Source organism: Arachis hypogaea, chromosome 16 (assembly GCF_003086295.3).
Source record: "Arachis hypogaea cultivar Tifrunner chromosome 16, arahy.Tifrunner.gnm2.J5K5, whole genome shotgun sequence".
NCBI lineage: Eukaryota > Viridiplantae > Streptophyta > Magnoliopsida > Fabales > Fabaceae > Arachis > Arachis hypogaea.
The window spans coordinates 10,915,355-11,166,093 of record NC_092051.1 but is presented as its reverse complement, the minus strand read 5'-3'; the positions used below and the strand labels follow the sequence as shown (position 1 = coordinate 11,166,093).

At 35.6% G+C, this 250,739-nt stretch overlaps 15 protein-coding genes, 2 long non-coding RNA genes and 3 other non-coding genes across 54 annotated transcripts; 8 read left to right on the top strand and 12 right to left on the bottom strand.

Annotated features, from left to right (window-relative positions):
* The first annotated feature begins 1,557 nt into the window (after positions 1-1,557).
* LOC112762045 (small nucleolar RNA R41) lies at positions 1,558-1,654 on the top strand. The gene has a single exon (XR_003182405.1). It is a non-coding gene; the product is annotated as a small nucleolar RNA R41 (small nucleolar RNA).
* A 111-nt stretch (positions 1,655-1,765) lies between these two features.
* LOC112762051 (small nucleolar RNA Z155) lies at positions 1,766-1,843 on the top strand. The gene has a single exon (XR_003182410.1). It is a non-coding gene; the product is annotated as a small nucleolar RNA Z155 (small nucleolar RNA).
* Positions 1,844-2,991: 1,148 nt separating this feature from the next.
* LOC112756374 (homeobox protein LUMINIDEPENDENS) lies at positions 2,992-11,557 on the bottom strand. Of its 2 annotated transcripts, XM_025804952.3 has the most exons (13): positions 11,160-11,557; positions 10,851-10,878; positions 10,532-10,662; positions 10,059-10,402; positions 9,866-9,959; positions 9,684-9,777; positions 9,012-9,141; positions 8,880-8,931; positions 8,759-8,802; positions 8,513-8,601; positions 7,547-7,987; positions 4,826-5,376; positions 2,992-4,284 (listed from the first exon to the last, which is right to left on the bottom strand). In XM_025804952.3, the coding sequence occupies exons 1-13, from the start codon at positions 11,331-11,333 to the stop codon at positions 3,340-3,342; spliced, it is 3,117 nt and encodes a 1,038-aa protein (XP_025660737.1). In that variant the 5' UTR covers positions 11,334-11,557; the 3' UTR covers positions 2,992-3,339. The 2 variants fall into 2 exon arrangements, with proteins under 2 accessions (XP_025660737.1, XP_025660738.1); XM_025804953.3 differs by lacking the exon at positions 10,532-10,662.
* Positions 11,558-13,260: 1,703 nt separating this feature from the next.
* LOC112756373 (cysteine-tryptophan domain-containing zinc finger protein 3) lies at positions 13,261-23,585 on the bottom strand. Of its 2 annotated transcripts, XM_025804950.3 has the most exons (14): positions 22,771-23,585; positions 21,907-21,979; positions 21,679-21,809; positions 21,124-21,525; positions 19,686-21,016; positions 18,946-19,349; positions 16,985-18,828; positions 16,742-16,902; positions 16,420-16,580; positions 15,850-16,010; positions 14,916-15,685; positions 14,718-14,831; positions 14,274-14,328; positions 13,261-13,723 (listed from the first exon to the last, which is right to left on the bottom strand). In XM_025804950.3, the coding sequence occupies exons 1-11, from the start codon at positions 22,948-22,950 to the stop codon at positions 15,491-15,493; spliced, it is 5,043 nt and encodes a 1,680-aa protein (XP_025660735.1). In that variant the 5' UTR covers positions 22,951-23,585; the 3' UTR covers positions 13,261-13,723; positions 14,274-14,328; positions 14,718-14,831; positions 14,916-15,490. The 2 variants fall into 2 exon arrangements, with proteins under 2 accessions (XP_025660735.1, XP_025660734.1); XM_025804949.3 differs by having other exon boundaries at positions 14,274-14,831.
* Positions 23,586-31,986: 8,401 nt separating this feature from the next.
* Positions 31,987-35,846, bottom strand: LOC140179979 (uncharacterized). Its single transcript, XM_072220354.1, has 5 exons — positions 35,507-35,846; positions 34,762-35,459; positions 34,501-34,714; positions 32,966-34,182; positions 31,987-32,904 (listed from the first exon to the last, which is right to left on the bottom strand). The coding sequence occupies exons 1-5, from the start codon at positions 35,844-35,846 to the stop codon at positions 31,987-31,989; spliced, it is 3,387 nt and encodes a 1,128-aa protein (XP_072076455.1).
* Positions 35,847-53,518: 17,672 nt separating this feature from the next.
* On the bottom strand, positions 53,519-59,525 carry LOC112756372 (peroxisomal ATPase PEX6). The gene is made up of 16 exons (XM_025804948.3): positions 59,059-59,525; positions 58,269-58,922; positions 57,946-58,189; positions 57,643-57,778; positions 57,320-57,500; positions 56,821-57,012; positions 56,121-56,399; positions 55,930-56,001; positions 55,306-55,392; positions 55,071-55,193; positions 54,871-54,981; positions 54,745-54,783; positions 54,531-54,652; positions 54,285-54,429; positions 54,123-54,203; positions 53,519-54,017 (listed from the first exon to the last, which is right to left on the bottom strand). Exons 1-16 carry the CDS (start codon positions 59,317-59,319, stop codon positions 53,928-53,930), a joined length of 2,817 nt encoding a protein of 938 aa, XP_025660733.1. The 5' UTR covers positions 59,320-59,525; the 3' UTR covers positions 53,519-53,927.
* A 1,067-nt stretch (positions 59,526-60,592) lies between these two features.
* On the bottom strand, positions 60,593-62,218 carry LOC112756371 (transcription termination factor MTERF15, mitochondrial). The gene has a single exon (XM_025804947.2). It carries the CDS (start codon positions 61,857-61,859, stop codon positions 60,696-60,698), a length of 1,164 nt encoding a protein of 387 aa, XP_025660732.1. The 5' UTR covers positions 61,860-62,218; the 3' UTR covers positions 60,593-60,695.
* A 29-nt stretch (positions 62,219-62,247) lies between these two features.
* On the bottom strand, positions 62,248-67,843 carry LOC112756370 (uncharacterized). Of its 2 annotated transcripts, XM_025804945.3 has the most exons (15): positions 67,401-67,843; positions 67,225-67,297; positions 67,090-67,111; positions 66,909-66,987; positions 66,766-66,798; positions 66,319-66,467; positions 66,004-66,160; positions 65,612-65,852; positions 65,160-65,401; positions 64,152-64,424; positions 63,941-64,051; positions 63,367-63,591; positions 63,080-63,283; positions 62,780-62,956; positions 62,248-62,691 (listed from the first exon to the last, which is right to left on the bottom strand). In XM_025804945.3, exons 1-15 carry the CDS (start codon positions 67,752-67,754, stop codon positions 62,485-62,487), a joined length of 2,547 nt encoding a protein of 848 aa, XP_025660730.1. In that variant the 5' UTR covers positions 67,755-67,843; the 3' UTR covers positions 62,248-62,484. The 2 variants fall into 2 exon arrangements, with proteins under 2 accessions (XP_025660730.1, XP_025660731.1); XM_025804946.3 differs by lacking the exon at positions 67,401-67,843 and having other exon boundaries at positions 67,090-67,101; positions 67,225-67,281.
* A 10,251-nt stretch (positions 67,844-78,094) lies between these two features.
* Positions 78,095-82,945, bottom strand: LOC112758274 (peptide chain release factor APG3, chloroplastic). The gene is made up of 15 exons (XM_025806895.3): positions 82,678-82,945; positions 82,494-82,550; positions 82,309-82,389; positions 82,156-82,213; positions 81,932-82,035; positions 81,471-81,522; positions 81,133-81,182; positions 80,726-80,791; positions 80,480-80,644; positions 80,003-80,075; positions 79,785-79,917; positions 79,511-79,568; positions 79,330-79,377; positions 78,838-78,921; positions 78,095-78,420 (listed from the first exon to the last, which is right to left on the bottom strand). Exons 1-15 carry the CDS (start codon positions 82,831-82,833, stop codon positions 78,349-78,351), a joined length of 1,257 nt encoding a protein of 418 aa, XP_025662680.1. The 5' UTR covers positions 82,834-82,945; the 3' UTR covers positions 78,095-78,348.
* Positions 82,946-87,416: 4,471 nt separating this feature from the next.
* LOC112756367 (zinc finger CCCH domain-containing protein 32) lies at positions 87,417-92,699 on the top strand. 3 transcript variants are annotated; one of them, XM_025804935.3, is made up of 7 exons: positions 87,417-88,154; positions 88,286-88,428; positions 88,895-88,957; positions 89,123-89,242; positions 89,336-89,623; positions 89,713-90,024; positions 91,779-92,699. In XM_025804935.3, exons 1-7 carry the CDS (start codon positions 88,061-88,063, stop codon positions 92,154-92,156), a joined length of 1,398 nt encoding a protein of 465 aa, XP_025660720.1. In that variant the 5' UTR covers positions 87,417-88,060; the 3' UTR covers positions 92,157-92,699. The 3 variants fall into 3 exon arrangements, with proteins under 3 accessions (XP_025660720.1, XP_025660721.1, XP_025660725.1); XM_025804936.3 differs by having other exon boundaries at positions 87,565-88,154; positions 91,772-92,699; XM_025804940.3 differs by having other exon boundaries at positions 87,593-88,154; positions 90,221-92,403.
* A 3,754-nt stretch (positions 92,700-96,453) lies between these two features.
* Positions 96,454-100,399, top strand: LOC112757978 (BTB/POZ domain-containing protein At1g03010). 4 transcript variants are annotated; one of them, XM_025806523.3, is made up of 4 exons: positions 96,454-96,826; positions 97,963-98,029; positions 98,236-99,447; positions 99,664-100,399. In XM_025806523.3, exons 1-4 carry the CDS (start codon positions 96,606-96,608, stop codon positions 100,243-100,245), a joined length of 2,082 nt encoding a protein of 693 aa, XP_025662308.2. In that variant the 5' UTR covers positions 96,454-96,605; the 3' UTR covers positions 100,246-100,399. The 4 variants fall into 4 exon arrangements, with proteins under 4 accessions (XP_025662308.2, XP_025662309.1, XP_025662311.1 ...); XM_025806524.3 differs by lacking the exon at positions 96,454-96,826 and adding an exon at positions 96,838-97,871; XM_025806526.3 differs by lacking the exon at positions 96,454-96,826 and adding an exon at positions 97,556-97,878.
* Positions 100,400-101,062: 663 nt separating this feature from the next.
* Positions 101,063-105,109, top strand: LOC112756378 (uncharacterized). Its single transcript, XM_072220353.1, has 4 exons — positions 101,063-101,081; positions 101,612-101,974; positions 104,009-104,115; positions 104,716-105,109. Exons 1-4 carry the CDS (start codon positions 101,063-101,065, stop codon positions 104,722-104,724), a joined length of 498 nt encoding a protein of 165 aa, XP_072076454.1. The 3' UTR covers positions 104,725-105,109.
* Positions 105,110-107,083: 1,974 nt separating this feature from the next.
* LOC112756377 (monothiol glutaredoxin-S1) lies at positions 107,084-107,401 on the bottom strand. The gene has a single exon (XM_072220352.1). The coding sequence runs from the start codon at positions 107,399-107,401 to the stop codon at positions 107,084-107,086; it is 318 nt and encodes a 105-aa protein (XP_072076453.1).
* Positions 107,402-111,207: 3,806 nt separating this feature from the next.
* LOC112759122 (monothiol glutaredoxin-S6-like) lies at positions 111,208-112,434 on the bottom strand. Its single transcript, XM_025807945.3, has one exon. The coding sequence runs from the start codon at positions 111,789-111,791 to the stop codon at positions 111,483-111,485; it is 309 nt and encodes a 102-aa protein (XP_025663730.1). The 5' UTR covers positions 111,792-112,434; the 3' UTR covers positions 111,208-111,482.
* A 2,257-nt stretch (positions 112,435-114,691) lies between these two features.
* LOC112756366 (OVARIAN TUMOR DOMAIN-containing deubiquitinating enzyme 5) lies at positions 114,692-118,341 on the bottom strand. Of its 2 annotated transcripts, none has more exons than XM_025804934.3 (3): positions 118,013-118,341; positions 116,571-116,687; positions 114,692-115,870 (listed from the first exon to the last, which is right to left on the bottom strand). In XM_025804934.3, exons 2-3 carry the CDS (start codon positions 116,675-116,677, stop codon positions 115,000-115,002), a joined length of 978 nt encoding a protein of 325 aa, XP_025660719.1. In that variant the 5' UTR covers positions 116,678-116,687; positions 118,013-118,341; the 3' UTR covers positions 114,692-114,999. The 2 variants fall into 2 exon arrangements, with proteins under 2 accessions (XP_025660719.1, XP_025660718.1); XM_025804933.3 differs by lacking the exon at positions 118,013-118,341 and adding an exon at positions 116,987-117,232.
* Positions 118,342-119,599: 1,258 nt separating this feature from the next.
* On the top strand, positions 119,600-121,804 carry LOC140179902 (uncharacterized). Its single transcript, XR_011873875.1, has 2 exons — positions 119,600-119,836; positions 121,213-121,804. It is a non-coding gene; the product is annotated as an uncharacterized lncRNA (long non-coding RNA).
* Positions 121,805-121,913: 109 nt separating this feature from the next.
* Positions 121,914-150,024, bottom strand: LOC112756364 (uncharacterized). 26 transcript variants are annotated; one of them, XR_011873864.1, is made up of 16 exons: positions 149,728-149,940; positions 149,359-149,577; positions 149,196-149,274; positions 149,061-149,115; positions 147,967-148,077; positions 146,948-147,250; positions 146,765-146,812; positions 145,460-145,567; positions 144,329-144,475; positions 142,247-142,363; positions 141,015-141,089; positions 140,610-140,646; positions 140,423-140,499; positions 139,125-139,193; positions 123,033-123,483; positions 121,914-122,574 (listed from the first exon to the last, which is right to left on the bottom strand). XR_011873864.1 is itself a non-coding variant. In XM_072219830.1 (14 exons), exons 8-13 carry the CDS (start codon positions 144,340-144,342, stop codon positions 139,133-139,135), a joined length of 381 nt encoding a protein of 126 aa, XP_072075931.1. In that variant the 5' UTR covers positions 144,343-144,475; positions 145,460-145,567; positions 146,948-147,250; positions 147,967-148,077; positions 149,061-149,115; positions 149,196-149,274; positions 149,359-149,577; positions 149,728-149,942; the 3' UTR covers positions 122,339-122,574; positions 139,125-139,132. The 26 variants fall into 22 exon arrangements, 14 of the variants coding, with proteins under 14 accessions (XP_072075931.1, XP_072075928.1, XP_072075923.1 ...); XR_011873870.1 differs by lacking the exon at positions 146,765-146,812 and having other exon boundaries at positions 149,728-149,942; XR_011873873.1 differs by lacking the exon at positions 146,765-146,812 and having other exon boundaries at positions 149,071-149,115; positions 149,359-149,574; positions 149,728-150,024.
* Positions 150,025-160,596: 10,572 nt separating this feature from the next.
* LOC112756631 (uncharacterized) lies at positions 160,597-162,270 on the top strand. The gene is made up of 6 exons (XM_025805253.1): positions 160,597-160,602; positions 161,296-161,382; positions 161,479-161,529; positions 161,816-161,909; positions 161,989-162,073; positions 162,186-162,270. The coding sequence occupies exons 1-6, from the start codon at positions 160,597-160,599 to the stop codon at positions 162,268-162,270; spliced, it is 408 nt and encodes a 135-aa protein (XP_025661038.1).
* Positions 162,271-187,288: 25,018 nt separating this feature from the next.
* On the top strand, positions 187,289-189,645 carry LOC112758040 (uncharacterized). The gene is made up of 3 exons (XR_011873502.1): positions 187,289-187,370; positions 187,451-187,596; positions 189,577-189,645. It is a non-coding gene; the product is annotated as an uncharacterized lncRNA (long non-coding RNA).
* Positions 189,646-246,334: 56,689 nt separating this feature from the next.
* On the bottom strand, positions 246,335-246,442 carry LOC112760865 (small nucleolar RNA R71). The gene has a single exon (XR_003181283.1). It is a non-coding gene; the product is annotated as a small nucleolar RNA R71 (small nucleolar RNA).
* Between the last annotated feature and the right edge of the window lie 4,297 nt (positions 246,443-250,739).

The window sequence follows — 250,739 nt, the reverse complement described above, 5'->3', positions numbered from 1 at the left end:
AGTAAGTCAAACTTTAATGTATGCTGAGTTTTCAAATCAATTTGTTTATGATAGAGAATAAAAAAAATGCTATTCACGCAAGAGATATTATTCTACCAGGAGGTTAAACTATGTTTCACTGGTTACATGTGATACCTACTGTATGAGAATTTCGTTAACTATTCAAAAATGTTGCACAACATATGAGTCTATTAGGACAGTTAATGGAATTACATATCCTAACTTTCAAGATGCTTTCTATTTTATGGAACTACTATGTGACGATAAAAAATTCGTTGCAGCTATTAACGAGGTATGGTCATCAATTGAAAAAATTGCTTGTGATACTATTGATATCTAATAGTGTTAGCAAATCAAATCGTATTTGGAATGCAACTTTGACATTATTGGCTGACGGAATACTATATATGAAGAGAAAAATAGTAAAAAACTAAGGTATTTTACTATGTGGTAGATCATTATGTAGGACTTTACTTGACAAAATTAGTGTTCATCCATTGACAACTTTACATTACTTTGTCAAGAGTTAAGAGTCGCAATGGCTTAAACGTTCTAATTTTAGATGAAGACAACAATCCAAAGTCATCAACAACAAATATCGTGTTTAAAGAAGTTAATAATATTTAGGTAAGAAAAGTAGTATTTTCATTTAATAACATGTTATGATTTACACTTTTGTACAAATATTTGTCATAGATATAGCTAATCTATTAACTATAATTTCAGACTTGAAATAAAATATGTAATATAAAGTACAACATCATATGCCAATTGCTTTTCTAACGAGGTTAATAAAATACTAGGTTGTCGACAAATTTTCATTAGTCTTATGATATAAAGTTTAATATAAAATTGATATGCTACTATTACAGTTATATATGTTCTTATTTTTTCAGATCTCTTTTCTTATAATTTAAGAATATTATAGACTTCAAACTATTTTATTTGTATTTTATTTTGAATAAAAATAAAATAATATATTCAATACGATTATCTTATAATGACGATCATAATGTTATATTAAATTTAAAAAATTTATAATTATAAAATATTATTTTTAATTTACCATGTCAAAATAAAATGTAAGGCTGTGCATCACAGGAGTTTAACACTATAATATTATAAAATTGAACAACAATAATAGTGAAAATTATAGTTTTTTATACGAACACAAATAAAGATATCAAGTAATTTTTTTCATTTTGTTTATAAAGCATACGAATTGTGAAGTTGCTGAAGCTAGGCCCAAATCATGTTCTGAACTCTGAAAGTAAAGCCCAGATCTGTATCTTAACGGGCCATCTGCACGAGAGCGGAAGGGTAGTTCCGTCTTTATATACAAAACCCTAACCCTAATTAAAATGTTACATGGCTTCTATTTATACGGCAGAATTGAATATCCAATTCTCTTCATTCGACTGTGCTAGCTACTTCTCGCAACTTCCCTCGTGTTCGTCAATGAGTTTGTGTCTTCAAACTTTTAAATGGCTTCTTCTTGTTCAATCAATTTTTCTGTGCCGTTCGTTTTTTTTTTTTTAATATTTTTTTAAAGTTTTCGTGAAGGCGATGATGTTGAAAACTACCTATTTTATGAGGGAATGGAAAATCGTCCCTTGTGATTAGAAATTACCAATGGATCCTTCTGAGCCTTTTTACCACTTCAGATTTATGGTTGTTATGTCTGCTTTTTGTTTCTTGAATTGTTGCAGCAGTTTTTGGTTTTCTTTTCATTTTTAACTTGTTCAGATTTTGAAATTGAGATAGCCATTGATGTGATGATATCTTGTTTCCGAATTTACGAGTGTGGACTATAAACAATCAGACTACAATTATCTGATCAATGGCTATGCCTACTTCAAGAAAACCATTTCTTTTTCTTCAAAATTTCTTGGCTTTTTTTTAATTTTTTACTTTTGTGAAGCATTGACATTGTCATTCATACTGGAAATTGATTTTCTTGCTCTAACTTTTTGTCTTTTTTTTTTTTTAAATTTAAACAAAGTGCGGAATTTAAAAGAATCAATGTTGAGGAGTCAGTCATTCACAGGAATCTATTCTCTCCCATGCTACAGTTTTATAAGAACAAACAATATGGCTTCCAAACATCTGAAGGAAATGATTGGATGAGAATGAAATGTTTAGAATGATACCAAAATCGAATGGTAGGAAGCCATTTGAATTTATCAAAACTAACTTCTGGTGCACAGAGAAAAAAAGAACTATGAATATAAGACGCATACATCACTTGATGTTCAGACAAAAAGATTGTCAAGGTTTATTGGGGGAAACTCATTGGATTATCGGATCCTATTGCTTAAAAAAGTGGGTTAATAAGAAGAAAGGATCTGATTAATATGGCTCAGTTTATATATAAAGGTTTAGTTATCATGGGTTCTTGGGTATATATTAAAATTACCAATCAATTTATTATAAAAAAATTGTGCAAAGCTTGATTCCAATAAAATTGTTGTGCATCTATTAAAACAAAATATTTAAAATTTTTTACTAATAATAATTTTAACTTATTTTCTAAGAACCATGTTAGCTAAACCTTGTATATAAAAACACTTGATTATAGAAAAAACATGAATGGAGAGAAGCCACAAGACTATTACTGAGCTGTTATTGACCATAAAACTAACTCTTCGATCAATGTTAAGTTGTTAACTATTACTTGATAGATGTACTTTGTCTTCAGTGCATCACCTTGCCACGAGTACACAATATTATTGATCTTCTTAAATGAAGCGCTTCGTAATTCGTAGACCAAGGCAGGAGCTCCCAAGAGTGACATCACAATGATTTTTTTTTTCTTTTTAATTTTCTTTTACCCAATCAAGGTTTGAGTAAATGAGTTTTATTACCTTGTTCCGCTCGATATATTTCTCGTACTTCATATTATGTAAAACTAGAAAATTCTTAATGGAATTTTATTTTGACATGTAATCTAAATTCTGAAATGCCCTTAAAAGGCATGGGAGAGGAAGCGAAAAACCAAAAACACAACCATTCTTTCTTTTTTCCTTTTTTCTTTTTTGAAAATTCAGAATTCGGATTGAGATCATTAAAAATTGACATACAAGTAGAAAAAAAAATCTTGACATCCGCGAGTACTTGAAGTCTTGAACATTACGCTTATCCTACACTACATCCACTTCCAACCGAAGCCAGTTTTAGGATTTTAGGGAGCCTCTCTCTCTCTCTCTCTCTCTCTCTCTAAGGAAAATCCTTTTCATCAGGATGACACAATCAAATTCTACTGTACATCGGGAATATTAATGAGTGACGTAAAAAATAGAGTAAAAATCCTTCGAACTATATCATTTGTGAACAGAGTAATCATCGTCTCTCGTCATGCCACTTTCTGTTTCCCTGCCTAGCAGGGTCCCAATGTCCAGAAGAACCACGCTGCCTTGACCAATCAGGCCTATGGTTTCTTCCATGCTGATTCACTCTGGACTCTGGGTAACTCCTACCAGGAACATACCTAGGATTTCTAGTTGGACTATTATCTGGGCTCCATGTTTCATATTGTTCCCTTGTTGCATGATTGTTTCTATCCCAAGAAGGACCAGCCTGCATGGAACCCCCAACATATGCATTGTCATAGTAGTTTTGATTTCTATTGGAATGGTAACTGGATGATGGCACATCTTGCCTAACTCTCCAAGAATCTGAAACTTGACCTGGTTTTTCAATTTGTGGTGGTGGATAGGAATGTACACTGTTGCGGTATGAAGGCTCAGGGAAATGGGCTTGCTGAGAGGCCAAGTGTGCATGTCTTTGTTGTTGTTGTGTGGCTGAAAGTGAAGGGGTTGTTGAGGCCAACCTGAAGGATTGCGGAAATGAATTAGACAAACCGTCTTCAACACTCATATTAGGTACTGGTTTTACATTACTGGTGCCGTTGACCCGCATCGCTAAAGGTGAATGTGCGCCGGGTAAGTTAACTGAAGACGGATTTGTACTTGTTTTGTTCTTCATGGTTAAACCTATATCTGAGAGTGGTGTTTGTTGTACATGCAGAGAGGAAAGAGAGAGGGGTGGTTGCATCTCTGTCTCAGGTACAATAGTTGCCTGAGGCAGTGAATATGAAGAAACTACTGTGCTAGTGAAGGGATTTGAAGATGGAAGCGCCATTGTTGGCTGCTGCCTTATTACTGTAGTGCCGATTGCTGGAACCTGAGATATTAAGTTGGTAGTTGCCACTGCAGGATAGCTTCTAGCTGGTGCTAAGCTTTGCCGTGAAAAAGGATTCTTTGGTGGCATTGTGCTCCATCCACTCTGAAAAGTTGTTAAAATTGGAAGCCGTCAGTAATACAGAAAAACCAATTTTCATTTTACTAGACATTTATGACTATATTAATGATTTAACTATTGTTTGCATGTTGAAATTGCAATAAAATAGTGAACGGCCGTTCATGCATTCTTGGTCAGTTAAAGTTTTTTTTTTTTCAGCACCTCCCTATGAACATCACAGCCCGAAGGCCAAAAATATAAGCAGAACTATTCCACGGGAACCCTATCAATACGAAATTCTGAGACTAAACCTATTGGTTATATTTATTATTTGCTAGTATGGCACTTTTTACATTCATCGAAGCACACCGTGGAACATAACAACTTGACCATAACTCCCTCGGGGAAATGGGGAAGAACTAGGAAATAGAAATAACTCAATTAGGAACTTCAATTTGGGCCACGATTGAAAAACCCATTTCGAGCTGGGATGGCTAAGTGGAGTGTGCATGGAACTGCAATGGAAGATATCAAACATGATAACATCTTTGACAAATAGTTGTAGTATGAACTCAAAGTCACGCACCGTTCTTGGATCACTTGAAGGAGTTGGTGAGGGGAGTGAAACTTCCACCATCTCTGTGGGCTTTGCACTAATGCCATTTCCATTATTTGTATCATGTGTACCCAAGTTCATATCACCTCTCTTGATCATGTCAAGTACCTTCACGGTTTCCTCACTTGGGATGCTACCACCTTGTCCCGAAGTTAAGGCAAATACTAAGTCTGGATTTTTAAGTAACACTGCTAGCAGTTCCAAGTCAGGTTGAGCAGTATCAGCTACATTACTGGTTGAAGACGGTGTGGCTACCCCTTGAACAGCATGAGTTGCAACCTCATCAGGGGCAAATGCTAGTTCTGCACCATCAACATCCGGCAGCTGTTCAATGGGAATTTCCAGTGTCAAAGTGTCATCATAGTCCATCTCGAGGTCCCATGGCTCTTTGGGATTAGATGGTATCTCTTGGACAGTCTGATAAATAGTTTCCTTCTCCCTGCGGTTTCTGTTTTTCTGGACATCAACCTCTTTGCTATTTTCACCAGCACCAACACTCCATGTATCTCTGAGTTTCACTTCTGCAAAAAGGGAAACGGACCAAAAAAAGAGGAAAGATTTGAAAACCAAGGAAAATGTGACTGAATAGTTGAAGAAAGCAATTGGTTAAATGAGTTAAACAAGTTAAACATGAACCACACAACAGGCAGCAAAAACAAAATGATTATGACAATTCCACTTCTCCAGGATTATTTCACAAAATTTAATGGTAGAGTAGATTCTAAAGAAGCATCCAATTAAACTTTTGGGGCTGCAATTGAATGATGAGCACCGCATCTACATACAATAACGAAAAATGAGAGACAGGAAAATTCCAATACCAAAGGCTACATTCTTGTAAAGAAAATGGTGGTAAAGATTCAATTGTCAATAACTGATTTCCATCTTATTTGACGATTACATTCATGAAATGCAAGATTCAGAACTTTCACAATTAACTTAGTAGTAGAAACTCAAATGAAACCACCGCACTCCTTCATGTGTTATCCAGAATTGGATATTAGGTTATAAATACACTACTATTATCTAAGTTGCCATTTCGAAAGGTGTAGCCATACACCAGAGTGCATCATAGACATCATCCGATTGACAAGCAGTTGGTATTTAAATTTTACAGTCCTTAAATATTACAGCCAACAAAAATAAGCTCATATATGCCAATCACGTCTCAAACTACATTAGCACTGCGTTTCATTTAATTATGGCAGGGAATATTTATTTTACAACATACCCAGAGTTCAAAACCTTGCAAAAATATCAGTAACAACTTGCACAATTCATACTCCATAACCTAGGCTGCTCTGTAGAATAATATGTAAAGAAGATGCTATGATTAAAATCACAAACTCCTTGACACCATTGATAAATAACAATGCTCTACCCAAATATGTGATTATGATTACAAATTACAGAATAAAATCGCCACTTCCAAAATGTAAGGTTTTCAAGTGGGACGCAAAATACCACGGGGCCAATTATTTGCTCAAGGATTCTACAACCAATGCTTCAGATTGATTTAACTCATCAATATCAAATCGATAAATAGAATGCATGAGGGCGGATATAATAATAAAATTAACTTTTTAAAGTGGTGTTCTCAAGCATAACTATGGTCTATGGTGAATTTTTTGAGAGGGGGAGGGATGTTGGACAGTTAAAACCGAGTTATATTTTGTGAAATTCAGAATTGTAGAAATCTTTTGTTCGGCTGAGGAACATCCAACTATTTCTGTCACTACTATACAACAGAGATCAGAATCAGGTGAAGCATTCAAGTGAAGCATGGCAATTCCCCATTGATTTTCCCAATACAGCAAAAAAGTTATAATAGCATTAATACTGTATCGCAGTCCAAACCAAATTCATATAAATGTAATTTGATTTCCACGTGGCCATGGCAAAGGTGCAAAGGAATAGAGCACATATAATTCTTATGCATATGATATTCTTTTACTTCAACTTTTGATATTAATGTTATTGCGTTAAGAGTATTGGAAGAATGATCATAAGGCTATTGCAAATTTGTTAAACTGGTCCTTTGTCACTGCGATGGCCTTTTTGGCATTTATAATTTAGTATAACTCTTAATATTCAATTATCAGCAAACGAGAAATCATGCTCAATCTTCGTTACAGATTTAGGACAGTCACCACTTTAGCACAAGTGTGCAGAAGAGGTGTGGTAAAATGTTTAATTTGAACCAGTGGCCGATGTTTGGGCAATCATTAAGGATCCTGAAATCCTCATAAGAATCTGAGTTAGTAATCGAACCTCAAATCCAAGAGACAGATCTGTAAAAGCAATCTTTGTTAATCTCTTGAAAACATAGTAGAATTGTTTGAGTATATACTTTATACAACTGCCCAAAACACCAATATTAGTTACAGAGAATGAGGTTAGACCATAATTCTTGGTGTACTTATATAAGGCTGGAAGCGGAGGAAAAGGGGAAGGTTCAGTAAAGAGTTAGCCTAGAAAAAACATCTGAATCTCCCTCCAAGAACATGAGCTGAGATTCAGCTAAGACAAACCTCTTTTAAACTCAGTATTAGGAAACCCCGAAATGTGGTCTGTTCCCACTGTGTTCCATATTTTCTTTTCCCCCAAGCTGTCCAAGTGTTTAAGCAATTTTTCTATCCAAATATTATAGGCATATAATTGAGGGAACCAATAAAAAAGTTGCAAATGTACCTGCTGGTGTCTTCCATGGGATTTGCACCCGCTTGCACTTCTCCCACACTGGTTCATTTGCATCCATTCTAGGTTTAGAATAAGATGTTTCCAGCCTATTAGTGGCCTTACTAGAGGGAAGCAATGAGGTCCTTTTATCATCTTCAATTCTGGGTGGAACAGGAACTTTAGCAGAGCAAGCTGCAATACTGGCCTGATTCGTCTGATGCTTATGCAAACCATCGATCTTCACATTTTTATTTTCCTTGGAAGACCCATTTTTTGCATACTTACTCTGCATGAATAAAGCACGCATTTTCGCTTTCTGTATATCATCAGCAGACATAGGACGACCTTGATTTATAGGGGCTACTCTTGTCGCCTGTGGGCTTCTGGTCACTGATTTTTGGCCTGGCTGTTCCACCAGTTGCACTTTTCTGCGCTCTCTAGGGCCATTTGATTCTGTTAGGGGTTAAGGATATGAAAAGTGAAGAAGTCTGTATTTTGAATGACCCAACAACAAGCATTACCAACTGGCAGTTTTGTTAAACTTCCATTGGAATACGGAGATTTTAAATCATTAATTTTATCTTTGAAAAGTATGGCAGTTTGTCCTCTAATAATAATGTTATGTCATAAAAAATAGTCAAAAACTTATATTTTGCAAGTTCAAAATGACATTTGATGACCAAAAATTATCATTTGAGGACATAGTTAATGTTACTAATCTTTTAGGGTTACAAATTCATACTCAAGAAAATCAAAAGGCACACACTGAAGGTTTAACCAAATTTAATTTATGAGCCACCCATCATCACTCACGGCATCATTCAAGCCCTCCCCCCCTCATTCTTATATTTCTTGTGTGATCTAAAACACTTGTGGTTATGGATGGAAATCTGTCAGCATTCTGCCCAATCCAAAAGGGAAAAACAGAAGTCACAAGAATAAGTCAACCCAAAAGAAAACATAAAGATCCATGGATACGAGATGAAGATACACCAAGAGCAAGCTTCTTATTAGAATCATCTGAGCTGGATGGCAACAATTTCACAGCTTGGGAAGATTCCAGTTTCCTGAACAAATAGGGAAACAAAGGTGAGTACTAAGTGATGTTAATTAAACAGATATGGCCAAAGAATCATACACTCGACTCAGGATTATTGGCACAAATACTCATGGGAATAAAAATAACTGAATGCAATAAAGCAAGCAGCTACAACCTATACACACCTGAAATTATCTGAATGATCATTAGAGAGAGCAAGAATGTCTTCCTGAAAACAAGAATGAATTATTAAGAAAAAATGAAAAGCCAAAGTCAGACAAAATGCGTCTCTGAGAAAACACTTACATGGACATTCATATTTGAATCCCATGATTCAGAGCCCATAATTTGACCAATACTGCACGGATGAGAATATACAGTTGAGAAAGGAGGTTCAACAAATTCTGCATGGAAAAAGAAAAAAATACGCAATCTTGCCTCTCAGAGAACATTTTATCTTTTTGACCATCATTAGAAAGTTTAAAGCCATTGGGTTTCTTCATTGCTTGGTCCCTTGCTAATAATTTGCTCCACTTCGATAACAAAACCCTTGCCCTGTTTGATATATCTGATCCTCAAATCAGTGAGATTATAATTCACAAACTTTATCAAGTGAATACAACTATTGGCTAAGAAAACAAAAAGCTGCAGTCCTCCAAAATTTATATTTAAAGTTATTTACGGGCACTAAGTGTGAGATCATTTATATTATTAACTTTCATATTAATCAACCTTAAAATGAATTCTGTAGCTCAAATACTAAACCTAACATATCTTATCTCTTAATTAACTGGTTGTCAAGAAAGAGATGGGAGCTACCTTAAGGGAAAAATTAGATTTAATTGTCAACTCATCCCCCGCCTTCAATATCAATAACACCATTAACAACTATATGTACTAGAGCAAAATATTTAGAAGGTCTATAACAAGATATGTAAGGCAGTTATCAGTACCAAATCGTTCTACTACATAATAAGCTATCAAACCACCACATTCAGATGCAATCTACAGATAATATAAGGCCAAACTAAGGCATTCAGAAAGGTGAGAGCATTGAGGGAAAATCATAATGCCGGATGGGCACTCAGACAGGAAGAGCAAAAAGTACACCTGATGTCCTGTAGAACCGCAATCTATTAACACACGGCAATATAGCTGATATGTGTGTAGGAAGGGCTTTGTGTAAAGGCAAATGACAAAGAACCTGAAAACCAGTTAACCAAAGAGTGATATTATTTAGTTATGTGTGAATTGAAACAAAGCAAACACTTAACCGCAGGATCCAAATTTACCTTCAAGATAAGAAGGAGGACACTTGTTTGCTCTTCAACAGCTGCTACACTCAACCAAGTTGCTAAAATCATCACACCTCCTCTGGTCAGAAACCTAAAAGCATACAGCACAGAAAGTCAGACACTATATAAGAAAATGTAAATAATTAAAATCCAACATTACTAAACCATTTTAGAAAAGTTAGTAATGTACCACAACAACACTGAAAAGTTCTGTATTGTCAATATCCACTCCATCAGTTTCTCCTGCCCAGAAAATGACTCCTCCTTCTCCATTAGACTAAAAATATTATCAACAAATTTCTTATCTAAGTCATCTAGGTCAGACAAAGCTGCATCCTGCGTTGAACAAGATGCGCCTTCAGCATTGCTGGGCATGATAGAATTTAAGGGAGCTGGATTTATTGGTCTCATAGGATCAGAGTTTATTAGCTCATCATGAGGTTCTTCACAAGAATTAGATTTTAATGCTTTCTCCCTTGACGACAGAACAAATCTCCTCACTCTAGACCGTTGACCATTGAAAAAGTCACGCACCTAAAACCAAAGTGCAAAAACTTGTAAAAATTAATACACAGCAGGAATGATGGAATATGTAATAAAAAATAAAAATAAATTAGAAAGAAACAAAGAGCAATTATATGAAACAGGAGGTGCTATGAACACCTGTGTTACTGTGACACCAAATAAAGCACTAATCTCTCGAGATTCTTTCTTGCTAATTGCATCCTTAATAGAAAAAACAGATTGCATGTAATTAACGGCCTTCGGATTTAATAAATCCCTTGGTCTTTTACCTGAAAATGGATTTAGCTTGAAACATTAGACATGAAACAAGCAGGCAGGGGAAAGGTTTGAAACAATCACTAAGATTAGCTGAAGGTTAACTCGAATTAACTCAAACATGTATGAGAAAGAAACAATAACCAAGCTACATGGGAAAGATATAACTTAAAATCCAACTATGAGAATGCAAGAAACTTACCGATCTTTATTGAAAGAGCACCAGCTGCCTGCACAAAACACGACGAAGAAAAAAAGGTCAAAATATCATATTAGGAAAGCACAAGATCAAATTTATAGCTGAAGTATATATCTAACTAAAGAGCATTGAATTTCAGAGGCAGAAACATTGAAACACGATCACAATGCACTAAGAGGTTTTAGCTCTTAGCTGATCAACAGCTAATATCATTGCACTGCCATAATTTATCCACAAATAATTACAATAAAATTATTAATGAAAAGCGATAAAGGAACAGATAAATAGTTAACAGAAGCATAGAAAGCACACCATTTCTTGAGAGAGAGGATTGACGCCGGTGAGTTTGCATTGCGTGACGACGATTTCCTGAAACTGATCGATCTGGCTGTGGAAGAGGTCTCTCTGCGAAGCCAAGAACCTCTGCAACGACTCGGCGGAGTTCCCAATCGGCAGCTCAAGGAAATCGTCGTTCGGGAAGTCCATCGTCGAAGATTGAGCTTCCTTCGCCGTGAATGTGTAGCTACACACATTCAACAAGATTGAATCCCAGAGCTTCTCCCCTGTGGTTGCCGCTGGGGAGCCGAAGTTAGGGTTTGGGTTTCAACCGAATCCTAGAGAGAGAAAGTGAGATAGAGGACTGCGTCCGATGAGAGAGAATTAGGCCATGTTCGGATACTGCTGAATTTCATGTAGCTAATTTTGACGTCGATTAATTAAAAGTTAAAACGAATTAATACTCGTATCTGAACTTGCACTCTCCATTTAATTTCAAAAGTTTTAATTATTTCTATTTAATTTTTAAATTTTATAAACATAATAATTTATATTAGTTTTTGGGATTATTTTAAACAGTATTATATATTTAAGTTATTTTTAATTAAATCTAATTAAATTGGTTTAATATAATAAAATTCAGTTATGATTAATATTATTCTAAATTTTATTATTTAATCTGATTGGAGTTAGTTTATAAAAAATCTAAATGTATAACATTATTCTTATCTATAATATTTGTATGTTAAAAATTATCGAATAATACTACATATTTAAATCTTTTTATAAATTAAATTAAATCAAGTTAAATAATAAAATTTAGAATAATATTAGTTATAATTTAATTTTATTATGTTAGTCTAACATACTAAAACCTGTACAATTATGCAATTTTGATTTTAAGAATTAAATAAAGATAATTAAAATTTTTGAGACTAAATTAAGACTTGTATATAAATTTAAGTACTAAATTGAGAATTATCTCCAAACAAACTATACTTTTAAGCCTTTTGTATTACAAAGTTAATTTTATGCCTCTATGTATTAATTGAAAAGTAATCTGAGATTGCATTTTAATTTGGGAATGAATATTGTAATTTTTATTTTAAAAACATCATTTTTGTTTTTTAATTTTATATAGATATATAATGTAAAAATATTATGTGTAAAATGACACTATAAAAAAATAAAAGTAACATTATTATTCTTTTAAGTTTATTGTATAAAATTAAAGATTACTCGTTTATAATAAATTATTAGTAAAGATGAGTTTAATTTTGATGCGGTAAGTTTTACAATCATATTCATTTTTTTATGATCATTTAGACAGTTAATGTGAACAGTAGTTATTTTTGCTCATGTGCCGTTATGTAATTGGATGTACATGTAAAACTACTTTACACTGATAGTGTATCAAAATTAAATTCATAAAATATTAGTAAAGGTATTATAATTTTTTACTTATATATATATGAGTAATTCTAACAAATTAAGATGTCTTTATATACAAGAATAAGAATAGAGTTTTTTTTTTGAATATTTGTAAGTAATTTTAAAATATTCTTCTTATTTAATTCGTATAATTTTATCTTTAATTATTGAAATACACTTTAATTCTATACTTTACATTAGTTCTACCTTTAATTCTATTTTGATGTGTTGTATTAATTCTCTCTTATTAATAATATTAAAATAATTCAATAAGGGATAATATTACAACATAAGGATTAGCTAACAAGTGTCTTTAAAGAGTTGTTTAAGAATATTAATATAATAAGTTTGTTTTGAAAAATTAAACATTTAAAATTTTCAATATATGTGTTGCATATTTAACGGAAAAAAAAAACTTTAAAATTTTTATAGAAATATCCTTTAACAAGGATGTTTGTTAACAAAATCCTAAAACATAATCTAATCATCAAACACAAACACTGACTACATGATTTCGAGTTTAGAACAGCTGAACAAGAAAGATACTCTTATGCAGAGTAAAAACCATGTTTGTGGGGCTCCTCTTTCTTTTTTTTTTTTTTTTTTTTCATTTTAATATATGTTACAATAAGATCTATGTATTCTATGTATGGTATGGATATGTATTGAGTACAGCCCTTAGAACAATTTTAAAGCACATAACGAGTTGAAAGTAAAATTAAACTTTATTTCCAGCATTAAGAATAAACTAAATACAAATTAAGACAATATTTTGTCAGACTATCTGCTCACTAGAATATACAATAATTATGGGGAAGTTGTAGATATCTTATACTCCCCAATATTTGACTCTCTTCTCATTTTGATCAGACAAGGCGAACCAAACGGGCAAAGAATATTATTATAGCTAGCTCTGTACATTAAAAATCAGAGCAGGCAATCTGGTAGTGTCAAAATTCAATATTGAATGCCCAAAAGGCCAAAACTGTCCCAGGCCCTTCCAACAGAGGAGGGAGGGAAGGGAGTGCAAGTGCCCTACACTTGCTAGTTGCTACTATCATTTATTCTGTGTAGATTACAAGGGAGGGAAATTCTGCACTAAGGTAGACAGTTACAGAGTTGGCCAACTAAATTGTAGCTTCATCTGAAGTTTGCATCAGTTGCTTAACCTGCAACCATAGATGTTGCTCTCAAATTACAATACTCACATAACATACTAACATAACCATCCACTAAGACAGGAAAACAAAATAAATAAATGAATAATGAATATAAGTATGGAGAATAAGATGATCCTCAAAGGTAAAACTTGTAGAATTGTTGCAACGGTATAAATCATACCAAAGCATTTTTAAAACAGGTAAGTTAAAACATGCATGGACAGAGACGGCAAACACAAAAAGATGCTAAGGGTTGTATTCCTACTCTTGTTTTCTTACAGGTTAACATTTTATATCTCAAAAAATAAGTAAAGTAACTTGGATAATATTGTTATCCGAATAAATCTAGTAATTAGGATTATAATACACATTGATGATTTCCTATGGTAAAATCCATTTATAATCTTCTATATTGGGCTATAGAAATGACTGAAATTGAACTTTATAATAAAAAAAATAGCATTGCTACCTATATAATAGTTCCCCAAGCACAACACAAATAATAGTGCAAGCTTAACAGTAATATGATGCAATGCCACTGATCAAGATGACAACATACCTGTCACAATCTGCAAAAGGCAGCAACCAGCTTGCACAATGCCTAACTTGATCCTCTAATATTTATTCAAGTGAAGAAAGGAGAGATGAAATGCAATCAAGAGTCAGAGAGCCTTGACATCCACTTACTTACAACAAAATAATTTCACATGATCAGAAGCACTTGTATAAGTTGACAAACTGATGCGAACACAGCCAAAAGAGCCCATGAGAGAACCAGAAACAGGAGGGTCCAGTAACGTGTAGGAGCCCAAGAGAGTAAGGAAGCTGCCAGGGTGGACTCCAGACTACCATATGGGATAAGGTGTGTTGTAGGTGATTGTTATGAGTACATGATGGTAGTCTCGAGTCTACTCTAACAGCTTCCTTACTCTCTTGGGCTCTTGCACATTACTGGACCCTCCTGGTTCTGGTTCTCTCATGGAAACCATTGAGAACACATCACCTGCTGAAAATTCTTGCTGTACATCGCACCTTTTCTATTTTCTGCTTGTTCTATATCAACAAGAAGAGTAAACAATATAGTTCTATGACTAATCCCAAATTTGTACAAGATAACCTGCAAATAAGTTAAAATCTAATCAGAAAAATTATGGTCACATACACGAACATGTTCATGTATTAATAAAAGAGAAGGGCTCACTTTAGTCAGACTCTGTTTGACTTTAATTCCTGTAGAGAGACTGGACAAAGAGGATAAAGTGCAGTTCCCAACAGTAGAAGGATAATCACAGTTAATTGAAGAACCCATAAATCTCTCTCCAGCACTTACAACTTTACATATTTACATATTGAAGAAATAAGAATTCCTCCAGAATGAGAACAGAACAAACGAAGGCAACTAATTTCAAATTGCCACGTCTGCCTATATGTAGCATCATTTGACACATCAAAGCATCTAAAGATCGGCTTTACAGCACCTGACTTCTGAATCCCAAAGCCACCACAGTATCTCAGGGTTTACCAAAGCTTCCATTCTTGAACACGACAAAAAGCAGCTAAATTCCCCTGGCGGTAAATTGACACTTCCCTTTCACTGTGTATGGCAACAGATCTATATACAACACTAGCTTCACGAGTTGGCAGGAATGCTTTGAGATTCAACATAGCCTTTCCCCATCATAATTGGGTTTTAGATGATCTCTGCACAGTGAAGGTTCTAAACATGATCAAGAAACGCAGTTGTCATGGCCCACAATTTCATAATTAACTTGACCCTCAACGATTGTTGGCTTCCACGGCAATCCGTACCAAACGTAGCAAACCCTCCACATCTTGAAAGCTAAAATCAAGAGCCTTCTTAATAGAGCAGATACCTCCTGCTTTCTTGTCCATGCCTGGACTAGAATTAGCAGCTGCAAAAGCATTCCATGATTTCCTAGAGGCTTCCATGGCAAAATTAACATCCTGAGCCTGCAATTGATACATGTCGTTTATTTCAATATCAATCCGGACATATAACCCAACCCAGGGAATAAAAGAAACAACAATGTATGTAAGCGAGCACTGTAGCTGTGCCAATGTATGCTTTCAACAGCTTTCTTTACAAACATTCCTTAGGAATAACATAGACTTACAAAGTTGAGCAGCCGCACAAAATTTGGACGATTTCGTGCAGCAATAACATGGTTCCCAGCAACTTGGGGCGAATTTACACTCTTGGATAAGGCAACCTTATCAGCTGCTGTAGTGTTGTTAACATTGTCAACATCAGAGGCAGATGATGAAGGAGACTCACCTGACAAATGAAACAAAGTTCAAAACAAAGGAGAGACATCAGTCTATCCACATGATCAGCGGGAAAATACGTTTTAGGCTACTTGACATCAAATTAGCCATATACTTTCCGTTATTTTCTCTTTTGGAACTTCCTCAAAATGTCATTTACTTTCCTTCTCTATGCTGATACATTCAATAACACACTACAGGCAAAGACATCTATATTCATGACTATGCCCTATGGAATTCTTCCGACATGGTCTTCTTATATATAGATATATGAAAGGGGGAATATTCAACATATATATGCTGAATCTTAACTTTGTAGAGATGTGATTTGCAGGATGTCAAATAAAATTACAATGGAATGTGACAACTTCAGCATGGAAGCATTATTGCACCTGCAAGTGAGTTGCATAATTCATTACCTAAAGGAACCATTTGTAGAGCTGTCTGGAGCTCATGTCGATCTCTGCTTGCACTACTGTGTGAAGAATATATAACCCTCATGTATGCCACCTCCATGCACTTGTAGGCCAAAGCAGCTGAAGCCATATCTTTTGATTTCTCATATTCATGGGCACAAAACCTATTTAATGCAAAATACATTAGTGACATTTTGAGACATGTTTTCCACCTCAACCAATTTAAGTATAAATAATAAAGAGAATGGTAATACCAGTAATTAAAATAAGAGATAAAATAATCTTCAAAACAAACTAAAGCATGATGATGAAGATATTTTCTTACTCGCATAATTTTGCTGTGCTGCTATATATTTGAAGTGATTGGATTACATCACTGTGTTTAGCATGGTCATTGTTGCCAGATTCTAACAGAGAGGCTCCAAGAAGAAACTTGAGGGCTGCCTGGAAGTAGAGACTAGTGCCCTCCAGTGTGGATCCAGCATTCTGTATGATAAACCCAAAAATTTGAAGATAAGCAGCAAGAAGACCAAAAGAATAAAACCATAGAAGGGAATATATAAAACACCTTAAGACGATCAGCCAAATGCTTAAGATCTTTAGCTTCTTTCAAAGCATTGGTAGCAGCATGAGTATCCCTTCTAATTGGACTAGGGGCATCAAGCTCCTTAGATCTGTGTCCATTAGGTACAGGATTTCTTGAACCAATTTGCTGAGTTCCATTTTGATTATCAGATTTTTTTATTTGCTTTTTCTGCAACTTAGACGCATCATCAACTTTGGAAGGCTCAACTTTCACATCTCCATTTCCTTTAAGGAAACCAACAACTGGTCGTGGGCAATTACTTGATGGATCAACTTGAGCTCCTCCAGAGGGCAACAATGACAAAGACTTCCCTTTTCCAATTACTTCTTTATCTGTTCTTTCTGAAAGAGGCCTCTTTGAAGATGTTTCAGCATGACAGTCTGGCAACTGATTCTGACTTGGAGTATTTAGTGCCTCCTTTTTGTTTACAGCATCTGTACCAACTTCTTGAAAGTCGAGCCCCTTATTGAAATGACTCTCTTTTTTGCTACTCTCACTTTTCCCTGAAAGATCTTTCTTGCCAGCATGTATATTCTCACTTTGATCAGGCTTGAACCCAGACCTCTCTTGCAACTTAACTTTGCCATCATTTTGTTTTGCCTCGGATAAAGGAGACTTGTCTAGTGGCTGAATAGGAGTACTAGTATTCTTGACAGTTTCTGCAGGATTTTCTGACTTACAGCTCTCCTTGTTGCCCTTCACATCTGATTCAGCATTGTTCTTCAGGATTCTAGACACATTAGCACAATATGTATCAGTCCTGTCTTCACATTGATTCTTGATCTGCTCTTTAATAGGATAAGTACCATCTTGAGAAACAGTGCCCACACCACTATTGGTATGATGACCAGTTATTTGAGCTTTAGGTTTAGCAACTGATGTATGATTAACACCCTTATTCTGAAAATCAGACTTATGGACCATTGTGAAAGATTTGTCCTTCCTAGCTGCTCCAGATCGATCACTTCCACCCTCTTCAGCATCTGAGAATCTTCTTGGACTATCCACAACGGCAGTATCATGAGACTCATCTTTTCCCGCAACTTCCCTGGTTGGAAATTTATCTGTATATAAAACTCTCATAGGCGATGAAGAAACTGATTCCACAGGTGAGCCTTTCACTTCCTGCAAGCTGGCTTTGGTTTTATGTGAGCCAGAAACCTTAGAAGAACTGGAAGTGGTGGCTACAGAAGCCTGCACTGATCCCACGTCCCTTTTTAAACTGTCCATTACATCCAAGCTCACATGTGAACTCCCAGGATTTTGCCTGAATTTATGGTTTTTCATATGACCAACTCTTTTGTCAGTTCGAACACTACCTTTACTGCTACTTGATTCTCTTCCTTCAGATTTTGAATTTCTTGTCTTCTTTTCCTTCCTTGAATCACTGAACTCCTGTGCAGAAAATCTGCTCCCCTGAAGGTGGGGATTCCCTGTGCTACATGTTTGAGCATCCTGATACTCCTTCAGTTTCCTCTTTTTAACACTGTCAACAGCATCACAGTTCCCTAAATCCAGAGATGCTTCGTCCAAGAATCCATGTCCCCTATCTTTTGTGTTCTCAGCAGAAATTTGCAGCCTGTCTTTTTCGGATTTGGAGTCCCTCGAAGAAGAGCGGTCTTTCTGTTTAGATCGATCTTTACCAACTGAAGTAGTTGGAAAGCTGCTATTAGAGCCATGGCCCACCTTCCTAGTAGTCCCACTCTGTCCAGCAATCCATTCTTCATCAGTAGAACGTATCTTGTCAGTCTTAACTTTCTTGGTTGGCCTAGAACAATCTTGATCAGGATCCCTCCGGCTTTTCGCTTTCATATTCTTTGTATCACCTGTCAACACATTTTGACAAATGATGATAACGTTCTAGAAATTCAACAGGTCTTTGACCATCAGTATTTATTTTAATACCAAGTTAAAAAGCACAATGACAGAGTGGTTCAAATTACCTCCATCAGAATTGTTCTCCAACTTCTGCTTATTTTTGTGTTTCTCCCCTGGAACATCAGCCTCACTGACAACAGGAGATTTGTGCACTTCATTTAAGCTCCTACTTCTCACTGATGATGGCAAATTTTTCTTTATAGAAGATGACAATTGAGAAAAGCCATCTTTATTTTCATAATTTGATGAATCCTTCACAACTTTTTTCTTTCCCACAGGCATGCCATTAAGATCGTTATTTGGCTGGTGCTGATCAGGATGCTGAACAGTTGCCACAGTACCTCCGACCATAACACTCCCAGAGACATTTTGCAGGTTGCTTTTACCATCAGGAGGAGGCACTTGGTATAATGCAATCACAGCTTTTGTGGTTTCATCCTCAGTAAAACTACAGCGATTCATGTCAGGCCTGCACAATTATGCACATAATTAATTCGAAGTGGAAACATTTATGATTTATGTACTGACTTTAATGTGTTATTCAATGAAATCAATATAAGTAGTTCACATCATGTGTTACCAAGTAAAATAGATATTGTTTTTATGGTCAAATTGGAAGTACAAGCACTTGGATAGGGGAGGAGGATAGGTGGCCTGGTGCAGGAACAACCTTTCAACATCAATCATCACACCCCAATCTTAAAAGAGTGGGGTAAGTTCAAATTGATCTACAAGCTTATTGGCACTAGATATTTCAAGTCTGCACAGATATATTTAAAACAGTTTACCACTCATTAGAACTTACAGCCAATCAAGCATACTACAGAGCCACTTTTCAGGTAGGCTATCAGGATTTGTGCCAACAGGAAGAAGACGCCATTTGTGACACCTGTCACATAGTACCCAATGATCTTCTGTATCAACAGGAGCCATCATGACAGAAACTCCTTTCACATTCTCATTCTCAGCATCAGTACCATGTCCATTTCCGGTGTACCAGATATTTGTGGCAATTTTGGGGTATACTTCAGCTGTTAATGGTTTATCAACTTTCTTATCAGCTGATCTCTCCTTTGCTCCACAATTGATTGTAGACATGCTCCTCTGAGCCACCTCAGAGTCCTTCAGTTTAGCCTCCTTATGGGTTTCCATTGAATCCATTCTGTCCTCTTCTTCCAATTCCCCAAAGAAATCTTTATAAGTATCTCTAGGCTTTAAAAGACCCTTCTGTACTCTGACATCTTCAGTTTCACTTTTTGATGCCGAACTATCTTCAGAACTCTTTTTCATTTTAGTAACCAATGGGGATCCAGTCTTCAAGTTTTCTTTCTCCTTCTCTATAGCCACAGTGCTATTACTTCCCTTTGACTTCTTCTTTCCCACAGGGAATGGATGTTCTTTCACAACAGGTAATGTTATACTGTCTTGTTCACGCAGACTGTTTCTTTGATAAGCCTTCTTAGGAGGTTCTGTAAATTCAGTGCTTGATGCTGTCGTAACTTTGGAGATATTAGATTCAGTTATTCCTGAGTCACAAATTTTATCGCCAAGAGGAATGTCCTTTGGTGCATAAAATGATGAGTTATCCTCAGAAACCTTCCCTCCCACAAATTTTCTCCCTGCACCTCCCTTTGCCCTCTCAGCAAAACCATTCACTCCATCCAATGTTGGCTCCACCCATTCCTTTTCTGCCAGATCCGAAGCGGTTTTCTCCCTCATTATACCTTTTTTGGTTTCGTTCAATGAATTACATGGTCCATCAACATCCTTTACCAAATCATCACGGGATAAAAGTGGTAGCTTCAAGGTTTGTGAAACTAACTCCTCCATGTTCAATGCATTTCTACCTTGTTCCTTTGTTGAAAGAGCTCCAAGATCATTCCGAGTATTCTTCTTATTGCTACCCTTGACTTCCACTGAGAACTCATGACCCTCCAAAGACTTCACCTTTTTCCCACCTGACAATTTTCTGTCACCTTTTGCCATGTAAGACTCATGTAGCAGCATGCCAGAACCTTCTGGTCCATCCATAAGAAAAGTACGACGAATACCATCTCGAGTATGTACTTCATTTTCGGTTAATTCAATGAGATCATTAGGAAGAGGTGACAACAACATAGGGAGAACTGTCATAACCTATTCCAATAGAACATTATAAAGTTGAATTAAATAAACCTTCTAAACCTCATCAAGCCCAATGTAAAGAATACAAGGGAGAATCAAATTGTAAGAAGATAATTCACCTGAAGGATACTTGTAGGAGATTCAAAAGGAGCATCTTGAGGACCACGCGAAATTCCTTCGCTTTCTGAGGGACTGTCATCCAATGACGATGTTGGTGACATATCAAGACCGAGTCCACTGTATATCGCAGCATTTTTACGTGTTGTCAAATTTCCAGGCCCCATTTTTATTCGAACCTTCAGTACCTTCTGGTCTGCTATGCTAGTTGCATTCATGTTTAGGGAGTCACACTTAGAAGTGAGTGCCTCAGCACCAATGATTGATATGCACTTTTCTTGATTGGTTACATCGTCTACAGAGGGTGCCTTAACTGCAGGCACCCTTGAGGAGGTAGCAGAACCTGGCCCAAATCTTGAGGACTGAGCTCCAGTTGAAAATTGTACAGAATCCCCTTGCCCACTCTGTATAGTAAAGTATTAATGTGAAGTAAATCAAGAATGAAAAAATATCAAAACGCAAGCCATAAACCTCGCATATAATCATCGATTTACATACAAAGTTATACTTAAAAAAAAAACGGACATGCTTGTCCCATATTAGTATAATGAATGTACCTCAAGTTGCACAATATTAGGAGATCTGGGTGTATTTTGACTGTGAACTTTTTGTGGAGTCCTTGGATGAGACCAAACTGGTGAACGGTGATGGGTTGGCAAAAATGATCCATAACCACCAAATTTTGCTCCTGGAATGATCGTATGTTACTAAATATTATAAGTGGGAGAAAAACCCTTCATTATGTAGGCCTATACACTATATATATATAACAAGTTAAAACTGACCCAAATTTTCTGCAGACACCCCGCCTTCAAAATCTTTCTGAAAGTGTCCCAGAACATCTTGGATTTTTTCATCCTTATCAAATGAAATCCAAAAGTAAATCATCAAGGAAAATAACAAGAATAGATGATTAAAAATTGAAGAAGGCCTCAAATCATATTAATGAAGTTGAATACATGTAATGTAGGCATGTTAATAATATAGAAACATATGCCAATACATTTGGATGTGTCAGCTAGCCATCTTACAGTCGGCTAGTTTACAAATTAAGGAACAGAATTTCCATCATAAGTTATATCACTTTATGGACCTGATATAATGTATGCATTTCATGCTATCTCATAATTAATAAGCGGACTACACACATAATAACTCCAATATTTATATGTGCACAGTGGAAATTGTATTTAAGTTTATGTAAAGGGAAAGGAAATTCCAAAACTCTGAATTTTAGCATTTTAACTGAAGCAAAAAGCACATCAATAATGGAAAACTTTCTACTTCAGAAAAGGTAAACCATGAAAAACCAGAGAAACAGAGACGGAGGGAAGGAGAGATTGAGAAATCTTTTACACAACCAAGCTAGTTCAAACTGCATTCCCATCAACATCTGATCAAAAGGGTTGACCAGATATTTCTTCAACAATCCAAAACCTTCTTTAACATCCTTAATGTAAAAAACACCAAATCCATTCAACTCACACTAACAAAAACACAATTCAGCACAGCAAATCACAAAAAGTACATAAACCATACCAACCAAATTTCAGGTTTTGGATCTCGCAGGCTAAAACAAGTAAACATCAACAATTCAAAGCTTCCGAATCAGAAAAATAACGAAGTAGAGCAATCTTCATAAGCCTTACAATGTAAGAGAGAGCAACATCGGGATCAACGGTGGCGTCATAATCTTCATGGTTCTGATATGAGCATGCTTCACCTTCTTCAAGCTCAGACTCCACCATCTCTCTCCTCCCAGCTCCTAATCCAAGCTCTAACCCTAAACCTAACCCCTTTCTCGCATCCCTACCTCCAGCAGAAATCATCCAAGTAAACCAAAATACACCAAAATCAAACCCCCAAACTTAAACCTCTGCATTGAGAACCTTCCATTAAAATCCCAACCTTCTCTTCCACCTCAAAAACTTCCACCAAAACAGTCAGCCAGAAGCTGAAGAATGAAAATTCTACACGATCTCGCAAGCTCGCGTAGAAATCACAAGCTCAAAAATAGCTCGGAACGAGAATTAAAGCGACAACCTCCGAGAATTAGAACAGGGAAACACAAAAATGAAAATTAAAAATAATAATAATTAAAAAATAAGTTTTGTGTTTGAATTCTGAGAAACTTTGAATTGAATCTCGTTATTGTGGAGTTGAGATCGATCAACACAGAGTTTGTCCCTCTCTCTCTCTCTCTCTCTCTCTCTCTCACCGTGTCTCTGTTTTTGGTGAATACAGCAGCCGCGTTTTTTTTCTCTCTCTGTCTTAATTTTAATTTTTTATTTATTTACGTGAAATGAATAATCTAGTTAATCAAATGGGATTAGATTTGTATAATTTAAATTAAATACTACGGTAAGAGGTAAGAGAGAGAGAAGAAAACAAGTTGATAAAAGAGAAAGAGAAAGAAAACCATTCTACCCACTTTGGTTAGGTCTTTGTTGGCTCCTCGTTTTATATGTTCCCCATCTCTACCAATACCATATTTACTCACAACCCGCACGCTCTGATAAGGCGCGTCCCTCCGCGTGCTTCCCTGTTTTTTTCAGCTCAATTACACTAACATTGTTAGTTTGTTACAGCAGTGTTAGGATAGAGTCTCTGATACTAGATAAGTACACAGATAGATACAGCTATAAATACACACAAAAAAAACATAAATATAAAGATACATATCATATGTTTATTGATAATATATAAAATACAATACGATACAAATATACAGAGAAATATAAATATAAAGATACATAAACTGCGTTTAGTGATAATATATAAAACATAATGATATAAATTAAATATTAATTTTATTCTCTTTGAAATAATCTATATCTCATTATTACTACCATTATCATTATTATTACCATTACTGTTATTTTTTGCCATCGTTACCATTGATATTTTGATAATCAATCTAAATTATCGCAAGGTGTAACAGATCCTATTTTTAACCAAAACAAATAAGACAAGAAAAAACTGATGATAATAATAATAAAAGTACTTTATTTCATGTTATAAAGTGATCTTAACCACCTAATTGATGTCGAGCACTCCCAAAAAGAACAATTATTCACCACAAAAATAATAAAATGTAGAAATTTAATACCTTTCTTTTTTTGTTATCTCTCGTATCATGATTATCCGTGTCACTTCACTTTTAAGATTATTGAAATCTGATCTCCTTTATGCCTTTTCTTTTTTAAACAAAGGAAAATAATTAAAACAAAAATTGAGAAAGAAAAAAAAAGGTGAGAGGGAAGGATGGAGTTTGAGCCGACGAGTGGAAGGACAAAGTGGAAACAGCGTAGAGTTGGGAACGCGACAACGAAAGTTGATCCAGTTTCGCCATCCTCCTTGTGCTTGGCGACTGAGTTCATAGATCTAGACCACAGTGAAATTAGATCTGGACAACAGTTGAGCAAAACGACCACGCGGAGTAGCAAAGCAAGACGACCTGACGGCGGTAGTGCAGGAGTTGAACAGACTCACCGAAGCAACGACGTTGGCGAAGGAAGAGGGCGAAGGGCGCAGTGCGGTGATAACGCAATGAGTGGGCCGGCTGAAACGGATAGTGGCGAGGCCGCGACGGAGCTGGTCGGAGGTGGTTAGCTGGGACGCTGGGTGCAAAGACGAGGGAGAGAACGCAGAAGGGGTGGGGTTTCGCGAGGAGGGTGAGGGTGAGCTATAGATTCAAAAGCGGTGCTAGTGTGTGGGAAGAGGAGTTAGGGTTTATAGTTTTTCTATATATATATGGGTGGTGAAATGACTAAAAAACCAAATTAAAAGAGGGCGAAGGGCGCAGTGCGGTGATAACGCAGTGAGTGGGCCGGCTGAAACGGATAGTGACGAGGCCGCGACGGAGCTGGTCAGAGGTGGTTGGCTGGGACGCTGGGTGCAAAGACGAGGGAGAGAACACAGAAGGGGTGGGGTTTCACGAGGAGGGTGAGGGTGAGCTACAGATTCGAAAGCGGCGCTAGTGTGTGAGAAGAGGAGTTAGGGTTTCTAGTTTTTCTATATATATATATATATGGGTGGTGAAATGACTAAAAAACCAAATTAAAAAATAAATTATTAAGGGTGTTTAAGTAATTTAATATATTCGGGGATTGTGAAAAATACGGGGACGGAAATCTCCGTTCGGGTCCCGCATCTGCTTCGAGAGAATTTTGTCCCCCCATCTCCGTTCCCGCTGGAAAAATTTTCTGCCATTGGAGCCCCATTCGGGACAGTTCCGGTGAGGATCCCCGCCTCCTAGGGATTTTTGACACCCCTACTTGTATCAATGTCCCGTCTCTATAAACAAATGCAACCATAATTACTACAAGCATGTGAAACCATATTTACTCACAACCCACACGTCTTGTTAAGGCGCGTCCCTCCACGTGCTTTCCTGTTTTTTTTTTTCAACTAAACTACACTAACATTGTTACAACAGCATTTGGATAGAGTCTCTGATACTAGATACATAAACAAAGACACAAGTAGTCAAGTACACACAAAAAAAATAAATATAAAGATACATAAAATATGTTTAGTGATAATATATGAAATACAATACAGATATAAATACACAAAGAAATATAAATATAAAGATACATAAAATGTGTTTAGTGATAATATATAAGATACAATGATATAAATTAGATATTAATTTTACTCTCTTTAAAATAACCTATACCTCATTATTACTATTATTATCGTTACTATTACTACTACTGATACTTTTTGCCATCACTACCATTGATATTTTCATAATCAACCCAAATCATCACAAGGTGTAATAGATCCTATTCTTAACCAAAACAAATAAAACAAGAAAAAATTGGGGATAATAATAATAAAATTACTTCATTTCATGTTATAAAGTGATCTTAACTACCTAATTGATGTCAAACATTCTCAAAAAGAACAATCATTCACTATAAAAATAATAAAATGCAGAAATTTAATATCTTTATTTTTTTTTTTTTGTTATCTCCCATATCATAATTATCCGTGTCACCTCACCTTTAAGATTATCAAAACCTGATCTTTTTTATGCCTTTTTTTTAAACAAAGGAAAACAATTGAAACAGAAATTGAGAAGAAACACATAATAATAAAAAAATATAATCATGAAACCATTAATAAGAATAATGAAAGAAAAACTAAAAAATAAGGTATACTTCTTGTTAGTGTCTTTGTGTCTTTTCTATCAGAATCGACACAAAATACACTAATTTTTCTATCAGAATCGACACAAAATACACTAATTTAATGTCTCTAAACACAATATTTCTATCCATATCTCATTTGTCAAATACGATTTTGTGTTTTTATCTCTGTATCAATGTCCAATCTCTATAAACAAATGCAGCCATAATTACTACAAGCATGTGAAACCATATTTACTCATAACCCACACGCTCTGTTAAGGCGCGTCCTTCCGCATGCTTTTCTATTTTATTTTTTAGCTAAACTACACTAACATTGTTATTATAACAGCATTTGAATAGGGTCTCTGATACTAGATACATAGACAGAGACACAAGTAGTCAAGTACACACAAAAAAAAAATAAATATAAAGATACATAAAATATGTTTAGCGATAATATATGAAATACAATACAGATACAAACGCACAAAGAAATATAAATATAAAGATACATAAAATGTATTTAGCGATAATATATAAGATATAATGATATAAATTAAATATTAATTTTATCCTCTTCAAAATAACATATACTTCAGCACTACTACCACTATTATTATCATTACTTTTTGCCATTACTACCATTGATATTTTCATAATCAATCCAAATTATCGTAAGGTGTAACAGACCCTATTCTTAACCAAAATAAATAAAACAAGAAAAAACTAATGATATTAATAAAAGTATTTCATTTCCTGTTATAAAGTGATCTTAATCATCTAATTGATGTCGAGCACTCTTAAAAGAAACAATCATTCACCACAAAAATAATAAAATAACAAATTTAATACCTTTTTTTTCTTGTTTTCTCCTATATCATAATTATCTGTGTCATCTCACCTTTGAGATCATCGAAATCTAATTTTCTTCATGCCTTTTCTTTTTAAACAAAGGAAAATAATTGAAACAGAAATTGAGAAAGAAAAAAAAAAGGTGAGAGGGAGGGATGGAGTTTGAGCCGACGAGGTGGAAGGGCAAAGGAGAGACAACGCAGAGTTGGAAACGCAACAACAAAGGTCGAGCCAGTCCCGCCATCCTCCTTGTGCTTGACGACTGAGTTCATAGATCTAGACCACGATGAAATCAGATCCAGACAATAGTTGACCAGAACAACAACTCTAGACGAGTGAAACAGGGATGGAGAAGAGAAGAGGAAGCAGTGGCGGCAGTAGAGGAAGCAGAAGAGAAGGTAAAGAGGGAGGGAATAAAGTGATAAAAGTGAAGATAGGGACAAAATAGATAATTTCAAAAATAACTAGAAATACAAAAGTCAAATTTTGTGTCTTAAACTCTCAGTGTCTCAACTTTAAGAAAGGATACTAAAAGTATATATTCTGTGTGTATCTGTATATTAACGTATCTATCAAAATCAATGTTTCAATAAATATATATTATCGTGTTCATATCTAAGTGTTTATGTCTCTTTAATTAAATGTTGCCTTCATTCCCTCTTAAATACTTATAGGCTGCATTTGTTTCTGAAAATAAGATAAGACAAGACACTATGAACAAGATACAAAAGATAGAGACACAAAATTTTATGTTCTTATATTCTACTTGGTGATAAACTAGAACAAATTAAAAAAATCTAATTTATTCTTATTTATTTTTTCATTCAAAAAATTTGAGAATAAACATATAATAATAAAAAATAAAATTATGAAAAATTAATAAGAATAATGAAAGAAAAAATAAGTTATATCTCTTGTTAGTGTCTCTATATCTTTTCTGTCGGGATAGATACAAAATATACTAATTCAATGTCCCAAGATACAACATTTCTATCCATATCTTATCTGTCAAATATGATTTTGTGTTTTTGCATCCCTGTCTTAGTATCCCGTCCAGCCGTCCCTATAAATAAACACAGCCATAATTACTACAAGCATATGAAACCATATTTACTCACAATCCACATGCTCTGTTAAGGCGCGTCCCTCCGCGTGCTTCCCTGCTTTTTTTTTCCAGCTAAACTACACCAACATTGTTACAGCAGCATTTGGATAGGGTCTCTGATACTAGATAAATAGACATAGACATAAGTACACACAAAAAAACATAAATATAAAGATACATAAAATATGTTTAGCGATAATATATAAAATACAATACAAATACAAATACACAAAGAAATATAAATATAAAGATATATAAAATGTGTTTAGTGATAATATATAATATATAATGATATAAATTAAATATTAATTTTATCCTCTTCAAAATAATCTATACTTCATCACTACTACCACTATCATTACCTTACTTTTCGCCATTATTGCCATTGATATTTTCATAATCAATCCAATTCATTGCAAGGGTAACAGACCATATTTTTAACTAGAAGAAATAAAACAAGAAAAAACTGATAATACTAATAAAAGTACTTCATTTTCTGTTATAAAGTGATCTTAACCACCTAATTGATGTCGAGCACTCTCAAAAAGAACAATCATTCACCACCAAAATAATAAAATGCAAAAATTTAATACCTTTCTTTTTTTTGTTATCTCCCATATCATAATTATCTGTGTTACCTCATCTTTGAGATCATTGAAACCTTATCTCTTTCATGCCTTTTTTTGTTTAAACAAAGAAAAACAATTGAAATAGAAATTGAGAAAGAAAAAAAAAACAAAGGTGGGAGGGAGGAATGGAGTTTGAGCCGACGAGGTGGAAGGGTAAAGTGGAGACAGCGTAGAGTTAGGAACGCGACAACGAAGGTCGAGCCAGTCCCACCATCCTCCTTGTGCTTGACGAATGGGTCCATAGATCTAGGCCACAGTGAAATCAGATTTGGACAACAGTTGAGCAGAACGATAGATCTAAACGAGTGAAACAGGATGGAGAAGAGAAGAGGAAGCAGTGCCAGCAGTAGAGGAAGCAGGAGAGAAGATAAAGAGGAAGGGCATAATGGGATAAAAGTGAAGATAAGGACAAAATAGATAATTTAAAAAATAATTAGAAATACAAAAGTCAAATTTTATGTCTTAAACTCTCAGTGTTTCAACTTTAAGAAAGGATACTAAAAGTATATATTTTGTATGTATTTGTATATTACCGTATCTATCAAAATTTGTGTTTCAATAAATATATATTATCGTGTTCATATCTAAGTGTCTATGTCTCTTTAATTAAATGTTGCCTTCATTCCCTCTCAAGTATTTATAAGTTGCATTTGTTTCTAAGAATAAGGTAAGACAAGACACAAAAATAGAGACACAAAATTTTGTGTTCTTCTATTCTATTTTGTGATAAACTAGAACATATTAGAAAAATCTAATTTATTCTTATTTTTTTTCATTCAAAAAATTTGAGAAGAAACATATAATAATAAAAAATAAAATTATGAAAAATTAATAAAAATAATGAAAGAAAAAATAAGTTATATCTCTTATTAATGTCTCTGTGTCATTCCTGTTCGAATGGATACAAAATACATTAATTCAATGTCTCTAGACACAACATTTCTATCCATATCTCATTTGTCAAATACGATTTTGTATTTTTGTATTTCTGTCTCAGTATTTTGTCCCTATAAATAATCGCAACCATAATTACTACAAACATGTAAAACCATATTTACTCACAACCCACATGCTCTATTAAGGCGCATCCCTTCGCATACTTCCCTATTTTTTTTTCAGCTAAATTATACTAACATTGTTACACAGCAGCGTTTGGATAGGGTCTCTGATACTAGATAGATAGACACAGACATAAGTACACACAAAAAACACATAAATATAAAGATACATAAAATATGTTTAGTGATAATATATGAAATACAGTACAAATATAAATACACAAAGAAATATAAATATAAAGATACATAAAATGTGTTTAGTGATAATATATAATATACAATAATATAATTTAAATATTAATTTTATCCTCTTCAAAATAATCTATACTTCATCACTATTATCACTATCATTACCGTTACCTTTTTCCATTACTACCATTGATATTTTCATAATCAATCCAAGTCATCGCAAGGTGTAACAAACCATATTCTTAATCAAAATAAATAAAACAAGAAAAAACTGATGATAATAATAATAAAAGTACTTCATTTCCTGTTATAAAGTGATTTTAACCACCTAATTGATGTCGAGCACTCTGAAAAGAAATAATCATTCACCACAAAAATAATAAAATGCAAAAATTTAATACCTTTCTTTTCTTGTTATCTCCCATATCATAATTATCCGTGTCACGTCACCTTTAAGATCATCGAAATTTGATCTCTTTCGTGTCTTTTCTTTTTTAAACAAAGAAAAACAATTAAAATAGAAATTGAGAAAGAAAAAAAAACAAAGGTGAGAGGGAGGGATGGAGTTTGAGCCGACGAGGTGGAAGAACAAAGTGGAGACAGCGCAGAGTAAGGAACGCGACAATGAAGGTCGAGCCAGTCCCGCCATCCTTCTTGTCCTTGACGACTGAGTCCATAGATCTAGACCACGGTGAAATCAGATTTGGACAACAGTTGAGCAGAACGACAGATTTAGACGAGTGAAACAGGGATGGAGAAGAGAAGAGGAAGCAGTGGCGACAGTAGAGGAAGCAGAAGAGAAGGTAGAGAGGGAGGACATAAAGTGATAAAAGTGAGGATCGGGACAAAATAGATAATTTCAAAAATAATTAGAAATACAAAAGTCAAATTTTATGTCTTAAACTCTCAGTGTCTCAACTTTAAGAAATGATACTAAAAGTATATATTTTGTGTGTATCTATATATTACTGTATCTATCAAAATTTGTGTTTCAATAAATATATATTATCATGTTCATATCTAAGTGTCTATGTCTCTTTAATTAAATGTTGCCTTCATTCCCTCTTAAGTACTTATAGGCTGCATTTATTTCTGAGAATAAAACAAGACAAGACACTGAAAACAAGATACAAAAGATAGAGACACAAAATTTTATGTTCATGTATTTTGTTTGGTAATAAATTAGAACAAATTAGAAAAATATAATTTATTCTTATTTTTTTCATTCAAAAAATTTGAGAAGAAGCATATAATAATAAAAAAATATAATTATGAAATATTAATAAGAATAATGAAAGAAAAAGTAAAAAATAAGTTGTATCTCTTGTTACAGTTTCTATGTCCTTCCTATCAGGATAGACACAGAATACATTAATTTTGTAATTCAATGTCTTTAGTCACAATATTTTGTCCATATCTCATCTATCAAATACGATTTTGTATTTTTGTATCCCTATTTCAATTTTCCATCCTTATAAACAAACGCAGCCATAATTACTACAAGCATGTGAAACCAATTTAAATCTATAATTAAATCTAAAGACTAAAACCAATGCAAATTATCTGCATAAAAAAATTTTATAGTTCAATAGTTGAGAAATTTGCAAAATATATTTACTTCAAAATTATCTTACTATTTGTCTAAACTTTTTTTTCGATAATTCTATCCTCACTAAAGTCCAACAGGAGGTGAGGTTTCTAGGCAAACCACCACACAAGTGGCAGTTCTCAAACAAATCAAATCAAACAAAAGGAACCAAATCAAGAAGAAAAACATGCAGGCAAGCCAAGACAACAATCCCAGACAAACGAAAGCCAAAAAAAAAAAAAAAACACCCACTAGAGGGAACAACACCAAAACAAGGAGATCACCAGGGTGTAGGCAATCAATCCATCAACCAAGAGGTGCCAAAGGAAGAGACCAGTAGTTAACACACACTTCTACTTCATTGATTGCTGACTCCACTGAGAACAACTCCTCGTTAAAAATAATCTTATTTCTAACTTTCCATAAGCTCCATAAGACAGCAAAGAAAAACAGAAGCCACCTCTCTCTATAATTATTAGGGACATTCCTGCCAAACCAAGATTCAAAGCAGTTAAGAGACTTCCCAGGCCATCCCCACATCACATTGAATTCCTTCAATACAAAGGACCAAACCTTCCACGCTTGCTCACAACCAAAGAATAGGTGGTGAACCGACTCAGGTATCTTCCCACAAAGCACACACTCTGGCTGGGGGGCAACGCCACAACTGAAAAGTTTTTCTCTAGTGTTAAGTTTTTCATGCATCACAAACCAACACAGCAGTTTCACACGAGGCAGGGTAGACTCCTTCCAGAGCTTTGAAAAAGAGCTACTACCCACCACTCCAACACCCTGACCTTGATGATTAAGATAAGCCTGCAAGAAGGAGTTCATAGAAAAGGATCCCGAACTATCAAACTGCCAAGCTACCGAATCGTCACCTCCCCTAAAGGCACCCAACTTAGGCAAGGACTTCAGCAGCTCCTGTACCTCCTCCTGCTCCCACGGCCAAAGTTGACACCTCCATTGAAACTGCCACACCCAAGACAACCCATCCCAAATACCACAATCACTAATGTGGCAATCTTTACCAAAAGTAACAGAAAAAGGCTTAGGAAACCTATCCTTAAGGGCTCCACCTTTTATCCACCTACTGTGCCAGAAACTAGTCCTATTCCCATCCCCAACTATCAACTGCAAACCTTCTCTAAACACCCTCAAAATCTTCTTATTTTTTCCACCAATCTGCATAATATCTGTCCACACACCACCACCGCCTCGGCCCTCCATACCAATCAGTAGATTCAAAGTTCAAACTGTTAATTTTATTACAAGAACATATTACTTGTTTCCAAAGAGGACACTCCACTTTTTCAAACCTCCACCACCACTTGAATAAGAGGGCCATGTTCTTCAACACTAGATCGCCAACACCAAGACCACCTTGATTTTTGGGTCTCTGAATGATATCCCACTTTATAACAGGCATACCCCTACTCCCATCTGCCTTTCCCCAAAAGAAACCACATTGCATAGACACAATTTTTTTAGCCACAGTTGTCGGTATCTTGAATATGCTTAGATAGTACATTGGAAGATTATTTAGGACAACTTTAATCAAAACAAGCTTACCTGCCTTAGATAGAAATATTTCTTTCCAACCACTCAGCCTCTCCTCTATTTTATTAATCACAGGCCTCCAAGTCTCCACCCTTTTAGGATTAGCTCTAAGAGGGATGCCCAAGTACTTGATTGCCAGATTTGCTTTAGAGCACCCTAAAACTTCGCAAGCCAAGTCCACCACTTCTTCTTCACAGTTAAGACCAATAATCGCTGACTTTCTAAAGTTTATCTTCATTCCAGACATCATTTCAAAACCTTTTAGCAATCTTCTGTAGCCTCTAATAGTTTCTAACTCACACGGACAAAACAAAATTGTGTCATCCACAAATTGTAAGTGAGACATCTTCACCCTATTCCTACCAACCTCTAACGATTTCAACAAACCTTTCTCCCTTAGGCGGCACATCGTGCTATTAAGAATTTCACCAATCAACACAAATAGAAACGGCAAAATCGGGTCACCTTGCCGAAGACCCCTTTCCAAGTTGAACGGTTTTTTAGGACAGCCATTTACTAGGATATACATGGAGGCCTTTAAGCAAGCTTGAACCCACCCCCTCCAATTTATACCAAACCCCATGTTAAATAAGACTTTCTCCACAAAACTCCATCTTACACGATCGTAGGCTTTCTGGAAATCCAGCTTAACAATCCAAGCCGGCACTCTTTTCTTTCTCACCCAATTCACCACCTCGCACGCTATAAGAGCCCCATCAAAAATCTTCCTACCACCCACAAAAGCTGATTGAACCTCTCCCACAAGCCTTGGCAAAAAAGGACGCATTCTATTCGCCAAAAGCTTCAAGATGACTTTATAAACACAGCCCACCATACTAATAGGCTTATAGTCTTTTAAGTCATTATTCCCTCCTTCGTTATGAGCCAAAGCTACCCAAGTCAAGTTTGCTTGTTTGGGCATTATTCCACTATCAAAAAAACCTAGAACAGTTTCACAAAAATCATTCCCAATTACGTCCCAAAGTCTCTAAATACATTTGAAATTGAATCCATCAGGACCTGCTGCCCTAGAGGGCTCGCACTCCCAAACTACTCCTTTAATCTCTTCAATAGAAGGACTCCTTTTCAACCAGGTAGTCTCCTCCTTCGAGATTTTGTTTACAAGCCCCTAGTCAAACCCAATATCACAAAACTGCTCTTCAGAGTACAGCTGCTTAAAGTACCTTCTTACTTCTCCCATAACCCTTCTTGGACCTCTAAAGATCTTTCCATTAATCCTGATCTCCTCTATCCTCTTACCTCTTCTTCTCGTTTTTGCTAGGGCATGAAAGAATTTTGTGTTTCTATCCATCTTTGAAGCAAAGTTAGATCTAGACAGCTGTTTCCAATGTTTGTCCTTTTGCTCATACCAGGGTTCTGCCAAAACCCTAAGGGCCTTCATTCTAGCCAGTAAGCACTCATCGACTTCACCACTCTCCATCTTCTCATCAATAGTTTTAATTTCGTCTTCAACCTTTTGAATGTTATAGTTAATGTAACGAATCTCTCCTTGTTCCACACTCTAAGAGGCATCCTAATGGCCTTGAACTTCTCTAGAATTTGGCCTCCATCCAACTTTCTCCATTCCTCTCCGACCTTGTTAACAAAGTTTCCATGCAACAACCAAGCATCCATAATCCTAAACGGATTGGGTCCCCAGTTAAGATCCTCAGAGGCTAAGAGCAAAGGACAATGATCTGAGAGAGCCCTATTCAATCCCTTTAAGCATAGGTCTGTAGTCACCTCCCATTGTTTAAACTCAAGACTACTTTGCGATAGAGTTCTATTTCCTTTCCTTTCTTCCTCCATCAAAATCTCGTTAAAATCCCCACCATACATAATTGGAACTCCCATCTTCTTCTTAACCTCCATCAGGCCATCCCAGAAGGCTATCTTTTCATCCCTTTGGTGCGGACTGTATACCACACAAATAGCACAATCAAACCTCAGCTCCTTGATACAACCCTTCACTACAACCCATCTATCACTTCTAAAAATATTCGAACAAACAAGAAAATCTTTACGCCACATCCAAATGATACCTCCTGCTGAAAAAGAAGACTCCACACCAGCCCAATCAATACCGTTATCCCCCCACAAGTTTCTAACCAACCCTCTGTCGAACCCACCTTTCTTTGTTTCAAACAAGCCCACAAAATCCACTCTATTCCTTATACACACCCTTTTGACCATCTGTTCTTTCCCCCTTCCCCCTAAACCTCTAACATTCCAAAATAAGAACTTCATAAATAAATAAATTTAGCACCTGAACGTAGGACTCTGCAGTAATTCCCGTCGTTGGTCAAGCTTCCTTTCTCCCATAGGTTCTTGTTTTCTCTGACATGATGCTTCCCTGCTTTATTTGTGCTCTTCCCCAATCCTTGAAGCTCCTCTAGTATAATCGTTTCCTCATTTTTTGAAAAGATCATGCCACCTTCTTCACAGAAACTCATAGTTCTTCGTGCCTCACACAGCTCCGCCGCATCGTCTTCATCAGCGTCGCCAACAGAAAAGTTATCACTCTCACACTCCAAGTTAGGGCATACCGACTTAAGGCCCTGGATAGGTGCTCGCTCACGTCGCAGACCTTGGTCACCATCTCTCATGAGCAATTTGTGTATATGGTTGCCTTCCTTACAGGGCCCATAGCCAGGTGGGAATGGGCAAGAAGACTGGGAGTCTAAGCCCAAAGAAACCTCAACCTCCTTTAAACTACATTTGTTCCCTGCACTATCCACTTCCAAGGAGAGCTCCGCATCGGCCCCGCAAGGTATATGGGTCAAAACACCCCAAAGGCCCACGCTCATATTGCACTACAGCATTCTCCCTTTCCTGGACTACTCCACCTTTAAGACCCAATAGATTTTGGGCCGCATCTAGTCTCAGCCCAGTGTCTTCACAAATTTTCTCTACCTGATACCCCGTTTCACCCTTTGAACAAAGAGGCCCATTTTCATTAACCACCCCCCTTAATAATGCTTCATCAGGCACGAGTCTGCTGGTTGCACCGCTTTCACCGTACTTACTTGGCATGCTCTAATCACACGTCATCAATTCCTCGAGAATAGGGTCATGTGCATAGAAAAAATCATCACATTATTCAACCAACTTGGACTCTTGGACTAAACTTGAGCTTCGAACCGCCTCTTCCATGGCTACCGAGCTTGCATCCCTACATTTATGCCTATAAACTGGACTGATATTCCTTCTCGATTTGTTTTCTTCACCCACCCTTCTTCAGACTTAGAAGGATGCACTTGGGCACTGTACACCTCTCTACCCACTTTCTTTGCAAAAACTTGAAACTCAAACTCATCCACCTTCAGGGTCAGCCATTCTTGAATAGGTTCCCACAAGTAAGAGTCCACAAGGATCATTGCAGCACTAAAAGAACATGCCCATATGCTCCCAATCTCCAAGAAAGATTCCCGAGACCAAACATGCACTGGAACACCCATTAGTTCCACCCACACTCTCCTAGATAGGCTCCATATATTGCCTCCATGGGGCTTAACCTCGTCAAACAAGGAGAGCAGGACTTCATTTTCCAACACCTTATCCCTGGACTCTACAGATTCTAAGGTCAGAAGGCATTTATAAGGACCTAGATCACGACATTCAATTCTCCCTGGCCCAGACCACTCCTCACGTAGTCTTTCCATAACATCTCCAAACTTAATAGGGTGAAAGCTAGCCGCCACAATGCTACATGCTAGGAGGTCCTTCTATGGTGTAGAGACTTTAACGACCACCGCCCTTCTTTCTCCTTTTTCCTGGGGCACCCTCCTATGAATGGAATACCTACCTGTCTCCTTCAAACCTATCATTCCTTCGGAGTTGTCGCCTTTACTATTCTGGGTCTTCTCTTTCCCAGTCCAAGCCTCCCCTCTTCTCGCTTTCTCCTGTGTTTGAAAAGTTCTACGAGCATATTTTGATTCCGATACCACCAAAATCCTCCCATTAACCCGAATTCCATTAAACCTATCCACTGCCCTGGTGATCCACCCTCTGGAGTCAAAATGCACGAAGGCAAAAGGGCATTTTCCATCCTTCCTTATTTTACGAGAGATGTAAACATCTACAATACCTCCAACTACACCAAACATTTTTAAAATGTCCCTTTTCGAGATGTCATCTAGTAGATTGTCCACAAAAAGGGTGTGGCTTCTTTTATCCTCTCCTGCTACGTAATTATTGCTACTTCGTACCCTCCAAGTCGTACTTCTTCTCTGAACTTGCCACCCCTGCCGCTCCTACCCTCTCCTCATGCTGTATCACTTTTCTGCATATATATATGATACCATATGAATGATGTGGCAACTAAAACTTATTTTACATTAGTAGTATATTAATGCTTACATCATAATAATAAATATAATTTTTATGCATTATCTACAATTAAAAAAAATATTTGAGCCAATACTAGAATAGATAGCATGTAATTAATTTGAATTGGTTGAGTGGTTAATTTATTCTTTCGTACAATTAAGTATTAAAAGTTTAAATTTTGTTTTATACACAACAAATTATTAGTCAACAACAAATCTCTAAATAGATATTTACAACAAATTCTAAATACTTTAGGAAAAAAAAGAATGATGCTACATGTACAAGCATTTTTGTAATCAAGTTTAACTAAGTTAGTGTAAGCCCAGCGAAAAAAACGCATGCATACGTCACTACTCTTCCTTTTCTGTGTTTTTCCTATAGCATACAAATTTTTGAAATATAGTACAATAAATTTTGCACATAACACAAATTTATCGATATAGTATACAATTTTTTTGCATATAGCACACAAATTTTTACTGCGAATGTATTTTCTTTGGTGAGTGAGTATGTAGTCTTCCAAAATTTTTTATGGTGCATATCAAAATTTCTATATTATGCACCAAGATTTTTGTGATGTACACTAAAATGTATGTGTTGTGCGTATTTCATTAATATAATATACAATTTTTTGTATATAGAATACAAATTTTTGCATATAGGACATAAATTTTTGTATATAATGTACAAATTTTTGTGTTATAGTTTTCTGAATATTTTTAAGAAAAGAAGATGAAAACAATGAAGACGATGATGATAATAATAAAAGAGGATAAAGTGAAAAAGAAGAAGAAAAAATTAAATAACAACATCGTCAACATCATTAACAACAACAACAATAAGACAACAGTGACGACAGCGATGATGGCGGACGACAACGACAACAGGAAGTAGTAGAAGTACGTGGTAGCCCTATGATTAGGAGAATTTAGTTAAAAACTTGATTTAATTATAAAATAAAATGCATGCTTGAATTTATAAAATATGAATAGGTGTAGTAATTATTAACTTTGTTAGTTATGCTTTTTTACATTAATATGTACCTAAATTTAATGATGCTGCATTTGGTTTCACTAAACAAATTAAATATGAACGAACACACGAAGGTGAAAGTTTTAGTCATGTTTTCTCTCACAAGGTTATGATTTTTGCTAATTTTTTGAACCGGATAGGTTTGAGAATAAACTGTATTTAGGGCTAACAGAGAAAAAGAATCAAGACATGCGTCAATGCCAACTATAAATATGGTCAGATCAACGAAGAAGAAAGAATCAAATAATATTGAAAAGCATATAGAAATAATAATTAATAATAGAGTGCTCTAATTGCTGAAATTTGTTTATTTGATGTTCAAAGTACAAACCTTGGTAAATTACTTATTACTATAGCTCTCCCTTCATTTCTATTTTTTATTATTTTCTTCTATATACGGTTTCTGTTGGTGACTTGTATATATATAATTATTGGTTAAGGAACCATTGAAAGTTACTTGTGACCAACTCACTTCATTAATGGATTGGAATTTGAAAAAGATATATTGACACATAAGTTTTTATTGGTGGCAAATTAATAAAATCTTTGATGTTGAACATCTAAAATATTTAAGTACCAAATCCCATTTCAGCGCAGAGGAAAGGTGTTTGGAACTTTGGCTAGACATGGCAACAAAGGTCCCGAACCACCTTAAAAATCTGCTTAAATGTTTCGGACTTTTCAAGCATAGCCAAAGATATGTATTTAATTCAATACATTATTGATTACTATAAAAGTAGAAAAAAAAATATTATGTGTAGATAAAAAATTAGCTATTAAATTAACTATTATGTATATTACATATATTTTAACTAATTATATATTTTATATTTCAATGTACATTCTATTTAAGTAGTTGATTTGATGTTTCATCTTTTGTGTAATAGGGTTGAATATAAAGTTTATGGCATCGATCCGACAATTTACTTAATAACAATTTTTTAACAATTGTGCGTGTTGGTAAAAACTCTGCTCAATCCAAAATAATTTTCTAGTTTTATAGTTACATACTGTTTTGGACCTAGCGTATGGATTCTTAACGAGCACAACACAACCGGTCTAAAAATATTCCTACTATCCGAATGACTCGGGATTATCTCTACCTCCTAACCACTTTTCGAATTATAAAAGGTGAAACTCTTTATCTCAAAGATAAGATAACCTATACCATCTATAAAAAGGGAGTCACATCACTCCCCCAAGTATGATCATTCTACCCTAATATTTATTTCCTACCTCTCTAGCTCTCTGACTTGGGTATCAGAGTGCTTTTGTCGGTACCACCCCGACTCTGAGGATTCTGTCTTGCCATCTTGTCAGACCAACAGGTATCCAATCCCTCTTCACCTAAAGAAGCACTCTTTGAACCTTCACATACCGACGTGAACATTGGCGCCATTTGTGGGGACCATAAAAAATTCTGTTAGCATGACAAACGTTCGTGAGGAACAACCCAACCAAAACTCGGAACCTAACCCTCATCGACTGCCTGGTCAACCTCCTTAGAACCACGGCGATCTCCTAGGCTGGCTAGCATGGTCCACAACCACGCGCTGCACAGTCAACTGAGGTAGTAGTCTCGAGAAGAAAATTATCGGTCTAACAGAAGCAGGCCATTCAGCGGCCGAGGAGAAGATATAAACCGCATAATCCATGAGCTTGACCACTGAGTTCAAACTCTGGAAGGTAGGATTGCCACAAACAAACGCTACCAACAAGAGCATATCAGCAAAGCGATCTCTCGAACCGTCTCTATAAGGGAGCACAGAACAAGAATCCCAGATCGATGTCACGAGAGGTATAGGAATTGCAGTCGATCCTGAGATCCAGAACCAGAAGGAGACTTAGAGAAGTTACAAATAGGACAATCCAGAAAGAAAGTCACTTACATAAACAAGAATTGGTAACTTATCTTTTAACATTTTTTCTTTTTGATATTTTGTTTTTCTTTTTCGCTTTTAAAGGGCACTCTTTCCTACCCAAAGCAGCGGAAACTTTTAACGAGGTCCTCACCTTGTAAACATTCTCTATTTAAGTAAAGTTTTCCTTTTTTATGAGTAAATCCAAAACGTTAAACGGAATTCGACAAAACGGCTACTCCGGAGATTGATCACCTCCAAGGCCAACGAAACGGATATCCAAAGTTAATAAAACTAAAATATCAAAACGACCCACTAAAAAACCCAAAACTTTTTAAAATACAAAGTAACGTTTTGCTTTCCCACACAAGATTCACGATCTCCCGATCCATGGAGAGCCGAACTCAATCAACGTGAAGACTAAGCAAGCTTACCCTCACGCTTTTGGGGCAACTGTTCCTAACCTAGCGTTCGGATTCTTAACGAGTCCAAGACAACCAGCCCAAAAATATCTCTGCCATTTTAATGGTCTGAAATCGTCTCTACGTCCTAACCATTTTTCGAATTATAAGAAGTGGGACTTCTTATCTCAAAGATAAGATAGCCTCCACCATCTATAAAAGGGGAGTTCCATCTCTCTCACATGTATGATTATTCTACCCTAATACTTACTCCCTACCTTTCTAGTTCTCTGACATGAGCGTTGGAATACCTTTGCAGGTACCACTCCTGCTTTGAGAATTCTGTCTTATCATCTTGTCGGACCAACGGTTACCCGATCTCTCTTCAGTCTTCACATAAAGAAGCACTCTTTGAACCTTCAGGTACCAACCGGAATACATACAAAAAAAATTAACTAGTGAACTATTTTTTTTTGCTAATACTGATTAATTATAAAAATTATTTTTATCTTAAACTTAAAATATAATAAATGATTAATAATTAATTAATTTAACTAATTAAAAGTTAATTTTTTAAAAGCATTTGAAATGGCTTTTTTTTTTTTTTATCAAAGATAGGAGACTCGAACTCGCAACCTCTTAATTGAGTATGAGGAGATTATGCCATTTGAGTTATAACTCATTGGCAAATGGCTTGGTTCCTTGTTTGTCATTTTTTAAAAAAAATTAACACTTAAAATCGATTAAGTATACTGGGTATCATTGAGAATAGGAATAATATGAGTTTTTTAGGAGGGATGCTAAAATTTTGAACACTACTTATTTGTTACACGTGACTAGTCGTATATCAACAGAAGTTGGACTATCAAAGAGAAAAAAAAAAAAAAATCGGAATAAAGCCATATAGGTGATGGATATTACAACAGAAGTTGGCGTTATTAATGTTTTTGTTTTCTTGTTTTGTTCTAAATTTATGTAATTTTATTTTGTTTCTATCATAATATTTTATGACATATTATTCTTAAGTTTAATTTTGATGTATTGACAGTCGTGTAATTACAATTATTTTTTTGGATAATTATTTACACAATAAATATAGAAAAATGAGTAATTTTTATTAATGTAATGTGATTAGAGCATCAAAATAAAATGATTAATGATTGAAAATGGAAAAGAAGAGAGCTAAGGGTGGTTAAAACTTAAAAGTTAAAAGTTCATGCTACCCACGTTGACCATATGATAAAAAACGACCAAGACAATGAAGGAATATTATTCACATGATGAGTGGGGCAGCCATTGATGCCAATATTGGGAGCCTTTAATTTGAAGTTGAAAGCGATGCGAATTCCATCGATTTTCATTTTGCCACATTTACAAGTGAACCCTATAAACCATTGGTTGGAATATACATCTTATTACTCTTTCGAAGCAAATGGCCAGACAAAAGAATATGCCATCATCCCATTTCCAATTATTCCATCCAACCTACGGATTAAGAAAACTAATAATATTGATATTGGCACAAAAAGATAGAGTAACACCATTAATAATCCAAGACTTAGCTTTATTGTTTGACACGCGTGCATATATTTCACCATTTTTGGGCTAATAAAATTGACTATTAAAATTCTGTACTTTGAAAAGTAATTAATCATGTGGTATTGAATATTGATTAATCAATGTCTTGGAAGTTTTGAAATTAATTCATTTTATTCTCTCTATTTTTTTAATAATAAAAAATATTGATTAGAAGAATAAATCCATTTTTAAAGAGATCGTTTATATTTAAGGAACGAGAAAAATTGAGAACATAATTTAAGGGTATTATTAATTATCTATAATAAAAACTTTGTCCTTATCCTTCAATATTTATTAAATAGATTTTTTTAATAATTTAAATATAAATGATCTTTTTAGTAATTAAGGTCCGTTTGAGAAGTTTCAAAAATAATTTTTTTGAGCTTTTAACTTATGAAAAATAGTAGTATTAATGTTTGGTGCAATTTTCAAAACTAAATTGCAACTTTTTAAAAAACTATTTAAGAATTATAGAGAAGTTAAAAAAAAATGACTTCTCTCATAATACTACTATTTTTTATCACACTTTTATAAAATAATTATTTTTAAAATTAAAAATTTAAATACAAAATAACTTATTTATAAGCTACTTTTAATATAGTCATTTATTGTTTAAGTTATTTTTTTAAAAGTAGCTTAATTTTACCCAAATTAAGCCTAAATCTTGTTAGTGATAGTTATGAGTAATTTTTTCCAAAATAATGATAATAGTTGAAACTCAAAAATCAAAATATAGATGACAATAAAACTAAGAATGGACATATATTTAAAAAAAATAAATTCTTAAATTTTATATAAAATTTATTTATTTATTATATATTATTAAAATTAAGTTTTTTCAATTAATAGCATAGCTGACGTGGTATATTTTTTAATGTGTTTTCTGATAATATTTGATTCATTTAAATACGTTAATTAATTATTTATTTATTTAATTTGATTGAGATAAATATTAAATTATTTAATATTTTATTTGATCACATTAATTATAACTAATTAATTATATTATTTATTTAATTTGACCGAAATAAATAAGTTAATTTTATTTTAATTTTTATTAATTTTTTTATCTTATGTATTTTAATTAATTATTTTTAAAAATATTATAATTAATTATTTATTTGATTTTATTGAGATAAATATCAAATTATTTAATATTTTATTTGATCACAACAATTAATTTAAATATATGTTATTTGATTCAATTTATTATCACATTAATATTTGAGTTGTTGTTAGCAAAAATTTCTCTTTAATTCTTTCCTTGATATTAAATATTTTAATTTTAGATTTCAGATTTTTATTCATTATTTATACTTCTTTTTTCATTTTAATATCAAATCTAATATTTCTATTAATATTTTTTGTAATTTATTATCTAATAGTTATGTGCACACCAATTATATAATTATGAATATTTCTTCAATTTATTAAAAAAAACACAATTTCATTATTTTCTTTTTCATTTTACCTATTTCTGTATTTCATAACTTATTTATTACAAAAAATATATATACTAGAAGAAAATTTTATTTTTTTACCAATTGCTCTTTAATTTGGTAATACTTTTTTTCTTCCTATAATGCATTATTTTTACTCTTTGATTTTTTTATAAACTATAAAATATTATCATTCGTTATTGTACTCTATTTCTTCTATTTCTTCTATTTCTTTTATTTTGCTCCTATTTATTTAAATTTTTATCATTTTTATTATAAATTTTATCATTTTTATCACATACAAGTTAATTTATTATAACTCTTCACATATGAGTTTTCTTAATGTTTAAATTATATTTCTTACTTATTTAATTTCATTTCTAATTTAGAAAATTAAGTGAGGAAATAACATCGATGAAGGCTGATGTATGTCTTTTTTTTTTTGTCTTTTTGGCTTACCTCTTTTTTTGTAGGAATTATGAGTAATTATATATAGAGTAAAGTATCATTTTTGTCCCTAACTTTTGGGGTAAGTCCTATTTGTGTCCCTAACGTTTAAATCGTCCTATTTGTATCCCTAACGTTTATAAAAGTGATTCAATGTTATCCTACTATCAATTATACTAACAAATCAAATTATATTTTTCAATTATTCTCAGTTGGATGTATTCATTCTCAATTAGGTCTTACTTGGATGTGGTCGATTTTAATATTATACCCACTATTTGTGTTTAGATTCAATTATGTCCCTAGAAAAGTGAATTATGTAAATGTTGTAGGAATTAGTTTCAACATTTGATTAGCTATTTTTCGAAGTAGATCATCGATTCTATCTCATACATTTGTATTCTAACTTCAAAAAGAGATTTTTAAAACTCAAACTAAAGCGCTCATGATGTATAGTTGACGGCAAGATAACATTGAATCACTTTTACAAACGTTAGGGATACAAATAGGACGATTTAAACGTTAGGGACACAAATAGAATTTACCCCAAACGTTGGGGACAAAAACGATACTTTACTCTTATATATAATGTTGCTTATGCATAAAGAGTAAGTATAAATTATATCATATTTTCTCTTAGTAAAATTTTTATTATCTATATTGAAATAGGAAAAAACATTATAAATTATTTTGGACCAATAAGTATGTCATCATTGTGACAAGATATTGTGCATTCAATTATATATTCATCTTATCTTTAACAGTTTTGGTAGGTGTTTAAACTAACAAAAAGACATGAAAAAGTTTCTATGTATATATACAGATACTTTAACTCAAGAATAGTCAAAATATGTTTGTAAGTTTCACCAGGTAACAACGTTGGTCATATAACTTTGATTCAATAATGAATATTGTTAGAGTATAATTAGGATCAATTAGAACAATTGGCATCAATTATATTTATTTAGTATATCTGTATATTTATTGATGGTTATTACGCTTTTATTACTTTGTTTCCAGCATCTATATAAACCCTTGTATATTGTATTATTGGAGAATACATTGAATAATAGCCAACACTTTCTTCATATTACTCTCTTGTTTCTGGTATAGTATCAAGACCATAGGTTTTTCTTTTTTCTCCATGGAAATTAGTTTATAGTCCCTTTTGTTTTTCTTCCGACAGTGTTCTTTGCCCTTGTTTTTCGATTATTTTCCGATATTTTGGTTCGTCACCGCCCTTACCAACGTCTTCGTCTCGTCATTACCACTTCAACGAGTCTAGACTTGTCGTCGAAAACCACTAGACACGCCGCCTCAAGGTCGATGTCCACTTCTTTGTTTTTCCTTTCTCCAGACGCTACCAGCACCGTTGGATCTACGACAACGATCAACGGTTCAGATCTCCACATGTGTCAAAGCATCAGCGACTCCCACCGACCTACGTGTCGCCCAGCTCGACCCACTCGTTCGACCCGCATGCTAAGTCATCGCTGACGTGTCTTCTCTCTCCACACAGACGTCGCCATATGTCATTCATCTGCTGATGTGGCAGATAGTGGGCCTATCCTAAGGGTTTTGGTGAGCTCTTTTCAATTTTGCCCTCCGTTTTCTCGACTTTTGTTCTGATCTTGCAGTTTTCTTTCCTCTCTTTCATCTTTGTATCTGCTATTATGGAAAAATCGGATGTTTTTCAACCTATTCCTGTTATCCTTAATGGCTCTAACTATGTTCATTGGGTTGACAGAAAAGGTAAATTTTGTCAAAACTATAACCGTTCTAGACACCTCTTCAAAGACTGTCCTTCTATTAAATGTCAAAAATACAAACAGAAAGGTCACATTGGCTCCAAATGTCCAAAATTGTTCTGCCATTATTGCAAGCTCTTAGGACACTTGATTACTACCTGCCCTACTCACCCACAACATTCATATCAGAACAAGTACCATTCTCATTCCAACTACTCTAAGACGGTGCTTACTTCTACTGTTACTACTGTTGCTAATGAATCCAACAACTATGCTTCTCTCAATCCACCTTCTGTCTTTCCATCCGACATCGAGTCTCTTCTTAAGCAACTTCTCTCCTTTTCTGGTAATACCTCTGCTGCTCTTTCCACTCCTCCAAGTAACTCTAAATGGTATTTTGATTCTGGTTGCTTTAATCACATGTCTCCTTTATGTCATCCTTTTTCGTATTTATCTATCACTACAAATGCACTTTCTGTCAACACTGTTGATGATTCCTCTTGCATGCGACACATAAGGGTTTTATTTCACAGTCAAATCTTCATCTTCTTGATGCTTATTTTATTCCAAAATTAAACTTTAATATCAGTTTTGATGTTAATTTTTCTATTTCTGGTTGTCATATGCAGGATCGGACGGGACAGATAATCATGACTGGATGTAATGTCGGAAGATTGTTTGAACTTGAGAATCTTCATGTTCCTTTTACGTTAAATCTCTATGTTATTTTTTCTCTATCTACCCTTCACTTGTGGCATCACCGTCTTGCCCACAGCTCCTTAGAAAAATTACATCCTCTTGTGTCTAAAGGTATTTTAGGTCAAGTTAATGAGTCTTTTGATTGCATTTATTATCAAATTGTAAAACAACCAGCCTTATCTTTTCATAATAATTCATCTTTTGCTTGCTCTCCTTTTGATCTTTCTACTCTAATGTTTGGGGCCCGCTCCTATCATTTCTACGGGAGGGGTTCGATACTTTATAGTATTTATAGATGATTATTCACGTTTTACTTAGGTTTATTTGATGACTAATTGCCATGAGCTGCCTCAGATTTATATTAACTTTGCCACTATGATTTAAACTCAGTTTTTCTAGGTCATTAAAGTTTTTTGATGCGATAATGCTATGGAATACCATGACTCCAAACTTTTAAATTTTCTTGCTGAATAAGGTACTTATCTAAGTTTTCTTGCCCTAGTACGTCTCAATAAAATGGACGGATTGAACACAAATGCTGTCACATTCTTGACTCTGTTCATGTAATGCTTATTTCTTCTTCGTGTCCTGAGTGTACTTGGGGTAAAATTGTTCTCACTGCTGTCCATATATATTATCAATAGACTTCCTTCTTTTGTTCTTGGTAACATTACTCCTTTTGAGCGTCTTCATCATACTTCTTCATATTACAACTCTTTTCGAGTTTTTGGTTGTGTCTGTTTTTTCTTCTTTAGCCTCATGAACATAATAAACTTGAACCACGTGCTCGCATGTATTGTTTCCTTGGTTATGGCACTAAACACAAAGATAATCGTTGTTGGAATTCTATCTCTCGAGGTATTCGTATATCTCAGAATGTTGTATTGTGGGAGCATCACATGTTCTCTAGTTTCTCCTCATTTGAGTCTATTCCCTCTACTCAGTTACCATTTTTTACTAACCCCAATGTTGATCTTTTTCCTAGTGATGATAATACAGGTTCTGTGTCAAGTCAACCTCTCGAGCCTCTCACTTTTTTGCCATCTCCACCTCCCAATGATTTTAGACCGGACGATGATCTTGCTCCTACTGTTTTACCTCTTCCCTCCACTCATTCTTCTAGAGTAAAAAATCCACATCCTCATCTTCTTAATTATCATGTTTTTCTACTATTCTTCATCACCATGAACTTAAGTCATTCCGAGAAACCTCTACCAATCCAAATTGGCAGCAAGCGATGCAGGAAGAAATCAAAGCACTAGAAAAAGTACACACTTGGGACTTGGTTAATCCTCTTTCTGATCAAGAAATTGTGGATAGTAGATGGGTATAAAAGATAAAGACTCGCTTTGATGGTTCTATTGAACGTCATAAAGCATGATTGGTTGCTCAAGGATGTATGCAAAGTATTGATTATGAAAAAAATTTTGCTCCTGTTGCTCGTCTCACTTCTGATCGTGCTCTCCTTGCCATTGTTGCGGTCAGAAAATGGTCTCTCAGTCAGATGGATATGAAGAATGCATTTTTAATAGGAATTTTAAAAAGAAGGTTTATATAAAACCACCAGCAGGATATCCTTGTTCTTCTAGCAAAGTCTATCTTCTTCGTAAGGCACTTTATGGTCTGAAGCAAGTTCCTCATAAATGGTTTGAAAAGTTTAACACCACTATATATAATTTCGGTTTCACTTGAAACCCTTATGAGAATGCTCTCTTTATTTGTAAAAGTAAATGTGGGGTTATTCTTCTACTTTTGTATGTTGATGACATGCTCATTACTGGAGATGATGTTGATGGTATCATTGATCTTAAAGCATCCTTTCACCACACTTTTGAGATGAAAGATCTTGGTTCTCTCAGTTATTTTCTTGATCTTGAAGTCATATCCTCTGATGACGGTATCTATCTCTCTCAAGCTAAGTATGCTTTTGATCTTCTTGCTCGAGTTGGAATTACAAATAGTCTCACTGAGTCTATTTCTCTTGAGCCTAATGTTCGGTTTACTCCTATGAATGGCACTGTTTTGGATAATCCTACTCTTTATCGATAGTTAGTTGGAGGTCTCGTCTACTTGACTATCACACGACCAGACTTCGCCTATCCTTTTCATGTTCTTAGCCAGTTCTTGTTAGCTCCTCATACTACTCATTATGCGGTAGTTCTTCGCATTCTTCGCTACATCAAAGGCACTTTGTTTCATAGGCTTCATTTTTTTGCTCATTCGTCTTTAACCCTTTAAGCATACTTAGATGCTGATTGGGCTGGCGATCCCACTTATCGTCGTTCTACTACTGGTTATTGTTTGTTTCTTGGAGACTCTCTTATTTCTTGGCAAGCCACGAAGTAAACGTTCGTTGCTCGATCAAGCACCAAAGCTGAATATCGTGCTCTCGCTGATACCATTGCCGAGGTTGTATTGATTCGTTGGCTTCTCGAAGACATGGATGCCACTCAGTCGTTCCCAACTGATGTTTATTGTGACAACCACAGTGCTAATCAGATTGCCCATAATGATGTTTTTCATGAACGTACCAAACACATTGAGATTGATTGTCACTTTGTTCAGCAATGTTTCCTTATAAATGTCGTTCGTCTTGTAGATGTTAGGACTCTGGATCAGACTGCTAATATCTTCACCAAGACTCATCATCCTACTCGTTTTTGGACTTTAGTGTCCAAACTCAAGATGGTATCCTTAGCTCCCACTTGAGTTTGAGGGGGAATGTTACAGTATAATTAGGGTAAATTAGATCAATTAACATCAATTATATTTATTTAGTATATCTGTATATTTATTGTCGGTTATTACGCTTTTATTGCTTTGATTCTTCTAGCATCTATATAAATCCTTGTACATTGTATCAATATTCATTGGAGAATACACTAAATAATAATCAATACTTTCTTTAGATTACTCTCTTATTTCTAACAAATATGATACTAAAATATTAAATAATTCTAGACAAATTTTTATCAAAATTAATTTTTTATAATAATTTTTTTGTTATGATAATAAAGAAAAGGTAATTCAAAGATAAATTTTATCTCATGTTAAATTGTATTTGCTCAAATCGATTTTAACATAAGAGTTAATATTTTAATTTAATCACAAACTATATGTTATTATTAATAAGTAATTGTTATACTTTAAAAAAAATAAAATTATTATTCATTGATTTTAATGTTTTTAATATTAAAAATAGTTAAATTTTAAGTTTAATTAATTTTGTAAATATTTTTATAACAAAAGTCATTTTGCATGTTTTAATTTAAAAAATATATATTTTATATATTTTTATATATCATCTCATACATGACACATATACATATCCTAGTAAGAATATAAAATGTGATATTTCTTTATATTTCTTGACAAAAAATAATTGATAAGAGTGGGGCACGAAACTATGGTTGCAACCGAGAAAAAAAATAGAAAAAGAAAGGAAGGAAAAAGACATCCTCTATGTCCCAAAGAAAATGAAAGTGGAATGCCCCGTTGCCGTGAGTTTCATTATGTGAATCTTATTAAATTTTTTTATATTATATTTTTGCAGAAAAACTGAAATGACCATTTTTCTTATCAATTAATCCCTATATTCAGATCATTTAACCAATCAATCAAGTCTAACTAAATAATTTTAACCTAATTTACTTCCATATATTACTATTTCTAACAAACTTTTGACTTAATGTACGAATATATATAATTGCTTTCTTCATGCGGATTTCATTTTTTTTTTCAAAAATTTTTAGCATTTTCTGCATTTTCTACGTTCTCTTCCTTCTTTGCATTCTCTGCATTCTTTTTCTTTCTGTGTTCTCTTTGTTTTCTACATTCTCTTCGTTCAAGATCGATGCTCTTTTGTCTTATTTGAATATTTGGATCAAATTTTTTAAAATAAGCAGTGAAAGAACAGATATTTCATTTTCGAAGACAATAAATGATTCAAGTTCAGACTGTCAATTGAACCAGAACGAATTAGATTATTGTTTTGAACCGAATTAAGTGGCTGATGTGTGGTTCGAATATAGTTAATGTAGTTCGTTAATAGTTTATGATTCTATAATTGAATAATTTTATTTTTATTAGTGAAAATTGATGTTCATGGTTAATGATTTGAATTTGAATGTAATGTAGGAGTTCTAAATCTGAATTATTATTTTGATGAACCTGTTTCGTTTCCAGTTTTAGTGCATTTGGAAGTATAAATTGGTTTATTTTGGAAATGCTTTCAGTGTATTTTCAATTTCTGTGTGATTTTTTATTTTTAATATAGAAATGAAGTTTACTTTTTATATTTTCTTGTTTTGTTCCACTTTACCATATTACTGTTTGTTTTAAGATTGGTTTTTTCAATTTTTTCAGAGATTTGTTTATTTTAAATATACAGTACACAAACAATTCAATAGTTAAGAAGTGTAGAAATTCAACCTACAAAATTTTTATATCTTCTGATAAAAATTTATAGAAAAAACTGTAAGCATTCTTGGTGTTTATTTGAATAGTTTTTGGTGTATTCGGTGTAGCAATTCGGTGTATTACAGAAATAATTCTTCTTTTTCTGCATTTTTGTGAACCTGGATTCATTCAGATTAACAGGATTTCAATACAGTACAGACAATTTCATAGAAGTTTAATTTTGCAAAGAAATTATATGAAAAGCTTGGATTGAATATTTACAAAGATACAAAGTATGTGTTTGTTTTAACTATACATTGCACAGACAATTCAGTAGACAACTAGTATAGAAATTCTTAATTAAATGAATATGCCAATTCTTTCAGGAGCTTATGTGGCACATTCAAAACTGGGATATGCGTTATAGCAGCAAATCCCAATTCTTCGACAATAGCTTTCTTATCATTGTTCATGTTGTAGAATATATCATAAATAGATCTTGTGGAACATCTCAAATTATGAGTTTTTTGTAAATAAATGAAAATTATGTTACATAATTATATTTATAAAAAAAAAATTGAGTTGTTCTAACATATATATGGTTATATTATATTTTGGTCCTTCCTTTTTTATGGTACTCCTCTCAACAACTTTTTTTATTGTCATTTTTTTATAAGGAATAAAAAATTAGGTTAATAGCTAAAAATACCACCATGTGCACCTTAATTCATATGGAATACACCGAAATACAAACCAAATACACCACTATTATTTCTTGATTGCATCATATAATATCAGTTCAAAAAAATATGTAAATCAATCAAACATGCACAAAATGATACCAGAAGCACTACAACAAAATTTTATGGGCTAATTACAACAAGTCCATGAACAAAATTCCTCAAAAATGGACAAAAACACTTACAAGTTACTCAAACATACAAAAAAAAATATCAGAAATACTACAACAATATTCTGTTGTCTAGTTATAACAAAAAGAGGACAACAACATCAAGTGCACCTCAATTCACATGAAATACGCCGAAAGACAAACCAAATACACCGTTATTATTTCTTGATTACATCACAGAATGTCAGTTCAAAAAAACATGCAACTCAATTAAACATGTACAAAATGACACCAAAAGCGCCACAACAAATTTCTACAAGTTAGTTACAACAAATCCATGAACAAAATCTCTCAAACACATGCAAATCACTCAAACATGCACAAAATAACATCAGAAACACTACAACAATATTTTGTTGTCTAGTTACAACAAAAAGAGGATAACAACACCAACTGCATCTCAATTCAGACAAAATACACCGAATGTTGTTATTGATTACTACATACGAACTCAGTTCAAAACATGCAAATACTCAAACATGTACAAAAAACACATTCAAATTCCTCAAACTCATGCAGATATAGGTTAAACTATATGAGAAATACTACGTAACATTTTTACACCGACCTAACAATGTTATCACCAAATGAAAAGTATAATAAGAACAATAATATGTACTTTAACGTAAGAACACAAAATGAATATACCAAATAAACAGAAATATGACTATTTAGTGTTTCACAATTAAAAATGCAAAAGAAAAAAGTGAAAAACTAGACGATTAGTGGACAGTACCTTCAATAATCTTTCATCTTTTGTTTTTGTATTTTTTGGTGAAGATTTGGAACGTAATTTTGAGATTTCCTTAAGTTTTCGCGAAGATTTTAATAGATTTTTGAGAAATTTTGAACGTCGTTTGAAGTTTGATAGTTTCAGCTTTGATCAAGGGAGAAAAAACATTTTTCATATTAATGTTCGCGCTATTGAACAATTGCGGGAGCACGTGTTTACACGCTATCTAATCTAAAGTTGATTTTTATTGGGTTTGAGCTAACTTAATTAGACTTGGTTGCTAAAAAAAACTTGTATTTATAGCATAACTATTTTCTTATTTAGTAATTAAGAAGACTCTCCATTAAAAGTGAACAAGTGCTATAATCTTAAGTAGATTATATGAAATGATATTAAAAATATAATTTATAATTTGATATATTCTAGTATGAATATGTTACGATGATTATGTAAGTATTGTTAAAATTAAAATTTTATATTTTTTTATATATTTTGATAATACTTTTTTTAAGTAACACTTTTTAGAAAAATATTGTTTAACAATAAAAAAATATTACTTTAATTTTAACAATATTTTTTAAAATATCATAACATCGTAACATAATCGTACTAAAATGAACTTTATAATTTTTATACTCTCATACAAATATTTATAAACTACTTATCTTCAATAAATAAGAATCAACCGTGAGCATGACATATCAATGATATCAAAGCGTCTTCATAATAAAGAAAAGGAATAAAATAATGAAGATAATTCACGGAAACATGTTTACAATGAGTTGTTCATCATCTAAACGTGGCAATGAGCTTATGTAGTTGGTAGCCAAATATAAGACCTATGCCTATCAGGTATGTAATATATAAATTTCTTATAGATATAGTTGCAGTCTAGTCTATTGTGACTAGAGCACTTCTACAACTTTGTCGACTCTTCAAAAATATTATTAAAAATAAAATTATATCTTTTTTATATTTTTACAACACTTTTTACTTTTATTTTTTAAATTAAAGTGTTTTCAAATATTGAAAATTTATTACTTTAATTTAACAACACTTTTCAACTGTTGCCAAAAACAATTTGCATGAAAGAACAAGAACGTAAGAAGAGAAATTATTTTGAGGTGCCCTCAAACTGATCTCTAAGTTTCTCATACTTCTGAAGCTCAGCCATGGAGAGGGAAGGAGACAGCTCTACTAAGACCTAAAATTTTCAGGAAATGGCAGTCACAATATCAGTAGGAAAAATGCTTCAAAGTTTGAACTTTGAACCATGGTTAACCAAATTAGAAGGGGGGATTCTAGATACCTGGACAAAATCACTGTATTCAACAACTACAGAATCTGCTTCACTATCTTGGCTGGAAGACTCCGGATTTGTGCTCGAAACCTAGACAAAAATCACCAAGGATCAGTACAGTCTAAAATCACAGAATCATGGGTGCAGATCCAATGATCTTGGTGTACTAACCTTGCGCTTCGCTGCATGGAACCAGGCGTCTGCACACAATGCATACATGTCAGCTCCGGTGAAGTTCGGCGGACATTTTTTCGCTATAGAGTACAGTGAAACATCTTCATGCAACTTGAACTTTCGAGTTTGTGCTTTCAAGACCCTGGGAAAGTTCGATATTAGAAGTGCATAACAATCTATCACAAAAGATATCAAATAATAGATTCTTCACCAAACAGAGAACCGGAAACGTAGAGTGCTTACCGCTCCCTATAAGACGCATCGGAGTTAACTCCAACATATAGAAGCTTATCGAATCTACCGGGACGTAGAAGTGCCGGATCTATCAAATCCGGTCTATTACTTGCACCAATAATAAACAGATCCTAGTAGGCCACATAGAGAGATACCATTTTTTAGAAGGAAAATAAAATATCACATGAATGCTAAAATAAATTTTCCAGAAAGAGAATAAAACCTGTGTCGAATCACTTAAGCCATCGATCTCGGCTAGCATCTATTAACAAGGGAAACATATTGCATTAGGAAACTCGGGGAAGGTTTTCTACAAACATGGCATTATTTAGAAAAGGTAAATAAATACCTGAGAAACCACCCTGTCCATAACGCCCCCAGAATCTCCAGAAGCACCCCGAGCTGGGGCGAGAGAATCAAGCTCATCGAAGAAGATAACACATGGGCGTGCTGATCTGGCCTGTGAATTACATTGAAAGTTTAAAACATTCAAATATGCTATGAAAACGGTCCATTTCAGATATAAAATTAGCAAAACTAGTGCTATACCTTCTGGAAAATGTCTCTAACATTCTTCTCAGACTCTCCGATGTACATGTTTATCAGTTCAGGACCTTTTACACTAAGAAAATTTAAAGAACATTCAGTAGCAACAGCTTTTGCTAATAATGTCTGAAATGCAATAAAAATAATTGAAAATAGAATGGAGTCAGAAAACTTCAGTAAGGGGAAAAATGTAAAAGGCAGGTTGAATATTGTCATTAACGGGTACCCTGCAACTTACTTTGCCAGTTCCAGGAGGACCGTACAGAAGAACGCCGGATCTCTTGCGTAATCCAGATGCAAAAAGATCTTTATGCAGGAGGGGCAACTAAAAATATGAAATTCAGAACAATTAGATATTCTACATAAACAGTATATCCGAGATTGCTTATTATTTAACAAGATAAATACACCAATATATAAGAAACAAGCCTGAAAATGTTTTGAAACAAAAAAAATTGACTTGAAGCAGAAGCATATTATTTTCCATCAATTAGAAAAAGCTAAGATATGCTAAATAAACTGAGATGATAGATAGCAGAGAAAGTCTCTTCAATATCCATTTTAACAGAATTGCACTTTCATAGCTTCCATGTTTAGGAGGTAGGCTAGACTCTTCAAAAGCTCCTCATTTCTCTCTTTTAACTTTTATTTTTATACATGAATAGAAACTTGAATGGACTTCAACTCAACCAACTTACAAATATGACAACCTAATGATTAATATACAATGTTGAACATTTAAACACAAGTTTCACTGAATGTATGTTCAAGTTGCTTTGTCTCCAACATAAAAGGGTGGAGTTGTGCTTTTATATAAGAAGAAAGATGTAAAATCAATAGTTATGCCACACAAGAAGCTCACCTGAACAGTATCCAGGATTGATTTTTTGACTTCTTCAAGCCCACCGACATCTTCCCATTTCACATTGGGAACCTGCAAATCAGTTCCATGCTTAATATCTCCATGAAGTTAGGAAAAGTTTTCATCTCAAAGACAAATAATGAGCTAATGTGTGCACTCTTCATTGATAAAACAATAGCAGTTTAATTTACTTTTGGAGTGCCCAATGCTGATGCATTTCTTTTCTTTGATCGTTCTAAAGCATTCATCAAATCTTCCTTCCTAGGAATTTGAGGTGAAACTTTCTCCTTCTCCTGTGTCACTTTGGAACTAGAAGAAGCATCTATATCCTCAAACCTATGTTTGTCCACTTCAGTATCGTTCCTGGGAAATAAGTTGGCACCAGCATCAGCAATTAGAGCACACATATCCCTGGGCATAAAACCAGATGTTTGACCAACTATTTCTTTTACAAAACCCTCCAAATCAGGCTGCAAGAAGCAACAATGTGATTGATCAAATTCAGCAGTAATAATCAAAGAAGTCCAATGTGCAATTAAATGCCAGTCCTAATAATTTGAGGGATATTATACATATTTTTTTGGATAAAAATTTCTATACTACCATACAAATGGTGATCCTAAATTTAGTATCCCATTTTTTTCTTTTGCATAAGAGCCCACTATTATATTTTTAATTTTTAACAAAGAAGAGAGGAGAAAGTTTAACAAATTAATCACATGGCCCAACTCTTCTACCCACTCCTTGCTTTCAATATCATTTATTCATAACTTAGTTTTTAAATCAGTTTAATTAAGTTTTGAAATTTAGAGAGAACTGGCATTGGCGATGCCACAAGTAAAAAGAAGCAAAAGAAGGTTTACACAAGATGAAGCTTCATTCCAAACTTACATCAGAGAGGAGTCCAGAAACATTTTGAAGTGAGTGGGATAACATTTCAGTCCTTTGCTCTTCAGTCAAAGGTCCCATACTTATTTCATGGCTAAAGCAGCGTCTGATAGTTGGAGGTAGACCTTCTGAGCTGTCGGCAGCAGCAATCAAGAGGATTTGATGCACGCTTGTTTTCTCAACATTCTTCTCAACCTTCACCAGCATGTTGCAAAAGTAAATATCTTTGTAATCCTATATATTAGAAATACAAAAAAAAAAAAAGAAATGGTAGAGGTTGGCACAACTTAATAGAGTTCCCACAAGCTGTTTCACTTTCATTAGATTCTTTTTCCTGTTATGGAAACTACGAAAACTATGTACTATTTATCTGGCCTGTTGCTTCTTTTGATGTTATCTTGTTTTGCTTCTTTCTCTGATTTGTAATATGATAAAGATTTAAGGTTTACTAAAGGGTAATCATCAAAGAATAACAACAACATTCATATAAGTTAAATCTTACAAATTCACCATTTGATTTTCCCCTGGAGTTGCTATCATGTTCACTAATTGGTTCAGTGAATCTCCTGATAACAGATGCTACTTCAGATGTATTGCCTCTTTGATCATTTAGTGAACCATCGGGAGAAGGTGAATCTCGAAAAACATCAAAATGCCGTAGAAGAAGTATTGCTGGTGAGTATCTGTAACAATCACATCCCAGAAGTGCATAAAAATCAGAAAACATATTCAAAGAAGTAAATTCCTCTTGGCCTGAGACAGGCAATCAGCTTAACATATATACATAGTTAGATACATATATGTACTTGTAGTTTCAAAATATACCTTTGAGCTGTCTTGAAAGCTTGAGCCAAAGCAATAGATTTTCTTTCAGACACCATTAGATCATGACAGTTATATTCCACCACATGCAAGCCCAGTCGACGAGCAACATATCTAACTACAGTTCTCTTCCCACAACCTGCATAATTCTGTTGATCAGAAATACAATATAGGCCATCAATGAATTCAAACAGCACCACATGTGACTTCTCAAACCAGGTATATTTATTTCAAATAAGAAAAATAACTGTGAATACAAATGGTGATTCACATGGAAAGTAGGGTATAAGGCAACGGAGAACACACCTGCCAAGCCATACAATAGAACTGAAATTCTAAACTTCGAAGAAAGGGCCGATGGACAGAAAGTTGGTGTAAGTATTGAACCCAATATCTTTACTGTGTCTCCTTGCAATGGCACAGGTCCTTCTGGTCCAGCAATTAACAAATCTGGAGGAAGGGCGGATGGTGAACTCCCTCCTAGGACCAGAGCAGTTGAGGTTTTATTGACTCGAAGGAACGGTTCATCTGATGGTTCCATAGCAATGACCTGAGGATATAAGTTACACTCTAACAAGAACCTGACATATTTCTTGAGATTTATGGGGAAAAAAATGAACTAAATATACCTTGAAGTAGATAAGGTTACTGTCATTTTTCTTATCTGATTTTTGGTTGCACGGAATGCAAATAGTTGAATTGCATTTCCAGTTTATGTTAATCCCAAAAACATCTCCTCTTGACAAATATCTATCGACTTCGAAGTACTTTTGTAATGCTAAGTCAATCATGTCTTGCCGTTCTTTAGATTCAATAGGTGAAGTTTCTCTGATAGATTCAAGGATGCCACATTCTGGCATCTTCACAAAAGAAACCCTCAAATGTGATGCAAACCTAAGAGCTTGAGCAAAAGGTGCCAACTCAACATTGATAACATAATCCTCATTGCTTTTTGCAGCATCCTCATTACAAAATTGGGGCTTGAAATAAGAAGCTAAAGTGTCCTCTCCATGTTGTAGAATGGATTTTAAGCATGACATGTGCAAATTTAGATTAAATGCTAAAAGTGGAGACAAATAAGCAACTTCATGATCAAACAACAAGGCCCCACTAGCAGGGAAATCACAAGAAGGAAACACAAGCATTACTCTGGCAGGATGAGAAGAAGATGATGATAAATTCAAATCAGAATCAGGCTCAAGTGTAGTAGTAGTTCCTGGAGGATCAAGAGCAATGGCCACAGCAACCCTCTGCACACCCATCTCAGCATTCTTCACCAGAACCTAAAAACAAATAAATGAATAAAAAACACAAAATTTATCCCAAAAAACAATACTTTTAACATCGAAGAGATTTAATTCGATAAAGGGGTATCAGAATTGAAGTTAAAGTTTAGAGGAGCTTGTGAGTGTGGATTACCAGTGAACCAGAAGTGACAGAGAGCCTCTTAAGAAGTAAAGTGGAGAGGCCAACAAGGGCAGAATCGTCAAGAGAAGGTAATTGGGGATGGTGATTCGGGTGGTCGGAGAATCGGAGAATCCCCACAGGTAATTGGAAGAGGGGAGTGGTAGTGGCGGTGGCGGTGGCGGTTGCAGGGTCGTTGCTTGGGGAAGAGCTCAACAAGGAATTGATGAGGTGTTTGGTGGAAGAGAGAACGAGAGGCTTCCTCTGTTCCACCATTTTCTTGATCCTTTTTCAGAGAAAATTCCAAAATTGTTACCAATTTCAGCTTCAGTTGTTTATCTCTAATTCTCTATGCGGATGATGTTAGGAGCACAAAGAACAAGGAGCTTACTCATGCAGTTCTTTTATCAAAAAATTATGCTAGGATAAGAACATTTTAAAGAATTTTTTTTTTTTAATATTGGAGTGGTAGTGGTGTTTTTGTTAAATGTAGATTGTTGGGGTGTTATACTTAAATGTCCGATCGTTTAACTAGAGAAGCAGAAATTGGACACAAATTGGTACACAAATCGTTCCCACGGATTTGTGTTAAAAAAAATTAAAAAATTTTAAGTACAGAAATCGGTGTCAAGAATTTGTGTACTTCCACGGTTTTGAAAAACACAAAAAATTACCATGTTAAAGTATATCACCACTTTTACTTCCATAACAAAAAAATTAGCCCATTTTAAATTACTCATGAAAAAAAGGTTCATTTTATTTAATGAAATATTTTAAAGTTCTATATTATAATGTATTTTTAAAGTTATTTTGTGTTATTTATATTTAGATGACACATAATACTTAACCTAATATATTATTATTTAATTAATAAAAAAATTAATTTGATTTAGATTGTATTTTTTATAGACTAATTGGAGATATCTCATTTTTTAGGAGTAAATTAATTTTCGAGTAATTTTTTCGGAATTATTTTGATTCTTAATTCGGATGTATGTTTCTTAGACTATGTTTAATTTTGATAATAGAATAGAATAAGATATTGAAAACAAAACACAAAAATTAATATTCTTGTATTTTATTAAATAATAAATTAAAATAAATTATGAAAATTTAATTTATTTTTTTATACAAAAAAATTTAAAAAAATATATAATAATAAAAAATAATAATTATAAAAATCTAATAAAATAAAAAATAAAAAATAAAATATATTTTTAATTAGTGTTTTTATCAAAAATAGTATAAAATATATTAATTTAATGTCTATAAACATAATATTTTTTGTTTCATCTATTAAATATGATTTTGTGTTCCTCTGTTAAACAAATGCAGTGTGTACAGAAGAACTAAGGCATTTTATGATCAGGATTCTCAGTGGATGTGCTGTCATTACATTTTTACATCACTAACTACATATGTGATGATTATTGAATTCAGGTATCAAGTTGATAACTGTTATTTCTTCCATTTTTTGAACTCTCTTGACACATGCCATTCAGCATTCACCATTCATATATAGCAAACAAGACATTCAGAGAAACCAGGATGCCAAAAAAAATAGGCAAGGCCACATTATGTAAACTTCTATTAATCATGTAAAAATTTAAGACAAGATTAGAATACGGGCAATAGCTATCTGCAAACTCAAATCAAATCACACTCATAAAATCCAACTTTTTCTGATACACACTCCACAACTGAGGCACCTGCAGCTCATACTTGACCACATACTTCTCCAAGAAACTGTCCTCATCAGGCAACAGCAAAGTGGACAAGCTCAACTTCCTCTTAATCAATCCCTTCATCAACAAAACCTTAGCAACAGAGCACCTAGGTTTAATCCTCTTCTCTAAGCTGAAAAACAACACCACTGGGCACCTAACAATCATCCCTGAAGGCCAACCCATCTTATTCACCAAGTAATCCATTGTCTTCATGATCTTATCCTCTGAAAGTATCATACAATGTGGGTGCTTCTTGAATGCCACAAGGATGTCATCATCTGACCAACCCCACCTCTTATAAACCTCGTAACAGCGGTTATATATGGATTTGTTACCCTCACCTGAGAGCACATGAATGGCCAACACAAAAGTTGTCTTTTTTGGATTAAACCCCATTTCTTTAATCTCCTTAGAAAGCTTTGCAAAGTTCTCCTTTTTCTGCATCAATGCCTCCGGGAAATGAGTCAGCAACAGCGTAACACATGATTCAGGAACATCCATCTCTTTCAGGAGATTGAGGTTTGGTACGAGGTTCTTCTTGTGATCCTCGAGGAAGACCCAAGATGTGCGCTTCAATGAAGCTGCAACCTTTTCATCAGAGATCAACACACTCTTGAGGAAATTGTAAGAGGGTATGATCTGTTTCTCCAAGCTCCGGGTCAAAAGGGTTGGGTCAGCGGTTAGGGTTCTTGCGAGGTTGGTATTGGAAATCCCAATGGAGAGGAAAAATTGAAACTTTGGCAAGAGGATATCTGGGTTTGCTAAGAGGAGCAATGGGCGTTTTCTGATGAGGTTTGAAATCTGGGTATCTGTGAAACCATGCTCCCTGAGAAGGGTGAGAACAGAGTCTGGTCTTTCAGCAGAAGGAAGGTGAAGCTTTTGGGAAGTAAGAGCAGCAGTGTCTGGAGAGAGACCACATGAGTCAATCAGGTATGAGATTGTGAAATTGGGGTGGTGAGATTGGACTATGCTGCAGCGGGAGATCATTGGTTTAGGGAGTGATAATGATGATGATGGTATCTGGAAGTGGATTGTGGGATGAAATGTGTCATAGTACAACCTAGGCGTACGGAATTGGATTGCTTTCATGGTATTCACTACTCACTGGATAAGAGTCTCAGAATGGAAGTGGGAAGTGTGAAGTGATAGCAAATTAGAAGCTAGCAGATAAAGGACCCTTTTTTCCTTTGGAGATAGATTTATGGACTTCTGAATATGACCGGAATCAGCATAATCCATTCGTTTAATATCTTAGGAAATTATGCTCTTCTTTATTTTCAAATTTAATATGCATTGACTACTGAAAAATTATGTGATCTTAGACCAAAAAAAAGTGTGACATCTCATTTATTTGGCAAAATGTGATCTCACATTTTTCAAACATCTAAGATGAATTGGAGACAATTTTTAGTCCCGCCATGGTGACTTTATTCAGTTTATTGTGCTAGTTCACCCAGGAAAATGAAGTACAAACTTATTTAACTAAACCAAACTTAATATATAACTATTTTATTCAACCTTTAACTATAAAAATATACAGAGTTCCATCATTCTGTATCAAATTTGAAAGACAATGCTGGCATAGAGAGTAAAAAGACAAGCGTAATCTCTATATCACTGAAGAAAATAATTTGACACAGAAGTCAGAACCAACAAGTTGGGTATAATATGGCTTCTAAGCTTTAGCTAACATCCACTTGTGAGAACCGATATCTCATGTTGATGAAGAGGACGATTTTTTGGATAGTAAAGCATCAAGTGAGGATTGATCAGTCACAGGCGGGCTACAAGTGAAGTTTTGGCATACAAGAGCTACAACCTTGTTTGCTGCATGGTTATTTTTCGCCATCAGAGCAATGTTGCTGTTATTCTGTTCCCAAAATTCCATCTCTTCTTTGTTGTTGGGGTCTATATGAAGAACCTACAACCAACATCCGCACAGATGTTATTGATGACAACCAAAAATAAATATGCAGTATCAACTCAATAACGGAGTTAATTATACTCACTGTTTTGTTTGGATCATATGATGCGTGTGCTGCTGCAAGCATTCTTTCAAATTCCTCAGAATTCCTTTCTCCGACCACAACCACTTGCTTTCTGGAAGGTACACGCAGCATATCTGCTGCACAACACATGAGGGGCACTGCCATAGGCAAAGCTTTCAATCTTTTCTCAAAAACAGCCTGCACTACCATGTAAAGGGGAATCTTAGACAACTACCAAGTGATAATCACTTTCCACCCTTGGGAACTTGTACAAAGAAGAAAACAAGTTTTCTAGGAGGAAAGAGGTGGCAGTTTACGGACCAGAAGGTGCTCTGCATTTCGCTTATAGTGCTCAGCCTTACTTTCAGCAAGCATGGAAGCCAACCTAATAAGATTTATAGCTGACACCGAGTTCCCAGAGGGTTCTGCCCCATCATGGTCTTCTTTCACACGGAGAAGAACTGATGTATCTTCCCCAGTATTATTGAAATATCCACCTCCATCCCCATCAAGAAACAAAGCATCCTGCAAGTAACACATCTCAGGAGGAACTCGATGTCTGGCAAAGCACTGTGAAATTTCTTTCAGATTCAGAGATCAATCTTTACCTGAGTGCCCTGCAATTCAATTGCCCATTGAAGCCAGTTGATTCCACCACCAAACTCATAGAGATCCAGTAATCCAGAGATCAGAAAAGCATAATCATCCAAGAAACCAGGTGCTTTAGATGGAGAATTTCTGAAACTATGGTTCAGCCTTTGGGTTTCAGCATTGTGAAGTTGCTTCTTAATAAATAATGCTGCTTTTTCCGCAATTTGCATGTATTCCTTTGGCTGGAATTTGCAAAACAAAAAGGAGAAAGTTAAATATATTAGCAATTACTCAAAACTGAAAAAAAGAAGAGGATCTAATTGTCTCCAGGTGTTCCTTTAACAAGCTTCATCCACAATTCCCTTATAACTGCCAATGCCAACTAACTCATCAACTGCCAATTCCCATTTTGATCAACACAACAATATAAAATTTATCCATAACAGGATAATTTACAGACATCCATGATATCAAAGCAGAGTGTCTTCTGTCTTTTTAAATACCAACAGTCATTCAGCAAAAGGGCAAAACTAAAATATCAAAGGCTCTCTAACTACATATATGGACACATCTGTATAAGGGGAAACTTACTTCAGTGCCAACAACAGGAAAGTAGAACTTAGTGCCCTCAGCTTCACCCAGGAGAATCTTGGAGGCCCTGGCTAAAGATGAGATAACCAGTCCATTCCAAGATACAATAACCTAGAAGCATAGGATCTCTTGAGACTCATACATAAAAAGTTGAAACCAGTATCATCATAGAAGATTCTTAATAAATTAATAACCATGTTTAAGGGGATACTTTATCATCCAAATGTGGCCTTGCCCGCCTTGACCTTACTTCGAACAGCTTACGCCTACATTCTCCAAGAATATCTTTATATGTTTCGATTGACATGCTGTACTTTGATGCGATCTCTGAAGGATCTTTTGATTCTTCTCTCTCAATCAGGACATTCTTTCCCTTGAATTCATCATGAGGATCGCTCATGCTAGATAGGTCACAGTTACCAGACTGCTTTATGTAATAGTGCTCAATAAAAATATCAGCATGCTCTCCAAGTATGTCTTCAACCTAAACCGAAAATTAAAATTAACAAAATGGTTGAAACCAAATATTCAAAGGGGAAAAAAAAAGTTGAAAGCCAACTGCAAATATAGCAAACAATAAATCATAAATTACAACACATCTATTACATGTTGAGATGCTGTAGATATAATTACAAAATCACAAAAGGAAAGCAGGACAGAATGCCATGATGCTGAGAGCTAGACATCTTCCGAAAGAATTTACGCAGAACTGTCATATACTCAAGATCAACAACAATATTCTATTTAGATGAACACAAAAGAGGCCTATTTTAACCAAACAAATAAGCAAGTTTATTATCCTAAATCATGCTTGTACAGTAACAAGCCGACCCCACTTAGTGGGACAAGGCTTTGTTGTTGTTGTTGTTGTTGTATGCTTGTGCAGTAACAAACTCTAGAAGGTAGCTTGTCATTTTAGAAAACTATAAGTTAGTAACTAGGAATTGGATAAACAACACGTTGCGCAATAAAAAATATCTTGCCTGAATAAAATAAATAGATTTAATTGATTCCTTGAAAATATTCAATTGACTGACCGCATCTGCAGATTATTGTGCCATTTCAGCAACAGATGATTCAGGAATCCGTTTGATTTAGGTCCCGATAACCAAATCGACTTAATTTTAGGGAGAAGAATGAAAAATTTGTGCATTTTTCAGACCTACAGTTTGTTTATCCTTAATTAAAAGGTTAAGGAAAAACTACGCGCATGAAATACCTCTTTGCGGGACCATATGTAAAATGCTCCCTCCTTTTTTCTTGTAGCTCCTTCAGTCTCTGCACTGTCAGCATCCTCTGCTGAAAAGATTTCACCGTCTGGACCAATCATGTCTCTCCTTAAATAATCAAGAATATCCCGCGCTACACATGAATAGAAGGTATCTTTTGTGATAGAAAAAGCATCTAAATAAACATTAGCAATCTGGCCTTGATCATATAGCATCTTCTCGAAATGTGGAACTGCAAAAATATCACAGCCCAACAATTTAAAATGTCCAGAATATTTCAGAACAAAAGCATTAAATATGCACAGAAGAACATCATAATTAAGGTGGAAAAATCAAAATTGGAATGCATGATGCATCTGTTAAGCCAGAGCAATTGAGAAGTAGAACTACAGCCGTAGACAAACCAGATACATACCAAAGATTCAGTCCAAGATAAACTTACCATGCCAGCACTCATCCACACTATATCTGTGAAAGCCACCTCCAATATGATCATGAATGCCCCCTTTTGCCATAGATTTCAAGGTAAAGAAAACCATTTCCCGATTTGCATTAGCTCCATCTAACTTCCCAGTATCATCCAATTTCTTGGAGTGGTACAACATCAAGTTTGTCTCAACTGGTCTGGGAAATTTAGGTGCAGACCCAAACCCGCCAAACTTGGAATCATAGGTCTCAGAGAGCTATAAAGAAAATAGTAGATTGAATGATACTCAAGAATCAAGGTCATGAATATAAATTAAGGACTTAGTAAAAAAAAAGAAGATCCAGATACATGCAAATGTAAGAAACAGGATTGTGCAACTGCTCTTATCTACTTGGTCAAAGCCATACCTGCTCAGCGCACAGACGTAATGCATCATCTGGAACTCCATCGGACAATTTATCAGAAACTGAACTAGCAGACAATGCCTCAGAAAGCTGTTCAATTGCAGCTGCTCCACTCTTAACTAGCAAATCTTTCTTGCTATCCCAAGCCTCTTTTACTTTTCTGGAGAGTATAGGGAGAATACACATGAATAGGAACTTCCAAGGCCACAATAATTATTTGAATTTTTAAATTATTGACGTTCACTGAAGCCTTAATAAAAAAAATATAGTTTGTCCAAGCACATTGATGACAAAAGCTTCCGGTGGAATAATTCTTACCTCAGAATAGTTTTAAAGCCAGGTCGTCCATACTTATCCTCAGGGGGAAAGTAAGTTCCACCCATTAAAGGTTTTAAGTCAGGCGAAAGAAAAACACTTAGTGGCCAACCTCCTCCACCATACAAAGCCTGCACATATGTCATGTACACCTGATAAAAGAGAAAATCTTTTAGTGCACCTTGTCACCGGTGGAGTGAACACTTTAAGCACCTTGATGATTCAAAGGGAGAGGGAACCACATGCTACCAATGAAACCAAGCAAACCATTTAAGCAAAAAAGGGTGACTTCCAGAGCTCTAGATCCACAAAAATAAAAGGCAATTCTTTTGTTTCCCCCTCCCCCCTTAAAATACTGCACAACTTAGTATATAAGTAACATATTTGCTGATTTTGAAATATATGCAAAAAACGTATCTTTAAATGCACCGTTTGTTTAAATTAAATCACCTTATCAACATCTGGTCGCTCCTCTCGATCCACCTGTGGCATGGATAATTATTAATATGGAATTAAGCAATATTCACATTTGAATGCCAGACCAGAAATAACACATTACCAAAAATAGGAACCAATTTTAGAATTATTATTACCTTAATGCTAACAAAGCCATCGTTCAACAACTTGGCTACTCCTTCATCCTCAAAAGACTCGACTTCCATAACATGACACCTAGCATCAAAACAGTTTAGATTCCAAAAATGTAAATAACATCCATGGAAAGCGCATCAAAGCAGTTACAAGATCAGTTTCTCAGTGATATATAGTACATACCAGTGACAAGTGCTGTAACCAACTTCGAAAGGAATCACCATTAATAGCACAAACAAAAGAGCCAGCAGTTAATTAATTACGCAAAGAAAGAGGGAAGGAAACAAGGAGAAGTTAAAAGAAAAGATAATTGAGTACTTGACAAGAAGATAGGTACATCTCTTCTGCGCGCTTCAGCAAAAGCTTCTTCGCCCCAAGGGTACCAATCAACCTTCAATTGAATAACGAAAGCAATTAAATGAAAAAAAGAAGGAAGAAAGAAGCAAAATTGAATGGAATAGTAGTAAAAGAGAGAAAGTAGATGAGGTAGTTACGGGGTTATGAGCATGTTGGAGAAGATAGGGGCTTTGCTCGGAAGCTAGGCGATTGGAGTGCTTGTGCTGCGAATGCGATAAGGAAGAAGAAGAAGATGCCATTGGGAGTTTGAGAGGGAGAAAGGGTGCTGAAGACGAAGGGTAGTATGGGAATTTGGAAAATTGAGGAGGATAGTGGCGGCGGCGAAGGAGGAAGGAAGAAGGAGGAGGTAAAGAATGTAAGTGTAGAAGCTTGAGCTTGTGGGTGAGTCTAGGGAGCATAGAAGAAAAACGGAGAAGAAGAAACGAAGAAGAAGGAAGAGAGTGAATCGGTTGTGTGAGTAAGAGAGAATGAGTACGTTGGCATGCGTACATCTTCGGAACACTGTACAAACTGCTACATGCTTCTTCCTCCTGTGACAGGTGGCTCCTATTTCCATTTTCCCCGCACAAACGGATAAACAAAATATGGACTCATGGATCATCTTTAATGTTATATATAATGTTCGGTAGGTCGGTTATCGGACGGTTCAGGTCAGGATCAGGGGTGAAGGAAGGGGCTCGTCTGATCACGATCTTCCAGTCCGGGAGCGCGAGGTCCCGATCACTTTGTGTGAGGGGGGTGTCACCTGCAAAGACACTCAGAATACGTGCAGGCGGAGTAAATGTGGCGTAGGGATGTGACGTATCTTGGGGGAAGAGCCAGTCTTCCCCTTATATACATGTCAGTATCGGGCCCCTCTGGAGGGCAGACCCATATTCCCAAGGACGCTGTCCCATAGCTGTGGGAGAGCCATACGGGACGCGTGTCCGGGTCGGTTGAGAGGCGTGTAGTCGGGCCGGGTGGAGCTCGGGTCGGGTTGACCCGCGGGAATCCAGGGCCGTAACAGTGCCCCCGACGCGTCAGTGATGGTCGTGAGGCGATCGGTGGCGCATGGTGTCCTTGTTCGTGTGTTGTCGTCGAGTCGGCTGACTGTGGGAGAGGCGCGTTTCTTGTGCGCGTGTCTCTTGGTCTGCTGAGGCGTTCGTTCGCCGCTTCGTTCTTCGCGCTGAGCATTAAATGCTCATAATGAGTTAAAACCCCATGCGTAAAGACCATTTTGCCCCTATCTCTTTTCGCGCTCCTTATGGTGGTTTTTAAACAGTTTCTTTCTCTTTTCCTCCTACCCTTGCCATTTTCACTTTCCTCTCTCCCTGATATCCAAAATTCCTTGTTCGAGCCCTCTCGTGCCTTCTTTTTTCTCTCAAGTTCCTGCAACCAATTCAGGTAATTTTCGCTTCCTCTTCCCTTGTGTTTATGCTATGTTTTACTGCTGCGTCGTTGTTGTTTGCGATTGTTGCATGCTTGGTTTACTTTAGCCGAATGACCTTCCAGTGGTGGGGTAGACGAATTAAGGGAGGGGTACCATTCCCGGGTAGGTTTTAGGTGATTTGCGTGATAGGCGTAGTTTTTAACTGTTCTTGGCCATGATCTGAGTTTGAAAAGGCGTAGTTTCTGGGTTTCTATGGATTCCCGACCTCATAGTCTAACGGAGTGGTACCCCGATGTAGGTATGCCTCGCATCGTTTCCCGATCTTCTGGATCTGGCGCCGCCTACGACCCGTACGCCTGGGTGACTGACGATATAAGGAGCTCGCCCAACCAAATGGACTTGGAGGAGTTGACCGAGTTCCGACAAGCCGGCTACTTGTGTGGGGGGACTGACAAGGGGGCCAACTACGAGGCCATTGTCCCTGCCCCCCATGAGCGTATTTATGAGCTCAACTTCCACTCTCCTCGTGTCCCCGATTGGATTTGGTTTTACAAGTCCATGTTTACACAAGTTGGCGTTCGGATACCGTTCTCCGACTTTCAAATGGCGCTGTTGAACCGGATATCCGTCCCCCCTTCTCAGCTTCACCCGAACAGTTGGGCCTCGATCCGCTGCTTCAAAATGGTTTGTGAGCACCTGGAGCTGCCGGTGTCGGTGGACGTCTTCCTCTTCTATTTCAACCTTACCAATCCTTCCAAACAGGGGAAAGCGAGGAAAGGGTTTCTCTCTTTCCGTTCCGCCCAGGGTAGGAGAATATTTGGCCTTTTTGAGGACTCCTACCATGGTTTTAAAGATAAGTATTTCAAAGTTCGTCCCGTCAAAGGTCGTCACCCCTTTTGGTTGTCGTTAGAGGGGGAGCGCCTTATCCAGACTTATTGGAGTTTTGGTGCGGGGTCGAATCCTTTCATCAAGGTGACGTACAAGAGGTTGTCGCCTGTAGATAAGCAAATAGCTGACGTACTTTTTGCCATTTTTGAAAAGAACCCCATGAACCCTCATCTTCTTATGGGTGAACGGGAGGCCGCCAGGAGCTATATTCGTGAGTTGTCTTCTTTGTTTGCCTATGTTTCTTTGTTGTTGTTTTTCTTTTCCCGATCTAACGACTAATGCGCCTGTTGTTTGTTGCAGTGGAAATGTCTGCCACCGTTACTGGTCTTGAGAATATGATGAAGACCTTTTTTGAAGCGAGTGACGACGAGAATGCCGAAGAGAAAGATGCCGGTAAGTCGGAGGGTCTTTCAGGGGAGAAGGAGAATCAGGCTGTGCCTTCTCCCCAGGATGCCGACGTGTTGGGGAAACAGGCTGCAGGGGTCCAGGCTTCCCCTACTCGGGAGGAAGGGCCCGCTGAAGGGCACGCGTCTCTCACCCCCCAGCCGGATAGTGACGTGGAGCTCATCCATACTCCCAAGAAGCGAAGGATGTCTTCCAGCCCGGAAGGGGCCCTTACCATAATGGAAAGGAACTTTGATGCTACCAAATTTATTGACTCACAGTTGATACCCAGGACAGAGGAGCATTTTCACGAGACCGAACTGTCCAGGCAGGTGAGGTGGATGTACCACACCTTGCTTCGTGGGGCCGTGATAGCTCGGAAGGCTGAATTCGAGTTATCGGGGATGGAGGCGCTCCGGAGGAAGCTTGAGTCCTCTGTTAAGGCGAACAATGACTTCAAGGCTCAAGTTGAACTCCTCCAGGGTCAGCTGTCCGAGATGGGGGGAAAGCTTAGCGTTGCTGAGGAGAAAGCGTCATTTGTTGCGGAGAGGTTGAAGACGTCCGATGAGACCGTGGCTCGGCTTCTTGAACGTGAGATGACCTTGGAGGGTCAGCTGAATGCCGCTCAGGGTCGGGTTGCCGCCTTGGAGAAAGAGCGGGAGCAGGCCGTCTCGGAGGCGAAAACCGCTAAAGCCGAAGCCGCAGAGCTTAAGAAGAAGCTTAAGGTGACCAAGGAGCAAGGGAAGAACGCCATCTCGATGACCGAAGATGCCCTGAAGGCTCAGCTAAAGATCGCAGCTCCTGATTTCGACACGTCGTCAATTGGCGTTTTCAAGACTATCCAGGACGGAAAGATTGTTGACATGCCGAGGAAGTGAAGTCTTGTAACTTAGGATATTTTGTAATGCATTCGCTGAACAACTTATTGCTCGTTTTTTTTTTTTTTTTACTCTTTATAAGTTATACTTATTCAGTCGTTTGGCCGGGTTGCCGTTTGCTATATTTGTTGTCGTTGTTTCTTTCGGGGGCGGGCTCGCGCCCGTTTTCCCGTTTTATGTTTGTTATGGCTTGGATCGCCGTGGTCGTGTTGTCGTCGTAGTTGGCTTTGGCCATAAGGAAGATGGCCCCCGGGGTGATCAGTCCCGGTCTGCCGTTTTAGGGGGCACTCGTGCGCGGCGCACGTAGGAAAGTAGTGGACAAGTACGAAAATTTTTGACAAGTATGAGTTAGTCGTTAGCTAAACAAATTAATCAATATGGCGAGCATTTGATAAAATAAAAAGACAGATCATCATGCGAACAAGGTGAGTATTTACTATTTGTTTGGGTTCTCAGGTCGGCGAGTCGTCTGGTCATGAGTAGAACCTTCTTAGGCTACCCGTATTCCATGTTCTGGGTATTTCCTTGCCGTCGAGTCTTTCGAGCTTGTAAGCACCTTTGCCGAGTACCTCCCTTACCTTGTAGGGACCTTCCCAATTTACCGCCAGCTTGCCTTCCCCTGGGGTCGGGACGCCGATGTCGTTGCGTCGTAGGACGAGGTCCCTTTCCTCGAAATCTTGTTTGAGGACTTTTGCATTGTAACGCAGGGCTATTCTTTGTTTCAGCGCCGTTTCTGTTAGGTGAGCCATCTCCCTTGTTTCCTCAACCAGGTCCTTTTCGACCGCTTCGCTCATGCCCGCGAGTAGTAGTCGGGGGCTCGGTTCGCCGATTTCGACTAGTATCACCGCATCGACCCCGTATGTTAGGCGAAAGGGAGTTTCCCCCGTAGCGCTTTGCTCGGTTGTCCGGTAAGACCATAGGACGGAGGAGAGTTCGTCAGCCCAGCTTCCTTTCTTATTGTCTAGGCGCTTCTTTAGACCAAGAAGGACGACTTTGTTTGCGGCCTCTACCTGCCCGTTTGTTTGGGGATGTTCTACTGAGGAGAACTTCTGCTTTATCCCTAGGCCAGAGAGGAACTCCATGAACTTCTTGTCCGTGAACTGGGTCCCGTTGTCTGAGATAACGACCTCCGGGATACCGAAACGGGTTATCACCTGCCTCCACATGAACTTCCGACAGTTGGAGGACGATATCGTAGCCAGCGGTTCAGCCTCCACCCATTTGGTGTAGTAGTCAATGGCGACAATGAGGTATTTGACTTGTCCTGGGCCGATCGGGAAAGGCCCCAGGAGGTCGACTCCCCATTGTGCGAAAGGTCGAGTAGTCGTCAGAGAGTTTAGCTCGGAGGCCGGTGCCTTGTGGAAGTTGGCGTTTTGTTGACACTTTATGCATTTTTTGACAAATTCCTTTGAGTCCTTCATCATTGTCGGCCAGTAGTATCCTGCTCGGATGAGCTTCCTTGCTAGGGCTTTGCCCCCGATGTGGTGTCCGCAACACCCCTCATGGACTTCTCTAAGCACGTAGTCCGTCTGGTCGGGGTGCAAACACTTCAATAGGGGCTGGCTGAGTCCCTTTTTGAATAATTGTCCCTGTATGATTGCGTATCTGGCCGCCTCCCTTCTTAAAGCTTTGGCTGCTTTCTCATCTTCAGGCAACTTGCCGAGTTCCAGGAAGTTGGTGATGGGATCCATCCATGAGGGGCTCGACTTCGTCAAGTGGAGGGCGACCGTCGGTTCCTTTACCATGCCTTGGATAAGGGACCGGTTACCCGACCCTGGCTTTGTGCTCGCCAGCTTAGACAGGAGGTCCGCCCGTGTGTTCCTTTCTCTTGGGACGTGTTGGACGATGACCTCCTGGAACTGACTCGTTATTTCTTTAACCTTTTCCAAGTATTTTTGCAGGAGGGGGTCCCGGGCTTGGTAGCTTCCGTTCCCCTGCGAGGTGACAACCTGTGAGTCGCTGCATACTTCGACCTTTGTCGCTCCGACTTCCCGGGCTAGTATCAGTCCGCCCAAGAGAGCTTCATATTCTGCTTGGTTGTTCGACACTGGAAACTCGAACTTAGTCGATTGCTCATAGATGACCCTTGCAGGGATTTCTAAGATGACCCCTGCTCCCCCGGACGTTTGGTTGGAGGCCCCGTCAACGTGGAGCCTCCACCGTGTGCCCGTTTCCTCGGGGGGGTCCCCCGTCACCTCTACCAGAAAGTCTGCCATCGCCTGGGCTTTGATTGCATGTCGGGGTTCATATTGTAGGTCGTATTGGGAGAGCTCGATGGCCCAGGTCATCATCCTACCGGCCAAGTCAGGTTTTTGCAGTACTTGGCGAATCGCCTGATCCGTCCTCACGACTATACGATGGCTCTGGAAGTATTGTCTTAACCTTCGGGAAGAGACTAGGAGCGCCAGCGCCAGTTTTTCCAGCTTGCTGTATTTCAATTCTGGTCCTTGGAGGACCCTGCTCACGAAGTAAACGGGTTGTTGGGTCTTCCCTTCTTCTCTAACGAGCACTGTGGCAAGTGCTTCCTCGGTTACTAATAAGTAGAGGTAGAGCGGTTCTCCGGCCTTGGGTTTTCCGAGAACTGGTGGTGCCGCTAAGATCTGCTTGAAGTGGTTGAATGCCTCTTCGCATGCTGGGGTCCATTCGAACGTCATTCCTTTTTTCATTAGATTGAAGAAAGGCAGGGCTCTTGCTGCTGACGCGCCGAGGAATCGGGATAAAGCCGTTAACCTCCCAGCAAGTCGTTGGACGTCTTTGATACAACCTGGACTCTTCATCTGGAGAACTGCTCGACACTTCTCGGGGTTGGCTTCCACTCCTCTTTGAGTAATCAAGAATCCCAGGAACTTTTCGGCCTCCATGGCAAACGCGCACTTGAGCGGATTAAGCCTCATGCCGTGTTGCCGTAGGGACGAAAAAACGCCATCAAGATTGCTCAGGAGGTCGTCGGGTCGTGTGGTCTTTGCGAGTATGTCATCCACGTAGACTTCTACTGTTTTGCCTATAAGTTCACTGAATATCCTATTCATCAGCCTTTGGTACGTGGCCCCAGCGTTTTTCAAACCAAAAGGCATTACCTTGTAACAATAGATTCCCCCTGGCGTTATGAACTCCGTTTTTTCCTCGTCGGGTGGGTGCATCGGTATCTGATTGTATCCTGAGTAGGCATCCATGAAGCTCAGGTACCGGTACCCCGCCACTGCGTCGACGAGTGCGTCGATGTTAGGTAGGGGATAGCAATCCTTGGGGCACGCCTTGTTGAGGTCAGAATAGTCTACGCACATTCTCCATCTCCCATTGTGCTTCTTAACCAGGACCACGTTCGACAACCAGGTCGAGTAGTCTAGTTCTCGGATGAATCCTGCTTCTAGGAGGCTGGCCGTCTGCCTGGCTACCTCTTCTTCCCTTTCTTGCGACATTTTTCTCCTCCTCTGGGCCACTGGCTTGGTTCCCGCCTTGACGGCCAGATGATGCGATACGAGCTGGGGATCTATCCCGGGAATATCGGCAGGCGTCCAGGCAAAGAGGTCGGCATTAGCCCTGATCATTTCCATCAAAGGCTCCTTCATCTCATGGGGGAGGTTCCTGTTTATGAATGTGAACTTATCGTCCTCCTCACCGACCCTGAACTTTTCCAAGTCTCCTTCTGGCTCTGGTCTAGGTTTGTCGTCTATCCTGGCATCCAGGTCAGCAAGGAAGACCCCAGATGCTTCTTTGGATTTTTTCCTGAGAGAAAGGCTGGCGTGGTCGCAAGCGACTGCCGTTTCCAAGTCGCCTTTGATGGATCCTATAGATCCGTCATCGGTGACGAACTTCATCACCAGCAGCTTTGTGCTAATGGCCGCCCCCAGGTCGTTGATGGTTTTTCTCCCCAGGATGATGTTATAAGCCGTGGAGTCTCGTAATATCACGAAGTCCGCCATGACTGTTCGTCGTTTTTGCCCTTGTCCCACAGAGGTCGGGAGTGAGATGATTCCATCCGGCTTGATGAAGTGGTCCCCCAACCCTACCACACCGTGTTGGTGGGTCGTCAGGTCGGCGTCCCTTAGTCTCAGGGCATCGAAAACGTTTCGAAACATGATGTTCGAGTCTACCCCCGTATTTACCAGGATTCATTTGACGAGGCCCGTTCCGACCCTGGCCGTGATGACCATGGGCGGACTTTCCGGTGCCTCGTCAACCATTGGTCCTCTGGGCCGAAGGAGATGGGTGGGATACCTCGGAAACTTCTAACAGTCGAGGTGGAGACTGCTAGGACTTTGGCGTCTTTTTTCTGTGCTGACTTTGACCTTGGGGCGGTATTCCTGGCCGTTACCACGTTTACCACTGTAAGGCCGTGATCGTCACCCTCTGGTTCCTGCCGTCGCCTTGTCGACCGGGATCTGTCTTCGCTATCGTGGTCCCGGTTGCGTCTCCTTGGTTCCCGGATAAGGTGGGAGAAGTCGGCAAGTTTCCCGTCCCTGATAGCTTGTTCCAGGGCGTCTTTTAGGTCGAAGCAGTCTTGGGTCTTGTGCCCGTAACCCTTGTGGTAGTCGCAGTAGAGGTTCTTGTTTCCTCCCGTCCTGTCCTTCAGAGGTCGGGGCTTTGACAGTATCCCCTTTTCCGCTATCTGTTGGTAAACTTTGGTGATTGGTGCCGTGAGGGGGTATAATTGGTGAACTTCCCAACTCGGGAGAACGGTTTGGGTGTTTTACTCGGACCGCCGTCCCTGGCGTGTTCCTTTGGTCTTTCTCTGCCTTCATAGTGTCGTGCTTGGTTGTAGGCGGGCTGCCGTTTATTGGCAGCCACGACCCGGCTAACCTCTTCGTCATTGATGTACTCTTTGGCCACGCACTGGATCTCTTGCATTGTCCAAACGGGCTTTGTGGTGAGGTGTTTCCTGAAGTCCTCATTCGAGAGCCCGTTCGTCAAGCACAGGCTTGCCACCAAGTCCGTTAGACCGTCAATTTCCAGGCACTCGTCATTAAAACGGTCCAGGTATTTCCTGGTCGGCTCTCCGGGTCTCTGTGTCACCCCTAGCAAATTGATTGGGTGTTTGGCTTTGACAATCCTGGTCGTGAATTGAGCCAAGAAGGCGTGGCTGATGTCGGAGAATTGAGTCACCGAGCCCTGCGGGAGGTTGTTGAACCACCGTATCGCTGGGCCCGCCAAGGTGACCGGGAAGGCGCGACATCTGACCTCGTCTCCCACCCCTTCCAGGTTCATTCTGGCCTCGAAGGCCGTCAAGTGTTCCAGGGGATCTTGTGTTCCATCATACTTCATGTCCGTTGGCTTGTCGAAGTGTTTCGGCAGCCGGACCTCGAGTACGGAACGGTGGAAGGGGGTCGCTCCTATTATCACTGGTCCCCGGGTAGTTCTCCCCGGCTCGTCATTCTCCCGACGGGCGTCCTCGTCGCCTCTGTTCGACGCACGTCGTCTCTCGTGTCGGGCGTAAATGATGGGGTCCCGACTTCTTCTTCTGGCTCGTCCCCGTCCCCCCGTGCTCTCCGACTCATATTGGGGGCTGGGTGAGCGCCTCGAGCGGCTCCTTGAACAGGAGCGGGTGGGGCTCCGCTCCGGGGTGCGTTGGTCGCGTTCTCTTTCGGCTAGCCGGCGTTCTAAGTCTTGCATCCTATGGCGTAACTCTTGCATTATCCTGGCGTGGTTGTCGCCAGTTCCTCCGAAGGGGCGTCTTTCGTGAGTCTGCGTCGTGTCCCTCGGAGGCGACCTCTGCTATTGCCGAGTTTCTGTCGAAACGGCGCCTCCCCCAAGCACGGGAGGCGCGGCCTCGCTGCCGGTCCCGGTCTGGACTAGTACGAAGTCCATGGACGAGATCCCCACAGATGGCGCCAATGTTCGGTAGGTCGGTTACCGGACGGTTCAGGTCAGGATCAGGGGTGAAGGAAGGGGCTCGTCTGATCACGGTCTTCCAGTCCGGGAGCGCGAGGTCCCGAGCACTTTGTGTGAGGGGGGTATCACCTGCAAAGACACTCCGACGCTCTTGTCAGAATACGTGCAGGCGGAGTAAATGTGGCGTAGGGATGTGACGTACCTTGGGGGAAGAGCCAGTCTTCCCCTTATATACATGTCAGTATTGGGCCCCTCTGGAGGGCAGGCTCATATTCCCAAGGACGCTGTCCCATAGCTGTGGGAGAGCCGTACGGGACGCGTGTCCGGGTCGGTTGAGAGGCGTGTAGTCGGGCCGGGTGGAGCTCGGGTCGGGTTGACCCGCGGGAATCCAGGGCCGTAACATATAAAATTTTTAATTTTGTTCATATAATATAAATCAGTTAAAAAGGTACATAAAAAAAAGGGTAAAAAACGTTATTAAACCATGGGAGGAAACTATTTACGCAATTCAGCCAAAATGAATTCTGATACACCATTCCACCAAATATGACTTTTATATAATTCGAATCAATAAAATTCAAATTATATTTACACGTAATTCGAATTGAATCACATCGAATTACTCCCAAGCAATATTCGAACGTAGTTCGAATCAAATTGTATCGAATTTTGCATGCATAGTTCGAGTTATATTAACTCGAATTACTTGGAGCACGTGGCCTAGGGTAGTTCGAATCAAATTGATTTGAATTACTCACATTTCGAATCAAATGGCTAATTACACATTGTACAGTAAGATACTAGAAAAAATACTATATAATATAAAAAATATATACTAAAAGAAGTATAAAATAAGATTATAGTAAATTAACTTTAGTATAAAATTATTAAATATAAATTAATTTTAACTCCTATTAATACATTGAATTAAAAATAACATATAAAAATGTACTTGTATTTATTAAATTTTAATAACATATAAAAATTAATGACTTTTTAAATATTATTTTTATAATAGGAGTACATTTTTATATACTTTAAATACTTTGTATAAAAATGTACTTGTATTTATCATACAAAAATAAAGTGTTGTGCCAAATATAATAACATTATAACATTTTAAATCAATTTTTTTCTAGAATTGTAGATTAAAAGCAGCACATGAAAAAATATTATTGGTATTTTAAAGCTAACTTAATTAAGAAAAATAGAACTGTATTTTTTAGGATTTTATGTACATAATTAGATTAATTTTTTTTAATATTGATCAAAGATGTGTGTTACACTATATTATTTGGTTTCAAGTAAGTTTTACTCTACTATATTTTTTTTTACTTTTCAAAAGACACAAATCTAAAAAATTTTATAAATTAATTTAAAAGAAAATATCATTGACGTTTTATAAAATTTTGTAGATTTGTGTCTTTTGAATTATAAAATTTTATAAAACGTCATTGATAAGTGGTAACTGAACTCAGTTCAATAGCACATACATGATACATTGGCATTGCAGCAAAACTGTTAATTGCATCACTTTACATACATAAAATACCATTCAACTACTTAGCGGAATGTTAAATGTATAAGAAGTGCCCATGTACAGATTTGTAATCAAACCATGCCTCAAACTTGGAACATAATGGGACATTAACGAGAACAAATATGACACTTCTTCCATTTGCGAAATGGATAGTTCAGTAAAAAATTCAAAATTACATGGTGAAATGTGCTTTTACATCAGCCAGCAGGAGCACCTACAGATTCAGCAAGTTCTTCCAAGAGCTCCTTCTGCTCCGTTGTAACACAAGACTGCAAGAAGAAAGATTCTCGATGATGCGGAACCAAGTTTTGATCAAACATTTTCGTTCATTTACTTATACTAAAGGCGTAGTCAGTATATATAGTGCATTCTTCTTCAAGTACAATTGATGCAACTTTTGATCAGTGTCATCTAGTGCGTGCCATTTTGCGGTGGGTTAATTGTGTTTTCTTTCTTTCAAAAGCCCAAGCAGAGTGCAACTCTGCAGGTTTAGGTCCCAGCTTTATGGTATAATGTAGGAAATTAGTTTTCTTTCTTTTCGGTTAATGATAATTTTTCAGTTAGAGAAGCCTAGCCTTTTATCAGCAATCAACACCCAACTATATTCCTTTTGAAATCCTAAGCACACTGGTAAATACACCAAAAGAACAGAGTTCATGGCAGGAGAGGTGTGCTAGATAGCATACCTGAACAGCATCTTCTATGTTACCATTAAGAAAGGAGGTGAGCTCAAAGTTCATCTTCAATCTGTGGTCAGTAACCCTGTTGTCCTAATTAGAAGAAAAACAAAATTAAAGTCATAAACTGCCTGTAAGTACCATCATTTCAACAATACAAAACGAGACACTAAAAGTGTTGCAGCGTTTTTACCTCAAACCATTGTACGATTATTTTGACTTGAACAACATAATTCTAGATCACTTAATCAAGTCCATTTCCCTTGAAGAATTGTTATTATGAGAGATCTTAAAAGATAAATTATAACGCCATATTTCTTCTACTTTTCTTTCTAACTAAACAGCATCAGTTTTTCTCACCTAGCATCTTATAGAGGGAAATTTATAATGCATATAATTTACAGAAACACTTCAAATTTTGGTTGGAGATTGGGGAAAATAAATACATAGAAGTATGAGTGAGTGACAACAGAAAAATATTGAGATTTCTGTATCATGTACCTTGAAATTATATGTCCGAATTTTTTCTGCACGTGCACCTGTACCAACCTGGAGATCGAGATATTACAAAAAAAAAAAAGATTTAATTCAATATCCATTGGCTCTCAGCTCTCCCATATAGCAAGTACACGAAATAAATTATGTCTGAAGCAAATCATGATGGATCAAATGCCAAGAATACCTGTGATTTCCTTTGATTTCGAATTGACTCTTGCTGCTCCCTTACCTTCATCTCGTATCTGTAAAAAGATTGTCGTGCCATTTTGAATGCAAGTTAAAGAGAACACTCAGAAACAACTAATAATGTGCTGCTAGAATTTGGTCAGTTTTGGTTTCACAACATTTTAGTTCCTCATCTACCACTAAACTCAAGAAAGGAATTGAGATATCTCTCTTGCGAAGATTTATGACAGCATGAGAAGAAAAGGTTGACAAGAGACAATTCTAATGCTTACAGTTTTGCACGGAGCAATTGAAAAGCGCGATTCTTGTTCTGAAGTTGAGTCCTTTCTTCAGTACAAAAGATACGGATTCCCGTTGGTTTGTGAAAAAGATCAATGGCTGTTTCAACCTTGTTAACATTCTGGCCTGCATGCAAGAGAAATGATAGAGGGTATGAAACCTCTTGATCCAGGAAATGTAAATATTGATTATTTAAATTAAATTTCTATACCTCCAGCACCCCCAGAACGTGCTGTAGTAAGTTCAATATCTTTTGGGTCGATTACTACTTCAACTTCATCAGCCTAGACAAAGATTTCAGATTTATATATTTAGATTAAAGGAAGGAATATTCTAGTTGGATAAATATTTAGTAGAATACAACCTCCAAGCATTAAATTAAACGAATTTAGAAAAAGACATAGTTTAATAAAGCATCAGCTTTGAACCTAACCTCCACATGGTTAGGCAACAAAAAATTGAGAAAATATTAAAATTGAGAAAATATTAAATCTAGAACTACTTTGAATCCCTATAGGCCTAAGCTAGCTACCTACTTCAATTATTCAGAATATGGACAGGCATACAAAAGCAGTGATATGAAACTAACAACTGTCCAAATGCAAAGACACAAAATAAAGCTTTCAGACCTAGAAGTCAAAGAGTTGTGAATACACTTTTAGCTAAAAGGCTGAAATATGTACTCTACCTCTGGCATGATTGCCACTGTTGCAGTAGAAGTATGTACACGACCCTGTGTCTCTGTTAGAGGAACACGTTGAACTCGATGGACACCAGATTCATATTTTAATTTACTGTAGACACGTTTTCCTTTTATCTCCATCACATAAGTTTTGTACCCTCCTTTCTCTGCCTAAAAAGATGGCAAAATTAACAATTATACAAATAAGAATCAATTAGAAACTAGTTTATGCAGAGTTTTAATGAGGTATACCGGAGAGCTTGAGATAACAGAATACTTCCAAGAATTCAGCTCACTGTATTTTTCATACATCCGAACCTGATTTAACATGAAAACAGCATCAGATTACATTGAATTCAACTTCATAATAACAGTTCATTTAATAAACATTTAAACTAGACCAATCAAAAGGTCAATTACAGAGAAATTAAAGAAATAATTTTTTGTCAAAGTTAAACAATTCAGAAAATGATCCAATAATAGGATTATCTTTGTGTGTATGCGCATCCACGCTCTTTAAGCATGTTTCATCCAATATGACATAATGTCACTTTTAGGATTTCTTTTCGATGTGGGGCATTCGATGTGGGGCATTGATGAAAGGCCTGCCCTATTTTGAGTCCCTGGACTAGAAAGGACAAATAAAAGCATGTACCTACAAGATCACCAGCCCATATTCCAGCCTCATCACCACCAGTACCTGCTCGTACTGCAAAAGTAATGACAATGACAATAATCTTCAGAGTTGAGAATGACAACTAGAAGGAACAGAAAAGAAAGAAGTTGCACAAGCCAAGTGCAATCATTCAATCCACTTACCCGTAGATTACATTGCAATATAAGCTTTATCAAATCATCACAAATATTTAAATTTTAGAAGTCAGTATGCTCTCTAGTCTCTACCAAAGTCTTAGTGATGAAACATTCAACTAAGCCATAAACAAAAATATAAGATCATTTGGCCCTATCTCATATCATAAAGAAAAAGATGGTGTACCTTCAAGCATTATGTTTCTTGCATCAAGAGGATCACTGGGAAGCAATAAAACCTACCATTGTCAAAGATACTAGTAAGTTTCTAAAAACCAGGAGAAATGAGAAAACGGAGGGAAGTACTTTGAAAACCCACAATAACCAACAACATAATAGGCATTCAGGACGAAAAAGAGAAAGAAAGTAATTCCGGGGCATGGTTTTGAAATAAGAGGAATAAAACCTCATGATGGTCAGCGATGATAAAGAGTACATAAAAAATAATTACAATTCCTCCTCACGGTTTTGGAATTTCAGCAGATTGTACATTTTGAATTAGTGAATTTGAAATATTAAAAAGAAGTTAATTTTCCCAACTAGCATATGAATAGACTTCATCATCAATGTTGGACTTTAAAAGATAAGCAATGGCATGACATGACATAAATTGAACTAGCGATACTTGATACAGAGTAAATGAGAAACCTTGAGCTTATCCTCAAGCTCTGCGATTTGCCTTGACAAAGAGTCTATTTCTGAAGATATCATTTCAACCATATCCTCCTCATTTTCATCATCCTTTGCCAAAGCTAACATCCATAACAGATTGAAAAAAAAATAAAAAATAAACCAAAATCAAACACACTTCAATTGTCTAAAAGTCACTAAGAAGGATGAACAAGCACTCAAGCAGTGAAACCTAATCAAACCTTTCGTTTCTTCCAGAGCCTTTTCACACTCTTTAAACCTCCTATACGTGGACACAACCTGCATTGAAATTTAGAAATATTAAAATTACATTTTCACCTTAATACAGTGTCAAGAGAAGTATCAGGTGAAGTGCACATTACAAATGAAAGTACCTCATCAAGCTCTGCCACTGATTGTGCCAATTTTTGGTACTCACTCGGATTAGACACAACGTCAGGGTCAGCAAGCTTAACCTAAAACACCAACCAAACTTTTAATAACAATAATAATAAATCGATTTAGATAACTGGTTGCAACAAAATTTCATAGAAACAAAAAAGAAAAACAAGTTTGATACCGATAATTCTTGCCAGGTCTTCTCAGCAGATTCCAGCTTCGTTATGAGATAAGGTTCCTATAATTCAACGCAAATATATAAAATTACAGAAACACACCATTGGATTGAGCTGAACTAATGCTAAAATTAGATGAAAAATTTATTTAATTAATTAATTAATTAATTAATTAGTGAAGTTACTGACCGCCATGCAGGTGATTCTTAGTGTGTGAGGTCTGAGTGTGGTGGTGTTGGGAAAAAGAGTGAGGCGTCTGTTATGAAGGGGACGACGTCGTATGGGGAAAAGGTGGTTGGTGTAAGCAGAGATGCGAGCTGTGAAGCTCGCCATTAAGCTGCTCATTGCTTAACTGCAAAGCGCGCCAACAAGAGCGGTGGTGTATCGGATAAATGAGAGAGAGAAATGGAGAGAGCTCTGCTGTTTGGATTTTGTGGTAATGCTCACTTTGGTGATTAATGGGCTCAAGTTGGGCTTGCATACACATATATTGGGCCAAATATTCTGTGCCTCTGTGGTTTCGCTCTTTCTTTTTCTTGTTTGGTTTGGATTTTGCTCTTTCTCTCAAGTTGGACTGTTTCGTCGATACCAACTCATTTAGTCCGTTAAAGCATGTTTCGGGAGTCTTGTATTATGCAACAATTTATTGGCTAATAATAAATTTTTAAATTAAATTTAAATTTGTAATAAATTAATTATTGATATGCCAAACTAAAAAGATACAATAAAAAAACATAAAAAAAGTTTTAAAAAGATGAAATAATAGAATTGTTCATGTCTTGGCCTAATATTATAGCACAGGTCTAAGTAAGTTAAAAAGGTTCAATTTAAAGGTTGGCCTTTACTACCTACCCAACCTCTTTAAAGGAGGTCGGATTCGACATAAGCTCCTCCCCAAAGAGGACGGGTTCGATATAAGCTGGCAGATAACGCTTATGCAAATAAGTAACTGCCCCCTAAAATCTCTCATCCACTTATAGAAAATATATATCAACAACCCTAAGATAAAGAGACGGTTATCCACCTTCAGAAGTGGAACTACTCCAACGATGGTTATTGAATCATCACCTATAAATACACTGACACACTCAGGTAAACCTAAATTCCAATACTTTAAACCTGCTTAATTCCTTGCAAACTTTGGACCATCGAAGTTGGCCTCCCCAGCAGTGGAAGAACCAGTCTCCGAGGTCTTCCGCTTCTTCTTTTCAGGCTCGGCGGAGGGCTGAACGGGTGGGGCAGGAGCAGGAGGAGGAAGAGAAGAAGTATTAATAGGGTTTACCAGGATATGGCGAGAGGAGGAGTGCCAGAAGCTCCGACATTCGCAGCATCAGCTTAGGCACGAGCCTTCCTCTTCGCCTCTTGCACCTTTTGATAAGCAGCACTCGATCCACTCTTCACCATTTCTGGAAGGAAGATAAAAAAAATAATTAATCTACAAGCCAGATAAATGCTAGTCTGAAGATACCACAAATGGCGACAAAATAAACCAAAAAAGCTACCTAGCTCGGTATGGACGAAACTCGAAGGACCAATGAGGAATTTCTTAGTATTCAGATTTGGAGCTCTCCCCCATACCTTTCGGAAAAACTCAATAACGGCCTCCTCCACCTCATCCAAGTCATCTAGGCCATATTTATCTACGGGGGAGGCCTCCGACCAGTACAGAAAAAATCGGGGCTCGTTATTCTCATTTAAGAAAAAGGGATGATGGCCCTCTACAGCTTGGACCTTGAAGAAAAAGTTTTTGAAGTCATGAAATGACTCATCAAAGATGGAAAAAATTTTTCGACCTTGAATAGCCCGAAAAGACACCCATTGATGTGTGTCTTGCTTACTAAAAAGTCGAGTAAGGTGGAAGAGATAGAAAAAGATTTTTAAGAAAGTCGGAAAGTCAAGCTCTTGGCTGACAAGTTGGTAGATCCTCATTAAACCCCAAGAATTGGGATGAAGCTGGGTACGGACAACTCGGCGGTGGGATAAAACGTCCATTTCAAAATCAGAAAAGGGAAAGGAACCCCCCAAACGGGTGAAAAGGCAGTCGTACATGAAAAAAAAATGAGAATCAGAATCAGCAACCCTCCCACAGCAAACCCGGTCCTCAGGATCCGAGGCCACTAATTCATACTTGGGCTCGTCAACCTCAAGACTACAAATCCTATGATGGGTACGAAGCTCGGTTATGAAGTTAGTATCCACTAAAGGTTTCTCATTAAGTACAGAATCATCTACCCATCTCAAGAGGGTCTCAGGGATACGAGAAGACATTTTTTCAGCAATAAGGGAGTGTATATAAAATCAATAAAACCTACAAAGAAAAATAAAATCATCAAAAACAGGGCTCCCAAAGACAAGACAGTTTCTTCCGAAAGCAAATAAGAAAAAGAATCACCAGGCGGCAACAGAAACGATTTCTACTGAACATGCAAAAATCCTAAAGTCTCGCATAGCAAATAAAGGAGCGGTAAGGGCATGAAATTTTCCTCAAACACACAAGCGCACCAAGTAGGAATAAAGAAAGAACTACACAAATGACAGAGGAAGATGAAGAAGAACCAACCTTCTTTGTAGGATCAAAAGAGAAGCAGTCACGGCGAAAGAAAACGGCAATGCACCCGCGAACGAAAGGCCAAAGAAAGTTTTTGAGCAAAGAAGTAAGATAGTAGGGAGAAAACTTCAAAGAGGAGATGAAAGGAAACAAAAAAAGAAGAGGAAAAAGTATTTATAACAGACCAGGGGCATAACAGTAAAACGACGCGGTCATTAAAGAAACACGCCGTTACCAATATAACTGCCCCCACGTGTAAATACAGAATCCCAAACAGACACGACGTTTGATTAGACGCAACGGTTGAGGAATTCAAAATCACGTCGGTTTTAAACTAAAATCACGTCGTTTTCCAATTTAAATAAACCCGAGTTTAATCAAATACTTGAATCCAACTCATGACTAAGAGATTGGACTCGAGTAGGGGCACTGTTCATCTCCTGGCCCAATATTATGGCACATGCCCAAGTAAGCTAAAAATGCCCAATCCAAAGGTTGGCCTTTACCACCTATCCGACCTCTTCAAAGGAGGTCGGGTTCGACATAGGCTCCTCCGCAAAGAGGACGGGTTCGACATGAGCTGGCAGATAACGCTTATACAAATAAGTAACTGCCCCCTAAAATCTCTCATCCACTTCTAGAAGAGATATCTCAACAACTCTAAAATAAAGAGACGGTTATCCACCTTCAGAAGTGGAACTACTCCAACGGTGGTTATTGGATCATCACCTATAAATACATTGACACACTCAGATAAACCTAAGTTCCAATACTCTAAACCTGCTTAACTCCTTGCTGACTTAGGCATCGGAGTGTTATTGCAGGTATCACCCCCCATTCCTTCAAACACACAACTCGGACGGTGGCTCCCGAACGCGAATAAGTCGGAGACCACCTTCCTCTAACGTTTGGGCCAATCATTCAAGCCCAATCTACCTATTTTAGGTTACCTACATAACAAAAATGATAAAATAAAAATCACTATTAAATTTATAATTTTTATTATATATAAAATTTTTATTTTAATTTATGAGTGTTTAAACACTTAATTTTTTTTATTTTCTAGTTTCTAACCAGTCAAATACACAAGGTAAATTAATGTGAAAAAATAACTATTTTTCATTAATAAATATAAGAATTACACTTAACAATTTTTATTTCCTCTCCTTACTTGAATGATGAAAAATAACTTTGATGGATTTATTAAGAAATTGGCTTCTTGTAGGGGGGTTGGTGCATGATTATGGAGGTTTGTTTAATGTTTTATGGTAACATGGTCTTTGAATCAAAGGACTTGCTCAATAACATTAGTAGAATTATATGAAATGCTTTTTTGGTCATTATGAATATGTGAATCACTTATTAGTTTTAAAATTATTATAGAGTTGAATCCATGTGTGCTTAAATTGAACTGCCGATATAAAATATCATATTTCCATGAACAATTGAACATTCTTCGCTGGTTTAGTTAGCAGAAGAACTGCATAAGTTGAGAATTTCAGCTGTCATTTGTCAAGTATGTTCTTAGGCGACAAGATTTGGCTTTACACGATTGCAAGGGATATAAGTATATAACAATGTAACTTTCTTTTCTTCCCCTTTTTTGACCTATGGGCTGATAACTAAAATTACAAAACAAGAATAAGAATTGAACGTAGAATTACAATGTATGTTGTAATCTTTTAACAAACTGAAATTTAAAACGGTTGAAACTGAAACCCTATTTGCAAATACTTTTCCTTTTTTTACATATTCAAATTACTTGACACCAGCTGAAGTTACAATTTATGAACTTCTAAAAAAGTTCTTAGCCCATACTGTTTTTTTCTTTGGTAACTTAGCCCATCCAGTCTTAAAGTCTTCACATGATTCACCTAGTCTAAATATTTTTTTTTTAAACAAACGAGCTCAACACAATAAAATAAAGCGATAAGAAGAATTAAACACAAAAAAAAAAATCAAAGTGTTAACCGAAAAAAAAAATCAAAGTAAAATAAATTTTATCTCTAATAATATTATCTCTTATATTACCATCAACAACAAAAAAGATCCACACTACTCCATATTTTATAACTGACTATATGTGAAAATTGTTTTCAACACCTACTTCCTTTTTATGAACTTCTCAAGAAATTCTTAACCCATACCGTTTTATTATAAAGTCTTTATAACCCCATGATTCACCTATCTTATGCTCTAAATATCCATCAAAGTATAATAAGAATCTTCTCCTGTATAAATATAATATAAATTAAAGAAAAAAGGAGAAAATAAAAGGACAGCTCGGAATGAGGTGGTACAATTTAAACGGACCAGCAAAAAGTAGGAGGCTAGGGTAAAGTTGAAATGACAAATTCATCCCCCATTTTCGAACCGAAATATCAAAGCCCACTTTTGTCACAGCTCACCCCACACCAACCAAATCAAAACCCCATTCCGTTGCCATCGCCCATCATTATTACCCCGCAGGGATATTCGCGTCATTTCACCACAGACTAGTAGTGTCGGTTACACCTCCTCAGCCCCTTAAGTTTAAACTAAACTATTCCCCCGAATATTATCATTTTCCAGGTGCGCCATTTGGCGGGTACGCACCCAAAAAAAAAAAAAAAAGAAAAAAGAAAAAAGAAAAAAGAAAAAAAAGGAAAAAATGGAGCTGGAAAAAAGCCTACACCAGACCGTACAGTCCTAGAGAGAGAGAAAGAGAAAGCACACGAAACACACGCTCCGTTACAGTCTTAGAGAGAAACAAAACCCATCTCTGTCCATCTCAGTCTCTCTCTCTTTCTTTTTCGGATTCGCGACGCAAACCCCAGCGGCTAAGAGAGCGGACGTATCCGATCTTCTTCCTTCCCTCTTCCTTCCAGAACATTCTAGAACCCTCCACGATCCCCGTTCTCTGTAAAGCACACAGCAATAACACACGTCCCTATCTCTCTCAGACTCTCACTTGTTACACTCTAAACTTGTACATAAGCTTCTCCCTAAAAAACAAAAAGCAGAAAGAAACAAAACCTGGCTTCCATGGAGCTTTACGGTCGCAACCCGGGGAGGAACGGGTCGAACCCGGGGAATCAGCCCGAATGGCGCTCGCCGGGCCCCGATACTGGCCTCGAAGGTTTTCCCCTTTTCAACTCTTGGTTTCGCTTCGGGTCGAATTTTTACTCCTTTTTGTCGGTTTTGTTAGGGTTTTGTTAATGTGGGAGTTAGGGTTTGGGGGATATGGCTGATTTTGTGGTTTGGATGCAGAATCAATGTGGCAGTTGACTCTGGCTAGCAGCGAATCGTACCCGGAGCGACCCAGTGCTCCGAATTGCGTGTATTACATGCGAACTGGGTACTGCGGATATGGTGCAAGGTGCCGTTACAATCACCCTCGTGACCGTGCTGCGGTAACATCTTCATTGTGAATCTAAATGATGTCTGCATTAGGTTGGATTGAAGTGTCGCACTCCTATCTGCATTAGTTCTGTGGTTCTCCATAGTGCTTTCTTTTTCTTTTTAAGTTATAGCTGAGTTTGGGACTTAGGATTGTGTGCTAAAGGGTTAATGTGCTGTTATTAACTTAACATTGTGATTCTATTTTCTTTTGTGGTAGGTTCCCTTTTTTTTTAATGAACTATTTTTCTCCTTTTTGTAATTTTAAATGTTAGTTGTGATTTTTAGAGTAGGAATGATGTTTGGATTTGGAATTATTCAATGCGGACTGAATGCAGTTCAGGTGGAGCAAATTTGTTTCCTGTTGCATAAGTACCACAAGATCAATCTAGATAACTAATATTTAATTTCGTCTAATCTTAGTAAGAATCATATGGTTGCACAAGTGTATAAATATGTATTAAATCAGTTACTGCTCAGGTTGCTGCGGCTGTAAGAGCAACAGGGGAGTACCCGGAAAGAGCAGGGGAACCTCCATGTCAGGTATATATATTTTTTTTCATTTTACTTGCAATGTGAATCATGAAGACCTGAACTTTCTTGTTTTTACATTTCTGTTGTCCCAGCCTCTGATGGGATCCTTACATTATTATCTTTGTAATAATCATCCGCTTGTTATGTTGATTATGTGTCTCTTCTGGTGAGCAGTATTATCTAAAAACTGGAACATGTAAATTTGGTGCATCCTGTAAATTTCACCATCCAAAACATGGAGGTGGATCTTTGAGCCAAGCACCGCTAAATATTTATGGATACCCATTACGGCCGGTTTGAGTCTTATCCCTTTTCTTTTCTTTCATTTAACTGATAGCAAATTATGCAATGGCTAAACCATACCTGTCACTTTTATTTCCACAATAGGGTGAGAAAGAATGCTCCTATTATTTGAAAACGGGGCAGTGCAAATTTGGTGTGACTTGTAAATTCCATCATCCTGCTGCTGGCACATCATTGCCGGCTTCTGCACCTCAATTTTATCAACAGGTGCAATCTCCTACGGTTCCTCTGCCTGACCAATACGGGGGAGCATCCACAAGCTTGAGAGTGGCTAGGCCTCCTATGTTGGCTGGTTCGTACGTTCAAGGGGCTTATGGTCCTGTACTTCTTTCTCCAGGAGTTGTTCCATTTCCTGGATGGAGTCCTTATTCGGTGAGATAAAAATACTCTGTGTTAGAAAGTTATTTATTTTGACTTTTCTTGAGTAGTTACTTAATGGTGGTGCCATTAAATTGGAGCAGGCACCTGTTAGTCCTGTGTTATCTCCTGGTGCTCAACCTGCTGTTGGGGCTACTTCTCTATATGGAGTGACCCAATTGTCTTCATCAACATCAGCTTTTGCTAGGCCATATACTCCACTGCCCTCTTCTATTGGCCCCTCAGGCAGTGGTCAGAAGGAGGAAGTTTTTCCTGAACGTCCTGGCCAACCTGAATGCCAATACTATCTTAAAACAGGGGACTGTAAATTTGGATCGGCTTGTCGATATGATCATCCACGGGATAGGGGTGTGACACGACCACTCCTCAGCCCCATTGGTCTTCCTCTTCGTCCGGTAAGTACAGTTACTCATTTGATTTGACTATTTTGTTTAATTTATCGCCTCAAATTTGTCCATCTCATGTTATATGGTAATAATGTATTTTCAAGTTATAGCTTATGATGTTCTATTTGTTTTTTTTATTTAAATTTAAAATTAGTTGTTCATATCTTAGCTACCTTTTTTTTTGGCACCTGTGGCAATTTCACAGTTGTAGGCCTCAATGACTTATTTGCTTAATCTACTCTTTTGCCTGGAATGAACTGAAGACTTGGAGCCAAGTGTTTTCTGAGTCATCTGATTAGATATAAATTCTGTAGATCTTGGCTCAATTATATTGCATTAAACATGCGGATTTGTACTTATTGTGGTTCTCTGATGTTTTGCTTCCTTCAACATTTGTTGATTTTTCTTCAGGATATTTCGCGACATAATTGAATCTATGTATTGTACGCTGATCATGAAATTTAAGGGATTTATTTCTTCTCCTTTTTGAACTATAGTTTCCCATATAAGAGGGTGAAACATGCATATGGCTTGGAGAACTTTATGAAGTATTTACTTTTTATTTTTACTTGGGGCATGTATCTTGGCAGTTTGTTTGAGACAAATAAAATACATGCCTGGGGCAAAGCTACATTGACATCTAGTGTCTGTATGCAAAACGCATGACCCCCTATATTTTTAGCTATTCGATAAAGCGAAGATGTTAATTAAAGATGTGTGTTTTCCTTCTCTCGCTATATCAGCTGATATTGTCATGTTAAAAAACCACTTCTCTGATTCTGGACAGCATTGACGTATGCTGAATTCCTGTTTTGACCATTTACTTGTGTCAGACCACAGTTTTTTGTTGTGTTATGCATATCTGCGCAATGAACCCATGTTTGCAAATGACTTTTTGAAACATCTTTATGTACTTGTATGTCGAGCTGATAAATATTCCAACTTAGGCTATGACACCGGGACTTATTGATTATTCTGAGAAGAAACTTATATTAATAGGATTCGGAATAAGAAGTCTCTGAGGGTATCGAGTACCCATGTGTGGCATTTAAGTCATAACCCTGATGTCAGTTGCACAAGGTCAAACTTGATAGTGATAGGAATCAAAAGTAACTGTCATAGTGCTATCAATGATGAATAAAGAAGATGCTATCATTTTTGTAATTCCCTGCTTATATTGGCTTCTCAAGATATCTTTTTAGCTGTAGTATTACTGGTGTTCAGGGATAGGAATCTGATTGAATGAGTTAATATAATTCTGCTATTTTTGGTTTTCTGATAACTATATAGGTAGGTATCATCTTTTGATGTAGGACTTCTTTTTGTTCATTTATTCCTTTGTTTTAATTTTTGATTGTTGACATAAGTGAATCCTTTGTTGATTACTGTATTAGACAGTATTAGTATGACGAGTTCTTTAGAGGACATGCTGTTTTTGCTTCATACTTGTTTCCTTTCTCATTATAACCATAAACCATTCAAATCAATAATACTCTCTCTCTCTCTCTCTCTCAAAAGAAGGTTACTTAATAGTTCTTATTGATACCTCTTAAGTGCATTGGATTTGTTCTCACTTAGGTAGTCTTACATAGTTTGAGATTACTAGTAAAAAGCATATCTAATTCTGCCTGTTCCTTTTAATCCTGTTGCAGATGTTTTAATAATTTGAGTTACTTGTTTCTGCATGATAATGCAGTGCAGCATTATAATTGATGCCCTTTCGTTGGAAGTTTTTCTTAATCAATTCCTTTTCTAGAAAACAGGGGGTTCAACCTTGTGCATTTTATTTGCAAAACGGGCATTGCAAGTTTGGCTCCACATGCAAATTTGACCATCCTTTCGGGCCTGTGAGATATAGTCCATCAACATCTTCCCTGACTGATGCACCAGTAACTCCATACCCCGTTGGGTCTTTGCTGTCTACCCTGGCTCCTTCCTTAACATCCTCAGAGCTTCGGCCTGAATTGATGTCGGGGTCCAAAATGGAATCCTCCTTTTCAACCAGAATGCCTTCTTCTGGAAATAGTCCCACTACCTCTGTCAGTTTAATCTTTTCACAAGGTGGAACTGTCTCACTATCTGATGTGCAACTCTCAACTCAGAGTTCTGCCCCTCTAAGCACTAGCCGAAGCACCAGATAGGAAAACGATGAAATACGTTTAGCAGGCTAATTAATTATACCAATGGAAGAAAAAGGTTTTTCCTCATTAGCATTGAATGTTGTTTCATTAGCCTCTATTGCTTCTGTCTATAGTCTCATTGAATATCTAGTTCAAACTACTCCAAGTTCCTTCCAGTGTTTATAATTCACCAGCGTAGGCCATTCGAATTATGTTCATATATTATCTAATTATAATATTATTATGTGGAATAAGCTTCAATAGAAAACTTGATATGGTGTTTTCTTTAATGGTCTCATGGGATAATGGTTTTGGTATGTGTACATTTTACTGAGGCATTCCAGATACTACCCTACACTGCTGCAAAATGGCGGTTCCAGTTACCTTCCTCGCTCGAGAAGGGAGAGCGACTGTTGCTTTTAGTATTTTTCTGGGAACACAGGGTAACCCTATGGCTATGGGGGCCTTTAAAATTAGTGAAGGGTATTTAATATTTATTCTTAGACCAGTAAATGTGTTGTAATTCTAATTTGTTAATTAATTTGAAGGTGTTGATTTTAGTTCTTTCTCCCTTTTTCCCCTTATGAAATTTTTAAAAATTTATATATATTTAGACTTATGATATCATTATCATATTAATTTAGCTGATAAATATTTAATTATATTGATTTTTCTTTAGTTAATAGATGCTTTTATTAACTATATAAATTAAATATTTTTTGGGTTGGGTTAGTTAGGGTTAAGAGATTGTAATACCCACACAACCCAACCCACTAATTAAATGAATGGGTTGCGTTGGAAAATCTTCAATCCATTCAACTCGGTCCACGGACAACCGTAGTCGAAACTAATATTTTAAAGCGAAATCAATATTTTGTAGCTCATGATTAGATAAAATGACACTTTCTAATTAGATATGTTAATTTTCACTTGTCTTTTAAGTTCCAACGGAATTCCAACCCCCCTCCCTCTTTTTTCTATTAGTAATTAGTTGATTGTTCTTTTAAAAAAGAAGTATACCAATAAATGAGGAATCAAACAGAAAGTACCTGTTGTAAATATTTAATCCTGTCTTACCATTTGACTCTAAATAAAGCTGCTCTTAGTTCATAGATAATAAGTTGAAGATTTACAATGTTACTGTAAAGTTTGTAACATAAATAGGAGTTAGGACCACCTGCCAGGTGTTCATATATATAATCATATTTCTTGGATGGAATGGCAATTGTTGGCTGTAAAGCCTGAAATGTTGATAAATAAATTGGTGACACACTCTAGAGCATAGAGTAAAAAATTTAACTAGCGCAACATAATATGCGACGAATCATTTTTACATACCTAAATTTTTCTTTTCCGCACCAATATTTATGTATTTATCAGGTTTTGACTATTGATGTGATATTCATCTAAATTCTTATTAAACGCTATAACTTAATTGAGTTGGATGTACATAAATATTCAATTTTTACGTGTTCAAATATTAAGAATTCCAAGTCCACAACCATAGAAAATAGAAAGAGTTCAATTAATAAGTTGGTTTTTTCCAATCAATATCAGTTAATTTTTTATCATATATTTTAAATTTTAAATTCTCCAAAAAATAAAAATTATTACAATAAAATTTGATAATATTAACTAATTAAAATCTGATTCTCTATTATTATTCAAATAAAAATATATCTATAGTTTGGTATCAAATTATGATATGATTACCTAAGCGGACTATTCGGCCATTCAACAAAAGAAATTGATGGCCTCATGATGACCACCAGATCGATGCAGTGTGAGACCATGATTCATCTAGCAGTTGTCACATTATTAGTAATTGTGATAGCTACACTATCATGAGTTGTGTCTTTTATTTTAATGCATACTTGTTAGTTGTTACTTGTTTACCTTTTATTTGGCTCAACATGATGTACTAATTGGTTGTCCATTGAGTCATCAGCTCCATTATCATACACTATATATTATTATGCATCAAAGTAATTATTATTATTAGAGAAAATATACCTAAACAATGTAAATGTTAAACAACGTTTAACAACAGTTTAAAAAAGAAAATTTAAATTAATTATTAAAATTAAATTTCCAATTTATTAGAATAACCAACTTTTTAAATTTTAATTATTAGGGTTAGACAACATAACCTCCTCTTAATATACCGTTACATCACATTCTCATTTCATTTCAACCCACTTCCGCTCCTCTACTCACACCGTCGTTCATCCCGGTCCTCCTCCGTCGTTCAGTTCGACACTCCTCCACCTCCACCAGTCAACCGGACGCGCCTCCCCTTCCGACGCTCAGCCCAACGCGCCTCTCACCCACCGCCTATCCACTGTTGCTGCTGTTTTTACGCCACTCTTCGTTCTCCTCCTACGAGGTCAGCAAAGGTTGTACAGTTTTACTCTCTTAATCATTTCTTCTTCTTCGTCCAATCCTTCATCTTCATCGGTTGAAGGAGCAGGAGCAGACCAGCAGTGTTAGTCATTGAGTAGTTTTCTACATCAATGACCACTTGAATTAGTGGTTGCGTGGTTTTCACTTGAATCGCTAGAGAAGAACCTTCATCCTCACTGGTGACCGCCGCTGGTAGTTATTGAACCGTTGAAGGAGCAACAGCAGTGTTAGTCGTTGCATCGTTTTCACCACGGCCTTTCAGTAAAATTATTTCATTGGCCAGTTCAGGATGGTCATTTTAGTAAATATGCAGATGGTTATTTTAATTCTTATGTGAATGGTTATTTGATTGGATTGAGTTTAGTTATATACAATTAAAATATGCTGGATGTTCAATCACAAGGTATGCAGATGATTATTTTTATCCTTAAGCGGATGGTTATTTTTACTAGGGGTGAGCGACACCAGTAACGGTGTATGGCAAGCCAAACAGCGACGATGAGAAGAAGTCCAACGGCACCGTTCGTTTCCGATCTAGAGGAAAGCGACGTCGATGAGGGTTTTGTTGACAAATCAGCGGTGGTGAGTAGGATTTCAATGACGATGATAGAACTAATTGGCAACCAAACAACATGACAAGAGTTAGAAGGAGAAGCTAATGCTTTAATAAATTAAAGTATAATAAATAATTAAAATTTTTAAATTATTAAATAAAATTTTTTTATTAAATAATTTAAATAGAATATATTTTTTTTTAATTTGATTGGGCTAAATTTCCAACCCATTATTTACGTTATTCAAAATTTTCATTATCTACGGAGCCGTATTACATGCTTCGTAGTTGTTTTCCTGAGCATGCTAGTTGATCTTAAAGCTATGTCTTAAAGAATGTGAACATTTTAAATATTGGAATATTTTTGTAAATAAAATTATACACCAAGACTTACGGGTCATCCAATAATAGATAGTATATATATTAATAATTAAAAAAATGCAACATGCATGATGCATAACCTTCGAGTCATTAAATATTGCAAGATGAACAATACTTTTCACAATTGTAATTTATTCATGTATTTAAGTTGGTCTACCTAGTGTAAAGAGCAACTTCAATGGATATTTTTTAGGTATTGACTTTTATAGTAACAAAATTAATTTAAAATTAAAACTTTAGTTGAATAAAATCTTTAAAATAATATTGATATTAATAAAGAGATAATGTATTATTTAAAAAAAAATTAATAAAATACTGTCATTTGTATATTCATTAAATTTATTAAATGAACATTATAATTTTGTTATATAATATTGTTAAATTAAAATGAAATCAAGTATTTTAATGACGAATTTCACATTAAATTTTAAATTAATTTTTATAATATATAGTCCATAAATATTTATATAGTATTATGTGAAATTCAAAATAAAATAAAACTAAAATCGAACATTGGAGATATTCTTAGCTTAGCTTGTGGTTCTCATTATGACTTGTAATAATCCAACTATTATTTAAATCCGAGCTACTTTAGTGAGCTTTACATATATAAATATATGATAATATTATTATTTTTGCTAATCTTTTCATGGTGGGTAGCTTTAGCTAGCCATTATTATTATAACTCTCAAAAGCACTATAATATTCTTGCACATTCTTACGATTCATGTCAAGAAAACGTTTGATAGTATAAAGGTTAAATTACTAGAAATTATATTCGTACCCCACTTTTTAGTTCACTTTAAAAGTATATACTTTCTTTTTCTTTTACTGATATAAAAAACAAATCTTTTGCATTATTATTTTTCCTTTAAATACTAAAACGAAAATGCATACACAAACATATAACATTTTTGTTATTGACAAAGTTGTCACATTCCTAGTCCTTTTTATAGGCTTGCATGGCTTCATGTGATTTTCACTTCATCACTCACCACAACTTTTTATTACAGACAGAGTGAAGTGGTCCTCAACAAAAGAAGAATAATGTAAGAAGAAGCAGACACGTGTTTCTTTTATTTTTCATTCTTCAATTTATTATCTTCTTATGTTACTTTAACTGGCATAGATGTATGGAATTGGATTGTTATAGGGTTATAGCATATAGTCCCATTCACATGCAGAGTGACAATTCCTTAGTAGGGTTGGTGCTGCTGCAGTGTTATTATCAAAATACTCACAAGTCAAATTTGTTGGAGATGGGAGTTGTAACTGTTGGTGAATTGAAGCCTAGTATTTCTCAAGGGAAAAGGACCTTTCGTCCAAGTTCAAGCATAAGACATGCCAATGAATGGTAATAATAATAATAATAATCTTCTCTTTGCTTCTTAATCAAGTTTTAGTTATTTTTTGCATTTAAAGTGTGTGTTTGCAATACTACATGTGTGCATTTATGTACATGAATGAATAATGGAGGGTTCATTAAATTTTCTTGTATGTGCAACCATTTTTCACAGACCTTCTAGTAGTAGTTCTTCAGTTCATTAGATTTGTTCAAAGAACAATACCAGAATTGGTTATAATAGAGGGTGAATTTTGGCAGAATAGTATAAGAGCATAGGTAGTTGGAACCTTAATTTTTGTTTTGCCTTGTCCTGTCTCTTCATGCTTTAATTGTGTTTGTTACTGTTTAGTGCATTCCTTCAATCATTGTACCAAAAATCTCTCATATGACTTGGTCACAATGAATCCAAATCAATGTCAGAAAACAACATGTGAGGCATTATATTGATCCGATTGTAATTGGTCAAGCTCTGATCAGATATTGACCTTGATGTAGTAATTTACCAACATGACAGCGGTTTGGCGCTGCATGTTTTGGTGAATGGTTTCAGATCTTTTCATCATGTTTTGCTTTTGTTGAGGACAATAATTACGTTTGTGCATCAATTATTATTCTTATGTTTTATTATCTTTAGGCCTTAAATGAACGAATTTGATAATAATAATTATAATGATGTGATAATAAGATCTCACCGACTATGTGGTAATAAAAATGAAAATCTTTTGGCTGTATGTGGAAATAGAACAGACAGCCATAGACATCAACTTATTTGACCATACTATAGAATGGCTCAAATGATTTTCCATCTTATCTTTAGGATTCAATGATTTGCATAAATGGGTTCCACGCAATGACACAACCAACCATGCAATATAAATTCAATATTGGAACTTACCTTATCCTCTGCAAAATTTAGCCTTGGGGGCCTATTCTATTCCAAGATTTTGATATTGGAAGATTAGATTGTTTCACTTTTTTCTTATAAGCATTCATTAAATTGCAAAATACAAGCTACACAAGAGGCTCTTTCAAGGTCTATGGTAATTTGGTTTTGGTAATATGTATGCCTCCACTGTTTGCCTTATATTGAAAATTTCCACCCCTATATGATGCAATGATTCAGCTAGATTTGTTGTTTCTTTCAGGCCAATATCTGAAGTCTCTAGTGATCTTACTATTGAAGTAGGAGACTCAAGCTTTCCACTTCACAAGGTATATCCTTATTCTGCCATGCTTATAAATATACATAATTGATCATATATATATCCTTATTCTGCCATTCTGATATGATGAATTTTTAATGGTTTCAAAGTTCTCCCCATGTAAAAAAATGAAAAATAAATCTATTGTTATGGACCTATATATTTAGGTTAATGTTTAAACAATGAACTAAAGTACTTGGCAACAAATTTTTGCAGTTTCCTCTAGTTTCTAGGAGTGGAAGAATCAGAAAACTGCTGCTAGAAGCAAAAGATTCCAAGGTTTCACGCATAAGTCTCCAAAATGTGCCTGGTGGTATAGATGCATTTGAGCTAGCAGCTAAATTCTGCTATGGAATAAATGTTGAATTCACTCTCTCAAACGTTGCCAAGCTACGTTGCATAGCGCATTTTCTAGAAATGACTGAAGAATTTGCTGAGAAGAACTTGGAGACTAGAGCGGAATCATATCTAAAAGAGTCAGTGCTACCAAGCATACAAAACAGCATTAGTGTTCTTCACCATTGTGAGACTCTTCTCCCAATTTCAGAAGACATTAACCTTGTTAGCAGGTTAATCAATTCAGTTGCAAACAATGCATGCAAACAACAACTTACCTCTGGATTGCTAAAACTTGATCATACTTTAAATTCTAAGACAATTTCAAACATGGAACCAGAAACTCCCTCGGATTGGTGGGGGAAATCTTTCAATGTTCTTGGCCTTGATTTTTTCCAGAGAGTAATTTCTGTGTTGAAATCAAAGGGGCTAAAACAAGATATGATCAGTAAGATTTTGATAAACTATGCACATAGTTCACTACAGGGGATTGCTCTTATTAGGGATCCTCAAGTTGTTAAAGGGAGTTTACCTGACTTGGAAGTAAAGAAAAAACAAAGGCTGGTCGTTGAAGCCATAGTTGGATTACTCCCTAATCAATCAAGGAAGAGCCAGGTTCCAATGGCATTCTTATCATTCCTGTTGAAGGCTGCTATCGCGGCTGGGGCCCCAACTTCTTGCAGGTGTGATTTGGAGAGGCGAATCGGCCTACAACTCGACCAGGCAATCCTAGAAGACATACTAATTCCGGCTAACTCGCTTCAGAACACACACAGCACAATATATGACACAGATTCAATCTTGAGGATTTTCTCAGTTTTCCTTAACCTTGATGAGGAGGACGATGATGATGATAATGATGGTGGCTGCTTCAGAGATGAAAGCCAAATGGTGTATGACTTCGACAGCCCCGGATCTCCAAAACAAAGCTCAATCCTCAAGGTATCTAAACTGATGGACAACTATCTTGCTGAAGTAGCATTAGACTCAAACTTGTTACCATCAAAATTCACAGCACTTGCAGAACTACTCCCAGATCATGCACGCATAGTGAGTGATGGACTCTACAGAGCAGTTGATATCTTCCTTAAGGTAAGAGAAGCAGAGAATCCCTTTTCTCCATTACTCTTAATCATTCCGTAGCTTAGTCAAAGATGTCAAATTATCTAACAGTTCTTGATTATCATCTTTACACAAAGAGATATCTTTATATGGTTAATTAACATCTATTGTCCATGGCTCAAACACATGGCGTGCGTGTTAGAAATAAAATCATTCATGTACTAATTAATTAGTCTCTTGTTATAGGTTCATCCAAATATAAAGGATTCAGAGAGGTACCGGTTATGCAAAAGCATAGATTGCCAGAAACTGTCTCAAGAAGCATGCAGCCATGCAGCACAGAACGAGAGGCTGCCGGTGCAAATGGCGGTTCAAGTGCTTTACTTCGAGCAAATGAGACTGCGAAACGCGATGAACGGCGGAGGACACCACCACAGCAACAGCTTCTTGTTCGGCGGCCATTTCCCTCAGCGGACGGGAAGCGGTGCCGGAAGCGGCGCCATTTCGCCGAGGGATAACTACGCGTCGGTTCGACGGGAGAATCGAGAGCTGAAGCTGGAGGTAGCGAGAATGAGGATGAGGCTGACTGATTTGGAGAAAGACCATGTTTCCATGAAACAGGAGCTTGTGAAGTCACAATACCCCGCTAACAAGCTTTTCAAATCTTTCACGAAGAAACTAAGCAAACTCAATTCTCTCTTTCGTTTAAGCACTAGTACTTTTAAGCAATCATCATTTGGTGCCAGTAATAATAATGCCAAAGGTATCGCTCATTCAGAAACTCATCGCTTTCCTTTTCCAAAAAGAAGACGCCACTCAGTTTCATGACTGCAATGTATATAGTATGCATAAATCATCATTTTCTAATTTCTCTCTCTTACTTCGCCTTCATGTTGCTGTTTTTTAGTGATGGGTTTGTTAGTAGTTGTTACAATTCTGAAATACGATTTTAAATATATGGAAGATTGTCTTCTTGAGTTAAGTTTCGTAACAAATGAATATGACTTACAAATCACTTTTGTTAAGAATGAAGGAGCAGAAAAGAAACAAAAAATAAAAAATTATAAAGATCACTCTTCACTTCTCACACATTTATATTATGACAACAACTCCTCACAAATTTATAATATGTAAAGAAAGAGATTATTTTTTATTTTAAATTTTAAACCTTAAATCCTCAATTTTAAATTAAAAAAAAAAAAAAAGTTAAAAAATAATTTTATAATAAAAAATTAATTATATTGATTAATTAAAAATTAGTTTTATATATTTATTTCATAAATTAAATTATTATATATGTAAAAAAGTGTATTTTTTTTAGACAAAGTAAAAAATGTATTTCATCTTGCCTTGCAGACATAATTTTTAGAAGCAAAAAAATAAATAAAGGGAAAAAAATGCATAGAGGAATTAAAGGGGAAAAAAACCCGGTGCCATTGGTAGCCACTTTTTTTTTGTCATTGTGTGGGTCGAATAACCTAGCTCAAACAGAGATACATCTGTAAATATTGGTGAGCAAATTCACTCCTTCAAAATTGAACCAACTCGGTATCATTTGCCACCATCACTATCGCAATGGTTGCTATGATACCCAGCTTTCTGCCTGCTGCATCCTCTTCATCGTAATGTTTGCTTGCAGATGTTGATGGCAACTGGTTTCTCCTGTCTGCCTTTCCATAATATCAGTTCGCATCTTCTTGATCTTTTTTGTTTTTGGTCTGGGCCGAATCTTCTTGACCTTTCTACTTGTAGCCACTTGAAAACTAGTATACGAGTTTGATGGGCCATTCTATTTTGGGCCCAATGGCCATTCCTTTTGGGCCTGAATGAGCCACTGTGATTAACTATGGAGAACACAAACCTAGCTCACTCCGAGACAAAAAAAAAACCCAGCTCACTCCGTCTCTAGAAAGTGGAAAGTAATGTTCTGAAAATCAGACCGAACCTACCGGTCGGACCAGTTTAACTGCGAACCGATAATATTAACGATCCGGTTAAGCATGTAAAATCATAAATTATAAAACCGGTAAAAAAACTGTTGAATCGGACGACAACCGGCCGGTCGGACCGAACCGGAACCCGGCCGGTTTACACAAAAAAGGGGAGCTCATTCGTTTCTTTCTCCCTTTCTCCCTTTCTTTCTTTCAGTCAGAGAAATCACCCAAACCCAACCACAAAACCCTAGCACTGTAAGCCTACACCACCGCCACAAGGAGTGGCATACTGCCGCCGTCCGTCGCACTCAAAGTTCGCCATCCGTCATCTAGCTTCCCTCCTGCTCCAAATCTTCAACCCCTGTTCGCTGTCACCGATCGCGGTTGCTTCCTCGAGCTCGGCGTCCGTCGTCTTTGTCTGCTCAGCCGCGCTTCCGTCGCCGTTTGTTTGCCGTTCACGTTCGCGTCTTCGTTCGCGTTCGCTCGGCGTTCACCGTTCGCGTTCACTCGCTGTTCACCGTTCGAGTTCGCGTTCGTCAGGAAGCCACGTTGCTCTGCTTCAAACTCTGCCACCAACCCGCGCGCTCCACTCAGCCGTCGAACTGCTCTCTTTTGTCCCCGCCGTGAGTTCCCTAAACCCGCCACCAGACAATACACTCACACAACACCAATACTCTTCTTCAAACTCTGCAACTTCTGATTTCTATTACAATAAGTAATTATTTGATTTGGTAGTGGTTTGGATTTTTTCATAGACTAAATTGAAGTTACAATAGTTATGTTCTCTTCTCTATCACATTGAAATTAAGCTTTGAATTCTCTTATTTCGTTTTAATTTTACCGCACTCAACATGTTTGATGAAATGCTTTAACCATATTTCTGGTTGGTTTTATAATTTCTAGCTTTTAGAAACTTAGTAAGTTGATTGCATGTGAAATTAGAATAATTGGATCATAGTAATTAGGAAATTTTAGCTGTACAAATAGCATCTTTGCAGAAAACATGTTAGCATGATGATTCCACTTGCATTAGTGTTCTTCTGGTAAATTTTTTAGCTGTTATTGTGAACTTGTTAATTTGCTAATGGTTCTTGTGTTCTTCTGTTACTTTTATTTTTTTATTTTTTTTGTGATTCTCTGTTCTTGAATTTGTTAAGTTGATTTGCTAAATTGTTGGACTGCTGTTGTTTTAATTTGTCAAATTGTTTGGTTGCTGCGACTTAATTTGTTGGATTTTCTATTTAGGTCTTGTTCTTGTTTATTTGCTAAATTGTTGTTGTGTATTTATTGTTTATTTGCTGGATATTGGTGATCATTGTCTTTGAGATTATTTACTATGCAGGTTTAGTGTCATCACTGTTTTGGAATGTTTTATAATGTACTAATGTTTGTTTCTGTTTTGTAATTGCTGGTTGCAGGTTTAGTGTGATTATTGGTTAATGTTTTGGTTTAGTGTTCTCTCTTTTCCAGATTCCCCTTCACCCTGTATTTCTGCATGTTGCTGAATTGGTAATCAATAAATTTGCCTTTTTGCTGTAACTCGGGACTTTACTAGGATTTGTTAAATTTGTTGCTGTAACTTGCATTTGTTGCTGAATTTGTTGCTTCCCAATCACAGAATCAGAACAGAATGCTCAGTCAGTGTTTGATTGATTGGCTTTGCTCACCGATTGTATTTGCTGATAAATTTTAAATTGATAACTTTTAAATTTTAAATTTGCACTGCCTATGTTACTGATTCACTGTTCTTTCTGTGCTTTTTGTTGTTGTTAATCATTGTGATGAGCTTTGTTAAAATTTGCACTGCCTATATTACTGAGTGTTCTTTCAGTGCTTTTTGTTGTTGTTAATCATTGTGGTGAACTTTGTTAAAATTTGCACTGCCTATGTTACTGATTCATCCCTCTCGTCATTATCATTGGCATGAACTCCGAACCAAATCCCCAACTCTCTGGATAAAATTGTAATGAAAGCTTATTGGGACTTTTTCTTCTACTTTAAGGTATGAATCAGGATGATGAGGCCAAGTTTGTGAATACACAAGTGTCAATGGACTATAATATATATTGAATTTGTGACATTAGAAGGGTGTAATAATAACAATAATGGAGTCATGTTACTTGAATATTGAGGTTTAACATTTAAACTCTCAGCTTCTCAGCCCTGTTTGATTCTTCATCTCAGGCAATTGAATCGAATCAACCAGGCCTTCCTTTTCTTTTTCTTTTAGTTGATTCTTAATTTTTCTAATATATGTAACTTTCTGAATCAAGTGGATCAGATTATGTAGTTTTCTTGATTTGGGATATTTTCGAAGATGCATTAGAAGAGCTATTTTATTATTATGTTTGCTATAATAATATTCACATGTTCTGTATGCTTGTGATTGTTTTGGTGTTTACATTTTCTTTCCAAGTCACTTGCTGTGGTTGTTCTCTGGGTTAAGGCTTTGTATGTGTGTGTGAGAATATGTGATAATGTTGAATGCTGTTGCATCTAATAGGAGTTCTTGGAGTACCCTCATCTTTGGTCCTTTATAATTTATTTATTATTTTATTCTAGAACGGTTTTTCGGTTGAACCATCGGTTGGACCGGTTAGACCAATAAACCAGTAAACCAGTTACTAAAGTGGTTTGATGACCGGTCCGGTTTTCAGAGACGACGACGTATTTCAGCGAAAGATCACCGTTGCGTTCGATTGTTGCAGTGTCAGTGAGGGATCATGGGGTTTCGAAGTTCGCTGCCATTTTCCGGGCTAATAAGGTGAACCTCTTTTTCATCCTAATCACAGTTCGTAGTTGCCCCACCCTCTCAATTATGAAATAAGGGTTATTTTAATGTTTATTATCGATTTGGGAACATTGCCTTTATATTTCATAATTACATTAGCGTTGTTTTTGCAACAAATAAAAATAAAAATTGTTCTGTTTGATTGCGATACTTTGTAATGTAGGAAAACTCCTCCGGTTGAAAAGTTAACAGAATTGGAAATTGATGTTGTTTCGTAGAATTTTAAATGTTTAACTTTAACCATTCATATTTCACAAATTGTGAGATTGTATAGCAATGTAATCCTACTTGACTCTTTTTTATTAAAAAGGTTATTGATTAAATTTTATATTTCAAAATTTTTTTGGGGAAAAAATGCATTTTTTTAGTAGAATATAGAGCTGTTTTGTAATTTGCTAAGGGGAAAAAGAGGATCTTCTATGTTGAATTTGTCCCTAAAGTATAACTGTCTTTTAATGGTATTCTGAACCCACTAACTGATTTAAGGGTGCATATTAGAGGAGCCTGATCTTTTTGGTAAGTGGGGGTAATTTATTATTATTTCTTATGCAGACTTGTTTGAATGTGTTACAGACAGCTTGAACAAGAGATGGAAACTGTGATTAAAGTATTGCAGCCTGGACCCTTGGGAATCATAGAGCATAAGTTTTCTGCTGAGGAGATTCGTAAGGCTAATGATACTGTCTCTAAGGCTGTGGCCAATTGGCGAACCAATGCAAATTTGCATCAGAAAAATCAACTTTTGAAAGACTATATTCAGAAGTGAAACAACTTCAAAGTGCAGGCATATTTTGGCTCTTACATGTGAGGATAGTTTTATTTTAGATCCTCTAAACGTTTTTTGAGTTTTGCAAATTCCTTTCTGTACTTATTTATGATGTTGTATTAAACATGTGAACTTTGGTACACATAGCATTAGTTATTGAATCATGTTGACTATTTCACTATAATGAAGATCTTTAGTGAATGAGGAGTGAGGTTAGTCGTTTTTCTTGTTATTTAAGTTCATCTATTAGTTTATTCATGAAGGTATATGATGTTAAAATTAGGTTGCATTTGCCTTATTTGACTAAAGAATGACAAGGAATAAAGTTCTGCTTAGTCGTTTAGGTAGTGATGGCACCAATGAGAGACGATTTAATACACCACTTAGAGCGCCTAAGAGGCATAACTTTTGCGAAAAAATCTGTTGATGTAGGTAGAAAACCGAAGTAGTTCCATTATTTTGTGTTATGTAGTTTTTATATTGGATTTTCTCTATCCATTGATCAAACATGCATAAAGTTTTGGGTGCCTTTGTGTGCTGAAAGATAAAAGAAAGAAACCATGTTATTTTGAAGGAGTTAGATTGGTCGAGTGATTAGTTTACTCGTATACTTAAACAAATATTGGGGGGTTCGAATCTTACATTGTGTATGCAACAGTCTATTGGCCAGTGGCCAGAGAATGGCATGGGAGATCAAAAATGAAAAAAAGCTAATGAAATAATATTTTTTAAATAAGAAAAGAAAAAAAAAAAACTTTTGAACCCAAAAATTATGGTTTTCTGTAGTTTAATTGTCATGCATTGAATTCTGTAACCTGTTGTCTGCTGAAAGGTAAAGAAAGAAATCATGCTATTTTAATTTGGAGTTAGGTTCATCAAGTGATTAATTTACTTGTCTACTTATATAATAATTCATTGTCATCAACAAATCTTCAATGGAGCTTAATTTAGTGATAGTTAGTCTTTCATCCATCGGATACAAAAAAAATCATAAAAAAAAAAAAAAGCTAATGGAATTATATTTTTTAAACAAAACAAGGAAAGAGAAAGACCTTTTGGACCCAAAAATTAATGTTTTATATAGTTTGTCATGCATTGAATTCTATAACCTGTTGATGAATCTCTTATATTTTCCATTTATGCATGCTTTCAAAATGTTTAATATAGCTTTCTCTTGATAAATCAAGCTAATATAATGCGCAATCTTTTATCATTTGGCTATAGCTATCTTCGATTTCATTAAGAGTATTCTCACAAAAATTTCCCAGGTGAAAATAAACTCATTGTATGAATGAAGGGTGTGTTTCTCTCCAGCATAAGAACATTTAGAGTTTTCTGAAGTTGAATTATTGTTGGCATATACCCTTGGTAAAACAAAAATTGAAAAGGTCTATGGCATATGCGTTTGGGAAACCAATATAAAAACACAAAACCTAGTGCGAGGTCAGTTCTTGGCATCACAGTGGGGACTCAGGATTCCTCAACAAATAAATGCTTCTGCTTCAGAATTTATCTCTATACTTTCTGTTTTTGCCTCTCACTCCCTCTACTTCTCTCTAATTTATCTTAGGATATCCCACCTATAATAAAGTATAGAATATGTCTCTGTGAAATCTATATACATACGAATACAATACTTAATAAGTTTTGGCACCCTGCATAATTAATCTTCTGTGAAATATATACACATAGGAGATTCTTTATTTATCAACTTCAAAACTAAACGTGTCCTAAATAGGATATACTATAATAAATGTGCTATATTATAACTGCTCTGGTGGTACAATATTTTCAATTGAAATCTGTGATTGTCTATACTTGGGGATTGTTATAATGTTATTAGCATATTGTTCATTTTTTCACATTGCAGAGATTGCACACTGAATTTGGACTTAACTCTTCAAAATCAGATTATTACTCTCCAAAAAGGGACTATAACATGATAGAGCCATCTATGACTATGATGATGTAAAAGCTTAACTACTTGCATTATACAAAATTAGTATTAGGATAACAAGATTCAACAAGAGAAGAACACAAGAAGCATTGCTAGAAGAAGGTCTATACTCATCAAGGTTCCCAAGAACAATACTAGAACCTCTTATTTTCTCATGTGAGTTGAAGTGAAAGGGTGGAATTTACTTTGCAGTTGGATAGCTATAGCTATAGCTACAGCTACCTACCCCAGATGAATATAGCTTTAGCCCTTAGTAGCAATTGAGCAAGCTTGTTTTGAACATTGAGACTTATGAGTTCATCAGCACCACCTATGAATTGCTGTCCAATGAACACCGCCGGCACGCCTGGCCGGCTGCCGAGCTGGACCAGTGCTCTCTCTACTTGCTGACCATTTGGCAACTTGTCAAGCTCAATCATTGCAGGGTTTGCACCAAAGCTTTTTATCAGAGCCTTCACTGTGTGGCTCATGCAACAAGTGCTCTTGCTGAAGATCACCACTGGCTTCTCAGCAGTCAACATTGTCAACACATCCATTACTAATAACGCTATAGAGCTTATAATATAATCTGATATATAGTTTGATATAATATTATGAAGTAACTACTAACTAGAGAGAAAGATATGCGATTTATGTGTTTGGGTTTTTGGTTTGGTTTGGTTTAGTATGTGTAACTTTGAGATCAATAGGTGGTCTATTTATACCATCATTGCACTTGGTTTATTCTATTAGATGAGATTGGAAGGTTTCTTTCACTCACATACAGAGAAGAATAAACATCTGGAAAAGAATAAACGTTTTTGGTATATAAATAAAAAGTTCTGTCATCAATGGATTCCCAAATTGCCCTTTCTGATTGCTTGATTTTTAACTCATGTATCCTTTTGTAGAGTGAATGATAAGTGTAACTCATGGTTAGAGACTTAAAGTCAATGTATCCAACCCATGTTCTTGGCTATGTTAGCATAGCACATAGACTCACATTCATGTTGCAATTTTAGCTTAGAATATTTCAAAGAACATTGTGAAAATTATTCCAGGTGTCTACTTAATTATCAATCATCTTAATCTTTCTTTTTTCTTGTGCCTAATCAATTAATCAGTAATATTCAAAGTTTAGCATAATTACATTATGATTTAATTAACTATAGCAGTGTTTTGACATGATAGAAACTAACTATACCTACTGTTGTTTTTGTTGAAGGGGAATCTGATCAAAATGAAGTGAACGGAGTTGAGTTTATCTATTGCCAGCAAGTAGCAACTTTTTCCATGCCTTAACAATATTCCCACAAAGTTCAAGTACCAAATACCCAAAGATAAGTTGAAAGGTGAAGAACTAAAAATAAAAATAAGAAAAGTTTTTATTTTTTATTTTATTTTATTTTTTTTTATGGAAGGGTGGGGGCAGATAATAGATGCTTATATAATAAAGTTATATACAGTGCACAATAATAGCATTTGCCTTTGCCTTTTAATGGTTACCATGGTTGATTGGTCATTCATATCATGAAAATCTAAATATCCTTATATAGGCATGAGGGAACACAAAACTCTATTCATTGGGTAGCCATAGAATTTTGCTTTTTTTTTTTTTTTTTGAAAAATGCTATTTGTACACCAAAATCAGTCACTAAAATTAGCCACCAATATATTTGTGTATAAATATATGTGTGGTTTAATTTATTTTCAATGTGTATTTGTATTTAAACATGTATTTTATAGTGGTGGCTGACTTTAGTAGCTAATTTTGGTGTATACATAGCATAATCTTTTTTTTTTAGTTGCACGTTGAATAGAGAAAGATGCTAGAAAGATGTTGAGTTTTTATGTGCTTTCTTCTTAGAGCATATGGTTTTCATTTAAATATATTAATTATGTAACTTTGCATGGTCTCATGGTGTTTCCAGTTCAATGTATATGATTGTATGGCTAGTATTTTTGGTAAAGCATTTAGGCACTAATTAAAGAGGTTATTATATTCGTATTAATCTAATCAAATACTATTATAGTCAATAGTAAAAAAAGCAGTATTCGGTAGCACGTTACTACTTCTTCATGAATTACTTTTTTATTAAGAAAATTATCTTAAGTTCTTATAACATAGGTTTTAACCTTTTTCTTGAGTAGTTTTTGTTGACGGATGATATGAGAGACTTGTCAAGCCATTTTTTCTCCCTCTAATCAATAGTTGAGTCTAATTAATCAAAACTTTTATTTTACAAGTTATTTTTTTAATGATATATATTTTTTTGACTCGGCAGGATAAAAACTAGTCTATTATGAATTTGAACTTTATTTAAGAATTTATTATTATTCAATAATTATTGTATATATAAATGATTTACGATATTTATTTAAACCGAGCACTCGATTAATCCAAATTATTTATTTTACAAGTTATTCTAAGTAAAGCAAGAATTGAGTTGTCACAAAATCAAATCCACATCCTTATAGAATAATATATAAGCTATTTCTTGTGAGTGCAACTAATGCTTTGGTGAGAATAGCAGTGAACTACGAAATCATGCACACAATGTCTTCAAATGGTGTCATTATTACTTCCACAAAGATGTATGTGAGGGGTAGAGACTAGAGAAGAGAGGGGAGTGATTCCTTTGCACCCATTTTAATTGGTTATTACAGAGAAAAAACAAGATATGTAAATAGTTCAATATCATCCTGATTTAGATTTGGATCCAATAGGGATCTTACTTTTATGCCAGGCATTTTTTCCAATAACAGATAACATTAAAAATGTGCATGTTCATTTTTGTATATATATATATATATACACAGATTATTCGCAATGTTCTAGTAAGAGAATTTTCCACGTGCCATCAGCTTGTAAAAACAACCCTTGGCTCCAAGTTTTCAATTGTGTCAACCAACTTTGTTCCATCAATCTCAATAAACGGCTCAAACATAAATCAAAGGGCCAACTCTTTTGTACGGTTCCTTTGATCTTCACAATGCTTCATTATCTGCTGTCTATGCTGAAAAAGTGCACAACCATCAAATCATGAGATCGATTTATCTTTGTTTTTTTTGTTTTTTTTTTTTAGTTAATTATTAATTAATTAAGTATTGGTGTTTGATACGGAAACGAAAACGATATATGCTTTCACTAATAATCACAAGGAAAAGAATAATTAAGGTAGAAAAATTTGGAATGATAGATAATCACTTCACGCAAACTTATAATTATTAGCATAGTAAAAAAGAAAAAAAGAAAGAATGTGAGAATATATGATTAAGCTTCTCAGTCACATTTTGCCATTGGCTAATTAGTTTCTTCCATTAGTGTGTCAATGTGTCATTACCTGTCATACATACACAAAGTTATGTAAACTTGATGAAATATGTAAACGACACGTATTAGGTTAGGACGAGTTTTCAATTTAAAACTTTCAGTTAAAAATGTGAATGTTAAATATGAATATAAATGTTAAAGAGATATCTTAAAACAAGACTAAGTATGGCCAAGTATATCGAAGTTCGAATTTCATTTTGCTCGTGCAGTAATTTATTGGCTAATAATAAATTATTAAATAAAATTTCGATTTGTGACGAATTAGTCTTTAACTTATACAATAAAAGATATTATGGGCAACCAAAATAAATGTTAAAGGTGCAGCATATTATATATATACAAAACTTTCAATTCCATTTTAAACTTTTAAGTACTTAGAGATTGGCAGAGTCAACAAAATGGTAGTTATAGCGTGAAATATCAGCGAGATGTTTGTATATCAACAAAATTGTATTTTATATATATTAAATCGTGCATAAATTTACATCTCTAAAGTGATTAGTCACATTAATATATTTTTATGTAAGGATAATAATAATTAAAAATTATTAAATAATAATTTAATCAAACATATAAAATATGCGTCTAACATTTTCATATCAACAACATTTAATGTATATTTGTACATTATATCACCTTTAAAATACTATTGCAATTTAAGAAAGCGTTATAGTTTCCGTATGTACGATATATTGTAAAGCTAATAATTAGTTTTAAATTAATGAAGAGTAAAATGATAAATAAATTTTAAAAATTTATATTTCAAATAAATTAATTGTTAAAAAAAATATTAATAAAGTCTTTTAAATGTGGACACACTATTTTTAAATTAGTTCCTATGATTAGAGTATGTAAAAGATTTTAATTTAAACTAACTTGTTTATTTTTATGATTCTAAAAAATTACATTGATAATTTTTTTAAAAAATTAATATATTGAAAATATAAATTTTCAAGAATTTATTTGTAACTTTATTAAATTAAAATTGAAAGAGATGAACATACATAAAGTAAAACAATACATCATGCATAGCAATAACGCGCCAAATTTTCATTATGATGAAATTAAAGTATCCATATATAATATAAGTAGTGCATGGTAACTACTCATAATAAGTGATATTATATATCACACATGCATTCATAGTACTATATATAATATTAATCATATAGCTAATGTTGCTCACTAATTAATTAACTCCATATACATAGCAAGAGTACGTAACATAGAAATACATATGCATATGTAACTATATATCCTTATAGACTATGGTAGTAGTGATTTAATTTTGGTTACGTTCATGATCAAATCCAAATAGCCTTAGCATCTTTGAGCAATGGAACTAACTCATTCCTGACATGGAGGCTCATGATTCTCTTAGAACCACCAATGAATTGTTGGCCTATGAACACAGCTGGCACACTTGGCTGGCACCCCATTCGGATCAACTCATTCTCAATCTGCTCTCCATTTGAGATCTCATCAAGCTCATAAACAGTTGCATTTGCACCAAAGCTTCTTATCAGTGATTTCATGGAGTGACTCAAGCAACACGTGCTCTTGCTGAATATCACCACTGGCTTCTCAGCCACCATGCTCGCCACAACCTCCATCTTCAATGATTATTATTATATGTATGTGTTTATACGAATGATGATGTAAAGTGAGAATTGATGAAGGGTTATTTATAAGGTGGTGTGTGAGGAGTGGGGTTGTTATTGCATTGCCGACCCATGATTGAAAAAAAAATAAAATGATGGAAAATAAAGGGAATAATAAGATAGAAGAGAAGATTTGAAGAGTATTCTCGATAAATAATGTACCTTTTGTACTGCACTTGCATTGCATCAATATCATACATAACAACTTGCCTTATAGCTAGCTGTTAAGATCGATCTAATTCTTCAAAGAATAAGATTCATCAGAAATATGGAGAGCATATCTTTTTTCTTTTTTTCACAAAATGGAAATAAATGCTTGCCTTAGCTTCTATTTTGCGCCACATCTTGTCATCATCGTCATAACAACACAGAAGTATACACTATATATGCTACTATTATTGCTATGTGACTATTTGTGTTATCTCTTCATTTTTGGAGCATCTACTACTAAGGTTGAGAGAAAATAATAAAGAAAGTGGTCCTAAATAAAACACTACTCATGAGCAACTTTATTTATTTTATATATTTTCTTTGTAAGATTCTCACCCCTTCCGATCCGTAGTAGAAAAATTGAAGATATATTTGGTACCATGGTACTCATCCAAGGACAAAATCAAACATACGTAGTCCTACTTATATTAATGGCCGTGCAGGAATGTTTATAGATTATTATAACCAGTAACTATAGTCTATATATATAGCATATGAAAACGTTTTCATGGTTATTATTATATGACTTCCTTGATTGGATTGGGGGGGGGGGGAGAAATATAATAAATTTTTGTGTTAGTAGGTTTCTTTGAAGAGGAAGTATAGGGAGCCAATAGAGTATTTATACAATGTGTATAATGGGGGTATAGGGATGTTCGATTCAGTAGGATATCAGATGTTTATTATCCCTGGTACACGGATGGTTATTCTGGATAATATGGGTGTATTGTGTTTGAGAAATTAGTAGTATTTTATCCTGAATGTTCATTTTTTAACTCATATTGGGCCAAATAAATAGCTCATTGTACACATTGTACAAATACTCTATTGGTTCCCTAGCAGATGTAATACAAATAATTAATGTTTGTAGGTATAATAATGACAAACTGCTAAGGTTGGAGGTTCGAATCTTATTCTGTGCATGTAACAATTTATTGGCTAACAACAAACTTTTAAATGAAACTTCGACACGATTAGTTCTTAATCTGTCAAATTGAAAAATACTATGAGAAACAAAAAAAAAAAAAAAAACAGAAAGCATATTAACTGTTACATAATGCACGGTCCCTTGGTATATTTACAATTTTACATTATCATCTGTTGGATTTTAATTATTAGGGGAGTGTTAAGGAAACAATGAAAATTTTGAACAACATGAACAACCACCAATCAAATGAAAATATACTACATTCTAATTTAATGTTATTAATTAAATTTACTCTTTTAACCCTATTAATTCACATTGTTTACACATTGTTCAAAATCTTATTGGTTACCTATACTTTTCCTAATTATTAATATTAGATCAAGATCAAAGGTAATGAAAAGAAAGGAAATGCATATGGTTATTGAAGAATAAAATGGAGGTCAAGAAATTTCGGGAGTTATATCACTTGAGGAATCGGTTACATAATACATACATTGTGGTCTCCAAGCTCATATATGCGTGAAGATCCTTCGATTTTGCTAGAGAAGTTCTATTTTTTTATTTTTTTACGTATTACTTACTATTTATTTTATTTATTTTTTTGTCAGAGTGAGAGATTAGAGATTTAACATCATAAATGGATAACACTTTTAAGTAACAGAATGTGCTTCAAGAACCCTAACTCTTGTATTACTTACCTCTTGCTATCTTGGTATGTAGATATAGGCTTTTTGTGATTAAGTTGTATTCTATTGTCTTTAGTATTGTCTTAGTGGGATTTCAAGAAATCATGGAGCCTCACGAGTCACGAGGATGCATAGTTATCTCCAAATGTCTCTTCTAGTCTTCTACCTTAGATATTTCCTTAAGCAGTGATCATAAAATATATGAATGGATATATTCTATTTGGTTCATTAAAAAAAAAAGAAAACACTTAAAACTAAAGGGTAAAGGCCTCTATTATGATCTTACCTTGCCTCAACCACGAGTTGAAACTCAGCATTGGTAACAATTCGATAGGGGGAATATATTGTAGAAGTGATTATGAGAGAGACAAATTAAGATAGAAATGGAATAAGAATATATGGTAAAAAATAAAATAAATAAAGTTGTGGCGGAGCGTGACAAAGACACAAGAATAAAAAGAAAACGAGGACGGTTTTCAGCATACAAGATTGTAAATTAAGGAACCTAGACACAGTTTCTCTCGTTGTTCCAAGCTGTTTATGCTTCAACTTTAACCCTTTTATAGATGCAAAGCAAAGTATTCCCTTTGCTGAATGTTCAACAACATAAAATTTGAGCTGCTCAAAATTTGAATTATGTTGATCAAAATCATTTACGTGGATCACAATGGTTCAATGAGCATGTCAATGACACAGGACTAAGCCAGTGGAATCTTTAGGTAAAAGTAAAACCTACTCGTTTACCTTCATTTGGCCACGTGGCAGCAAACTTTAGTTGTTAGATATTTAGATATAACATGGTATAGTTGGGGGTGAATAGAAAAAAATTAATATACCATGTCCAAGTTTACTAGACTAAACCCTTGGCACTTGCATAGCAAATACTAATGGGCATCGAAAAAAGTAAAGGAAAAAAAAAAAAACAAAAGTAAAGATTGCAGTACTTCCCAAAAATTACCTTAATATTAAAGGTGAGAAAAAAAGGAGAAACAAAAATATATAACACCTTAAAGTGTGCATTATAAAAATACAATAAAACTAAAGTGTGCATTATGTTAGAGCAAATCACTCATTCAAGAACTGTTGTAAAAATCTCACCTCATATATGGGTTTAGGTAAACCATTCAAAAGCAGGCAGACGCCATAAGAAAAATTTGATACATAACTATCAAATATAACTTATCCAGAAATCATACAGTAGAGAAATGTACAGTTATAATAACCATTACCAAATAACAACTTCGGTTCCAAGAGATCTTCCATCAAATGTTTGGCTTCTAAGAAAAATGCTACAAGGCAACATCGTCATAAAAATGCTTGTGATATACCCATCAGATCATGCTGGGACCACAGAATTATAATGCTCACCAAGTCCAAAAGCATGCTTGTGGTAGGAAAGCATAATACTTGAACTCAATGAGGCAGTGGCAGCGGCGGATTTATACTCCTTCCCCATCTCCACATCCGGGAAGGAGCCTGAAAATATCATAATATGCTTCTTCAAGCAGTGAGTCAAGGCACCAAGCTCTAACTGTCCTCCCCATAAAGCCGTGGACTCCACCTCTTTACAATAGTTTTCAAATTTCTGAGCAAGTGTTTCATCTGAATCATCTTCGATCAAATTTTCCGAAAGGAAAAACGGCAGGAACTCAGCTGAATTCTTTCTCATATAAGCAGCCGCCATTTCTCGAAGTTCTTGGTATGTATGAGGTGATCTACCGCCAGAGAGGAGGGCCAGCTGATCCTCAACAGCTCTATAGAGGCAGTGCCCATCAGGCTTTATTTCACACACAGTTAAACCGAGAGGCTTCAACTTCTTTTCCAATTTTTCATTTTCAATTGTACGATCACTTATAGTGTCACTCTGCTCTGCTTGGATTCTCTGCTCCCTTTCTGCTTCTTGTTGAGCTCTTCGGTCACGCTTCTGTTGGGCCTTGCTAACCCTTGCACGGTCAGGCTGATTGGCAACAGATACTCCAGCTATGGCCTTTATCAAACTGTCTAAATTTCCCTTTTCATTCCCATTACCACCACTGCTATAGCCTAATTCAGCCAGTTCTTTTGCATGTTTCTCTTTAAGATTAGCAGAAAGTCGAGTAACCTCGTCCTCCACTTGTTTCTTCTTAGCTTTCTGTTCAGCCTTGCTACCTCTAGCTGCTGCCTTTTTCATTTCAATTTCTTTTTTCTGCAGTTGTGATATCTCTTTCCTGAAAGTACATAGTCATCATGGAGAAATGTGTCACGAGACAAGAACAAGAAAAACTAAGAAGTAATAAAACGTATACAATCTAGAGTGAATGAAGTGATATTTTTGTAATTACAATTTAAACAAATAAAAACAACAGACAAACAAGTTTGATATCAGTAATGTGATTCAAATGTTGAAATATCTGAAAATCCATAGGAAGAACCTAATGAAAACTCATGGCCACACCTTTGATATCTTATTCATACGCATATAAAGGAAAAATTAAATATGCCTATATCTATGTTGAACATCTGGATGGTTGTGGGGGAAAGCCGACACATACCAATCACAAGATACATTGATATTACTTCTAATCAATAATTAGGAAGCCCATCTGAAATACATTTGATCAACAGAATGAATACTTTACAAGTGAAGTTTGTATTCCATGATTACTTTCAAGTTCAACATGTTAATCTACTGAAACATTATCCTGGATACTCTTCTTATAGTGTCCCTTATATCATTAACTAGGTTATTGAAGCTACAGTGCTGTCTAAACACCACGAATTCACCATAAACTCTTCTCTCTTGCTTAGCAACAGAAATGAACTACAACAATTTCTACTAAATACGATAGATTCCATGAAAAATAGATCCTACTACATGAACATGCAGAACCAAATAGATTCACTAAAATGACAAGCCTAAAACATCACCTGTGCCGCGAAAGCATCTCATCACGAGTTTCCTGCTTCTTTTCAGTTCCATTATCTGAAATCACTTCTTCCTGCACCTGCTTCTCAATTTCCTGGCTATCCTCCATTGGACCAACTCTAAAACAAATAAATAGATATTAACCAAAAATCACCAAAATTATCTTACAGTTATAAGAAATCATATGCAAACATCAACAAGAAAAGAATCGAAAGCAAACTAAGAATCGAAGTTAGAAAGGAAACAGTGAGGCTATACGCTATGCAACAAATTCTCAAAATTAGACAGTTAAACCTGGATCAACCAATGCCAAATTTTATTGAAAAAAAAAAAAGAGCCACGAAAAAATAAATGGAAGATGCAATGAGTTTAGAAAGCAACAACAGAACAAAGATAAAGGAGAAGGGGAAATTGAAACCACTGCTTGCAGGCACCGATGGGGAGGAAGTAGCCTGCAGCCGCCGCAAAGAGACGAAATTATGGAAGATGCATCAAAGAAAGAACAATGATTTTATTTCAGAAACAACTGAGACAGACAATGAAAAAGTGAAACCCTAGTGTTAGTCGGTGAAACCATAGTTGTAAGAACCGAACCGGTGATCAAACCGATCAGGTTACTGGTTTATTGGTTTATTGGTTCAACCGATAAATTACTGGTTGAACCGGTAAAACCGGTTTCACATAAATAAAAAATATAATAGCAAAGGTATAAAACAAAAGCTATTACAAAATACAAATTCACATCAATTGTTCAATGTTGGGAGCATAACCTATTTCCAACAATTCAATTCAAAGGGTTCCTGTTAAGCAAGACAAAAGCAACTATATATGCATTCACTAAAATCTGTTTTGGACATAAAACCAGTTTTGCCGACATGTTTTCAAGCCTAAATTTGTCGAATGATTTAAATTATGAGAAAGATTGGTACCTAACTAAGACATACAACCATGAGAAATTGATGAATGAATAACAAGCACTTACCTCACAAGTAAAATAGTTGCATTCAACTTGAAAATAAGATCATTCAATTCAACACACATTTAAAAGCAACACCATAGTAGTTCAACAGCAAATAATTCGACAAAAAGACTCAGAGTCACTACACTAAAGTCTAAACAGATGCACAATGGCATAATAGTTCAACAGCACATAATTCAACAAAAATTGCTAGAAAATCCAGCAATCCATCTTCTAAAGCAAACAGGCATAATGGCATAATAAAAAATTAATCAAAAATCCAGCAATCCAGCAATCACTACACTAAACAGATGCACAATAAAAAATTCAACAAATTCAGTAATTTCATAATCAAGAATCAATAAATTCATAATCAAGAATCAACAAATTCAACCAATTATAATTAAACATTTAACAAAAACAGAACATAATAACTACAAAAACAGAGATAATGGCATAATGCGAGGAGACCACCAACGGACCAACCTGTCCGACAGATGAGGCAGTGGACAGAGAGGACGCGACGACGCCGCCGACGGAGCAAGGAGCTGCGATGAAGAAGACGACCTGCGAGGCTGCGAGCCAAAACGCTACGTGTAAGGAGGTCTTCGGAGCCGCACCGTATCTGGAGGGACGAAGACGACGAGACGGCCGGCGGGTTGGAGCCTGGAGGGGTTGCTGGCTTGCTGCCTTGCTGGGGAATGGGTGCCGTTGGGGATTAGGGTTAGGGGGAATGGGTCAATGGGGATGGGGATGTGGTTGGTAGGTTCGAGTGTTTTGTGTGTTTATTATTTTTTTTTTATAAAACCCAAAACGACGTGGCTTTGGCTAAGGGGGGAAAAAAAAGGGAGCTTCGAACCGGATGGGCTATTCAAAACCGCCAGTTCGCCGGTTTTTCACAAAATCGGACGGTTCAACCCGGTTCTATCCAGTTCTGTTTCTAATTCGGTCAGATTATTCAATCGGACCGGCTAAATGACCTATTTACCATTTTTCGGTTGAATCAGTCAGTCCGGTCCGGTTCTTACAACTATGGGTGAAACACGAATATGGTTATCATGGAATACGTTTTATCATAGTTATCAGAATCGAACCGGTAACTGACCCGGTCATATGATTAGGTCACTGGTTCAACTGGTGAGTCACTGATTTATCCGGTTGACCCGGTCATAATTAAATAAAAATATAAAATTATAAAATTAAAATTAAAATTAAAAGTTAAATGCATATTTTTAAAAATATATTAATAATAATTAAATATTAATTCTTAGAAGTCACCAAAAAATATTAATTCTTAGATTTAATTTATACTGCAAAAAAAGATAATAAATTAATCACTAATACAAAATATTTTTTCAATTTAAATGAACAAGAAAAAAAATAAAAGATAACTAAATCAATATCAATATATTAATATATTTATATACTATGTGACAACTTATTTAGTATTCATGTGAATCCATAGTTTAAAAGAATAAAAAAAATAAAAAATCATTCACGTTTTGTTATATATATATTTTTTGTCATCTACATTAAAAAGGAACAAGTTCGGCACAGTGACAAAAGAAGGTTGTGCATTCATGCAGTCCCGTGTTTGAACCCACTTTTAGCATTTTTGGGGTTGTAGTGGAGGCAGCTCCTATGATGGTTCGGCGGGGCGGCCCGTGGCGGGTTTAATGCAATCTGAGACGCGAAGTGATTTGACCATTGTTAATCGGTTTAAATACATGTCCGGTCCAATCTACCAACCAAATCAGTCAGACTATTAGTTTTTCGGTCGAATTGGTCGGTCCGATCCGATTCTAATTATGCGTTTTATAAATTTTATTATAAAATAATTAGATCTAAAATATAATCTATACTAATATACTAATACTAATAAAACTTATAAACACTATATGGAGCTTAAGAAAAAGAATTCACTTAAACACAAAATTTATCATATGTCTCAATTGATGAATACTCAAATTTACATGAGTAAATTAACTACTGTAAATATTAATTATATAAAAAAAATCTACATCTTAACTCTCACCAACCCTAACAAAAAGAAAAAAAAAACTCTCACCAAACACTCAGATTTCCATTACTCTCCCACACCAACTACTAAACTCTCATCTTGGGAGAGATGCAACAAACTCAGATCCAGGCGAGGAACCAGGTGGCGATAGATCTGTTGTAGCAGTCTCCATCGTCGAGTCTCTCCGTTTCGAGGATTGCCGTCTTCGTCTGGCCAGCGTCGCCGACCCGCCATCCTCTTCTTCGAGCTCTGTTGTTTCACAGTCCTCTTTTCCAACCCTTCCCTTCGTGGTACTATTTTTTGCTTCTACATGCTTTGGAATTATTTTGTCTCTGTAAGCTCTGATTATAGTTCTTCGGACAGTGCTAAAATTTGTTCCTTCAAGCAATTATTAATGTATATTTTTTTTGTTTCTTGTTTAATTTAATCTCAGTGTCTATAGAAGTTAACAGGAGAAAATTTGTGCTATTAAATAATAAGTTGATTTAAGTAATAAGTTGAATTAATCTACTACAGAAGTTGTGCTATTAAGTAATAAGTTGATTTAATTCTTACCAACTAGGGATGTCAATGGGGCGAGGCGGGGGCGGGGAATGCCTCCCTGCTCCCGTCCCCGCCCCCAGAATTAATCCCCATCCCCGCCCCGATTCCCGTCATGGGGGATAATTGTCCCCATCCCCATTCTCCGCGTTTCCCATATTCCCCGCGGGGCCCATTCCCCATCCCCTTATATTTAACATTCATATGAAAATTATAAAAAAACAAACTACAAAATACTATTACAAACACACAAACATATCTTATCAAAGATTATAAGTCCAGAAATACAACATAGCAAATTATAATCCATAAAATAAAATCTTAAAATACAACTTCTATTCTAAAAAAAAGCAATAAGATATAGTCTTTAACATCAAGTATTCTTTGATGGTCAGCATACTCAGCAAGAGAAATCATAATTTCTTTAGATACATAGAAGGAGAGAAAATCAAGCAACTATTTTAAAATCAAACCCTAACTATTTCAAAATTATAAACCCTATATGTCTAATTGCTTTAGATACATAAAAGGAGAGAAAATCAAAATTATAAATATAGTGAGTAGAGAAGACTGAATAATAGGATTAGGCTTTTTTTAATTGGTAAAATTACTAAAAAATCCACCTATGTTAGAAATAAAGTAAGGTTATTTAAGAAATTTCAAACATTCGGGGAATTATCGGGGATGGGGCGGGGATCCCCGCTCGGGTCCCCGCGCCTGTCTCGGGGGAATTTTGCTCCCCATCCCCATCCCCACGGAGAAAATTCCCCACCAATGGGGCCCATTCGGGGCGGTCCCTGCGGGGATCCCGCCTCCTGGGGATTTTTGACACCCCTATTACCAACCCACATCATTCATTTGACACCATCACTCTCAATTTTGAGAAAGGCCTGCTGCTCCTTGTTAACATCATCTCCCTCTGTACTGCCACAGTCTCTCTTTATGCTTCTTCTCTCGTTCTTCTGCTGCTACCTCCTCTTCATCTCTGCTCCTCCTCCAGCCTTCCTCCTCTGCTTTGTTCCACCGCCTCCTCTTCTCTCCCGATTTGCTCTAACTCTCTGTCTCTGCAGGTTTTTCTAATCTCAGTTGATGATCTCTTTTAACTTACTTTCCTTTTTCATGCCAGTTTCTTCTATTGATCTTCTCCAATGAGAACAACAATACCACGCTCTCATTCCAGTCTTTAGGCGTATTATCAAGTTCTAAATACTAAAGTTACGTAAGTTTGCTTGGATTTTGCCTCTTGATTAATCAACTCCTTATTAGAAATCTACTTTTCAGTAATTTTTTTTTTTATAAAACCTTGCATTTGAACCTAGAATTGAGTTTTGCTCTTCGGTGAGTCACACACTCTTTAATCTTTGATTGTTACGACAACGTGTGATAGGAGAATTCAGATCTAGAAATGTGCCTTTAAATTTGGTAAGTTTCAACTTCTCTTTTTTTTTTTAAATTTATTTTACAATCAATAATTAGTTTAAATCCTTTGAATTTTAGGCTGTACTATTCAGGAGTGCAATTGGGTTCTCCTCCAGTTAATTTTTATGTGCAGATTGACACTAACAATGATGTTTTCTGTGTTAGCTATACCTTTTTCGGTGGTTGTCCCCAAACAAGAGGTCTCTTATGAATTATTTTAGCGATATTATCTTAAGTTGTAATCAGTTTACTATTATATACACCAAGTTTTATTTGAATAATATGAATTTTTATTTCTATTTTAATTCATTTTTTCTGTTAATTATGTTTTTATATTTTTATGCTCACATGTAATTGTTGTGTATGTAAACTAATTAAATATATTAGGAAGAAAAAAGAAAAAAGTGTGGAGAAAAACTGCTTCCATTCATTATTATTGTATAATATCATTGTACAATTTACAAAATACAATTCAAGGAGGAAGGATAAGACAAGTTAGATATGAAACTACGTAACAACACTAAATACAATCCAAATTGCTGAATACACCTTCCTGCAATTGTACTAAATGAGTAATCACTATAACCTACGGTTGTCATGGAAATTATAGCCAAATAAAAACTATAAAAACACTTATATCCTCTAAAAAATATGCCGTAATTGTTCGGCTACTAATGACTAAGAAGACAATAACAACGGCTGAACAAACTTTCAATTTTTGGACTAACTTATTCTCAACTATCCACCCATTTGGTATGCATGCTGTAAATGTTGTAATGATGCATGGTTCTAACTTTTTAAGAAGGTATTGTATGAAGTTTTGAAGAATATTAGATGCAAAGGGGTAACAAAGGGACGCAAAAATAGTTCCTATTTTAGTCCATGTAGAAGGAGGAGTAATATCCCTATATCCTACTGTAGTTAATGTAACTGAGATAAAATAAAGAACATTTACAAATTTTTTTGTAGACTTAAGGTTAAACTTTCCCTTCAAGTAAATTATAATCACAACTTAAAAAAAAAAAAGACACACTAAAGCTAATATAAAAAATAAAATAGTAGTATATCCCTGAAATTAAATAAAAAATAAATAATTAGTAATTAAATCATAAATTTTTATAATAAATAAATTAAAAACATATAAACAATAACATGTTAAAGAGTTATATCTAAAAAAATGTTTTAATTATATATTTATTAATTTTTATTTTAAATATTTTTTTAATAAAATAATTACAAAATTAGAATTGATTTCTTTAATTATTCTAAATATTTTTTTAATATTCTTTTTTAATTTTGAATAAAGAAATACCATTAAAAAATCTTTTTTTAAATATAAAAAAACTATTTTAATAATTCACATTCAATAAATATTTTTGGATTCTTATTTTTAAGATTTTTAAACAATACATAACCAAACTAATTAACTTAAAATATAAAATAGTAATAATACCGAATAAAAAAGTAAAAAAAATTTCAAAATTATAGCCCAAATTCAATGTATGATAACAGAAAATTCACACACACCTACAGAAAAGGTAGGACAACCGACATAAGATGTTGCCACCATAATGGTGGATTTCCACCATTAGGCTTCCATGTCTGCAGCAGTTTCAGGATCTCTATTACTGGCCGTTAAGAAATGATCGGTGGTGATGAGGGGGTTGAGGGTGCTGGGGTTGGCGGTGTCGGATATCACTGGTAAGAATCGACTACGGACGACGAGGGGGTGAGAGTGCTGGACTAACTGGTGGCGACAAAGGGGATGAGGGTGCTGGGGTTGGCGGTGTTTTGCGATGGTGGTGGTGGGGTGGCAGGGGCGGTGGGGTGGCGGTGATAGGGGTGGACGTGGCTTCGGCGGTGGTAACGACTTTGGCGGCGGTTCTGGCGGCGGCAGTGCTGGCGACGGCGGTGATGGTGAGAGTGGCAGTGGCGGTGGCAGTGGGAATGATTCAGCCTTTTCAACATAGTCATAAGTCTGTACAAAAAATAAAGAAGAAAAAAGGTATTCGATTAACAATTTTAAAGGTCCAATTCTAAAATAAAGTGAAAATCAATTATTGAAGATAGATTATGGGCCTTTTTTTTTTACTTTTTGTTTTTTTTGTTGAATTTAAAAATATTAAGAGACGAGGGTTTATTTCATTATTGGATTTATTATTGTATATATTATTGGTCATTTTTATAAAATTACAATTTGTTCTAAATTTACAAAAAAAAAAAAATATATTTTGATCAAAAGTATAAAATTGTAAATTTTTAAAATATACCCACTACTCCTTTAAAATTATATTTTACATTAAATTTTATAAAAAAAATTTTTGTCGCACAAAAATGATAAAGTTTTGAAATATACCTATTACAAATTATATTTTGTGCCAAATTCCATGAAAATTTCACAAAAAAAAAATTTTCATCAATATAAAATATTATAAATTTAAAAAATATATTAATTATTTTTCTAAAATTATATTTTGTACTAAATAAATTTTTAAAATATTTCCATTATTCTTCTAATAAGATTAAATTTTGTCGTAAAATCTACAAAAAATAATTTCTGTCAAAATAAAATATTATAAATTTTTAAAATATACTTATCACTCTTTTTAAATTATATTTTGCACTATAATCAATACTAAAAATATTTTTTTAATAAAAAGTTATAAATTTCTAAATAATATTAATACTTTTTAAACTTCTAAATTTCTAAAGTTATAACTTACTTTCTCTTAATGAGCCATGAAGAGAAAATAGTGTTGTTGTATAGTATTGTAGGAATCACAATAAAAAAGAAAAAAAATAGTAGGAATTGAATTAAATTGTGTAGTATTGTAAGAATCAAAATGAAGAAGAGAAAAATAAACTATGAGAAACACAATAAAAAATGAAAAGAGGAGAATAATCCTTTCATAAGGTGATTTTGGAATGCATTGAGGAAGAATAAGGTGTGGCTAGTTTGGTGTCCTATTGCTGGAAGTGGTGGATGCATGTTTTAGTAATGGTGATGCACATGATCAGGTGACACTACTAAAATTATAAATAATAACTTTTCATTCATATAATTTTTTGTAAAAGTCATTGTTAAAAAATATTTATACTTTATAATATTTAATTTAGACATTTTATATTTTTAAATAAATTTATGACATATTACAGAATTCAAAAAAAAAAATAAGTGAAATATTTTAGTTGATAAAATCAAAATTATAAATAATCATTATTTTTTATGAAAAAAAAAATAAAAAATATAATAAATTAAATTGAATAATTTTATTTGAGTTGGGAAAGTGAATTATGATAACATAACGTTGTCATGTTTGTAATATTAGGTTTTAATTATTTATAAGTTTAATAATTAATGCTAATGCATAGATAATTTTAAAATATATAATTTTAATTTTTTTAATCATGTCAATTACATAAATTATAATTTCTGTAATGTAAGAAAACATAGATATAACACATATATAATATATGTTGTTCTTTTTTATTAATTTATTAAGACTTAAAAATATTGATTCTAACATAGTTATGAATTAAAGTGACATTATTTAAATTTAAAATTGATATTTCAGTAAAAATTTTTATTTTAACCCATTCAAAAAGTTATGCACAATATGTAATAATTTTAAATTAAACCATTAGGTATAATTTTAAAAGATAAATGATACTACAATTTCTATTTTTGATAATAATATCATTTCATATATAATTTACACTATATATTTGCATGAATTCATAAAAAAAAAAGTGATAATATCAAAATAGAAATGATGATATTTATTCTTTAATTTTAACATATAATCAAATATTTATAAGAAAAAATAAACTATGAGAAACACAATAAAAAATAAAGAAAAGAGAATAGTCATTTTATAAGGTGATTTTGAGATGTATTGAGAAAGAATAAGGTGTAACTGGCTTGGTGTCCTATTGTTGGGATAGTGGTGCATGCATGCTTTGGTAGTAGTGGTGAATCAAGAAATTACCTACACGGTCTTGTCCTTTGAAGGACAATCAAAACTTTTACTTTTTGTTTTTTTGCAAGCTATATGTCCTAGAGTAATTATTTGAGCCATATTAAATTTAAAGTTATTTTTTTAATGACCTTTTTAAACAAAATTAAATATGCAACTAATATAAAAATAAAAAAATATAGGTTATTATATGCAGATAGAAATAATAATAATAATAATAATAATAATAATGCCCATAGCCATCTTCAATAATTGTTTTCCCCTCTATTTCAGAATTGAACATTTAACATTGTGGATTCGATAATTTTTTTTCACTTTATTTCTTCTTGTAGGCCCTTGACTATGTTGAAGAGGCTAAATCACCACCACCAACTAGCCCCACTCCACCACCACACACCCCATCAGTGCCACCGCCGCCACCCTAACCACTGCCTCCAGAACCACCGCTGCTGTCAGCATCGCCACCGCCACCCTCAGAATTGTCGTCCCGCCATTGCTGTCACCGCCTTCTTTCCCACTGCCACCGCCGTCGCCAGAACCGCCACCCTCACCCTCGCCACCTCCACCATCCCCCACCGCCTCCATCACCCCCACCCCACCACCATCCCCCACTGCTTCCATACCATCGCCAGAAACCGCAACCACCATGAACACCACCCCCACCACCTCTCCCATCACCATGCCACTACTATCGCCAGACACCACCATCCCCATCAGGGCCAACCCCATGAGCCCCCCTCAAATCAGTCCTCACAGGTGCCATCCGGTCCCGCGGTAGACATTGGAGTTATGAGCCCCACCAATCAGTCCTCACAGGTGCCGTTCGGTGACAGAGATCCTGAAATTGCTGTAAACATTGGTGGTGTTTAGCGATGGTGGTGGCCTGAGTGGCAGGGGCGGTGTGGTGGTGGTGATGGGGTGGACGTGGCTTCGACGGTGGTGATGCCGTCGGCGGCGATAGCAGCGAAGACGGTTTTAGCGACGTAAATGACGACAGAGGCAATGGGGCTTGCGCAATTGGCGGAGGCGACGGTGGGGATGATTCAACCTCTCCAACATAGTCATCAACCCCACCGGCCCTGCCACCCCACCGCCCCGGCCACCCCCACCACCACCAACCCCAGCACCCTCACCCACCTCGTCGCCACCCGTCATTCCAGCACCCTCACCCCCTCGTCGCCCGCAATCGATCCTTACCAGTGGTATCCGACACAGCCAACCCCAGCACCCTCATTCCCGTCGTCGCCACCAGGCAGTCCTTACCAGCAGGATCCGTCACCGCCAACCCTAGCACCCTCGTCGCCGCCAGTCAATCTAGCATCCTTACCAGTGGTATCAGACATCGCCAACGCCAGCACCTTCATCGCTACCAGCGGGATCCGACACTGCCAACCCCAGCACCCTCATCGCCACCAGTCAGTCCACCACCCTCGTTGTCCGCAGTCGATCCTTACCAGCGCGATCCGACACCCCCAACCCCCGGCACCCTCCCCCTCTCGTCGCCCCTAATCGGTCCTTACTAATTGTATCCGACACCGACAACTCCAGCACCCTCAACCCCCTCATCACCACCGGTCATTCCTTAACAGCCAGTAATAAAGATCCTGAAACAGCTGAATAGACGGAAGCTAATGGTGGAAATCCACCATCATACATCTTATGTCGGTTGTCCTACCTTTTCTGCAGGTGTGTGTTCATTTTCTGTTATCATACATTGAATTTGGGCTATGATTTTGAAAATTTTTTACTTTTAAGTAATATTTTTATTTGATATTATTGCTATTTTATATTTTAAGTTAATTAGTTTGGTAATACATTATTTAAAAATCTTAAAAGTAAAAATTCAAAAATATTTATTGAGTATGAATCATTATATTAAATTTTTTTATACTAAAAGATATTTTTAATTATATTTTTTTATTCAAAATTAAAAAAAATATTAAAAAGATATTTAGAATAATTAAAGAAATCAATTCTAATTTTGTAATTATTTTATTAAAAAAAATTATTTGAAATAAAAAAATAATAAACATGTAATTAAAATATTTTTTAAATATAACTCTTTAACATATTTACTAATTATTTATTTAATTTCAGGGACATCCTACTAGATGTATGAAGCTTTGAATAATACTAGATGCAAAAGTATTGTATGAAACTTTGAATAATACTAGATGCAAAAGCTTTGAACGAGGAGTAATATTCCTATATGCTACTGTACTTAATGTAAGTGAAGTAAAATAAAAAGCATCTACAGATTTCTTTGTACTTAAACTTCTCCTTCAAGTAAATTATAATTCCAACCAAAAAATAAAAAATAACACTAAAGCTAAAATAAAAAATAAAATAATAACGAGTCCTTGAAATTATATAAAAAAATAAATAATTAGTCTTTAAAAATATGAAAACAATAATATGTTAAAGAGTTATATCTAAAAAAATATTTTAAATATATATTTATTATTTTTTTTATTTCAAATAATTTTTTAATAAGATAATTACAAAATTAGATTTAATATTTTTTTAATTATTCTAAATATTTTTTTAATATTTCTTTGATAATTTTGAATAAAAAATACAATTAAAAACATCTTTTTTAATATAAAAAAATTTAACATAACGATTAATAATCAATAAATATTTTTGGATTCTTATTTTTAAAATTTTTAAGCAATACATGACCAAACTAATTAACTAAAAATATAAAATAGCAATAATACCAAATAAAAAAAGTACTTAAAAGTAAAAAATTTTTAAAATCATAGCCCAAAATGAACACGCTTGCAAAAAAGGAAGGACAACTGAAATTAGATGTTGCCATCATGATGGTGGATTTCCACCATTAGCTTCCATCTAAGCAGCAGTTTCAAGATCTTTATCACTGGCTGTTAAGGAATGATGAGAGGGTTGAGGGTGCTGGGGTTGGCGGTGTCGAATACCATTGGTAAAGAACAGGCGACGAGAGGAGGAGGGGGCTGGGGTTGGCGGTGTCGAATCCCGCGGATCGACTGCGGTTGCCGAGGGAGGTGAGGGTGCTGGACTGACTGGTGGCGACGAGGGTGCTGAGGTGGGCAGTGTCACAGATCCTGTAGGTAAGGACCGGTGGTGACGAGGGGGTAAAGGTGCTGGAGTTGGCGATGTCGGATACCACTGGTAAGAATCGACTGCAGGCGACAAGGGGGGTGAAGGTGCTAGACTGACTGGTGGCGACGAGGGTGCTGGGGTTGGCGGTGAAGGATCCCGTTGGTAAGCACTGACTGTTGGCGACAAGGGTAATGAGGGTGCTTGGGTTAGGGATGACAAAATTCCCCGAGACGCGGGTATCCCTGCTGGGACTGCCCTGAATGGGGATCCGATTGTGGGAAATTTTTTTCCGCGGGAATGGGATGGGAGACAAAATTTTCCCGAAGCAAGCGCGGGGACCCGAGCAGGGATCCCCACCACATCCCCGCTATTTCCCGAAATTTATGAATTTTTTGAATTATTCTTTAATAGTCTATTTCTCATATATGTTTTTTAGTCATTTCTCACACACATATATAGAAACCCAAAACTCCTAATCTTTATTTTCATAACCCCTCTACAATTCAGAGATCCCTAAGGCTGTCCATACTCCATCCAAACCTCTCTGCGGCCATCCCCTCGTCACCCCTTCGCACCGCATCGTCACACCTCACCGTGCCATCATCCTTACTGCATCGTAATTTCTATTTGCGGTGTTCCGTTTCGTAACTCTACCGTCGTATCCATTCTCCTCTCTGTTGCCGCGTCTCCCACCTCGTCCACTGCTTTTTCCTTTGACTTGTCGTTGCGTCCCCCCATTGCGTTATTTCGAAAGAAGTCACCATCGTGTCATTTAGACTTTTTGCATAAAATCTTGCAGTTTTTGTATAAGATAAATACTTGTAGCTCTATTCATATGGAAATTAATAATTAGTTATAACTATTATGTAGATGGGGAATGGGGCGGGGATGAGGAGCAGGGAGACATCCCCCGCCCCCGTCCTGCCCCATTGACATCCCAAGCTGTGGTTGACGGCGTCGAATACCACTGGTAAGGATCGATTGCGGGTGACAAGAGGGATGAAGGTTCTGGACTGACGGGTGGCGACGAGGGGGTGAAGGTGCTGGGGTTGGCGGTGTTTAGCGATGGTGGTGGCCTGAGTAGCAGGGGCGGTGTGGTGGTGGTGATGGGGTGGACGTGGCTTTGACGGTGGTGATGCCGTCGGCGGCGATAACAGCGAAGACGGTTTTAGCGACGGAAATGACGGCAGAGGCGATGGGGCTTGCGCAATTGGCGGAGGCGACGGTGCTAGAGGTTGCTGGAAGCGGAGGTGGTGTGGATGATTCAACCTCTCCTACATAGTCATCAACCCCACCGCCCCGGCCACCCCCACCACCACCAACCCCAGCACCGTCACCCACCTAGTCGCCACCCGTCATTCCAGCATCCTCACCCCCTCGTCGCCCGCAATCCTTACCAGTGGTATCCAACACAGCCAACTCCAGCACCCTCATTCCCCTCGTCGCCACCAGGCAGTCCTTACCAACAGGATCCGTCACCGCCAACTCCAGCACCCTCGTCGCCACCAGTCAATCTAGCATCCTTACTGGTATCAGACATCGCCAACGCCAGCACCTTCACCGCCACCAGCGGGATCCGACACTGCCAACCCCAGCACCCTCATCGCCACCAGTCAGTCCACCACCCTCGTTGTCCGCAGTCGATCCTTACCAGCGCGATCCGACACCCCCAACCCCCGGCACCCTCCCCCTCTCGTCGCCCCCAATCGGTCCTTACTAATTGTATCCGACACCGCCAACTCCAGCACCCTCAACCCCCTCATCACCACCGGTCATTCCTTAACAGCCAGTAATAAAGATCCTGAAACAGCTGAATAGACGGAAGCTAATGGTGGAAATCCACCATCATACATCTTATGTCGGTTGTTCTACCTTTTCTGCAGGTGTGTGTTCATTTTCTGTTATCATACATTGAATTTGGGCTATGATTTTGAAAATTTTTTACTTTTAAGTAATATTTTTATTTGATATTATTGCTATTTTATATTTTAAGTTAATTAGTTTGGTCATACATTATTTAAAAATCTTAAAAATAAAAATTCAAAAATATTTATTGAGTATGAATCATTATATTAAATTTTTTTATATTAAAAGATATTTTTAATTATATTTTTTTATTCAAAATTAAAAAAATATTTAGAATAATTAAAGAAATCAATTCTAATTTTGTAATTATTTTATTAAAAAAATTATTTGAAATAAAAAAAATTAATAAACATGTAATTAAAATATTTTTTAAATATAACTCTTTAACATATTTACTAATTATTTATTTAATTTCAGGAACATCCTACTATTTTATTTTTTATATTAACTTTATTGTGTCTTTTTTTTTTATTTTTTGATTGGGATTATAATTTACTTGAAAGAGAAGTTTAAGGTTAAATCTACAAAGAAATTTGTAGATACTTTTTATTTTATCTCAGTTACATTAAGTACAGTAGGATATAAGAATATTAGTCTTCGTTCTACATGGATTAAAATAGGAACTATTTTTGTATCTCTTTGTTACTTTTTGCATCTAATATTCTTCAAAACTTCATACAATACCTTCTTCTAAAGTTAGAGTCATGCATCATTACAACATTTGCAGCATGCATACCAAATAGGTAGATAGTTGAGAATAAGTTAGTCCGAAAAGTAAAAATTTGTTCAACCGTTGTTATTTTCTTCTTAGTTATTGATAGCGAAACAATTATGACATATTTTCTAGAGGATATAAGTGTTTTTGATATTTGGCTATAACTTCCATGACAACCGTAGGTTACGGTGATTACTCATTTAATACGGTTGCAAGAAGGTGTATTTTAGCTATTTAGATTGCATTTAATGGTTGATACATATAGTTATATAACTTCATATCTAACAAGTCTTATCCGTCTACTTTGACTTGTATCTTATAAATTATTTTTAGTATTGACTATACTGCAAAAAATATAATTTGAAAAGAGTGATGAGTATATTTTAAAAATTTATAATATTTTACTTTGGTAAAAAATTATTTGCCCTAAAATCTACAAAAAGTAATTTTTTAACAAAATAAAATATTATAAATATATAAAATATACTCATCACTCTTTTCAAATTATATTTTTTGCACTATAGTCAATAATAAAAACAATTTACAAAATAGGATTCAATGAAAAAGAACAAGACTAGTTAAATGTGAAGTTACATAACTATATGTAACAACACTGAATGCAATCTAAATTGCTGAAATACACCTTCTACAACCGTATTAAATGAGTAATCACCGTAACCTACGGTTATCATGAAAATTACAGCCAAATAAAAACTATCAAGAACACTTGTATTCTCTAAGAAATAGGCCATAATGATACCGCTACCAATGACTAAGAAGACAATAACGATTGAACAAACTTTTACTTTTTGGATTAACTTATTCTCAACTATCCACCCATTTGGTATGCATTGTGCAAATGTTGTAATGGTGCATAGTTCTAAGTTTTTAAGAAGGTATTGTATGAAGCTTTGAATAATATTAGATGCAAAAGGTAACAGATACAAAACTAGTTCCTATTTTAATCCATGTAGAACGAGGAGTAATATTCCTATATCCTACTGTACTTAATGTAAGTGAAGTAAAATAAAAAACATCTACAGATTTCTTTGTAAACTTTATCTTAAACTTCTCCTTCAAGTAAATTATAAGTCCAACCAAAAAATAAAAAACAACACTAAAGCTAAAATAAAAAATAAAATAATGAGTCCTTGAAATTATATAAAAAAAATAAATAATTAGTCTTTAAAAATATGAAAACAATAACATGTTAAAGAGTTATATCTAAAAAAATATTTTAAATATATATTTATTAATTTTTTTTATTTCAAATAATTTTTAATAAGATAATTACAAAATTAGATTTAATATTTTTTTAATTATTCTAAATATTTTTTTAATATTTCTTTGATAATTTTGAATAAAAAATACAATTAAAAACATCTTTTTTTAATATAAAAAAATTTAACATAACGATTAATAATCAATAAATATTTTTGGATTCTTATTTTTAAAATTTTTAAACAATACATGACCAAACTAATTAACTTAAAATATAAAATAGCAACAATACCAAATAAAAAAAGTACTTAAAAGTAAAAATTTTTTAAAATCATAGCCCAAAATGAACACACTTGCAGAAAAGGAGGGACAACCGAAATTAGATTTTGGATTTCCACCATTAGTTTCCATCTAAGCAGCAGTTTCAAGATCTTTATCACTGGCTGTTAAGGAATGATGAGAGGGTTGAGGGTGCTGGGGTTGGCGTTGTCGAATACCATTTGTAAAGAACAGGCGACGAGAGGAGGAGGGTGCTGGACTGACTGGTGGCGACCAGGGTGCTGAGGTGGGCAGTGTCAGATCCTGTAGGTAAGGACTGGTGGCGACGAGGGGGTAAAGGTGCTAGACTGATTGGTGGCGACGAGGGTGCTGAAGGTGTTGGGGTTGGCGGTGAAGGATCCCGCTAGTAAGCACTGACTGTTGGCGACAAGGGGAATGAGGGTGCTTGGGTTAGGGATGAGAAAATTCCCCGAGACGCGGGTATCGCTGCGGGGACTGCCCTGAATGGGGATCCGATTGTGGGAAATTTTTTCACGCAGGGATGGGATGGGAGACAAAATTTTCCCGAAGCAAGCGCGGGACCCGAGCAGGGATCCCCACCCCATCCTCGCTATTTCCCGAAATTTATGAATTTTTTGAATTATTCTTTAATAGTCTATTTCTCATATATCTTTCTTAGTCGTTTCTCACACACACATATAGAAACCCAAAACTCCTAATCTTTATTTGCATAACCCCTCTACAATTCAGAGATCCCTAAGGCTGTCCATACTCCATCCAAACCTCTCTGCGGCCATCCCCTCGTCACCCCTTCGCACCGCATCGTCACACCTCACCGTGCCATCATCCTTACCGCATCGTAATTTTTATTTGCGGTGTTCCGTTTCGTATCTCTGCCGTCGTATCCATTCTCCTCTCTGTTGCCGCGTCTCCCACCTCGTCCACTGCTTTTTCCTTTGACTCGTCGTTGCGTCCCCCCATTGCGTTATTTCAAAAGAAGTCACCATCGTGTCATTTAGACTTTTTGCATAAGATAAATACTTGTAGCTCTATTCATATGGAAATTAATAATTAGTTATAACTATTATGTAGATGGGGAATGGGGCGGGGATGAGGAGCAGGGAGACATCCCCCGCCCCCGCCCCCGCCCTGCCCCATTGACATCCCAAGCTGGGGTTGACGGCGTCGAATACCACTGGTAAGGATCGATTGCGGGTGACGAGAGGGATGAAGATGCTGGACTGACGGGTGGCGACGAGAGGATGAAGGTGCTGGGGTTGGCGATGTTTAGCGATGGTAGTGGCCTGAGTGGCAGGGGCGGTGTGGTGGTGGTGATAGGGTGGACGTGGCTTTGACGGTGGTGATGCCGTCGGCGACGATAACAGCGAAGATGGTTTTAGCGACGGAAATGACGGCAGAGGCGACGGTGCTGGAGGCTGCTGGAAGCGGCGGCCGTGGGGATGATTCAACCTCTCCAACATAGTCATCAACCCCACCGCCCCGGCCACCCCCAACACCACCAACCCCAGCACCCTCACCCACCTTGTCGCCACCCGTCATTCCAGCACCCTCACCCCCTCGTCGCCCGCAATCGATCCTTACCAGTGGTATCCGACACAGCTAACCCCAGCACCCTCATTCCCCTCGTCGCCACCAGGCAGTCCTTACCAGCAGGATCCGTCACCGCCAACCCCAGCACCCTCGTCGCCGCCAATCAATCTAGCATCCTTACCAGTGGTATCAGACATCGCCAACGCCAGCACCTTCACCGCCACCAGCGGGATCCGACACTGCCAACCCCAGCTCCCTCATCGCCTCCAGTCAGTCCACCACCCTCGTTGTCCGCAGTCGATCCTTACCAGCGCGATCCGACACCCCAACCCCCGGCACCCTCCCCCTCTCGTCGCCCCCAATCGGTCCTTACAAATTGTATCCGACACCGCCAACTCCAGCACCCTCAACCCCCTCATCACCACCGATCATTCCTTAACAGCCAGTAATAAAGATCCTGAAACAACTGAATAGACGGAAGCTAATGGTAAAAATCCACCATCATACATCTTATGTCGGTTGTCCTACCTTTTCTGCAGGTGTGTGTTCATTTTCTGTTATCATACATTGTATTTTGGCTATGATTTTGAAAATTTTTTTCTTTTAAGTAATATTTTTATTTAATATTATTACTATTTTATATTTTAAGTTAATTAGTTTGGTCATACATTATTTAAAAATCTTAAAAATAAAAATTCAAAATTATTTATTGAGTATGAATCATTATATTAAATTTTTTTATATTAAAAGATATTTTTAATTATAATTTTTTATTCAAAATTAAAAAAAATATTAAAAAGATATTTAGAATAATTAAAGAAATCAATTCTAATTTTGTAATTATTTTATTAAAAAAATTATTTGAAATAAAAAAATTAATAAACATGTAATTAAAATATTTTTTAAATATAACTCTTTTATTATTGTTTACATATTTACTAATTATTTATTCAATTTCAGGGACATCCTACTATTTTATTTTCTATATTAACTTTATTGTGTCTTTTTTTTTTATTTTTTGGTTGGGATTATAATTTACTTGAAAGAGAAGTTTAAGGTTAAATTTACAAAAAAATTTGTAGATGCTTTTTATTTTACCTCAGTTACATTAAGTACAGTAGGATATAAGAATATTAGTCTTCGTTCTACATGGATTAAAATAGGAACTATTTTTTGTATCTCTTTGTTACTTTTTGCATATAATATTCTTCAAAACTTCATACAATACCTTCTTCTAAAGTTAGAATCATGCATCATTACAACATTTACAGCATGCATACCAAATAGGTAGATAGTTGAGAATAAGTTAGTCCAAAAAGTAAAAATTTGTTCAACCGTTGTTATTGCCTTCTTAGTTATTGATAGCGAAACAATTATGACCTATTTTCTAGAGGATATAAGTGTTTTTGATAGTTTTTATTTGGCTATAATTTCCATAACAACCGTAGGTTACGGTGATTACTCATTTAGTACGGTTGTAGGAAGGTGTATTTCAACTATTTAGATTGCATTTAATGGTTGATACATATAGTTATATAACTTCAAATCTAACAAGACTTATCCGTCTTGTTTGACTTGTATCTTGTAAATTATTTTTATTATTGACTATAGTGCAAAAAATATAATTTGAAAAGAGTGGATATTTTAAAAATTTATAATATTTTACTTTGGTAAAAAATTATTTGCCCTAAAATCTACAAAAAGTAATTTTTTAACAAAATAAAATTTTATAAATATATAAAATATACTCATCACTCTTTTCAAATTATATTTTTTGCAATATAGTCAATAATAAAAATAATTTACAAAATACGATTCAATGAAAAAGAACAAGACTAGTTAAGTGTGAAGTTACATAACTATATGTAACAACACTGAATGCAATCTAAATTGCTGAAATACACCTTCTACAACCGTATTAAATGAGTAACTACCGTAACCTACGGTTATCATGAAAATTACAGCCAAATAAAAACTACCAAGAACACTTGTATTCTCTAAGAAATAGGCCATAATGATTCCACTACCAATGACTAAGAAGACAATAACGATTGAACAAACTTTTACTTTTTGGATTAACTTATTCTCAACTATCCACCCATTTGATATGCATGGTGCAAATATTGTAATGATGCATAGTTCTAAGTTTTTAAGAAAGTATTGTATGAAGCTTTAAATAATATTAGATGCAAAAGGTAACAGATACAAGACTAGTTCCTATTTTAATCCATGTAGAACGAGGAATAATATTCCTATATCCTACTCTACTTAATGTAAGTGAAGTAAAATAAAAAGTATCTACAGATTTCTTTGTAGACTTAAACTTCTCTTTCAAGTAAATTATAACTCTAACCAAAAAATAAAAAACAACACTAAAGCTAAAATAAAAAATAAATTAGTAACAAGTCCTTGAAATTATATAAAAAAAATAAATTAGTCTTTAAAAATATGAAAACAATAACATGTTAAAGAATTATTTCTAAAAAAATATTTTAAATATATATTTATTAATTTTTTTTATTTCAAATAATTTTTTAATAAGATAATTACAAAATTAGATTTAATATTTTTTAATTATTCTAAATATTTTTTTAATATTTCTTTGATAATTTTGAATAAAAAATACAATTAAAAACATCTTTTTTTAATATAAAAAAATTTAACATAACGATTAATAATCAATAAATATTTTTCGATTCTTATTTTTAAAATTTTTAAACAATACATGACCAAACTAATTAACTTAAAATATAAAATAATAACAATACCAAATAACAAAAGTACTTAAAAGTAAAAAATTTTTAAAATCATAGCCCAAAATGAACAAACTTACAGAAAAGGAAGGACAACCGAAATTAGATGTTGCCATCATGATGGTGAATTTTCACCATTAGCTTCCATCTAAGCAGCAGTTTCAAGATCTTTATCACTGGCTATTAAGGAATGATGAGATGGTTGAAGGTGCTGGAGTTGGCAGTGTCGAATACCATTGGTAAAGAATAAGCGACGAGAGGAGGAGGGTGATGGGGTTGGCGGTGTCGAATCCCGCGGATAAGGATCGACTGCAGTTGCCGAGGGAGGTGAGGGTGCTGGACTGACTGGTGGCGACCAGGGTGCTGAGGTGGGCAGTGTCAGATCCTGTAGGTAAGGACTGGTGGCGACGAGGGGGTAAAGGTGCTAGACTGACTGGTGGCGACGAGGGTGCTGAAGGTGCTGGGGTTGGCGGTGAAAGATTCCGCTGGGAAGCACTGATTGCTGGCGACAAGGGGAATAAGGGTGCTTGGGTTAGGGATGACAAAATTCTCCGAGACGCGGGTATCCCTGCGGGGACTGCCCTTAATGGGGATCCGATTGTGGAAAATTTTTCCCCGTGGGGATGGGATGGGAGACAAAATTTCCCCTAAGCAAGCGCGGAACCCGAGCAGGGATCCCCACCCCATCCCCGCTATTTTCCGAAATTTATGAATTTTTTTAATTATTCTTTAATAGTCTATTTCTTATATATATTTTTTAGTCGTTTCTCACACACATATATAGAAATCCAAAACTCCTAATCTTTATTTGCATAACCCCTCTTCAATTCAGAGATCCCTAAGGCTATCCATACTCCATCCAAACCTCTCTGCGGCCATCCCCTCGTCACCCCTTCTCACCGCATCGTCACACCTCACCATGCCATCATCCTTACCGCATCGTAATTTCTATCTGCGGTGTTCCTTTTCGTAACTCTGCCGTCGTATCCATTCTACTCTCTCTTACCGCGTCTCCCACCTCGTCCACTGCTTTTTCCTTTGACTCGTCGTTGCGTCCTCCCATTGCGTTATTTCGAAAGAAGTCAGCATCGTGTCATTTAGACTTTTTGCATAAAATATTGCAGTTTTTGTATAAGATAAATACTTGTAGCTCTATTCATATGGAAATTAATAATTAGTTAGAACTATTATGTAGATGGGGAATGGGACCCCGTGGGGAATGGGGCGGGGATGAGGAGCAAGGAGACATCCCCCCCCGGCCCTGCCCCATTGACATCCCAAGCTAGGGTTGACGGTGTCGAATACCACTGGTAAGGATCGATTGCGGGTGACAAGAAGGATGAAGGTGCTGGACTGACGGGTGGTGACGAAGAGGTGAAGGTGCTGGGGTTGGCGGTGTTTAGCGATGGTGGTGGCCTGAGGGGCAGGGGCGGTGTGGTGGTGGTGATGGGGGTGGACGTGGCTTTGACGGTGGTGATGCCGTCGGCGGCGATAACAGCGAAGACGGTTTTGGCGACGGAAATGACGGCAAAGGCGATGAGGCTTGCGCAAATGGCGTCGGCGACGGTGCTGGAGGCTGCTGGAAGCGGCGGTGCTGGAAGCGGCGGTGCTGACAGCAGCGGTGATGGTGGCAGTGGCGACAGTGGGGATGATTCAACCTCTCCAACATAGTCATCAACGCCACCCCCACCCCCACCGCCCCTGCCACCCCACCACCACCATCGCTAGACACAGCCAACCCTAGCACCCTCACCCCCCTCGTCGCCCCAGTCAATCCAGCATCCTCACCTCCCTCGTCGCCCGCAATCGATCCTTACCAGTGATATACGACACCGCCAACTCCAACACCCTCACCACACTCGTCGCCCGCAGTCAATCCTTACCAGTGGTATCCGATACCGCCAACCACAACACTTTCACCCCCTCTTCACCACCAGTCCTCTCGTCGCCACCAGTCAATCCTTACTAGCGGGATCCGACACTTCCAACCCCAGCACCCTCAAAAGATTTCAAATTCTTTTACTAACGGATCACGATTAAAAAATGTTGAATTCATATTTATTTTAAACAAAATCAAAGAAATCCTAGTTAGAAGAGAAGAATAACTCATATTGATACATGGATATCACGCATAAATTAATAAAAGGGAGATAGAGTCTAAAACGTTGCTTACCTTTTTCATCAATGCTGCTTGATGTTCAGAAAGACCATCATTGTCACTGTAGCAATTAATAGAAGGTTCCTTGAAATGTTCAAAAACCCCATCACGGATCACATGTTAAAACAAAAGTAAAGATCAGATAAGATGTAGAAAATTAATTAAACACCAATTATTCAGACCAGTAACTAAATCCAAATATGATGATTAGTAAACTTCAAATGAATAAAAATAAGTAATACATAAAGAATCAAAATTTAATAGTCTTTGGAAGCAAAAAATTCTGCCTATCGTGAGAAATACCATATAGAAATACAAAAAACTTCTTTTCGAAAAAGTCAAAGTTTCCATCTTCTCAACAAATTTTTAATCCAGTTGTCCCAAAGCTCTTTAATAAGATTAAAGAACACATCTATATCACATTTCTAGATACAAAATAGTAGTTAAATAAATATGAATACATGACTTGAACTTTAAAGAATAAGACAAACCAACAAAGTAGAAACAATTTTCCAACAGTTCATGTTATAGTAGATGTATTTATACACTTTCTCTTTTTGCATAACAATGATGCCTAAATTAGATAATTTATCACAAAAAAGAGATGCTTTCCACAATATTGGTTACAATACAAAATTATACATCACTATTTCGGTGATAAAAATAAACTTATGGTACAAAAGAAGAACCCAAACTCAAAATCTCGTGTATTTTTTCTTCCCTTTATTATGAAACCAAGAGAAATTCAACAAAATTTGCATATTTCATCAGCTTATAAAATTGATCCTTATAAAATTGATCCTTAAATAAGCATATTTCTTAACCCATTCAAAACTTGATAACATAGGCAATTATCAATGTCTTCACTATTAGAAAGAAATTAACTATCTAAAAATTTAGAAGTCTCTAAAGTAATTTTTAATTTCTAAAAACAGATTAATATCCTAATTGAAATACTAATGAAGTTCTCTGGCAACTTTGAATTAATCATTTGACACCTATATAATGAGCGGCTCAGATTATCTTTTGACATGATAATAAACTTTAGTAACTTTGATTATATTAGCAATAAGCAGAAGATTTAACCCACAAGGCAAAGGATGGTTATTAACAGTAGAATTATAAGCATGACATAATGGCAGTTACAAAAAATAGTTGAGGTTATCATAGCCAAAAGCAAGACCATAAACAAAGACTCATTATCTAAACACAATCAAAAATTTTAAGATATGTGCAATGAAATTGGGGAACAATCAAGAAGAAGGCACAATCTATAATGTAGAATCCAAAGAGAATAAGTAAAAAGGCCATACCTTTTAGAATAGTGCCAGTAAATCCATTGTGGATCTAGCACACAAATAAAGTCTCCTCCACAAATTTGCAACTCCAGCTGAACGAAGAAAATCATATAAGAGAGCAAGATTTATCCAATAAATTATCAAATAAACAAATTAATATGAGAGATAGAAATTAGTGAAACTAGAGTTGAAGAGTATTTACAACAAACTCCAGTACAGCATTAACTTTTGAGGATCCACTGTGCAAAACAAAAAAAATTGTACATAACCTTAAGAAAAGCTTGGAGACACATATATGTGTTCATTTAGGCAGTAACTGAAAAGAAAATAAGAGTACACAGAGCAACACATAAAATATAGGAAGGGACAACCATGAAAAAGAAAAAGGAACCAAAACAGAAAATAACCAATTAAAATCAACAAAAAATAATGATGAAAAGAAAAGACAAAAAAAATACTAAATAAAAAGTCAAACAAAATGTTAAAAGCAAAGAAAGATGAACAAAGAAGGGAAAGTGAATTTGTTGGAAAGTGAATTTGACAGATACAATGAAGTGTTGTCTGGATTCCAATTAGAAAAATATTTCAACCAATAAGAGGACCTTACCTACAGCTTACGACGTTCTTACTCTCTTTCTTGCTGCGCGTTGGTATAATCTTCAAGCATAGAGAGCAGACAGGCCTAGAAAGTCACGCACAGCGAAAATCATTTTGACACAAACTTGAACTTGAGCAACCAATTAGAATGCACCAGTTAACATCCAACATGTCTAAGTTTAATAACTAATTTAAAAGTTTAACATCCAACATTTCTAAGTAACTTAGTAATTAAATTAGTTATTAAACTTTTATTTTGTCCAAGTTATTCTTTAAACTAAGTTCATCATTTTAGTTTTTAATAAATTTTAATTACTAAGTTATTCTTTAAATTTTATTTTGTTAAAAAATTATTCTTATATTAAATAAGTAAAAGTTGTGAAGTATATTTTTATAGAGTAGTGTAGTTCTAAATAATCTTAATTAGTGAAATTATATCCTTTTCTAAAAAAAGTATATAATTATCTGAAAATCCATAGGAAGAACCTAATGAAAACTCATGGCCACACCTTTGATATCTTATTCATACGCATATAAAGGAAAAATTAAAACCTTAGCTAAAATGAAATTAAAATAATAAAATTTATTAGTTTATGCATTTACTTATAAGAAAATTGACAATAATGGGAAGAAACAAAGAAGGTAATGGCAGCACCAATATAGACAAACAATGCTAAAGTATCGCAATGAACTCTGAAGTCCATGAATCATGCCTTTAGTTATAGAAACCTTTCATTTGAGGGTCAAGAAATTTGCTAAGGTTTTGAAAAAGAAACAGCCTTATCCAGACATTTACTAGGAGACAATATGCCTATATCTATGTTGAACATCTGGATGGTTGTGGGGGAAAGCCAACACATACCAATTACAAGATACATTGATATTACTTCTAATCAATAATTAGAAAGCCCATCTGAAATACATTTGATCAACAGAATGAATACTTTACAAGTGAAGTTTGTATTCCATGATTACTTTCAAGTTCAACATGTTAATCTACTGAAACATTATCCTGGATACTCTTCTTATATATAGTGTCCCTTATATCATTAACTAGGTTATTGAAGCTACAGTGCTGTATAAACAATACAAATTCACCATAAACTCTTCTCTCTTGCTTAGCAAGAGAAATGAACTACAGCAATTTCTACTAAATACTATAGATTCCATGACAAATAGATCCTACTACATGAACATGCAGAACCAAATAGATTCACTAAAATGACAAGCCTAAAACATCACCTGTGCTGCGAAAGCATCTCATCACGAGTTTCCTGCTTCTTTTCAGTTCCATTGTCTGAAATCACTTCTTCCTGCACCTGCTCCTCAATTTCCTGGCTATCCTCCATTGGACCAACTCTAAAACAAATAAATAGATATTAACCAAAAATAACCAAAATTATCTTACAGTTATAAGAAATCATATGCAAACATCAACAAGAAAAGAATCGAAAGCAAACTAAGCATCGAAGTTAGAAAGGAAACAGTGAGGCTATACGATATGCAACAAATTCTCAAAATTAGACATTTAAACCTGGATCAACCAATGTCAAATTTTATTGAAAAAAAAATAAAAAAGAACCACAAAAAAATAAATGGAAGATGCAATGAGAGTTTAGAAAGCAACAACAGAACAAAGATAAAAGAGAAGGGAAAAATTGAAACCACTGCTTGCAGCCACCGATGGGGAGGAAGTAGCCTGCAGCCGCCGCAAAGAGATGAAATTATGGAAGATGCATCAAAGAAAGAACAATGATTTTATTTCAGAAACAACGGAGACAGAGTTGAGTTTTGGGGACAATGAAAAAGTGAAACCCTAGTATTAGTCGGTGAAACATATGAGTACAAGTGAAACGATGGAATCCGTTTTATACATTTTACTTGTAAAACTCGTGCTATGCCGGGCCCAAATATTACTCCATTAATATATATAATATTTATGTTAACTTTTTTAATAATAGTTGATAAATACTGCTAAAACTATATTCAAGGGTAGGAATCCGATTGTACATTTATAAGCACAAATTTACTGTTACATAACAAACATATAAAAAAAAAAGGTCTAATTTTTCATTAGTAAAAAATTAATAATCATTCAGACTAATCATTTGGTCATGTCAATCGGACACACGTATTGTATTAAAAAAATGAGTAAAAACTAAAAATTACAATAGAAATTATCGAAATTTATCACGTGTATGTCTCACGCGCTAATTAATCTACTTTGTTATATTTAAATTTATATTTTTTATTGAAAGAGTTAATTTACTTAATATATACACGTATTTAGTGGTTAATCTTTGTTATATTATTGATGTTTAATTCGGTTAAAAAATTAATATTAATATTTGGAGTGGTTAATTTTTTTTATATTTGAATTAATATTTTTTTATCATTTCTATAATTTTTTTTCAATTCATAATTTTAATAACACACACACATATATATATATATATATAAACTATTATGTAAATGTGCCAACTATCAATCACTTAAAGATTTAAAAAAAAAAAGTGTTTTAATAAGTACAATTCTAAAATTGCATTCAGCTTTGATAATCCTAATTTATCTTATTGCTCTACCTATTACTTACCACACTCTGTAAAGTTCAATTTAAACGAAGAAAAAACAAAAACTATAATACAAAATGTTAACCACAATGATTTGCCAAGGAATAATAAATTGAACATGTCTTAATATTCAAATAGAAGTATTTGTGTAAATTTTATTTTCTGATATAAGTAGTACTTGAAAGAAGTCTATATATATTTCAGTAAAAATAAAAAAGTTATCATATTTGAATGTGTTTTAGTTGTAAAAAGTAAGAAACAAAAAACTTAAAAGCAAAAAGTGTTATATTTAACACTTACTATGTACTTTTGCATCAGCAGCTTGGGTCAATATCTATTTTTTTTCTCCAAAAAATCTGAACATTTTGTTGTCCAACACCAAAGTTCTTTTATTCACACAAAAATATTATCAACCATGAATATTACATCAACTTACATTTGTGTAGTATATGCCACAACAAAGGTAGCATAGTTTCAGAAAGAAGATAAAAATCAAGTGTTATCTTATTTTTCCTTTTCTCACTGTCTTCCCTTTTTAAAATTCAAGCGTTATATTGTTTTTCCTTTTCTCACTGTCTTTCCTTGTTTTATGTTATAGACAGATTTACGAAAAACAAAAAAAAAAATTGAAAGATCCAAACTATAGACATACACACCTACCAAAACCTCCAAAGACAGTGCATACCGTGCATACAAATATGTGAACTTGGTATCTAAATTCCTGTAAGATAATTTTTTCCCAAAAAGAAGGTACCTTAGGCCAATCATGAAATTGCAATGAAGTCATCTTTTTATAGTTGGGATAATCCATGAGAATATTTAAGCTTGGACTTTGATATATGTAACATCCACTATCAACAGCCATATTAACCAATGTCTTTTGCTTGATCTTCAAACAATTCTGTTTATAATAACAACGTTGAGATTTGCTATCAAAGAACAAAAATCAGAAAGATAACAAAGATAAACGTAAATATCATGAACGGCAATTTTTAACGTAAATTAAGACAACTCACACATCAAATTAAACAGCCTAAGGCCCAACAACTAATTAAAACTAAACACCTTGAAACTGATTGTAATTACTAATCTATTAAATATAATAAAATAACAAAATGCAAGAAATATAATCACGCATAAAACATGACAAAAGATTATATTCTTTAAAAAGAGAAGTAAAAAAAAAAAGAAAGCCTTGCCAAACCAACCTGTTATTCTCCCATTAGTAACAGATGCATATAGAAAGAAATGCTCACCAAATTGAAGGAGAAGAAGAATCTTTCTAGGATTTTAAACAGATCAACTACCATTTGTAAAAACTTATTGGAATGCAAAATATCTAATGGGGTGGGATTCACCATATGAAAAGAAATAAGAATATTTCACAATGATCTAATAAATTCATATGAAAGGAAAAACAAATCCCATACCGGAACACAACTCATTTTTTGAAGCCCAATTAGAAGATTGTCATTCATTATCCTCTTCTGTGTCTAGGAATTCACATTCTCTATCAAGTTGGCTTAGCAGAAGTTATCAGAAGCATACTAAGAACATCATAAAAGAATTAATATTAAAACTATAGCATTCCTAACACTTTGAACATTGCCAGCCCCATAATGGAGGAGAACATAAAAATCCAAAATGGTAACAAATAATAAATACACATAAAAATATTGAAAATTAACTAAAATAGAATAGGGAACTTATGAAAGGTCCACCTGGTTAATATAAAAGGCACCAATAAAAAAACAAAATAGATTTCCTAACCAATGATCAAGATAAAAAGCTTTTAACATAAAGGCCAAATGCAAAGTTCAAAATAACATATAAAATCAATGCCCAAAACAAATAAAACTTTTGGATAAATATACAAATCACTCACTTGTCTCTTAAAACTTCTTGAACATCTCAACTTCAGCTTCGAGAACACTACCCTCTTGGATTTCACTATCTCTCGCAAGTCCTCTAATTACAAAAATATGAAAACTCCCTGCAAAATTACCAAGCACCATAATAGATTATCACTTTAAATATTAAAAGGAAAAGCATATACAAAAGTGATGCATATAATATTCACAACCTCATAGTGGTTGAATTCAATATAAGGGCTCAATTTATTTTATTTTTGAAAAAAAAAACATACGCAAACATTTTCTAATCTCTCCCATTTTGGTGTTAGTACTTGAAAGTAAGTCCATAATGATATGCATGTAACACATTTTTCTGCCATTAGTCTTGGGGAAGTACTTAATGAATATGCATTGAACCAAACTCTCCATTGAAGTTTATTACTGAAATATAAATTTAAACTTACATTTTTTATTAGAGCAAAACACAAAATAAATTAGAATTTAATCTTAGTTTGTTAACTCAAAACAAAAGATATATTCAAACTTCATAATAAAGAGCAGAGCATAAATATATTTTAGTGTAGAATCCAGTTAATTAAAACCCAACTGATCAATTAAGAATTGCTAACTGTGATGATGGGGAATATTCAAAACAAAATGGATATAACATTCAAATGTTTTTATCCTTTCTTTTCTCTATGTCATATAATTTTTAAAAAAATATCATTTTGAAACTCAAATCAAATTGTTTATTGAGTTCATAGAGTAGTTTATAAATACACATGTAATTTCTCAAATCTCTATTGAAAATAAAAAATTTGGCACTCAAAAAATTTGTAATCCACAGAATTAATCTATATAATATAAACATAGTTAATAGCATTAATGATGTAACATCAGAAACAATCCAAGATGAATAGCTTTAACAAAAACATTTTACTTGAAAGTATGCACAAAATAGACACTTCTTTTTTTTTTCTCTCTTTAATTTTTTCTTATAGAAGCAAAAGAGAGGGACAAAGCTCTTAGTTACCACTTACCAGTATTCGAAAGTATGCTCAAAGTAACTCAGTTCGCACTGCTTTTAAAGGGTAAGCCTCCCTTGAACCAAAGACATGCACAACACCACGACTCATGTTCACATTTCAGCGAAAAATTCTCTTAAAGAATTATTTTTTGCATTACTTGAGGATCTTCAATAATCCAAAATTATCTCTTACAGAATTTCCAGAAACAAATCCTTTTTATTCCAGCTAATAAATTAAGAACTCAAAACATCTTTTGAAAAAATTTATATTGGCATATGTGAAGTGTTAGTGATGAGAGGATTGACATACCAAATGAAGAATTTCTAACAATGTGATGGTGGGTGCAAATCCATAAAGCTGTGTTATAGAATAAGGGCTACTAATTACAGGCATCAAACCCAAAAAAATAGAAATATCAAGAGTACCGAAGAGGATAGAAAAAAGTATAACAAAATATAATCAAAATCCAAAAATGAAATGATATAATAATACCTGTCTGCTAGGGTACTTTAGGGAGCTTTGATATGATTCATTTTCAACTGCATCTGACTGGATAGAGTAAGCTGAGTTTACAGGAGGCACTGATGGAAACTCATTCTGATGCTTTGAGGGAGTGACTTCAAACCACCAAAAGCTTGTCTGTGTGCTCCCTTCTTTTGTCGCATCATTCCACCATTGCCGACATCGAGATCTCCCAATCTTCTCTTTAAATGCGGCACACCATTCTGCCACTACACTCTTCCAGAGATGCCATTGAGCCACTGCCCTGTCTGGTGCTTCTGGCTCCCTTGTAAGCTATCCAACAACAAAAAGAATAAACAAACAACTATCAAATGCACAAATTAAATTTTATCCATAATCCAATATCATTTGATCAGAGGACAGATCAGAAATTCTCAATGTTAATAGTACTTTATCTATAGTCAACGATATGATTTTTAAAGACGGATCTCAAAACATGATTTTAGATGAATAGTTTGAGACAATGTATGAACTTTAGAAGTGAATACTACCATATGTGCTTTTGGTCAAGAAAGTCATTATCACTATTACAAAACTGAAAATACATGTATCTCACTATCTGTAGAGTGTAGACTTGATAAAAATCAAGTCAATGGAGAATAAAGGGGAAAAAAAAACACAAAGGTCAAGCTGTTTGAGGTTTTTTTTTCCTTAACTTCATGTTATAATCTCCTTTTAATATATTTTTTTAAGTCACAAAGTTACAGGAAGAACAGAAATTGCATCAAAGTTTAACGTCCTCATACTAACTAAAATGCAAAAAATGTTAAATAACTTTTTTGGTTCTCGTATAATTCATATATAGTTCATGTAGTTTCTCATATTTATTCAAATTTCGCTACAAAAACAATTAAAGAAGATTAATTCTAATCCAACAATTAATTTCTTTATATTAAATATTAAGGTGGTGACATGGATGCTATATTTAAATAAATCCTAAACCATTCAACATTTAAAAGTTAAGGACAAAGTTCTCACAAACATGTTACCTCCATCATCCTAGTCTGAATAACTGAATCCATCATTGGGTGAACTGGAAGAAACACTGCAGAGGCAGTTAATAACTTTGAGTTCTCCTTTTTAAGGACCCTCAACAAACACTGCAGAACAATTATGGAAAATTTAAAATACATGGAGAACATACATAAATTGCATCAACATTCTCAAAAAACAAAGCTTTTTTACTCTGATTCAATCACAGTTTCAAGGAATACAACAATTTTCACTATCTATACGTCAGTTCAAAGCCTTACACAGTAATATTAGATGAAAGACTCATATCCAAGAGATTGAAAACCGATATCACAGCAAACAGTCCTTAAAAACAGGTCAACAATTATACTGCTAGTTCTTTGGCTTTTGATTGCAGTTTATAGTAAAAGAAAGCAATTAATTATTTTTTCTATTGAGGCTAATGTATTAAAAGGAATTATATATTTACATGTAAAAGTATATATGTATAGATATTTGAATTGCATCCACAACCTAATCAGCAATATAAAACTACATTGAATAAGTGGCTGATGAACAATTACAATGATAATACAGTTTAATAATCAAACTTCAATATATTTTTTTTTGAATACTCAGACGTACTCTCTCCCTAGGTTTTTCTCTAATGATGTTTATGAATATTCTTTACAATTTCCAATTTTCAGTTTATTAAAACCCGAGTCACAGACTCACAGGCCAGCTTGATAGAAACCTGAGCTTATATCACCAAATAAAAGAGAAGGAAATCAAACAAAATCATTGACAATGTGAGAAAATCTCTTAATGCTAGTTTCTTGTCCTTCTTATACAGTATAAACTTCGTTAATATTTTACTCAAGACGCTGCATTTCAATAAAAAAAAATATTTAATGGCAGAAAAGAATAGGAGAAGAAAAAAACACAGCTCGATTCCTCAATCATGAATATTCTTTCCTAAAAAAACAAAGAAAACGATATACAAAGAAACATGCAATTAAAATTCACCATTCAGCTCAAGCTCGAGGTTTCTCAACCAAATGCGTCTCAACGCAGAAAAAGCAAAAGGAATAGCAATTCAATGCAGTGAAAGTGAGAGAGAGTGATGGCTTACAGTAACTCACAATTTGCACCCAATTTGCACGGGATTATGCTACGGGATTATGTTCCTGCACCCAATTTGCAAACCCAATTTATCATATAACAGCTCACTAACTTTCGATTAAGAAAAACACTTGTGATGGCTTACCAGTAAATTTTCAAACCCAATTTATCATATACCCCCATCAGTTGTGCACACCGGATATTCAAACAGAGTAAATGAAAGCCTGAATTGTTAAAAAAGTATAAGGTGAAGAGATAATTAATGTAAAAGGAAGAAGCTTAGGGAGAGTTAGAGGGAGAGTAGTTACGCGCAGCAACAGAAAGGAAGTTGCTTGAAGGGGGTGCGATGAACATCCTATCCTTGCTGTGCTGCTTCTTCCCCACTCTGCCGCCTCTGAAATCGCCGTGAAAGCTCTGTTCGCCTCGGCTCCTGAAGCTTGAATCTCCTCCTCCGCCTCCTCGTCTTTTAGATCTTCCTCTCCTCTTCTTGATTTTCAACTCTCTCGCCTGTGACTTGTCCAATACTTCTACCACGTCGTTGTTATGGACGAAGAAGATGATAAGAGAAAATCAACCAGAGAAAGAGCGCGAGAAAGAAAGAAGAGAAAGAGAGATTGAAAGAAATCAAGGAAAGATTTGATTTTTAAAACTCTAATTTTAAATTTGTTCACCCTTACCCTAATTTCAAATGCTCAAGTTCAAATTCTGATCCAAAAGGGAAAGAATGCGCCCACCGGTGAGATATGAGACTGAGTGAGTTGAGTGAGAACGGAGAAGAATCCAAATTTGATTTTAATTTCAAATATCCCGCCTAGTTTCTATTGTTGTATTGAATACTGAGTTACTGACAACTTTCAGGTTTTTGCTTCTTTCATGTTTCCTTTCATCATGTATCATACTAGCAGAGCACGGCAACATATATTATTGTTTAGAGTTGGAAAGAAAAAAACTAAAATTTTCTATCCTTAAGCCACAAGAAAAATACTAAATCTTTCCATCCTTAAATATTATTAAGCTATAATATTATATTATTAAAGAACAATCTTTTGTTTGAATTTTATTTTTATTATCCATGTAAAAATTATTTTCGATCACAAATCAAACATTGAGTACAAAATTATTAAAGAGAAGTCGCTGGAAAAGTTAAAAAGAGTAATTAAAAATGTAAGATTAAAACGGCTATTTTTTTTTTATATTGTTTAAATATATGTGTAATACATTGTTATTGGAAGATTAGGTGTTTTTTTTATATGATGTTTTATTCAAATCGGACGGTCCGATTTGTTTGAAGAAAAAAGTAAACTACAAATCGGAGGGGTCCGATTTGTTTGAAAAAAAAAATACAAATCACATGGTCTGTTTTGTATTTTTTTTTTTTAAATAAAAATCGGACGGTCCGATTTTAACATTAATTTTTTTTTATTTTCGAAATCACAAATCGGACCGTCCGATTTATAATTATTTGAGAAAAAAATAAAACAAATCGGAGGCACCGATTTGTAGCTCCCATAGCAAAGTTAAACACTTCTCTTCTCACATCATTGGGAAATACACTCTTCTCTTTCTCACACGAAAAACAAAAAGTTCGATTAAAACACTTGTTGCTTGTTATGATTACCCCTTATACTTTAAAAAGTTGCTTTTTAAACTAATGTACATTTAATAATTTTTAAAAATTGAATTAAATAGTTAAAAGTTATTACTATAACTTTGTTTGCAAGAAAAACTTTTTCTTTCTTAAAAAGGTTAGTTTAAAAAAGAAATTCTCGAAAAAAAAAAAAACTGCTTATATTTTTCTAAAAGATATATTAAAAAAGATAAATTTTTTTAACAACTTATGATGCAAAACTGATTTATTTAAGAAAAAAGAAAAACTTTAAAATAGGGTAAAAATATGAGACTAAAATATTTGCTGCTTGTTATGATTACTGTTTATGCTAAAAAAAGCTGTTTTCAAAAAATAAGTAATTTAATCATTTTTACAAATATAATTAAATAGTTAGAAGTTGTAACTATAACTTTGTTTTTAAAAAAAGAACTGTCTTTCTTAAAAAGGTTGTTTTTGAAAAGAAATTCTCTAAAAAACTCTTTATATTTTCCTGAAAGATATATTAAAGAAGAATTGATTTTAAAATGATTTATGATGTAAGACTAGTTTAATTTTTAAAAAAAAAAAAACTTAAAAAAAAGTAAAAATATTAGACTAAAATCATGGTTCTGAAAATCGAACCAAATCGGCCGGTTCAACCGAAAAATCGGTCATCTAACCGGTCCGGATAAAGTCAAAAATCGTCTGTCAAAAAATCGGTTAAAAAATCGGTCGAACCGACGGTTAATCGGTGAACCGAAAAATCGTCTGATTTTTTTGCGGTTTTTTGTTTGAAAGTAAAAGTGTTAAACGGCGTCGTTTTGCCTCTTAAAAAAATAAAAAAAAATATAAAAAAAAAAAAGAAGAAAAGGCTAAACACCTAACGAAGCCCTAATCAGTAATCACTATCAGAAATCACCCAGCAGCCAGTAGAGGAATCTCTCCTCTTCACAGTCGCATCACCACCACCATCCTCCTCGCAGCCCACCGCCATCGCCACCACATCCCGCAGCCACAGCAGCGACGGCGTTGACCACCGCAACCACCACCGCGTCCTATTTCGTCGCAGAGCTCGCCTCCTCTTTCGTCGTCGCCGAGCTCGCCTCCTCTTTCGTCGCGGTTACTCGCTGCCGGTAATACTCTGTTCTTATTCGGTTATTCCTCCTCGCTGCCTTCTGATTTTCTGTGCTTGATTTTATGATTTATTTGTTTGCGATTTTGATTTATTTGTTATCTGTTCATGATTTGTTTGTTTGCTAGATTTATGATTTTGTTTTTTTATTTTCTGAGGTTATTTGTTCATGATTTATTTGTTTGCTGTTTCATGATTTTGCTTGCTGAATTATTTATTTGTTCATTGTTTTCTGAGGTAATTTTTTGTTTTCGAGTTCTCCAATGTGAACTATGCCTCCGGCAATTTTCCGATGAGGGTGGGAGTTCCAGGATGCTGGAGGAATTGAGGGGAGATGGAAGCTCCGGCACTATGGAGTTTTGCGAGAGTTTTGATAAGTCGGGGAGAAGCTCGAGTGCGCTGAGGGTTTCGAACGAGTTGCATCAGCACGATTGGGCCTCCACTGAGTCTGTTCTGAGTTTGGAGTACCCTTCCACTCGGGTTTCTTCCCTGAAGGTTGAGGATTGTGGTGATGCTAGGCGCCCCCCTGTTGTTACCTTCGATGTGGATTCTGATGATGCTTTGGATGGGGATTTTGGTGATGAGGAGGAAGCTGTGACTAGACCTCTTAAGAGGGAGCCTCTCACAAAGGGGAAGAAAGGGTCTTGCTATAGATGATTTTGATTATCTGGATTATTGATTTTATTTTTGATTATCTGAGGTTATTTGTTCATGATTTATTTGTTTGCTGCTTCATGATTTTGGTTGCTGAATTATTTATTTGTTCATTGTTTTCTGAGGTAATTTTTTGTTTTTGGTTGCTTCATTATGAGTTTGTCATTATGTGCGTTTTTTTTTTTGTTTAGTTATAAACTTTGATATTTGAAGTTGTTTATGAACCTCTAATATTAAGTTATGGATAATTTATTATGTCAAATTTTAAATTTTATTAAGTTAGAAATTATTGAATTTATAGATTTAAAATTATTTTTAGGTTTTTTAATAATTTTATTTAATATTTAATTAAACCGGTTGAATCCCGGTCGAACCAGTGAATTATTGAACCAGTGACTTTACCGGTTTATTGACCGGTCCGGTTCTCGCAACCTTGACTAAAATACTTGCTGCTTGTTATGATTACACTTTATGCTTTAAAAAATGCTTTTAAAAGAATTTCATTTAAAATTTTGAAAATATAATTAAATAGTTAGAAGTTGTTACTATAACTTTGTTTTTAAGAAAACCTTTTTCCTCCTTAAAAAGGTTGTTTTAGAAAAAAAATTCTGTTGAAAAACTTCTTATATTTTTCCAAAATATATATTAAAGAATAAATTTTTTTTAACCAGTTTATTATGTAAGACTAGTTTATTTAAGAAAAAAGAAAAACTTAAAAAAGGTTAAAAATGTAAAACTAAAATACTTGCTGCTTGTTATGATTATTCTTTATGCTAAAAAAAGCTGCTTTTAAAAAATAGTTTACATTTAATAATTTTTAAAAAAATAATTGAATAGCTAGAAGTTGTTATTATAACTTTGTTTGCAAGAAAAATTATTTCTTTCTTAAAAAAGTTGGTTTAGTAAAAAAATTATCTAAAAAAACTTCTTATATCTTTCTAAAAAATATATTAAAGAAGATTTTTTTTTTTTAAACAACTTAGGAGATAAGACTGGGTTATTTAAAAAAAAATCAAAAATCTAAAACACTTACTGCTTGTTATGATTACCCAAAAGAAAAACTGCTTTCAAAAAAATAACATTATTAAAATTTTTTAAAATATATAACTTTGTAAAAAACTACTTATATTTTCCTAATAAATATATTAAAGGAGATTTTTATAAAAAATATATATTAAAAAAAAAATTTTAGACACTGTTGAAAAAGATGTTAAAGAAAAGAAATGGAAGAAAAGTTAGCTAGACTTATATTAACATATGAATTAAAAATTATTTAAAGTTAACCATAACTAATTTAAAAAAAAGGTTGAACCTAAGCATAACTTAAAAAGATGAAAAAATTGAATAAACTAACCTTGCATTTCACTTTGTGCAAATAATGGGTGATCAGCAGCAACATCATCAACATGTGAAATACTGATAGAAGGATCTAAAACATCTAATAATTCTTCTACAATTTCAAACCAAACAAAAATAAAATCAAATCACACAAATCAACACTATAAAATTATTTATCATTTATTTTAAAAAAGATAAATTATTTATCATTTCTTATAATAATACGGGAATAATATTGAATATAGTTATGACAACTAAATAATTTATCTATATTGAATTAACAATAAAGTTAACCAATAAACAGGAGAATTACAAACAACATATATATTCCATTAAAAGTAACACATTTTATGAAATAAACGTATAAACATTTATCATAATTAATTCCAGTGGCTTTATCTCCAAGTTTCCTTTTAGCAACTAAGAACAAACCAGCCATGGATAAAAAAAAATAAATAGGAAATGAAAGTAAAACCAATCAACTTATATTAATAACTATGACAGACTCTAACCTAGTAAAAAGAAGGACAACACACCTCTTATATTCCCATATTTCAATGCTTTCTTCCTTTTCAAAATGTTAATTCTTTTCAACCTCGAAGTCGCAGGATTGGAAGACATGATTTTAAAGGAAATAAAAGACAGCAGTCTACAAAAAGACAAAATGACGCATCATTTTATACGTAATCGAAAAGACTGTTGAATCACACACACGCGTGGATTTTTTTTATAAGCACAAATAGAAATAATGACTAACCATCGCATGGATATTGTTCTGTATACTTATATACATAACACAAAAAAGTTGAGATATAAATCGATAGGAACAAAAAATAGTATATAAGCACAAATACAAAAGGATAGTAGCAAACTTGCAATAGAAATCAAACATTCGATCAATTACAATACAATCAAATGAGACTATTACATTGGAATTTACTGTAACCATATGATATGTTGAATTAAAACACATGTTCAAAGGCAATTATGGAGCATAACAACAACTAATCATGAACAACACAAATGAATAAAAGACAGCATACGAAAAAAACAAAATAATTAAGACTACTGAAGCTATTTCCTTCCATTAATATTATAAAATTCATTACACTTGGTTGCTTACATTCACAAAAGTGACATTATAATTCCACACTCTGACTATAACCTATGTCCTTCTAAATACATGACAATATGTCCAATCTTTAGCAGAGTACATTTGAAATTAACACAAACCCTTCCTAATTCAAAAAAGCATAACAATACTTACAATAGACTAACCAAAACATGAAGGGATAAGTTGTGACTCTCCTAACAGTTGGACATATCTCAAAAAAAAGGGACACACTTCAAATATAAGTCAGCATGAGAAATATGAAATCTAATTCGGAATTAAAGTCATATAACCCTAATAAAGCTGCTAACTTCAGCTAAATAACTATCCATCCTAATTATTTTCAACCTTGATCATCTTTGATGAAGGACTAACAGTTTTCTCCAAGGCTTTCTGAAAATTCGATTCAAGGTTTCTCTTTACTTTGGAACACACACAATCATTGCAAATAGAAGAAACATCAATGTTGTCTGAATTATCCAGAAGATGAGATAGGAAGTCCTAGACAGATAAAAAAATATAAAACAACACAAAACCAATGAATAAAAAGAGAAAATGGAATGCAATAATAAATTGAATAAGAGATATGATTCAATAGAAAATTCAGACTGTGTGACCTGAGTTTCTTCAACACCTGAGTTGAGCAATGAGCCAACTTCATCACTAAAGACCTGATTCTCATCATCATCGCCAGAAACTTGAGGAACAACAGATTTCCTATTAGCGTCCATATCTATCGAAATGTCATCAAGACCAGGAACACTTTCATCCTTATCCAAGACTGAAAGCTTAACATCTTTTGAGGTAGGCTATATATGAGAGGGTTCACCTATGTCCAAACCAATTCCAGGAACACATGCATCCTTCGATAAAGAATGAAAGAAGAAACACTCAAGCAAGAGCAATGTAATAAAAAAATAAAAGAATCAAAGAATAAAGAAAAAGCAAAGAAGAATAAAAGAGAATAACCTTGACAGGTGTCACTTCATTCTCATTCTCAGCAAGCTCAAACATAGAAATAATAGTTGGGTCATCACAAATCCTTTTTACACGAAAGGTTCCAAAGTATTTGTCTATACCTTCAAGAAACTGCTAGAGTTTTAGCAAAAGCCACTCTCTGGGGTCGTATCGATTGGTGGCGGGAACAGAACAACAGGGAAAGACCTGGCCGACCTGCCCGTTGAATAGGGCTCGAGGACGAGCTTTATTTAAGAGAGAATGGGGAGTGAATCGAAAGGCTTCCTTTTTTGGGTGATCATCCCCTTACGAAAGAACATCTTATTACCATATTTAGTGTAAGTGCTATGAAGAGATAGGTAAGTGACGGAACAGATTCCTGCTAGTTTAGAATTTCATAAAAATAATCACGTTGTAGGTATAGTTTCTAAACCAGCAAAGAATCCTTTCGTACAAAAGTTTGTTTGTCACTTAAGCAAACCCAATAAAATTTATAACCGAAGTATTTAAACCTCGGGTCGTCTCTCAAGGAATTGCAGGGAAGTATGATTTATTATTGGTTATGAAATTGTATCTTTTTGGGTTTTTGAAATAAGGAATAGAAAAATAAACTGGCAATAAAGTAAATTAATTATTATGAAAACCATTGCAAGGTATGAGAACTGAAAATCTCATCCTAGTTATCCTTATCAGGTGTGATAAGAATTGTTTATTGCTCCCACTTAGTTAACCCTTACTAAATAAAGGAAAGTCAAGTGGACTAATCAAATTGATTCCTCAAGTCCTAGTCAACTCCTGTGGAAAGACTAGCTTTAGAGGGATCCAAATCAATCAGCAAATTCTAATTTTTAATCAACAGCTGAGTTTGATAACTCAAGTGTCACCAATTAATCAACCAAAGCAAAGGGAAAAAAATCTAAATTATTTATATCATAAATAGAAGAAAACAATCATAAATCTGAAATACCTCAAATTGCATTAAATAAAGAAATCAAATCTAACATGGAGAGTTCATAAGCCAATTTGGCAACATAAGTAATTAGCAAATTAAATAGAGCAACTAAAGTAATAGAGTAAATGAAAGTAGAAGAGAAATTAAATTAAAGGAACATTGAACCTGGAATTGAGAAGGAATGAACCATAAACTAAGAGAAATCCTAAATCCTAAAACCTAAGAGAGAGGAGAGAGCCTCTCTCTCTAGAAACTACATCTAAAACCTAAAATTGTCCATAATCAATGAATGATTGATGAATGATTTGATTCCCTCATTCTCCAACCTCTATTCTGTGTTTTTGGGCTTGGATTTGGGCCGAAAAAGGGCCTAGAAATCGCTGGGGGCAAATTCTGTATTTTTTTGCATGTGGCATCTGTTACACGTACGCGTAGGTCACGAGTGCGCGTCATTTGGAAGTTTTCCTTGTCACGAGTACGCGTCCGCGTCGTCCATGCGTGCGCGTCGCCGCCATTTTCTTCAAAACTCCATTTTGTGCGTTCCTTCCATTTTTGCATGTTTCCTTTCTGTCCTCTAAGCCATTCCTGCCCTATGAAGCCTGAAAATACTTAACACACAAATCACGGCATTGAATGGTAATAAAGAATAATTAAAATTAATATTTTTAAGGCATAGGAAACATGTTTTCACATATATCACATAATAAGGAAGGAAGTATAAAACCATGCAAATTATATGAATAAGTGGGTGAAGAATTGATAAAAACCACTCAATTGAGCACAAGATAAATCATAAAATAGTGGTTTATCAGTAAGGGACTTGGTATCTACTTTTAGTAAAACTTTTTTACCCTCTAAAGTTTTAAATGTAATAGGATAGCTATATCCACACAGAACCTATAAGGACTCAGAGAGGTCACCATCTACATCATAATAAATAATATCATAAAAAATGATAACTATTTATAGCTCAATATTTAGATGGACGTAAAAAATTATACGCACAGTTGGCTCCTTTTGGACTTCATTAAAAAGGTCAGCACATGCTTTTTTAAGCAAATAAGCTGTTTCACGATCGAACAAAACAAATATGCCCTATCCAGTATGATTAGAAACTGCTACTTTAAGTCTGAACCTATAACAACATGACGATAAAATAGAAAAATTAATAAAAGACCTTGTTAGAATTTAAGTAAACAGAAAGAGCAAGAAGTAATTATTTGAAAAGCTACAAATCATGAAGATAGAAACCTTGGAATCACATTTGTCACATGATGCATGCAAACATCACAGAAATAGACCCCAGACTCAGGATAAACTGCCTTTCCACACACACAAGTGGAATACCACCAACAACCCTCTTCAACAATATCAGTGATAGTACTCATAATAACAAAACTCCTATCTTGCATACCATGCACAACAGAACACCACGTGAAGGAAAAAAAATAATCTAATCGAGGAAAAAAATTAGTTAAAACCACCTTCAAGTATATTCAAACATACCAATTATGTATAAACATAAGAGGGTAGAATGAAAAAAGTACAAATTTATAAGCCTCTTTGTTATCATGTAATTGATCTATTGTGGATCGCCTAGTTAAGCGCATGAAGTCATCCTCCAATGAAATGGATTTTCCATCATTCGCAATGAATAAAGGTTGAGTGCCATTAATCCCTTGTTCGACCATGCTAAGATTTAAAAAACACTATTCAGTTTCACATCAACAGAATAAAATAAAGACAAAGAAAGGACTGCAACATAGAGATAATTTGGGAGTGATAACACAAACCTTTTTCGAAAATCAATAACTTCTGACAAATCAAGATTAAAGTAAATTTTTGTTGCTTTCATAACATTCTGGAGACCAGGTTGACCTATGAGTAATAAAAGAATGTCAACAGATCTAAAGATCAGGATAACATAACCGTACACATAATAAGATAAAATTCAGTTACAACACCTCGAAAAAGTTTAATCTTAGCAAGTTGAACAATGACAACCGGTTGCTCAACATAACCAAAAGCAAGAAAATCATTTAACTGGTCCACGTACTCTCCAAATAATGTGCATCAGCATCATCCTACACATGAAAAAAAAAGGAAAACTCAGTAGAAGCTTTTTTCAAAATGGAATCCAATACAAATAAATATAGAAACAGAAACAAAGGATGAGAGCAACAAACTTTTGTGAAGAAAATTCGACAACAACCATCTTAACCATTTTACCATCCCTGTCATAGTTTTTCTCTTCCCCAACCAATGTCAAAGGACCAATTACATCTAGATTGATATGTTAATAGGAGTAAAAAAGATGTAAGAAAGAATTTTCAGAAGAAAAGAAACTGAAGAAGTAACTGAAAGACACGAGGCCAAGACTCACCAACTAAATAGTCATGATCCTGACTCATTTGCAATATGTCTTCAAAGGGATATATAGAAAAACAAGACTTGGGTATTATATCATCAGCAATTGTTGTCACTGTTGTACGAAACAGAAAAATGAGTTTGAACTTATACTTTGTAGCTCTATAAGAGCCTTGGTTTGAAACAACAGCAAAATAACTCATCTTATAACAACTGCCTTCAAGAAGATGATCTTTAAGCTTGTGGATTAGTTGCTTCCTTATAGTGGCCTGGACTTTGGTAGACTATGAACATCTAAAAGAACAAAAACATACAACTCATCAAGAACAAAAACAAAAGCACAACAAAAAAAAATTGGAAAAATTAATAAGAAGAAACTGAGTATATGAACACAACAAATAAAAAGGAAAGATCAACCGCTCACATTTTCATCAACCAGAATAAGTTCCATTGAATTTGGAACATCTGCATTACCAAAGCTAGGTACAGTCCAAGCCCTTAGTACCCTGACTTTGATCCTCCAGGCCTCACGTGGAGGAATGATCTTACTGATAGGATCAAAAGGAGGACTCATTGCAAACAATAAAATCTCACAATATCACACTTACGAAAGGCAGAACAAACTCAACAAAGAACAAACAACAGAAAAGATAGCAGAAAGACAAAGAAGAGATGGGAGTAGAGAATGATGTGCACGATATCGAAGAGAGGCAATAGCCTTTTATAGGCAAAAACTAAAGAACAACTCAATATTTGAATTCAAAAATTGTGCGATAGTGGAGGGAAATTAGCATTGCTTACCAATTGGAATCTTCCTCATATCCAGGGATGATAACATCAACCACTCTACCCCTTCTTTCAAACATCAAATCAACTATCACCTTCATCCCAGTTCTCAACCTTACCTTTTTATTAGTAGCTCTAGTTTTTAGTTTAGCTCTATAGGAAGAAAGAAGAGCAAAAAGATGGAAAGAACCAATGAAGAGAATGTCGTAATCTATCTAAAAGAAGAATATATTGTAATGTTATATACCAACTAACATGACATGACATGAACGGCATTCCAACTGACATCAAGAAGGAAAAAAAAGTAAAAATGCATACCACACGTCACAATCTCCTACCTAAACTATGACATCAGTTCCAGATTCAGAAACATCACTATTCATCAAAATTCAATTCAATGAATGACCATAAACCCTAAAATGGGACAAGATTAGTATAATTATACATAAATAATCTAATTTCAGATTTCAGCAAAACATGTATTATCCATAGTTCACACAAACATGGATAAAGGCAATTTAATAGTAAAAAGAAGATATAAATAAACAAATAATCGAATTCCAGACATAACAAAACATGCATTATGGTTCATTACAAAAACATGGATACAAACAATTAAATAGTAAGAAAAACATAATATTACTTTGAATCGATTACCGCAATGAAAGTAAGAAGATGACGGCTGTCACTCTGTTGCCATCGGTCTCTATATCCAACAGCCACGCTAATTGCTTGCCCTAAGTAACATGTTTTGTATATACATAATCAATTTAAGCTAAATGTTATCCTGAACCTTCTATTGGGCTTATAACAAGTGTTGGATACCCACAATTTTTTTTTTGAAAAGTGGCCCAAAAACAAACACATTGAATACATGTTCTCATTGACTAAGAATATACATTGAATTCTATAAGGTAGCATTTGTTTGCAAGACAAAGACCAAGAGACAGAGACTAAGAGACAGAGATAGAAATAAGTACTAGTATTGTATTTAGTGTGAAAATGTACAGAACTGATTTATATCTCAGTATCCTATTTGGTTTAAAATAAAAGTTGAGACTAAATATTAAAAATTACAAAAATGCCCTTAATTTTAACTAACAACCCTACCCCCAAATCAAATTTCATTTACTCAGCATGGAACCCTAACCCCCTTTCTCCTCTCCTCTACCCTCTCTCCTTTCCTCTCCCATAAATGAATCCTGGAGTCTGACCTGCCGCCGGTAGCACCTCCAAGGGTCCGAATGATGACGACGACGCCTCTCCAATTCTTCACCAGTTCATCTTCGTGGCGCCAGTTGCTCTCCAATTCTCCACCAGTTCATCATTTTCCATCTCATCTTTTTAATGTTTCGTGCAGCTTGGTGTCGGAACTTCCTTGCCTGGTTTGGTTGCAACAAAAGTTGGAGCCAATGTTACTCTTACTGATGACTCCACCAGATTTGAGGTTTCAAATTAAGCTGAATTTGGTTTTAAAAACAAATAGTGACTGAGTTTTTATTTATTTATTGAAATGGCTGGTTGTTGTTTTTGGAATTTGCAGGTGCTTGAAAACATGAGAAGAGTGTGTGACTTAAATAAAATCGAGTGCAATGTGAGCCTTTGATTGAGTAGTTAGTAATTTAGTCACAAAATGTAGTGAATCGCGTAACATGTTTTCTAGTAACTGTTTATTTCATTTGTAGCAATGTGCTTGTTCATTTTACAATTGAAATTATGATTTTACACTCATGTTTGGTATAGAATTTCTATGATGTGCTGAACATGTGGCTCAAGGGAGCACAACCAGTGGTTATGTGTAGACATGATGTTGGAAATTTTATGTTTTCATATTTTTCGTTTTGTATAAATGTCAATGTGTAAATCCCTTGTGTTTTTAGGTGCTAGGATTGACATGGGGTGTTTGGGATTCATCCATAGAAAGTTTACAACCAACTATTATTCTAGGAGCTGATGTCTTGTATGATTCAAACGGTGAGACAATGTGGTATTAAGGATTTGTCATCTTCCTCTATCAAGTTAACTAAAACATTGTTTATTTTATGGCATTTAGCCTTTGATGACCTCTTTGCCACTGTGACGTTTCTGCTGCAAAATTCTCCTGGGTCAAGTTTTATAACCTCGTACCACAATCGAAGGTACTTTTTCATTCTATGTGATGCTCAGAATTTATGAGCCGATTCCATACTAGCTCTACAACCTCCATATTTTTATGGTGTTTTAAAAATTTATATGTCTAATCTTTTGCAGCGGGCATCACTTTATTGAGTTCTTGCTGAGGAAATGGGGCCTAAAGTGTCTCATTCTGATCATGGCGTTAACAAAAGCCTCATAAAGAGCCTTTTTTGAGGCAGCAAACTTAAAGACCAGGTTCTTTCCCTCTTGGCTATCAAGCAGAACTTGATCAGAAGTAAACAGAGCTTTATGTTGGAGGATCAACTTGTAATATGTATTATCAAAACTTATTGAAGAAGGATCCATAATGGTGCCTGCATTTTTGGGCTGGTTTTTGGTCTACTTGTTTATTGTTGTTTCCCCTCATGTGTGCAAGCATGTATATATGATGTCTTATGTTGTAGTGAGGATTGTTACAAAAGTGTTTGATGTACAACAATGTAAGGTCACTATTGCTCAAAAGCAATATCAAGACAGCTATGAATGCTTGTGCAATTTGAGATATGTTTAATAGAATATGTTACTTGTGTTCTGAATTTAGCAACTATGTGCATCTTTTCCCACTTTTTTATGTACATACTTCAATAAAACCATTATACACAATATCATATCACCAAAATTTCTACAACACTCATAAACACAAATCTACTGCTTTCGGCTAATGCAGGAAAACAATCTTTATTAAGAATACATGCACTTCTCTACAGCTTTATACAAGTTCAAAGTTCAAACAAAACTCAACAGTGAGCCGGTTGCTAACTCACCAATATGAATCTAACTTAAGCATATAAATCAGTCACAATGAATTCTCACCAAAGCTATTTTGCAGTTTTTCATTCACACAGCATGTGATTTTCTAAGTAAGACAGATGACCAGTGAAAAAGCATATTGATAGTTTATCAGAATGGGACAGTTGATGACCAAAAATTATTAGAATTTTCATTAACATGATCATGACCATAAATATTGTACTTAACCAACAATTTCTGCTCAAGCGACCAAAGCAAAGGCCATACCACAATACCAAAAAGATTGTACGAAGAACCTACACCTATTCAATACATACAAAAATAAAGGCATTACCAAAATATCTATCCAAATATATACCAAGCATAAGTTTGTACGTTAAACCATCTTAAATATAACCTATAGACAAAATACTAAAACCCTATAGTGAAAACTTAATACCCTAAGCCAAACTTAATACCCTTAGCCAACAGTCAACTTCATATAATGGAACGCATAAGGCCAATCATCTGTGAATCTGTTAAACCCCAGAAGTGTGCATAAACATTAAGACTCTCAGCAAACTTCAAAATCACCCTCACCACCTCGTCATCACCGAACCCAAGCTGTGTGAGCTTCTCACCAACCTTAAACTTCTCGTTCACACCAACAATGGCATCAGCAATTAGTTGGGCATTCTTCCTTTGGTCAATCGAAGATTGCTGGATATGGTCAGCCATCCTCTCCAAAACGTCAGCTTGCTTTCTCTTCCTCCCATATCGCCTTGTGCTTCCTGCACTCGCACCAGCTTCAGAATGTGATGCTTGTCCTTGCATTGCTGGCCCTCCGTCTAATTCTGGTTGTGGAGACATGTCAGAGTCATCAAATCCAATTGTAGTGTCTACCATCTCTTCGTTAACATGTTCCTCCGCATTGAAGCCACTAACTGCTGCTACTCCCGTGGCTCTATCCCTGCCAAATATACCCTCTAGCCGGTGAAAAAGAGGAAAGGGCTTGCCAACACTGTAGAACTTCGTTGGATGTGCCTGTGAAAATATAAACCCGATTTAACAAACATTAATGAGGTTCCTGCTGTAAAACTAGTTACATTAATGAAGTTCCTAATAAAAGTGACAACGCCACAGCTACATTCTCAAATAATTGGTAGTTACTATCACAAACACAAATATTATTTTACTCTAAATCCCATTCAGAGTAGATCGGAAACAAATTTAAAAGTGACTCAAATTCAGTATAAACCGTATAGTTCTATACAAATCCTAAAAGAAAGATAATTAAATGGGACCAAATGCTTATATGATATCCTAAAAAGCATGAATCACACTCACCTTCAACCATGCATCAAGGACGTCTTTGCTGTCAACATCGACACATTGTTTCTCATGATTCCAGCCAAAACCACTGCATCCAAGCATGTCAGCGGCGTACTGATACTTCTCCTTCAACCGCTTGTGCTTATTCTTGCAGTGCTTCGCAGTCAGGGTACAACCAGGGAAGGCCTCCAGCATTTTCAGAGCCAGTTTCTTGAATGTTCCTAGTTTGAACTGCCCACAATCATCCCTCTAATCGTCTACCACAAACTCCTCCATGAAGCCAACAAAAGCATTAGTCTCTTCATCACTCCACATGCGTTTGTTCTCCATTTTTACCTACCAAAATTAAGATAATCAACCTTGTGCAAAATTCATTTCTGTGTACATGAATTAACTAAATTAAAATCAATTAACATAATGTAACAAAAAATAATAAAACAGCAAACAATAACACAAATAACTACAATTTATCCACAGCCTACAATTCACACCATAAGCAAGTACAAATATGTAAAACTGAACCACGAATAGTTAGTTGCCATTACAAACAAAGAGGTGCTATTACAATGTTTCTCGTCTCAACAAGTGATACAAATTAAAATTTAGCCATTACAACAATACTCAATTGATTACAATGTTCATTACGCTGCTCTTACAACACTACTCCATACGACTTGTACGCCACTCTTCATACATCTCAGTTGCTATGTTGTCACGCCAGTGAGTCCTCTTGTTCGTGTTTTCAATCACATCAATCATTCCATCCTGTGCTTCATCTCCATCAGGCATAAATTCATCCAATATGCTACCTTCCTCCTCCGGATCCATACCCATACTCTTTCGAATGAAATTTTGAAGCAAACAACAAGCAATAATTATTTGAGATTGTGTCTTTAGAGGGTAAAAGCTAGGGCTTCTTAAGATGGACCACCTCTTCTTCAGCAAACCAAAGCATCGCTCAATGATATTCCTGGTGGAAGAATGAACCCAATTAAAATATTCTTGGTAATTGCGCGGTGCATGTGCTCCTTGGGCCCACTCTCTAACATGATATCGAGTGCCTCTATATGGTGCTAGAAAACCCGAACCATTTGTGTAACCAGCATCAACTAAATAGTAATTACCTATAGACAAGTAATGTAAACAACATAAGCTTAACTATCGTGAATGCAAGCTATATGTATAGGCTTATATCTAAAGATGGCATAATTACCGTAGGGTATCTTAAGACTATTACAACGAGTTATTGCATCTCGAAGTACCTACGAATCAGATGTCGATCCCTCCCATCCACTGAGTACATAAACAAAACCCATCTCCCGATTACACACTCCTAAGATGTTCGTGCAGATTTTTCCCTTTCTTGTTCGGTATTTTGCCTTCTCAGACTCGGGGACTGTTACCTCTATATAAGTGCCATCTAATGCTCCCAAGTAACCCTATCATCCATAGAAAGTTATGATACTCAGATATAGAATCCTTCAGGCAAATATGAATCAGACACAACATCAAATAAGCTCTACCTTAGACCTTCTCCATGTGGGGTCAAGACAATCCTCTTCAACTGGTGTAGCCTTGGCAAACAAAATACTTTGAATACGTATTACAGCCTTCAAAACTTTATTAAAATACTTACTAACTGTCTCGCTGGACCTACAAAATCTAACCTGCAGACTACGATTTTTTTTGTGATGCGCTAAGATAATTAAGAAAGTCACAACCTGCTCCGGCAGGTTTACATGACCATCTTCATTAAGTCCTCCTTGAACTTCGAGCAACTCACACAAATTAGCAAAGACATTTGTGTTCATTCTCAACTCCCAAATACAATTCCTATCACCCTCACTAACAATATGCTCTAAAGTTTCACGTCTAATTCTACTATTCATTCTTCCGCCTAACGACAGTTGGCCACTAATTCTATCCCTAAAGTAAACAAATAGTGTAAGCACAAAGAACAACATCAAATCTTCATGCTTGGATCTCATCTCTTTATAAAAATACACGCATCACTTAATAATTTCCAACCGCTCCATTTCTTCCTAGCAAAGTCATTACATTAAAAAACGCATAAACATTCAAATTAATCTAACACTTCTTCATGCAAAATCTACTTTATCTTCTTACAACCAGAAACAAGAATAAAAAACTGGAATAAAAAGATAATTAACTCTATTTACTTCTCAATTTTAGTTAAGTTTCAACTGGAAATCAAAATAGGAAATACAATATAAACACAATAAAAAAGATAATATCGATTTTCCTCTCTCATTTCATAAACTGAAAGTGACTTTTTCAGGTACTTTAAGCAAATCAAAGTCTTTCAAAAGGCAAGAAAGAATATTCGGTAATTAAAATGTGAAGTGGTTCACACTTGACACAAACAACTATGCTGTCATTATCACCTAAGCCGTATCAAGCATATTTATATGATATCATGTACATTCAACAATTTCACTTACCAGTTTAGAGAACAAACATTCTTCCCCTCAAATAGATATGTTAATAATTGTAGCCTACCTAACAATAGTTCTAATACATAAACCAGAATGTTGTTATAAAGCTGCACTAATCCAAGTATTACAAACCAAACAAAGACATCAAAACTTATTAAAATGGCCAAACTTAATCGCTGACCCTGCTATCAAACTGACCAAACTTAAAAATTGATCCCAGATTGTTCAGTAATTAGTTCTTACGAGACAAAAAAAGGAGGTAAACATCATAAACTCATGTTATTATAAAGCTGAAATAAATAGGTTAGTTAGCTTGGCTTTCGTTCTCATCAAAGAAACTTTCACAAATTAGGGCATGACGGAAAATATGAAAGGAACAAATCCACGGATTAGGGCATGGCGGAAAAGATGAAAGGAATCAGTAAATTAAACAACTTTTATATATAACTAACCTGGGTCAGAGCAGTTAGGACGAGGAGTTGATGGTTGACGTCGACAGTAACCGGGGAGAGGCGGTAGCTTCGTTCTTTGACTTTCCTGTGAAGGTGAAAGAGGGGAGATGAGAAGATGGGGACCACGAAGATGAACTTGCAAGCGGCAAACCACTTACCTAGCGGTGGCGAGGCCAGCGGTGTGGTGAGGCAGCGGCTGTTCTTCAGATGGTGCTTCAAAGGCTACAGGGGCTGTTCTGAAGAAGAATAAGAAGATGAGGTCACGAGGGTTGATCAAGAAGCCCTGATTTACAAAGGATAATTTTGGAATTAATGAATTAGAATGGGGGTAATTTAGGTACAAATTATAATTGAAATTTCTGTCCCCGTCTTTAAAATTTTCTATCTCTAGTGTCCTTACTTTTTGGAGGTACTGAAATACTGAAATTTGGAAGATAGAGATAGAAATTTAAGTTCCAATCTCTAGCTCAACAAACATAATACTGAGTTTCTGTCTTTCAGTCTCAGTTCTAGTCTCTACAAACAAACGCTACCTAACTTACTGAACCCCCTACATATTAGGTGAAGAATTAGTTTCAAAGCAATAGATAGAGTTGTAGCTCTCAAATCAAACAGTGGAATAGAAGCATCTCATTCGTTCTTGCTTTTTATTTTTAGCCTACAGTTTTGCCCAAAAAAAAGCAAAGAAAGGGAAAGGTGGATTAGAATTTCGAAGTGGCAATAATAATACATACCTACCCTCTTTGACCAACAAAGAATCAGGATTTAAAAGTATTTTATTTTTGAGAAAAATCAAAATTTTGAGAAAATGCCATGTAAGCGCTAACTCTTCCAAGTTTACTAGTATAGAAAGATATGGATTATTATTAGTTTTTTTGGTGTGCCACTTGTCATGAATGCAGACATACCACTTGTCGATCATTGGAGCTGAACACTTGTCAAACAATAAACCTACTACTACTCTTCTATTATATATTAATAGATTATAAAATAATTAATCTAAAAAATATATATAAATGCTTATTTGGACCTCATTAAATCGATAAAAAACATTTAATGAGAAAAGATGTTTTTTTTATTTTCACAAGAAATACTCTTTCTCGAAATATGGACAAATGGGAGTTTAACTCCTAAAGAAGCGCTTTATGAAGCCTCCTGTAATTTGATTGACCTATTTATTCCTTTTTTACATGCGGGAGAAGAAAACTTGATCATACCTTGGATTTTGAAATATAAGAGAATCTCTCATAGAATAGAATAGGCTATGTCATCATAGAATTCAAGGAACTATTCCTCTTGGATGAAATGCTAAAGGAATACCCAGAACTACGTTCACAAAATCTTCGTACCAAAATATACAAAGAAACCATCCAATAGTATGTTTGGCAAATTTTTAATATTAAAAATAAAAATACTAGAAAAATTTAAAAAATATCTTTTTTGAGAATCCATAATTTATATATTTTTTTAAAATATCTTTTTTTTTTAAAAAAAGATATTTTTCACATAATAAACGAATAAAAAAGTACTTTTTTCTCATTTTATCCAAACATAATTGATAGATAAAAATATCTTTTTATATGAGATATCCAAACATAAAATTACTTTTACTTTTGTAAAAGATCTTTTAAAAAAATATCATTTAAAAAAAAATCTTTTTCGAAAATGCTACCCAAACAAACCTTAAGACTAATATACTAATACTAATATTATACAATCCAAACAAAATTCACGACTTCTAATTGAGTATGAAAAGATTATGTCATTTAAGTTATAGTTCGTTGGCAAACTTTAGTTATGTTAAATTATTTAGATTATTTAGATTCTACCTTTCTCTCTTTTTTTTTTCTTTTTTATTTAAAAGCCACTAACCACTCTTCCTCTCCCCTTGTCGGTCTGCTAGGGCACAATCTAAAACTCCAGTAGCCACAACGAGTGTAGTGCACAACTCCATTATTTTTTAACTAAAATCGTGTTTCCCCAATGCCACAGTGCAGAACATTGCCGCCTTAGTGCTGTTGTTCCAACATTTCTGAAATATGGAAGAAACAGGGCATGAAATTGAAGAGAAAAATATAAGAACAAGATCAAATGCAATAGAAGAGGGAAGAAGTCTTGGAATACGAAGAAGAAGACATAGAGGAAGGTGTAGAAAAATGCAATCACAGCCTAGTAGGAAAGCTGGTGACAGACAAAAACATCAACCCAACATGGGTCCAAACGGCTATGTTCAACATTTGGAGAAGGCCAGAGGGCTTTAAGATGGTAGAGATCAGGCCAAAACTTTTTCAGTTTTTCTTTCATAAGGAAATAGACATGAGAAGAGTTCTGAAAGGAAACCTATAGATGTTTTGAAACTCATGGCTACTGATCAGGAAATGGAAAAGAGGAGTAAACCCAATAGAAATGAATTTTTCTAGAATAGAAATTAAACTTCAAATATGAAACATGCCAGAGCATTGCAAGATAACAACTTTAGGAAGAAAAATCGCTGCTAGGGTAGGAAAAATTATGGAATGCAATGTATTCTCAACGGGTCCAGGAAGAAAAAACTTTCTTAAAGCATCAGTAATGATAAAAATAGAGGATCTATTGAAAGAAGGCTTAAACATCGGGAGTAAGCGAGATGGTTTAACAAAGGTGGAGTTCAAATATGAAAGGCTGCCCACATTTTGCTACTTTTGTGGTAGGATCAGACATGATGTAGCAAACTGTGAGATAGCAGAAGTAGAAGAAGAGCACATCAGTAGTTCAAAAAAGGTCTAGGAGCCTGGCTAAGAGCAGATATAATAGGCAATAAGGTGGAGCAATCAGTAGAACAAGAGAAGCCAACCAAAATGGAAGACAAAGAAATTGAGAAAGGAACGTAACAAGGAAAGGGGGAGGTGTTGGAAAAAATGGCAAGTTAACTATGAAGGAAAAGAGCCAGCAATGCATAGAATACAAGGAAGGAAGCAAAGTTTCAAACAGGGAGAAAGCGCCACATCAAACAACAGAGGCTGAAACCATTACCATCGAAGAGACGAATAGAGAGGCTACAGATCAAGGGGAAGAAGACGGAGGAAAAGAAAAGAAAGTAGATAAGGAAATAAAAGAATAGAAGAAGGACAAAGAGAAAATAGAGGAAGAGAAAGAATCTCAACTTCAGAAAAATCAAAAGAAATGGAAGAGGATGGCAAGAGAAGCACCACTAAGAATGACATGCCAGGAAGCTAAAGTGCTAGAAAAAAATAAAAAGAGAAAGGAAGAAGACACAGAAATAGAGGATAAGGAGATGGGAGGCAGCAGCAAACACTACCAAGTAAGGAGCAAAAATGCACAGGCAGAGGCTGCAAGGCAGCCCTGCCAAATCCCATGAAGATAATTAGTTGGAACTGCCGTGGGCTTGGGAATCCATGGGCAGTGAGAGCTTTGAACAAGCTCTTGAAACAGCAAGCTCCCAACCTCATTTTCTTAATGGAGACGAGGAGAAAGATTGACAAAATAAATCGTATTAGAAATAGAGTAGGAATGGAAAACATTGTGGGGATTGACTGTGAAGGGGAAGGAAGAAGTAGAGCGGGAGGTTTAGCTGTCATGTGGGATAGCTCTTTTGTTTGGAAGTATCATCTATGTCTTTGAATCATATAAACATGAGGGTAAAAGTAGTAGAAGCTGGACAACAGTGGAGGATCACGGGGTTCTATGGGAATCCGGATGCAGCTAACAAGCAAAAATCATGGGATCTCTTGAGCTCGCTTGGTCAATCTCAAAATATGCCATGGTTGGTGTTTGGAGATTTTAACTAAATCCTGGAACAGAAAGAGAAGACAGGGGGATTGCCAGTTACTTATAGCCAAATGAAAAGCTTTCAAGAAGCACTACAAATGAATCAGCTGCTAGACTTGGAATTTGTGGGATACCCTTTTACATGGGCAAACAAGCAACCGGGAGACATGAACATTCAAGAGAGACTCAACAGGGCAATTGCAATAATTGACTGGAAGGAAGCTTTTCCAGAGACAATTGTAAAACACTTACAGAGGTATAGATCAGATCATTGTCCACTCTTAATTGATGTAACAGGTCAAGAGAACAAAAGAATGAGAAAGAGGCCAAATATCTTCAAATTTGAAGAAATGTGGCTTCAAAACCAAGAGTGTAAAGAAGTAATATCCAAGAGCTGGTCGGGTAGTGCAGAACTTTTAAAATGGAAGCTGGAAAATTGTGGAAGAAAGCTGCAACAAGGGAAAATAGAATTTTGGACAACTACTAAAGAAGATCAAAGAGAAGAAAGATTCTGTAGATCATCTCACAACCCTCCTACAATCTGAATCGACCATTACGAGACTAAAAGAGACATAAAGAGAGTTAGATGATTTGTTGTACCAAGAAGGGATTAAGTGGGCACAAAGATCTAGAGCAATGTGGCTTAAAGCAGGGGACAAAAATACTAAATATTTTCCTTAGAAAGCATCATAAAGGAACAAAAGAAACTGTATAGAGAGGATTACTGATGATGCAGGAATTCTTTTTGAAGATGAGGAGAAAATAGAGGAAATTATAGTGAACTTTTATGAGGAATTGTTCAAGACCGAAGGGACGATGGAGGAAGAACAAGTGGCTGTAGTGGTGGGAGGCAGAGTCTCGCAGGAGGCTTTTAATATTTTGAAGGAGGGCTTCACACAAGAGGAGGTCAGAATAGCTTTAAAGCACATGCACCCAACTAAAGCTCTCGGACTGGATGGGATGCCGGCACTCTTCTACCAAAGGATGTGGGATATTGTGGGAGAGGAAACTTCCAAGTGGATCCTTAACTGTCTAAATGGGGAGGGAGACTTTGAAGAGATGAACAATACTTTTTTGTGTCTAATCCTCAAAACAAAGACCCCAAAGCACACTAGAGAGTATAGGCCGATATCTCTTTGCAATGTGATTTTCAAGCTAGCGACGAAGGTCATTGCAAACAGACTAAAGCAAATTCTACCGGGGATTGTGGGAGAGTACCAAAGTGCCTTTATTCCGGGTAGATTAATTACGGACAAGGGATTGGTGGCTTTTGATATATTCCACTATATGAGGAAAAAGGTAAACGGAGCAAAGGGTTTTGTGGGCATAAAGTTAAATATGGCTAAGGTATATGATCGGATCGAATGGAGTTTTCTCTTGGCAGTTATCAAGTCTATGGGATCCCCACAAAAGTGGGTGAAACTAATCCAAAAATGCATCAGCTCAGTGTCTTTCTCAGTACTTATTAATGGTTGTCCCTCCAAGAGTTTCAAACCCACTAGAGGCATAAGGCAAAGGGATCTACTTTTCCCATACCTGTTTATATTATGTGCGGAGGTGTTCTTGGGTCTCCTTATCAAGGCTCAGGAAAGGCAAGCGATTCAGGTAATAAAGATAGCTAGGAATGCACCCGAAATATCATACCTTTTTTTTTTTTGCAGATGACAACATTCTCTTCATAAGAGAAGCTGATTAAGACATCACTAAAGTGAAGGAAATCCTACAAGCATACCAATTAGCTTCAGGCCAAAGAATCAATTTCGATAAATTGAAAATCTCTTTTAGCCGAAACGTGCCTCCTCTCAGACAAATGCTTATCCAAGAATGGTTACAGATTAAGGCAGTGGAGAATCATTCAAAGTACTTGGGGATTCCAATTTTTGTGGGAAGATCTAAGAAACAAATCTTTGATTTTGTCCAAGATAGAGTTTGGAAGAAACTGAAGGGATGGAAGGAGAATAGCCTTTCCAAGGTGGGGAAAGAAGTTCTTATAAAATCAGTCACTCAAACAATCCCCTCATACATTATGGGATGCTTTCAAATGCCTAAAATCTTATGTCAACATATAGAGAGCATGATTAGTAAATTCTACTAGGGGAGAAAAAATGGAGAAAGAAAGGTGCATTGGGTTAGATGGTCAAATTTATATATTTTGAAAAGTCCTATTTTGAATCAATTTCAATTTATATATTTATTTATGGTTTTAATTTCAGAAATTATTTTTATTGAAAATAATTAAAGGCAATTAATTGGATTTGAAATAAATTAAGGTTTTTATCCAAACCCTACACCTATGGATTATTTTTCTACTTATGATTTAAAGTTCTGAAAATTTGAAAAATAATGAGGTTTGGCTATTTAAATTAGAATTTTGTCTAATTTTATAATTATTGAATTATTTTCTATATTTAAATTATAAAATTGGTAGTTATGAAATAATAAGAATTTTATATGATTTGATTTTAGATAATTTAATTTATATCATTTAATACATTAGTTAAAGATAAAGAAAAAAATTAATTATATTACCATGAATTTTCAATTAGAGTAATTTATTGAGAATTAATTAGTGTTTTTATGCCACAAATAATATTTTAAAGTAACTTTAGAGATTAAATTAGTTTTTCAAATATTAATACTTTATGCTTTAATTATATTAAAATTATTTTACTCAAATCAAACCCAAAATTCCCAATTCCATATACAAACCCTAACCCTAATTAACACACATCTTTTCTCTATTCCAAATGAACCCTAGCCGACACTTATTTTCTTTCATTCAGTAAACATATCAGAAAAGAAAAAAAAAGAGAGAAAGAAAGAAAGAAAGAAAGAAGCAGAAGAATGAAGAAAAGAAAAAAGGGAAGAGGGGAAGGGGACCGCCGAGGAGAAGGAGAGGAAGAGGAAGGGAAGCTACTCGCGCCCTGCCCCCGCGCCAGTTCCCCGCCGCGCCGCCGTCGAGCCCACTGAGCAGAAGCCCATCGCCGCGCACCACCGCCACGTCGCCGATGAAGAGGAGAGAGCGAGCAGCGCCGAGGAGGCTTTGAAGATCCGCTGCTGTCCAGCCCGTGCCGTCCTCACCGTCGCCGTCGCGAGTCAGATCTGAGGCGAGAGAGCAGGCCGCGAAGGAGGAGGAAACCGCGCCGTCTGTTGAAAGTATTCGTGTCGCCGCTGCCGTTGGACGAAGGAGAGAGGAAAAGATGCGATGTACATAGCAGCTCACTGCCGTGCTTCGTCTCCGCCGCTGCCATGGACGCCGGTGAGTTGCACGGTGTTATCGGGGTATGACGAGGAAGACCCGTAGATTGGGGTTTTCCAAAATCAAGGTTTGGAGTTTGGTGAAGATTGGTTCAGTAGTTGGATTTTTGGCGTTACTGTTCTGCCACCGCCGTTGTTGTAGCCGTGCCTCTATTGCCGGAAAACGGCGCCGTTGTTGCCGGAGAACCACCGTTGAAGCCGTTACTGTTCTAGTGAGCCTTACCCTTGTTTCTGATCTCCTTTTGTACGCTTAAGTTGTTCTGTTGCTGCTGTGAGGGAGTGTTTATGTTGAATGAAATCGTTATTGTGTTATTCAGCTGCCGCCGCCACTAGAGGTAGCTACTGGAGCTGCCGCTGAAACCCCTGTCTTCTTGGTAAGCACTTTGTTTCCGAAACTTCTTAAAATCAGTGTTCTATTGTAATCTGTTGGAGATTCTGGGATGTTGGTACTGTAGGTTTGGGTTCCGGTATTTGCGCATCAAAATTAAGGTTGTTACAGAACCATCAGAGCTTCCGACCGCTATTAGAGCTACTGTCTGGTCAATTTGGAAGCTGCTACTGTGTCGTTCTATTCTGTTTATTGTGGTGAGATTATTCGGTTCCGTTCTTGTTTATCGCAATATTCTATTATCAAATATGTTCTAATATCGCTCAATATCCATTCCGCGTTAATTCTAAATTATGTCAGATATGTGGTTGTTGCTATGATCCCTGCGGTTCCTTGAGAATTTCTACGGTTGCTGCCAATTAACATAAGAATAAGGATTTAATGGGTTTAATTAGGCAACTTGCGACTAATCGAGGTATGGGTTTTTCTTAAAATCTACTTTATATTACAGAGTTGTTATGAATAGATATTAATGTGAGAAACATATGTCTGTGATTATGATTGTCTTATAAATGTGGTTGTTTGCTGGGCTGAATGATTGGCTGCTTGATTGCTTGAGTAGTTTGTGATTGCTGAAAAGAAATTAGTTTGAAAAGTTTAGTTGATTATTATGAAAAATGACTTTCTTGATTTTGAAGCTATTTTTGATAATGTGAACGAATCGTCTTTGGAAATGATTTGGAATATGAAACTGAATTGATTTTAGAAACGGTTTAATTTTGAGTTAGTCTAACTTTATAAATGATTAAGTATTTGAGCTGGTTTGGTTTTAAAAAGAGATTTATTATTGGCATTGATTCGCTTTGAAAATAAATTGATATTGGAGTTGGTTGAATTTTGGAAGATGATTGAGATTTGAAAATAGTTGAGAAAATGTTTGAGAAATGTTTGGATGGGACCCGAAAAGGGTGGCAGAATCCGAGTTTTAGAGGAGATGCTGCCGGAATTTTATAAAATTGGAAGTTTTGTTTGAAGTAATTGTTTAAAAAGATTTAGTTCTTAAACATTATATGTTTAAGATTGATTTATTTAGAAAAAAAAGAATTATGTTTTGGATTGAGATTGTTGATTAACGGAAAGAAGGATGATGATGATGGATTTGAAATATGATTTTAATGAATTTGGAAATGGGATATGGATTGACGAATGATGATGATATTGATGAATGTGAATGAATTATTTATGTGGCTTATGAATTTGAAATATCTGAGATACGAGGTTCCCTGGATTAAGTGTCGTGGCTTGCCACCTCGTGTACCAGGTTGAAAACTCGATACTCTGTTGACCCTACGACGTAAGTGTGACCGGGCACTATATAAATTCCCGGGAATGTTACCCCCATTGAGCAATATTGATTATTTGAGAAAAAGCTACACATAGACTCTTAGGGATGCACGTCGGGGGACGGTCTAAGGACAATTCAGACTTGTCGGGTTGGCTGGATAACCGACAGATGAGCCTCATCAGCCATAGGACAGGCATGCATCATATGCATTTGTATGCTTTGCTTGGGTTTGAACTTGTTTTGGTTTGCCTAATTGCTAAACTGTTCTTAACTGCTACTTGAACTATTTGCTGTAACTGCTACCTACTTGTGCTTTCCTTGTCTGTCTTGCCTGTGTTTGTCCTGGCGTGCTACACTTGAGAATGAACTTTGGTGCTGAATTAATGACTGTGTTGTTTGATTGCATGGTTGGTTTCTGATTGAGATTTTCTTATAAGAAAGGAAAGATTTTGGACTTCTAAAAGATTAAACATTGTTTCTTTGAAAGAGTTTTGAACGATTTCCTATTGGTTTTAAAGGATTCATAAGGCAATGATAATCACTGAGCTTGAAAACAGTTTTCTTACTAAATATCTTCTTATGACAACTTTGAAACTCCGTGGTGAGACCGTGTGGTTAGGTTCTCACCCCCTACAGCTTTACCTTTTCAGGAACCAGATGAAGAGGCATTAAGAAGAGTTATACTGGGTCTGACTTATATGCTGCTGTGTTAATTAGATTATTTTCTTCCCTCGTCTTTGTCATTACAAATTTGTAAGAGGGATAGGGATTGTATGTTCTATATGTATATTATATTATGAGATATTATGTAAGGAGTCTTGTATATAAATCTATGTCTACTTGCATTTTTCTTAAGATAAAGTGTTTATTTCCAGTTTAAAAAGAAATCAGCGAATACAGTGTCGAGTCAGGCTCCTATTTTAGTATTTAGTATGTAAAGCAGTCGTAATACTTCTTGCTATCAGAGTGGCGCAGCCCGAAGCGTGACTTCTGATAGTGAGGGTGTTACAATGGCGACCTCCCCACACTTATATAATAGCATCGTCCTCGATGCTCAATCAGGCTGGGTGTGAAGAAGTGGCATCTTCGGAAGGGTGTTCTGCTGGTGTCTCTATAGTGGCCTGAGGTGCTGCAGTCTGTGTGAGTGTCTGGGGATCTGCGTGCTGAAGCGGAGGCTTTGTCTGTAAAGGGACCTGTGGATCAGCCGGCTGGATCTGTTGGGGCTCCTCATGATGTGGCGCAGCCTGCTCGGGTTCTGCCTGCTCAGCCGCTGCTCGTGCATCCTCCTCCTGGTCATCTGCCTCCTCCTCAGATGGCTCTGATGGTGTGTCAGGCTCGGAGGGGATGTTATCGTGGCCTGACCGGATCATCAACTTCAAATGCTCATAGCGTCGCTTGCTGCGACGCTCAGACCTCTCATATCGCCGCTGGTTGCGGTGCTCCATTTGGTCTAGCCGCTCAATGAGGTGGTGCACTATGTGGTAAATGGGCTCGGAAGCAGGTGAAGGTGCTGTGGTGGTGGCTGGTGCGGCAGGTGCTGAAGGAGCAGCAGAAGATGTAGCTGCATCAGTGGAGGCAGTGAGAAAGGGCGGTCTGTAGCCCAAAGCCATAAACTTTCTACCATGTGGGATGATCTTCTTGCAGTCGGCGGCTGGTGGCTTCTCATCTGCAAGCTCCCAGGGTACCTCAGCTCGGCGGCCCATCTGAGTAATCAAATAGGGGAAGGGCAGAGTGCCTTGGACATGAACCCTGGACATGGAATACCGGATAAATCTGGGAAGGTACAGATCCTTGCCCTCCATCACGCACCAGATAAGAGTGATCATGGCAGCTGGCACCTCAGTCTCGTGAGTGCTCGGCATCACATAATTGCTTAGGATTTGTTGCCATAGCCGAGCCTCATCGTTCAGGTAGATGATTTTGATGCCTTTTGGGGTTACTGTTGACTTACCCATAACCCATGGGACAGCAGGGTCAATAGCTATGGTGCGCTTCACTGCTTCCCAATCAAACCTCATAAATCTCATATCTTCTTCAGCCTGCTGATAACCATCTGACTGATCGGATTTAGGCATAAAATGGAGGATCTCTTCAATCGCCTCCTCAGTAACTAGAATCTGTTTGCCTCTGAGCTGCACTGCATCTAGGGTCGTTTTAAAATAGTTGCAGTAAAATTCCCTGACCCAGGATGCATTTACCTCAGTCAAGTTCCTCTCCAGAAAGAACCAGCCTCTCTGTTTGATCTGGTCTGTGGTGTACTATAGTAATTCGGCTGGAATTCGGAGGGTCTTTTCTAGATATAGGTTCCATGAAGTTGCAAAGACTGGATACTTCAGTTCACAGTATCGATTTGTAAATTTGACTGGGTCGGTTGCAGGCACTAACTGATCAGCTTTTTCCTGCGGAGTAAAATTCTTCTCCCGCCAGGAATTATCATGCAGTATATCCAGGATAGCCATAGAGGACTTTCCTCTTTTTCTTTTGCCCATGCTTGCTTTAGCTTTTCCTTTGCCTTTTGGGTTAGACATCCTGAAAGACAGAGGTTCCAGGATACAGTTTATTAAACTAAAGCAGGAAAACAGGTAAGCAAATAGTATTGTAGTAATATAAGCATAAATGGGCAAAAGAGGAATAAAATAGCAATATAAGCATGAAGTGAGTTAGATAGATGTAGAATTTTGGACTGTATGCAAGCTAAAAGTCAACGAATTGAAATAAAAATCACAATCCAAGATCTATGATATGCGGAATGCTTGTTGATCAGGAACAACAATAATCATGCCATGAATTGGGTTGAAAGTAGTTAGTGGAAAACTAAGAGAGAAGTTAGAAAGTTAATGCAGTTAAGAGTTAAAGAGTGGAGTTAAAGTGAGTAACATGGAATTGTAGCTCCTAATTAGCAAAAATTGCACAAAATTGAAGAACCAGCAACTCACATTCAAGCAGAGAATGCAGATTATTGATGATGAATCATATAAATAAAAGAAGTGCAAAATGAATAAAATCATCAATAATGCGATTTAACGAAGAAGGGAACCAGAAGGAGTAGGAATGCTAGCCCATTCATCCATGAATTGGCTTGGTTGAAACCAATTAGTGCAGAATTCAAAAGTACCAAAGCCAATTTATAAATGGGAGTTGAGTGAAACAATTTGCAAAAAAATCGGGCAGCATTCCGGCTAAAAGCTGGACGTTCCCGGGTAATAAACAGCAGCAGAAATTCAGTTCATATGATGTGAAAGTAGTACATAAAAGAGGAGTAATTAGCAAGTCACATGAATTCAAAAGAAACAAACTCAATCTTCAGCAAGAAACGCAATATAGGTTGAATAATGTTAAAACAGTAGTAAACAATAATGAACAGCATATTAGCAGCATCAACAGCACAGCAATTTCAAAATTGCAAAACAGATAAATCAAGCAGCAAGAATGGAGTAATTATCATACCTAAATCCACTAACCACATTCTAGCTACCTAACCACCTAAAATTCACTACGAACATGCATCTCTAACTATCCTGATTTGAACAGAATTGAAAAAAAATGCAAACTAACTAACTGTAGCGGCAAAGGAAACGGAGTGCAGTGGAACCTGGTGTGCGCAGTGACAGAAATTGTTAGTGCAGAATTCAAAAGTACCAAAGCCAATTTATAAATGGGAGTTGAGTGAAACAATTTGCAAAAAAATTGGGCAGCATTCCGGCTAAAAGCTGGACGTTCCCGGGTAATAAATAGCAACAGAAATTCAGTTCATATGACGTGAAAGTAGTACATAAAAGAGGAGTAATTAGCAAGTCACATGAATTCAAAAGAAACAAACTCAATCTTCAGCAAGAAATGCAATATAGGTTGAATAATGTTAAAACAGCAGTAAACAATAATGAACAGCATATTAGCAGCATCAACAGCACAGCAATTTCAAAATTGCAAAACAGATAAATTAAGCAGCTAGAACGGAGTAATTATCATACCTAAATCCACTAACCACATCCTAGCTACCTAACCACCTAAAATCCACTACGAACATGCATCTCTAACTATCCTGATTTAAACAGAATTGAAAAAAATGCAAACTAACTAACTGTAGCGGTAAAGGAATCGGAGTGCAGTGGAACCTGGTGTGCGCAGTGACAGAAATTGAACGAAGAGAGAGGGTGGTGGTGTGGTGGCGCTGGTGGAGGCACGGCGGCGTTGGGAGTCCCGCGGTGGTGGCAGGGGGTGTAAGAGGGAGGGGAAGAGAAGGGAGGAAAGAGGGAGAAGGGGAAGGGGGTGGTACGGCGGCAGGGCTCGTCGACAGTGGCGGGCTGGGTTGGCAACGGGGCAGGGGGCAGTGGTGGTGCGAGAGGGGGAAGGAGAAGGAGAAAAGAGGAAGAGAAGGGGGAAAGATAGGGTGAGGGCGGTGCGGCGGCGGTGGCAGTGGGAGGTTGGAGGGAGAAGAGAGAGATGGAGGTGGAACGTTGGGGAAGGGGGAAAAGGTGACGCTGGGGTTAGGGTTTCCGCGTCAGGGGGGTTAAGTGATTTCAAATCCACGCGGACGCGTGGGTCACGCGAGAGCGTGGCTGAGGCGGAAGTGCAACGACGCAAAAGCGTCATTAACGCGAACGCGTGAAGAAGGGATAAGGAAAATGACGCATACGTGTGGAGCACGCGTACGCGTCGATTAGAATTGTGCTAAACGCACAAATCCAACGTCGTTTTGGCGCAACTCTCTGTTTCAATTAAAGGGGACAAAGATTTTGATGCGTGGGCGACGCGTAGTGTGTGTAAGTGAAAATGACGCGTACGCGTCATCGACGCGCACGCGTGGCCCAAATTGTGCCTAACGCATACCAGCCGCACAATTCCAGCTCAACTTTCTAGGTGTTGGATTGATACGCCGATTTGGAATCGACGCCCACGCGTGGCCCATGCGCACGCGTGGTGTGAATTTTTTTTTTGAATATGCAGAATGCAAGATGCAGATACTGATGTGGATGTTATGAATGATTCTGGGGAAAATAAGATAAAATAAAGTAAGATGAAACTAAAAACAAACAAAACGAAATAAAATTAAAATTAAAAAAAGGAACGATCATACCGTGGTGGGTTGTCTCCCACCTAGCACTTTTAGTTAAAGTCCTTAAGTTGGACATTTGTTGAGCTCCCTGTTATGGTGGCTTGTGCTTGAACTCATCCAGAAATCTCTACCAACGTTTGCAATTCCAATAGCCTCCGAGGTCCCATACTAGGCACGTAAAGCCTTTGAGCAAGTTAAAGCAGGTTTTCAGGCTCCAGGAGTATTGATTGTCAGGATAAATTCCAGGATCTCAAACCTTGCTTTTGTACCCGCCTTCACTTCTATCTTCATTATTCCAACCGGGCGGTACACAACCTGAATTTCCACTGAGATACCCAAACTTCTTCCGAAATTCATTCAATCGAGCTCTATACCAATCCTTGCACTTCCATTTGGAGCGTGGAACCATATTGAACTTTGGATGCCAACTTCTATCACTAACCATTTCCCGCTTACTCTTAAAGCCACAAAGAGCTCTAAGCTGGGCATCGGTTTCAAGCAAACCATATTCAAGTGGAAAGGTGAAGATAAAGGCTAAGGATTTTACCCACTTGAAGTTTGTATTGGGTGGTAATGGCCTTGGGAGAGGTGTTTCCGGTGGTCTTTCAAGCTCCACTTCCTTGTACTCCTTTGTGAATTCTTCCATTTCCTGACAAATCTCTTCAACTGCAACCACGTCTTGATCAAAGTCTCCAATTTCTTCCTCATCACTCAAGTCATAAGTTGGAGGTTGAGAAAAATCTACCTCTACATCATCTTCATATTCACTTGGGGCAAATTTTTCAGTCTCAAAGAATTCAATTACGGATGCAAGTTCATCACTAGGAGAGCTTGATTCGTGATCATCATTACCAAGGAAACTTGCTTCTTGATTTGTTCCGTCCAGTTCTTCATAAGATACATGCCTTGGGGGTTGTGCACTATCCTCCTTAGCATCAATTGCAAATTTCTGGGCAGAATTCTCCACAACTCTTAATTTCCATGGAGCTTCAGCGTCTCCTAAGTCTTCAACCAATTCTTCTTCCTTGATAATTTTAGCTTCCTCTACTTGTTTCAGTACAAAGTCATGCTCCGTGCTGTCAACCGGAGCTTCTAGTGTCTCCTTCATGATACGTTCTTCATTAGATTCTCCACACAAAGCCATGGGAGTTCCTTGAGTGCCCGAACATCGGGAAGCTAATTGATTTATCGCTTGCTCCAGTTGGTGAAGGGTTGCATGAAATTGATCTACTGTTTCCTTGAGGCGAGCCTGTGATTCTTGGGTCGATGGATATGGACATGGTGCATATGGAAGTGGTGGTTCTTGGGAGTAATTGGATTGGAATTGGGGTGGATAGAGGTTAGGGTCATATGGAGGTGAATGGTTGTGATTGGCTTGTGAGTATGGTGGTTCGAAGCTATGTTGAGGGGGTGGTTTATTGGCATATGATGGGGCTTGTTGGTAACTACAATGGGGTCCACCATATCTATCATCTTGGTATGCACCTTGGAATGGTTCTTGACCATAGTAATTAGGTGGAGGTGGTTTGTCACGAAGGGGTCTACCATAACTATTGTCTGGGTATGCATTGCAGAATGGTCGTTGTCCCTGGTACCTTGGAAAGTGTTGTTGCCGAAAGGATTGATCAGATCCTCGTGGCTCTTTCCATCTTTGATTGTTCTGACCTTGATGAATGTTTCTGTTATAGCTTCCATTCCTTCCAACAACATTAGAACCAAACTTAAAGCCAGAGGGGTGAGAACTCATAGTAGCTAATAAAATTTAAAAACAAAAATAAAAACAAAAACAAATAAACAGCAAAAGAAAATATTTACAATAACCAATAATAAGGCACACGTTTGCAAGTCCCCGGCAACGGCGCCATTTTTGACGATTGGACTTTTGCTAGTAAAGAATTTTATAAAAATAATCACGTTGTAGGTATAGTTTCTAAACCAACAAAGAATCCTTTTGTACAAAAACTTGTTTGTCACTTAAGCAAACCCAATAAAATTTATAACCGAAGTATTTAAACCTCGAGTCGTCTCTCAAGGAATTGCAAGGAAGTATGATTTATTATTGGTTATGGAGAAAGGTATATTTATGGGTTTTTGAAAGGTTGAACAGGGAAATTAAATAGCAGGAAAGTAAATTAATAACTAGAAAACTCTTGGCAAGGTATAAGAACTGAAAATCCTATCCTAGTTATCCTTATCAGGTGTGATGAGAATTGTTTATTGCTCCCACTTAATTAACCCTTAATAAATAAAGAAAAGTCAAGTGGACTAATTAACTTGATTTCTCAAGTCCTAGTCAACTCCTGTGGAAAGACTAGCTTTAGAGTGATCCAAATCAATCAGCAAATTCCAATTTTCAATCAATAGCTGAGTTTGACAACTCAAGTATCACCAATTACTTATCCAAAGCCAAAAGGGGAAAATCTAAATTATTTATATCATAAATGGAAGAAAACGATCATAAATCTGAATTACCTCAAATTGCATTTAAACATAAATTCAAATCTAACATGGGAAGGTTCATAAACCGAATTGTAACATAAAGTAATCAATAAAGGGAAATAGATAAACTAGAATGCTGGAATAAATAAAAGTAGAAGAAAAATATAAATTAAAGGAACATTGAACCTGGATTGAAGAAATAACCATAAACTAAGAGAAATCCTAATTCTAAAACCTAAGAGAGAGGAGAGAGCCTCTCTCTAGAAAACTACATCTAAAACCTAAAAATTGTTCCTCCTGAATGAATGATGAATGAATTATTTGATTCCCTCATTCTCCAGCCTCTATTATGTGTTTCTGGGCTTGGATTTGGGCCGAAAAAGGGCCCAGAAATTGCTGGGGGGCGACTTCTGCAATTTTCTGCACGTGGCGTCCGTCACGCGTGCGCGTGGGCCACGCGTGCGCGTCAATTGGGGATTTTCCTTGTCACGCGTACGCGTTGCTCGTACCTTTTGCTCAGCGCGCGTTCGCGTCGTCCATGCATGCGCGTCACTTGTATTCTGCGTGAGGCACGCGTCCACGTCGTTTATGCGTGCGCATCGCTGCCATTTTCTTCAAAACTCCATTTTGTGCGTTCTTTCCATTTTTGCATGTTTCATTTCTGTCCTCTAATCCATTCCTGCCCTATGAAGCCTGAAAATACTTAACACACAGATCACGGTATCGAATGGTAATAAAGGATAATTAAAATTAATATTTTTAAGGCATAGGAAACATGTTTTTACTTGTATCACAGAATAAGGAAGGAATTGTAAAACCATGCAATTTATATGAATAAGTGGGTGAAGAATTGATAAAAACACTCAATTGAGCACAAGATGAATAATAAAATAGGGGTTTATCAGTTTTCAGTGTCATAACCTCTGTAAGCAACCTCTGTCTTACAGGTGCAACTCTTTTAAGCCGATGTATGCAAACATAACCTCTGTCTTACAGGTGATGCTCTCTCTAGCCAATGTATGTATCGATAACCTCTGTAAGAAAACTCTGTCTTACAGGTGTGACCATCCCCTGGATTGGCCGATGTATCTCTGGAAATCAAATCTTGGTAGACTCACCACCATATCTCTGCTCATTTTCAGCAGGTAGACAATTATCTCAGCTCGTTCTTTCTTTCTTTCTTTTCTTTTCTGTTCTCTTTCTATTAAACCAAAACCACCTCTTTATAACATTCTTCAAAACCTTTAAAACAATTCCACTTAAACTAATTCTTCTTTTAAAAGACAAAGAGAAATCATTTACTAGTTAAACCCCTCAGCAAAGGCTCTAGACTTTAGGGGAGCGACAACCAATCTCATTTTTTTTTAAGTTCATTGAAAATCCTTAACAATCATTGTTTTCTTAAATTGAGTTAATCAAATAAAGTTTCTAAATCAAATCAAAACCAAACCATACAAATCGGAGGTTCCAAACCAATGTCAAAGCCAACACCAATCCCAATTCCATCCTTAAAATTAATTCTTTAACTTTTTCAAGACGTTGCAAAACGAAATTATTCAGTCAAAATTCAATTACTTTTAAAGTTCACTAAACTCCTCCGAATGAAATTTTTAAGTCAAATTCAAAACTTAAGCCATTTTCATATTTAAATCAACCTTAAAACATAATACTTCTCTTAAATAATTTAAAATCGTAAAATAATTCTTTTCTAAATAAATCGAACTCAAAACATATACTTTTCTAAAATGAATTAAACTATAAACATAACTATTTTCTTAATAAATCAAAAATCAAATAATAGAACCTCAGAAATCCAATCTTTTTCAAAATAATATTTCAAACAAAGTCTTAAATTTTATAACAAAATTTCGGCAGCATCTCTCCTTAAACTCGGACTTTGCCACCCTTCTCGGGTCCCATCCAAACCAATTCTCAAAATCGTTTCCAATAAATCAAAACCATTTCTAATATAAAAGAAATTATAAAATTAAACCAATTAAAATCCAACCGCTTCCAAAATCAAACCATTTCTATATCTCAAAGTATGTCATCAATTCATTTCTTATTAAATCTCAATGTCATCATCAAATGTCACTAATTCCACTTGATTACCAACAACATTCCAGCCCCGAAGTCATCAAAATAATTCGATTCTTGGCTGTACTTAAACTGACCAAACCCCAAACTAATCACAAATATTAATATATCACAAAATTCAATATAAATTCAGTCAAATTCAATCAATAATCAATGAAACAAACATTCACTTATCAAATTCACATTTAATTATTATAAAGTTACCAAAACCCTATATCTGTACGGAATCAAGATATTAGAAGTTCCGGGAAAGCTTTCTGACCGAGCTGCCGAAGAAGAAAACGTCCGAAATCGTGTGTGCCTTCTAGAACTCCAGTTGGCCGAACTCAAGAGGTAGGGGAACTACGTCACTGTCGACTTCCACCGATCAAAAGTGACGCCAATACGTAGAGGAGGAGAATAATTTTCATAATATATATATATATATATATAAAAGGTTGAATAATTAATAATAATAATAATAATAATAATAATAATAATAATAATAATAATAATAATAATAATAATAATAATAATAATAATATATAAATAAAATTAAATATATATGAGTTACTAATATAAAGGACATTAGTAAAACTAAGTTCATTGAAAAGTATCGATATTTATTCATATCAGCAGATATTGAGCTCGATAATAATTTTATTAACTAAACTCTATTTTTAAATTAAAAATATCAATTACTCAAATTAAAATATACATATAATTTTCATTTCTTATTAATTACTAGAATTATATTTTTAATTATGTAAAATATTTCAATGTAAGATCCCGAATTTTGAAAAGAAATTAATAAATTATTTATGATCTATTATATTTATTTAAGATAATATTTTTGGAAATTCTATATATAAAGGTTGAGTAAACTCTTATTTATTATTTAGAGTCCTTATAATTGAAAAATAATGAGTATTTCATGTCTTAATTTTAACATATAAATTTTAACCTTATTTTATAAATAAAGGAGGATTAATTTACTTATCTCCAATTTTCACTAAATTGGTATTTAACCGAAAATTATTTAAAGATTATTAATTAGAAGATATTTTTTAAAAGATGGATACTTTATATTTAATTTGATTTTTATTATTATCCTACTTTTTATTTATTTCATAAAATTACACTACTATCCCTATTGTTCACAAAAAAAAAAATACCTAAACCTAATTTTCTAACCTAACCCTAACTAAACTACACTCACCTCACCCCACATCCACGGTCAGCCCATACAACCCACTACCCATCTCACCAACACTCAAAACAAAGAAAAAAAAAGAGAGAGAGAGAAACGAAAGAAATGGATGAGAGGAGAGGGGAGCTACGGTAAGGGAGAAGGGGGAAAAGAGGGAGAGAGCGACGGAGAGCTGCGCCCTGCCGCCAATCCGCTACCGAACTCGCCACCCAGCCGTCGTCATGTTACTACCCAGCCACCATGGCATCACTGCCTGCTGCCGCCGAACCTATTCCGCCGCCGAACCGATTATCGCGTTCTGCTGCACGCCGTCACGGAGGAAGACCAAAACCCAGGGAGAGGGCCGCACAAAGAGAGGTCGGCGTCGCCGTTCCCTGAAGCCCGTGTCGCCGTCGAGCCCAGATGAGAGAGGAGAGATTGAGCCTGAACCCCGACGAGCTGGGAAGAACCAGCGCCGCCGTTGTGCCGTCGTCATGGACACCATCACCGCCATTCGTGCCTCTGATTCGCGCCGGTGTGACTTCTGTCGCCGTTAGGCTGTCCGCTGACGTCACTGCCGCCATAACCGCCATTGCTGGTGACCGCCAGTGGAACCCTGATCGTCTTGGTAAGTATTTTGTTCCGGAACCTTTGAAATCAATATTCTGTTATGTTTGGCTAGAGATTCTGAGATCTTGGTTACCGTAGGGTCGAGCTCCGAGGTTTGCATGTCGAATTTTTAGGTTGCCATTGAACCACTGGAGTTTCTAGCCGTTGTCGAAGCTCCCGCCGAGTCAGTTTGGGATTGCGGCTGCTCAGTTCTGCTGTCACCGTAAGTGTACTCTATTTCGAACCCTCATCGTTAGTTTTTCGTTATGGGTTTTAAGATTTTCGCGAAATTAATGTTTTTAGGAATTAGAAATCGAGTTTGCATGTCACGATTGAGGCTGTTCTGCTATTGAGAAAGTAAGTGGAGCTGAGGTTTTGGTTGCTGTTGATTCCGGGCTGAGAGAAAAGAGTTCAGTTGACACGTTTGGATTATGGTTTCGCTTACCGAGGTAGGGGTTTTTATAAAACTAATTTATTTTAAAGTGAAATTGTTATAAATTGATATGACGAGCGAAATGCTTTTTTGGTGATTATGTAAGTCTTATGCATTGTTTGGTTTATCTTAGATGAATATGGTTGTCTGCTTGACTGAGATAATGTCTAATTTTATTAAAATTGAGATTTCTAATTGGTTTGGCTTGAAATGATTTTTGATATTTAAAGTTCTAAGTTTTGTTTATTGGAAACTGATTTGGTCTTGAATCCTTTGGAAAGGAGTTGAGAATTGGTTTGGTTGGGACCCGAAAGGGTGGCAAAGTCCAAGTTTTAGGGAGATGTTGTCGAATTTTCATAAAAATCTAGATTCTATTTTAAAATGTGATTTAGAAAAAGATTTGGACTTGAAAGGTTCTACGAATTGGTTCTTGATTTATTAAGAAATTGGTGTTTTGAGTTTAAACTGTTTAATAAAAGTTTATGTTTCCCGATTGATTTAAATATGAAGGGGCCATGTTTTGAAGTTTGGTTAAAGAAGTACCTTTGGGTGAGTTTAGCGGAATTTGAAAGAAATTGAACTTGATTAATTAATTTCGTGTTGCTCTTAAAGTATTCTTTAAGTTCGACTAAACAATTCTGAGCCTTTGGGAGAGTTTCTGATTTAAGAATGAAAAGAAATTGGTTTTTTTTTTACTTAAATAATTTTGGTTTTGAAACTAGTTCAGAACTCTTGGCTTACATGCTTTGGTTTTGATTTTAAATCTTTACTTTAATTTATCTCAACTTAAGCAACTATGATTCCGAGAATTTCTGAAGAGTTTAAGAAATGAGGCAGGTTATTCTTCCCTAAAGTCTTGAGTCCTTGCCAAGGTTGTTGATTAATAACTCTTGATTTCAAAGTGATGGAGCGAATGATTTGAAAATGAGTGATTTTGAGTCTTTCAGAAGAGATTTTGAATCTGACTTGGTTATGAAGTTGTTTGAAAGTTTTGAAAAGAAAATTTACTTAAGAAAAGTGGTTCTTGGCAAGATGTAAACTGAATACGTTTGTGATTTGAAAGTGGGCCAAGAATGATTTTTGAAATAAGATTTTGAGTCTGATTGATTGTGGATGTTATTGAGAATATGATGAGGCCTGGCAAGGATGGTGGTATAGTCCCGTTTGCTCAGTGCGTAAATCGTTATGCAGGGATGGTGGTTTTGTCCCGCCTGCAGTGAGGATGGTGATTTTGTCCCGCTCACATATTGATAAATTATTTGGCAAGGACGGTGGTTTAAATCCCGCTTGCGTGTTCCGGGCAAGGATAGTGGTTTAGTCCCGCTTGCTTGTGGAACCTACGGATAAGGACGGTGGTTGAATCCCGCTTATCCGAGTCGGGTCTGGCAACATAACCGACGCGTGAGCTCATGCCAGTAGGACAGGCATGTATAATATGCATTTATATGACATTGTTTGGGTGTGCATATTATAATTGGTTTGCCTATGTGAATAGTTATGTTAATTGCTAATTGCTCTAGTTGATATAACTGCTTGATTGTGTTTGAACCTTCTTACTTGTGTTTGTGGCTGAGAATGGGTTGGATTGTGATGAATTGGTTGTTGATTGAGCTGCTTGGGCCTAGGGCCGTGGTTGATTATGAGATGGGCTGAATGCTGTGTTTGGTTGTGTTTTCGGTTTAGAAAAGTATGAAAAACCAGACTGGTTCAGCATAGACTTAATGAACCTATGCTTGGAACAGTTTGATCATTCATGCTGTCTAGGGAAAAACTTTAGAAAAAAAGGGGAGCTTTTGGATTTCTGAGAAATTAACAGCTTTCCCTTTTAGAGAGGATTTTGGATTTTGAATATTAAATCTTTGGTTTTGAAAAGAAGCATAAGGCGGTTATTAATCACTATACATTAAAAATGGTTTTATTTTTGTATCTTATTATAGCAATTCTGTAACCCTATAGTGAGAACCCTTTCGAAGACGATGTTCTCACTCCCCTACAGGTTTTTCCCTTTTCAGGATATGGGCGACGGAGTTTCAGGAGAATTATATTTATTTTCTGTTTATTCGACATTATTTTGTATTATCTTAGTTTTATGTTTCCCTCGCCTTTAATTTTGCAAGTCTTCACAAGAGGGATAGAATTTTGATTGTGTAATGCTTGTAATATTAATAATATGCAGATATGTAAGACCCAAAATTTTCAAATAAATCTTATTGTGAATTAATTTCATTTCATTGATTCATTAGAAATTTTATTTTCAGAAATTATTTTATTAAAGTTATTTAAATCAAAAATTAAATCAGGTTTTGATAATTAATTAGAATTTTACCTAATTTTATAATTTTTAAATTATTTTCTATATTTAAATTACAAAATTAGTAGTTACGGAATGACAAGAATATTTGTGACTTAAATCAAATAATTGATATTTTTATGATTTAATACCTCAAATTTTAGGAATAAAGAAAATTAATCTTATTATCTTATAAATTCAATTAGAGAATTTGATTTCAAACTAATTAGTATTTTAATACAACAAATAATATTTTAAAATAATTTTAAAGATTAAATTAGATTTTAAATTAACACTCTATATCCTAATTTGATTAAAAATAACCAAAATCCAAATTAAACCCTAAATTGCTAAAACAAAAAAAAAATAACCTAACCATAATTTCCCCTAAATTAGCCGCCATTTCCCCCCTTTCCCTTTCTCTAACAAAGACACACCCACAACACATACGGATAAAGAAAAGAAAGAAAGGAAAAAGAAAAAAAAAGAAAGAGAAGAGAAGAGGGAAAACGGAGAGGGTAGAGGAGTGGGGAGCCGAAGGAGAGGAGAGGAGAGAAAAGAGTGCCGCCGCTGTTGTGGTTGCATGTTCATCCTTGCTGCCGCCGCCACTGTGGGTCCGATGCCGTCAAGCTCGAAGGAGAAAAGGAGAGCGATGTCGAGATTGAGAGAGACAAAGACGGTGTGATGCAAAGAAGGAGGCGAGTTGTTCCCGTCACCACCGCGTCGCCATGCGCGTCGCCGCCGAGTGAAACCGCAAACGTCGCCGTCATTGGAGCAGAGAGCGAGAGAGAGAGAGAGGGCTTCCAGTGGAGAGAGGGACGGCGCTGTCGTGCAGCGCGAAGCCGCCGCCGCCGTCGCATGCTCTGTCGCCACGGTTGATGATGGGTTGCCGAGCCTTACCGCCGTGCCTGGTTGCCGGGAAACGGCGCTGCCGTTACTGGGATCCACTGTTGGTAAGGGTTTCGTTTTAATCTCCATTCTTCTGAATTCCTGCAACATTGTTGTCACTACAGAGCTTTTACAGTTGCGTCATCGGAGCCTGGGGCTGTTGTTGTCACTTGAGGTAGCTGCCGGAGCTTCTGCCCCTCTGTTGTGGCATTTTTCTCTTTAACTGTGGTAATTTATTCTAGCCTTGGAATTCTTACCGTTATTATTCTGCTATAAAATTTTGAGAAGTTCATGATGTTAATATGCTAGGGTCGCGTTCTGGAAACTGTATGATTAAAATAGAGGCGGTTGCGGTGTCATCCTTCTTCGTTTCTCGTGGTTGCTGCCGCGAGTTAAAACTAAAAAAGGACCCTTGACGCGTTAACCCTTAAAGGTTTTGACTTTTGAGGTAGGGGTGTTTTTCTTAAACTCGTTTTATTTTCCAAAGTTGTTATAAATCGATATTAATGCATAAAATATATCTTTGGTGATTCCCTAAGTTTTATGAATTAAATAGAGTTGTTTTGGATGAATGAGATTATTAGTTTGATTGATAGATTGATTGATTGAGAAAGCTGAAATATTCTGATTAGTTGATTGATTGAAATTTGATTTGATATTGAACCGGATTTGATATCGGAATTTGATTTCAAAACAAATTTGGAAAGGACTAGATATTTGGAAACGGTTTGTATATTGAGAATAGTTTACTATTTTGGTAATGGTTCGAACAAGGTTTGAGGAACGGTTTGGTTTGAAACTTTTTAAGAAAATTGAAAGTTCTTAATTATTGATTAATGCTGTTGAATGAAGTTGATTTAAATTGCAATTTATAGGATTGGTTGATTGGATTCTGGATTTTGCAATTTCCTTGTGTTGAGTGTGGTTGTTGTGAAAATTGTTATTGGAAGTGATTTGAATGATTAACAGGTGTTTGGTTTGGTTTGGTTGGGACCCGAAAAGGGTGGCAAAGTCCGAGTTTTAGAGGAGATGCTGCCGAAATTTTATAAAATTGGAATTGAAGTAATTGTTTAAAAAGATTTAGTTCTTAAACGTTATTTGTTTCAGATTGATTTATTTATAAAAGAAAGAATTATGTTTTGAATCGAGATTGTTGATTAATGGAAAGAAGGATGATGAGGATTAATTTGAAATATGATTTTTGAATGAATTTGAAAATGGGATATGGATTGACGAATGATGATGATATTGAGAATGGCTTAGATATTGATGAGTGATGAATGAATTATTTATATGGCTTATGAATTTGAATCTGAGATACGAGGTTCCCTGGATTAAGTGCCGTGGCTTGCCACCACGTGTACCAGGTTGAAAACTCGATACTCTGTTGACCCTACGACGTAAGTGTGACCGGGCACTATATAAATTCCCGGGAATGATACCCCCATTGAGCAATATTGATTATTTGAGAAAAAGCTATGCATAGACTCTTGGGGATGCACGTCGGGGGACAGTCTAAGGACAATTCAGACTTGTCGGGTTGGCTGGATAACCGACAGATGAGCCTCATCAGCCATAGGACAGGCATGCATCATATGCATTTGTATGCTTTACTTGGGTTTGAACTTGTTTTGGTTTGCCTAATTGCTAAACTGTTCTTAACTGCTACTTGAACTATTTGCTGTAACTGCTATCTACTTGTGCTTTCCTTGTCTGTCTTGCTTGTGTTTGTCCTGGCGTGCTACTTTTGAGAATGAACTTGGATGCTGAATTAATGATTGTGTTGTTTGATTGCGTGGTTAATTTCTGATTGAGATTTTCTTATAAGTAAGGAAAGATTTCGGATTTCTGAAAGATTAAACATTGTTTCTTTGAAAAGGGTTTTGAACGATTTCCTATTGGTTTTAAAAGGCAATGATAATCACTGAGCTTGAAAATAGTTTCTTATTAAATATCTTCTTATGACAACTTTGAAACTCCGAGGTGAGACCGTGTGGTTAGGTTCTCACCCCCTACAGCTTTACCTTTTCAGGAACCGGATGAAGAAGTATTAAGAAGAGTTATACTGCGTTTGGTTTATATGCTGTTGTATTAATTAGATTATTTTTTTCCCTCGTCTTTGTTATTACAAGTTTGTAAGAGGGATAGGAATTGTATGTTTTATATGTATAATATATTGAATTACTATGTAAGGAGTTTTGTATATGAATCTATGCATGTTTGTATTTTTCTTAGATAAAGTCTCAATTTTTGGTTTTTCAAATAAATCAGCGATACAGTGTCCAGTCATAGGCTCCTATTTTAATATTTAATATGTAAAGTAGTCGTAATACTTCTTGCTATCAGAGTAGCGCAGCCGGAAGCGTGACTTCTGATAGTGTGGGTGTTACATTATGGTATCAGAGCGGTCTTTCCTGTAGAGCCTGAGGAATGGACCGGTTATGCTTCAATTGCATACTTTGAGAGTCTGTCATGTAGTAGATCTTGTTTGAATAACGAGAATTAGAGCTTTATGCACATGACGGTCTATTGATTAATGCCATTAGTCTTGCATTGCATAATTCCTGGTATTAAGTTTGGCCGGCTTAACACTAGTGAATTATGTATATGTAAGCACTAATGGGTTGTCGTAGACAATATATGAGTCATAGATAATGCGAGTCGCGGGTTTTGGGAACGCTAGAAACTAAATTCTAGATATTATTTTTGTTTCAACGTATAATCTTTATTCGTGCTTGACGTTATCTTTTCTTTATCAATTTTATTGGAATCCCTAGTTCTTGATTTCTTTCTTGAAATGTGTTTTGAATATTTTTCTACCATATCTCCTCATCCATATACATCCTTGTTTGATTTTGTTCCTAATTGTTGCTAGAATCTTTAAGGAACATTCAACCTTGACACTGTTCATAAATTTGGTATTTATTGATTTGATCTTGAATTAGTTTTGGTGCAATGTATAATCCTTGATTCCTAAATTATTTGAAATCTTAAGAGTCGCGATTCATAGTGAACTGATTATGCGATTTAGTTCTCCTGTTTCGTGTTCTGCAACTATTATGTGTCCTGCTCAGATTACAATTTTTGGTTTTTTGTTTCTTCGCAAAAATGATGAGAACTGACCTTGTTTTAATAAAATGTATCAATTCTAGTAGTTTTCTTTTACAACTCTTATTTTAGAATCTCTTTTAAAAATAGTTTTATTTTGGTTCTTCTCTGTTTGATTCTGATTGTAACCATTATTTGAATTTTGAATACAGTCTTTGATTTTGTAAGTACTTTCCTACATAAAAAATAAATATAATAATTTCTTTATATAGTTAAAACATGCTTCTATTTAAAAGTACTACTTAGTCTTTATATATTTTTACAAGAATACTTTATCTTAGATTTTCTTATTTGAATATAATTTGATCCTTTTGCAACATTATTCGAATTTTTATGTATATATATATATCTATTTACTTAACTATGTATCTACGAACTCTTCAAACTTCCTAAAGCAAGATTTTTATTTTTATTTCAGTTAATTTTCATTCAATAAACTTCACACAAATCATTTTAATTTGAATTTGATTTAGCATAACATAATATTTACCTTTGTTTAATTTTTTTGAAAAATATTGAATTTATATACTTTCTTTAGAAAAGATAAACCAATTTCTTTAGGTTCAATTTGAAATTGTTCTAAATTGTTGTACTCTCTTTCCTATTATTGCCCATGTCGAAAGTCTTTGATTCAGAATTCTTTCTTAAGCTTTCGAATTAACTCCCTTTACACTACACTCCATTGCTTATATACATCTTTGTCTGTTGATAGCCTCACGTGTGCTTTCAAATTCTTGCGAAGTACCCTCCTTGTCCAACTGCGAACCTGAGCAATCTCCCGATTTTTTGTAAATACCGTTTATGTCATTTGTTCTTCTCTTCTCAAATTCCGTATTCCTTGTATGTTAACTTCTAGTGATGTGAATTGTGCGCACAAAAAATGAATTTGGTAAGTGTACAAGGTTATAAGGAGTCGCGAAGTTTCAAGGTAATGCAAACATTTATACTTTGTTCAGTTCCCTCAATTGTTTATTTCATATCTTCTTTTTCACTAGGTAGAATGATCTCCCTCTTAAATTTATCTATTTCGTGTGGACCTTTCATTTGATTGCGTTCCTACACATTTTCTTGGATTTTGTAAATGACGTCCTTGACTCTGGTCACCTTCTTGTGAATCTTGTACCTTGATTCAGCTTGAATTCAATTCTAACGAATGCACCATTTTCTTCTTATTGTCTCTATTGAAGTTTTTTAATCTCCCTATTCGTCCGCCTCTTATTTGTAAACTATTATTTGGATCTTTAAGAATGTCTATTCTTGTTATTATACTTCTTTTTATGAAATCTTGTATTCTTGACATAACATTGAAATTGTTTTGGGTACGATGCCGTCCTTGAATCTTTGAAAATGTAAAGTGCCCCTTTTTATTATGTAATATTGGCTTATGCGTTTTAAATTGTGTCAATCAATTTGATGTGTCGTTCCTCCTTCTCTTTCTTTGGAGTGTAATTTAAATTTCCTTGCTTCGCCATTTGTACCTTACGCATATCTTGACTGTTTACACTTCTGACTATGTTAAAACTCTTGCAACATGGCTATTAATTCCATATTCCTCCATGAACTATAAAAACCCCGTGATCATTTGAAGTTATTCCGCGGTAATGCGTCACCATAGTCTTAAATAATTCTTTTTCTATGAAATCTCATATTTCTTCGACTCAGCTTGGATATGTTTTAAACTAATGCGTGGATTTTCTTTTTATTGATCTTATTGAATTTCTTTGATCTAAGAATTATCCTTGAAATTATCAATCGATTTCTTTCTAGTAAACTTTGTTGCTTGAGCATCCTTATTTACCTGCAATTGCATTTGTTCTCTCAAATTTTTGCGAACGCAGTTCTTGTCGCTTTTCTTTTTTTCCTATGATCTATTATCCTTCTGAGTATACTCGAGATTAGTTTTGGTATCTTGTGCGACCGTTAGACTTAGTAAACAACACCTTAGTCCTTTAGGACACGTTTGGTGAACGCAAAAGGTGAAACCCGTAAGTGTATGACGTCACAGGGAGTTGCGAAACCTTATTTTACGTGAAAGGGTTCTGTTAATGTGGGACTTATGACTAGTAGTAAGATTTGTAAAGTGGTTGACAAAATTGAGAACCTTTGGATGAATTGTTCAATGAAGTACGGTTGAGAATGATGAAGATAAGTTATGTTGAAGTTTGAATAGTTGAATCTCTGAGGTTGGTATGGGATTAGTAAGCGGACATTAAGCACATCGTTTTAACCCAAATTTGATTTATAAATTTTTTTTACCTTACTTTACTATCACATGTTTGAAACATATCATCAAGCCTATCTTGTAACTTCTGTTTCGCATAACACTTATACCCTTTATACTTTTGTGCCATATGAAAAACCTGGTATTTGAAACTATATGTATATATATACTGAAAATTTTTTTGCCTTTTCTTTAAATAAGTTCAAGAGTGAAGTAATATGAAATCTCTTTTATTTTGTATCAATTTTCGAGGACGAAAAGTTTTTATAAGGTGGGTAGGATGTAAGACCCAAAATTTTCAAATAAATCTTATTGTGAATTAATTTCATTTCATTGATTCATTAGAAATTTTATTTTCAGAAATTATTTTATTAAAGTTATTTAAATCAAAAATTAAATCAGGTTTTGATAATTAATTAGAATTTTACCTAATTTTATAATTTTTAAATTATTTTCTATATTTAAATTACAAAATTAGTAGTTACGGAATGACAAGAATATTTGTGACTTAAATCAAATAATTGATATTTTTATGATTTAATACCTCAAATTTTAGGAATAAAGAAAATTAATCTTATTATCTTATAAATTCAATTAGAGAATTTGATTTCAAACTAATTAGTATTTTAATACAACAAATAATATTTTAAAATAATTTTAAAGATTAAATTAGATTTTAAATTAACACTCTATATCCTAATTTGATTAAAAATAACCAAAATCCAAATTAAACCCTAAATTGCTAAAACAAAAAAAAAATAACCTAACCATAATTTCCCCTAAATTAGCCGCCATTTCCCCCCTTTCCCTTTCTCTAACAAAGACACACCCACAACACATACGGATAAAGAAAAGAAAGAAAGGAAAAAGAAAAAAAAAGAAAGAGAAGAGAAGAGGGAAAACGGAGAGGGTAGAGGAGTGGGGAGCCGAAGGAGAGGAGAGGAGAGAAAAGAGTGCCGCCGCTGTTGTGGTTGCATGTTCATCCTTGCTGCCGCCGCCACTGTGGGTCCGATGCCGTCAAGCTCGAAGGAGAAAAGGAGAGCGATGTCGAGATTGAGAGAGACAAAGACGGTGTGATGCAAAGAAGGAGGCGAGTTGTTCCCGTCACCACCGCGTCGCCATGCGCGTCGCCGCCGAGTGAAACCGCAAACGTCGCCGTCATTGGAGCAGAGAGCGAGAGAGAGAGAGAGGGCTTCCAGTGGAGAGAGGGACGGCGCTGTCGTGCAGCGCGAAGCCGCCGCCGCCGTCGCATGCTCTGTCGCCACGGTTGATGATGGGTTGCCGAGCCTTACCGCCGTGCCTGGTTGCCGGGAAACGGCGCTGCCGTTACTGGGATCCACTGTTGGTAAGGGTTTCGTTTTAATCTCCATTCTTCTGAATTCCTGCAACATTGTTGTCACTACAGAGCTTTTACAGTTGCGTCATCGGAGCCTGGGGCTGTTGTTGTCACTTGAGGTAGCTGCCGGAGCTTCTGCCCCTCTGTTGTGGCATTTTTCTCTTTAACTGTGGTAATTTATTCTAGCCTTGGAATTCTTACCGTTATTATTCTGCTATAAAATTTTGAGAAGTTCATGATGTTAATATGCTAGGGTCGCGTTCTGGAAACTGTATGATTAAAATAGAGGCGGTTGCGGTGTCATCCTTCTTCGTTTCTCGTGGTTGCTGCCGCGAGTTAAAACTAAAAAAGGACCCTTGACGCGTTAACCCTTAAAGGTTTTGACTTTTGAGGTAGGGGTGTTTTTCTTAAACTCGTTTTATTTTCCAAAGTTGTTATAAATCGATATTAATGCATAAAATATATCTTTGGTGATTCCCTAAGTTTTATGAATTAAATAGAGTTGTTTTGGATGAATGAGATTATTAGTTTGATTGATAGATTGATTGATTGAGAAAGCTGAAATATTCTGATTAGTTGATTGATTGAAATTTGATTTGATATTGAACCGGATTTGATATCGGAATTTGATTTCAAAACAAATTTGGAAAGGACTAGATATTTGGAAACGGTTTGTATATTGAGAATAGTTTACTATTTTGGTAATGGTTCGAACAAGGTTTGAGGAACGGTTTGGTTTGAAACTTTTTAAGAAAATTGAAAGTTCTTAATTATTGATTAATGCTGTTGAATGAAGTTGATTTAAATTGCAATTTATAGGATTGGTTGATTGGATTCTGGATTTTGCAATTTCCTTGTGTTGAGTGTGGTTGTTGTGAAAATTGTTATTGGAAGTGATTTGAATGATTAACAGGTGTTTGGTTTGGTTTGGTTGGGACCCGAAAAGGGTGGCAAAGTCCGAGTTTTAGAGGAGATGCTGCCGAAATTTTATAAAATTGGAATTGAAGTAATTGTTTAAAAAGATTTAGTTCTTAAACGTTATTTGTTTCAGATTGATTTATTTATAAAAGAAAGAATTATGTTTTGAATCGAGATTGTTGATTAATGGAAAGAAGGATGATGAGGATTAATTTGAAATATGATTTTTGAATGAATTTGAAAATGGGATATGGATTGACGAATGATGATGATATTGAGAATGGCTTAGATATTGATGAGTGATGAATGAATTATTTATATGGCTTATGAATTTGAATCTGAGATACGAGGTTCCCTGGATTAAGTGCCGTGGCTTGCCACCACGTGTACCAGGTTGAAAACTCGATACTCTGTTGACCCTACGACGTAAGTGTGACCGGGCACTATATAAATTCCCGGGAATGATACCCCCATTGAGCAATATTGATTATTTGAGAAAAAGCTATGCATAGACTCTTGGGGATGCACGTCGGGGGACAGTCTAAGGACAATTCAGACTTGTCGGGTTGGCTGGATAACCGACAGATGAGCCTCATCAGCCATAGGACAGGCATGCATCATATGCATTTGTATGCTTTACTTGGGTTTGAACTTGTTTTGGTTTGCCTAATTGCTAAACTGTTCTTAACTGCTACTTGAACTATTTGCTGTAACTGCTATCTACTTGTGCTTTCCTTGTCTGTCTTGCTTGTGTTTGTCCTGGCGTGCTACTTTTGAGAATGAACTTGGATGCTGAATTAATGATTGTGTTGTTTGATTGCGTGGTTAATTTCTGATTGAGATTTTCTTATAAGTAAGGAAAGATTTCGGATTTCTGAAAGATTAAACATTGTTTCTTTGAAAAGGGTTTTGAACGATTTCCTATTGGTTTTAAAAGGCAATGATAATCACTGAGCTTGAAAATAGTTTCTTATTAAATATCTTCTTATGACAACTTTGAAACTCCGAGGTGAGACCGTGTGGTTAGGTTCTCACCCCCTACAGCTTTACCTTTTCAGGAACCGGATGAAGAAGTATTAAGAAGAGTTATACTGCGTTTGGTTTATATGCTGTTGTATTAATTAGATTATTTTTTTTCCCTCGTCTTTGTTATTACAAGTTTGTAAGAGGGATAGGAATTGTATGTTTTATATGTATAATATATTGAATTACTATGTAAGGAGTTTTGTATATGAATCTATGCATGTTTGTATTTTTCTTAGATAAAGTCTCAATTTTTGGTTTTTCAAATAAATCAGCGATACAGTGTCCAGTCATAGGCTCCTATTTTAATATTTAATATGTAAAGTAGTCGTAATACTTCTTGCTATCAGAGTAGCGCAGCCGGAAGCGTGACTTCTGATAGTGTGGGTGTTACAAGATATATGTATATGTATCTTTTGTAAGTATTATGGTTTGTTTTGTAAATGTGGTTGTATGTTATCAGATAAGAAGCCTCTTGAGCGGTTATACGGTTTAATTTTTTTAAACAGGCTCATATTTTAGTATTAATATTTTAAAAGTCATCGTAATACCCGAGCTAACAGAGTGGCGCAGCCAGAAGCGTGACATTTTGATAGTTAGGGTGTTACATTCAACATAACAAAAATATATATAAGAATATAAATTTGATTGAATTCAAACAGTTATAAAATTAATTTAATTACTTATAATAAAATAATTTCTAAAAATAAGAAACTTCAATTTATAAAATAAATTATAACATATTTATATTTATGTTTTCAAAAATGTAGATTGTTAGACGAAATTTAAGAAAAAAAATTCACTTAAAAACAAAATTTATCCTATGTCTCAATTAATGAATCACGACTTTTTTATCAACTTTTTTATTTTTTTTATATGCAATTCATCACACACACACCGCTAATATTTTATAGATATTATGAATATTAGTAAACTATAAAAAAAATAAATTATCTAAAAATAACTTTAAAAGATAAATCTAAAAGTAAATGTTAAAATTTAAAATTTGTTAGTTTGCATTTAGATTCCATATTCTTGAATTTAAAAAAATGATTTTTTTTGAAATAACAAATTTCTAAATAAGTTGGACAAAATAAAAGTTTAATAACTAATTTTAATTATTAAGTTATTCTTTAAACTAAGTTCATCATTTTAATTTTTAATAAATTTTAATTACTAAGTTATTCTTTAAATTTTTAGTTTGTTAGAAAAATTATTCTTAAATTAAACAACTAAAAGTTATGAAGTATATTTTTATGAAATAGTGTAGCTCTAAATAATCTTAATTAGTGAAGTTATATCCTTTTCTAAAAAAGTATATAATTATAAATTAAAATAATTAAATTAGCAATCCATTATTTCTCAATCAAATCAATATTTATTCTCTATCTAGAATTCATCATCGTTTGTATCTAAGAACAATAATAACTCACCAATCACTTATTCTTTAAACTAAGTTTTTAATTTTATTTTTTAATAAATTTTAATTACTAAGTTATTCTTTAAATTTTTATTCTGTTAAAAAAATTATTTTTATATTCAATAACTAAAAGTTGTAAAGTATATTTTTATGACTTAGTATAGTTCTAAATAATCTTAATTAATGAAGTTATATCCTTTTCTAAAAATGTATGTAATTATAAAATAATTGAATTAGCAATCCATTATTTCTCGATGAAATCAAATTTATGTTGCTAATGGCACATGTTTACCTATTTCTAAAATTAGTTCTATATATCGTACTAACTTTGAGTTGTTGAAAATGAGAGTTTGTACCACCTACGCCAGGATGTCGGTGATTTTTGGAGATTTGATATTGAAGAAGAATACCTGAGTGTGGCTTGGTGTCTGACAAGAATAGTTATATTTGGGATAGTGGTGCATGCGTGGGTTGTGATTTCGAAGTGGTAATGCGAGAGAAATGTACATCAATCGTTTTACAAAACAATTTTGTGGGGTACAAAAGACAATTCTTAATCGAAAACTTTTAGCTTTTTGTTTTTTTTCTCAAGCCATATGTTGTAGAGTAAGTTGAGTCATACTAAGTGTGAAGTCACCTTTTTCTTAATGACTCTTTTAAACAAAAATAAATATGCAACTATTATAAAAGTGAAAAAAAGAATATTTGGTTATTTGGACAATTAAATAAAAAAACATAATAAATCAAATTGAATAATTTTATTTGAGTCGGGTAAGTGAATTATGATAATATAACGTTGTCAAGCAGTACAAAAAAAGGGTTCAAATGGCGGTTTTTTATGGAAATTACGGCGGTTACAACCGCCATTATTACCAAAAATGGCGCCTCCAAGAAACGCCGGTATTCTTGGCACCATTCTGGTTATTACGACGGTTTTCTAAAAACCGCCGTAATAACTAGTGGATAATACGGCCGTTTTTTTACGGTTAAAATGGCGGTTCGTAACCGCCGTTTTTACCAGGATTTAATGGCATCCTTCTTGTTTAAAATGGCGGTTTCTAACTGGCGTTTTTACCTGGGTTTAATGGCATCCTTTTCGTTTAAAATGGCGGTTTCTAACTGCCATTTTTACCAGGATATACTGGCACCGTTTTCATTTAAAATGGCAATTTTTAACCGTCGTTTTTACCTAAGTTTGATGGCAATTTTATACTTTTTAAAATGAGACTGAAACTACCGATTTGAAGTGACATTTTTGGAACTCAAACTTTAAAATCTATTAATAATCAAAAGGCATAGCCTTAAATCAAACATTACAACAAGATTTTTAATTCATACATGATCTCCGAAAATCAAGTGTCATACTCCAAAAACAAAGTATCAAAAATAACATTTTTCAATAATTCGTCTTACAATATATATACTTAATACATAAAATCTTTATCATGCAAGATCATGCTTCTTTGTTGCTCGCTCCAGAAGACCTACTTCTTAATTCTTTTGGCGATGGAATTTCACTCTCTTGATGCAATTCCTACAACAAAAATATAATTATGAGCACAATAAAAAAGGATAGAAAATTGAATCTGAAACTATTAATATGAAATTATTCAATCATCAAAGTTTTATATATGCATATATCAAACGTCGAGATAGGTTTCAATTCATGACATTGCCTGTTTAACAAAAAAAGAACCAAACGTCGAGATTATTGAAAATGGTAATTAATGCTATTGACACGAGATTTGTATTTTCTACAAATAAAACAAAATCATGGTAAAGCATGTTAAAAGCTTATATATACTTGGTAAGAGAAACCACACAAGCATAAAGAATGAAATTAATTTCATATATAGTTTATAGCTTTATATAAGATGTCCCTAATGACAAGACTAAATTAAAAGTACTAATCACAATTAGGCAGTAACTGGATGGAACAGAACACAAAAAAAGAACATGATACCTATGCTGTATAAAAATGACAAGAATCAAAAGTACTGAATTTGGTTTCATATTTATCACGTAAATGAAAGCTTAGGTGTCCAAGATGTTATCATTCACTAAACTTAACGGTTCCAAGAAATTAGAAACAGAAGTTCCTCAATGAATGCTTGCACAAGTTATAATACTATTTCTAGCATGAAAATACAGCATACATGCAGTAAGATATAGGGTGTTAAGTAAAGAAAAACCTCCCTTTGAGTTTGAAAGACATAAATCACAGTAGAAGGAATTTCTTTATTGATGATCTTATCAAATCTGTCCCATCACAGAATAAAAGAAAAAGGAAAATAAACATTTAGAAAATTGGGAAAAGTCCTAAAACAAAACCAGAAATAATTGTCAAAATATTAATCAAGCAAAAACGATACGAATGGAAATTACAAATTAGTACGTAGCATACCTCAGCTGAAATGGTAGACACTTGTGAGGTGACAGCTCCCCCAAGCTTTGGAGTCTCAGGTTCCTAAACAAGCTAATCGGTTACGTTACTTTCGTAATTCAGTAATAACAGTTCAACTAATATATACATGTATGAGATAAAACGACCTAAAAGAGGCAAGCCGACCTTACTGATCCAGAACGAAAGGGAGGCACTGAGATTTTGGCGAAGAAGACACAGGGGATGGCAACGAGAGGAAGCTGGAGGGGCTGTCACCGGAGGAGATCGTCGCTAGAGAAGCTGTCGCGGGAGGATATGTCATCGGAGAAGATCGTCGTTGGAGGAGATCGTCAGAGAACGCAAGAGGGAGAGGTCACTGCAGTAGCGCCGTACACGAGCTTCAACTTTCAACCAACTGAAGTACTGAACCAAGTGTTTCTAAAACTAGGGATTTCCAATTTGTCATTTTATATACAAGTGATAATGGCGGTTTAAAACCGCCATAATGACCAAAACCCCTCACCAAATTCAAATTTATTATCGGCAGCGATCAAAATTGCCATAATATCCAAATATTACAGCAATTTTAAAGAACTGCCGTAATATAAATGGCATTTTAAACTTATTTTTTTGTAGTGAAGTTTATAATGCTAGGTTTTAAGTATCTATAAGTTTAATAATTCATGCTATACACAAATAATATTAAAATTTATAAATTTAATTTTTTTAATCGTGTCAATTACATGAATTATAACTTCTGTAATGTAAGAAAAAATATATATAACACATATATAATACGTGTTGTTCTTTTTTATTAAGTTATTAAGACTTAAAAATATTGATTCTAACATAGTTATGAATTAAAGTGACATTATTTAAATTTAAAATTAATATTTCAATAAAGATTTTTATTTTAACACATTCAAAAAGTTATACATAATATGTAACAATGTTAAATTAAACCATTAAGTATAATTTTAAAGAATAAATAATACTACTATTTCTATTTTTAATAATATAATTTCATATATAATTTACATTGTATGTTTGCATGAAGTCATAAAAAAGAGTGACAATATCAAAATAGAAATCACGATATTCATTCTTTAATTTTAACGTTTAATCAAATATTTATATATTATCTTATTTTAAAAAAGAAAAAGAACAAGATCAATTCAAAATTAATAAACAATTGTGAATATGTTATTGAAATAATAGAGCATCATTAATTACTATTGAAATAATAGGTTTCTAAATAATTTGAAAAAAATAAAGTTTAACAACTAATTTAATTACTAACTTATTCTTTAAACTAAGTTCTTTATTTTAGTCTTTAATAAATTTTAATTACTAAGTTATTCTTTAAATTTTTATTTTGTTATAAAAATTATTCTTATATTAAATAACTATAAGTTGGGAAGTATGTTTTTATGAAGTAGTGTAATTCTAAATAATCTTAATTAGTGAAGTTATATCTTTTTCAAAAAAATGCATATAATTATAAAATAAAATAATTAAATTACCAATCCATTATTTTTTATTCAAATTAATATTTATTCTCTATCTCGAATTCATCATCATTTGCATCTAAAAACAATAATAACCCACAAATCACTTACTTGGTTGTATCATATATTGTGTCTAAAGCATCTTAGTATACCGATTCTAGTGCACCCCAGCATCTAACTAGTAATGATTCTCCTAATCTCTTCTCATCTCAACCACAGATTATTAAGGCCAAAATCAAATTTTTGTTGCTAATGGCACATGTTTGTCTATTTTTAAAATTAGTTCTATGTATCTTACTAATCCTGAGTTGTTGAAAAGGAGAGTTTGTACCATCTATGCCAGGATGTTGGTGATTTTTGGGAATTTGACCTTAAGAAAGAATATCTGAGTGTGGCTTGTTGTCTGACAAGATTAGTAACATTCGGGATAGTGGTGCATGCGTTGGTAGTGATTTCGAAGTGGTAATGGGGAAGAAATGTACGACGATCGTCTTGCAAAACAATTTATGGGGTACAAAGGAGAATCCTCAACGCAAAACTTTTAGTTTTTTGTTTTTTTCTCAAGCCATGTGTTGCAGAGTAGGTTGAGCCATACTAAGTTTGAAGATATTAAAAAAAAAGATGTTCTTAATTATATTTTTTTATTCAAAATTAAAAAAGAATATTAGAATAATATTTGAAATAATTAAAGAAATCAATTCTAATTTTTTAATTATTTTATCAAAAAAAAATTTGAAATAAAAAATTAATAAATATATAATTAAAATATTTTTCTAGATATAACTAACATATGACTCTTTAACGTTATTGTTTACATACTTTTAATTTATTTATCAGTTACATTAAGTACAATAGGATATAGAGATGTTATCCCTCGTTATTCATGGAATAAAATAGAAAATCTTTTTTTATCTCTTTGTTGTCATTTTGCTTCTAACATTTTTCAAAGTTTCATAAAATACTTATTTGAAAAATTAGAAACATGCATCATTACAAATTTGCAGAAAACATACCAAATAGGTGCATAGTTGAGCATAAGATAAAATTTTGATCAGCCCTTATTATTGTCCTCTTGGTCATTAGCATCAGAACAATTATAGCTCATCTTTTAGAGGATATCATTTGGTTTGATAGTTTTAATTTGGTTGTAATTTCTATGACAACGATAGGTTTTGGTGATTATTCATTTAGTACTATTGCAGGAAGATGTGTTTAAACTATCTGGATTTTATTTGGCGTTATTATATATAGTTATGTAATTTCATATCTAACTAGTTTTATCCTTCCTTGAATTGTATTTTGTATTGTACAATAACAATGAATGAAAGTAATTTTTTTCTCACATTTTTTTCTTTTCTCCTCAATATATTTAATTAGTTTACATACATAACAAATACATCGTGTGAACATAAAAATATAAAAACATAATTAATGGAAAAAATGAATTAAAATAGAAATGAGAATTCATATTGTTCAAATAAAATTTGGTGTATATAGTAGTAAACTAGTTACAACTTAAGATAATATCACTAAAACAATTCATAAAAGTTTGTTTAGCCCTGGTTATTGTCCTCTTAGTCATTAGTATCGGAACAATTATAGCCGATCTTTTAGAGGATATAATTTGGTTTGATAGTTTTTATTTGAATGTAATTTCTATGACAACGATAGATTTTAGTGATTATTCATTTAGTACGGTTACAGGAAGATGTGTTTAAGTTATTTGGATTTTATTTGGCGTTGTTATATATGGTTATGTAATTCAATATCTAACTAATTTTATCCTTTCTTAAATTGTATTTCGTATTGCACAATGACAATGAATGAAAGTTGTTTTTTTTTCCCACATTTTTTTTATTTTCTACTCATAATATATTTAATTAGTTTACATACACAACAACTACATCGTATGAACATAAAAATATAAAAACATAATTAACGGGAAAAATAAATTAAACTAGAAATGAGAATTCATATTATTCAAACAAAATTTGGTGTATATAGTAGTAAACTGGTTACAACTTAAGATAATATCAGTAAAACAATTCATAAAAAATTGGTCAACCTGTGTTATTGTCCTCTTGGTCATTGGTATCGGAACAATTATAGCCGATCTTTTAGAGGATATAATTTGGTTTGAAAGTTTTTATTTGGCTGTAATTTCTTTGACAACGGTAGGTTTTAGTGATTATTCATTTAGTACGGTTGCAGGAAGATGTGTTTAAGCTATTTGAATTTTATTTGGCGTTATTATATATAATTATGTAATTTCATATATAACTAGTTTTATCGTTCTTTGAATTGTATTTTGTATTGTACAATGACAATGAATGAAAGTAGTTTTTTTTTTTTTTTACATTTTTTTCTTTTCTCCTCAATATATTTAATTAGTTTACATACACAACAATTACATCGTGTGAATATAAAATTATAAAAACATAATTAATGAAAAAAATGAATTAAAATAGAATGAGAATTCATATTGTTCAAATAAAATTTGATGTATATAATAGTAAACTGGTTACAACTTAAGATAATATCAGTAAAACAATTCATAAAAGTTTGGTAAACTCTTGTTATTGTCCTCTTAGTTATTGGCATCGGAACAATTATATCCTATCTTTTAGAGGATATAATTTGGTTTGATAGTTTTTTTTGCTGTAAATCTATAATTTCTTTGACAACGGTAGATTTTGGTGATTATTCATTTAGTATAGAAAGATGTGTTTAAGCTATTTGAATTTTGTTTGGCGTTATTATATATAGTTATGTAATTTCATATCTAACTAATTTTATCCTTTCTTGAATTGTATTTTGTATTGTAAAATGGCAATGAATGAAAGTAGTTTTTTTTTCTCATATTTTTCATCTTTTCTCTTCATAATATATTTAATTAGTTTACATACACAACAATTACATCGTGTGAACATAAAAATATAAAAACATAATAAACAGGAAAAATGAATTAAAATAGAAATGAGAATTCATATTGTTCAAATAAAATTTGATGTATATAGTAGTAAACTGGTTACAACTTAATATAATATCAGTAAAACAATTCATAAATGTTTGGTCAATCCTTGTTATTGTTCTCTTAGTCATTGGCATCGGAATAATTATAGCTCATATTTTAGAGGATATAATTTAGTTTGATAGTGTTTTTTTTCTGTAATTTCTTTGACAAAAGTTGATTTTGGTGATTATTCATTTAGTACGGTTGCAGGAAGATGTGTTTAAGCTATTTGGATCTTATTTGGCATTGTTATATATAGTTATGCAATTTCATATCTAACTAGTTTTATCCTTTCTAAAATTGTATTTTGTATTGTACAATGACAATGAATAAAAGTAGTTTTTCTTCCCACATTTTTTTCTTTTATCTTCATAATATATTTAATTTGTTTACATACACAACAATTACATTGTGTGAACATAAAAATATAAAAACATAATTAACAAAAAAAATGAATTAAAACAGAAATGAGAATTCATATTGTTCAAATAAAATTTGGTGTATATAGTAGTAAACTGGTTACAACTTAAGATAATATCAGTAAAACAATTCATAAAAGTTTGGTCAGCCCTTGTTATTGTCCTCTTAGTCATTAGCATTAGAATAATTATAGCCCATCTTTTAGAAGATATAATTTGGTTTGATAGTTTTTATTTGGCAGTAATTTCTATGACAACGGTAGGTTTTAGTGATTATTTATTTAGTATGGTTGCAAAAAGATGTGTTTAAGCTATTTGGATTTTGTTTGGCGTGGTTATATATAATTATATAATTTCATATCTAACTAGTTATATCCTTCCTTAAATTGTATTTTGTATTGTACAATGATAATGAATGAAAGTAGTTTTTTTTCCACATTTTTTTATTTTCTACTCATAACACATTTAATTAGTTTACATACACAACAATTAGATCGTATGAACATAAGAATATAAAAACATAATTAACAAAAAAAATAAATTAAAATATAAATGAGAATTCATATTCAAATAAAATTTGGTGTATATAGTAGTAAACTGGTTACAATTTAAGATAATATCAATAAAATAATTCATAAAAAATTTGTCAACCCTTATTGTCCTCTTGGTCATTGGCATCGGAACAATTATAACCCATCTTTTAGAGGATATAATTTGGTTTGATAATTTTTATTTGTCTGTAATTTTTATGACAACGGTAGGTTTTAGTGATTATTCATTTAGTACGGTTGCAGGAAGATGTGTTAAAACTATTTGAATTTTATTTGGCATTTATTATATATAGTTATATAATTTCATATCTAACTAGTTTTATCCTTCCTTGAAATTGTATTTTGTATGGTACAATTACACTGAATGAAAGTAGTTTTTTTCTCACATTTTTTCTTTTCTCCTTAATATATTTAATTAGTTTACATACACAACAATTACATTATGTGAAAAAAATTAAAAAAACATAATTAACGAAAAAATGAATTAAAATAGAAATGAGAATTCATATTGTTCAAATAAAATTTGATGTATATAGTAGTAAACTGGTAACAACTAAATATAATATCAGTAAAATAATTTATAAAAGTTTGGTCAACCTTTTTTATTGTCCTCTTATGCATTGGCATCGGAATAATTATAGCTCATATTTTAGAGGATATAAGTTTTTTTGCTGTAATTTCTTTGGCAACGGTAGGTTTTGGTGATTATTCATTTAGTAAGGTTGCAGGAAGATATGTTTAAGCTATTTGAATTTTATTTGGCGTTGTTATTTATAGTTATGTTATTTCATATCTAACTAGTTTTATCCTTCCTTGCACTATATTTTGTATTGTACAATGACAATGAATGAAAGTAGTTTTTTTCCCACATTTTTTCTTTTCTCCACATAATATATTTAATTTGTTTACATACACAACAATTACATCATGTGAACATAAAAATATAAAAACATAATTAATGGGAAAAATGAATTAAAATAGAAATGAGAATTCATATTGTTCAAATAAAATTTGGTGTATATAATAGTAAACTGGTTACAACTTAAGATAATATCAGTAAAACCATTCATAAAAGTTTGGTTTATATCCTCATAGTCATTAACATCGGAACAATTATCCCCATCTTGTAGATGATATAATTTGGTTTGATAGTTTTTATTTGACCTGTAATTTCTATGATAATGGTAAGTTTTAGTAATTATTCATTTAGTACAGTTACAGGAAGATGTGTTTAAGCTATTTGAATTTTATTTGGCATTGTTATATATAGTTATGTAATTTTATATCTAACTGGTTTTATCCTTCCTTAAATTGTATTTTATATTGTACAATGATAATGAATGAAAGTAATTTTTTTTCCACATTTTTTTAATTTCTACTCATAATATATTTAATTAGTTTACATACACAACAATTATATCGTATGAAAATAAGAATATAAAAACATAATTAACAGAAAAATGAACTAAAATATAAATGAGAATTCATATTCAAATAAAATTTGGTGTATATAGTAGTAAACTGGTTACAACTTAAGATAATATTCAGTAAAACAATTCATAAAAAATTTGTCAACCCTTGTTATTGTCCTCTTGGTCATTGGCATCGGAACAATTATAACCCATCTTTCAAAGGATATAATTTGGTTTGATAGTTTTTATTTGTCTGTAGTTTCTATGACAACGGTAGGTTTTAGTGATTATTCATTTGGTACGGTTGAAGGAATATGTGTTAAAACTATTTGGATTTTATTTGGCATTTATTATATATAGTTATATAATTTCATATCTAACCAGTTTTATCCTTCCTTGAAATTGTATTTTGTATGGTACAATGACAATGAATGAAAGTAGTTTTTTTTCTCACATTTTTTCTTTTCTCCTCAATATATTTAATTAGTTTACATACACAACAATTACATCGTGTGAACATAAAATTAAAAAAACATAAATAAAGAAAAAAATGAATTAAAATAGAAATGAAAATTCATATAGTTCAAATAAAATTTGGTGTATAGAGTAGTAAACTGGTTACAACTTAAGATAATAACAGTAAAACAATTCATAAAAGTTTGGTCAACCCTTGTTATTGTCCTCTTAGTCATTAGCATCAGAACAATTATAGCCCATCTTTTAGAGGATATAATTTGGTTTGATAGTTTTTATTTGGCTGTAATTTCTTTGACAAAGGTAGGTTTTGGTGATTATTCATTTAGTACGGTTGCAGGAAGATGTGTTTAAGCTATTTAGATTTTATTTGGCGTTGTTATATATATCTAACTAGTTTTATCCTTTCTTGAATTGTATTTTGTATTGTACAATGACAATAGTTTTTCTTCCCACATTTTTTTTCGTTTATCCTCATAATATATTTAATTTGTTTACATACACAACAATTACATTGTGTAAACATAAAAATATAAAAAACATAATTAACGAAAAAAATGAATTAAAACAGAAATGAGAATTTATATTGTTCAAATAAAATTTGGTGTAGATAGTAGTAAGAAAAATTCTACGGTGCTGATATAGGTTTTCAGCATCTTATGCTTATTATGCGTGTCAAGCTTTGAGATCAACGGGTGGAGGAGAATGGTGCTTTAAAAATGAACGTGTCTCGTTTCGTGTGTGACAATCATTATGTTTAGTGAATTGTCTAATTATTTTTTTAAGCTAGTTGGGGGTAATAACTAATAAGTCCTTTATGTGTAAGTTCCATGGGATTTATTGTTTGAAAATATAAAATTGGGAGAAAAATAAAATTTGAGAAGTATAGTCTTTTGTTTTTAAATAAAAAACGTATAAATGCTTACAAAATATTTTTATTTTGTAGATTAATTATTATACAATAAACTTTTTTAACATAAAAAATTTATATTAAAATATGAATTTGAAATACAAAATATAAAATATTTAAGTTATAAAAATAATTACAAAATATTGTTATACACTTCTCTTTTATTTAATGAAATGATAAAATAATAAAGATAGTTCCTAAATACCAATTAAATTCTTATTATATCAAAATTTAATTAATTATATTTAACTAATTCAAACTATTTTTTTAGTATATTTATTTTAATAAAAACATATAAAATGATCATTAATTAGTGAGAAGGCTAGTACAAGATAGTAGAGAGAGAAAAAATAAAAAAAATTATAAATTGCTACACATTTTAATAATTTATGATGGTAGTCATGTTCATAAACTTATACATCCTTTAAAGATTTATGATGATAGTCAATTTTCATATAAATCTCTATACCTTGTAGCGATTTATAATGATAATCAATTTTTACATAAATATCTATAAATTTAACGATTTATTTATAAATTTTGAAACATTTATACCATGTAACAATTTGTATAAAATAAATACAAAATTAAAATGTAAATATTTTTAAAAAGTTATAATTAGATAAAATTAATTTATTATTTATTTATTTATGCAATTTATCCTTTAATTTATGTTGTTCTAAATAAGATTTTTTAATGGAAATTTAGAAAGCCATTACTTAAGTAGATATACATAATTGAATATTTAAATTAGAAAATAAAAAATTTAATATGAGGTCTTAAATAAGATTTATGCAATATTCATAGTAGAATATTTTTCATACTTAGTTAAACAATTATAGAAAAATAGAAAATTATACATTTTGTCATATGTAGCGAGACAAGTGACGGATAAAATTTTCTTTTCGCTTCAATTATTTATTTATTATTCTTTCATTGATTTTTTAGGCCATTTTGACTATTTTCTGGATCCCAATATTTTTTTAATTGAAATGTATAAAATAATTAGCCCATCAACTCATGCAGTCCACTAATTAATTTTTCTAACAGTGCCATTAATAATTAATTAGACATATTTTTTAATACGGAAAACGGAAAGCAAAAAAACCCTTAACCCATCAATGTCATTCGTGATCATTGTTTCAATACTAATTATCCACGCGTCATTTTCTCATATTTACACGACTTGTAAGCATACTATACTTACAATTACTATCAGCACCATAGAATCTCCCTAGTAGTAAACTGGTTACAACTTAAGATAATATTAGTTAAACAATTCATAAAAGTTTGGTCAGCCCTTGTTATTGTCCTCTTAGTCATTAGCATTGGAACAATTATAGCCCATCTTTTAGAAGATATAATTTGGTTTGAAATTTTTTATTTGACAGTAATTTCTATGACAACGGTAGATTTTAGTGATTATTCATTTAGTACGGTTGCAAGAAGATGTGTTTAAGCTATTTGGATTTTGTTTGGCGTAGTTATATATAATTATGTAATTTCATATCTAACTAGTTATATCCTTCCTTGAATTGTATTTTGTATTGTCCAAAGACAATAAATGAAAGTAGTATTTTTTCCACATTTTTTCTTTTCTCCTCATACTATATTTAATTTGTTTCCATATACAACAATTATATCGTGTGAACATAAAAATATAAAAAATAATTAACGGTAAAAATGAATTAAAATAGAAATGAGAATTCATATTGTTCAAATAAAATTTGGTGTATATAGTAATAAATTGGATAAAACTTAACATAATTTCCGTAAAACAATTCATAAAAGTTTGGTCAGCCATTGTTATTGTCCTCTTAGTCATTAGCATCCGAACAATTATAGCCCATCTTTTAGAGGATATAATTTGACTTGATAGTTTTTATTTGACTGTAATTTGTATGACAACAGTAGGTTTTACTAATTATTCATTTAGTACGGTTGCAGGAAGATGTATTTAAGCTATTTGGACTTTATTTGGCGTTGTTATATATAGTTATGTAGTTTCATATCTAACTAGTTTTATCCTTACTTGAATTGTATTTTGTATTTTTGTATTGTACAATGACAATGAATGAAAGTAGTTTTTTTTCTCATTTTTTTCTTTTTTCCTCATAACATATTTAATTAGTTTACATACACAACAATTACATTGTGTGAATATAAAAATATAAAAACATAATTAACGAGAAAAATGAATTAAAATAGAAATGAGAATTCATAATGTTCAAATAAAATTGTGTATATAGTAATAAACTAGTTACACCTTAAGATAGTATCAGTAAAACCATTCATAAAAATTTGGTTAGCCCTTGTTATTGTCCTCTTAGTCATTAGCATCAGAACAATTGTAGCTCATCTTTTAGAGAATATAATTTGATTTGATAGTTTTTATTTGGCTATAATTTTTATGACAACGGTAGGTTTTAGTGATTATTCATTTAGTACGGTTACAGAAAGATGTGTTTAAGCTATTTGGATTTTATTTGGCATTATTATATATAGTTATGTAATTTCATATCTAACTAGTTTTATCCTTCCTTAAATTGTATTTTGTATTGTACAATGACAATGAAAAAAAATAATTTTTTTTTTCACATTTTTTTCTTTTCTCAATATATTTAATTAGTTTACATACGCAACAATTACATCGTGTGAACATAAAAATATAAAAACATAATTAACAGAAAAATGAATTAAAATAGAAATGAGAATTCATATTTTTCAAATAAAATTTTGTGTATATAGTAGTAAACTGGTTACAACTTAAGATAATATCAGTAAAACAATTCATAAAAGTTTGGTCAGCCCTTGTTATTGTTCTCTTAGTCATTGGCATCGGAACAATTATAGTCCATCTTTTAGATGATATAATTTGGTTTGAAATTTTTATTTGGCTGTAATTTCTTTGACATCGATAGGTTTTGGTGATTATTTATTTAGTACGGTTGCAGGAAGTTGTATTTAAGCTATTTGGATTTTGTTTGGCATTGTTATATATAGTTATGTAATTTCATATCTAACTAATTTTATCCTTCCTTAAAATGTATTTTGTATTGTAGAATGACAATGAATGAAAGTAGTTTTTTTTTCCACATTTTTTTCTTTTCTCCTCATAAAATATTTAATTTGTTTACATACACAACAATTACATCATGTGAACATAAAAATATAAAAATATAATTAACGAAAAAAATTAATTAAAATAGAAATGAGAATTCATATTGTTCAAATAAAATTTGGTGTATATAGTAGTAAACTGGTTACAACTTAAGATAATATTAATAAAACAATTCATAAAAGTTTGGTCAGCCCTTGTTATTGTCCTCTTAGTCATTGGCATCGGAACAATTATAGCCCATCTTTTAGAGGATATAATTTGGTTTGAAAGTTTTTATTTGGTTGTAATTTTTTTGACAATGGTTTTGATGATTATTCATTTAGTACGGTTGCAGGAAGATGTGTTTAAGCTATTTGGATTTTTTTTGGCGTTGTTATATATAGTTATGTAATTTTATATCTAACTAGTTTTATTCTTCCTTGAATTGTATTTTATATTGTACAATAACAATGAATGAAAGTAGTTTTTTTTCCACATTTTTTTCTTTTCTCCTCATAATATATTTAATTTGTTTACATACACAACAATTACATCGTGTGAACATAAAAATATAAAAACAATTAACGGGAAAAATGAATTAAAATAGAAATGAGAATTCATATTGTCAAATAAAATTTGGTGTATATAGTAGTAAATTGATTACAACTTAAGATAATATCAGTAAAATAATTCATAAGAGGTCAATTTCAGCCCTTTGCATGAAATGTCCTGTCACCAAACTTATGTCTCTGTCTCAAATCAAATCTCAGATGAAAATAAATCTCTATAGATAACCCAGACCAAACATATAAGAATAGCTAAAGAGTGATTGCGAAAAGCAGGCATGTGAAGGTGGACAAGCAATTTGAATAGCTGGAGATGAGGCTAACGATGATCTGGTGGAAGACAAGGGAGAGGATGATACAGATGCTAGGCATGCCGAAAGCAAAGATGTAAGTTTAGAAAGTAGAGGTTCGTTTAAACCGGTTCTCCTATCACACTTACGAACCGGACAAAATGTTTTCCATGTGGTAAGCTAAGAATCCACGCATATAACATGAAACTCTGCAAATAACACATTATACACAATGGAATGAAATCTAAACGCAATAAGCATCATATAAGCAATGTCAAAAAAGAATGCTGAAATAAAATTATTCAATTCATAAAAAAATATTTGGTTTAATAATTCATGCTATATGTAGATAATATTAAAATTTATAAATTAAATCTTTTTAATCGTGTCAATTACATAAATTATAACTTCTGTAATGTAAGAAAAAATATATATAACACATATAATATGTGTTGTTCTTTTTTTATTAAGTTATTAAGACTTAAAAAGATTGATTCTAACATAAATATGAATTAAAGTGACATTATTTAAAGTTGAAATTGATATTTTAGTAAAGATTTTCATTTCAATCGATTTAAAAAGTTATGTATAATATGTAACAATATTAAATTAAACTATTAAGTATAATTTTAGATAATATATAATACTACTATTTCTATTTTTGATAATGTAATTTTGTATATAATTTACATTGTATGTTTGCATAAATTCATAAAAAAGAGCATAATATCAAAATAAAAATCATGATATTCATTTTTTAATTTTAACATATAATAAAATATTTATTTATTATCTTATTTAAAAAAAAAAGAATAAGATCAATTCAAAATTAATAAACAATTGTTAATATGCTATTGAAACAAAAGTTTATCATTAGTTACTATTGAAATAATAGGTTTCTATTTAACTGGGACAAAATAAAAGTTTAATAACTAATTTAATTACTAAGTTATTCTTTAAACTAAGTTCATCATTTTAATTTTTAATAAATTTTAATTACTAAGTTATTCTTTAAACTTTTATTTTGTTAGAAAAATTATTTTTATATTAAATAACTAAAAATTGTGAAGTATATTTTTATGAAGTAATGTAGTTTTAAATAATCTTAATTAGTGAAGTTAATCTTTTTCTAAAAATGTATGTAATTATAAAATAAAATAATTAAATTAGCAATTTATTATTTCTCAATCAAATCAATATTTATCCTTTATCCAAAATTTATCATCATTTGCATCTAAAACAATAATAACCCATCAATAACTTACTTGGTTGTATCATATGTTGTATCTAAAGTATCTTAGTATGTTGATTCTAGTGCATCCTATCATCTAACTAATGTTGGTTCTCCTAATCTCTTATCATCTCAGCCTCATATTATTAAGGCCAAAATAAACTTTATGTTACTAATGGCACAGGTTCGCCTATTCCTAAAATTAGTTCTATGTATCTTACTAACCCTGAGTTGTTGGAAAGAAGAATTTGTACCACATCTATGTCAGGATGTCGATGGTTTTTGGCGATTCGATATTGAGAAAGAATACTTGAGTGTGGCTTGGCGTCTGGCCAGATTAGTTACATTCGGGATAGTGGTACATGCGTTGGTACTGATTTTGAAATGGTAATGCGGGGAGAAATGTACGACGATCATTTTGCAAAACTATTATGGGGGTACAAAGAACAATCCTTAATGCAAAATTTTTAGATTTCTGTTTTTTTTTTCTCAAGTCATATGTTGTAGAGTAAATTGAGTCATACGAAGTTTAAAGTTACATTTCTTAATGACCCTTCTAAACAAAAATAAATATGCAACTAGTATAAAAATAAAAAAAGAATATTTGGTTATTTGGACAATTAAATAATAAAACATAATAAATCAAATTGAATAATTTTATTTGAGTTGGGTAAGTGAATTATGATAACATAACGCTGTCAGTTATAATGCTAAGTTTTAAGTATCTATAAGTTTAATAATTCATGCTCTATGTAAATAACATTAAAATTTATAAATTTAATCTTTTTAATCATGTCAATTACATGAATTATAACTTCTATAATGTAAGAAAAATATATAGCACATATATAATACGCGTTGTTCTTTTTCTATTAATTTATTAAGACTTAAAAATATTGATTCTAACATAGTTATGACTTATGAATTAAAGTGACATTATTTAAATTTGAAATTGATATTTCAGTAAAAGTTTTCATTTTAACCTGTTCAAAAAGTTATGTATAATACATAACAATGTTAAATTAAACCATTAAGTATAATTTTAAAGAATAAATTATACTATTATTTCTATTTTTAATAATGTCATTTCATATATAATTTACATTGTATGTTTGCATGAATCCATAAAAAAGAGCGATAATATCAAAATAGAAATGACGATATTCATTCTTTAATTTTAACAGATAATCAAATATTTATATACTATCTTATTTTAGAAAAGAAAAAGTACAAGATCAATTCAAAATAAATAAACAATTGTTAATATGCTATTGAAACAATAGTTCGTCATTAATTACTTTATGATCATATTTATAAATTTAAAATTAAAAATGAAAAATTTATGTAAATTTATAAAAATTTAAAATTTAAATAAATAATGTAACAACAATAAAAGTCAAAATATAATAAATGCTGCATGTTAACTGTTTTTTTTTCTTTTTTGGGGACTTGATGCCAGAAAAATTGACCCGAACGGAAAACACTTAGAAGTCGCTCGAAACCCAACCCAGAACCAGGCGAGGAACTAGGCGGCGAGAGATCTGCAGTCTCCACTGTCGAGTCTCTCGATTTCGAGCATTGCTGCCTTCGTCTGGCCAGTGTCGCCTCTGACCTGCCATCCTCTTCTCCGAGCTCTGTTGTTTCGCCGTCCTCTTCTCTAACCCTCTTCGTGGTATTATTTTCTGCTTCTACATGCTTTGGGCTTTTTTTGGTCCCTGTAAGATCTGATTATAGTTCTTCGGACAGTGCTGAAATTTGTTCTTTCAAGCAACTATTAATGTATATTTTTTTGGTCTCTTGTTTAATTTAATCTCAGTGTCTATAGAAGTTAATAGGAGAAAATTTTGTTCCAATTTAATAGTTCAACAATGTTATGAATGACTATGTTATGTTCTATGTCATTAGATTTATGTTTTCATTGAGACTTATGTTATTGTTGATGGATGGAATTGTTATATGTGCTGGAATGCTGAATTATTGATGGGATTGTTATAAATTTATGTTTTCCTTCTTGAAATACAGTACTGAAACACTTTGTTTGCATATGCTTTTAAATTTATGTTTTCAATCTAATGGTTCTTACCTCAACAGATTCAGTAACGTTATATTATAATATTACATATTACATTCCTCTGCTGCGTTGTGATGTACTAACTCCCATTTAGACAGTGTTTATCCTTTGATTTTTTGTTTCTTTTTGTTTTCTTTTATTTTCAGACACCAAAAGAATATATTAAATATTACATATTCAGATTGATTTAGTTTCTCATACTTTGGATATTGTAATTAGATTTTTGGTAAGTTATCCTTGTTAAAGTGAGTGTGAGTGGCCTTAGAGATATTGTGTCACTGGGACGGGATATGTAGAGTGCTCTCATAATAAACACGTGGCAATCATAATGGTTAGCAAGAAAGAAGTGAGTGAAACCGTTAAAAAGTGAGTGTGAGTGGCCTTAGAGAATGTAGCGAAAAAGTTGCTTGCTTTCTTTCTTTTAGTAACCTCTCTCTCTAACCCATTCCCTTCATTGTTAAACCTTCACCTCTTCCTCCTCCTTCTTTGTTGTTTTCTATGTTTTTGTTGTTGGGTCTATTTAGTTCAAGGCAGAATGTTGAATTCATTAGGCATTTAAATAAACTTGAATAATAAGCCTCCTATTAAGACAATTCAGTTAAGTTTCTTCTTCAATATTTGTTCTTTTTTGCTTTGACGAAAAGAATTGTGTTTTGAGTTGGAGTTTGTTTATTTCAAAGAAAATTGTCTAATTTTAAAGAAAATGATCATTTTTTTATGTTTTTTGGTGGATAGCCTAGGGTGGTGATGTTGTCACTTGAACAGTGATAGTCAAGTTTCTTTTTCAATCTTAATCCCTTTTTGCTTTTCTCCGAAAGTTTTCCTTGACCAGGGTTTCTTTTTTGTTGTTTTTACAAAGAAAATAATCTGATTTTGAAGAAAATGAACTTTTTTTGGATAAAGTATGGTGATGAATGATGATTTGTTGCTTGAACAGTGTTGGTCGTTTTTTTTTCCGAAGTTTTTTTCAACTAGAGTTATTTTTTTGTATTTTTAAAGAAAATAGTCTGCTAGTATGGTGTTGAAGAAAATTTTTTTCTTGGTTCTTGAATAGGTCAGGGTGGTCATGATGTTGCTTGAACCAACATTTTGTTGCTTGAACGTAATTTTTTTTCGTGATCATGAACAGTGTTTATCTTTTGTTTTATTTTTTCAGGTACCACATGTGTTGCTTGAACATATATATATATATATATATTGTTTTTGTGAAAAAATGTATCTCTTTTGTTTTGAATTTTGCAAGTTGAACCACATACACGTGTGTTGGTTGAATATTTTTTTTTTTACCTCGAAGGGTGGAGGGTGGAGGGTTCTCTTGAACCAGTTCATTTCGGTTTAAGTGTTCTTTCCTTCAACCAGACTGGTTTATGATCCAATTCAGTTGGACCGGTTTTCCATTTAGACCAGCCAGTCCGGTTTGGGCGTGGTTTTTCGTTCCTATTTACGCACACTAATTGGGAATATGTTCGTTAGATGCTCTGACAAATGTTCTAGTGATGAAAAATAAATAAATTTTATTAGAAAGGAAAAAGATTTGCAAAAAGTTGATAAGACATTCTTGCAAATATATTTTTATTTTCAAAAAAAAAGTATCTTTTTAGATCTATTAGGAAGATAGGTGATAAACCATGTAGGAACTATGATAGTCACTCTGAATTGTAGCTTTAAAGTGATGCCAAATTAGTAATCATGTCTCAAATATATTCAAGAATGAGAAAGCTCTAGAACTCTAGAATTCTTTTCCAACCAAATACACTAAAGCACTGTAAAACCGAGGACCGTCATGAAATATTTGGCCCTTTTTTCATAAGCTAAAACTTTTGAACTTGGTGAGGAGATACTAATGTAAGCCCCATCTTAGATAGCAAATGGCCTAATCCAAAGAGAATCTGCCATGGGTAAGAAAAAGCTGAGCACACGAATAATGCTAAATAGAAGTTAGTTGAATCAGATATGGAGAAAGTAGAAATTAGCTTGAGACTAAGGTCCTGGTACCATGGTAGCTAACTAAACAGATAATGCTTAAGAAGATTATTTCAGCATTCTTCTTTGACATTACTTATATGATGCTTATTGCGTTTAGGTTTTATTCCATTGTGTCTAATGTGTTATTTGCAGAGTTTCATGCTATATGCGTGGATTATTGGCTTACTACATGGAAAACATTTTGTCCGGTTTGTAAGTGTGATACGAGAACCGGTTAAACGAACCTCCACCTTCTAAATCCACACCTTTGCTTTCGGCATGCTCAGCATCTATATCATCCTCTGTTTTGTCTTTTACCAGATCATCGTTAGCCTTATCTCTAGCTATTCAAATTGCTTGTCCACCGCCACGTGCCTCATCTGTTTCTCGCAATCACTCTTTAGCTATTCTTATATGTTTGGTCTGGGTTATCTGTAGGGGTTTATTTTCATCTGAGATTTGATCTGGGACAGAGACATAAGTTTGGTGACAGGACATTTCATGCAAAGGGCTGAAATTGACCTTTTATGAATTATTTTACTGATATTATCTTAAGTTGTAACCAGTTTACTACTATATATACCAAGTTTTATTTGAACAATATGAATTCTGATTTCTATTTTAATTTATTTTTCTTGTTAATTATGTTTTTATATTTTTATGTTCACACGATGTAATTGTTGTGTATGTAAACTAATTAAATATATTATGAGGACAAAAGAAAAAAGTGTGGGAAAAAAACTACTTTCATTCATTGTTATTGTACAATGTCATTGTACAATACAAAATACAATTCAAGGAAGGATAAAACTAGTTAGATATGAAACTACATAACTATATATAACAACGCCAAATAAAATCCGAATAGCTTAAACACATCTTCCTGCAACCGTACTAAATGAATAATCACCAAAACCTACAGTTGTCATAGAAATTACAGTAAAATAAAAACTATCAAACCAAATTATATCCTCTGAAAGATGGCCTATAATTGTTCTGATACCAATGACGAGGACAATAACAAAGGCTGACCAAACTTTTATCTTATGGACTATCTTATGCTCAACTATCCACCTATTTGGTATGTTTTTTTCAAATTTTGTAATGATGCATGTTTCTAACTTTTCAAGAAAGCATTTTATAAAGCTTTAAAAAACATTAGAAGCAAAAGGGCAACAAAGATATAAAAAAAATAGTTCCTATTTTACTCTATGAAGAACAAGGAATAACATCTTCATATCCTACTGTACTTAATGTAATTGATATAAAATAAAAAATATCTACAAATTTCTTTGTAGAATTAACTTTAAGCTTCTCATTCATATAAACTATAATCCCAACCAAAAAATAAAGTAAAAGACACACTAAAGCTAACGCAAAGAATAAAGTGGTAGCATGTCCCTGAAATTAAATAAAAAATAATAATTAGTATTAATTCATAAACTTTTTATAATAAACAAATTAAAAATATGTAAACAATAACGTTAAAGAGTCATATGTTAGTTATATCTAAAAAAATATTTAATTATATATTTATTAATTTTTTTATTTCAAATATTTTTTTAATAAAATAATTAAAAAATTGAAATTGATTTCTTTAATTAATTCAAATATTTTTTTAATATTCTTTTTTAATTTTGAATGAAAAAATACAATTAAAACCATCTTTCTTTTAATATGAAAACGTCTAATATAATGATTCGTACTCAATAAGCATTTTCTTATTCTTATTTTTAAGATTTTTAAATAATACATGACTAAACTAATTAACTTAAAATATAAAATAGCAATAATACGAAATAAAAAAGTACTTAAAAGTAAAAAAAATTCAAAATCATAGCCCAAATTCAATGTATAATATTGTAACAGAAAATTAACGCACACACACCAGTAAAAAAGCTGGGATAAACGACGTAATAAGATGTTACCATGATGGGAGATTTTCAATATTAACTTCAGTGTCTACAGCAGTTTCAGGATCTCTGTCACCGGATCGCACTTGTAAGGACTGATCGGTGGCGATGACGGAGGTGGAGGTGATAGGATTGGCGGTGTTGGCAGTGTTTGGTGATAATAGTGGTGAATTTCCAATATTAGCTCCAGTGTCTACAGCAGTTTCAGGATCTCTGTCACCGGATCGCACTTGTAAGGACTGAACGGTGGCGATGACGGAGCAGGGAGTGATGGGATTGACAGTGTTGGCGGTGTCTGGCGATGATAGAGGTGGATTTCCACTATTAGCTCCAGTGTCTACAGCAGTTTCAAGATCTCTGTCACCGGATCGCACTTCTAAGGACAGATCGGTGGCGATGATGGAGTTGCGGGTGATGGGGTTGGCGGTGTTGGGGGTGTCTGGCGATGATAGTGGTGGATTTCCACCATTAGCTCCAACGTCTATAGCAGTTTCAGGATCTCTGTCATCGGATCGCACTTGTAAAGACTGATTAGTGGCGATGACGGAGGTGGGGGTGATGGGGTTGGCAGTGTCTAACGATGTTAGTAGTGGATTTTCACTATTAGGTCCAGTGTCTATTGCATTTTTAGGATCTCAGTCACCGAATCACGCTTGAAAAGACTGATAGGTGGCGATGACGGAGGTGGGGGTGATGGACTTGGCGGTGTTGGCAGTGTCTGGCGATGGTAGTGGTGGATTTCCACTATTAGCTCCAGTGTCTACAGCAGTTTCAGGATCTCTGTCACCGGATCGCACTGGTAAGGGCTGATCGGGGGAGATGACGGAGGTGGGGATGATGGGGTTGGCGGTGTCTATCGATGATAGTGGTGGATTTCCATTATTAGCCCTAGTGTCTACAGCAGTTTTAGGATCTCTGTCACCGGATCGCACTTGTAAGAACTAATCGTTGGCAATGACGGAGGTGGGGGCGATGGGGATTGCGGCGTTGGCGATGTCTTGCGATGATAGTGGTGGATTTCCATTATTAGCTCCAGTGTCTGCAGCAGTTTCTGAATCTCTGTCACGGGATCGCACTTGTAAGGACTGATCGGAGGCGATGACGGAGGTGCGGGTGATGGGGTTGGCAGTGTCTAGTGATGATAGTAGTGGATTTTCACTATTAGCCGCAATGTCTATTGCAGTTTCAGGATCTCTGTCACTGGATCGCACTGGTAAGAACTGATCGGTGGTGATGACGAAGGTCGGGGTGATGGGATTGGCGGTGTTGGCAGTGTCTGGGGATGATAGTGGTGGATTTCCACTATTAGCTCCAGTGTATACAACAGTTTCAGGATCTCTGTCCCCATATCGCACTTGTAAGGATTAATCGGTGGCGATGACGGAGGTGGAGGTGATGAGGTTTGCGGCGTTGGCGGTGTCTGGCGATGATAGTGGTGGATTTCCACTACTAGCTCCAGTGTCTGCAGCAGTTTCTGGATCTTTGTCACCAGATCGCACTTGTAAGGACTGATCGGTGGCGATGACGGAGGTGCAGGTGATGAGGTTGGCGGTGTTGGCGGTGTCTGGCAATGATAGCAGTGGATCTCCACTATTAACTTCAGTGTCTATAGTGGTTTCAGGATCTCTGTCATTGGATCGCACTTGTAAGGACTGATCAGTGGCGATGACGGAGGTAGGGGTGATGGGGTTAGAAGTGTTGGCGGTGTCTGGCAATGTTATGGTGCATTTTTACTATTTGCTCTGGTGTTTATAGCAGTTTTAAGATCTCTGTCACCGGATCGCACTTGTAAGAACTAATCGGTGGCGATGACGGAGGTGAGGGTGATGGGGTTGGCGGTGTTGGCCGTGTCTGGCGATGATAGAGGTAGATTTCCACTCTTAGCTCTTGTGTCTACAACAGTTTCAGAATCTCTATCACCGGATCGTACACGTAAGGACTGATCGGTGGCGATGATGGGATTGGCGGTGTTGGCAGTGTCTGGCAATGGTAGTGGTGGATTTCCACTATTAGCTCCAGTGTCTACAGTAGTTTCAGGATCTGTCACTGGATCGCACTTGTAAAGACTGATCGGGGGTGATGACGGACGTGGGGGTGACGGGGTTGGTAGTGTCTGACGATGATAGTGGTGGATTTCCAATATTAGCTCCAATGTCTACAGTAGTTTCAGGATATTTGTCACCGGATCACACTTGTAAGGACTGATCGGTGGCGATGACAGAGGTGGGGGTGATGGGGTTGGCGGTGTTGGCGGTATCAGGCGATCATAGTGGTGGATTTCCACTATTATCTCCAGTGTCTACAGCAGTTCCAGGATCTCTGTCACCGTTTCGCACTTGTAAGGACTGATTGGTGGCGATGACGAAGGTGCGGGTGATAGGGTTGACTGTGTTGGTGGTGTTTGGCGTTCATAGTGGTGGATTTCCACTATTAACTCCAGTGTCTACTGCAGTTTCATGATCTCTATCCTCGGATCGCACTTGTAAGGACAGATCGGGGGCGATGACGGAGGTGGGCATGATGGGGTTGGCGGTGTTGGCGGTGTCGGCGGTGTCTGGCGATGATAGTAGTGGATTTCCACTTTTATCCCCAATGTATACTGCAGTTTCAGGATCTTTGTCACCGAATCTCCTTTGTAAGGGCTGATCGGTGGTAATGACGGAGGTGGGTTGATGGGGTTTGTGGTGTTGGCAGTATCTGGCGATGATAGTGGTGGATTTTCACTATTAGCTCTAGTGTATACAACAGCTTTAGAATCTCTGTCACCAGATCGCGCTTGTAAGGACAAATTGGTGCCGATGATGGACGTGGGGTTTATGGTGTTTGCGGTGTTGGCAGTTTCTGGCGATGATAGTGGTGGATTTCCACTATTAGTTCCAATGTCTATAGCAGTTTCAGGATCACTGTCACCGGATTGCACTTGAAAGGACTGATCGGTGGCAATGACGGAGGTGAGGTGATGGGGTTGGCGGTGTTGGCTGTGTCTGACAATGATAGAGGAGGATTTCCACTATTTGCTCCAGTGTCTACAGCTGTTTCAGAATCTTTGTCACCGGATCGCACTTGAAAGGACTGATCGGTGGCGATGACAGAGCTGGGGGTGATGGGGTTGGCGGTGATGGCGATGATAGTGGTGGATTTTCACTATTAACTCCATTGTCTATAGCAGTTTCCGGTTTACCGTCACCAGATTGCACTTGAAAGGACTGATTGGTGCGATGACGGAGGAGGGGGTGATGGGGTTGGCGGTGTTGGCGGTGTCTGCCGATGTTAGAGGTGGATTTCCAATATTAGCTCCAGTGTCTACAGCAATTTTAGGATCTTTGTCACCAGATTGCACAAGTAAGGACTGATCAGTGGCGATGACGAGGTGGGGGTGATGGGATTGGCGGTTTCTAGCGATGATAGTGGTGGATTTTCACTATTAGCTCCAGTGTCTGCACCAGTTTCAAGATCTCTGTCACCGGATCGCACTTGTAAGGACTGAACGGTGGCGATGACGGAGCAGGGAGTGATGGGATTGACAGTGTTGGCGGTGTCTGGCGATGATAGAGGTGGATTTCCACTATTAGCTCCAGTGTCTACAGCAGTTTCAAGATCTCTGTCACCGGATCGCACTTCTAAGGACAGATCGGTGGCGATGATGGAGTTGCGGGTGATGGGGTTGGCGGTGTTGGGGGTGTCTGGCGATGATAGTGGTGGATTTCCACCATTAGCTCCAGCGTCTATAGCAGTTTCAGGATCTCTGTCATCGGATCGCACTTGTAAAGACTGATTAGTGGCGATGACGGAGGTGGGGGTGATGGGGTTGGCAGTGTCTAACGATGTTAGTAGTGGATTTTCACTATTAGGTCCAGTGTCTATTGCATTTTTAGGATCTCAGTCACCGAATCACGCTTGAAAAGACTGATAGGTGGCGATGACGGAGGTGGGGGTGATGGACTTGGCGGTGTTGGCAGTGTCTGGCGATGGTAGTGGTGGATTTCCACTATTAGCTCCAGTGTCTACAGCAGTTTCAGGATCTCTGTCACCGGATCGCACTGGTAAGGGCTGATCGGGGGAGATGACGGAGGTGGGGATGATGGGGTTGGCGGTGTCTATCGATGATAGTGGTGGATTTCCATTATTAGCCCTAGTGTCTACAGCAGTTTTAGGATCTCTGTCACCGGATCGCACTTGTAAGAACTAATCGTTGGCAATGACGGAGGTGGGGGCGATGGGGATTGCGGCGTTGGCGATGTCTTGCGATGATAGTGGTGGATTTCCATTATTAGCTCCAGTGTCTGCAGCAGTTTCTGAATCTCTGTCACGGGATCGCACTTGTAAGGACTGATCGGAGGCGATGACGGAGGTGCGGGTGATGGGGTTGGCAGTGTCTAGTGATGATAGTAGTGGATTTTCACTATTAGCCGCAATGTCTATTGCAGTTTCAGGATCTCTGTCACTGGATCGCACTGGTAAGAACTGATCGGTGGTGATGACGAAGGTCGGGGTGATGGGATTGGCGGTGTTGGCAGTGTCTGGGGATGATAGTGGTGGATTTCCACTATTAGCTCCAGTGTATACAACAGTTTCAGGATCTCTGTCCCCATATCGCACTTGTAAGGATTAATCGGTGGCGATGACGGAGGTGGAGGTGATGAGGTTTGCGGCGTTGGCGGTGTCTGGCGATGATAGTGGTGGATTTCCACTACTAGCTCCAGTGTCTGCAGCAGTTTCTGGATCTTTGTCACCAGATCGCACTTGTAAGGACTGATCGGTGGCGATGACGGAGGTGCAGGTGATGAGGTTGGCGGTGTTGGCGGTGTCTGGCAATGATAGCAGTGGATCTCCACTATTAACTTCAGTGTCTATAGTGGTTTCAGGATCTCTGTCATTGGATCGCACTTGTAAGGACTGATCAGTGGCGATGACGGAGGTAGGGGTGATGGGGTTAGAAGTGTTGGCGGTGTCTGGCAATGTTATGGTGCATTTTTACTATTTGCTCTGGTGTTTATAGCAGTTTTAAGATCTCTGTCACCGGATCGCACTTGTAAGAACTAATCGGTGGCGATGACGGAGGTGAGGGTGATGGGGTTGGCGGTGTTGGCCGTGTCTGGCGATGATAGAGGTAGATTTCCACTCTTAGCTCTTGTGTCTACAACAGTTTCAGAATCTCTATCACCGGATCGTACACGTAAGGACTGATCGGTGGCGATGATGGGATTGGCGGTGTTGGCAGTGTCTGGCAATGGTAGTGGTGGATTTCCACTATTAGCTCCAGTGTCTACAGTAGTTTCAGGATCTGTCACTGGATCGCACTTGTAAAGACTGATCGGGGGTGATGACGGACGTGGGGGTGACGGGGTTGGTAGTGTCTGACGATGATAGTGGTGGATTTCCAATATTAGCTCCAATGTCTACAGTAGTTTCAGGATATTTGTCACCGGATCACACTTGTAAGGACTGATCGGTGGCGATGACAGAGGTGGGGGTGATGGGGTTGGCGGTGTTGGCGGTATCAGGCGATCATAGTGGTGGATTTCCACTATTATCTCCAGTGTCTACAGCAGTTCCAGGATCTCTGTCACCGTTTCGCACTTGTAAGGACTGATTGGTGGCGATGACGAAGGTGCGGGTGATAGGGTTGACTGTGTTGGTGGTGTTTGGCGTTCATAGTGGTGGATTTCCACTATTAACTCCAGTGTCTACTGCAGTTTCATGATCTCTATCCTCGGATCGCACTTGTAAGGACAGATCGGGGGCGATGACGGAGGTGGGCATGATGGGGTTGGCGGTGTTGGCGGTGTCGGCGGTGTCTGGCGATGATAGTAGTGGATTTCCACTTTTATCCCCAATGTATACTGCAGTTTCAGGATCTTTGTCACCGAATCTCCTTTGTAAGGGCTGATCGGTGGTAATGACGGAGGTGGGTTGATGGGGTTTGTGGTGTTGGCAGTATCTGGCGATGATAGTGGTGGATTTTCACTATTAGCTCTAGTGTATACAACAGCTTTAGAATCTCTGTCACCAGATCGCGCTTGTAAGGACAAATTGGTGCCGATGATGGACGTGGGGTTTATGGTGTTTGCGGTGTTGGCAGTTTCTGGCGATGATAGTGGTGGATTTCCACTATTAGTTCCAATGTCTATAGCAGTTTCAGGATCACTGTCACCGGATTGCACTTGAAAGGACTGATCGGTGGCAATGACGGAGGTGAGGTGATGGGGTTGGCGGTGTTGGCTGTGTCTGACAATGATAGAGGAGGATTTCCACTATTTGCTCCAGTGTCTACAGCTGTTTCAGAATCTTTGTCACCGGATCGCACTTGAAAGGACTGATCGGTGGCGATGACAGAGCTGGGGGTGATGGGGTTGGCGGTGATGGCGATGATAGTGGTGGATTTTCACTATTAACTCCATTGTCTATAGCAGTTTCCGGTTTACCGTCACCAGATTGCACTTGAAAGGACTGATTGGTGCGATGACGGAGGAGGGGGTGATGGGGTTGGCGGTGTTGGCGGTGTCTGCCGATGTTAGAGGTGGATTTCCAATATTAGCTCCAGTGTCTACAGCAATTTTAGGATCTTTGTCACCAGATTGCACAAGTAAGGACTGATCAGTGGCGATGACGAGGTGGGGGTGATGGGATTGGCGGTTTCTAGCGATGATAGTGGTGGATTTTCACTATTAGCTCCAGTGTCTGCACCAGTTTCAAGATCTCTGTCACCGGATCGCACTTGTAAGGACTGAACGGTGGCGATGACGGAGCAGGGAGTGATGGGATTGACAGTGTTGGCGGTGTCTGGCGATGATAGAGGTGGATTTCCACTATTAGCTCCAGTGTCTACAGCAGTTTCAAGATCTCTGTCACCGGATCGCACTTCTAAGGACAGATCGGTGGCGATGATGGAGTTGCGGGTGATGGGGTTGGCGGTGTTGGGGGTGTCTGGCGATGATAGTGGTGGATTTCCACCATTAGCTCCAGCGTCTATAGCAGTTTCAGGATCTCTGTCATCGGATCGCACTTGTAAAGACTGATTAGTGGCGATGACGGAGGTGGGGGTGATGGGGTTGGCAGTGTCTAACGATGTTAGTAGTGGATTTTCACTATTAGGTCCAGTGTCTATTGCATTTTTAGGATCTCAGTCACCGAATCACGCTTGAAAAGACTGATAGGTGGCGATGACGGAGGTGGGGGTGATGGACTTGGCGGTGTTGGCAGTGTCTGGCGATGGTAGTGGTGGATTTCCACTATTAGCTCCAGTGTCTATAGCAGTTTCCGGTTTACCGTCACCAGATTGCACTTGAAAGGACTGATTGGTGCGATGACGGAGGAGGGGGTGATGGGGTTGGCGGTGTTGGCGGTGTCTGCCGATGTTAGAGGTGGATTTCCAATATTAGCTCCAGTGTCTACAGCAATTTTAGGATCTTTGTCACCAGATTGCACAAGTAAGGACTGATCAGTGGCGATGACGAGGTGGGGGTGATGGGATTGGCGGTTTCTGGCGATGATAGTGGTGGATTTTCACTATTAGCTCCAGTGTCTGCACCAGTTTCAAGATCTCTGACACCGGATCGCACTTGTAAGGACTGATCGGTGGCGATGACGGAGGTGCGGGTGATGGGGTTGGCGGTGTTGGCGGTGTCTAGCAATGATAGCGGTGGATCTCCACTATTAGCTTCAGTATCTATAGCGGTTTCAGGATCTCTGTCATTGGATCGCACTGGTAAGGACTGATCGGCCAGATCGGGGGCGATGACGGAGTTGGGGATGATGGGGTTGGCGGTGTTGGCGGTGTCTAGCGATGATAGTAGTGGATTTTCACTATTAGACCCAATGTCTACTGCAGTTTCAGGATCTCTGTCACCAGATCGCACTGGTAAGGACTGATCGGTGGTGATGACGAAGGTGGGGGTGATGGGGTTGGCGGTCTTGGTAGTGTCTGGCGATGATAGTGGTGAATTTCCACTATTAGCTCCAGTGTATACAACAGTTTCAGGATTTCTGTCCCCATATCACACTTGTAAGGACTAATCGGTGGCGATGACAGAGGTGGGGGCGATGGGGTTTGCGGTGTTGGCGGTGTCTGGCGATAATAGTGGTGGATTTCCACTATTAGCTCCGGTGTCTGCAGCAGTTTCAGGATCTTTGTCATCGGATCGCACTTGTAAGGAATGATCGGTGGCGATGACGGAGGTAGGGGTGATGGGGTTGGAAGTGTTGACGGTGTCTGGCGATGTTAGTAGTGGATTTTCACTATTTACTCTAGTATTTATAGCAGTTCAAGATCTCTGTCACCGGATCGCACTTGTAAGAACTAATCGATGGCGATGACGGAGGTGAGAGTGATGGGGTTGGCGGTGTTGGCGGTGTCTGGCGATGAAAGTGGTAGATTTCCACTATTAACTCCAGTGTCCATAGCAGTTTCAGGATCTCTGTCATTGGATCGCACTTGTAAGGGCTGATCGGTGGCGATGACGGAGGTGCTGATGATGGGGTTGGCGGTGTTGGCGGTGTCTGGCAATGATAGCGGTGGATCTCCACTATTAGCTTCAGTATCTATAGCGATTTCAGGATGTCTGTCATTGGATCGCACTGGTAAGGATTGATCGGTTGAGATGATGGAGGTGGGGATAATGGGGTTGGCGGTGTTGGCGGTGTCTAGCGATGATAGTAGTGGATTTTCACTATTAGCCCCAATGTCTTCTACAGTTTCAGGATCTCTGTCATCGGATCGCACTGGTAAGGACTGATCGGTGGCGATGACGAAGGTGGGGGTGATGGGGTTGGTGGTGTTGGCAGTGTCTGGCGATGATAGTGGTGAATTTCCACTATTAGCTCCAGTGTATACAACAGTTTCAGGATCTCTGTCCCCAGATCACACTTGTAAGGACTAATCGGTGGCGATGACTGAGGTGGGGGCGATGGATTTTGTGGCGTTGGCGGTGTCTGGCGATGATAGTGGTGGATTTCCACTATTAGCTCCAGTGTCTGCAGCAGTTTCTGGATCTTTGTCACCGGATCGCACTTGTAGGGACTGATCGGTGGCAATGATGGAGGTGCGGGTGATGGGGTTGGCAGTGTTGGCGGTGTCTGGCAATGATAGCAGTGGATCTCCACTATTAGCTTCAATGTCTATAGCGGTTTCAGGATCTCTGTCATTGGATCGCACTTGTAAGGACTGATCGGTGGCAATGACGGAGGTAGGGGTGATGGGGTTGGAAGTGTTGGCGGTGTCTGGCGATGTTTGTGGTGGATTTTCACTATTTGCTCTCGTGTTTATAGCAGTTTCAAGATCTCTGTCACCGGATCGCACTTGTAAGAACTAATCGATAGCGATGACGAAGGTGAGGGTGATGGGGTTGGCGGTGTTGGCGGTGTCTGGCGATGATAGTGGTGGATTTCCACTATTAACTCCAGTGTCCATAGCAGTTTCAGGATCTCTGTCATCGGATCGCACTTGTAAGGAATAATCGGTGGCGATGACGGAGGTGAGGGTGATGGGGTTGGCGGTGTTGGTCGTGTCTGGCGATGATAGAGGTAGATTTCCACTCTTAGCTCTAGTGTCTACAACAGTGTCAGAATCTCTGTCACCGGATCACACATGTAACGACTGATCGGTGGCGATGACGGAGGTGGGGATGATGGGGTTGGCGGTGTTGGCAGTGTCTGGCAATGGTAAGTAGTGGATTTCCACTATTAACTCCAGTGTCTACAGCAGTTTCAGGATCTCTGTCACCGGATCGCACTTGTAAGGACTAATCGGTGGCGATGACTGATAAACCCCATTTTTAGGGTTTATCCTGTGCTTAATCTAGTGGATTTTATCCATTATTCTCACACTTATTCATACAATTCGCATGTTTTACGTTTTTCTTCCTGATTTTGTGCTATGATTGAAAACATGCTTCTTTGGTCTTATATTTGCTAATATTAATCCTCTCTTATTACCATTCGATGTCGTGATATGTGCGTTACGTGATTTCAGGGATTATAGGGCAGGAATGGCTTAGAAGATGGAAAGGAAGCATGCAAAAGTGGAAGGAATACAAGAAGTTGAAGGAATTGCTAAACTGTCCAGCCTGACCTCTTCGCACTCAAACATTCATAACTTGAGCTACAGAGGTCCAAATGAGACGGTTTTAGTTGCGTTGGAAAGCTAACATCTGGGGCTTCGAAATGATATATAATTTGTCATAGTTTCTCTGAAGAAAAGTGACGCGCATGCGTGGTTTCACGCGCACGCATGGATCTGCGCAAATCAGCGACCTTTACGTGGCAGAATTCGCCCCCAGTGATTTCTTGGCTGTTTCTGACCCAGTTTTCGGCCCAGAAAATACAGATTAGAGGCTATAAAGTGGGGGAATCCATTCATTCATAGATACAATATTCATAATTCACAATTTTAGGTTTTAGATGTAGTTTTTTAGAGAGAGAGGCTCTCTCCTCTCTCTTAGGTTTCAGGAATTAGGATTTCTCTTAGTTTTAGGATTGTTTCTTCTCAATTCCAGGTTCAATGTTCCTTTAATTTATGTTCTCTTCTATTTTTATTTATTCTATTGCTTTAGTTGTTTATTTTCCCAATTTAGTTTATGAATTCTTATGTTTAATTTAATTTTCTATTTAATACAATTTGAGGTATTTCAGATTTATGATTGCTTTCTTTTATTTATGATATAAATAATTTGGATTTTTCCCTTTTTGGCTTTGGTTGAGTAATCGGTGACACTTGAGTTATCAAACTCAGCTGTTGATTGAAAATTGGAAGTTGCTGATTGATTTGGATCCCTCTAAAGCTAGTCTTTCCATAAGAGTTGACTAGGACTTGAGGAATCAAATTGATTAGTCCACTTGACTTTCCTTTATTTAGTAAGGGTTAACTAAGTGGGAGCAATAACAATTCTCATCACACCTGATAAGGATAACTAGGATGGGATTTCCAGTTCTCATACCTTGCCAAGAGTTTTTCTAGTTATTAATTTAATTTCCTGCCAATTTATTTTCCTGTTCCCTATTTCAAAAACCCAAAAATATACCCTTTTCCATAACCAATAATAAATCATACTTCCCTACAATTCCTTGAGAGACGACCCGAGGTTTAAATACTTCGGTTATAAATTTTATTGGATTTTGTTACTTGTGACAACCAAAGTTTTTGTACGAAAGAATTCTTTGTTGGTTTAGAAGCTATACTTACAACGTGATTATTCTTATAAAATTCTTTACTAGCAAGAATCTAATTCTTTACTAGCTATACTTATAAAGTTTTTATTCTTAATCTTATTTTATTTTATTTTTACTAGTGTTCATTCATAATTTCTGCATATTCACCTGCATTCTGCATTTGCATCTGCATACACATAAAAAAAAAGTGGCAGAGAGTTGCGTGGGAGCAATGCAAAAAGTGTGCCAATCGCACAAGCATCACCACGCGCACGTGTCCCTCACGCGTGCGCGTAAATGACGTGCACGCGTGACCTAGGAAAATCGGCGTAAAGAGGTGTCAGGGCGAAAGTTGTATTGGCCTGGTGCGGGCACTGTGCCCAAGGCACAAATTCACCCATGCGTATGCATCCCTGACGCGTGCGCGCCATTTTCAAATTTTGACCACTCACGCGTATGTGTCAATGACGCGCACGCGTCACATGTTATTTTGGCACACACCCCAAGACAAACAGAGAGTTGTGCGCGTGCAAGGATGCCTTCGCGCGAGTAGCACAAATACGGTTACGCGTACACGTGACCGATGCCCACACGTCACCTTCCAATTTTTGCGACCCACGCGTACGCATGGAGTACGCGTGCGCGTCACTAGCGCAACACCACCAGATCCCTATGCCACCACTTTTCTTATCTTTTCTTTTCTAATCCTTATTTCTTTCTTCTTTCTTTCTCTTCTTTCCTCTTTATTATCCATTCTTTCTCTCCTTTTCTTCTCTCTTTTCTCCTTCTTTCTTTCTCCTTTCTTTCTTTCTTTTTTTTCTTCATCTCTTTAACTTCTCATCTTTCTTCACTTTCATTCTATTTTTACTTAATTTATTTGCATACTTTCATTCATTGCATTTTAATTTTTTGCATATTTTTATTTTCTTTTCTAAGTTTATTATTTTTTTCTTTTGGTGTTAAATGTCCTTATTCAACTGTTACATCTTTTCTCGCATTACTCTGGTGCTTCATGACTTGTTCTGTTCTGATTGGGTGATTTTATTTCAGTCAATGCTAATCTTTTATGATACTTGTATTCCTTTTGCATTGACATGAGTTTATATTGTCTTTCATTACCCACACTCCTCCCCTTTGTTGAAAATTTTGCACCACTGGTATGCCATTTGCTTCTATTGTTTTCTCACTTGCATGTTGTAGCTACCATGTAATTGGGACCCTTATTATTTGGCATTAACACCCATATTTTATTTGTTTTCTATCTTTGTTTCTGGGTTACTTTTCTTCTTTTCCTCTTCTTTCAGGATGGCCACCGGAAAAGGAAAGGAAAAGAACTTCTATATGGGGCGACAGACAAGTCCACCTGCGCAATCTTTGGAGAAAAGCATCAGTTGAAGCAACCTGTCCACTTGCACATCTTAGCATGCACCGAGGACGGTGAAATCTTTAAGTGTGGGGAGGTCGATACTGATCTCCATGGGTTAGTTATTTTCTTCTCAACACCAATATATTACTTTATTTGTTAGTTCATTGTTGCATTTGCATGTTTAATTGCATGTTTGTTTGATTTTATGCATTTAGTTACTACTTGGTTAAAGTAATAATTTTCTTTTTAAGACTCTATTTTATAATATTTCACTAATTTAAATTAAAATTTTTTTTGTGTTAAAACCTGTTTGAAGATTGTAAATTGGAACATGAATTATAGCTAAAGAACACACAACCTGTGAGATTTGAGCTTAATTACATGGTTACATTATTTAACCATAATATTTTATTCTTGTGTGTTTCCTTCTCTATAATTGCAGACTTTACTTTGTTCTATTCTATATGTCCACTATTTAGTGTATTTACATGCTTGCATATGATTGAGGCCATTACTTATTTTTGCTCACTTATCCCAAATAGCCTACCCTTTTATGTCACCCTTGTTAGCCACCTTGAGCCTTTTTATTCCCATTTGTTCTATATTTTACCATATCACTAGCCTTAAGCAGAAAAATAAATTAAATACCCCAATTGAATCTTTGGTTAGCTTAAGATAGTGTGTTAACTAAGTGTGGGGAAACTGTGGGTACTTGGGTTAATGAAAGTGTACAGTGTTTAAATGATAAAATATTAGGAATTTGGGTACCTACTCATGTGAAACCAGAAAAATCAAATATCCATGTGCATTGATATGTTATGGTTTACTTATATATATATATATATATATAATAAAAAATATAAAAAATAAAATAAAATAAAAATAAAAATATATAGTTCCAGCATAAATGAATAAATAAGTAATTAAATAAGGGGACAAAATTATCCCAATGTTAAGTTAATGAAAAAATCAATGCATATGTGATAAAATTAAAGAAAAGTTGATACATGAGTATGATATGCAAAAATGGGAATTTTGGGTAGTTAGGCATGATTTTAGAAGTACATAGAGTGTGTGTATAGGTGAAGAGCTTAGGTTAATTAAAAATTCATATTATAGCTCACTTGGCCATACATATATCCTCACCCTTACCTTAGCCCCATTACAACCCTGAAAATACCTCATGATGTTTGCATTGGTACATTAAATTTGTGTTGATTGGTTATATGAAGAACAAAGTTTAGAAAGCATGACTAGAGAAGAATAGAGTGAATTAACCCTAGACACTTGAGAGATTAGAGTGCATATACACTACCAGTGAGGGTTCAATGCTTGATTATATGTTCCCTACTTTCATGAGCTGTCTTCTTACAAGTTTACTTGTCTTTTATTGTATGATTTGAATTAGTGGAATCTGATTTATGTTTGTCTTGAAAAATTTGTTTACTTTTAACCAAGTAGGTAGAAACATTTTGCATGTAGTTGCATTCACATAGATAGGTTGCATTTCATACTCTCTACCATTCCTCTTCACTCTTTTAGTTCTCTTGAGCTTAGCATGAGGACATGCTAATGTTTAAGTGTGGGGAGGTTGATAAACCCCATTTTTAGGGTTTATCATGTGCTTAATCTAGTAGATTTTATCCATTGTTCTCACACTTATTCATACAATTCGCATGTTTTACGTTTTCCTTCCTGATTTTGTGCTATGATTGAAAACATGCTTCTTTGGCCTTATATTTGCTAATATTAATCCTCTCTTATTACCATTCGATGCCGTGATATGTGCGTTAAGTGATTTCAGGGATTACAAGACAGGAATGGCTTAGAGGATGGAAAGAAAGCATGCAAAAGTGGAAGGAATACAAGAAGTTGAAGGAATTGCTAAGCTGTCCAGCCTGACCTCTTCGCACTCAAACGGTCATAACTTGAGCTACAGAGATCTAAATGAGGCGGTTTTAGTTGTGTTGGAAAGCTAACATGCGGGACTTCGAAATGATATATAATTTGTCATAGTTGCTCTGAAGAAAAGTGACGCGCACGCGTGGATCTGCATAAATCAGCGACCTGTACGTGGCAGAATTCGCCCTTAGTGATTTCTGGGCTGTTTCTGATCCATTTTTCAGCCCAGAAAACACAGATTAGAGGCTATAAAGTGGGAGAATCCATTTATTCATAGATACAACATTCATAATTCATAATTTTAGGTTTTAGATGTAGTTTTCTAGAGAGAGAGGCTCTCTCCTCTCTCTTAGGTTTTAGGAATTATGATTACTCTTAGTTTTAGGATTATTTCTTCTCAATTCCAGGTTCAATATTCCTTTAATTTATGTTCTCTTCTACTTTTATTTATTCTATTGCTTTAGTTGTTTATTTTCCCAATTTGGTTTATGAATTTCTATGTTTAATTTGATTTTCTATTTAATACAATTTGAGGTATTTCAGATTTATGATTGCTTTCTTTTATTTATGATATAAATAATTTAGATTTTTCCCCTTTTGGCTTTGGTTGAGTAATCGGTGACACTTGAGTTATCAAACTCAGCTGTTGATTGAAAATTGGAAGTTGCTGATTGATTTGGATCCCTCTAAAGCTAGTCTTTCCATAGGAGTTGACTAGGACTTGAGGAATCAAATTGATTAGTGCACTTGACTTTCCTTTATTTAGTAAGGGTTAACTAAGTGGGAGCAATAACAATTCTCATCACACCTGATAAGGATAACTAGGATGGGATTTCCAGTTCTCATACCTTACCAAGAGTTTTTCTAGTTATTAATTTAATTTCCTGCCAATTTATTTTCCTGTTCCCTATTTCAAAAACCCAAAAATATACCCTTTTCCATAACCAATAATAAATCATACTTCCCTGCAATTCCTTGAAAGACGACCTGAGGTTTAAATACTTCGGTTATAAATTTTATTGGGTTTTGTTACTTGTGACAACCAAAGTTTTTGTACGAAATGATTCTTTGTTGGTTTAGAAACTATACTTACAACGTGATTATTCTTATAAAATTCTTTACTAGCAAGAATCTAATCGTCAATAACGGAGGTGTGGGTGATGGGGTTGGCTGTGTTGGCGATGATAGCGGTGGATTTCCATTATTAGCTATAGTGTCTATAGCTGTTTCAGGAACTCTGTCACCGGATCGCACTTTAAGGATTGATCGGAGGCAATGATGGAGGTAGGGGTGATGGGGTTGGCGTTGTTTGGCGATGGTAGTGGTGGATTTCCACTATTAGCTCTAGTGACTACAGTAGTTTCAGGATCTCCGTCACAGGATAGCACTTGTAAGGACTGATCGGTGGCGATGACAGAGGTGGGGGTGATAGGGTTGGCAGTGTTGGCGGTGTTTGGCGATGGTAGTGGTGGATTTTTACTATTAATTCCAGTATCTATCGCAGTTTTAGGATCTCTGTCACCAGATCGCACTGGTAAGGACTAATCGATGGTGATGACGGAGGTGGGGGGTGATGGGGTTGTCGGTGTTGGCGATGATAGTGGTGGATTTCCACTATTAGCTCCAGTGTATAGAGTAGTTTCGGGATCTCTGTCACCGGATTGCTCTTGTAAGGACTGATCAATGGCGATGACGGATACGAGGCAGATTAGGTTATCGTGTTGGCGGTGTCTGGCATTGATAGTGGTGGATTTTCACTATTAGCTCCAGTATCTACAGCAATTTTTGGATCTCTGTCACCGGATCGCACTTGTATGGACTAATCGGTGGCGATGACGGAGGTGAGGGAGATGGGGTTGGCGGTGTTGGCAGTGTCTAGCGATGATACTGGTGGATTTCCGCTGTTAGCTCCAGTGTCTATAGCAGTTTCACGATCTCTGTCACCGGATCGCACTTGAAAGGACTGATAGGTGGCGATGACGGAGGTGGGGGTGATGGGGATGACGGTGTTGGCGGTGTCTTGTGATGGTAGTGATGGCTTTCCACTATTAGCTCCAGTGTCTGCAGCAGTTTTAGGATCTCAGTCACCGGATCGCACTTGTAAGGACTGATCGGTGGCGATAATGAAGGTGGGGCTGATGGGGTTGGCGGTGTCAGGTGATGGTAGTGGTGGATTTCCATTTTAGCTCTATTGTCTACAGCATTTTCAGGATCTCTGTCAGTGGATCGCAGTTGTTAGGACCGATCGGGGGTGATGACGGAGATGGGGGTGATGGGGTTGGCGGTGTCTGTCGATGATAGTGGTGGATTTCCACAATTAGCTACAGTGTCTACAGCAGTTTCAGTATCTGTGTCACCGATCGCACTGGTAAGGACTGATCAGGGGCGACGACGGAGGTGGGGTTGTTGGGGTTGGCGGTGTTGGCGGTGTTTGGCGATGATAGTGGTCGATTTCCAATATTAGCTCCGATGTATACAGCAGTTTCAGGATCTCTGTCACCGAATCGCACTTGTAAGGACTGATCGGTGGCGATGACGGAGGTGGGGATGTTGGGGTTGGCGGTGTTGGCGGTGTCTAGCGATGATAGTGGTGGATTTCCACTATTAGCTCCAGTGTTTACAGCTGTTTTAGGATCTCTGTCACCGGATTGCACTTCTAAGGACTGATCGGTGGTGATGACGTAGGTGGGGGTGATGGGGTTGGCGGTGTCTGGCGATGGTACTGGTGGATTTCCACCATTAGCTCTGGTGTCTACAACAATTTTAGGATCTCTGTCACCGGATCGTATATGTAAGGACTGATCGGTGACGATGACGGAGGTTGGGGTTATTAGGTTGGCGGTGTCTGGCGATGGTAGTGGTGGATTTCCACTATTAGCTCCAGTGTCTACAGCAATTTCAGGATCTCTGTCACTATATCACACTTGTAAGGACTGATCGGTGGCGATGACGAAGGTGGGGGTGATGGGGTTGGCGGTGTTGGCGGTGTCAGGCGATGGTAGTGGTGGATTTCCACAACTACCTCCAGTGTCTATAGCAATTTGAGGATCTCTGTCACCGGATCGCACTTGTAAGGACTGATCGGGCGCAATGACGGAGGTAGGGGTGATGGGGTTGGCGGTGTCTGGCGATGGTAGTGGTGGATTTTCACCATTAGCTCTGGTGTCTACAACAGTTTCAGGATCTCTGTCACCCGATCGTATATGTAAGGACTGATCGGTGATGATGACGGAGGTGGGGGTTATTAGGTTGGCGGTGTCTGGAGATGGTAGTGTTGGATTTCCACTTTTAGCTCTGGTGTCTACAACAGTTTCAGAATCTCTGTCACCGGATCGCACATGTAAGGACTGATTGGTGGCGATGACGGAGGTGGGGGTGATAGGGTTGGCGGTGTTGGCTTTGTCTGGCGATGATAGTGGTGGATTTCCATTATTTGCTCCAGTGTCTATAGCAGTTTGAGGATCTCTGTCACCGGATCGCACTTGTAAGGACTGGTCGGGCGCGATGACGGAGGTGGTAGTGATGGGGTTGGGGGTGTCTGGCGATGATAGTGGTGGATTTTCACTATTAGTTCCAGTGTCTACAGCAGTTTCAGGGTCTCTGTCACCAAATCGCACTTGTAAGTACTGATCGGTGGCGATGACGGAGGTGAGGGTGATGGGGGTGGCGGTGTTGGCGGTGGATTTCCACTATTAGCTCCAATGTCTACAGCAGTTTCAAGATCTCTGTCACCGGATCGCACTTGTAAGAACTGATTGGTGGCGATGACGGAGGTGGAGATGATGGGGTTGGCGATGTTGGCGTTGTCTGGTGATGGGGGTGGACGTGGCGGCGGGTGTGGGGGTGGCAAAGGTGGGGGATGGTGGCGATGTCGGCCGCATTGGCGGGGGTGGCACCGGCGGCGGTGGGGTGGTGGTGGTGCGGCGGCGGCATTGATAGCGGTGGCGGTGATGGGCGGTGGTGGTGGAGGTGGGACTGGTTGGTGGTGGGGATTCAGCCTCTACAACATAGTCACGGGATACCAAAAATAATTAGTGAAAAAAAAATTATTGGATCGACGATGTTAAAGGTTCAATTCTAAAATAAAGTGGAAAACAATTATTGAAGATGGTTATATGCCTTGTTTTTTTGTTGAATTTAAAAGTATGAAGAGATGAGAGTTGATTTCATTACTAGTTTTATTATTGTATATATTGTTGGTTTCATTTTTATGATATTATAATTTGCTCTAAATTAAAAAAAATATTTTGGTCAGAAGAATAAAATTGTAAATTTCTAAAATATACTCAGTACTCCTTTAAAATTATATTTTACACTAAATTTTACAAAAAAAACTTTTGTCAAAGCATAAAAATTATAAATTTTTAAATATACATATTATATATTCCGTAAAATTATACTTTGTGCCAAATTCCATGAAAATTCCACAAAAAAAATAATTTTTCATTAATGTAAAACATTATAAATTTTAAAAATATATTAATTATTTTCGAGGGGCATATGTCGTCGACTTATCCGCGAAGAGGGTGGTACTCAGCAGACAAAAAATGTAACACCTAACATAGAACTTAACAGACTCCCATGTGTCTGAAGGCTGTGTGTCTCGAATACGGCAAACCCATTAAAGCTTTACGTACCTTTTGGAGGAACTGCTCATGACAGTTTCGCTGCTGAATATCGCGAGGCTCTGGGTGACCAAGAAGTCGTGACTATTATCGGTCACAATCGTTGCATCGATCGGTTGGCCGGATATGTATAACATGTCCTCCCATGTCATTGTAACCTCACCCACTGGCATTACAAATGTATGTGTCTCTGGCCGCCACCTTTTCACAAGGGCAGATAGTATTGTGGAATGCCCTCTGATCACTCCAACTCTCGAGAGCTGTAGAATCCAGTGGTTCGTAAGGCTTGGTTAATCTCCGAATTCTGCAATACTATCTTCTCTCGAGAGTTAGAGTGATTGGAAGGCATTTCGTGATACTATCTTCTCTTGTGAAAAGGTGACGGCCGAAGACACATACATTTGTAATGCCAGTGGATGAGGTTACAGTGACACTGAAGGATGTGTTATACATATCCGGCCAACCGATCGATGCAGAGGTTTGATGAGCGGATAATTTATACGCTTTTTGACATTATTTTTAGTATATTTTTAGTAGGATCTAGTTACTTTTAGGGATGTTTTCATTAGTTTTTATGTTAAATTCACATTTCTGGACTTTACTATGAGTTTGTGTGTTTTTCTGTGATTTCAGGTATTTTCTGGCTGAAATTGAGGGACTTGAGCAGAAATCAGATTCAGAGGTTGAAAAAGGACTGCTGATGCTGTTGGATTCTGACCTCCCTGCACTCAAAGTAGATTTTCTGGAGCTACAGAACTCGAAATGGCGCGCTTCCAATTGCGTTGGAAAGTAGACATCCAGGGCTTTCCAGCAATATATAATAGTCCATACTTTGGCCAAGAATTGATGACGTAAACTGGCGTTCAACGCCAGCCTTCTGCCCAAATCTGGCGTCCAGCGCCAGAAAAGGATCCAAAACCAGAGTTGAACGCCCAAACTGGCACAGAAACTGGCGTTCAACTCCACAAATGGCCTCTGCACGTGGAACACTTAAGCTCAGCCCAAACACACACCAAGTGGGCCCCGGAAGTGGATTTATGCATCAATTACTTACTCATGTAAACCCTAGTGACTAGTTTATTATAAATAGGACCTCTTACTATTGTATGAGACGTCTTTTTGACCATCTTTGGATTACCTTATGATCCTGTGATCACGTTTTGGGGGCTGGCCATCTCGGCCATGCCTGGACCTTCACTTATGTATTTTCAACGGTAGAGTTTCTACACTCCATAGATTAAGGTGTGGAGCTCTACTGTTCCTCAAAGATTAATGCAAAGTACTACTGTTTTCTATTCAATTCTTCTTATTTCTCTTCTAAGATATCCATTCGCACCCAAGAACGTGATGAAGGTGATGATTATGTGTGACGCTCATCATCCTTCTCCCTTATGAACACGTGCCTGACAAACACTTCTGTTCTACATGAATTAAGCTAGAATGAATATCTCTTAGATCTCCTAACCAGAATCTTCGTGGCGTAAGCTAGAATGATGGCGGCATTCAAGAGAATCCGGAAAGTCTAAACCTTGTCTGTGGTATTCCGAGTAGGATTCAATGATTGAATGACTGTGACGAGCTTCAAACTCGCGATTGCTGGGCGTTAGTGACAGACGCAAAAGGAGGGTGAATCCTATTCCAGCATGATCGAGAACCGACAGATGAATAGCCGTGCCGTGACAGGGTGCGTGAGCATATTATTCACTGAGAGGAGGGGATGTAGCCACTGACAACGGTGATGCCCTTGCATAAAGCCAGCCATAGAAAGGAGTAAGACTGATTGGATGAAGATAGCAGGAAAGCAGAGGTTCAGAGGAACGAAAGTATCTCCATTCGCTTATCTGAAATTCCTACCAATGATTTACATAAGTACCTCTATCCCTATCTTATTAATTATTATTCGAAAACACCATTATCCATTTATATCTGCCTGACTGAGATTTGCAAGGTGACCATAGCTTGCTTCATACCAACAATCTCCATGGGATTCGACCCTTACTCACGTAAGGTATTACTTGGACGACCCAGTGCACTTGCTGGTTAGTTGTATCGAAGTTGTGACAATTATGAATTAAGATCAGAGCACCAAGCTTTGGAGCCATTACCAGGATTTGTTCGAGCCTGGAGATCACAATTTCGTGCACCAAGTTTTTGGCGCCGTTGCCGGGGACTTAATTGTTCCTGTTTGGCGCCTAGAATCGTCTGAGATCCCAATCCCGGCAACAACACCAAGTTTTTGGCGCCGTTGCCGGGGATTGTTCGTGTTTGGACAACTGACGGTTCATCTTGTTGCTCAGATTAGGTAATTTTCTTTTTATTTTATTTTCAAAAATTTTTCAAAAAAATATTTCTAAGATTTTCTCATCTGTTTTCGAAAAAAAATAAAAATGTTTTCAAAAAAATTTTTATTCAAAATTTTTAAGAATGAATTCTAGTGTTTCATGAAGCATGTGAAGCCTGGCTGGCTGTAAAGCCATATCTAAATTCTTTTGGACTGAGGCTTCCAAACCATCAACATAGAGGCAAGTTACTTGGATAAGTAATGAGCAGTATATTCTCTTATGTTGCATGCTGAAGCTTGGCTGGCCATTGGCCATGTCTAGTGTTTTGGACTGGAGCTTTCATTGAAAGCTTGGCTGGCTAGTAAGCCATGTCTAATTCCTGGACTAAAGCTTTAGACTAACATGGCAAGATTCCTGGAATTCATATTAAAAATTTTGGAATCCTTATTTTTCTTTTTCAAAACTATTTTCGAAAAATATAAAATAAAAATCTAAAAAAAAAATTAAAAAATCATAAAAATAAAAAATATTTTGTGTTTCTTGTTTGAGTCTTGAGTCACATTATAAGTTTGGTGTCAATTGCATGTGCATCTTGCATTTTTCGAAAATTTCATGCATTCATAGTGTTCTTCATGATCTTCAAGTTGTTCTTGGTAAGTCTTCTTGTTTGATCTTGATGATTTTTTGTTTTGTGTCTTCTCATGTTTATCATATGCATTCTTGAATTCTTAGTGCGTAAGCATTAAAGAATTCTAAGTTTGGTGTCTTGCATGTTTTCTTTGCATAAAAATTTTTTCAAAATTGTGTCTATGATGTTCATCTTGACATTCATAGTGTTCTTGGTGTTCATCTTGACATTCATAGCATTCTTGCATGCATTCATTGTTTTGATCTAAAAATTTCATGCATTGCATAATTTTCATGTTTTTCATAAAAATTTCAAAAATCAAAAAAATATCTTTTCCTTTTTTCTCTCATCAAATTCGAAAATTTGAGTTGACTTTTTCAAAAATTTTTAAAATCAAGTTGTTTCTTATGAGTCAAATCAAATTTTCAATTTGAAAATCTTATCTTTTTCAAAATCTTCTTCAAAAATCAAATCTTTTTCAAAATTCTTAGTTATTTTAGAAAATTCCAAAAATATTTTTCAAAAATCTTTTTCTTATTTTTATACCAAATTTTCGAAAATAACATAAACAATTAATTTTTTTATTCAAAAATTTGAAGTTTGTTACTTGCTTGTTAAGAAAGATTCAAACTTTAAGTTCTAGAATCATATCTTGTGATTTCTTATGAATCAAGTCATTAATTGAGATTTTAAAAATCAAATCTTTTTCAAAACTAATTTCTATCATATCTTTTCAAAAATATCTTCTCATCTTATCTTTTTCAAATATCTTTTCAAAATATCTTTCCTAACCTCCTAACTACTTATCTTTTCAAAATTGGTTTTCAAAATTTGTTTCAACTAACTAACTAACTTTTTGTTTGTTTCTTAACTTTTTCAAAACCACCTAACTAATTCTCTCTCTCTAATTTTCGAAAATATCTTCCCTCTTTTTCAAAAATCTCTTTTTAATTAATTAATTATTTTTATTTTTTTATTTTTGATTTCAAAAATTTTCGAAAATTACTAACACTTTTCAAAAACCATTTTCGAAAATCACTAACTCTTTTTCAAAAATATTTTCGAAAATTCCCTCATTCTCTCTCTTCTTATTCTATTTATTTGTTCATCTACTAACATCTCTTCCTCACATCATCACCAAATTCGAACCCCCTCTTTTATCTGTGTTCGAATTTCTTCTTCTTTTCTTCTACTAACAATAAGGAACCTCTTTACTGTGACATAGAGGATTCTTCTTCTTTTCTTTTTCTCTCCTCTTTCTTATGAGCAGGGACAGAGAAAAAGGCATTCTTGTTGAAGCTGATCCAGAACCTGAAAGGACTCTGAAGAGAAAATTAAGAGAAGCTAAATTACAATAATCCAGAGACAACTTGATTGAAAATTTCGAACAAGTAAAGGAGATGGCAGCCGAACCCAACAACAATGCAAGGAGAATGCTTGGTGACTTTACTGCACCTAATTCCAATTTACATGGAAGAAGCATCTCCATTCCTGCCATTGGAGCAAACAACTTTGAGCTGAAACCTCAATTAGTTTCTCTGATGCAGCAGAACTGCAAGTTTCATGGACTTCCATCTGAAGATCCTTTTCAGTTCTTAACTGAATTCTTGCAGATATGTGATACTGTTAAGACTAATGGAGTAGATCCTGAAGTCTACAGGCTCATGCTTTTCCCTTTTGCTGTAAGAGACAGAGCTAGATTATGGTTGGATTCTCAACCTAAAGACAGCCTGAACTCTTGGGACAAGCTGGTCACGACTTTCTTAGCCAAGTACTTTCCTCCTCAAAAGCTGAGCAAGCTTAGAGCTGATGTTCAAACCTTCAGACAGAAAGAAGGTGAATCCCTCTATGAAGCTTGGGAAAGATACAAACAGTTGACCAAAAAGTGTCCTTCTGACATGCTTTCAGAATGGACCATCCTGGATATATTCTATGATGGTTTATCTGAGCTATCAAAGATGTCACTGGACACTTCTGCAGGTGGATCCATTCACCTAAAGAAAACGCCTGCAGAAGCTCAAGAACTCATTGACATGGTTGCTAATAACCAGTTCATGTACACTTCTGAAAGGAATCCTGTGAGCAATGGGACACCTATGAAGAAGGGAGTTCTTGAAGTTGATACTCTGAATGCCATATTGGCTCAGAATAAAATATTGACTCAGCAAGTCAATATGATTTCTCAGAGTCTGAATGGAATGCAAGCTGCATCCAACAGTACTCAAGAGGCTTCTCCTGAAGAAGAAGCTTATGATCCTGAGAACCCTGCAATAGCAGAGGTGAATTACTTAGGTGAACCTTATGGAAACACCTATAACTCAACATGGAGAAATCATCCAAATTTCTCATGGAAGGATCAAAAGCCCCAACAAGGCTTTAATAATGGTGGAAGAAACAGGTTTAGCAATAGCAAGCCTTTTCCATCATCCACTCAGCAACAGACAGAGAACTCTGAACAAAATGCTTCTAATTTAGCAAATCTAGTCTCTGATCTATCTAAGGCCACTGTAAGTTTCATGAATGAAACAAGGTCTTCCATTAGAAATCTGGAAGCACAAGTGGGCCAACTGAGTAAAAGGATCACTGAAATCCCTCCTAGTACTCTCCTAAGCAATACAGAAGAGAATCCAAAAGGAGAGTGCAAGGCCATTGACATAAGCGCCATGGCCGAACCTGTGAGGAGAGGAGAGGACGTGAATCCCAAGGAGGAAGACCTCCTGGGACGTCCAGTGGTCAATAAGGAGCTTCCCTCTGAGGAACCAAAGGACTCTGAGGCTCATCTAGAGACCATAGAGATCCCATTGAACCTCCTTATGCCCTTCATGAGCTCTGATGAATATTCCTCTTCTGAAGAGAACGAGGATGTTACTGAAGAGCAAACTGCCAAGTTTCTTGGTGCAATCATGAAGCTGAATGCCAAATTATTTGGCATTGATACTTGGGAAGTTGAACCTCCCTTGTTCATCAATGAACTAAGTGATCTGTATCAACTGACATTGCCTCAGAAGAGACAGGATCCTGGAAAGTTCATAATATCCTGTACCATAGGCACCATGATCTTTAAGGCTCTGTGTGACCTTGGTTCAGGAATAAACCTCATGCCCCTCTCTGTAATAGAGAAATTGGGAATCTATGGGGTGCAAGCTGCTAAAATCTCATTAGAGATGGCAGACAGCTCTAGAAAACAGGCTTATGGACAAGTAGAGGATGTGTTAGTAAAGGTTGAAGGCCTTTACATCCCTGCTGATTTCATAGTCCTGGATACTGGAAAGGAAGAGGATGAATCCATCATCCTAGGAAGACCTTTCCTGGCCACAGCAAGAGCTGTGATTGATGTTGACAGAGGTGAAATAGTCCTTCAATGGAATGAGAACTCCCTTGTATTCAAAACTCAAGGATCTCCCTCTGCAACCATGGAGAGGAAGCTTGAAAAGCTTCTCTCAAAGCAGAGTCAACCGGAGCCCCCACAGTCAAACTCTAAGTTTGGTGTTGGGAGGCCACAACCAAACTCTAAGTTTGGTGTTGAACTCCCATATCCAAACTCTAAGTTTGGTGTTGGAGAGTCTCAACAAAGCTCTGCACATCTGTGAGGCTCCATGAGAGCTCACTGTCAAGCTATTGACATTAAAGAAGCGCTTGTTGGGAGGCAACCCAATGTTTATCTAATTCTTATTTTTTATTGTTTTTCATGTTTTCTTAGGTTCATGATCATGTGGAGTCACAAAATAAATATAAAAATTGAAAACGGAATCAAAAAAAGCAGAAGAAAAATCACACCCTGGAGGAGCATCTGTCTGGCGTTCAGCGCCAGAACAGAGCATGGTTCTGGCGCTGAACGCCCAAAATGGGCAGCTTCTGGGCGCTGAACGCCAGAACAGGCATGGTTCTGGCGTTCAACGCTAGAAATGGCACACAAATGGGCGCTGAACGCCCAAAATGGCCACCAACCTGGCGCTGAACGCCCAGAGTTGGGTACAAAGGCATTTTTACATGCCTAATGGGTGCAGGGATGTAATTCCTTGAACACCTCAGGATCTGTGGACCCCACAGGATCCCCACCTACCTCCACTCACTTCTTCTCACCATTCTCTTTCACACAACCCCATAAACACTCTTCCCAAAAACCCTTCACCTATCACCTCAATCTCTCTTCTCCATCACCTCTTCACCACTCACATCCATCCACTCTTCCCCATAAACCTACCTCATAAACTCCACCTACCTTCAAAATTCAAAACCAATTTCCCACCCAAACCCACCCATATGGCCGAACCTTAACCCCCCCTCCCTTCCCTATATAAAGACCTCCATTCTTCATCAAATTCACACAACACACCCCTCTACACTCCTCTTGGCCGAAACCACATCTCCCTCTCCCTCTCCTCCATTTCTTCTTCTTCTTCATCTATTCTTTTGTTTATTGCTCGAGGGCGAGCAATATTCTAAGTTTGGTGTGGTAAAAGCATAGCTTTTTTGTTTTTCCATTAGCATTGATGGCACCCAAGACCGGAGAATCCTCTAGAAGAGGGAAAGGGAAGACAAAAGCTTCCACATCCGAGTCATGGGAGATGGAAAGATTCATCTCCAAAGCCCATCAAGACCACTTCTATGATGTTGTGGCCAAGAAGAAGGTGATCCCTGAGGTCCCTTTTAAACTCAAAAGAAATGAGTATCCGGAGATCCGACATGAAATTCAAAGAAGAGGATGGGAAGTTCTAACAAATCCCATCCAACAAGTCGGCATCCTAATGGTTCAAGAGTTCTATGCCAATGCATGGATCACCAAGAACCATGATCAAAGTAAGAACCCGGATCCAAAGAACTATGTTACAATGGTTCGGGGGAAATACTTAGATTTTAGTCCGGAAAATGTGAGGTTGGCGTTCAACTTGCCATACATGGAAGAGAACGCACGCCCCTACACAAGGAGAGTCAACTTTGATCAAAGGTTGGATCAAGTCCTTATGGACATATGTGTAGAAGGAGCTCAATGGAAGATTGACTCCAAAGGCAAGCCGGTTCAACTAAGAAGATTGGACCTCAAGCCTATAACTAGAGGATGGTTGGAGTTTATTCAATGCTCAATCATTCCCACTAGCAACCGGTCTGAAGTTACTATAGACCGGGCCATCATGATCCATAGCATCATGATTGGAGAAGAGGTGGAAGTTCATGAGATTATACCTCAAGAACTCTACAAGGTGGCTGACAAGTCCTCCACCATGGCAAGGTTAGCCTTTCCTCACCTCATTTGCCACCTATGCAATTCAGCTGGGATTGACATAGAGGGAGATATCCTCATCAAAGAGGACAAGCCCATCACTAAGAAAAAGATGGAGCAAGCAAGAGAGCCCAGTCATGGAGCTCAAGAGGCGCAAGAAGCTCATTTCCATGAGGTTCCGGAAATGCCTCAAATGCACTTTCCTCCACAAAACTATTGGGAGCACATCAACACCTCCCTAGAAGAATTGAGTTCCAATATGGGACAACTAAGGGTGGAACATCAAGAGCACTCCATCATGCTCCATGAAATAAGAGAAGATCAAAAAGCAATGAGGGAGGAGCAACAAAGACAAGGAAGAGACATAGAGGAGCTCAAGGACATCATTGGTTCCTCAAGAAGGAAACGCCACCATCACTAAGGTGGACTCATTCCTTGTTCTTCTTTCTTCTGTTTTTCGTTTGTCTATGTTATGTGCTTATCTATGTGTGTGTCTTCATTACATGATCATTAGTAGTTAGTAACTTTGTCTTAAAGATATGAATGTCCTATGAATCCATCACCTCTCTTAAATGAAAAATGTTTTAATTCAAAAGAACAAGAAGTACATGAGTTTCGAATTTATCCTTGAACTTAGCTCAATTATATTGATGTGGTGACAATGCTTCTTGTTTTCTGAATGAATGCTTGAACAGTGCATATGTCTTTTGAAGTTGTTGTTTAAGAATGTTAAATATGTTGGCTCTTGAAAGAATGATGACTAGGAGACATGTTATTTGATAATCTGAAAAATCATAAAAATGATTCTTGAAGCAAGAAAAAGCAGCAAAGAACAAAGCTTGCAGAAAAAAAAAATAGAAAGAAAAAGAAAAAGCAAGCAGAAAAAGCCAATAACCCTTAAAACCAAAAGGCAAGGGCAAATAAAAAGGATCCCAAGGCTTTGAGCATCAGTGGATAGGAGGGCCTAAAGGAATAAAATC

What these genes read in the sequence shown, in the direction of transcription:
- LOC112757978 (XM_025806523.3), top strand. Translation starts at nt 96,606, where the DNA reads ATGGAATTGGATTGTTATAGGGTTATAGCATATAGTCCCATTCACATG. An exon ending in ATAAGACATGCCAATGAATG is followed by an intron (nt 96,827 to 97,962) that starts GTAATAATAATA and finishes TGTTTCTTTCAG; the next exon opens with GCCAATATCTGAAGTCTCTA. An exon ending in CAGTTGATATCTTCCTTAAG is followed by an intron (nt 99,448 to 99,663) that starts GTAAGAGAAGCA and finishes CTCTTGTTATAG; the next exon opens with GTTCATCCAAATATAAAGGA.
- LOC112756370 (XM_025804945.3), bottom strand. Translation starts at nt 67,754, where the DNA reads ATGTACGCATGCCAACGTACTCATTCTCTCTTACTCACACAACCGATT. An exon ending in TCCAACATGCTCATAACCCC is followed by an intron (nt 67,298 to 67,400) that starts GTAACTACCTCA and finishes ATTCAATTGAAG; the next exon opens with GTTGATTGGTACCCTTGGGG. An exon ending in ACATATGGTCCCGCAAAGAG is followed by an intron (nt 64,425 to 65,159) that starts GTATTTCATGCG and finishes TTTTCGGTTTAG; the next exon opens with GTTGAAGACATACTTGGAGA.
- LOC112759122 (XM_025807945.3), bottom strand. Translation starts at nt 111,791, where the DNA reads ATGGAGGTTGTGGCGAGCATGGTGGCTGAGAAGCCAGTGGTGATATTC.
- LOC112756367 (XM_025804935.3), top strand. Translation starts at nt 88,061, where the DNA reads ATGGAGCTTTACGGTCGCAACCCGGGGAGGAACGGGTCGAACCCGGGG. An exon ending in CCCCGATACTGGCCTCGAAG is followed by an intron (nt 88,155 to 88,285) that starts GTTTTCCCCTTT and finishes GTTTGGATGCAG; the next exon opens with AATCAATGTGGCAGTTGACT. An exon ending in TTGGTCTTCCTCTTCGTCCG is followed by an intron (nt 90,025 to 91,778) that starts GTAAGTACAGTT and finishes TCTAGAAAACAG; the next exon opens with GGGGTTCAACCTTGTGCATT.
- LOC112756372 (XM_025804948.3), bottom strand. Translation starts at nt 59,319, where the DNA reads ATGGTGGAACAGAGGAAGCCTCTCGTTCTCTCTTCCACCAAACACCTC. An exon ending in CTGTCACTTCTGGTTCACTG is followed by an intron (nt 58,923 to 59,058) that starts GTAATCCACACT and finishes ATTTGTTTTTAG; the next exon opens with GTTCTGGTGAAGAATGCTGA. An exon ending in TTTCTGGACTCCTCTCTGAT is followed by an intron (nt 56,400 to 56,820) that starts GTAAGTTTGGAA and finishes TGCTTCTTGCAG; the next exon opens with CCTGATTTGGAGGGTTTTGT.
- LOC140179979 (XM_072220354.1), bottom strand. Translation starts at nt 35,846, where the DNA reads ATGAGAGATGGTGACCAAGGTCTGCGACGTGAGCGAGCACCTATCCAG. An exon ending in CTGCAGAGTCCTACGTTCAG is followed by an intron (nt 35,460 to 35,506) that starts GTGCTAAATTTA and finishes GGAATGTTAGAG; the next exon opens with GTTTAGGGGGAAGGGGGAAA. An exon ending in AGTGTCCTCTTTGGAAACAA is followed by an intron (nt 32,905 to 32,965) that starts GTAATATGTTCT and finishes ATTGGTATGGAG; the next exon opens with GGCCGAGGCGGTGGTGGTGT.
- LOC112756377 (XM_072220352.1), bottom strand. Translation starts at nt 107,401, where the DNA reads ATGGATGTGTTGACAATGTTGACTGCTGAGAAGCCAGTGGTGATCTTC.
- LOC112756631 (XM_025805253.1), top strand. An exon ending in TAAATAAAATCGAGTGCAAT is followed by an intron (nt 161,530 to 161,815) that starts GTGAGCCTTTGA and finishes TTGTGTTTTTAG; the next exon opens with GTGCTAGGATTGACATGGGG. An exon ending in TGTCTTGTATGATTCAAACG is followed by an intron (nt 161,910 to 161,988) that starts GTGAGACAATGT and finishes TATGGCATTTAG; the next exon opens with CCTTTGATGACCTCTTTGCC.
- LOC112756374 (XM_025804952.3), bottom strand. Translation starts at nt 11,333, where the DNA reads ATGGACTTCCCGAACGACGATTTCCTTGAGCTGCCGATTGGGAACTCC. An exon ending in TGCTCTTTCAATAAAGATCG is followed by an intron (nt 10,663 to 10,850) that starts GTAAGTTTCTTG and finishes ATCCATTTTCAG; the next exon opens with GTAAAAGACCAAGGGATTTA. An exon ending in TTGGTGTCACAGTAACACAG is followed by an intron (nt 10,403 to 10,531) that starts GTGTTCATAGCA and finishes CTTTGGTTTTAG; the next exon opens with GTGCGTGACTTTTTCAATGG.
- LOC112756366 (XM_025804934.3), bottom strand. Translation starts at nt 116,677, where the DNA reads ATGGAGGATAGCCAGGAAATTGAGAAGCAGGTGCAGGAAGAAGTGATT. An exon ending in GAGATGCTTTCGCGGCACAG is followed by an intron (nt 115,871 to 116,570) that starts GTGATGTTTTAG and finishes ATGTACTTTCAG; the next exon opens with GAAAGAGATATCACAACTGC.
- LOC112758274 (XM_025806895.3), bottom strand. Translation starts at nt 82,833, where the DNA reads ATGAGCAGCTTAATGGCGAGCTTCACAGCTCGCATCTCTGCTTACACC. An exon ending in GAATATGGGCTGGTGATCTT is followed by an intron (nt 80,792 to 81,132) that starts GTAGGTACATGC and finishes ATGTTAAATCAG; the next exon opens with GTTCGGATGTATGAAAAATA. An exon ending in ACATAGAAGATGCTGTTCAG is followed by an intron (nt 78,421 to 78,837) that starts GTATGCTATCTA and finishes TTCTTCTTGCAG; the next exon opens with TCTTGTGTTACAACGGAGCA.
- LOC112756371 (XM_025804947.2), bottom strand. Translation starts at nt 61,859, where the DNA reads ATGAAAGCAATCCAATTCCGTACGCCTAGGTTGTACTATGACACATTT.
- LOC112756373 (XM_025804949.3), bottom strand. Translation starts at nt 22,950, where the DNA reads ATGATTTCTGCTGGAGGTAGGGATGCGAGAAAGGGGTTAGGTTTAGGG. An exon ending in CTAATATTGTGCAACTTGAG is followed by an intron (nt 21,526 to 21,678) that starts GTACATTCATTA and finishes TTTACTATACAG; the next exon opens with AGTGGGCAAGGGGATTCTGT. An exon ending in AGCACAGCAAAATTATGCGA is followed by an intron (nt 16,581 to 16,741) that starts GTAAGAAAATAT and finishes TGCATTAAATAG; the next exon opens with GTTTTGTGCCCATGAATATG.
- LOC112756378 (XM_072220353.1), top strand. An exon ending in TGCTCTCTTTTGTCCCCGCC is followed by an intron (nt 101,975 to 104,008) that starts GTGAGTTCCCTA and finishes TCCGGTTTTCAG; the next exon opens with AGACGACGACGTATTTCAGC.